Raw genomic sequence first — 243,793 nt, forward strand, 5'->3', positions numbered from 1 at the left:
AAGGAAGGCTGCTTCTCTGAACCCCAGGCATCACTGATTCTGCCTCTGAAATTCCTTTTCCCCTGACTGAGTTTGATTCTTAACATTTCGTCTTGGCATGCCAACAGCCAATCTGTGCTACTCCAGCCGTGCACTATTGCTATCAGTGTCCCTCTTGAACAGGTGGGTCTGATTCCTTATGGCTTTCATTCAGAAATCCAATATGGTTAAGAGCTGCTTGACACTGCTTCTGATGGTCTAGGAGACAGTCCTTTGTTTCCTGTTTCTGCTTGTTGTGACCCTTGGGGTTCTTGCCTGTGACCTAGTCTCAGTACTGCCTGCTTCCTTGGTGAAAATGCTTCTTCTCTGTGTCCTGTCTCCCCCTACCTCCCTCTTTCAAACTGACATTGAAATCACAGCCAGGGGTGCGCTGGGTAACCTAGAATGATCTTATCTCAGTCCTTGACTACATCTACAAAACCTCCTTTTCCAAACAAGTTACTGTCTATAGATTCTGGAGATTAGAACAAGCAAGCACATATCTTTTGGGTTTCCAGTCACCCAGCAACAAATGCTTTAATCAGTTGTAGATTGGACCAATAGTATAGAGGTAGGGCATTCGCCTTACACACAGCCAATCCAATTCTATCACCAGCACCACATATGGTCCCTGAACCCTGCCAGGAGGGATGCCCTGAGCACAGAGCCAGGAGTAGTCCCTGAGCACTGCCAGGTGTGTCTCAAACGAAGGTAAATTAATTAATCATGTGTAATCTTTACTGCAATGGTACAGAGTTAGAATTACTATGTAATAGGCCTTTCTATCAGATGATTGAGAGAATAAAATGAGATGATGTAGAAACACTTTATATGCAAATAGATATACAAACTATTTTATATTTTAAAACAATAGTAAATGTTCACAATGGCAAGAATTGAGTTGTTCAGTAAAAAAAAATTCAAAAATGTAGTAGGGCAAAACTGCTCAGCGATCCCTGCTATTAGCCCTTTCTCCCTCAGCTTTACTCCCACTGGCTGCTTGTTGTGTCTCCACTTTTCATATCTCACACTACTTTCTCCTTTGTTACCCTTGTCAAATTTCTACTCAATTCATACGCCTGACTTCATCTCTTCTCTGAAGTCCTCCTCTTGCCGTCCTCTCATCAAAACAGAAAGAATTACACCCTCTTTGGGGTTCCTCTGCCACACAGGACATCGTTATTTCTATAATCTTGTGTTTATCGATCAATTATTATCTCCTTCACTAGCCCATGAGTTCCCCAAAGCCAGTATTTGGTCTCTATGTCTAGGAGCTAGCCAGATAATTAATCCATAGAAGGCACTCAGGGAATGTTGGTTGAATGAATGGTGACGAAAGAAGAAAGAGGCAATGGAGAGTCTTAGACCCCTAGCTCTGTGCTCAATGGTCATTTGTGGCATGATTGGGAGACCTTATGTGGTATGGGAGATTGAACCTGCATGTACCACGTGCAAAACAATCACTTTAATGCCTGTATTCATTCTCTGGCCTAGTTTTTTCAATTAATTAAATATTTTTAAAATTTTCTATCCTTCACTTACAATGGGGAGTGAAACAGAAATATTCAAACGTCACAGGATATTTGACCCAATTGCAAGAAAAACACTGAAAAACATAGCAAGAATAAAGGCAAAAGAGTTAGTGACTCCCAGAGAACATATTTGAGACACTTTTTCAGAAGATTATAATACTGATGATGCTAAGGATCAATTCTAATAAAATTTTATTTTCAGAAATTTTGTCAGTGGAAGAAAAAAGCGTAGAATACAGAATTGATAGAAATGTGTTATAATAAGAATTATCATTACCCATGAAATTTGGAGAGATACACTGGAAATCAAATGTGCACTGATATCTGTATTTTATTTTTTAAATTTTTATTGAATCACTGTGAGATAGCCCATTACAAAGCTGTTCATGATTGGATTTCAGCCATAAAGTGTTCCAACAACCATCCCTCCATCAGTGTACGTCTCCCAGCACCAGTGTCCCCAGGTTCCTTTCTATCACTCCCCCCAACCCCCTGCCTGCATTTTTGGCAGGTGCTTTTCTCCTCTCTCTCTCTCTCTCTCTCTCTCTCTCTCTTTCTCCTCTCTCTCTTTCTCCTCTCTCTCTCTCTTTCTTTCTCTCCTTTTGGGCATTGTGATTTGCAATATTGATACTGAAAGGTTATCAAAAATATCCCTTACCTACTTTAACCTTCAGATCTTGTCCAGCATGATCATTCCCAGCTATTATTGTCATACTGGTCTCTTCTCTATCTTACCTACCCTCATCCCCACACACATCTGTGGTTAGTTTCAATAATTGCCAGTCCTCCTAACCCTTTTTTTCCCTTGCCATGGATATTATTACATATATATATGTGTGTATATATATATATATATATGGTCTGGAGTGATAGCACAACGGTAGGGCATTTGTCTTGCACGCAGCCAATATGGCCGACCCGAGTTCCATTTCTCCTCCCCTCTTGGAGAGCCCAGCAAGCTACCGAGAGTATCTCCCCTGCAAGGCAGAGCCTGGAAAGCTACCCGTGACATATTCAATATGCCAAACACAGTAACAACAAGTCTCACGATGGAGACGTTACTGGGCCCGCTTGAGCAAATTGATGAACAATGGGAGGACCATGACCTTGATATATATATATATATGTACATATATATATGAATGTAATCATTATATATATACCACAAATGAATGTAGTTGTTCTATATTGTCCCTTTCCTTCTGACTCATTTCACTCAGCATGATACTCTCCATGAGCAGCCACTTATAAGCAAATTTCATGACTTCATTTTTCTTGATGGCTGCATAGTATTCCGTTCTGTAGATGTGTCATAGTTTCTTTATTCAGTCATCTGTACTTGGGCACTCAGGTTGTTTCCGAATCCTGGCTATGGTGAATAGTGCTGCAGTGAACATAAGAGTGCAGATGGTGTTTCTGCTGTGTGTTTTTTGGGCTCCCAGAATATATTCCCGGAAGTGGTATTGCTGGGTCAAATGGGAGCACAATTTCTAGTTTTTTGAGAAATATCCATATTGCTTTCCAAAACACTGGACCAGTCAGCATTCCCACCAACAGCAAAGGAGAGTCCCTTTCTCCCCACAACACTGGTTGCTTTTGTTCTTTTGGATGTATGCCAGTCTCTGTGGTGTGAGATGGATATTTGTATTTTGTCCCAAGTGGGTGGGACCTTGGGAGCTCCTAGGTCTCCACCTAATACAGTGGAGAGGGAGGTCTGCTTGGCATCAGGTTCTAGGAGCAGGCTATATATTATGCTGCTCCTTGCAGCTTTCTAGGACATGTACTTTGCACCAAAGACTTCCAGGTTGTTCTCAGAAGGAGAACAATCCTAGTTAGAGACACTGCATAGTTCATCACTCTCCCATGTGATTGATTGAGAAATGATGCCTGGGGAGCTTTTTGGCCAAGGAACTTGAGGCATTTCAGGGCCTAGTAGTAAAGTTAACTATATTAGTGTTATTTATCTTAAGTACTAGACAGAAAACTCATGTGTGAACTCTGTGCAGAAGACTATCTGGGTTTTCTGGAATGAAACTCACATTCTAGTAAAGTTTCTATTAAGAGCTGCACTAACTCAAAATTTATTTCCACTGATTTGTCATGGTATAAATTCTCTTAAGCAAAAACATTTTAATTCTGCAGTTTGAATAAATGTTTGAAAGCATAAAGTGGTTCCCACTAACTCAGGAACAGTCAAAGATAATATCATTTCTCATAGAGAGGATTCAAGAGCAGATTCAGGAGTCTGTTGAGGGGCCAAGACTGAAATTGGACTAAGACACAATGGATGAAAAGGAAACTCAATTCATGAAGAAGTAGCAGGTATATAGTCACCGAGAAGGTCCAGCTGCCCAGCCAGATCCCAGGGCCCATTCAATGAATAACAACTGGGTAGGGAGAGGTGACATGAACAGTAAGAAGGACTCTGATGGCAAAAGGGAAATGTTTGCTCAGGGCACTATATGCCAGTCAGAGACATAGCTATTTCAAGATTATATGGAAAATCCACATATATGAAAAAGATTCTTGAAGCAATTGTCTTTAGACATACAAAGAAAGGCAGCCTAAACAAGGTGGCTAGTGTTCTGCCTGTGTAGAGATAACACGATCGATCTCAAATGTCAGTTTATTCAAATGTTTTATCACATGTCAGTTAAATGTAGAAAACAATCCCCCGAAACTCAAAAAATCAAACAAAACCCAGATTTTTTTAGAAATAAAGAATAAGAGGATGAATTAACTCTGAAATATCTATTCCGCTGAGATTTAGTGATTCTCTGTTAGCAGTGGTATGGTAGAGCTGACCAGATCTGTTGCTGTTATTTAAGGTGATGGTGCTTTTCCAGTCCTTCTGGATCTAACCTGGAGCATTTGGCATCAGTGATTCCTCCTTCCTCCTTGGACACTTTTTTGACTTTCAGGATGCCATATGCCCGTGGTGTTTCTCTTTCCTCACTGAATACTTTTCTCAGCCTCTGTAACTGGCTCTTTCATCTCTCTGACTTCTGATGTCAGTTTGTCCACTTTTGGGGGCTTTTGTAGTTCATCTCCTCTCTGTCCCTTCCTTTGTTCTTATCTACTCTGACAACTAAATAGCAAAATCTTACACAGACGTTACAACAATGAATAGATACTACAGCAGATGTGTTGGAGGAACTATCCATAAGGCTGTTAGGAGACAGGAGAAAAGGCTACTTTGAGTCATATGAACCCATTTTTGTAAAAATAAAATGGTGAGATGTAACAACCAATATGTTCATCTTTGTATAGGTATATATTAATCTCTATGTGATTATATCAGTAGTTATAAAAGTATGGAAAGAAGCAGCCATATATGTTACCACAGGCTGCATGGAATGGAGCAGAGGGGATCATTTTAATAGGATGATGACTACAACTTTGGTGTGGACTTTATACTTACAAAGATATAAAAGTTGCACTGGGAAATTTTTAAGGTTTTCTAAACCAATGTTAAATCAATGAAACTTGTTTAAAAAATAAAATCATTGAGAAAATAAAAAATAATGGTTATGAAAATTTGGTCATTTAAATAACCGTAGTGAGCATTGTGTTATGATAGAATTCAAATGGGCTTTTTGCTTTATATATTTTGCTTGTTTGGTTGGGGGTCACATGTGCTAGTTCTTAGGGGCTACTTCTTTTTTAAAAAAAATTTTATTAGTCACTGTGAAGTACAGTTACAGACTTACAAAGACTTACAAACTTTCGTGCTTGCATTTCAGTCATACAATGATCAACTACCCATTCCTCCACCAGTGCCCATTTTCTACCACCAATGGTCCCAACATCCCCACCCCCACCCCCACCCCCACCCCCACCCAATCCCCTCACCCCATCCCTGCCTCTGTGGCAGGGCATTCCCTTTTGCTCTCTCTCTCTCTCTCTCTCTCTCTCTCTCTCTCTCTCTCTCTCTCGGTGTTGTTGTGGTTTGCAATAGAGGTATTAAGTAGCCATCATGTTCAGTCTGTAGCAGGGGCTACTTCTAACTCATGCTCAGAGGTCTCTCCTGAGGGGGCTCAGGAACCACAATAGCAGGGATTGAACCCAGATCTGCTTCATGGAAAGCAAGCACTCCAGCCTTCTGTTGTCTCCCCAGCTCTCTGTTTTATATTTTTATGTATTGTTTGTGGGAGTTCTGAAGAAAAACAATAGACTTATTTCAATTTAGGAGGGAGACTCAGATAACTGAGGTTCCCCTCTTTCTTAGGAAAGGCTACTATTGGCTTTATTTATTTAGAGACTAAATCCTTCCCAAAAGGCTTTTCTATTGCAAAATAATTTTCCTCATTAAAACCTTGGATTTCCAACTGCTTTGTTCTACCTTTGACAGGTGCTGTCAACTGGGATTCCTATGCTACCACAATGAGGACTGCATTCACACCCAAGACAGCACAAGTGCCCAGTTTAGCTCGGTAGGTAGCTGAGCCCTACTGCTTACAAACTTTAATCTGTTCACCTGTGTTTTGTTATTCAGAATCCAAAGCCAATAGGAAGAGGAATCAGAGTAGGCATATAAAATATAGTCTCTTCCATGGGCTGGAGCAATAGCACAGCAGTAGGGCGTTTGCCTTGCACGTGGCCAGCCCGATGGAGCCTGAGTTGACCCCAATAATTGTTTTCAATAAATAAGCTCTTTTCCCCTTCAAAGGTCAGATGACTGAGAAGTCAGAAGTCAAGATTGTGGCTGTAGAGTCAGGCGAAATTGATTCCAACCTTGGCTCTCTTTCTGCCTCACTGTGTCTGCTACCTGATGGGGATCATAAGTCATTGTGCCTTAGCTTTTTGGTCTTGGAAGAGAGGCTCATGATCTCTGCCTGAGATCATTGCTCTACAGAGAACAGGATGAAAGCACCAATACAGCAACTAGCATCCAAGAGTTACTCAAACAAATTTTCATTCATTTTCCCCAGCATAATATATTACTGACTTCAAAAAAGTACAGGGCTGCTAGATTCCTGATTTCCAGATTACCTCCCACCAAGGCACATTAAGTTCCCTTAACTGGGAGATTTATCACCTGACTGCAATGATTATACAAGCTTCCCTGACGGGAACAGTTGTCTGCAGAAGAAGCACTTGGGCTAAAAGCCAGAAACAAATGGATACTAGGAGACTAGGTCAGTGGTCTTTAAATTCACTCATATTTTAACTTCACAGAAAGATTTTCATCATAGATTTAAATAACTACAAAATATAAGACCCCCAGCTCACCCTAAATATTGACTTTTTAACATGAAACAGCTGTTTTTTTAAAAAAATATTTATAACCGGCGGGAAAATAAATAAGTACCTTGTCAAATTGACATTCGGTGTGATCTTAAGAACATACAAACAAGCCTTTTTGATCACCTACTCATTCCTTTTCCTCCCTGAGCTCTTTTTTCTCCCACAACTCTAACCTCATTGAATTTTACCCTGCTGTGTTTGAAAGCAATTTATTGATCACTCCATTATACTGTTTTGCAACTATTTTAGCATATTAATTGAAATTAATTTTTAAACATGTTAATGTGGCCCTTGGTATTGAATTATCAAAATTATTTTTAGTACACAGTTTCCCAAAGCAATAAGCACATTGCAGTATAAATGATTTCTAAATGCAAGTTATATTTTTGCAACCATATCTTAATGAGGTAAATGGGGTTGCTTTGTTTTCAATTAGTTTATGCAATCTAATTATTATTATTATTACAATGAGACTTCATTCAGAGTAATTGTTTCCTGCCCCCTTTTGCCCCCAGTGCTGGAACTTGAACTCAGGACCTCAATCAAGAGATACATGTGCTCCATTGCTAAACCACATCCTTGGCCCCTTTGTTTTTTATTTTTAGATGCTAATATTGAGAAATTTTGTTCACATAAGTTAGTAGATGTGAATCAAAAGAATTTTAGCACAGTGTTGTCTTAACAATTCTCTCATTATTTTTTATGAATTATAAGCCAAAAATCACAGGCTATTTTTAATGATTGATCAGCTTGGAACTTGGTTTGGTAGTCCTTCAATTTTATTGAAAGCAAATATTTAGATGAATTGTCATCCAGTTATTGAATTAGTCTTCTCTAATTTTCTGAGAACAGAATACTAGGGACAAAAGCATGTCTTAACAAATGATTATTAAATTATATGTTGCTTTTCCATTTGGAAGAAACCTGCTTAATATACTATATCAAAACTGGATTTGGAAAATTAGGAACATTAATTTGAATAAATTGTTTTCCAAAGCATTTTTGGATAAACTATTTTTCTCATTATATATTTTCCTTCTATATATGCACAAATGTGTGTATATATGTATATATATGTATGTGTGTGCGTATATGGGTGTGTGTGTGTGTGTGTGTGTGTATTCTGTCTGAATCACCAGCCCTCCTGGTGATTCCCAGACAACCTGTGTGACAGTTCAATGCAAGGGTCTTGTGATGCTCTGGGTTATCCAAGCCACCACCAGTGGTGTTTGCAGGGCCTCAAGGGTTAGCAAGCACTTCATATATTGTTAAATATTTTTCAATGTGAAATAAGAGGTGGGCTATGTTGAAGTATTTCATAATATTATAGGGTTATGTAAATAAGTATTAAATATCTTATTTAATAATGAAACAAATTCAGAAATAATATACATTTTTTTCAATTTCATTCAATGAATCTTAAAAAAGTTGCTGGCCTTCAATATGATTCCAGTTATATTTAAAAGAATCAGCATTTCCCCCTGTGATTATTCATCTACTCAGAGACACATTTCTTTCCACCCTAGGGATTAACATAATTTTTTAAACAATTAAAGCTGCCTTTTAGCTAAACAAAGCTATGTTGGGGTTGGGGATGAATCATTTTAAGTGCTCTGTATTTCCTGCTTTCTTCTCTGAGGCTTCATCTTGGAGAGGGTGAACATTTTGATTGTTAGGAGATGGATAACTAGACTTCATTGTCAGTTATGTTGCTCTCAACGAATAATAGTCCCGAGACACACAAACGGACCTTGGACCCCAGCAACTTGCTGCAGAGATGGCCCTGGACTTTGCAATAGGCCGTTTCTGCTGGGCAGTTCCAGACGGGACAGGTGCGGACCCTCCTCTTGCCCTCTAGGAATTCCGGCGGTGCCATTTTCTGCAAGTCAGCGATAAGCTCCAGGTATGAGTGACGGTCGCGTCCAACACCAGACCTCACGGGACAGAGGAGAAGCGGGCACTCCTTCCCCCCTCCCCGATGGGACTCTGAGATGAAGCCACACCCGGCCACAATCTACGCAGGATTCAGAGACACACAAACAAACCACGGACCCAGCAACTTGCTGCAGCGACCTCTTCAGACCCTAATTATTAAAATTATATTGCATCCATAACAGACAATACAAAACACATTGTCTAGCATTGCCTTTTGGGCAGGTGTGAGTGGTGGTGGGTCTGGCCTCCAAATATCAAGGTAACTAAAGGAGAGAAAGAGTGTTGTGCAAATTGCCTGCCACAAAGGCAGGGGGAGGTGTGGAATAGGGGGAGGGGGTATACTGGGGACTTTTGTGGTGGGAAATGTGCACTGGTGAAGGGATGGATGTTTGATGACTGTATGATCAAAACTCAAACATGAAACTTTGTTATTGTACCTCATGGTGAATCGATTTAAAAAATTTTAAAGTCTCTCCTTAACCATGAGGGAGATTCTGGAAGACCCTTCAAAAATGAACGCCTGAAAACATAGATAACAACACACCCTTCATATACTGTGTTTTCACCTCTACACAATACCCATGATAGCGTTTTATTATACATCAGGCACAAATGAGAATAACAATAACTAATAGTACAATAGAACAATTGTAACAATATATAGCAGCAAAGCACAGATGTGAGAAGCCACCCAGCCTTATCTTATACCATCTCAGAAGTTTCTCTCTCATATGTGGGATATAAAGAAACTTCCTGGGGGAATATCAAGTGCTCAAGCAAGAGAATTGGTCTTTAGTAGGAAGCTCTCCACTGGAATCAGGGTGAGAGTGGGGATAATCGGGGTTAAGGAAGGGAACACTAATGGGAGAATGGAAATGCTCCTGCCACAGAGGCAGGTTGCAGGGTGGAAGGGAAACTGGAGACATTGGTGGAGGATACAGTGAACTCTGGTTTAGGGATTAGTGTTGGAACATTGTATGCCTGAAACTCAATCACAAATATCTTCGTGACTTTGTAGCTCATGGTGATTCAATGAAAAATTGTTAATTTAAAAAATAAAGATAATACAGCAAGGTAGCACAAAAGGCAACAAAACAGGAGAACTGATAAACACTATTGAGTTGGGGAGATGAGAGCGAGGAGTGCTGGGATCCTTGGGGAATGGAGATGGGTACACTGGTGATGGGCATGGTGTTGGAATCATTGTTATTAGTTTTGTTAACGACAGAATCTCAATTTAAAAAATATTTAAAGAAATATACACTGCACATCCAACAGTATGCCCCGAGAAGAAGAATGAAATGTGGCTTTATAAGTTTGTTCCCCTGAAATAAACCTGACAATGCTCCCCCTCCTTTCACCTACAAAGTACTGACATATACTGAGATGAAAGAGACCTTAGTGAAGTCCTCTGTGAAGTGAGGGAGGGAGCTAGGGGTAGGAGATAAGGGGCCCACCTGTATACACAGGCGTGTTCTTATGCAGATACGTGTCAAGAAAGAAGCTGAAGAAAAAAATCCAAATGGCTAAAAGGCACATGAGAAAATGCTCTACACTATTAATCATGAGGGAGATGCAGATCAAAACAACAATGAGATATCATCTCATACCACAGAGACTGGCCCACATCCCAAAAAAACAAAAGCAACTGATGCTGGCTCGGATGTGGCGAGAAAGGGACCCTCCTTCACTGATGGTGGGAATGCCGACTGGCTCAGCCCTTTTGGAAAACAGTATGGACGATCCTCAAAAAATTAGAAATTGAGCTCCCATTTGACCCAGCAATACCACTCCTGGGAATATATCTCAGAGAGGCAAAAAAGTATAGTCGAAGTGACATCTGCACTTTTTTGTTCATTGCAGCACTCTTTACAATAGCTAGAATCTGGAAAAAACCTGAGGGCCCGAGAACAGATGACTGGTTAAAGAAACTTTGGTACAACATCTACACAATGAAGTACTATGCAGCTGTTAGAAAAGATGAAGTTATGAAATTCATGCACAAGTGGTACTACATGGAAAGTATAATGCTAATGAGTCAGAAAGAAAGGGACAGACATAGAAAGATTGCATTCATCTGGGGAACATAAAGTAACAAAATAGGAGACTAACACCCAAGAGTGGCCAAGATTAGTACCAGGAATTTTGCTCCATGGCTTGGAGGCCAGCCACACATGCTAGGGGAAAAGGCAGCTCAGATAGAGAAGGGAGCACCAAATAAAGGGTGTTGGGAGGTTCCTCTCAGGATGGGAAATGCGTGAGGAGAGTAGACTATAGACCGAACAAGATTGCCACTCAATGACTCTTGCAAACCACAGCACTCGAAAGGAGAGAGATAACAAAAGGGAATGCCCTGCCACAGAGGTAGGGGGGATGGGGGGGTGGGGGGTGGAAGGGATACTGGGACTGGTGGTGGTGGAGAATGGGCACTGGTGGAGGGATGGGTATTCGATCATTGTATAACTGAAACCCAAAAATTTGTAAGTCTACAACTGTACCTCATGGTGTTTCACTAATAAAAATTTAAGAAAAAAAAGAAGCTGAAAGAAACGGAGATCTGAACACAGGTTTCTTGATGGCTATTTAGGAGGATGACAAATTCTGAATGATGTGACTCATCTGAAACAAAACAAGAGCATAGGGAAAATTGAATTAGACCTTGATTGAAACCTGAGATTGCTAAGCACTGGGGAAGTGATGGAGTCTTGAACACATTGGTGGTGATGAAGATGCAGTAACTTTGTTCCTAGAAATCAAGAATGTTAACACAATTTTAACACTGTTACCAAAGTTACAATTCTAAAAGTCAAGATGAAATATTTTATTTATTGATTATTATTATTTTCTGCACCACATGTGGTGGTGCTCAGTGTTTACTTCAGGCTCTGCACTCGGGGATCACTCCTGGCAGAGCTCAGGAGACCATGTGTGGTGCTGGGATTGAACCCAGGCTGGCTGAATGCAAGGCAAGCATCCTACAACCTTTACTATCTCTCTGGTCCAGGATAAAGTATTTTAGACAAACACAAAGTCCTATAACAATGAATATCCAGTTATCTATTCACCTCAGTAACAGAAGTGCTTGAATATCTCTAAGAAACCTTTCCACTGGATATTAGTGAAGTAAATTTCAGTCAATCTGTTGTAATTCTAAATAATTTTTCATTTATAACTAAAGAATCAGAGCTCCTCTAGAATAAATAATAATAACAAATTCACCTCCATTTTATAAATTCCTTATTATCTATAACTAATCAGTAAAAGTATTGCAACTCTTATAATTTAAAATAAGCAGCCAATTAATTCAAAATTGAATCCAAATAACATGTACATGTTATATTTGTTGTGTTTTTTTCATATTTTAAATCTATAGGTTTTCCTTCTTTTTTCCTTTGTTTAATATTTGTTTTTTCCCTTTTTTGCTTTTGTTTTGGGCTGGAGCGATAGCACAGCGGTAGGGCGTTTGAAGCCAACATGGCTGACCTGAGTTCGATTCCTCTGCCCCTCTCGGAGAGCCCGGCAAGCTACTGAGAGTATCTCGCCCACACAGCAAAGCCTGGCAAGCTACCCGTGATGTATTCGATATACCAAACACAGTAACAAGTCTCACGATGGAGACGTTACTGGGCCCGCTTGAGAAAATCGATGAACAACGGGAGGACCGTGACCGTGACCGTTCTTTTGTTTTGGGCCCACATCAGGCGATGCTCAGGGGTTACTCCTGGCTCTGCACTCAGGGATCATCACTCTTGGAGGACTCAGAGGACCATATGGGGTATTGAGGATAGAAACTGGGTCAGCCATGTGCAAGGCAAAAGCCCAGTCCACTGTACTAGCATTCCAGCCCAATTAACATTTGTTTTCTTTGTTAAAAAAACAGATCACTTTTCTGGACTTACCTGGTTTCATTCCCATCATGTCATTTAAAATATTCCCCTTCATATATTTCCTGTAATCTGATGTCCAAAGACTTCATCTGATCAGGTTTGGTAGTTTGACCAGGGGTCTTGTGTAAGCTTATCTAGAGTATATCTTTTTGAGCTGTGAATAGTGACTGCTGATTATTGGCTTAATGTTATTTGTGTTATTTCATTAGGGGCTTGTGAATAACTGATGTCCTTTTGATATCTGAAATATTCTGAGAGAGAATCTTCATAAACTATTCATGCTAAAGTACTACTTATATAGTAAAGCACTTAGCTCTAAAGTTTTTTTAAATAATGAATTTTAGACTGTTTTTTTTTAATTATACTTTAGATCTACTATACCTTTGTTAGCAATCCTATGTTAAAAATTTTTTTCTTTTCAGGGTAATCTGGAATTTAAGTTATTTCTAGAATTGTCTTAAGTCAGTCAATTTAAAAAATAAAACGTTAACAAGTAAGATTATTTGACATGCAAACTATTACGGAATTTGGCATTTAATTCCTGACTCTAATTTCCACTGTCTTTTCTCTAGTAAAAAATGTATGAGAAGTTCAAGATATACATATTCACCTAGTGATCCTATTTATAACCAGACACTGTACAATGATGAGTATGTTTGGAAACCATATTCTAAAGAAGCTTCGTACAGACCTATAATGTCAAGAGGAGCTATATACTACAATATTCAGCCCAGTAAAGTAAGATAGCATCCACATATATGCTGGATTAAATAGTATCTCAACAGCCCACAGAATTTAAAAAATATGCTTTCCAAAGAATGTTCATCTTCTATAGTTATGTTCCTTTATTAGGCTATTTCATCATCACTGTTGCATTTGTTTCCAAATACTTCTCCCTTCTCCCTTCGGTTGTTTCTTTAATTTTTAAAAACAAATTCACATGGCATAAAATTCATTTCAATATGAACAATTCAGTATCAACTAACCAGTAGTACAACATTGCTTATAAATTACTGCCTCTATTTCATTCAAAAACATCATCACCACTCCAAAATTAAGAAATTACTCCACACTCCCTCTCTAGCAAATACCAACCTCCTTCCTATCTCTCTGGGTAAATTATAGTGGTTACTCTACATGCAGATTAATACAGCATGTGACCTTTAGTGTCTGGATCCTTTCACTCAACCATGTTTGTCTGAGATTTATTCATGTTATAGCATTTATCAACAATCATTTTGTTTAGTGACTGTGTCATATTATGTTTACATCACAACTTTTTATAAATTTATTCATTGGGCTGGAGCAATTTCACAGCGGGTAGGGCGTTTGCCTTGCAAGCGGCCAACATGGCAGACTCGAGTTCGATTCCTCCGCCCCTCTCAGAGAGCCTGGCAGGCTACCAAGAGTATATTTGATATGCAAACACAGTAACAAATGTTACAATGGAGATGTTACTGCGCCCGCTCGAGCAAATTGATGAACAACCAGAGGACAGTGACAGTGACAGTGATGAACATTTCAATTTCTGATTTTGGCTATTATAAGTACTGCTGCTGTGAACAGGGAAGCACAAATAGTAGAAACTGTTTATCACTTTGTTGACTACCTAGAACAATGTTTGTCAACCTTTAACTAGTTGTGGCCCCCTTCTGATTTCCTTTCCTTCCTGTACCTTCCTTCTCCTCCTAGTTGACCCCCTAGACTCATGTCATGGTTCCCTATTCACATCATTAACAGCTGTGGACCCTTTGGAATACTTGGGGGCCCACATGGGTCATGTGGCCTGAGATTAGAGAAATGCAGATCTCAAATGAATATAACATCTATCGAAAACTGCTAGATCTATGTCCAGTTTTATCATGAAGTCTTTGGGAGTATGAAGAGAGGATAGCCTTCCCACTCACCCCATTCTATAGAACTCTGCTAAGGGCTCTGCATGCCAGGTAAGTATTTCTCAGGTGGGAATTCCCAGGGGAAATCAGAGCTTGTCAGTTTGCTATGTACACATGGCCTGATCTCTAAATCACATGGATTATATTTACCCCTGGTCCTGTCTGGAAGAGATTTCTGGTCGATTTCCAATATAACCAGAAAATTCTGGTATGTTTTCAATATAATTGTATATTCCAAGTAGCATGTCTTATGTCTTCAACATAAGACATCAAATAACCAAGTACCTGTATTATGGCTAGGTAAACCATGGTCCCCACTGACACAGATCTGGCAACTGTGGGGTAGCTACATAACATAAAGACTTCAAAAGTATCTGAAGACACAGCCGTATTTCATGAGCCCCTAAGGATATTCTTGGAAATTGTGTTTGTCTTGATAGAACTTTTTTATTTGGACACCACCCATAAAAGAACTAAAAGAGAATCATAACCCTTGGAAAGACGATCCTTCCGCAGAAAAGGTTAAGAAGGCAGTGACAAATCTGTTTACTTCCATCAATAAGAAAGATTTTATAAGCAGAGAACAAGGTAAGCATGTTTGCCTACCAGTCCCCTTCTCCAGTAACATGCTGAGTACTAGGGTTTCCCTAGGAAACAGCATAGATGAGTTCTCTCCTCTTGAAGTATAGAAAGACTTGAGCAAGCAGGCTTGGACTGTGAAGTATGAACAGGTGCTCACTGTGGGTAAGACAGGTTGTGTATGTGAATAGCATCCACTGGGGAAGGAACCCAGGAGAAATCTTGTTGGCCTGAGGAACAAGGAAAATTCAGCAGGCACAGATGAGGGATTTGGAGTTAAATATACTGACTTCAATTCTTAAATACTTATTTTTTGGGGGGCACACTAGGTGGTGGTCAGTACCTATTCCTAGCCTTGAGCAGAGGAATCACTCTGGCAGCGCTTGGGACCATGTGCAAGGGGCGCCCAGGGGGTCAAACTTGGGTCAGTCTTGTGCACGGCAAAAGCTTTAATTCCTATATTATCTCTCCAGTCCCACTGTTTTTTTTAAAATTAAAGTTTCTTTCACTAAATTAATGAATATGTGTACTTAGCTAATTTATTCATTCATTCATTCATTTATTTATTTATTTTTGCTTTTTGGGTCACACCTGGCAATGCACAGGGGTTACTCCTAGCTCTGCACTCAGGAGTTACTCCTGGCGGTGCTCAGGGGACCATATGGGATGCTGGGAATCGAACCCGGGTCTGCCGCATGCAAGGCAAATGCCCTACCCACTATGCTATCACTCCAGCCCCAGTACTTAGCTAATTTAAAAGGTTTACAATCAAATAATTATGATTCCTTGATCAGGTGTTCTTCATTCCCAGTTTTACTCTCTATAGGCAATTGATTTTACTCTTTTAACTGTTTGTTCTTATGACCTCTCCCATATTTGGAAATTAAATGCTTATGTTGCTGTTTTTGATTCCTCACTGTTAAGCACTATGATTTACTTCCTATTATGATAATTGAAGATTTGCCTCTTATATTTTTCACTTTCCATCCATCTCCACAATTCTATTACACATTGTTTGTGTTTATGATTATGCTGATTTAAAATATTATGATAATGTAATTATTTGGTATCATATTATGATCATATAAGCATTTACCGATAAGCAAGGTAATATTTTATTATTGGCTACTTTTACTTTGCTTTCTTTCACTTGAGGTTTAATAATTGATTCTTTTCATATGAATATCTTTCTCTGTGCCTATCACTAATTTTTTCAAAATATTACACAGCTATCAAGTGTATTTTTCAAATATTGTTTTAAACAATCCATTAGATCTCCCTGGAGATCTTTCTGGGAAAAATCTTGGAAATGTCCTCCTTTATTTTTCTTTAATATGTCTTTTGTAGGTTTGTTGCTCAGTAATGCCCTGGGATTCCATTTTTGTTGTTGTTGCTGTTATCCTGGGAATTTCTTTTATTTCCTTCTTCATCCTTGTCCTCCCCCCTCTTACTAAACTGAAACACATCCTCCAGTAGCTTACAGGGAGGAAAAATTTGAAATATGTTATCCCAGGTCTGGAAATGTTCCTATTTCTTCCTTACAGTGGCTTGATATTTTGGCTGGATATAGAATTCTGAATGGTACATACAATCGTTCAACATCTATCCCATCACCAGTGTTAACTTCCCTCCACCCTTGTCCACATTTGCCCTCCCCCTTCTCCCCCCCTCCCCCCCCCCCCCCCCCGCAGCTAGCCTCCTTGATTGGCACATTTTTTAGTTTGATTATTGTAATTTGAATTTCGTACTTTCAATTTCCTTGGTCCTATACTTCAACTCTAGTTAAATAATACTGGTTCATCACCAGTGTGTTTAAAGCTGCTTTTCCTGTTGTCTCTTCCTTCCCATCTATAATTTTTTTCTTCTCTATCATCAATTATATAGTCCAGGTTTCCAATATAGGGATCCCTCTAATGAATTGCTTTTCCTTTTTCTATTATTCTATTTAAGTGGGTTCAGGTAAATGAGTTCATCTAATATCCATCTTTCTTATTCTGACTTACTTTGTGCAACATGAAAACCTCCAGTTCCATTCAAATTGCAGTGAATTGCATGATTTCATCCTTCCTTGCAGCTTTAGTATTACATTGTGTACACATACATATAGCTGGTAGTTTTGTTTCTAACTATCAGCCTCCAGGGGAAAATTATTGGAGAAACAGATAAAAAGTAATTACCTAGTATTGATAAATGCTTTAAAAACTATCTATTAAAACATGGGAAGACCTATCTATCTTAACTTGGGGCATCAGAAGGAGATACCTGGGAAATACATATAGCTTACATTTAGACTGGGCCTCCTCCACCCAGATTCCCTATTTTCCAGTAGCTACGCAGTCACACCCACAAACTGCCCCCTGGCGCCGTGAAATCCCATCAAGGGCCAAGATCCAGAGACTATAATACAAAGCTCTCGGAAGTGTGCAACTGCATATGCGGCCGCGCGACCTCTTATAGTCTAGTTCTCCTTCTCGGAGAACCCAGCAAGCTACTGAGAGTATTCTGCCCACATGGCAGAGTCTGGCAAGCTCCCGTGGAATATTCGATATGCCAAAAACAGTAACAATGATGTGTCTCATTCCCCTTACCCTGAAAGAGCCTCAAATGTGGCACTGTTAGGAAGGACAAGTAAGGAGAGGCTGCTAACATCTCAGGGCTAGGATGAATGCAGATGTTACTGGTGCCTGCTCGAGAAAATCGATGAATAACAGGATGACAGTGATACAGTGATATAGTGATGTAGACTTAAATCATGACTATACATAAGCCAAAAACTATGTGTATATATTGTATATATGTATATATGTATATATATACACACAATATGAAGGGTATATATACACAATATACAGGGTACATATAATTGTACATATACATAAGATCCTTTTCTATCATTATTGCATTGTAATTGGAAAATATCCTTGATATGATTTCAATCTTCACGACTTTATTGATACTTATTTTATGATACAGCATGTACATATATTTATCTTTCTTATTCTGACTTATTTTGTGCATCATGTTAACTTCCAGTTCTATGGGATTTTCTTCAAGTCCTATAAGGTATTTTATAACTTATTTCTCAATTCTGGCCACTGTATAGATTGTGTCCTTTACCTAAAATACTCTTCTCTAAGCTCTTTCTGTGGTTTCTATTTTCTATTTGTTGTTCTTTAAACTCCAGCTTAAATATTACATTACTTGAGAGACCGTTGCAAACTATTTTCTCTAATGAGGCATAGCATCAACCTGCTTACCTCCTTCTAGAACTTTCCATTTTTAATGAGTTTTGTTTTTGTTTTACTCTTCATCATTGTATCCCATAGGTCCCCAAAGGCATTTGTTTATTCAAAGTCTAGTGAACTTCCTGGCATAAGAAACACTGTAAATATTTGTGATTGATATAAAGAATATATAGGTACTTCCCAAGCCCAATGGATATGGAATGAAAAGTTATCCATATTTAGAGTATGGGTCAAATGGAAAAATATTTGAAACATCAGTGTTCTTAAGAGATACTTTTAAGAAAATGGGTGGCATCACCTTCCCCAATTTCAAACTGTACTACAAAACCGTAGGGTTTTTGTTAGGGGCATGATTTCCCACAGTGGACCACAAGGACCAAGTTATAGATGGTTTGTAATAAAAATAGTGTCAGATGATTTTTCTTAAGTTTTTTAAAGAATACCATGATGTTGTGTTTTGGAGTTTCCTTTCGTCATTAACCTTGTCTTCTTGTATGTTTTATGAAGTCATTGGGAGAACTATTCAGCCCATATCCTCTCCTCCTGAGTTATCTAAATGAAGAGGCACCATGTAGTGAAGTCCTTTTGCCCTGTGCTGGTCTAGACAAAGACATAATTTTATTTTATTTTATATTTTAATTATTAATTTTTAAAATGAATCACTGTGACATACAGTTACAGACTTACAAACTTTCGTGATTACATTTCAGTCATACAATGATCTAGTACCCATCCCTCTACCAGTGCCCATTCTCCACCACCAATGTTCCCAGTATTTCTCCCGCCACCCCCACCCATTCCCACCCCCTGCCTTCATGTCAGGCACATTCCCTTTTTCTCTCTCTCTCCCTTTGGGTGTTATGGTTTGCAATACAGGTACTAAGCAGCCATCATGTTTGGTCTATAGTCTACCTTCAGCATTCATCTCCCATCCTGAGTGAGCCCTCCAACCATCGTTTACACAGTAGCCCCCTTCTCTATCCCAGCTGCCCTTTCCCCTAACATGTGAGACCGGCTTCCAAGCCATGGAGTGATCCTCCTGGCACTGATCTCTAATATCCTTAGGTATTAGTCTCATATTATGCTACTTTATATTCCACAAACGAGTGCAGTCATTCTATGTCTGTCCCTCTCTTTCTGATTCATTTCACTTAGCATGATACTCTTCATGTGCATCCACTTATATGCAAATTTCATGATTTCATCTTTTCTAACTGCTGCATAATATTCCACTGTGTAGACATACAGAGTTTCTTTAACCAGTCATCTGTTCTCGGGCACTCGGGTTTTTTTCCGGATAGAGATATATTTTCAAAATCAACATGAAAGTCTTTTGAGTGCCATTAAATGACTTCACAAACCTTTTGATATACAAGATATATTTGAATTTATTTGGAAAAGACATTGAAAAATTAACTTGGAACACAACTGAGTTTTGTATCTATAGAAACTTGTGCTAATAGGACAATGCTTGTGAAATTAATGCTTTTAACCATATTCATGAATAAAGCTGATATTATATAATGTGTCTCTGACCCAATTCTGTATTGACACAATATAATATCAGTTCCTGACATGTAAGCAATTGTTTATGTTGACAAAGACATTAAGTAAAGTTAGTACGTAGCTCAACATTCAACAAGTAAATTTTGAACTACACTTTGTGTATTTTATTAGACAAGAATTTACAAGAGTTAGGGATGAAATTTTTCTAAAAGAAATGGTTTGGGATTTTCAGTTAGAACCAGGTAGTGCTTATACAAACTGACATTTAGTCAGTACTCGTATATTTCATATCTACGTACTTGATAACTATTTGTTAGCAAAGTTGTTTCAAAAAATAGTGATACTATTGTTTCCTAATAATAAATAATGTTAATGAAATTTCCATAAATAAAGAATAAGCTTCAAATGACTTTTTTCCCAGGAAATGGGAATAAAATGTGCTTTCATTTCATTTTTTTTTAAGAGAGGGTTGCTAGCTTTTTCAAATAAAAATGTAGGATATACAATTATATTTGAATAATGATATTTTGTAGGTAACTAAAGTGCACATGTATTTCCACTAACCTTTAATTGTTTGTCAGAAATTTAGATTTAACCAATGTGCTATGTTTAAATGACAATCCTGGCCGGACCTGAAATCTTTCCCTTTGCTTCTACCCTGACCACTGAGCAGAACAAAAGGCATTTCTAATGGATGTATGATCTACTCATTAGAAACCACTTCTAATCATTTGAGCTACACTTTCTGTGTCTGACAAAGCAGAAAATCATTTATTGGTTGAAATGTTCATAAATAATACTTTGACCATGTATTTTAAATACAAGGAGTAGATTTTAGTGTGATAAATGCCAGGAGTGAAATGGATGAAGTTGAAAATTATTTAGAAATAACTTGTAAGGCTAATTATTTCCTTCCATTTACAATCCCATTCCAGCTCATAAGATTAAGGAAAATTATCAGACTTCAGAGGAAGAAACATTATTTCCTCAACATGCAGATACTGAATTCCGGCAAAATTACAAAACTCCTGTTAGAGTTCCAGAGCTGAGGGATTTTACCTTTAATTATGGATACTGTTCAAAGTTTCCAGCTGCTCAGGGTATAGGTAAATATGCCTGTTTATTTTTTTTTTAAATTTACAGACCCTATAAAATTGCTCCAACATTCTTTAGCACATAGCATCCTGCTAGGTAATCTTGATTCTAGGCATGGAGATGACCAGTGAACCTTGCCTAGACTCCATACCACCATGATGCTTAGGCTCAAAACCAAGGACCAAACATATCTAAGAAAGCTGAATTTATGCATGTAATAAGTACATTGTCCTTCTAGAAGGAGAGTTTTGGGGTTGAGGGACACTTCTACTGCATAAAAATTAAAAAATAGATTCAGTTACCATAGAATGATAGAAAAAGAGATTATGTGGTAATCAAATTAGACTTGTCCATTGTCAACTTAAAGTTTAGCCACATGGAACACCCTTCAAGCAATTAGATTTTTTTTTAAAGAACAGGAGGGTTTTATTTTTATTTATTTGTTTGTTTTGGGGTCACACCCGGAGGTGCTCAGAGGTTATTCCTAGCTCTGTGCTCAGGAATTACTCCTGGTAATTACTCCTGGGGTACCATATGAGATGCCAGAATTGAACCTGGGCCAATTGTATGCAAGGTAAGTGCCCTATCCACTGTAATATCGCTCAGGCATGCAACTACAGGTTTTGCATCCATTCTTTTTGAGTGCTTTTTTATATTATACTGCTTTCTATTGTTTTCAACAAGAAAACTTTTGAAAGTTCCATGACCAAACTATCTCCAAGCCACTGGTTTGAAGGGTAATATGGAGTCAGTGTGATATTGGGATTTATTATCATAGACCTATCACCAAGTATTGCTAGTTTATGACTTAGGGGGAAAGATAATGGAATTCAAGTTTATTGTCTTTTAGAAAGCAACTTAGAAATTTCCTTGACTAGATCTTCATGTAGAAGAAGTTCTCTCTATTCTCTCATCATTTCCAAAGGCTAATATTTTTCCTATATGAATTCCTCAGGGGAATGCCCCTTATGCAAGGCAGTCCCTTCATTCTTAGATCGTTGATTTGCTCGAGCGGGCCCAGTAACGTCTCCATTGGAGACTTTGTTGTTACTGTGTCTGGCATATCGAATACTCTCGGTAGCTTGCCGGGCTCTCCGAGAGGGGCGGAGGAATCGAACTTGGGTCGGCCATGTTGGCCGCTTGTAAGGCGAACGCCCTACCCGCTGTGCTATCCTCCAACTATTTAAAAAATTCTCAACCAGAAAAAGATAGAGCAGTGGGTAGGGTACTTGCTTTCATGCAATCAACCTAGGTTCAAACCACCCCCATATGGTCCCCAGAACCCTCCAAAAGTGATCCCTGGGTTCAGAACCAGGACTAAATCCTGAGCACTGTTGGGTGGGGCCCCAACAAATGAAAAATTCTCAACAGCTGGAACATTTTTCACTAAACTTCTATTGGTTCTATTTTTCACATGGAAGTTAACTTGTACATTATTCTATTAAAACTTCATTATATGCCACTAAGTCTTCTTTTCTTCACTTAAAGCATTTTCAGACCCTACAATTACCCTACCAGGATGTAGCATCAAATTCCCTTACCAACTTGGTTTCCATTTGGTGAATGTTCTCTTTTTTAAGAATCTGCACTTATTTGAAAGGCTGAAAACAGTATTTTTGTTGTTTTCTTTTCTGTTGTTTTCTTTTATTAAATTTATTTACTGCAGTTTATGTCACATGATTACAGTAGTGTTAAAGTTTGATGTTTGATATACATTTATCACACTTCAGTACCACAAGAATGCCCAAGCTACTCCACCAATGTCTTTATTGAAAACAGTATTTATATGGTGTCCTTGAGAATTTATCAAGATGGAGCAAGTTGTAGAAAATACATTTTCACTTCATGTCTTCAGAATCCACACTGAAAAACATTCAGAAGAAAATATAAGTGATTTTGGTTCTGTCTGATCCTTTTAACTCCATGAATCCGCATGGATAATGAGAAATGGCCATAATATCATTGTCCTTCCAAGTGTTTCTTCAAAGACCCTTAGTACCTAAGGGAGGCCTCTGAGTGTCTGTCTACCAGGTCCTCCTTAGTTGGTCCAAGACTAAGGAGATAGTAGTCTAAAGTGAAAAGAATGTTCTTATAAAAAGGGATTTGTTTATTTATCATCTGGTGAATATTGCCATCCTAACACATTGGCGTACAGAAGAGTCCATTTCAGAGGAAACTTCTCTTCTGAGGTTGGAACTCAATAACTTCCTATAATCTCCAGTCATTCCCAGAGGCAACCAACATCCATGAAATCCCTGAAACTTTGCAGTGCCCAAGTCATGGGAAGAGTCAGTTCATACTGTTGGATACACTCAGTATCCAACATAGTTCAGTTTGCTGATTCAGGACTATCCAATAAATAAGAGGAAGAATTCCACTTAGAAATACACTTAAATTCTCCCTTTTCTCTTGCGTTTCCTAGTGCCTGCTGTGCTGCTCAGTCAAGTAAGTGAGCAGCAGCGCAAAAAGTATCAGTCTATATACAAAAGTGATTATGGGAAATCTGCCTAGCTTTAAAACAATTTTGAATTCATTCACTCCTAATCAAGTCCACAGTTACCTTCAGAGTGTTTCCCAAAAAGGTAAGTTCATTTATAATCCATTTACATGAGTGAGTTGTTTAATGAAATGGCAGATTGTAATGTACTGTTGTATGCCAAATAAAAATAGTTCCAACTACCAGTCACTGGAATGTCCAGAAAAAGAAAAATATGCCCTGGAAAACAAATCCTGTAGTTTACGGCAAAACTCGACCTCCTTTGAAGTTCTCCTTAAAAGACTGACTATATCCCCAATTACTGCAAAGAAATGTCTGGCTTTTACTTCATTTCTCATCCTGAGTTTGCTGCCTGCAGTTAAATTGCTCCAGGATGACTTCTCTTCCTATTACAGCTAATTAATTTCTCCAGGGAATGTTTATACTAGTTTATAGTTTTGTTTTATTTTGCTTAATCTTTAGTTCATATTTGGTGTTACTTCTTTTGTGACAAAATTTTCTAGAACACATAATAATTTTCATGTATCATACATCCTCAAAAATATAAATGACATTGTGGGCTCAATTCAGAGCCTGGTGATTGGAACCAGTTTGGGAGCATTTTAGTACAACTGGTCATTCTGAGCATGACCATATCAGAGAATTAATGATGGCAGAGAGGAAACTGAACTTTTTCATCAGCTTCTCTTCAGCATCCAGTGCTAGTATCACACTCAGTATTACTCCTCATTTTGGAGGCAATGATCCTATGTGGATGGACATATTTATTTTAAAAAGTGTTTTCATAAATCACTAAAGTAATATGTGCGTTACAAAACAAAATGTTGAAGGAGAAAGTAAAAAAATAGAAAGAAATATTCCAGTTTATTCCTTAACCAATCTTCTTTACCCTACTTTTTGTTCTAGGCTCACCATTATGGGAGTTACTGTCTTGCTTTGTGTCTTCCACCAAATACTCTGTAACTCTTCAATTGTAATCTGTTTCCTACCCAACTATCTGGGCCATAATCTCTGTCCTCAGATTCTATAGGAAGGGCTTGATATTCTAAAATTTTTGTTTGAAGCCTATTTATTCTTGCATCTTTTGCTCCACATAAGATTGAAACCTTCCTGCAGGGAAGACTGGAAAATGGTGTGTGTGTGTGTGTGTGTGTGTGTGTGTGTGTGTGTGTGTGTGTGTGTGAATTCATGCATGTTTGTTGGATTGAAAGGAAACATTTTCTGCCATGACCAATGGGCAGTTGACAACCCAAAATCCCTTAAAAGAACTTGAATATTGAGTTTCAAGTCAGTACACAAAACAGATGCTTTGCTTCATGCCCAGGCATAAGCAGAAGTCCGTATTTTCCACTGGGAGCCTTGTTTCTCTCAACAGATGCCGCTGGGCCAGTTCGACACTTTAGAAGGAAGCCAAAGCTCCTTCAGGTCTCCTGGTCAGATCTTCCCAAGAGACAGAACAGAAGTTATACGTTCCTTTCCCCAGTGTTAGTTTATTTCTATAAAGCCATCATCTGCAGTTTATAAGGTACTCTTTCACCTTTCGGAGCAACATCTGTCCGACCCTATAGAATGAGTATTTCTGTCTTCCCAGAGCATCTGCTCCCACATGCCCAGGGACTCATGCTACAGATGGAGCTGTCACTTCCCTGACTGTGTAGAAGCCATGGTGGTGGTTGGACACATCTCTTCCTCTTGTTTTCTCTGTGCTATTTGCTAGCCTTAGCAGAGTCCCCTGAGGGTGAACTGGGGACTCTTCAGATTACTCTGGCAGTCACTGTTCCACTTGGATCCACTTTCTCCAAGATTCCTAGAGTAAGCTGATTCTTGGCATTAGAATAGTGTTCAACTAGTTGACCTTTTCCCAAAGCTTAGGCAGCTCAGACATGATCTCTGAGCTAACGAGATAAATTTAGTGCCAGTTGAAACTAGTTTCTTAGCTTTCCTGGCTCCCACTAATAGGAAACTAATGAAGCCAAGAATCTCCATAGGTTTGCCAGCTTGCACTAATGGGTGGATGTAGGGTCTGCTGTCAGAGTGCAGATCTCTTTCCATCCTTGGCTTTAGTTCACTCGTCGGTACCAGTTATGCTAAAGGCTGACAAGTAAGAGGTGGAACATGTGCATATATGTGTGCATTCATCAAGTGTCTATTGTGTTTTTCTTCATATGGAACTGCTTTGTCGATAATCTTTTCCTCTATATTTTATTCCTTTAACCTTTTACATGTATTTGGATTTGAATTATATTTTATTTTAATTTTTATTGAATCACTGTGAGCTAGATCCTTACAAAGCTACACATGATTAGGAGTCAGTCATGCAGTGTTCCAACACCCATCTCACCACCAGTGTGCAAATCCCAGCACCAGTTTCCCCAGGTTCCCTCCCATCATCCCCCACTCTGCCTCAGCCTTCCTCTATGGCAGGCACTTTTCTTCTCTCGCGCTTGCTCTCACTCTTCTCCCTCTCCCCCCACTCCGTCTTTCCCCTCTTCATTTGGGCATTGTGATTTGTAATATAGATACTGAAAGGTTGTCAGAAATATCCCTTTACCTACATTTAACATTCAGTTCTTGTCCAGCATGATCATTTCCAGCTATTGTTGTCATACTGGTCTTTTTCCAATCTTACCTACCCTTCTCTATCTTACCTACCCTGAATTACATTTTAATTGATATTAACTCCCTCCCATTCACACTGAATTGGTTTTTTTCTCCTTTGCATTTGCTTCCTATCTTTGCCTTCCATTCATTTATTCCTTATAATTTTTATCAGAAATATTCTATACCTGGTTTTGTATTATAGCTGATATAATAATTTTAGTCCTAATTAAAAAACTAATTTGCACACATTAATTATAATACTGCACATACTTGGGGGTTTTTTTGGTTTAGTTTTGGTTTGGTTTTGAGCCGAACCCAGCGTTGCCCAGGGCTTACTTCTGGTTCTGTGGTGAGGGATCATTCCTAGCAGGACTTGACGAGTGAAGTGCTAGAGATTGAACAACGGTTTACTATATTCCAGGAAATCATCTTACCCCGTGTACTGTGTACTATCTCTCAGGTCCCCATTGTTTTTTTTGTTTGCTTATTTGTTTGTCATTCTTTGTTTTATTCCATTTGCTTAGTTTTCATTTTCCTGATATTCTTCATTTCCTTCTTATACCCCAAACCTCTTGTGGTTTTGCTGCTGTGAGGGGTGATACTAATGATTTTAATTGATAAATATCTCAGCAGTTTGCTTGTGGTAAGACTGAGAGACTAAGCAAAAGAATAAAAAATCTGGCAGATTTACTAGGATGAATTGTTATCACCTCATTGTTTTGTTGTATTTTCTTCTTAGACAGGTGAGGAGCCCAAATTGCTAGAGTCTTGTGAGAAGGGAAGGATCAGCAGAGTGGCCCAAGAGAAGCAGCTGGGGAAGACCAGATAGAAATAACACCAGGAGATCATAGTTATTTGTTTATCATAGCTATTTGTTACTCTATGGCTAGAAACAGAAAGACTAATCTACAAAACAGGGATGACAAAGTTGCACACAGTGAGGTGGACAGAATAAGAACCTGTGATAGGGGCTGGAGCAATAGCACAGTGGGTAGAGCATTTGCCCTGAACATGGCTGACCCAGATTTGAATCCCAGCATCCCATATGGTCCCCCGAGCACCGCCAGGACTAATTGCTGAGTGCAGAGCCAGGAGTAGATCCTGTGCAACGCCAGGTGTGACCCAAAAAGCAAACAACAATAACAACAACAACAAACCTGTGATAAAGGTAGTGGGAGGTGGGTACTCTAGTGGATGGTGTAAAGTCAAAATGTTGGGTGCATGAAAGCATAAAACTCTACTGTGAACAATACTTTAAATCATGTTGCAGCAAAAAAAAGTTTAAATAAATACTTAAAATGTAAAAGGTAAGACTACATTATTTTCTTAGAAGTTGGGGATGTTGATCCACACTCAGCAGTGCTTGGGGCTTTAGTCCTAGTTCTGAGCTCAAGCGATCATGCCCAGTGGGGCTCAGGGGATCAGGGATGATTGAACCAGGCCAGCCACATGCAAGAAAAGTACCTTATCTGCTGTATTATCCCTCTAGTCCCTGTTTACTAAGAATTGTTGTTAATTGTTTTTTTCTAAGCATGGTTTTATTTTTGTTTGCTTGCTTGTCTTTCCATTCTTAATAAACAATCACTCTTTACTATTATTTAATATCGTCCTACCACTACAGTGCCTGTTTTCTTTTGCCGCTTTCCCAAGGAAGGAAGATTCATTCTCCCTCTCCTCACCCCGACCATACCCTCAAATAAACCGTAGACCAAGTCTCCAGTTCTGTTACCTTTGGCCCTATGTTGCTCCCTCACTGTGTCTCTTTATGTTTCACATACAACCCAAAAAAAAAAAAACAGATGAATGGATAAAGAAATTGTGCTATAATGCACAATGGATTTGTGATGTGGAATATGTAACGTCTTTAGTGGAGAAGATGCTCTATCCATTACAATGACCGTGTAAAGTATGCACTGCTACCTATACTCAAAAATAAGGAAAGGGAGAAATAAAAAGGTAAAATGACTTGCCAATATGTGCCACTGACCAACTGAAACCTTCAGGATGTGTTTATTTACCAAACTCACAATCCTTTTGGTGACTTTCTTCCTTAAGTCTTCCTGATCCTTTGAATGTTAAGTGAGCTCTTTTCAATCAATGGCAATACAATCATGCTCTCTCTCTTTTTTTTTTAACTATTAGACATAGCATTCATTGATCATTTTTGTATTATCAAGTTTGTAGATAAAGTATTTTGTAAATTATCAGAAATTGTCTAGAATTTCTCTTATTTAGCATTTAGAATTTAAATGAGACTTTTCAGCCTGTTTTCCTTATCATTTAAGAAGGCAAAATCTTGATTGTTTTGTTTGCTCTCACTACAACATTCACAAAGAACAGCATGAAAAAGAAAAATAATTCAAATGCAGACAATCTGAAAATCAGTGGGAGCACTAGAGACTGATGGTTCATTTTTTTTCAATAATCAGGGGAAAATATGATGCGTATTGTTCTAAATGTGATGTGATATTTGTGTCTGTGTCCTTTTCAGCCATAGGAGAGATTTAGCCAGGTCTTCTAGATGCTAGTCATGCTTTTTACCACTAAGCCACATACATAGACCTTTGTTCTTTATTTTAAAGTGATAATACTTTTTAAAGCTATATACCCCAATTCACTATTAACATTTACGATATCATTAGGTTTTGAATTTTTTCTGTTCTATTTTTCTTCTCTATTAATTTCTTGTTTCAGTTTTTATTTTATCTAAGAAAAGGAATCATGTGGAAGAGGTTTCTTAATTTTTCCAATGATTACAGGACTTTAAAAACCCTCTTGTTGATTTCTCACTTTCCCCATAACCTTTGTTTTGGAAAAAGTGAGCAGAATTTACTGCTTAGTATATGACTAACCTGTGTATTATGTGGATAGAAGAAAAAACATTTTAGCAAGTTTATTACAGTATTTATTTTGGGACCACACCCATTGGTGAGGAATGAACCAGGTTGATCACATGCAAGGCAAACACCTTAACCCTATACTCTCTCTGACCCTACTGTAGTTTTTAATCTCCCTATATCTTTGACTTCACTGCATCACTGTATCACTGTCATCCCTCTTCGATTTACTCGAGTGAGCGCCAGTAACATCTCCATTCATCCCAGCCCTGAGATTTTAGAAGCCTCTCCTACTCGTCTTTCCCAACGTGTTGAAGGCTCTTTCAGGGTAAGGAGAATGAGACCTGTTATTGTAACTGCTTTTGGTATATCAAATATGCCACGGCTAGCTTGCCAGGCTCTGCCATTATCTTTGACTTAATTTGTATAATTGATTTGTAAATTAAAATAAATCACCCTACAAACAACATTTCACTTCGGAAATAAGCAAACATATACCCGAAATGTATCAAAACAAACCCATCAAAACCCTAAACCTAATACCAATGTCATCAATAACCATACCCTATAGTAGAATTTTCTTAACCTAGATTTGAACATGACGTTAGCCTAATTTGGCAATCACCCTATAAATAACATTGACATTTAACTTTGAACACAGCCAAACCCACAATAACTAAGCGAGGGTAGGGTTATTGTAGGTTGAGGATTAGGGTTAGCACTGAGGTTGGGATTAGGGTTAATTTTTGGAATAGGATTGGGATTTAATTTTGGCAGCTTTCAAAGTTAAATATCAATATTATTTTTAAGATGATTGTTAAATTTTGTCTAAGTGGCAGGTTTAAAGACCTGGGCTAGAGTAAATAAAGGTAGGGTTAGGGCTAAGGACAACAATGGGGTTAGGGTTAAGGAAAGGTTTGTTCCAGATGATGAAGGATTAAGTTTGGTTGTATTTCAAGTTGAAACAATCTTACTTATAGGGCAACTGTGAAACTTAGGCTAACAAGATGTTCAGACCTAATCTAGGGTCAGGTTAAGGTTAGTTAGCATTGGGGTTAGGGTTGGAGTTAGGTTTAGTCATGTTCAAAGTAAAGAAATCAATATTACATATAGGACTATTATCAAATTAAGGCTAATGGGAATTTCAGACTTAAGTTCTGGTAAGGTTAATATACTTAGGGTTAGGATTCACCTTGAGGTTAAATTTTGATATACATTTAGGGTCCAGTTTGGTTTTTTTCAAAGTTATATGCAGGGGAATTGTTATATTTAACCTACTTGATTTCTGTAGATCCAAACTCAGGAAATATTAATGTAGGCTTTGGGTTATGATTTGCATTTGTAATTAGGGTGGGTTTTAAATAGAATTAGGTTTGATGTTTGGTTGTTTTCACAATTAAATACCAATGTTATTTGTAGGATAATTGTTAAATTTAGGTTAATTGCAGTTTTTTACCTAGGCTAGTATAGGGTAGATCAGAGTTGGGTTAGGGTTAAACTTAGCACTGGAGTTAGGGTAAAGTTTAGGTTTGTGTTAGGATTTAGGGTTTAGGTTTGGCTGTGTTCAAAGTTAAATATCAATGTTATTTATAGGGTGATTGTCAAATTAGGCTAATGGCATGTTCAAACCTATGTTAAGATAATTCTACTATCACAGATCACAGATCATCCTGTTATTTGTCGATTGCCTCGAGCAGGCCCCAGTAATATCTCCTTCATCCTAGCCCTGAGATTATATTCAAGGCTCTTTAGGAGAATGAGACCCATCATTGTTACTGGTATTTGGCATATTGGGTACGCCACGGGGAGTTTGCCAGTCTCTGCCGTGTGGACAGGCTAAATTCGGTAGCCTGCCAGTTTGTCAAAGTAGGAATGAGATGTCATAATAAGATGTCGCGGGTACAGCCCGCCCGCAAGGGCCTGGGTTCCTCTCTGGGCACGCGCAGCTAGAAACAGCCCCTAGACAGCCAGCTTTCAACCCCTGATCCGCGTGGGACGGACACAGAGGCCCAGCTCTGGGCAACAAAGCTGAACGGCTCCAATTCCAACAGGTACAGCCCGCCCCCAAGGGCCTGGGTTCCTCTCTGGGCACGCGCAGCTAGAAACAGCCCCTAGACAGCCGGCTTTCAACCCCTGATCCGCGTGGGACGGACACAGAGGCCCAGCTCTGGGCAACAAAGCTGAACGGCTCCAATTCCAACAGGTACAGCCCGCCCCCAAGGGCCTGGGTTCCTCTCTGGGCACGCGCAGCTAGAAACAGCCCCTAGACAGCCGGTTTTCAACCCCTGATCCGCGTGGGACGGACACAGAGGCCCAGCTCTGGGCAACAAAGCTGAACGGCTCCAATTCCAAACAGGAGACCTTCCCAACTCCTCGCCCAGTGCCAGGGACTATTTCCGGAGCCGCGGCCGCTGACGCGGCCGCGAAATATTTTCACACTACATATGCCATAGGAACCATAAGCTAACTTCTTAGATGGAAACTTCTCTATTTTAGCTCAGCCACTAGAAACACAGTTGCCAATAACTCATAAGCCTATCTTAACTCACACTGCATATCAAGCAGAATAGTAACACTGAACGTGAAGGACTAAACCACACCTCTCACAATGGTAAAGCAACGCAAAAGCCCACCAAACATTCATATTGAAGAGTCTAGCCCAGATGACACCAACAGTACTGTAGTGTTAGACAACCTCTCTGACAAGGAATTCAGAAGGGAGCTACTTAGCATGCTTAGGGAATTAAAAGAAACAATGGAAAGCAATGCCAATAGAAGACAAGAGGATCTGAAGGCAGAAATGAGGAAAATGCAATTAGAAATGTCAGACCTGAAAAATCTCGTAGGCGAATTGAAAAGCTCAGTGGAAGGCCTCAGCAGCAGAGTAAGAGCGGCTGAGAACAGAATCAGTGAGCTCGAAGATGAAGTTCAGAGACTCTCCAGAAAAGAGCAGAAAATGGAAAAGAGACTCACAATTCGGGAACAGATGGCAAGAGAAGATCGTGATGAAGCCAAGAGGGGTAACATAAGAATTATTGGAGTCCCAGAGGGACAGGAAGAAAACCTCGATGAAGAAGAAACTGTCAAAGACATCATTGTTACAACATTTCCAGAGCTGAAGAAAACTTGTGACCACATTCAGGAGGCCCGAAGGGTACCAGCTAGAAGAAATCCGAATAAAAATACCCCAAGACACATTCTGATCAAAATGACCAAAACCTTAGACAGAGACAAAATTCTGAAAGCAGCAAGATCGAAGAAAGAAATCTCTTACAAAGGAGCATCCTTAAAATTCACAGCTGATTTTTCTGATGAAACCCTCATGGCCCGAAAACAGTGGTGGGACATAGTAAAAAAACTCAATGAAATAAATGCCTCCCCCAAAATACTTTTCCCAGCAAGACTCTCATTCATAATAGAAGGAACAACACACAGTTTCACAGACAAACAACAGCTCAGGAACTTCATAGACTCAAAACCATGGTTACAAGAACAACTAAATGGGCTACTTTAAGGCAAGAAAGGCCCCTCAAATACACCAAATTTTAACAGAACAATGGGACAAAATCCCATAACAATAATCTCTCTCAATGTCAATGGGCTAAACGCACCAATTAAAAGACATAGAGTGGCAGGATGGATTAGAAAATTGAACCCAACATTCTGCTGCCTGCAAGAAACGCATCTCAATAGTCAAAGCAAACACAGACTCAGAGTCAAAGGCTGGAAAACAATCCTACAGGCAAACAGCTCCCATAAAAAAGCTGGGGTAGCCATCCTTATATCAGACCACATCGATTTCAGAGTGAGGAAGGTCATAAGAGACAGAGAAGGCCATTTCTTATTGATCAGAGGATCTGTACAACAGGAAGAACTTACAATAATAAATGTATATGCACCTAATGAGAGACCAGCAAAGTACTTAAAACAACTACTCATAGATTTGGAAAAAGACATCAATAGCAACACAATACTAGTGGGAGACTTCAACACTGCTTTGTCACCTCTTGATAGATCAACCAGACTCAAGCTTAGCAAGGACATACTTCATTTGAGGGAAACAATGGAAGAAAGGGACTTAGTAGATATATACAGGACACTTCATCCACAAAAAGCTGAATACACATTCTTCTCAAGCGTACATGGAACATTCTCCAAGATAGACCACATGCTGAGCCACAAAACATGCCTCCATAAAATTAAGAAGATAGAGATTGTATCAACAATCTTCTCAGACCATAATGCGCTGAAATTAGAAGTAAATCACACACAAAAACAGAAAACTAAATCAAACACCTGGAAATTAAACAGTGCACTATTGAACAACGAGTGGATTAGAAAGGAAATCAAAGAGGAAATCAAAAGATTCCTAGAAACGAATGAAAATGAGAACACGAGTTACCAAAACTTATGGGACACAGCAAAGGCTGTGTTAAGAGGAAAGTTTATAGCTCTACAAGCATTCCTCAGGAAGGAGGAGCGAGCACACATAAGTAACCTAACCTCACAGCTTAAGAGCTTGGAGAAGGACCAAAAAAAGGAGCACAACCCGAACAGGAGAAAGGAAATAATAAAACTCAGAGCAGAGATTAACGAGATGGAAACCCAAAAAACAATCCGAAAGATCAATGAAACCAAGAGCTGGTTCTTCGAGAAAATTAACAAGATTGATAAGCCTCTAGCAAAACTCACAAAGAAAGGGAGAGAGAAAACCCTAATAAACCGAATCAGAAATGAAAAGGGGGTCATTACAACAGAAACCACAGAAATTCAGAGGATCCTCAGGGAGTACTTTGAGAAGCTTTATGCCACGGAACATCAAAACCTCGAGGAAATGGATAAATTCCTAGACTCCTACAGACTCCCAAGGCTGAACCAAGAAGACCTGGAATACCTGAACAGACCTATCACCATCAAGGAAATTGAAATGGTAATAAAAAGTCTCCCCAAGCACAAAAGTCCTGGCCCGGATGGATTCACTAGTGAATTCTTCCAAATCTTTAAAGAGGACTTACTCCCAATGCTCTTTAAGCTTTTCCACGAAATTGAAATATCAAAAACACTTCCAAACAGTTTCTACGAAGCAAATATCACACTGATACCAAAAGCAGACAGAGATACCACAAAGAAAGAGAATTACAGGCCGATATCCCTGATGAACACAGATGCAAAGATCCTCAACAAACTACTAGCAAATAGAATCCAACTACTCATTAAAAAGATCATACACCATGACCAAGTAGGATTCATCCCAGGGATGCAAGGATGGTTTAACATTCGGAAATCAATCAACATAATCCACCATATCAACAAAAGAAAAGACAAAAAGCATATGATCATATCAATAGATGCAGAGAAAGCATTTGATAAGATCCAGCACCCCTTTATGATGAAAACCCTAGCCAAAATGGGTATAGAGGGGACCTTCCTCAACATAATTAAAGCCATCTACCACAAGCCTACAGCAAGCATCATCCTCAATGGGGAAAAACTGAGAGCCTTCCCTCTAAGATCAGGGACGAGACAGGGATGCCCACTCTCTCCACTGCTGTTCAATATAGTACTGGAAGTACTTGCAATAGCGATTAGGCAGGAAAAAGATATTAAGGGCATTCAGGTAGGAAAGGAAGAAATCAAGCTCTCACTATTCGCAGATGATATGATACTCTACTTAGAGAACCCAATAACTTCCACCAAAAAACTCCTAGAAACAATAGACTCGTATAGTAAAGTTGCAGGTTATAAAATCAATACCCAAAAGTCCATGGCTTTCCTATACGCAAACAGTGAGAGAGAAGAAAGCAACATGGAAAAAACAATCCCATTCACAATTGTGCCCCAGAAAATCAAGTACCTAGGAATCAGCTTAACTAAGGAAGTAAAGGACCTGTACAAAGAAAACTACAAAACGCTACTTCAGGAAATAAAAGAGGACATGAGGAAATGGAAAGATATCCCCTGCTCATGGGTCGGGAGACTTAACATTGTCAAAATGGCAATACTACCAAAAGCATTGTATAAATTCAATGCAATCCCTATAAGGATACCCATGACATTCTTCAAAGAAATGGAGCAAACACTCTTGAAATTTATATGGAACAATAAGCCCCCACGAATAGCTAAAGCAATTCTTGGGAAAAAGAAAATGGGAGGAATCAACCTCCCGAACTTCAAACTGTACTACAAAGCAGTAATAATTAAAACAGCATGGTACTGGAACAAAGGCAGAACTGCAGACCAATGGAACAGGGTTGAATACACTGACATCTCTCCTCAATCATATGCTCATCTAATCTTTGATAAAGGTGCAAGTAATGTGAAGTGGAGTAAGGAAAGCCTCTTTAATAAATTGTGTTGGCATCACTGGACGGCTACATGCAAAAAAATAGGCTCAGAACTCTGCCTAACACCATGTACAAAAGTAAGATCAAAATGGATTAAAGACCTCAACATTAGACCAGAAACCATAAGGTACATTGAAGATAAAGTTGGCAAAACCCTCCATGACATTGAAGCTAATGGTATCTTCAAGGACGCCACGCCACTGGCCGAGCAAGTGAAAACAGAGATAGATAAATGGGACTATCTTAAACTAAGAAGCTTCTGCACCTCCAAAGAAACAGTGACCAAAATACAAAGACAGTCTACAGAATGGGAAAGGATATTCACCGAATACACATCTGACAAGGGGTTGATATCCAGGATATACAAAATACTGGTTAAACTCCACAAGAAGAAAACATCCAACCCCATCCAAAAATGGGGCAATGAAATGAACAGAAACTTTCTCAAAGAAGAAATCCGAATGGCAAAAAAGCACATGAGAAAATGCTCTACATCATTAATCATCAGGGAGATGCAGATCAAAACCACAATGAGATACCATCTCACACCTCAGAGACTGGCCCACATTCAAAAGAACAAAAGCAACCGATGCTGGCGTGGATGTGGCGAGAAAGGGACACTCCTTCACTGTTGGTGGGAATGTCCACTGGTTCAGCCCTTCTGGAAAACAGTATGGACGATTCTCAAAAAATTAGAAATTGAGCTCCCATTTGACCCAGCAATACCACTCCTGGGAATATATCCCAGAGAGGCAAAAATGTATAGTCGAAATGACATCTGCACTTGTTTGTTCATTGCAGCACTCTTTACAATAGCCAGAAACTGGAAGAAACCTGAATGCCCAAGAACAGATGACTGGTTAAAGAAACTCTGGTACATCTACACAATGGAGTACTATGTAGCTCTTAGAAAAGATGAAGTCATGAAATTTACATACAAGTGGTACAATATGGAAAGTATCATGCTAAGCGAAATGAGTCAGAAAGAGAGGGATAGACATAGAAAGATTGCATTCATCTGGGGGATATAAAGTAACAAAGTATGAGATTAATACCCAAGAATAGCTGAGATCAGCACCAGGAGGATTACTCCATAACTTAGAGGCCAGCCGGGTATCCTAGAGGAAAGGGCAGTTCAGATAGAGAAGGGAGCACCAAATAAAGGATATTTGGAGGATCCTCCCAGGAGGGGAGATGCATGTCGAAAGTAGACTATGGACTGAACATGTTTGCCACTCAATGCCTCTTTTGCAGACCACAACACCCAAAAGGAGAGAGAGAACACAGGGGATTTCCCTGCCACAGAGACAGGGGGGATGGGGGGATGGGGGTGGGAGGGATATTATCCATGGTGGTGGAAAATGGGCACTGGTGGAGGGATGGGTATCTGATCATTGTATAATTGAAACCAAAGCACAAAAAATTGTAAATCTACAACTTTAAAAAAAATAAAATAAAATAAAGGGGAAAAAAAAAAAAAGATGTCGCGCGGCCGCCTACTGGAATTTGGAGGATCTGAGTGGAGGATGCTCGACTCCAATCCGAGTAGGCTTAGAGATCTCGGCCCCGGAACCCACATGGCTTTGTCCCTCTGCCGGTACCTTCATGTGTGCGGAGAGTGGTCTCAGCATGGTGGTGGCTGGTCCTGGAGGTCTTCGGCTGCCGGGGCCCTGGCCAGGGCGGGGAGGAAAGCTCAACCCGCTCCCCTCCAAGGGCCCTGGCGAGGAATAGCCAGGCACGGGGGCAGGAGACTGCCAATTCTACTATAGGATATGGTTATTGCTAACATTGGTATTAGGTTTAGGGTTTTGATGGGATTGTTTTAATACATTTTGGGTATATGTTTGCCTATTTTTGAAGTGAAATGTTATTTTTAGAGTGATTGTTATAGTTATTCTAAATTTTCACCTAAGCTAGCATCACTTTAATGTAATATTAGGGTTAGGGTTAAAGTTACCATGGGTGTTAGCATTAGGGTTAGGATTGCAATAAGATTAGGGTTTAAATTTGACTGTTTTCAAAATTAAATATCAATGTTATTTGTAGGCTAATTGTTAAATTAAGTCTAACTGGTCAGTTTAGACCTAGGCTCAGATAAAGTTAATATAAGGTTAGGGATAAATTTAGCGTTGGGATTAGGATTAGGGTTTGGTTTGTAATATGATTAAAGTTTATATTTGGCTATGTTAGAAAGTTAGGATTCTGTTAAATTTTAGCTAATGTTCAGACCTTAACTAAGATTCAGTCCTTAGCTAGAGCAAAGTTACTATGGTTTAGGGTTAGAAACAAAAACATCCCACAATAAACATAAAAATACTTCATATTTCTGGTATTTTAGAAATATTTATATAGGTCTATTATATATAAACTAAATATTTATATAGTCATTTAAAAATCCTCAGTGTAATAATATTTATATAATGTTATACTTATCTGATATAAATATTGTTACATTCAGGTGCTGAAAAATGTCAAAACAACATAGAGAATAAAATCATTGGGATATTTTGGAGAGGGGTGTGGAAGTAGGGCTGTTTGGGCCACATTGCCTATGGTTCATGCACCACCCTGGCTCTGCACTCAGGAATCACTCCTCGAAGAGCTCAGGGGACTGTATGGGGTGCTGGAGATAAAATCTGTGTCAGCTGTTTACAAGGCAAGAACCTTACCTGCTATATATACTATGTCTCCAGCCCTAGAGAAGCATTGATTTTAAAAAGGTGAAATAAATTTCCTGAAGTTAAATGTTGACAAATGAAATAGAACAAAACCTTAAAATTTATTATATTACTTCAAAACTAAAAAAATGCAAGTGTACATATTTTTAAAGTATATAAAGTTGGCATCAATTCTTGTTTTAACTGAATAAGAATGTATTAAAAATTACACTCTAAGCTAAAATATAGCAGAAGACTACAGAAGATTGATTTGGGACTGGAGAGATAGCAGAGTGGATAGAGCACTTGCCTTGCTTGCATGCAGTGTACCCAGGTTTGATCGCGGTCATTCCATATGGTCTGATTCCCCAAACACTGCTAGGAATAATTCCTGAATGTGGAGCCAGGAGTATTCCCTGAATATCGCTGGGTGGGTGGCCCATAACACAAAAGAAAGCAAAAAAACATTAAGGCTTATCAACTCTAGCAAATGTGTAATGTTTTAAAAAAGGTTCATCTTTTAAGATAGGAAACGATAATTCTGGTTCTTTTGTACTTTAAAATCTGTCAAATAGACACTTTAAACATTGAGTACTTCGAAGGTTCTCATGAGGCCAGTAGCCACTGCTCATTTTAATGTGCCAAAAAATATGAATGATGGCTTTAATGTGATTTCTTCTTGGAGCAGATTGTCAAGATCAGATAAGTCAATGCACTTGACTTGAGTTAATTATGTAGTACTGGTACCTCTATTATGTTTCAAAGAGAGCAGTGTTTCAGCAGAGATCATGATTCTGAATATTTTTCACCATGATATTCCCTGGTGGCTTTTTTATTTCCCTTTTAACCTCCCACAAAACTGACTTTTATACACAAATCCACTCCAACAAGTGCATATAGCAAATGTCAAAGCTTACAGAAACATCTGTTCTTTGTTTTTAACCTCTTAGAGGAACTACACAAAGATGTTGAAACTTACTCTATTTTGCTAAATGGAATTGATTTATGAATGGAGGAGTATGAAAATAAAAATCCATATTTTTATATGGAAAATTTATTTTTTATGAAGCTAAAGATCACAAGAATTTGTGAAAAATAAAATGTAGGGATCACAATGCATTGTGTATCTTCATTTTATACTAAAATTTCCTCTCTGTTAAAGGAGATTTACACAAGTACAATGGTTTTCAGTCTTGGTTTCTCAATATTATGAATTGGAGAGATTTAGAAATCCCATATGAGGTAGCTTTTCAGTTAATTCTATTAGGATTTCTAGGGACAGAATTACAGGCAGTGTCTATCCTAAAATTCCTCAAGTGGTGGCAAAATGTAGCAAGAAGGAAACTATTTGACCTAGGAGAATGGTTTCATAGACAATTACAACTGCTAATGTTATCAGTTCACTGGGGTCTAGGTAGAAAACACAATGCACCCCATTCATTTCAAATTTGCACAGGTAATGTGAAGTGTGGAGAAGAGAGATGACAGTCCTCAAGAGTGGAATCTGTCACATGCCCCTCTACCCACCTTGATAACTTGGGAGAAGAGTTGGGGTAAATCTAGTACTGACAAAAGTCTGCCTGTACTGCACAGAACCTTACGTCTCACCAGCCCCATGAGGTGGTCATCAAACTGCATTTGGGTCCAATTTAATCCGCTGGTCATGGGAAATTATTTCTGCTGTCTGATTTCTCTGGGAGCCGTGAACCCAGGCTGGAGAAAGGAAAGCCAGGCTTAAATCTTACCTAGGCTTTCCAGGTCTGTCACCTAACTTCACAAAAAAAAAAAATAGAATTTCAGGAAGAGACAAATAGTGAGGTAAAAGTTTAATTTAGAGGTTGTAAGGAAGGAGAGAGAATAACAACAAGAGAGAACCTGGGGTCTTCCAAGAGGGGAGAGAGCTGAGAGTGTACATCTCAAGGGGAGATACAGCCCTCACCAAGCCCTTACTGCCCCCAACCCTCACAACACACACACACACACACACACACACACACACACACACACACACACATACAAACACAAACACACTGTTTGCCTTTGAAAAGTTAGTTTTGAAGAATTTCTTTTCAACTTCCCACATCTGGAGCTTTCTACGTAGATAGTTAGTTACTATGATGTCAATGGGAAGAGCTTGGAATTTTTGGTGTCCACATTCATGTTTTAGCACAACCCTTTGTTTCTACTGGAACCTCTCTCTGGAACGAAACTACAACCTTGCCTTTGCCTGCGCTGGCACCAATTAAAGTCTTATCAGAACTCAGTTCTGTGTCCACAAGGTGGGCCCAGCCATGACACATTCCCTACTTTAGAACTAGTGACACAGTCACTTCTTTAATTGTAATAACTCATTGTAAGGGTTCCCCCTTCTTACTCCCCAGTCTACCTGCTTCAAAATGATGGGCATTAAACCACAGACGTCCTCTGAGGGGGAGGTTGGCTGCAGTCAGAAGCTGTTGCCATATCTGGTTCTGAAAGGAAAACATAACTGGAGCCCAGTGAATGTCAGGAGCCACAGTACCCTGGGAACTGGGATAGAGGACAGAGCCACAGCTAAGAGACAGGAAGCAGTGTGGCAAGAAATGCTTCCCTTTCATTTCCTCCTTCCCCCTCATGAAATTTGTGGGCCTCTCAATGGTTGTTATCACCCATGTCCAGTGAATACTTACCAAGTATCCCATATCCAGTGGGATAGTCAGAAGTTATTGGGGAGGATGCAGCCCCAAGGGCTAGCACAGAAGAGAGAGGAATGTGAAAGGAACTGTTGAGGGTGAACCAGTTGTCCTCAAAAAAGTCATCCCTATTGAACCCCAGCCAAATGAAACATAGAAAGTCACTTCATAAGACTTCCGAAGGAGGGCTGGAGCATTGCTAGAGCATTGCTCCAGCATACACAGGTAGGACATTTGTTTTGCATGAGGTTGACCCAGGCTTGATTCCCAGCATCCCATATGGTCCCCTGAGAAACACCAGGAGTAATTTCTGAGCACAGAGCCAGGAGTAACCACTGAGCATCACTGGGTATGGCTTTAAAACATAAAAGGATTTCTGAGTGTAATTTTATGAAACACTTCCTATCTATAAAGTGAAAATATTCACTTAAAGAATTTATTTCTCAAAGAAAAATAACATTTCATGCAAAAACCATTGTTCATGGAAATCCAAGTTGTTTGATTGTTGAAAATATAAAAGTTGGGGCTGCAGCAATAGCACAGTGGGTAGGGCATTTGCCTTGCATGTGGCCAACCCCGGTTCAACTCCCAACATCCCATATGGTCCCCTGAGCACCGCCAGGAATAATTCCTGAATGCATTAACCAGGAGTGACCCCTGTGCATCGCCAGGTGTGACCCAAAAAAGCAAAAAAAAAGTTATCCTTCATTTAATATGTGTTTGATGATTTTTTAAATTTTATGTTACACACATAAAATTTTTAAAAATTGTGCTATGGTACAGAAATTGAAGACAGGATCTATTCTTTTTATTAATTTAATGTCTAGTGGCAATAGTGACAGTACAGTGAGTAGGGTATTTGCCTTGCATTCAGCAGACCCAGATTTGATCCCTGACATCCCATATGTTCCCCTGAATCCTACCAGGAGTGATCCCTGAGTACTGCTGGGCATGGCTCCAAGACAAAACCCAAAGGAATATTTAAATGACTAGTGATAGATACAATGAGCAAGTTTAGTATTTTATCATCTTTCAGCAGTGAGACCCACCTTTGGGGGACATCTCTAATTCCAGCCCCCTGTTTCTAGTGTCCAATGAAAACTCAATGTACCTTCCCTGAGTCAAGCCAAGTATGGGACCTCTTCCCTCTGGATAGGCTCTGGGTTCAGTACTAGCTTCTCCTCAGAGAACGAGGTAGAGTACTCTTTCCTTGACAGTTAAGACTCAGTCTAATCCAGCCTATAAGAGCAGGGAGCTTTGCTGCCTTTCTTACAGCTTCCCAGGAACAACTAACTCAACAGGATGAGACCCAAAGGGATGCCTGAGAGAGGGAAGGGCCTCATCTGACTGGAGAGTGTGTCCTTGCAGCCAGTTCCTCCTACTGCCTTGAAAGTCAATTCACTCCTTGTTTGACTAAAGCAGGACTGAAGTGAGCTGCACTTCTGCCACTTGAAATCAAGTGTTCTAATACGGAAGTTTGAATAAACTCTGAAGAGAGAGATGAGTCATGTCTAGGATATTAGAAGATTTCTGGGACACTTGCCTCATGTATGATGAAGTGTCATATAAATTTTCCTAGCAATACAGAACTTCTTTTTTTTTTCCTTTTTAGAAAATGGCACTCTGCTATTTCCATAAGCAAGAGGCTCTAATGTGATGCTTACAGGTAACCTAAATGCAGGAAGTTGTGAAACTATAAGGACTATCATGGACTGGAACGTGGAAGCCATGTGGATAAAGAGCTGCTGACATCCTCACTAATCAATAGTTACCCAATTAGATTATATTCTTTATATAAGGTGCCAGAAAAATGCAGAGTTTTAGAAGCATATACAATCTTTTTTATATATTTCACAAATGAGTGCAATCATTCTATGTCTGTCCCTCTCCTTCTGACTCATTTCACTCAGCATGATACCCTACATGTCATAACAAGGGCCAGGAGGATTGCTCCATGTTTGGCAGCTTTTCAAGTGGTTGGGAGAAGGCAGTTGGAAGAAAGGACCGCTAAGGCAGTGATAGTTGAAAAAATCACTCTGAATAAGAACTGAGTCCTGAAAGTAGGTAAAGGAACGAATATAATAACCTCTCAGTACGAGTATTTCAAACCATAATGCTCAAAAGGAGGGTGTGAGAGAGGAAGGAGAAACATGCAGGCCATAGAGGCAGGCTGGAGAGGGGATATGGGGGAGAGGGGGAAAACTGGACACACTGGTGGTGGGAAATATACACTTGTCCAGGGATGGGTGTTGACACATTGTGTAACTAAAGGCCAACCAGGAACAGCTTCGTAACTGAGTATCTCATGGCGATTCAAAATAAATAATAAAACTATATGCCACGTTTTCACTCTTTTTGGTGCACAATGTTACATATTGGACAAATGCTTAAAGAATTACACCCACCACCATAGTTATGACACAGAAAAGTAACCTCCTGGTGTTAATGCCTGTACTTCTGCTTTTTCTAGAATGCCACAGAAATAGATTCCTACAATATCTAGTTTCTGTATCTGGACTCTTTCTTTTAGAAAAAGGGATTTGAGATTATTGTTCTTGTTGTATTAAACTTGTTCCTTTTTATAGCCAAGTATAAATGTATCATTTACCTAATTTATCTATCTGAATGGCATCTGCATTTGTTCCACTTTTTGAATATAGTTGCTGTAAACTTACATGCAGTAGGTTTCCTTGTGAAGATAAATTTGCATTTCTCTCCGATAAATACCTGGGTATAAATTGCCATGTGAATGTTCAGCTTTATGTAAAGCTATCAGACATTTTCAAATGACCATACTCTGAAAGTTACACTTGCTCCACTTCCTCACCAGCAGACTCAAATATATATGGGATCTTGGCATCTAATAATGTTGCCAGTACAAAACTATCGGGAGAAAACAGCTAATCAAATCAGCATATTGGAACCGCTACTGAGAGCATCCTCAGAGGTTTCTTGGAGCCGTCCTTTGATCTGGCTGACTTCATCTGTATTTCTTCCTGCACTTATCTTGGTCCACTTTAACCTTCCCTGAAAGCATGTGAGACGTTTCCCTATTGCTTCTTCCTGGATGGCCCTTCCTCCAGATATCCAACAGCCATCCTTCTCTAGCACCCCTAAAATTGCAATACCCACTGCTTCTCTACCATCAGCCTACTGCATTTTCCCTCCATACTCCTGATCTCAGCACTGTCTTACATATTTACAACTTACAGCATATATAAGAATTATGTCTGGAGTCCTGGGGGGCCCACTGGTGATTCTCAGCCTGCTGGAGCTGGTGGTTCACAATGTGAACCACCAGAGCCTGAGAATGTGATTTTTTCAGGCTTAATAGTGCTTGGAATACCAGGGCCATGTCTAGCAGTGCTCGGGGGCCTCCTAGACTGTATATTGCAGTGCTCAGGGGAATATGTGTGCTGAGAATCGAACCTGGGTGGGATGCATGTTAGTTATACTCCCTGACATCTTCCATGGCCCTCTATGAAATCTTTTTAAAGGCAAAAATGGTATAAAGTGAAGAATATATTACCATTATTTTATATGGAAAAATCTTTTTTTCAGATTTTCAACCCCTACCCAATATCAAATCATACTAACAAACGAATACCTAACATAACACTAACATACAGTAAGAATAGGAATTCTGATTCTAACACGTAATCCATCTAAAGCAGTTTTGAGGGAAGGAGCTTATAAAATGGAAGCTAAATGGTATTTTTACTTTTAGAATACTGGCTAAAAGCCAAAACCACCTTCTAATTTCTTTTGGTTATCAAAAACATACTGTGGGTTTTTAGGTAAAGTTAAGTGGTCTAATGCAAAATATTGGAAAGTAGGGGAAACCTCTGTATTACATGTATGTCGTTTTCTTCTTAGTGTTGTAACTATCATACATTTTGAATTTATTAGATTCTAAAAAATTAAAATCTTGCTTTAAATTTAACATTTTTAGAAAACAAATTTTGAATTTATTAGTTTTGAGTTTATTAGCTATCAATTTTCTTTAGACAATAAGCTCTATGTACATAAATTTAATCTCTACCTCAGAGTCCAGGTAACTGAGCTGAGAAATGTACTTAATGTGATTGAATAATGAATGAAATACTTTTTTCATCTTGCCAATTTTTCATTTACTTACTCTTTGAGAAAGCCTCCTGAAGTATAACGACCTTCAAGTACTCATGGATAGGAGGCTGGAGCGTTAGCACAGCAGGTTGACCCAGGCTCAATTCCCAGCATCCCATATGGTCCCCTGAGCACCACCAGGAATAATTCCTGAGTGCAGAGCTGTAAGTAACCCCTGTGCATCGCTAGGTGTGACCCCAAAAACAAGTTTGATGCCCAGCACCACCAGGAGTAAATCCCTGAGTGCAGAGTCAGGGTTCAGCCCCAAGCACTGTGGGTGGGACCCAAAAACAAAACAAAACAAAACAAAACAAAACCAGCAAAAGTACTCATGGATAAAGAAGAGCAGGCAAGTTATAATTCATCTGGGTTTACACAGTTACTACTTCAGGAGGGTTACAGCCATTTCTGTTTTGAGAAGTGCCAGCTGGGCTCTGTCCTTGAGATGAGGTCTTTTGAACTTCATTGCAATTGCTCCAGGTAGGATCTCCCTGATGTTTTATAAAAGTATGGGTATGTTTCAACGTTTAGTACTGCTATAAGCTATCACCCAATATACAGCTCTGAATATCTATTCCTCAAGATATACTGTCCTGGGTGGACATTCACGTATTTTTGTTTTATCTCCCATTTAAATAAAGGCCTAGAATTGTATATAAATGGGATAGCATCATTTTGCAATTCTCTTTCTTTCACTTAGCAAGATATCTAGGTTAAATTGCATACCAATCAATATAGACTCAATTGTGTGCATGTTGTTCCATTCTAACTCTACATAACAGTCTCTTATCTATGAATTCAGAGGACATTGATACTTTTATGGTTTTATGCGGTGCTTTGATTCTAAAACAAACTGATTTTTCCCATATGTGGAAAGGTCTCATTAGGGTAAATCCGTGAAAGCAGAACTTGGAAACATTGCCAAACTGAGGTCATGCTGGATTCAGTTGAGCTCAACTCCTACTAGTGTCCCTAAGGAAAGAGGAAAATTGGGACACAGCCACAAAAGGAAGAGGGATGATTTCGATGACACAGACAGTGGTGGATGCAGTGTGACAAGGAAGAAATTGAAGTGATGCACCTATAAATTAAGATGAACTGGAGCACCAGAAGTTTAAGCCGCTTGAAAGGGTCCTCCTCTACTTTGGAGAGAGAGTGGCCCTACCAGCATTGCCAACGCTGACTTCCAGCCTCCAGAATCGAGGGAAGATGTTTTTTTTTTGAAAGCTACTCGATTTGGGTGATGTTGTTATAACAGCAAACTTTCCCCCAACCACACACAAGAATGTCCTTTCTCCCCTCACCCACAATGTTTAGTTGATCTATGCAGTAAAATAGACTTTTGCCTATTTTTCTACTGAGGTTTTCACCCATTTTATAGTAATAAAGATTACAATATTTGAATACATTGCTACTACTTTATTACATGTGACACTAATATTTTTACAGCTATTTTAAGGGGTGTAAGTACTTTTGGGGTTTATTTTGGTCACTGAAAAAATTAGATTTTAGATTTATTTTAAAATCTAAGATTATTTTATTTAAATAAAATAATCTTTAGATTATTTTATTTATTTTTAGATTTTAGATTAATTTTAGATTAATCTATTTTTAGATTAATTTTTAGATAGGTAACTTTACTCATCATTTTATTTTAGAATCTGGTTTATACAACTTACTCAGAAAGGGAGCCCAAGCACAGATTGAAAAAGGTCTTCTAAGGGGTCCAGAGAGATAGTACAGGGGGTAAGGTGTTTACCTTTGCACATGTCTGACCCAGGTTCAATGTCCAGCATTCCATACGATCCCCTGGTCACTTCCAGGAATAATTCTTGAGTGCAGATCCAGGAGTAAGTCCTGAGCATCACCAGGTATGACCCAAAAACAAACCAAAGAAGTTCTTGTAAGGGTGGGAGATCTAGCTCGTGTAATATATAGCTAGAATGTGTACAACCCTGTGTTTGATTCTTGGATACCTAGTACTACTACACACCCTTTCAGCACCAACTTCCAGACTTCCACACTAGTAGAGCATTATTCACAGGCCCCACACCCTTACTTGACAGTACTCAGAAGCTGTTTCTTGCTCTGCATCAAGTGATCACTCCTGGTGGTCTTCAGGAATACATGTTGTGCTGGGGATCAAACCATCGTCAGCTGTAAAGCAAATGTCAGTGTAAAGCAAATGCCGTAATCGCTGTACTATCACTATAGTACATAGTTTTATATTTTGAAATATTTTGCTTTGATTCTTTCCCCAAATGTCTGCAATTTTTTTTAATTAAGAAGGTGATATGTAGAGTCTTTAGAAAAATTTCACACTCACAGAGACCAAAAATAGATGACAGGTGTCAATAGCTTTGAATAAGATAAGAGGCATGGCAAGATTTTTAGTACAGGCTGATATTATCCAACTTCTGCTTTTGGAAAATTCCTCTCTATATAAAGTCATGGTAGGGAGGCCAAAATTAAAACAGAGAGACTAACCAGGAGGCTACTACCTAAAACCAGGCAAGAGATACATATTTGTCAGTGAAGAGTGGTTGGGTTCTGGAAGTACTGCCGAGATATATTCGTCAGGCTTCATTGGTGACTAGCATACATGCATGTTTGGGAGAGAAATAGGGGAGGGGCATGACACAAAGGATTTTTATCCTAAGCAACTGAAAAATAGAATTACTAGCTGAGGAGAGAAAGGTGGTAATGGCATTGGGTTTGGTAACCCAGGGTTCCATTTTGTAAAGTTGTTAGCATCCAATTACAACTGTGTTTAATTTCACCCTGACTGAGATGATGAGACAGCTTTTAACACCAGTTATTTTCTTTTTTTGTCTACTCCTGGACACTTCTTTTCTGTCTCACCTTACAACTTCTTTTCAGCATCAATTGTCTCCTGTGTAATGGGGTTAATGCTTAATGCTTTTGGGGAGGAGCAGAGAGAGGGAGAGCCTACCTTGACACTCCATTTACAAACTCTGGCTCAGCGGGAGGCAAATCACAACAGTGAGTAGAGCTCCTGGCACTCAGCAAGAAAACAACAAAGTTATCTTCCTGGGGCACCTCTCTAACCATTAGTGAATGCTGCAGGGGGCCAACTGAACAACCCTGATCACTAACTGAGGATCTCGGCAGGTTTTACTGTCCGATACCATGAACTATAGAAGAAGAGGAGCAGGTTCTGCTTTGGGAAGGTTAGAAAGAGGTTATGTTAAGAGGTAAGAGAAAATAACCTTCGTTGCTTTTTCTATTTTGATCTCAGAATTTTCTAGAAATGTGCTTGAGGTACAAGCAAAGAGCTGTTTTCTGTCATAATGAATATGAAACGGTAACTGTGTATATTGTCCAGGAAGCAGAATTGCTCCCAAGGAAGAAGAGAAAGGAAAGTCTGTGCCAGTTGGCTATGCGTTCTGACCACACTCCCCTGCCCTGATATGAACACGCAGCAGAGCTCGGGGACCTTGTGTTCAACCAGCTGTTGCTATGGAACATCGCCCCTGTAATCAGAGCTTCTGTCTTGATAACTTAATTGCACTTTTTTAAAAAGCAACCTTGAATTTGAGTAAATTTTTAGAATATCATGAGGGCTTTTGATTAATGTAAAATTAAGGATTTCTCAGAAACATTAATTAAATTTAAAAAAACTGTTCAAAGCGCTGTAAGGATATTCCAAACCATCTGAAGATATAGGCTCTATAGTCATTATCTTCAAATCTGGCTAATTAAGGTACTTAGTGTCATCAAACGTTTTGACTTCAGGGTATTTTATTTATATTTAGACTTTTATCTAATTTTCTTGTTGTCCTTACAATTAGGTATCTATTTTTTTCCTTACATTGCCCTATCCTGAATTTTTTTTCCTTTTCATATTAGAAACATAAGCCCTAGGCTCTTTCCAATGCATTCTTTCAAACCAACCTTCTTTCCAGTCAAGTGTTACTAAAATGCTATAATTAAAAGTGATACTTTGCTTTTCCTGAGGTGATTAAGATAAATGTGCTTTTAAATTAGAAAAAGAATTTAATTTGGGGGCTTTCAGCACTGTAGCACTGTAGCACTGTCTTCTTGTTGTTCATCGATTTGCTCAAGTGGGCACCAGTAACGTCTCCGTTGTGAGACTTGTTGTTACTGGTTTTGGCATATCAAATACATCGAGGGGAGATTGCCAGGCTCTGCCGTGCTGGCAGGATACCCTCAATTGCTTGCCGGGCTCTCTGAGAGGGATGGAGGAACCCGGGGTCGGGGGCAGGGAAGGGGCTTTAAAATGAAACAAAAATGGGCTTATTAACTAATTCAGTATCAATCTGATACAGACAAGTGATACATGTAAAAGATTGGGTACTTTCTAGTCCCTCAAATAAGAAAAGAAACTAAGTTATGGGATAAATGTTACCTTCAGGTTATGGCGTGATCACATTGCCAGTGTGAATGTTTTACCTCCCTGTTTCGCAAAACCACACATACAAGTTGGGATACGCTGGGCTAAAATTCCTAGACAACACAAGTGCCTAGCCATTTAAAAATTGAACATCTTATATGTTTAGTGGTAGTGAATTCCCCAAAGGTGTGACTTTACACAAACAGTCTTCCCATCTTCATTGTTTCATATTTTTGGCATCTCTCCTGGTTGCAAGAATGCTACACAACTCTCATCCAGAGGCCTCATCTCAAACAGGAGAGGAACCCGTTTTCTCCTTTCCTTTGCTTTCTAAACGCGTGGAAACCTTCCCCAAGAGACATCTAAAAATGACAGGTCAAAAGCAGAACTTATTGTTTTCCCAAAACCAGCCTGTCACTAGATTTTTCCATCTTAGTAAATGGCACTTTCCCTACCCGGTGTTTCAGAACAAATGCCTGGGGTCATCTCGACTCACCCGCCCTAACTACTCATCACAACCATTTTCCTTTGTTTCTACTGGCATCTCACATGCTACTCTGAGTTCCCTGCGCACAATAGAAGATCAATAAATATTTGTTGAAAATTGACTGGATGTGGTGTGTGGCACACACACATTGAAGAGAGCATAAAAGTTAAAGGAGTTTGTGGATAATAACGCAGGGCATCGTGATACAGGTGACCTCTCTGGTTGAATTGAAAGAAACCTTGGCGATATTCTCCAAGAGATGTAATGCTCCCTTCCTCCCCAATTCAAACATAATTCCAACCACCTTTTGATAGGATTTTGACTGACACTAAATGAAGAGTGAAGATAGAATTTTGCAATTTGCTTGGAGCTCCTCTCCGATGCAATGACCTCTATGGTGCTCCTGAGGGCAGGGCCAGGTTTGGTGACATGATGCACCCTGAGGGGCCAATGTGATTTAAATTGTAATGCATGACCTCTATTTTCTCTCAGTGATGTTTGTGATCATTCACTGCTAAAGTGGAGAGCTGAGGAATGTAGTTCTTGTCTTTTTCATCTTCAGAGTCACTGATTGCCATAATGCTGGAAAGGTGATTATATGAGTCAGTAATTGCTGCATAACAAATGTCTCCAAAATCTTGGTAACACACAGCATGAATATTTTTCCCCAATTATGTGCATTTTGGCTGAAATGACTTTTCTAGACGAGGCTACCGCTGAGGTAGTTATTACTCAAGTGATTGTTCTACCTGTGCTTGTTGTGGGGAGATTTTCCTCCACATATATTCATTTTGGAGGGGCAAGAGCTACTTAAGATGTACTTATACTTTGTCTTATAATGATGACCAAAGGTAATTGGAAACATCTGAAAGTTTCTAAAGCCTAGACAATTGGTAGCCCCTTTGGCTAATTAGTAAAATCAAGTCGTAAAATCCAGCCCCAAATCAAGGATAGTACAAGGTACATTTTGTGGGTGAATCAACAGTAAAAGGCAAGGAACAGAAATACAGGAAAGTGTGAAAAAATAGAATATTTCAGTCTGCATGAGTATATACTATACATCAAAGAAAACAAGAGAAACTGATAAGCCGGAATTGAGCAAGGCCATGGGGCTGCATCCTCCTCTGTATTTTGTCTGCCTTCCAGTGTCATTCTTACTGCTCCTTGTGTCCCTTTGGAAGAGTCTACCCAATCCCACTCTCCTCCAAATTCATTCCACTTGTTATCTATTCAGTAAAGCCCAGACTACTTTCCGGGCTGGTGCCCTGGATGTTGATTCCTCTACTATGGTTGTTATGGGAAACATTTCATTTCACATCTGCTGACACAATTTGCTGTCTCTCTAAAATATTTTTTAAGAACGAGACAGAGAGACTCATACTCTGATGGCTGGAAAGGATAATGAGTAATTTATTCAGAGCTATATACAAATCAGACTATCGTCTTGCAGACAGAATCAATAATATCATTTTAAGCCCACACATATTTACAAATGCTAACACTTCAGTGCAGCTGGGTTGCTATGGGCAACCAGGGCATGCCAGCTCGGGATCTGAAACAGGCCAATGTCTCCCAGCCTGCTAAGCACGTTCTGCAGACAAAATAGAGGGAGCCAAGGATGTTAGTGTTGGCTCTGATCTGCCTGCCACACAAATGCACCCCTGTGATGGTTTGGATTCGTTTTTGTCAGAACTCTCAGCTTTTAAGAACTCTTGTTTGCACAGGACTTGTTCAACATCCCTCTGTGCCTGCATTTAAGTGGGCTGGGAGATGGATGAAATAGATGGGGGAAGGAGGTGTGGCCTAGAGCAGGTGACAAGAAATTCCACCTATAGCTTTCACTTTCTGGGCAATGAGAGTGGTGCTCATAGCCGAGGCCTTTGGGCACGTTGGTTGGTAAACTAAAAAGGTGGCTCCAAAGAGGAACTATTCTCCAATGGAGGAACCTATTCACATGTTGGGAGCTGATGAAGATCAGTTGAAATAGCAAGAATAAAAAACAGGAAGAGGTGAAGAGCAAATATAATCACTGGGAGTGGTCTGGGGGCTAAGAAGGTTCTATGAAAGGAATAGCCAGGGGTACACATGAATGACTCATAATGGTTCCATTAACCATGCCCAAATAAGCCTAGATTCACTGTTGGAAAATGTTTTAAGGCTGATATAATAAAATAGCAGCAACTGGGTGGCTTAAACAACAAATATCTGTATCTTGATCCAGAGACTGGATGCTCAAGTATCAGAGTGCCATTGGGGTGCAGTTCTGCTGAAGACCTCTTTGGGGGATGATAAATAGCAAATTCCTTCATGTGTCTGCCTAGTATAGGAAGAGGTGCCCATGCCTCTTCTCCTTACAACACTAATTCCATTCACAAGAACTCCATCCTTGTGTCCTTACTACCTCCAAGACCCCATCTCTGAATGTCATCATATTGAGGGTTAAAGTGTCAAATATGCAATGTAGTGTGGGGGAGACACAAGCTATGAATTATGGAATATTCCTGGTGTGAAAGTCATTGATATTCATGAAAATTATGTAAATAGTAAACAAACAACAAAGGTAATTTTTAACAATACTGTTCCATGACGTGCTTTCCCCCTTGCTCACCCTTGGTGCCAACCCTTGATCAGACATCAAGAAGAGCCAACTGGAAGAGAGACCTAAAACTTAGTGCTGTGCCCATCACTGGAAAGTGTGTGCTTTTTTTAAAAAATTATTTTATTTTTATAGAGTAGTTCACAATATTTGATTACATTTATTATTTGAACACCAATTCCACCACTGTTATACCTCCTACCACCATATTTTGGATGTTTCCATCTCGAATCCCAACCCCTGCCCCAAAGCAGAACTGAAATAATTTTATATTGTTTGATATGAATAAACTTCTGAAAATGCTCGAAAAAAAAACTTTCCTTAGAGGAGAGTGTGTGAAGATTGTTGTGTTTCATCCAGGGACCATTAAGTCCTTCTATAAGAGATTACTACTATGTCTTTAAGGGTTGAGCCTTGTGTGCTCAAATCAAATGGAGAATGTATGTTGTGAGGTATGAGATGTCCAGGGATAGGTTTATTCATGGGTGAGGCTTGGCCTGAGCATGTGGAGAGTGGCTGTGAGCATGGCGGCTGTTGAATTCTGGAGGTTTATTGGCTGCCAGGGATGGGTCCCTTGGGGGCAGGGAGGGGCCTCACCCACCTGAATGAGACATCCTGGCACGGGGTCCAGCAGCATGACTATGGCGAAAAATTTTATGCTCTCCTGAGAGAAAAGGACAGTGAGTCTCTGGATTATGGCCGTTGATGAGATTATCTGGCACCAGCCAGAGGTGGCTTGTGGATGTGACTGCCAAGTTGCCGGAAACAGGGGGACATGGGAGAGGTCACCCATTCCCAGTTTCATTGCACCTGGGAAAGTGTGTGCTTTAACTTGTCACTGAGAGTCCTACCTCAGTTTATACACCTGCTGAAAAGGGAGATGCCTCGTGTGGGAACAAGGTGATAAGAAGGTCTTACATATTTGTAAAATAAGGCAATGGGTTAAGTAATCACCAACATTTATGAAATAAATTGCATTTCACACGCCTTCTTTCTGTGTTCCCAACCTTCTCCAAACACTTTTCATTTTACTTTCTAAAACTTTTAAAAATTGATTAAGGTTTTGCAGTTTATAATACTGTTGGTGATGGTTTCCCTTGCAAATAATTACAACACTACATCCATCACCAATGTACCCATCCTACTGTCCTGAAGGATGACAATGTCCCTCCCTTTCAACCCCCACTCCAACTCAGTTCTACCATTGTGTTGCCTTTGACCCTTTTTTTGCTATCTTGCTGTGCATTTTTAAGTCTCAGACACGAGAGATCATTCTGTACAGAAAATCCTACTTTAAATATAGAAAAGACTCATATTGACCAGTTTATCTCTTCACCAAAACTCAGTTTGATGGGTGTCTTTTGAATCTTTGCCCCATCAGCTGTGAGCAAGGGAGTCCAAGATACTTGATCAGTTTCTTATAAAATAGGAAAATGTCAGGTAGGTCTCAACAACAAAAATAACAATAATAGCTAGCGAAAATGGCATCCTTACTCCATACCTTGCACTGCTCTTAATTTCCGGCCTATGATATAGGGACTAAGATTACTGCCATTTTACAGTTGGGGAAAATGTTATGCCATTTAACCAGATCTTTCCTTTTTAGATAAAAGACTGTCTGCAATGCTCCCTCTCCTGTCTTCCCCTCTATCATTTCCCATATTCCGGAAAAGACCCAGTGTTCTTATTTTAGGTGCTCATTGTGAGCTTATATTGAATTCTCCCTTAGTTAATATTTTTTCCTCTACCCAAATCATAAATTTCCTCTTTCTTGTAGTTTTTCTTCCAGACTTCCTCCCCGACCTCACCTTACCCTCAAAAAAGTCTGATTTGGCTATTTTTCAGGTAGGATCTGTCATTACTAGAGGGTCCATTCTTCCAGGATAAGCTATGTTCTTTTGGTGCAAAGAAATAAAATACCTACACTAAGATAGTTGAAAGTCTCCAAAGGATTTCACAGCTCTATAGAGTCAATTCCCACAGACAGCCTCCAAGAACATCCAGGATGGTCTAAAGCAATCCTGAACCCTACAGATATCGATGCTCTCAGCTTCTTGAGGAAGGAGGAACCAGACTCTACACCATAATTGAAAGCAAGGCCTATGAATAGGAGATCTGGTCAACCTTTAGGTTTCTATTCCCAGAGTCCACATTGTGTCATTGCCTGTCAGGATTAATAGATGTCATGGACCACTTTTGTCATTCTCAGGAACATAGCAAGGTATTTCCTCATATTATATTTCAAAAAGATCCAGTAAGCAGATTGTTAAGTGAAGGACGTTTATACCAGGAGAGTGCGCCTCCTCTGAGTATAGGTATCAAGGAGCACAGTGCTTAAAAAAATTAAAATCTATGATCTGTTTTTGCCTCTACTTCCTTAAAATGAAGACACTTACCTGGAAAACACAGCAATCTTGGTTTCCACTGGGGATTTTCCTGATCAGTCCTCAGAACATTGTTGTTAAATTAATTGTAATTAGGATTATTGCTTAAACAACTTGTCATTTATATCTAATTACCATGCATTACAATAAAAATTATCATGACAGATTCACTTTGTGGCAGGCTTTATTTAATTACAATCCTTCATTTCCTTGAATTTTGTCTTAATAGTTTACTGCTTGTTATATTGTCTGTTGAGAATTGGAAATATTTAAGAAACTGGTGGTTCTGGATCTTTATTAGAGACCCTTCTTTTTAATACAAGCACAGAGGAAAGAGTTCAGGTTGATATGTTCTATCTCTGCCAATGAAAGCAGCCAACCTACTTCTGTATATCCTTCAGACCTTGTAACCCCCTCAACGGTCCTTTCTGCTCTCTGGTGCCATCGTTGTCGTGACAGTGACCTCTTAGGCTGCTCAAATCTGTGGGGTCGTGGGCAGTGGTCGGGGACCCAGTCTCCTGACCAAGGCCCCTTACCAGATCTCTATCTCTGGGCTTGTTCTGGGCAGCTTACTGAATGCAGCAGCGATCGTGGGGCGACCACCACAGCTGCGGGCTCATACATGCCCAGCTGTACGTCAGCCAAGTGAGCGAGGTCGACCACTACCTGAGCCCCCCGGCAGGCGGCGGATGTGCAACCCCTCCATGAGAACAGAGCATCTGGCTCAAAGCATGACGTCACTGCACCACCACTCGGACCTGACTCAAAGCCTGCATGGGGGAAAGGTAAGGGGGCAGGGCAGAGAGTAGAGCCAACCATCGCGGGCTGTGGGCTTCTGAAGGGCTGTGCTGGGTTCTGGGGCATGGAGGTCAGTCTTCCACGAACACTTAGTTGACGATTAGTAGGATCCGGTATTGTCCCATGAAAGTCCTATCCACATCTGCTCTGCTCTGACACTTCTCTCCACACCCTCCTCATGCCGAGAACATTCCCCACCCTGGCTCCGGGCTACACTTCCCTCTCCTTTTAGTCCCCATCAACGTTTTTCTTATGCCTGACACCTCTCCCGACACCTTCTGTGCTTCCCCGGGTCACAACTGGTGCTTTGAACAGATCAGATTCAGGCAATATGTTACAGGCATCAAGCAATGCCAGTCCTCTTTGCTTTATTTCAATTAGGTGAACAGCTTATGGAGCAATAGCATAGATCCATACTAGTCTGAGAGGAACTCAAACAAAATTAAACCTCTCAAGATTGTACACAGGCAATAGATTTTCCCTTAGAGGAAATGTTTTAGATGGTGCCGTCATGAGATTTTAAATTTTTTATTAACTGCATTTATGGTAATTGACACCAAAAATTTTGATCACTTGATCACTTGACTTCCCATTAATCATCGATTTGCTCGAGTGGGCGCCAGTAAAGTCTCCATTTGTCCCTGTCGCGTGCTAGTGTAGCCCAATGGCGTCTGTTCACTCTAGGAACACGAAGAGCCTCAAACCGATCATTCATGATCTTGATGAAGAAGTCTGACCATCTGGTAGATGGGCAGCCACGCGGTCTTTTGACATCCCGTGGAATCCAGTCGGTAACAGCTCTAGTCCAGCGGTTGTCTCTAAATCTCATTATGTGACCAGCCCATCTGATTTTTGATGCCTTGGCAAACGAGACAGCGTCCCTGATTCTTGATCCTTGACGGAGGTCGGAACTCCAGATTCTTTCTCTCACTTGAGTGAAACGTGATATTCCAAGCATAGCTCTTTCAATTCCTCTTTGGGAGATCTGAAATTCTCATCCTGTTTGCATAGGGCCCAAGTCTCTGAGGCATATGTTAATGCAGGAAGAACAGTGGAATCAAAGAGATGTGCCCGGAGCCGGAGGTTCTTCGTCCTCTTAGCTATTTCTTCGATGCTCTTGAAGGCGTTCCAAGCCGCTCTCTTTCTCCTGCGCAGCTTGGGTGCTAGGTCATTTGTCATGTTGACTTCTCGACCTAGGTACACATAGCTGTTGCATTCGGAGATGGTTGTTCCGTTGAGAGAGAATGGGGCGTCAAGAACCAGGCTGTTTCTCATAAACATTGTCTTCGTAAGATTCAGCTGTATTCTGACCTTTCCACATTCACGGTCAAAGTCAGCCAGCATTTGTGCCACTTGGCTAATGTTTGGTGTTATTAAAACAATGTTATCAGCAAAGCGGAGGTGGTGTAGTTGCCAACCATCTATCTTCACTCCCTTTCCTTCCCATTCCAGTCGTCGCATGATGTTCTTGAGGGTGGCACTGAAGAGTTTCGGTGAAATGGTATCACCCTGCCGAACCCCTCTCTTGACATCCATGATTACTTTGTAGAGTGGTGAGATCCTGGTAGTGAATCCGTAATACAGCTCACGGAGGATCTTGATGTATTGAGTTTGAATGCCCTGATTGGCTAGGGCTTCAATGACCACTTCCGTCTCCACAGAATCAAAGGCCTTCTTTAAATTCCGCCCGTAAGGCAGAGCCTCGCAAGCTATCCGTTGTGTATTCAATATGCCAAAACCAGTAATTACCAAAAATTTTAACAATCACAAAATAACACATCCCATCCAGTGATGCTCAAGCAGTTACTCCTGGCTCAGCACTCAGGAATCACTTCTGGTAGTGCTCAAGAGGCCATAAAGAGTGTGGGGTATCAAACCCAGGTTGGCTGCCTGCAAGGCAAGTGTCCTACCTGCTGTACTATTGCTCTGGCCCCAATGTTGAGCATTTTTTAAACGTGCCTATTGGCCCAAGCAGTGCACGGGGGGCTCTTCAAAGAATTCCTTCAGGAATTCCCGACCAACCATGTGGAGGGCTCAATGGAAGGACTCAGGAATACAGTGCTGTGCAGCCCTGTGGTGCTGAGCTTGTCTGATTCACCTTGGCAGTAGTCCAGTGTCCAATGCTTTGCCTGGTGATGTCCAGGACCATGCTGTATCAGAGATCAAGCCAGAGTACAGTAGAAAGGTCTAGTTTCATCACTTGGTAAGTGGCTGTGAGTTTACCCATCAGTGATTGAAAAGACTTTTCCATTGCATATTCTTTTTCTTTTTAACATAGCTTTTATTTAGACAATGTGATTTATAATACTGTGAATATTGATGCCTCAAGGATACTGCATTTCTCCATCACATCCACTGCAGAGTATTGCTGTTCCTAAACCACTGTCTCTCGGTTCTGTCTCATTCCCCTCCACACTTAGAAACCTCAGTTTTGTAGGCAGATGGGGGCTTGTTACCATTGGCCATTGTTTATTCCTTTGTTTACTAAGTATGAAGCATAAAGTAGGTTTCCTTACGCGCCACATATGTCTGTCTGTCTGTCCGTCTGTCCTCCCGTTGTTCATCAATTTGCTCAAGCGAGCCCAGTAACGTCTCCATTGTGAGACTTCTTGTTACTGTGCTTGGCATATTGAATACTCTCGGTAGCTTGCCAGACTCTTTGAGAGGGGCGGATGAATAGAACCCAGCTCGGCCAGGCTGCATGCAAGGCAAATGCCCTACCACTGTGCTATCACTCCACATATGAGTAAGATTATTTGTTTTTTGTCCTCCCTTTGAGTCTTCTCAGCATTATTATTCTCCAGAACCATCCAAGTTGCAGCAAAGTTCAGGATTTCACTTGTCCTTTTAGTTCACTAGAGTTCCCATTATGTAGACATTCTACAATTTCTTTATCCACTTAACTGTCCTTGGGAACTTGGATAATTTCCACATTGTGGTTACTGTGAATAGGTCTGCAATGAACATAGAAATGCAAATATGTTTTTGAATTCATGTGTTTGTACTCTTAGTGTAAATACTAAGAGGAAGAATCACTGGGTCATATGGAACTTCTAGTTAAAAGAAGTCTTCGTACTGTTTCCATAGACGCTAAACCAGACAACAGTTCCACAACAATAGGTGCAGGTTTCTTTTTCACCACATTCTGCACTGGTTGTTTCTGGTCTTTTTGATATGTACTGTTTTCATTGGTGTGAGATAATTGTTCATCGTTTTGATTTACATTTTCCTTATAAGTAATAAAGGGTACTTTTTCATAAACCTAATGGCTATCTTATTTTTTGTTTGAGGAAATATCAGGTCCTCTTCATATTTTTATGGGGTTGATTATATTTTGTTAATATTAAGTTTCATGAGTGCTTTATATATATTTTCTTTGTCATATGTATGTTAAATGATTGTTTTTGTGTTCATTATTTTCACACTCATTAGGATCTTTTTATTTTAGCAATTGTTTCTTTTGCAGTGAAGAATTCTTTTAGTTAAGTGTAGTCTTATTTGTTTGTTTCTTGCTTTAGTTTTCATTATCAATGAAGTTGAATCACTGAAGACCCCCTCCAATATAAATATTATTAAAAGCTCTGCCTATGTTTTCCTCAATGTATCTTATTGATTTGGACACAATATTGTTAGTGCAAAAGCAGATTTTCCTGTCCTGGTGTGTTCTTGAAAATTGTATGAAAGATTTTCCTACAAAACTTGGAAGATTGAAAGTTAGTTTATTGCACAGAAAAGGTCGATGGGTGCAGGTACCTCCCCAGATGCCCAAGTCTCTCTTTTACCCATGGTCGATGTCATCAGTCCTGTCCCTGATGCTGCCTGGTCCCCTGAATGACGTTCCTGTCTGGTCCCACACAGTCTACTTGCCTCCCTCTGTCCCTGCATTGTTCTTTCTATCCCAGGTCCATTTTCCCCAGATCAGCCACAGCCACGTGCATGTGGGTGAGGTCCCTGTGCTCTGTACCCATCATTGGGCCTCTCCGCTGTATCCCAGCAGTACCTGTCATCCTGTTTGGCTTTCCTAGTCTTTGGCCACAGTCCTGTGCACATAGGTGAGATTCCTGTGCTCAGTACCTTGTCACTACCTGAACATCTGAGCCCTGCCTATACCTGAGCTTTCCTGGGCAACTAAGAATTGCCTGTGTTCTGCCCCTATCTGGGCCTGAGTGTCCTGCCTATACAGGACCCCCATGTTTGGGCACAACCCTACCTGATCCTAAAGGTCCTAAGAGAGTACAGAGAGCCATGTGGTGAGAGAGGGAGGCAGAGAGAGAGAGAGAGAGAGAGAGAGAGAGAGAGAGAGAGAGTTGGGACTGGGGAATTCTTTTAATCTGCTGCCAAATCCTACCCCAACACATCCCATTCTACATTCTATACATTCTATATGGATCCATGTTCCATTGTTCCATGTTCCATGGATAGAGTTTTTTTTTTTCAATTTTTATTAGTGAAACACCATGAGGTACACTTGTAGACTTACAAATGTTTGTGCTTGGGTTTCAGTTATTCAATGATTGGTACCCATCCCTCCACCAGTGACCATTCTCCACCACCAATGATCCCAGTATCCCTTCCACCACCCTCCACTTTCCCCATCCCACTCCGCCTTTATGGCAAGGCATTCCCTTTTGTTCTCTCTCTCCTTTTGGGTGTTGTGGTTTGCAATAGAGGTATTGAGTGACAATCATATTTGGTCTATAGTCTACTTTCAGCATGCATCTCCCATCCTGGGCAGATCCTTCCAACGCCCTTTACTTGGTGATCCCTTCTCTATCTAAGCTGCCCTTTCCCCCAGTATGTGTGGCTGGCCTCAAAGCCATGGAGTGAACATCCTGGTACTTATCTCAACTATTCTTGGGTGCTAGTCTCCTATTCTGTTATTTTATATTCCACAGATGAATGCAATCTTTCTATGTCTGTCCTTCTCCTTCTGATTAATTTCACTTAGCATGATACTTTCCACGTAGAACAACTTGTATGTAACTTTCATGACTTCATCTCTTCTAACAGCTGCATAGTATTCCAAGTTTCTTTAACCAGTCATCTTTTCTCAGGCACTCAGGTTTTTTTCCAGATTCTGGCTATTGTAAACAGTGCTTCAATGAATAAATGAGTGTAGATGTCTACATATTTTTGCCTCTCTGGGATATATTCCCAGGAGTGTTATTGCTGGGTCAAATGAGAGCTCAATTTCTAATTGTTTGAGTAGCATCCATACTGTTTTCCAGAAGGGCTGAACCAGTCTGCATTCCCACCAGTAGTGTAGGAGGGTTCCTTTCTCCCCACATCCACACCAGCACCAGTTGCTTTTGTTCTTTTGGATGTGTGCCAGTCTTTGTGGTGTGAGGTGATATCTCATAGTTGTTTTGATCTGCATCTCCCTGATGATTAGTGATGAAGAGCATTTTCTCATATGTCTTTTTGCCATTCATATTTCTTCCTTGAGAAAGTTTCTATTCATTTCATCACCGTATTTTCTGATGGGATTGGATATTTTCTTCTTGCAGAGTTCAACCAGTGTCTTATATATCCTTGATATCAACCCCTTGTCAGATGGGTATTGGGTGAATATCCTTTCCCATTCTGTAGATTGTCTTTGTATTTTGGTCACTGTATCTTTTGTGGTGCAGAAGCTTCTTAGTTTGAGATAGTCCCATTTGTTTATCTCTATTTCCACTTGGTTGGTCCGTGGAGTGTTGTCTTTGAAGATACCATTAGCCTCAATATCATGGCGGGTTTTGCCGACCTTATCTTCAATGTACCTTATGGATTCTGGCCTGATGTTGAGATCTTTAATCCATTTTACATGACTTTTGTGCACGGTATTAGGTGGAGGTCTAAGCCCATTTTTTTGCATGTTGTTGTCCAGTTATGCCAGCACCCTTTGTTAAAGAGGCTTTCCATGGATGGAGATTTAAAGTGACCTGGAACTCCATAATTCTGCTACTGCTATATCAATATCAAACTCTTTTCTCCATTTTGATAGAACTTTGGTGTAGAGTTTGAAATAGGGGTCTAGATTTTTTCCCCTCTACTTGTACTTAACCAATTTTCCAAACACCACTTGTTGAAGAGTCTTTCCTTGGTCTACTTCATACTTCAAGATCCTTTGTTGAAGATTTCCACATATCTAAGGGCTTATCTAGGGACTCTCAATTCCATTCAATTGTTCTGAGTATGTACCTTTATTTAAGCACTACACAGTTTTGATTACTATAGCTTAATAGTAGAATTTAAAGAAGCCTGTATTGTCTGACCAAAGTATGACTGTCCTGTCTTTTTTCTTTTGGGGGGGTTGGGAGACTCAGTGGCTACTATTTGCATGTTTTCCAGCCTTTCCATTTGAATCCATATTTATCATAACCGTTTTATTATACCCCTTGTAAACAATCAGCAGAAGATTGGGTTCAGTTTCCTGATCTATCCTGCCACTCTGATTATTTATGGCGAGCCCAGGTCATTAATGTTAAGTAAGATTATTGAAATGAAAGGGTCTAATCCACCATTCTGTATGATTGTGTTTATGAAATTTATCTTTGCTTCTTTTACTTTCTTCACCTGTACTTTTATCCAGTGATATGATTCCAATATCCTCTTTTTTGTGTGTCCTCCAAGTATGTTTGCCTTGAGATAACTAAGTGCCTTACCTCTGAAGTTATCTTTTGTATGCACTTGACTTCTTTGTCACAATTTAATTGTTTACACATATGAGGATTTCTGGGCTCTGAACTCATTTCATTAGTTTGTATGTTTGCTTTTATTCCAATACTGCTCTGCTTTGATAACTGTGGCATAAAGTTTGGGGACATAGAGCTTCTTATCATCTTCTCAGGATTTTTTTGTTTATTCAGGGATTTTTGTATGTGGTTCCATATAAATTTTAGCAACATCTACTCTATTTTCTGAAACAATGAGACCAGAATTTTTCATAGGGATTATGTTGAATCTGTGCAGTTTCAGGTAGGCCATTCTAACTGTTAATTCTTTAAATCTATGAGCGTGAGAGAGTCCCATTCCCTGTGCCTTCTACTTTTCAGTAATATCCTACACCTTTATATTGGTTTGGTAACCCATCTTTTTACAGTATTGGTTTATGGTTTCTAATAATTTTAAGTGCAGTCTTTAAGAATTTCTCCATATAATATCATGCTATATGCAAATAGTTTAATTTCTTTTTCAGTTTGGATCCAATTTATTTCTTTTTCTTGTTTAATTGCTCTGGCAAGGACTTCTAGTACTATGTTTAATAAAAGCGGCAAGAGTGGCTGTTCCGAATCTTAGAGGAAACGTTTCCAGCTTTTAACCATTGAGTATAATGCTAGCCTTCGTTTTGTCATATGAGATCCCCTTCTTTTATTTTTTTTTTGTTTTGGGGCCACATCTTGTAATGCTCAGAATATACTCCTGGCTCTGTGCTCAGGGATCACTCCCAGAGGACTTAGCGTACCATGAGGGGTGCCACATGCAATGCAAGTTCCCTCCCCACTGTACTATCTCTACTATGTACTACCAACCATGTATGTGACCTTTTATTTATTTATTTATTTTATTAGTGAAACACCATGAGGTACAGTTATAGACCTACAAATTTTTGTGCTTGAGTTTCAGCTATACAATGATCAAGTACCCATCCCTTCACCAGTGCCCATTTTCCACCACCACAGGTCCCAGTATCCCTCCCGCACCCCATCTCCCCCAGCCCACCCTGCCTCTCTGTCAGGGCATTCCCTTTTGTTCTCTCTCTCTCCGTTTGGGTATTGTGGTTTGCAAGAGAGGCATTGAATGGCAAACATGTTTGGCCTATAGTCTACTTTCAGCATGCTTCTCCCATCCTTGGGAAGATCCTCCCAACACCCTTTATTTAGTGATCCCTTCTCTATCTGAGTTTCCTTTTCCTCTAGCACGTGTGGCTGGCCTCCAAGCCATGGAGCAAAATTCCTGGTACTAATCTCGACCACTCTTGGTGTTAGTCTCTTATTTTGTGACTTTATGTTCCCCAGATGAATGCAATCTTTCTGTGTCTATCCCGCTCTTTCTGACTCATTTCGCTTAACATGATACTTTCCATGTAGTATCAGTTGTATGTAAATTTCATGACTTCGTATTTTCTAATAGCTACATAGTACTCCATTGTGTAAATGTACCAAAGTTTCTTTAACCAGTCATCTGTTCTTGGGCACTCGGGTTTTTTTCCAGATTCTGGCTATTGTAAAGAGAACTGCAATGAACAAAAAAGTGCAGATGTCACTTCGACTATACTTTTTTGCCTCTCTGGGATATATTCCCAGTAGTGGTATTGCTGGGTCAAATGGGAGCTCAGTTTCTAATTTTTTGAGAATCGTCCATACTGTTTTCCAAAAGGGCTGAAACAGTCGGCATTCCCACCAGCAGTGAAGGAGAGTCCCTTTCTCGCCACATCCGCGCCAGCACTGGTTGCTTTTGTTCTTTTGGATGTGGGCCTGTCTCTGAGGTGTGAGATGGTATCTCATTGTGGTTTTGATCTGCATCTCCCTGATGATTAATGATGTAGAGCATTTTCTCATGTGCCTTTTTGCCATTCGTATTTTTTCTTTGAGAAATTTTTTTGTTCATTTCATTGCCCCATTTTTTGATGGGGTTGGATGTTTTCTTCTTGTGGAGTTCAACCAGTGCTTTATATATCCTTGATATCAACCCCTTGTCAGATGTGTATTCGGTGAATATCCTTTCCCATTCTGTAGACTGTCTTTGTATTTTGGTCACTGTTTCTTTGGAGGTGCAGAAGCTTCTTAGTTTAAGATAGTCCCATTTATCTATCTCTGTTTTCACTTGCTCAGCCAGTGGCGTGACATCTTTGAAGGTACCATAGCTTCAATGGGGTATGTGACCTCTTAAAGTATGTCCTGACTCCTGAGACTGTAGCACAAGCCCCACTGACCATCACATCCGGATAACCACCCAGTGTCCTCTTGGGAAGCAATTATCAATACCATGTTTCCAGGGGGAGTGTGAAAGATCCTTTCTGACAGATTCTAGATAGCAATAATGAGACATAGGAGAACAAAAAGATGGTGTAGCTTTTCTCCTGGAGAGCATTTCCATGGACACCTAGATGTATGTCAAACCAGAGACCTGACATTCAGAACACAGAACCATGACCAGCACATAGACCTCCTTCACAAAAAAGCTGGAAGACTTGTTGTTGTCTTGAAGCCTGCCAAAAACTGTACCTTTGTGTGTTATGCTTCTATGGAATCCAGGAGCATAAGCCCCCCTGACCACCACAGCCAGATGAGGATAAGACATTTTCTATGTGACTACCATATAACCCAAAGCACCCAATGACCATAGTGGCTCCCTCTCAGGAGTATTCTGGAGTTAGCAGAGTGAGATTTATGGTGGGATTGTAATGCAACTTCTCCCGCCCACATCAATGTGTCTTTTGATTGTTGATTGTTGGCCCAATGCATAGGAGTCACTCAGCTAGGTTTGTTGGATCAGGGTTTTTGGATTGTGGTGGGTTTTGAGGGTTTTTTTGTGCTTTTTTCCCCTAAGGGAAACTGTTCCATATGTAGCAGTAGGTTCAGTATGTGTCTGTGGGAGGAGGTGAGCTCAGGATTTTTCTACACCACCACCATCTGAACCAGAACACCGCCTGCATTGTGCGTCTTTGCTAGTTAACCAGTCTGGTGACTGCAGTCTCCCCAGCTGGATCTCTGGAGACTGAGCTGTGCTTGGCAGGGTGCCTCGGAGGCCTGAGACACTGCATGCCTTCTTGGAAGAGACAGAATCTGACGCAGCTGGTGTGAAGAATGTGTGGGATGGTGCAGAACCAAAGCGACGCAGGAGGATGTGAGATGATGCCACTTCAATGTGAAAGGAGTGGCCTGAGAGGCACATCCTGGAATTAGCTCTGGGAAAACAAGCACACAGCAGCTAATTTTAATTTGTGTTAGATACTACAAAGCCAGCATGGCTCACAGGATAGAAAACTGGCTTGGGATGTAGGAGATGAAGCTTTTTAAATTTTATTCCTCCACTAACTGTGCTGACAGGCCCCCAGGAAAGAGTCCAGAGAAAACTGCAGGTGGCAGGGCAGCCCATTCTGAACAGGTTCTGTTTAGAAGTATTTTCTCCAGACAGATCACATCTTTGAAGAATCCGATCTTAGATCTGCAATGTCCTAGGTCAAACTCTAAATGTAATCTCAAAGCCTGACCTCAGAAAGATAGATATTTCTTTTTCAATAAGGTATAAAAACTGATCATAGTCTAAACTTACCTTTGCAAAAGGAGTAGTATTTGAGCAAAGCTGGGCATCTTAATGTGGAGGAGAAAGCTCTAGATGAACTCTCAGCATTTGGCAGGGCGTAGAGCATCTGTCAGGGTAATGGACCTTCCTTGTCTTGTTTGGGGACAGCATCTTGGTGACTGACTGCCTTTTCCACACACACCTACCCAGATTTGGCCAGAATTATTTATTTATTTATTTATTTGGAGAGGGTGAAATTTTTTTTTTAATTTTTTTCCCTTTATTTTATTTTATTTTTTTACAGTTGTGGATTTACAATTTTTTGTGCTTTGGTTTCAATTATACAATGATCAGATACCCATCCCTCCACCAGTGCCCATTTTCCACCACCATGGATAATATCCCTCTCACCCCCATCCCCCCATCCCCCCTGTCTCTGTGGCAGGGCAATCTCCTGTGTTCTCTCTCTCCTTTTGGGTGTTGTGGTCTGCAAAAGAGGCATTGAGTGGCAAACATGTTCAGTCCATAGTCTACTTTCGACATGCGTCTCCCCTCCTGGGAGGATCCTCCAAACATCCTTTATTTGGTGCTCCCTTCTCTATCTGAACTGCCCTTTCCTCTAGGATACCCGGCTGGCCTCTAAGTTATGGAGTAATCCTCCTGGTGCTGATCTCAGCTATTCTTGGGTATTAATCTCATACTTTGTTACTTTATATCCCCCAGATGAATACGATCTTTCTATGTCTATCGAGAGGGTGAAATTTTAATGATTTTTTTTATTTTATTAGTGAAACACCATGAGGTACAGTTGTAGACTTACAAATTTTTGTGCTTGGGTTTCAGTTATACAATGATTGGTACCCATCCCTCCACCAGTGCCCATTTTCCACCACCATGGATCCCAGTATCCCTCCCACACCCATCCCCTCATCCCACCCTGCCTCTGTGGCAGGGCATTCCCCTCTGTTCTCTCTCTCCTTCTCGGTGTTGTGGTCTGCAAAAGAGGTATTGAGTGGCAATCATGTTCGGTCTATAGTCTACTTTCAGCATGCATCGCCCCTCTTGGGAGGATCCTCCCAGTACCCTTTACTTGGAGCTCCCTTCTCTATCTGAGCTGCCTTTTCCCCTAGCATGTGTGACTGTTCACCAGAATTATTTAGAATAAGATTTTTTTTAAGCTGGAAAAGAGCTCATCAACTTTACTTCCTTTAGAAATAAGGAAACATGGGCCAGAGTACTACAGATAGGGAGCTTGTTGTGCACGCACTGACCCAGACTCAATCCCTGGCTTCCTGTATGTCTCTTAAGCACACTAAGAATGATTCCTAAACACATAACCATGAGTAAGCCCTGAGCACTGCCAGGTGGTCTCTAAAACCATAATAATAATAATAATAATAATAATAATAATAATAATAATAATAATAAAAGGAAGGAAGGAAAATAGAAAGAAGAGAAGGAAGAAAACAGAACAGCCATTGGGACCAGAGACAGCACAGGGGCTAAAGCAGTTGCTTTACATGCAGCCAACTTTGGTGATCTCTGGCACCACTATATTCCCCAGCACAGCTGAGATCTTCTGAGCACTGCTGTGTGTGATCCAAAACATTACATTCTCCTCTCTGCAAAATGGAAGGAAGGAAGGAAGGAAGGAAGGAAGGAAGGAAGGAAGGAAGGAAGGAAGGAAGAGAGGGAGGGAGGGAGGGAGGGAGGGAGGGAAGGAAGGAAGGAAGGGAGGAAGGAAAAAAGTTGACTTCTAGGGGAATGAAGTAACCTAAGTAAAGCTTAACACATTTTTTGAACAGGAACTCTGTGTAAGGCATCACCCCGCCCCCCCCCCAAGAAACACAAGGCTAGCTATGCTCAGAGGAAGCTCCCTTCTCTCCAGGACAGCTGTGCTAGGGAAGGGACTCTTCTCTTCTACGTGTCCCACAGTGGGCCTGTAAGTAGGGAGACACAGCAGCACCAGGATGAACAATCTTGGTGGGAAGATATTTAATTTGACAGCTCTTTCAATGGAGACTCATAGGTGGTTTCCAATAAAATAAGAACTAGAGGTTGAAAGACCCAGAGCAGAGCCAAATGAAGAGAGTTTTCTGAAAGCTGCATCATTGTATCCCTGTCATCTCATTGTTCATTGATTTACTTGAGCGGGCGCCAGTTATGTCTCCATTCATCCCAGCCCTGAGATTTTAGCAGCCTCTCCTTACTCTTCTTTCCCAATGCTACCATATTGGCGACTCTTTCAGGGTCTGGGGAATGAGACCTGTTATTGTTACTGTTTTCGGCATATCGAATACATCACGGGTAGTTTGCCAGGCTCTGTCGTGCGGGTTTCTGAAAGCTACATAACTAAATTGTTCTGTGCCCACAATCTTAAGAAATATGGTAAGGTGCAAGAAATGGTGGCTAAGAATGCACATTCTGTGCTATGCATGTGTCTCAGTTGAATTGAATTCAATCAACGTTTGCTGAGTTTCTCTCTGTGACCATTACCGAAAAAGTTACCAAGAGTACGAAAATGAGTGAGATCCATTTTCTAACATGAAAACCTTGTGGTAGAGAGGCTGCGGTTTTCAAACTGCAGATCATGTCCTGTAAGTGGGTTGCTCGAGTAAGTAAGTAAAGGCCCTCCCGTTGATCATCGATTTGCTCAAGTAGGCCCAGTAACGTCTCCACTGTAGACTTTGTTGTTACTGTGTTTGGCATATCGAATACATCACGGGGAGCTTGCCAGGCTCTGCCGTGCGGGCGAGATACTCTCGGTAGCTTGCCGGGCTCTCCGAGAGGGGCAGAGGAATCGAACTCGGGTCGGCCATGTTGGCTGCGTGCAAGGCAAATGCCCTACCGCTGTGCTATCGCTCCAGCCCACTCCAGTGGGTTATGAAGTCAATTTCATGTGTATATTTGTGTGTATGTGTACAAACATATGCACACACATATATGTACACATATATGTGTGTAAGTGTTTATACATACAGTTGGTGAAATATATAATGCATAACATGCATGTATATACTTTTCAACAGATTGTTACTGAAGATTATAATGTAAAATAACTCTTGAAAGTTGTGACTTACAGTACAAAACCCTAGGAATGGCATTTCATGGGTGTCTCAATGGAAGAGTCCCAACCCCTGAGTAAGGGGATAGACATTGTATCTGTTATCCATTCCCACAGTGATGCTGCATAAAAGGAAACCACAAAACCTCATGTTATAGTGAGCATTGGTTTCTCTTGTGTTTACAGAGGCAGCTAGACAGCTGTGTGAATTGTGGTTGACTGGTTCACACATCTGGAAACCAGTAGGTCATTAGCTGCTCTTCATCCTCTGTCTCTTGACTTCCAGAAAATTAAACTGGCATGTTCTCATGTTGATGGCAGAAGCAAGAGGACATACTCAAATGTGAAAATATCTTTTAAGTCTCTGATCATGTTTCCTCATTTTCCATGAATGAAAGCAAGTCAGCTAGACAAATCCAGACACAATAAGGAAAGCATTATGAGTTACTTGGCAAACCGTGGGGGCCATTTTTATGGTTTATCACACAACAAACAATAAGACTGAATATACTTTGTTTGATCTCATCCCCTGGCTATTGACCTTCCCCTTCTCTGATCTCAGTTCTCAACATCTGGTGCCTAGTACTCCAGAAGATAGGCTGACTGCCCCCTTTCCCGTTATGGACCAACAGGTAGGAGAGTTGCAGGTGGTAAACAAGGAGGTGCCTTTGGGAGACAGACTAGGAAGGACATGGGACTAGAGACCTGGCATCCTCAGATCAGACAGTTCTGAGGAGGAAAGTAGCTAGGACAAGGCGAGGACACAGAAACCTTGATAATGTCTGGGAACAGCTCTCTTTTTCCATGTCTGCATTCAATTCCAGAGGAAAGTCCCTATTGATTTTTCTCAGGAAGGGGAAGTTTGTTCCTTTTCTAATATAGAAAGAAATCAAAGGTCTGGAAAGATAGAGAGTTATCAAATCCGATCAGGTTTCAATACCCAGTATCCCATGTCCCATGTGGTCCCCAAACCCTGCAAGGAGTGATCCCTGAACACAGAGCCACGAGTAAGTAAGCCCTAAACACCACCAGGTGTGGCCTACATTTTTTTTTAATAATGAAAATAGAAAGAAATTGGGCTTCTTGTGAGAGCAGTAACTAGCTATGTTACTTTAAGCAAGTTGTTCATCTTTTATATCTTTTCCCCACTGTGAAGAGGTTACTTACATGGATTCTAAGACATCTCCAACTCAGGGCTTAATCCTCAGTTTGGCATTTTCCCTGCCAACACTGAGTGTTGTCAATCTGTGCACACATGCGAAATATCAGCATGGCCATGCTTATCTGGTCATTCTCTCTCTCTGTCTCTCTCTCTCTCCTTCTCTCTCTCTCTCTCTCTCTCTCTCTCTCTCTCTCTCTCATATACGGGGAAGCTATGGAATCTACCCAAACAGCTGGAAGAGCTGCAATATATTCATTTTTAGGTTAATTTAGGGAATTAAACTGAAATGCTTGAAACACCTTTACACCTTTGGATCATCTTAAAAGTTTACCTCACATATAAAATGTTCATAAGTCTTTAATATTCACTAAGGGAAGAGAGAACATTTGCCTCTTCAAATGTCACCATTACTTTTAACCAGAGATAAAAAAAAAAATGGACAGTGAGCTGGAGAGATAGTACAGGGGTTTAGGTGCTTGCCTTGCACAAGCAAGGCTGACCCTGGTTCAAATCTCCGGCATCACGTATGGTACCCTGAACTCCACCAGGAGTGATTCTTGACCACAGTGCCAGGAGTAAGCCATGAGTCTAGCCAGGTGTGGCTCAGACAGTAGAAAAAGAAGAACAAGGTAATAACTACCTCTACGAAGATGAAGCTTCACTTTAGAAAAGCAGTAACTTGGGTTGCAACAGTCCACTCTGATGCTCAGCCTCTCCAGAGGAGGAGAAACACGAATGAGAGACATTAGAATCTCACAGCACCTACCTGTGTTCCCTGGGGAGCTGTCATGAAAGCTGGCCCTGGACCTCTGACAGAGCCCGAACAATAAAAAGCAGAAATGAGTGGTGAGTTTCCTGGTGACCAACGTAGAGATCATGTTTGGAATTTGGCTTCAGTTCTTTTAATGTGGGATGTTGGACACGCTAATTGGCCTCACTGTGCCTAAGTCTCTTCATCTGTAAAATGGGGACCATAATAGTCCCTCCCTTACAGAGCTGATGGGAAGAGTGATGAAAATATGCAGGCAAAGTACCAGTGGCTGGATCTAATAAGCTCAACAAAGGCTAGCTGGCGCCCGAGAGATAGTCCAGGGGTTAAGATGTTTGCCTTCCATGTGGCCAACCCTAGTTCCATTCCCAGCACTGCGCATTGCATCTCCAGGAATGCCAGGAGTGATCCTTGAGCACAGAGGCAGAAATGACCTCTGAGCACTAATCCCACTCCCCCATCCTCCGCGAATAAAGATTTAGCTATTCGTGGTGGTGCTCTGTAAGTCTGCATTAACCACTTTATTTTCTTTTACTTTTTAATTGAATCACAGTGAGATACACACAGTTGCAAAGTTGTTCACGACTGGGTTTCAGTCATACAGTTTTCTAACACCTGCCCAATGCTGTGGTGGGGGGAGGGGGGGAGGGAGGGGGGACGGCTGGGCCACAAGGGAAACTGGGGGCATTGCTGGTGGGAAATATACACCAATGTTGCATTAACCACCTTAATGTCATTGAAGCCCCCATTTTTACCTTCCAAACATAGATAAAAATATCATTATTCTTACATCCTCAACTTCTGGGTTGGGAAGCCCGGGCAGAATCACCCAGGCTAGTTTGGGTCTCCTCATTCCCTGTTATTTGATGATCTTTTTCATAAGGTCCTTTTCACCTGAGCTCCAGGCTGTCTCTAGTCTTTTCTCCTTATCAGGATTTTCTGTCAAGAGCACACCTAAATTTCCACCTGGAGAGCACCCCAAACCATGCGGAGAAGTTACTGTGTCTTTTAAAGAATTTTTTTTCTTTTGGGGTCACACCCCAAAAGGGTGCTTAGGGCTTATTCCTGGTGGAGCGTGGGGGACCATATGGAATGCCAGGGATCGAACCTAGGTTTTCTGGGTACAAGACAAATGCCCTACCAACTGTACTATTGCTCCAGCCTCCTTTTAAAGAATCTTAAAACCCTAGAATCATATCTATTTCTCTCTGAAGCTGAAGAGACAAGCACTCAAGGAATACTTTTTCAAAGGGATACTATATTCAATTAATTAGCCAATTCCCTTGTAGATGTGAAATTATCCCTAAACCATCAGACTAAGGAGACTCTAACAATGAGAAGCAAAGAGAGGTTGGGTTGTAACAATAGGAGAGCTCATTTGCAATGCAAATGAGCAACCAGCAGGCAAATGAACCCTTATGGGAAAACCACTCTCATCATAAAAACCGCTTTGCTTTGGGAAGACTGCAGTGTAAGGACAAGTGGAATCATCGCTCCATGAATTCTAAAGCTGGATATTAGAATTATCCAGATAATTTTCAAAGATACTGCATTTGAATCCGGCAAGCTGCATTGCTGGGCAGTAGATAATATCTTTAAAAACTGACTCCACTGTTGTCGACTGAATTATTTATGATTGTCACCAAAGCTCTGATAGTTTGGAAATAAACTAGTCAGGCTTTTCTCTCTGTTTTTATTTGTAGGAAAACAAGTCATTCAAGCTTTTTAGTGATACAATGTGACTTGCTGTCGAAGGCAGTTACAAATTTTCAAGCCCTGCCAAGCACAGGAGTCCCCAGAAGGGACATATGTTTTCTCTGCTTTGTGTTCCAAATTTGCCTTAAAAACATGCAATTATGTGAAGGCCTGATTTATATTTTCAAGGAAAAGCACAATAACGGCTCTGTTTTGTAGCTGTGTTTCTCCAAAACGTATTGATATTGCTGCCTTTTCAAACGAAGTTGGCTAATGATCATTGGATGTTCGCTTTCCATCATGACATATGAAAATTTGATGAGCTCTGTGAGATTAACAACCGATTTCTTAAGTGCAATGGAAATTTAGTTAACACAGTTTTGTAGAGCAAGCCTGAATAATTTCCTGTAGTTACCTTTGATCCATTTTATTATTTTTGTGAAGGGTAGGAGAAGGAAGGGAGCATGCAGATTTATTACCAAGAAGCAAGGAGAGACTAGGAAGACCAGGATGAGGAAGAACAAACCTTGGAAAGTATAAAAGTCATGAGTTTAAGCAGAGGGGAGGGTGAGGTAGAATATTTATTGGGAATGGAGGGATCCTCTGGGCAGAAGCAGGGGAGAAAGTGTAGCTTTTTCTTTGCATTTTAAGCTTAAGTGAAAATTACTGTAAAGCTCTTTAAATAAATTATATACTCATACCGGCTTTAGATTCCATGCCCTTCATTACTGTTATTAATGATGGCTTTTATTCCACGCTCAGCAGTCTTTCTAGTAAATGGACTGAGGAGATGCGTCTGTCTCTTTCTGGATTGGGGAGCCCCCTCCTGGGAAGCAGAGCAAATTTTTCTGTTTGTTCTTTTTCAGTAATAGAGGGAGAAGAAGGTGAAAGGCCATTCTGATATCATCAGGTAGCTAGTGAACAAGTAATTATCACAATATAAAATTTTAAATTTCAAAGCTAAGGAAAAAAGGATTATAAAGGGGCTATGGAAAGGTAAAGTTTACGGTAAAAGTGATGTATATGTGTATATATATATATATATATATATATATAAGCAATTGTTATGAGTGCATCAATTTCACTGTCACTGTCCTCCCGTTGTTCATCGGTTTGCTCGAGGGGGCCCAGTAATGTATCCATTGTGACACTTGTTACTGTGTTTGGCATATTGAATAGTCACAGGGAGCTTGCCAGGCTTTGCCGTGCGGGCAAGATACTCTCGGTAGCTTGCCCGGCTCTCTGAGAGGGGTGGAAGAATTGAACCTGGGCCGGTCCGGTTGGCCATGTGCAAGGCAAATGCCCTACCCGCTGTGCTATCGCTCCAGCATCAAGTTAAACTCAATTTATTCATTTAGGGGATTTTACACTCAATTTACTTATACATTAGAGTTGCAAAGACATTGCAAAATAAAATGTAAAAAAATAAATAAATTAAGCATGTCTTTCCCATAAATTTTGAGTCTGAAGGGAGGTGATTTTCTAACTGTTTTACCCCCGCCCCCGAACTTACAATTAGGGTACAGGATGAGAAGACAACATCTTCTAGACAGACTTGAGATTCAAATGCATTTTTTCCATATAGCTTGTGTATGAGCATAGTATAAACCTGATAAATGGTATTCTGCCTGATTTATGGGCTAGAGAAGGTTTGTCCCAGAACAACTTTGAGTTCAGTCAGTAGTGATTTTTTTTTTTGAGTAAAGTAATGTTCCACCCCCCCCCCAATTTGATAGAATCATTTCTCCCAAGTATTTCTCTCTCCCCCCACCCCTGCATCAGATTTTCACTTTTTACTTTCTCGATTATGTCTTGCCAGAAAAATAAGTCGTATAGGAAAATTTAGATACAAACTTCTGAGGGTTCTTCTTTCATTCTAGGGCTGGGATTATAGTTTTTGTTCCTCAATGACAGCAAACTGAAAAATTATCACGAGGGAGGGAGTCGAGGATTTCACAAGAGTAGAAGAACACAGATTTAGCTTGTTCAGGGTACTGAGTTTAAGTCATGGCTCCCCCCAGCATCCCCACCCCCAGAACCACACTAAATAAACCAATTGGCAAACCACTGTGGCCAAGGATGGCCCCCATAAAAGGTGATCTAACAAAATAATAGAGTGTAATTATAAAGTCAGTCAAGCTAGAATTTAAAAGCTGCTTCTTTAATTTAACAGAATGGCAAATTTTCCAATAGCTTTGACATCAGCATGATTTTCATGGAAAGGCCACCACTTTGGTGACTGACCACAGAGACTTCAGATCTTAGTGGGAAAATAGCCAATATCTTCTTTTTTGTTATCTTCCTCAGGCCTTTTGAGATGAAACAAGAGTATCTTGTTTCACCTGGGATTCACCCACTGACAGGTGCATTCACTCTATCTAAGGCAGAAATTTGGGGCTCTTCATGAAAGGAAGCTACTTGCTGATAGAGCAGCTAAGACATGGAGCAAGGGAGCATCCTCTGGTCTGTTGAGCTGAGGAAGCATGACTATGAGAAACCAGTTTCCTATAAATCAGCTTGTAAACCAAGAGCACAAGCTTCTATCATGGTTTTAGAAAACTTATCTCGGGAAAGAGATCATTGATTATTTCCTCTAAGCCTCTCCAGACTCAGCCTGAGGTGAAATGGACTTGAGATGACTTAGTGGAGGCAGCTCTCATGCACAAGAGCCAGACAGGGAAGTCTAGGGAAAATGTAGGCACGGTCCTCCTGCTGTTCATTGATTTACTCTCGGGCAGGCCCAGTAACATCTCCATCGTGAGACTTGTTGTTACTGTTTTTGACATATTGAACACGTCATGGGTAGCTTTCCAGACTTTGCCATGCAGGCGAGATACTCTCGGTAGCTTGCCGGACTCTCTGAGAGGGGCAGAGGAATCGAACCCGGTTCGGCTGGGCCGGCTGCATGCAAGACAAATACCCTACTGCTGTGCTATCGCTCCAACCCAGCTGTGTCTAGGGAAATGATGTGGCAAAATACTGTTGGATCACTTCCCTCCTTTCAATCCAGATCCTGGGCTTTCTCTCCTAGTCAATGAATGTCCTCTCCTCTCCTCCCATTCCTTTTCCATCTCTTCCTTCTTTCCAGTCCAGCACTCAACTCACCTCAGAATTGGGGTCTGAGGAATTAGTTGAATTAGAATGAAAACTAGGGGGGGCGGGAGGGTGAAATTTGCAATGTGCTAAGTGTATCTTGGAGACTCCACCTCTCTTTGGCATCATAAGGAGAGAAATTATGGGTTTCAAGAAATTGCATCTGATAGACATTGCTATTAACATGATAAGTTTTTCATTTATTTTCCTTTTGTCTTTATGAGATTGAACATCAAATGACCCTTGAAGATCTACAAAATATAAACACACTTTTTCAGGTAGGACTGAACCTTCTAAATATTCATCTGAGTAATCTGATTCTCCTTTTAACTTTTATTTTTTCACTGAAAAGTATAATCCTTTTAATTACTATCAGATGGCAATAAAAATAAATTTGAATTGTCATTTTTAATGAAATTAGAAACAAATTGTGGATGCATTGGAGAAATTAGCAAAGAGGGTGACATGTTAAAAAGTATACAGAATTTAGGTAAGTCAATTAGACATTAAATTCTTTGTACTCTGGCACCTACACTTAACAAAATGCAACTATGTTCATAACTAATTCTTCTTTTATACTTCTAGGAATATGAAAAGAAAGGAAAACAGCTACTGGATGTGGAAACTTTCAAATGCATAATGAAGCAGAGCATGAAGTCACAGATTGAAGTAAATGTGTTATGTATTTCAGTGCGAGAATGTCAGATCACTGAAACCACAGTTAAAGCTTTAACCATATGAACCAATTAGGATTTGTGATCTATTTGCAAGATCACGTTCTACTCTGAACTCTGGTTTCCACTAATATCCATCTGATTACTCAGCAGCTTATACGGACAAATGTCTTTGAATTACTTGCACCTTAGTGACTAGTAAAATGTTTAAAGATTTTTCTTGAAAAATGAGATTCTTTATTATTTCTGTATGTGTTGCTTCTAAAGAGTTTGAGCGTGTCTCCCACTCCCAGTCCGCTGGAATTTTAGTCATCTTTCCACCATCTTAGCCTATAGCTGGGATTATGAAATCTTTTTTTTTCTTTTTTTTTCTAACGTTTGTTTGTTTTAGACCATACCTGCCTATGATCAGGGCTTACTCCTGGCTCTGCACTCAGTGATCTCACCTGGTAGTGCTCAGGGAACCAGATGAGATGCCAGGAATCTAACCCAGGTCAGCCACATACCAGGCATGAGGCCTTTCTGCTGTGCTGTGCTATCTCTCTGCCCCCTATACTATGAAATCTTAACGAATGCCTGAGCCTGTTCAGACTCCTCTCACGTATCAACATAAACTGGAGTTATGAGGTAGAGTATAAAAGTCGGCTATTTCTCAGTGATCAAAAAGTCAAGTCTGAAATCTAGGAGCTAAAGTATAGGATCAGGGAGCCGTCATGGTTGGGTTGGGACCTCCTTCATCTTTACAAGGATAAGTTTGCCGAGTTATCCTTGTAATTTCGCGAAGATGAAGAAACTTGGGGTACTCCAGAGTTTCTTTTGTAAGAGTTTGAATACTAGGGGACTAGAGAAATAATACAGTGGTATGGCGCTTGCCTTGCATACAGTTAAGCAGCTGAAACCAAGTTCGGTCCCTGGTACCCCACATGGTTCCCCAACATCCCCAGGAGTAATCCGTGAGTGCAAAGCCAGAAGTAAGCCCTGAGCACAGCCAGGTGTGACCCTCCAAAAACAAAACAAAACAAAACAAAATAAAATCCTATTGTTAAGGACTCCACCCTCATCACCTAATCACCTCCCAAAGGCCCAGGCTGTCAATGCTGTCATACGAGGCATTAGGATTTCAACATATAAACTGGAGGAAATAAAAGTGTTTCAGGATATAGTAATTATAGAGGTTGTATTCATAAGGGAGGGCTGTTTACCTTCTGTTTGCAAAGTTTCTATGACTATTTCCTAAATTATTTTTGCATTTTATTTATTTATTTATTTATTTTAAATTTTTATTAGCGAAACACCATGAGATACAGTTGTAGACTTACAAATTTTTGTGCTTGGGTTTCAGTTATACAATGATCCAGTACCCAACCCTCCACCAGTGCCCATTCTCCATCATTTACTATTTTTTTTTAATTTTTGTTAGTGAAACACTGTAAGGTACAGTTGTAGATTTACAAATTTTTGTGCTTGGGTTTCAACTGTACAATGATCAAACACCCATCCCTCCACCAGTGCCCATTTTCCACCACCATGGCTCCCACTATCCCTCCCACCCCCATCCCCCCCGTCCCACCCTGCCTCTGTGGCAGAGCATTCCCTTCTGTTCTCTCTCTCCTTTGGGGTGTTGTGGTTTGCAAAAGAGGCATTGAGTGGCAATCATGTTTGGTCTGTAGTCTTCTTTCAGCATCCTTCCTATTATTTCCTAAATTAAAGAAACAAGTATTCAAGCTAAAGCTATGCACCCTTTCGTCCTGCACAAAGACAGGTTTTTGCAAAACTTTAGTTTGAGGCAGCCAGTTGCCCCTTCCAAGTGCAAACCTTTGAGTTTCGATGCTGGAATTTTGGATATGTTTAGATTTTTATCCACTGTTGGAAGTGATTGTTGGAGAGCAGCTGTTTTCCAGAAATTTCCACTTGATCTGTGCAATGCTAAACAAAGAATTTTCTGTTGGGAAGAAAGAGGAGAGTATTTAAGTGTGTAAATTATTAGGTATTTTACTAATATCTCTGATCTTTTAACTAAAACAGTTTAATTTCTAATTAATCTTATTATTAGAATGCCTATCTGTCTAGACCTCTACTTATTCCCTTATTGTCTCATTCCTTACTCAGTATTTACTAGGCAACACTCAGTAAATATTTTCTAAGGTTTTATCTTGGTCCCTGTGGCTCACAGCATCAGACAATTCAGTCTCTGATCTCAGGAGACTGGTGCAGCATTAAAATTAAACACAGACATTCTGGGAGCACTTACCCAAACCAGGAGAATATTTCCTCCAGGATGGATGAACCTTGGGCTGGATGAGGGGAATAGAGGTAAATGCTTCATAAAGAGAAGGGGGAGTCAGGCTTCCAAGCCATTTGCAGAAGCACAGATTGCAGATGCAACTTGATATCTGTTAACAAATTCAGGGGAACATGTGTGGGGGATGGAGAGAGACATGAGAGAATTCAGGACCATTTAGATTAGTTTAACTCCCTTAAATATTATCCAGAGCAAAACTGAGTATCCATGAAACTATTTCTTCATACATGTTTTTAGCAAAAAAAATTATTGATTTATGACTATCTATCCCATTGTTTTAAGGAATTTATATATTTTATTTTATTGGTGTCCAGAGTAGTGGAAGAGCTCCATTTTTTCATTTTTTAAAGAAAACAGAGGTTTAGAAAATCTGCATAACTTCACTTCTATCAAACTTCACTGGCTCCCAAATAATAGTTTTGGAATTCAAACTCTGATCTGATACTAACATTCAATATATCAGTTCACCTGCAAGATGACAGAAATCCCTAAGCCACAAGACTAGAGCAAGATAGCTTTTTAAAAAGATCTCATCTAAAATGTCAAGGTCAAGTAGTTTATGAAATGATCAGGTATCAGCCCTCTCCTGCTCTGCTGCTCCCTCACTATCCTCATAAGGATGTCTACTCATGACTTAAAATGGCTGCTTGGTCTCTAACCATCATGTTCTCATTCCAGAGAGCAGGAAGGAGGGAGTTACAAGAAATGACTTGCCCCCTCCTTTCAGAGTCCTGAAAGTTCCCAAAAGCTGCCACAAAAAATTTTCAACTTACCTTTCTTTTTAAGATGTAGCTTATAAGATATTTTTAAAAGATATTTTTTCACGCTTCTTCAAAGTATATCACCACAACAAAACCACCACCAAAGTACTAATGTTTCTCCCTCCCTTTCTTCTGGTTCCCTCTGGTAATCTAAGTTCTGCCATGAAAGTGAATGGTTTTGTCTGTTCCTGTGCTGTTTTGCTTCACATATGAATGGGTATCCTGATTTCTTAAATCAACCATGGTCACATCTATTTGTAAAGGAATTAAGTCACTATGGTCTTTTTCTCTGGAGTTGCGTGTGTCCAGATAAAAGTTGGACACTCCACCAATAAAGAAGTGTAGCTGAGTGGAGCAATATCCCATACCTTTTCTATTATTCTGGAATAATATATTTTATATATTATATATATTATAATAAATTTTATATACTACCTGCTGAGAGCCAGCAAGTACTTCCTTTGCACTTTTGAAGAGATGTTGACCTAGTCAAAATATAATACCCAAAACAAAAAGGGTAGGGGTGAAGAAGAAAAATGTTCAGGAAGCGCACAATGATTTGGGTTTTTCGGCCATAGGTGGCATCAAGAGGTATGTGTGTCTCTGTTCTGAAGCACATCCAGCCCTGCACTTTGCTTAAAAAGCAGAGAAGGTGTAATCCTGATTTCTCATTTCCACACCTTTGCCTGTGCTGTTCCTCATACCTGGAAATCTCTTTTTTGTTTTCACTAAGCCATGCTGATCTTTCTGAACTTTGATATTTCCTTTTATTCCCAGAATGTAGGTCCATATTCAGTGCATATGAGTGCCTAATAATTGTTATCAAATGAATGATTATAAGGCAGTGTAACCATAGGCAGGAAGGAATTCATACTAACTTTCCCAGAAAGAATTTATTCTCCCTGCAACCCAATACTGAGCTGCAGCTACCAGTAGCACAAAATTGATCATTTTCCATTATATTGTTGGTTTGCTTGTCTGTCACCTCTCTGGACAATGAATGCCACCGGAAGGTAAGGAAGATGTATTTTAGCTCTAAAGCCTAAGCTTTAAAGCCTGAGAACAATGGGGCAATGAAATGAACAGAAACTTTCTCAAAGAAGAAATCCGAATGGCAAAAAAGCACATGAGAAAATGCTCTACATCATTAATCATCAGGGAGATGCAGATCAAAACCACAATGAGATACCATCTCACACCTCAGAGACTGGCCCACATTCAAAAGAACAAAAGCAACCGATGCTGGCGCGGATGTGGCGAGAAAGGGACACTCCTTCACTGTTGGTGGGAATGCCGACTAGTTCAGCCCTTTTGGAAAACAGTATGGACGTTTCTCAAAAAATTAGAAATTGAGCTCCCATTTGACCCAGCAATACCACTCCTGGGAATATACCCCAGAGAGGCAAAAATGTGTAGTCGAAGTGACATCTGCACTTGTTTGTTCATTGCAGCACTCTTTACAATAGCCAGAAACTGGAAGAAACCTGAGTGCCCAAGAACAGATGACTGGTTAAAGAAATTTTGGTACATCTACACAACGGAGTACTATGTAGCTCTTAGAAAAGATGAAGTCATGAAATTTACATACAAGTGGTACAATATGGAAAGTATCATGCTAAGCGAAATGAGTCAGAAAGAGAGGGATAGACATAGAAAAATTGCATTCATCTGGGGGATATAAAGCAACAAAATATGAGATCAATACCTAAGAATAGCTGAGATCAACACCAGGAGGATTACTCCATAGCTTAGAGGCCAGCCGGATATTCTAGGGGAAAGGGCAGTTCAGATAGAGAAGGGAACTCCAAATAAAGGGTGTTTGGAGGATCCTCCCAGGAGGGGAAATGCATGTTGAAAGTAGACTATGGACTGAACATGATTGCCACTCAATGCCTCTTTTGCAGACCACAACACCCAAAAGGAGAGAGAGAACAAAGGGGAATGCCCTGCCACAGAGGCAGGGTGGGAGGGGGGTGGGGGGAAATGGGCACTGGTGGAGGGATGGGTATTTGATCATTGTATGACCGAAACTCAAGCACAAATATTTGTAAATCTACAACTGTACCTCATGGTGCTTCACTAATAAAAAAAAAAGCCTGAGAACAGGGCTTATTTTACTTTGGGGGTTCAAGTCTACATTTCTTTGGTGTGTGAAGTAATGCATCCAAGCTCCCTCAATGTCTCACATAAGCATTCTGAGGAGACAGCGCCTTCAGCAGAGTCTGCTAATGAGGAAACTGCAGGCTGTGTGCAGACCCAGGGAATGTCCAGGTCCTAATGCAGGCTGACCATAGTTCATGGTATGAGAGGTCCTTGCCACCTTGATAAGAATGCCAGTGTGCCTGGGCATACCTACGTAACTTCCAGATTCTGTTTCATGGTGCCAGGCATAGTCCAGGTAAGAGTTGTGGTAAGAGTTATGGTAAGTTGTAGTGAGTCCCCTCAGTGAGCATCCAACTCTGAGCTTTTGCATTTGCCCTGCCATCTCTGGTCTAGGATCTTGTGGAAACCCACCTTTGGGCATTTGGGTTTGTTGGGACATTCCTTTTCAATATATTTGTCATGTATTGTGCTGTACATGGTGTTGCCTGGCTACCATGGAGAAGTCCACTCTGCCAACTCTGCCCTGAAGTTCGAGGCATCGCCCAAATCACTGAGAAGGACCTGGACTGCACTTAGCCCCACAGCCATTCTTTTTCCTCCAGGCCTCTCCACTGATGATCTGGAAGGAGGCAGGGGTAACACCACGGAGTCCTGGAGATCAGGCTTCATCTTATTTGCTTTTATTAACAATCACCACCTGCATAAAGATAAATATTCATAAAACTTATGCCAGAGAAGCTAACATTTTACCTCCCAAAACAGATATCATAACCTGCCCATCCATCTCTATTGATCGTCCTTTACTGGAATGGTGGGATATTGGGGTTTGAAATGACTTTAAAGGTCTCTTGGAAAATAATCTTTTCAATGTTCAAATTCTCTTTTTTGCTAAACCATGAGCCAGTGTGGGCCTGCTTGGTTTCAGCTAGAGAGAACTCAGTCCTTTATAGGGAAGTTCACTTCCAGATACCCTTAGAAATGTTTTCCCTTGTGAGATGAAATGGGTCTTCCTTGACATCTCATGCATTAACTAGATTTCAATACTATAAAATAGAATCTAAAATAGCTATGTATTTGTCCCCGAACAAGCTGAAAACAATATGCATTTAATAGCACATAGATTTCGTAACAGGAACCTAGCCTCAGCTTAGCTGGGTTGTACTGAATTCAAATTAATAGTCCTATTAAAGTTTCAGAGCAGTAGTTCTAGATATTGCTGAGTATTAGGCAAATTTATACCAAATTTATTCATTAGAGTGGGGGAAATGAAGATTTCTCCCCCTTCTTCTTGTCTATCCCCCATCCTCTTTTCCAATAATCTAGTGAATAGTTTACTCTTATAAAGACTATAATCAGCTTTTCCTTTTCAGAATATTGAACAAATAGAACAACTTTTCATGAAAATCGACTATGAAGCAATAGGCAGAATCCAGTGGGTAAGTTGGGTTTCACCATTATGGGATCTTTCTAAGTCAAATTTGTCATCAGTAAAGGAAACATGTAAATTGTCTGGTTATAAGCCTGTTGCTTTGTGGAATTTGCCTGGTCCTCGGTAGTACATCTGACAATGTGAAACAGAATGAAAGGTAAGTTCACAGTTTTCAACTTCTTGCCATGTCTGGTTAATCTTAAAATTTGTTTAAGTAAGGATTTTTCAGCTAAGGAAAGTTCCAGGAAAGATAACCTAAAACCAGGGAATGAGGGTGCATTCACCATCTTATCCCAGAAGCAAAAGTAAAATGCCAGTACACTAGAAATCTGATATTTCAATGACAAATGAAGACAATCAGATCAGTTAACACAGAGACATTCACAGAATAAATTCTGAACAAATATTGCCATCATTATTGCTAATATTACTCAGTTTTGGTTCTACAATGAGAAGCAAAGACATGTGCTTTTAACATTCTTTGCCATTATGCCTGTCAGTGTCCTATTGTTCTAGGATGAATTAAGTTCTAAGATGACAAATTGAGCTGTCAGGCACTCCTGGGCCAATTCTACAACCAAATCAAACATGTGTTTTTGTTGCCATTTGACTGAAAAAAGGAATAGTCAGGAGCCTAGGGCAGAGAACAGTCTTGTGAAGAAGGTCTTCAGGGGAGACAGAAAACAAAACTACTCCTGGGTCCTGTGGCCCTTTCAATCTTTCCTTCAGACTGAGGAGCGGTTCCCCGGACACAGCCTGGAGAGGGGACTATAGAATTATCCAGGGGCACTACAATCTTGCTGCCACTCAGTGATGTTTGATCTTAAGCCTTTTGGTTTGTTTTCTGTTTGTTTTAGGGGGCCACGGTTGGCGGTGCTCAAGGCTTACTCCTGACTCTGCACTTAGGCTCCGGGATTGTGCCTGGAAGGCCCAGGGGACCATATGGGGGAGGGGGAGTGCCGGGGATTGAATCAAGGCAAATGCCTCACCTGCTACTGTACTATCACACCAGCCTGATCGCAAACTTTTTTAAGCTCTAATTTCCTAAGCTATAGAATGGGAAGAACACTAGTTCTAGATAAATGATCTCACAAGTCATCATGAAAATGAAGTGCTGTCCCATATTGCATGGAATGTGGTTTACTCTCCATCATCATCATTCTTCATCGTGCTCCTCATTATACTTTGTCATCATCATCATCACCATCATTTTGGGGAGAGGCTGGGAGGAGGAAAAGAGTCTAGCTGCTGGGAAACAGACTTCCAGCCCTCCCTTGTGGCAATCAGATTCATACCAATCAACTGATTTGTCCTGGGCAGGGGAGAATGCTGTCAGGGCTGAAGCCCCTGCTCAGCATGTGAGGGTCTGAGTTTACTCCTCAGTTTTTCCTGGTGCCCCAGGCATCCCCAGGAGTTTGCTCAGAGTTTTCTCTGAGCAGTGCAGTAAGAGTAGTCCTCCTGCAATACCAAGTGTGGCCCTCTAGTCAAAATGCTGCTGCTGCTGATGATGATGATGATGTCTTGCCCGTGAGAAGACTTACCATGCTCACAAAAGCATGTTTAGCAGCAAGAAAGATGGAAGATACTTAGAAATTTTTCCTTTAGCGATTTTTCCTTTATTCTCCAGGACGGCTTCTGTACGTATCTGCAGCTAGAATACTCAAAGCAAGCTGATGCTTTAGCCCAACAAAAGGAGGTTTCCTTCCAGCTGCCTGCTGTGCTGCAAGCACTGTCATTTGGGGGTCCCGTGCTGCGCGTTCTCTCTGCGCCTGATGACACCTTAATCATGATCAGAGAAGATGGAACGATTTATTTCTGGTCCCTGCAGCTGAAGTTGAAAAGAAGAAAGCAGGTTTTTGTATGTGATTTTCATTTGATAAGGATGCTGAGTGCTCCAGTTTGATTTTATTTGCTATTTTAAACTGCTCCTCAAGTGGCATGATTACAGAAATTGTGTCCTTGAATATAATATATTCATGTTGGATTGTGTGAGTTTATGGAATGCAAATAAAATATGATCTCTGTATGTAGTACAAGATAATACTTCATTTTGCTTCTAAAATCAGATGAAATGATGAATTACACATGATTCCATCATGTAATTGATCATATGTCTTAATGAATAGAAAATGAAAAAGAATTAGTCATTCCCCCTACACACACACACACACACACACACACACACACACACACACACACACGCACGCACTGTTAGTGGTTATTTCAGCTTGGAAAGCTATGTTAAGGTTTCTCTTTAAAGAACGAAGAACAGTACAAGAAATTTAGAAGGTAAAACGTACTTTTAAAGTAGACTTAGAATAGACACAACAATGCCAAATCCATTTCAGAATATATTATAGCCCTAAAACCATTCTTTGGGGGCCAAAGTGGTAGTACACTGGGTAGGGAGTTTACCTTGCTTGAAGTTGATTCAGGTTTGATCCCTATCATCCCTTATGGTCCCCTGAGCTTACCAGGAGTAATTCCTGAGTGCAGAGCCAGGAGTAACCCCTGAGCATCCCAAGTATAGCCCCAAAACAAAACAAAAAATAAATAATTTTTAAAAACTATTCTTTTACCAAGCTGGATCAACAGTACAGCGGGTAGGGAGTTTGCCTTGCATGCGCCCAACCCAGGTTCAATTCCTCCATTCCTCTCAGAGAGCTCTGCAAGCTACCAAGAGTAGCTCACCCGCACAGCAGAGCCTGGCAAGCTCCGTGGCATATTTTATATGCCAAAAATAAGTCTCACAATGGAGACGTTACTGATGCCCACTCAAGCAAATCAATGAACAAAGGGAGGACAGTGCTACAGTGCAGTGCATTCTTTTACCATCTCATTCAATAAGTTGTTGAGGACCAGATATGGCACAGTCTCTCTTATGGCATTCTGGGGATATAGAAACCCTCTGGAGACTCAGGGTGATCACCTACATGAGAATTTACAGCTCTCTGAAAACTCCTTAGGCCAGGGAAGAATTCCTTCTTGAAGAAAGAAAACAAAGTTGACTCTTTGCATCTAGATAGCAAATTCTTTAGAGTTTGAAGGGAAAACCAGAGAAAAAATACTCTATATAATGATAAGCAGTCATATTATGGACTAGACTGTCTGGGGATAACTGAAGTTGTCTTATCACTTAAAAGAAATATTTTTGTTCATTTGTATCTTTCAAATCCTTTAGCACAAGTCCAGCAGTCGAAAGCCCAGGTGGGTGACAGATATTGTCAGCATGCCGCAGTACAACAAACTGATCATTGGCACTGGGTGAGTGCCTGCAACTCTGCCACCTTCAGGAACCATCATGTGGGGGAACTCATTTCTGTGTGTGAGTTTACACAGATACATACACATTTGCAGTCCAAGAGTAAAGTCATGAAATAATCATTCTGGACAAGAACTGAGTGCTCAAAGTAGGTAAAGAGATATACTTGATAAGCTTTCAGTGTCTGTATTGTAAACCATAAAGCCCAGAAAGAGAGAGACAGAGACAAACAGACAGAGAGAGCGAAGAAGAACGTCTGAAACAGAAAAAGACTGGGGTTGGGAGGTTAGCAGGAGGGAAACTGGAGACATTGGTGATGGGAAAGGTGTTGGAACATTATATGACTAATCATGAGCAGCTTTGTAACTGTGTATCTCACATTGATTCAGAAAGAAAGGAAAGAAAGAGAGAGAGAAAGAAAGAGAGAGAAAGAGGACAGAAAGAGAAAGAAAAAAGAAATATAGAAACACTATAAGGGGGCAGGAAGATGCTCACTGGTAGAACAGTTGCCTTGCATGTGTGAGGCTCTGAGTTCAATTCCTAGCAACACAAAACTTAATAAATGTAATGATGCGGGGGGAAGTACTGTAGAACTGAAAAGATTGGATCTCCAGCACTATGTATGGTTCCCCCCAGCACAGCAGAGCGTATGGTCCCCTGAGCACTGCCAGGAATAAGCTCTGAGCACAGCTGGGTATGGACTCCCAACCACAAGTAGTACAAGTCATGGCTCAATCAAAGCTACTTTGAAAAAGTACCACTTAGTTCTACAGAAATGATGTTACTGTTGCCTTAGAGGAAGGCTTTCTTTTGGAATACTTCCAGGACAAAGGTATAAGGAAGACTGGTGGGAGGGTGGAGGTGGGACAATCTTGATACTTTTTACACATTATTCTAGAGTCTGAGATCAGACAAGATCGGACGTGTTCAGGGTGGTATGGCCTTAGACAAGCTACAGAGAGTATTTTGCCCGCACGGCAAAGCCTGGCAAGCTTTCCGTGGCATATTCGATATGCCAAACACAGTAACAGCAAGTCTCACAAAGGAGATGTTACTGGGCCCACTCGAGCAAATCGATGAGCAACGGGAGGACAGTGACAGTGACAATGACTAAAATTCAGACCAAAATGCACCGAAATGATTCCAAAAGCACAATCTATAGTAAAAAAGGAAGACTTGCTGATGAAGGGCTTTTTAAAAATGTGTTCTCAGTCCAGAGAAATAGTGCAGCAAGTAAGACACTTGTCTTGCATGTGGTCCACCCGGTTTGGTCACCAACACCACATTTGGTTTCCTGAACATCCCTGACAGTAGAATGACTCACCTCAGGGTGAGCCCCAGCACAGTGCCAGGAGTTAGTCCTAGGAATGACAGATGTGATGCCCCCTCCCGTGAAAAAAAAAAATCACACGCACACAAACACACACATACATGTTCTCTATTTTGGAAGGAATATCTTAAAGGTTTTCATCAATAGCAATAAAATTAAAAAGCATGCCCAGATCCTTCATGCTGTTTGATTGCCCTCAGTAATTGACTGCAAAGAGCTACAATGTGGTGAGAAGCATGAAGTTAGAAAATTTCAAATCAAGGTGTAATCAAAGCATTGGAGGAGTGTGGACTGTGAGCCCCAGATGAATTGAGGGATTCGGTGGGTCTTCAATGGTTGGGGGTGTGACCAAAGGGGCGTGGCCCCAGAGGGGCGTGGCTTGAGGGGTTGACATAGTTCTGCCTACAGAGGCTCTCATTGGACTCCTCCCAAGCTCTAATCTTTCTCATTTCCTTACTATTCTCCATTACTTACACTGTGGAGGTTTCTAAAGCTTCAGCTCCCTGACGCTTCAACCACTTTAATGAACAGTTCTTCTAACCTTAGGTCATCAGGACAATTAATTGCAATTAAATTTAATGTTGATTAACTATTTAAATATATATTAGAGATTGCTTTAATGATATGCATGTATCGACATTGATGTATGTTCATATAATTACTGCTATTAATATGCAATGCATATGGATTTATAAACTGAGCCTAGTTTGCTTTTGAAAAGTATACTCACATACACAAGTTCAGAGGTTGAAACAGTAACTCAGAGGCTCTCTTAGCCAATAAAACAGAAGCAGAGACAAGGTCTATGACACCTGGAAGCAGGTGCCATTTTTTTACTTCATGGACGGTAAGAAGAAAGTGAAAAAAGACATTCCATATCAAAGTAAAAGCAAAAGGTTTAACATTTAGAAAGATACCTATGTGTTCCATGCAAATGGTTTAAAGCAAAAAGCTGCTTTTTAATCCCCCACACCTGAGCTAACCTAGGAAGGAGAGAGTTCAGGGGACTGTATAGAAGATGGGAGTGGGGTACACTGAGTTAAGTGTAGAAAGAGCACTTGACCATCGCTTTTAAATCAAATTATCTCTACATCAGCAAACACCAGCTCATATTTCTGAGCACAAAACATACTCCAGGGACTGAACCAAAGAATTTTTCATATATGTTTTCATCTACTCCTCTCCTATAAGATGGGAAGTGTGAGGATTCCCTTGACAGATAAGGGAACCCAGTTATGAGCTTTCACCTAACATGCCAACCTGTTGGCATTCTGGAGCCCACACCATGGAAAACAGTGCCAGTCTCCAAATGGTAAAGAAGGGGTCCATTGGCTATTCAAAACCAGGCAAAAAAGATTGCTCAAAGGAGGAAATGATGAGGGGAATTCAAGTTCAGCGACTGAGTGTTGGCAGGTGATTCACTGGCTGGGTGGGGCTCTCTGGTTTCTGGAACCCATGAAATGCAGAACATGTTCTAGCAAAAGTGTAGTGGGAGTTGATGTTGACTCGGCATGTCTTAATCTGTGGACAGAAACCGTGAACTTCAGCTATATGAAATCTCTAACTTGGAGCCATACTGTCAGCTGAGTGGCCTGAAAGCTGTCCCCCTGAAACTGGACTACTGGTAAGAACACTGAGGGCTGGTCCTAACTCATCTGTGACACCTCTGCACTGAGCACCTGAAACTTCCTCCTCTGTGTTCGGGCAGCTTGGTTCACTTGTGTTTGGGCAATACCAGCCAGGTTTGCATGAAGACAGTTGATCCATATCAATGCCCTAAAAAGAGACTCTGTTCATAGAAAAAGGAAACTCACAAAGGTGGCATGATTCTCAGAGTCCCGGGATTGTGAAGTGACCTGTGTGTTCAGTGGGGTGTATGAACCTTCCTGAAATGCATCTTTGACCGCGTCACTCTGCTTCTTGGCCCACTGCCATTTCCTCTCCAGGAGTATCCACGCCTGTGGGGTGACACAGAACCCCACCCAAGCCTTTCTTTCCCCTCCATTTTGTAGCTTCCAGGTAAACAGAGCTTCTGCAGGTGGGTCTCTTTATCCCCCGTGCTGCTCCCACCTCTCAGAACCTCCTTCCTACAGTGCTCATTGAGCACCCACTGTGTGACACACATCGGAGGGTATGGGGGTACACACACGGATCAGATGAGGGGCCCGTGGCCCTCAGCTTCTCAGAGTCCATGACCCCTGTTTAAATCTTCATAAGCCAAATGTCATCTCCATGGATTCCCCGGAATCTTCTTTTGCCCAGAAATCAACATCGCCCCCTGGGAGGGCTTTGACTGTGGAGGTTCCCTGCATGATGTCACAGGTGAGTGGGCTCTAGTCACTCACCACTGAACACCTCAGTCTATTCTGAGTGTTCTCTGGCACTTGCTCAGAGATAGCCCCTTACGAGATTCTGAGACAGAACTCTTTTTCAGCTGTCCAGACATCCTGGCAAGATAGAGCATTCACACACACACACACACACACACACACACACACACACACACACACACTAACAAAACAGAGAGACAGTCCAGAGGTTAAGGCACTTGCCTTGCATCCTAGAATCTTGGTTCAAATAATCCCCAGTACCGCACATGGTTCTCTGGCCACCACCAGATGGGTCTCCTGACCATAGAGCCAGGTGTAAACCCCGAGTATAGCTAAGCATGGCTCCTAAAAACAAAACAAAACAAAACAAAACAAAAAACCCACAAATAGAAGATGGATGCTCCCATAAATTCTCTTGTCTCTGCCTGGTTCTAACTAGTCAATGAAGACCTCCTTTTCCATTCAGAGACTGGCGCTATTTTCCAGTGTGGACTCAGGAAGGCACATGGTTGGGACTCCAGATCTCAGACTCCCTCTCAGCTCCAGAGTCTGTAAAATGGGGTCTTCATCGTTCCTGTCTTATAAGAGAGCTGCGAGTGTTAAATAAAAGTGTGTGTGGGAGAGACAACATGTAGTGGACCCACAGGAACATCTGTTGATTGACCGTGTCACTATCTCTTTCTTTTATTTTTGGTTTTTGAGCCATACCTGGAGGTGCTCAGGCTTACTCTGGCTCTGTGCTCAGGAATCACTCCTGGTGGAGTTTAGGGCCCTATGGGATTCAGGGAATCGAACCCAGGTCAACCTCCAACTGTGCCAGTCCCCTGTCCATTTCGTCTGCTTACCGCACTAGTTAGAGGCACTGGGACAAAACTGGGTAGCCCTGGAGATCTCCTTTCTCTCCACTCCAAGCATAACTGCCCATTTGTGCACTGGTGTGAGGACAGGTGCTGATCCACAAATAACGTTTCAGAATGCTGCCTTTAAGAGCCAGTATTAATTTCCTCCTAGCCCTGGGGTTGGGTGACCCCAAACACAGCTGCTGTCTGTTCTGTTCTGGGGCGTGTGCTCTCTCTGGGCTGCACACTGCCGCCTTCTTGAGGTGTCTCATGAGCGTACATGTGGAATGTCAGAACAGTTCTCTGGACTCTCTTCCTGTAAGTACCCAAATCCTGTCATGGGAGCCCCAGACTTGTGATTCATCTAACTTCAAACTGACTCCCAAGTTTTCTGTCTCCTAGTATCTCCAAAAGCTGTCACGCTGGAGGAACAGAGCTTTAAATAAAGAACTTGGTGGGGTGAGGTCTGGGGGGGGGGGGGGTCACAAATATTCATTTCAAAACAATAAGTATATAGATTTAAGTCTTGCACACTACTGATGCACCTTCATTTGCCTAGAGAGTCACCTTTGGTGACATCAGCAGTAAATCTTTCCACGTGAGTCCCACCAACCAGTGAGGTGTGGATGGTCCTGTTCTCTGAGCACCCTTTCTCTTCTAGAGGATGGTGCCAAGGGCGGGGAAGAAGGTTTGGAATGTTTCTCTACTCTCTCCCCTGACACAAGCCTATTTTTTCTTCCTTTCATTCACTTTCTGATATCTAACTTTTAAACACATTCGATCAAAAGAAAACCTATTAGTAATAGCACTTACAAGAACCCATTATAAATCCCACAGACGGGTGCTGGGAAGGAGTATTTTTTATGTCACCTTAAAACCTCACTTAAGGATAGCTGGCTTGATTTCTTATTAATTTCTAGCTAAGCAACCAGGGCATAAGCTTTATATTTTATCTCCATTTCATCTCTCACCAGCACCCCCCCTCACACCCAGGCCTAATCACCTAGAGCAATATTGGAATCAACATGGTATTTATCATAATAACCTGGGAGAGCCGAGTTCTAGTAAGTACAATGATAGCTAGTTACAGGGACTGAATGCTCCAGGGAGCATTAATCATGGTGTCTGAGTGCATTTGTGGGAGCACATTGTAAACTAATTGCCATGTAGAGAGCTCACTCTATCATTACCTTTAATATACAATTTCACGTACAATACCACTTCTATTTTGTTGCTTTCACACCACTGTAGGTGTGCCTACAACACTGTAAAATATGCCTCAGTCTTAAAAAAAATTTTGATATAAAAATAAAACTGAACATTTTTTATGAATGTTACATGTGCCTCCCTCGTAGATCCCTGAATCATAGCATCGGCAACAGCTATTTTTTAACTAAACAAATAAATACATTAAAATAAGCATTTTTATTTCAGTTAGGTCTTCTGCTAATTGGTCTGCAGACAAGGCTTTGCCTTGTTTGAACAAAAATATACAGGAAAAAAAATGGGCAACAGCAGAAGAAAAAAATACTTAAAATATGTGACATCAACAGGGGACTTCTTGAAAGAAACTTAGAATTTTAGATTCCATGTTAAAATAATATATTGGTAAGAGATGAAATAAAATTAACTTTCCAGATCCAGGGACCATAATTTGGAATTTTCTTGCCATGATCCTGAGTTTAATCCTAGGCATTGCATCAGCTGAGCATATAACTGCCAGACACCCCACCCCAGTTAACTTTCTTCATAAATTAAATACAGTTCTGTAGTGTGTAAAAGGGGTGATTATATCTTTTTTGAGGGGGAGGGGTAGTCAAGGTGGTAGGCCACACTGAGCTGTTTTCAGGGCTTACTCATGGCTCTGTGCTCAGGGATCACGCCTGGCAATATTCAGGACCATATATAGTTCCAGAGACTGACACCAAGTTGGTCATGTGCAAGACAAGTACCTTACCTGTTGTACTATCGTTTGTGGCCACAGATATTGATGTCTCAAATACAACTTTCTCATGAAATATGCTCTAAAGTATAGATTTTTAAAAATTCTATTTTCTCATGATATTTACGTTCCAGTTAAGGAGATAGACCAATCAACTAACATTTACAACATGATAATTAAGCGATAGGTAGGAAAATAAGTTGGGATAGAAGGAGTCCAACTCCTTCAGACTTTGGGCATTATGGGAGACTAATAGCAAAGGATTTGTGGGGGCATGACCTTGACATAAAGGATAAGTGAACAGTGACAAATGCATAAGGAATGCTCCAGTCCATAGGAGATGCTGAATTTTTTTTGAGAAACAAACATATTTTGGAACAAAGGCTGCATTTGAAGGAAAGAGAAAGAAGGAGAAACAGGAACTTATAGATAGAGATTTGCTAACAAAGAGTTATATATTCCTTGCTAAAGACTTGGTCTTACATCCTAAATTTTATGTGGATTTTATTTTTCTCTTGATAAATATTTAATAGTTGACTCTTAATTCTGTCTTAGAAAAAGAAATAGAACATTGTATTATGTACTATAGCCAGCAATGTGTTTTTATTTTTGTAGTTCCAAAATAGGCAACTAATACTAATTTCTTATAATTCAACCTATAAAATATTCATGAAGCTCACAGAAGCAAATTATAAATTTGGCCATATAGATGTATTAGTTAAAACATGTTTTTAACTTTCATTTAATGATAACATTGCTTTCCTGATTAAGAGGCTTTGGGGCATAATTTGCATGATAGTCTAAGAAGTTTGCATTGCATTTAAAAAACAATTGCCATAAGAACATTTAACATATTCTCAACAAAATTTTAAGTGTTCGATGCATTACTGCTAATTGTACAATGTTATACAGCATATTTTAGAGTTTATCTTGCTTAACTAAAACTTGGCTGACATAAATTTTCTCTTAAAAAAGCCAAGTCTGAACTTTTTAAAAAAATCTTCCATTTTATTGATTTCACTTCTAATCCTCATTTCCCTCATTTTGCTAATTTAGAGCGTAATTGTTGGTTTTCTTTTTTCTAGCTCCTTGAGATGTAAAGTTAAATTGCTGAGTTGAGGTCTTTCTTTTAAATTTTATTTATTCATTTATTTATTTATTTATTTATTCATTTATTTTTATGTAGGAGTACTGCTATTTATTCAGCCACTGAATAGCTGATTGGTTTGTGCATGAACTCCACCTTAATTTTTTTTCATAGTTTTATTTATTTATTTATTTTTCTTCTTATATTTATTTATTGAATCACTGTGGGATAAGTTACTAAGCTTTCAGGTTTAAGTCTCAGTCATACAATGATCAAACACCTTTCCCTTCACCAGTACTCATTTTTCATCGCCAAGAACCCCAATATACCCACCCTCCCACCCCTCCCAATGCCTGTGAGGCAGATGATTTCCATTTAACTCTTCTCTACATTGATTACATTCATTATTTCGACAAAAGATGCACCATTATTGTTCAGAATTCCCCCCCCCCCCAACAATCAGAATTGCTGAAGAGGCATTGTGAAATACTTTGTTTTCTATAGCTGGTTATGAGAATCATATAATGATTTTGGATTTCTGCAAAGAGCCAGATAATTACGAGATTGGTTTCTGTACATCTGTACCGGAGAGCCACTCGTGCGGGGCAACGTGTGACCTCAGTAGGGCATGAAGCCAGTACCGCCCCCCTTCCCATGAGACTGTAGTTACCCCATCACTGCTGGCTCATACCTGGCTTTCCTATAAGCTCTTGCTGCCCGGGGGGCGGGGGGTGGGGAAGGCAAAGGGAGCAACACCCTCTTCCTCCCGGGGAGGCATGGGGCTGTAGTTTAACGCATGGTCCATTCACTTTTCTACCGCAAGCTGCCAGGCTCTGGACTAAGTCCTTTTCCCTCTGGAGCCATGGCCGTGCCGGAGAGCCACTTGTGGGGGGCAACAAGTGACCTCGGTAGGGTGTGAAGGATGTGCCAGTACCGTCTTCCTTCCCATGAGACTGCAGTTGCCCCGTCACCACTGGCTCATACCTGGCTTTCCAATAAGCTCTGAGGCAGCGGCCATCTTGCATGCGGTCCAGATGCATTTCTGCCAAAAGCCACTGGGTTTCGAGATTTGTTTCTGAGTCTCTGGGTTCATGGCCGTTAAGCAGATTGATCAGGAGCCAGAGAGGCCATTTGTAGGCGGCTACTCAGGGTCTTGCTGGGATAGGGAGGAAAGGGCTGGTTCCACCCCCATCTGGTGAGGCCCCGTGTGTCTTGTCACTGCAGGCCCAAACCTGACCGTTCAGTGACCTCTGGAGGATGGCGGTCCCCGGGCCACCAAGGGGAACAGGCCAAGGCACAAAACCTATTCCCACCTGGAGTGCCCCAGCCCCAGTAACTTACTGCAGGAACAGAACGCATTTCTGCCAAAAGCCTTTGGGTTCCAAGATTCGTTTCTGAGTCTCTGGGATCATGGCCGTTAAGCAGTTTGACTAGGAACCAGAGAGGCCATGCCTCCAATTATATAGCTGAGCCTGAGGTGGTTTGTGGATGTGTCTCTCACATACCTATCTTTTGGCCGTTTACTTTCTTGGTAAACTTTGCCCCAAGTTTTTGGGGTCTGGCCAAAGGCACAGCAGCAATTTTGGGGTATCTGGAAGTCTGAAGGTGCCATCAGACTGCTGATGTACTCGCCTCACAGATACAGATTCACCTGCTGGCAGCACCATACCCTCTCTTTTTAATTTATTTTTTGAGGTCTTTCTCTTTTGAGAGATGTGAATTTATCACTGTGAGTGTGTCTGCTTTCAGTGCATCCCTTAACTTTTGGTATGTTGAATTTTTTTTATTTTAATAAAAAATGCTGGTATGTTGAATTTTTTTTTATTTTTTGGCTTTTTGGGTCACACCCAGTGTTGCTTGGGGGTTCCTCCTTGCTCATGCACTCAGGAATTACTCCTGGCAGTGCTCAGGGGACCATATGGGATGCTGGGAATTGAACCGGGGTCGGCTGCTTGCTAGGCAAATATCCTACCCCCTGTGTTATTGCTCCAGACCCTAAATTTTATTTTAATCTGCCTGAAGACATTCACAATTTATTTCATTTATATTTTTTCATCCAATAGTTGCTCAAAAATTGTTCTGTTTTGTTATTGTTATTTTTGTTATTTGCTATTTTCATATACTTGTAAATTTCTCAATCCTCCCTCTGCTGATGATTTTTAAAATTTCATTCTGGTGTAGTCAGGAAAGATATTAAGTTTGATTACAGTCTTCATAAACTTGTTGCCTTGTTTTTGCTCAAGTATATCATTTATCCTGGAGAAAATTCCATGAGTGCTTGTGAAAAATGTATTCTGATGATGATGCTGATGCTGTTATCTTTGCTGTTTTACTGTTTATTTTTCTACTCAATTCTGTCAATGTTTGTTTTCTGTCTTTGAGTTAGCTAGCATTGTGTGAATATGCATTTTACTATTATAATGTCTTCCTGGTGGATTGAACCTTTTATCATTCATTATATATTTCTTTGTTCTTATGACAGTTTGTAGTGGGTTTTATTATTTCAGTTAAAAGTTAAGAGTTAGGACTTTTCATGCCATAAGAGTAATCCCTCTGACGTCCCAAATAAGCCTTCTCATATAAGCCATAGGATCCTAGCTACCGTTCATTCCCTTAGTACAACAAACACTGGTCACAAAACAAGGTGAAGTCCATCAGGCAGTAAGAAAAAATGGCCTGTGTTTCCTCTTTAGTTGGTTGTGAATTGTGGACGCTGATGGTCCATTTACTCTTATTCCTAGAAAGCTAATATCCAGAGGGAAGAAGCTAATGTCAATAGTTAGGAATTTATGCAGTGGGATCTATTATCTGGCTTATTTTTTGTCACCTAAGATAAGCACTGATTATCTCCTGGTGGACAGTTTTTATTGATCTCAATCTCCCTGTTACCCTTCCATAACTGGAAGTTAATTATGTTTTCCATTTCGAAGGGGAAAACCAGGATTTTTCTATATTTAGTCCTACTGAATCTAGAGAGAGAGAAAAAAATGAATATGGAAATAGAAAGATCATCAGAACTTAGAATAACAAAACTTGTCAAAAATAAATCTATTTATCATAATGCTTTGCAACTGAGATAAGTTTAAAGAGATAATTTGGAGTCCATCCAAACACTCTCAGGTACTCCTGTTTTCCTTCCTCTCGTGGCATATGCTAATTTCGCTGGGTCTGAACTCCATGTGAGGATGTGTATAATAGCTTCAGGTTAATAAGATGTGACAAAAGAGTCTCAAGAATCCCTCAGCTCCATCTCAGTAGATGCAAATCTTTGTTACTTCTAAGTCCTGACTGATATGAGAGCTTTTGCTTTCTTTCTTGAGATTTAGATATGCAGATTAGCAAGGTAGATTTCTAAAGAAGGACATGATCAGTCTTCATCTGCGCTTCTTTGGCCCTCCTTGAGAAATCAGAGAGAGCCTCTGGGACAAACTCAGTCTTTCTAGGTTGTCACCAACTTGTCAACTGCAGTGGCTGCAACACAATGAAATGTTTCAGATGCCTTGGATCCAGGAATCTGGTCTCTTGCCAGAGCTTCATAGTGATATGAATAATTTCTGGGCTCTGATACTCGGGATAGATGTATTTCTGGGATTTTTCTTTGGCAGAAGTCCTATTGGAGTCTATCTCTTTTAGAGAAATTGGTGATTTCACACTTTGAGGTGGGCTCAGAGGTCCCTTTCAGGGAAAGCAACAACCGAGCAGAGTGCTCTACTTAGAAAAAACTCATCACTTTTTCCAGCAATTTTGTTGCAAGAGTATCTCAGTATCCAGGCACAAAAACTTATGAAAGATTTGCCATGAATGTGGCCACAGTATATGTTCTATATTTTAATTTATTTAGAATAATATTGAGAGTGTGACTCTCAGTTCACAACTTCAAATATACATGAAATTTAACTGACACAGTTTCCTAGAACTCGAATTGGCTGCATTTTGAAATTCAACCACACACTGTACATTGGTGAATTGAAGGGTTACTTCATCAAGCCCATGCCCTAGTCTAGTCCCGTTGGTGGGATGCCATTTGGTCTTGATTTGTGCAGCCACACAGGATGGCAGCCATATCTGAGCCTTCTCAGTCTGTGTTTGGCTCAGACATAAGACAAGACAATCTACCCATGGTACTGTCTATCTCAAGTTTCATAAGCCAGGTTTCTCACGTCTCCTGGGTGATATTTCTCCTCTGGCAGCCCTTTAGAGAATTGGACAGGAATACCCACTCCTTCTTTCCTTCCTTCCTTCCTTCCTTCCTTCCTTCCTTCCTTCCTTCCTTCCTTCCTTTCTTTCTTTTTTTCTTTCTTTCTTCTTTCTTCCTTATTTCTCTTTTTTTTGTAGAGGGCCATTACCCAGCTGTTCTCAGGTCTTGCTCTGGCTCTGCACTCAGGGATCACTCCTGCAGAGTTTGGAGGACCATATGCAGTGCCAGGGATCAAACCTAAGTCACATGCAAGAACAAGTACCTTACCCACACACAGTACTATTGCTCTGGCCTACAAGTTGTTCTTTCTGAGCCAATAGCCAGTCACAGTTGTGAGTGGGAGGATATGGCAGGCAAGGAGAGAGGAATGCTGCCTACTCTGAAGACATGAGTGGAAGGGGACAGGCAGTGTGCACATTATCAGGTTGTCAGAGGGGCCGAGCTAAGGAGACCAAAAACAGTGCAGAAGTGACTAGAAAGTGCAGGAGAAGGGCAGTGGGGCAGGTACTTGCAGCCAGAGGAGACTACGAGAACCTCAAAGACTGGGTTCTGGGACATTCCAGAGCATTTGCCACAAGACAGTTACATGTGCATGAAGCTCAGCATGCTGAACAGAGGAGGACACTGCATCCTTGGAAAGACCAGTGTCAGTTTTTAGAGGCCCAACACTGCTCCAGGCATTGAGCTGGTGAATTCAGAGCAAAAAGCCCTTGTCCTCGTGGAGCCCAGCTTCTAAACAATGAATATGCACCAGAATATATGATCGTAGAGAACCCGAGAGACCGGTGTGTGTTACAGAAAATTAAAACAAAACAGGGGTGAGGAGACAACTTGAGAGGCATCGTGCATGCATCACAGGTGTGATCACAGCAGTCTATGCCCCCTACCCACAGCATACACAGCAGGGTTTGCGCTAGTGACCTCTAGGTCACCAGGACCTGGATCACCAAGCCTGGTCACTGAGCTAAGAGTGGCCCATTTGAAAGAGGGGCAGGAGAGGAATAGGAAAGAGAAAAAGAGGAGAGGAGGCAGAGAATGAAGAGGGAGAAGAATAGAAGAGAGAGGTGGAAGAAAGGAGAGAGGGAGAAAAAAGAGAAGAGAAAGGTAAGAAAGAGAAGAAATAAAAAGCAAAGGAGGAAGAGAAGTGAAAGGAGGAAGACGGAAGGAAGGAGAGCAAGATAGGAAAGAGAGGAGAGAGGAGAATAAGAGAGGGGGAAAGAGGAGAGGGAAAAGAGAGGAAAGAGGGAGGGAAGGAAAGGAGTAGAAAATGGAAGAGAAAACAGAGAGGAGGAAAAGAGAAGACAGATAAAAGAGAGAGGAGAGGGGCCCAGAGAAATGAACAGTGAGTAGTTCTTTGCATGCACCTAACCCAGGTTCAATCCACAGTATTAATGGTCTCCTGACCCCTGCCAGGAATGATTCCTGAGCGTAGAGCACAGAGCCAGGATGAACTCTAAGCAACACTGAGTGTGGCACAAAAACAAGAACATTAAAAAAGAGGAGAGATGGGAGAGGGGACTGAGAAGAGGAGGAGGAGGAGGAGGAGGAGGAGGAGGAGGAGGAGGAGGAGGAGGAGGAGAAGGGGAGAGAGAGAGAGAGAGAGAGAGAGAGAGAGAGAGAGAGAGAGAGGTTGGGGGGGAAGAGGAGGGCACTAGGCATTCACCAGGCTCAGTGTCAGTGTCAGTGAGCTGGGGAAATAAGTCGTTAGTACAGAGAAACGGAGCTGTGGCCAGGGGTTGACGGACAGTGGCTCTCCCGGAGGTGGGGGCTGAATCGGGGCATTCAAGTTTGCCATGGCTAGAGTCAGGTGCTGCTGCTACAGGGACAAGAACTCAGCATTTGTACTGGCCGTGGCTACACAGAGGTCACTGCAGCATTGCAGAAGGTGGAGTGAAAGTTGGGTAGAAATGTTTTCAAGTGGACTGGATACATAAATGGAGGCAAAAAGAAGAGAATGTGGGCAAGAGCAATAGTACTGCGGGTAGGGTGCTTGCCTTCCGTGCAGTGGAGCCGGGTGCAATCCCCTCCACCCCATGTTGTCCCAGAGTCTCCATGGGGTGAACCCTTAGTGCAGAGCCAGGAGTACACCCTGAGTACCAGGTGTGAGTCAAACACACACACACACAGAGAGAGCGAGAGAGAGAGAGAGAGAGAGAGAGAGAGAGAGAGAGAGAGAGAGAGCACATGTATTAGGATCACTTGCCTGAAAGCTCTAGTGTTGAACTGGGGTATAGAGGAAATAACTGGAACATTAGGATGTTTGACATTGGAGAGTTACAGTTATGACAAAATCAAAAGCAAGGTTATGGTCCTGTCAGCAAGCAGCTGATACAGTAGCAGATCACTTGACTCTGAAATTTTGCAGGAAGGAGGAGGTGGAGCCATAGCCAGCAGAGCACAAGAGCAGGAGGGGTCCCCTGGGGTGCTCAGCACTCCAGGTCAGTGGAATGCTTTAATAAAATTTATAAAAGAATTATTTTTTCCATCATAATATATATGAACTTAAAATAATTTTGTTATACACTGGAAAATAATATTCATGCAACTATGCCCCAATAAAAATGAATTGTTTCTATAATAAAGTCTTTTGCAAAAACAAACTATAAAGGCTAATAAACAGATTTGACAAGAAGACCTGAGGAATGTATCTACATAGTAAGAGACAAATATTAAGCTTTCATGATAGGCAAAAATGTATGTATTTATGCTTTTCTTTAAAAAAGAGGATTTGAAGGTACATGCAGTATTGACCATATGATGAGATAAAGGACAATAAATATGCATAGGATTGACCAAATGAATGAGGTGGAGGTAAAAAGAACATAGAAAAAAGAAAACATATTCCCTTGTAACCTAAAAATAGTTTTTAAACAGTGTATTGCCCTTTTAACTTCCTGGAAGTTAGAAAAAGGTGGGAAACAGTATCCACAGGAAGCTTCGTGTAAGAGATCCATCAAGGCATCCAGGAGACACAGATATCTGGTACTGACTCAAGAACACACTATCTCTAGCAGGTCATTTCTGCCTTTGGAAATAAAAGAGCAATGAAAAAACTGATGAGTTATAACTTAAATCCAACGTAGCCCTAAAATGCCAATCAAGCCATTGAATTGTTATTTGATTATTTTCCAGATATTAGCAGAATCTAACCTTTTCCCTGGGCTGGAGTGATAGCACAGCGGTAGGGCATTTGCCTTGCATGCAGCCAACATGGCCGACCTGAGTTCGATTCCTCCGCCCCTCTCAGAGAGCCCCGCAAGCTACCGAGAGTATCTCGCTCGCAAGGCAGAGCCTCGCAAGCTACCCGTGATGTATTTGATATGCCAAACACAGTAACAACAAAGTCTCCAATGGAGACGTTACTGGGCCCGCTCGAACCTTTTCCCTGGTTTTGACAAGCCAGCCACCCCCCTAGCATTCTTGTTTTGGTTTGGCTTCACCTAGTTTGATCAAGCTTGGGTTGGCTTGGCTTGGTTTGGTTTGGTTTAGTTTGGGCGCCACATCCAGCAGTGCTCAGGGACCAGGTGATGCCGGTGATGAAACCAGGGTCAGATGCATGCAAAACAAGCACCTTCACCCCTGTACTAGCTCCCACCCGATACACCAAGCATGTGTGATTTGGATCGAGATTGCTAAAGGTCTGCAGGACCAGCAGAAAAGGTTGGACACTTGGGCTTTGCCACTTGGTTACTCTCTCTCCCTACCTCCTCCTAGCTTTTCCCACCTCCTCGAAAATATTGTTTGATTGATTTCCTTGTTCCTTCTGGGAATCCAATCCAGCCCTCATTCACGCAAGGCTGACGGTCTACCACTCAGTTACATCCGGCTGTGTGTGCTGACATCCCCAGAGGGTGTCGAAGCCTCGGGAGTCAGTGTCTGCCCAGAATCATAGCATGTTCAAATAAAAAAACAGGTTGTTCCGAGGAGAAATGTCTCACCCTCCATCAAGTGCACTAGGACTGGAGAGCCACATCCCCAGCTCTCACCAAACAGGAGAGATTTGTGGCCATCCACTTCCCTGTCACTTCCTCCAGGCTGTCTGCTGTGGTTTAGAGGCGAATTGGCAGTGGGTTTGTTTGCCAGAATGCATCTCTTCACAGTGACTCTCCCAGCTCCTGCACGAGCTTGACAAAAACAACTGTCTTATTTTAATCACCAACCTGCGAAGAGGAAGTAGATGACTAAGTGAGGAGAATCTGAAATCACTTCTAATCTGGGTGAAGTAAACAAGTGCCTATTTCCACGACTTAGACCCATAGAATGGTGGGCATGACATCACAGATGTTTGTCACAAGGCCCACCCCCTACCCGATCCGGAGCTGCGTGGCTCTTCATGCCTGAAGATGTTTTCTTTTCATTTCTTTATTTTAGTTACGAGGAGCCTGACAAGTGCCTGGTTCTCTTCGGCGATGATCAGGTAGGCTGGAAGGGCAGGCACAGATTGGTGGGCAGGAGACCAAGTGCAGGCTTGCAGGGAGAGGGCAGGAGCCAAACTGAGGGGAGAGGACCGGTGGGTGGAATTAGGAGAATCCTGAGCACCAACAGGGAGGCAGTGCTCGCTCACATGCTTTACCTTGCTTTCCCTGCAGCTCACTCTGCTCCCCTGTGCTCATGAGATTATCACCTGTTGGTGGAAATGGGGAAACCGAGGCACGGGGAACTGCTTTCTGCTGCGCAAGGGAGTCGCTCTGCCATCACTCTCCTTCACCTCCTTTTAGCTGGGCGGGGGCGGGGGCAGGCTCCTGTCAATCGTGCCAGAAGGGAAGGGCTGGGGAGAGAGGGATCCTTTCTCTGTGTTTGTTTCCCAATAAGAAATTCCGTTTAAATGCCAAGCTCCTGGACAGAGGGGACAGAAAACCGTAAACGCACCGAAGGGTGAATGGTCTGAGACCCTAGATTGGTTTTTGAAGAACCAGGGGAAAGGCAGACGATTGCAGGGTACCAAATTCTGGATCAAGGCGAGAGCAATGGTCCAGCGGGGAGGGCGCTTGCCTTGCACGCGTCTGACGCAGGTTCAATCCCCGGCCTCCCAGATGGTTCCCCGAGCCCACGCCAGCAGAGATCCCTGAGCGCAGAGCCTGGAGGAAGCCCTGAACACTGCCGAGTGTTTCCCAAAAACAATTTTAGAAAAATGTTTTTTAAAAATCTGAGTCACGGAACAAGACGGAGGAAGAAAAAGAAGAGAGCGTTACAGACCTGAGATGCAGCTGCTCCTAATCCCTCATTTTGCTCCTTTTTTTGTCTTTTTCTAGGTTTTTCCCTAAAGATTTTCAATGTAGCTTTTTTAAGAAACGAGGAACAGCGGTGGGGGTGGGGGGAGCAGATGGGCACTTCTACCGCGTCCTGCAGGCTGGGGACATCCCCTTCTCCGCCCCCTGCACACATACCCCACCGTGGGTGTGAGGGAAGATCTACACACTGCCCTCCTCTAGGGGGCGCCACCCATACGGACCATGATCCGATGGCGTCCCGGGGCTCTGAGATGTCCCTCCACGTGTAGGCCTGGGGTTCCCCGATGGACGAGTGATGCAGGGCCCGGAGAGACCTGCGGGGCACCCTGTCTTGGTCAGCTGGGCCCCTGTGATCATTAGCTCCAAGGGACTGATAAAGCGACTCCCGGCTCCTGTGGTCCCAGTGGGTGTGGCCCCCCCCTGCAGGAGCTGACGCCAGGGCAGCGCCCGAGACACTGGCCTGTTGGTCAGAAGGCACGCCCACTGCTGCAAGCGCAAGTGATTCCTCTGCCTTCATCCTCCTCACTGCACGAGGAGCGTGTCTGGCGGCGGCCTACACCTGTCAGTGCCGCAGCGCTGCTCACTTGGTGCGAAAGGCCTGCCACGCTCAGGTGTGTCTGTAGCAGCCTTCCAGAGCAGGACCGGGCCCAGGGAAACACGATCATTCACTGCCCCCTAGTGCGCAGAATGTGGATGGGCCGCGGCTGCCTTTTATTTTCTTTGGTTGAAGTACTGCGCACATCAAGGTTGCATTTGATTTCCAGAATCGGACCCCGGAGGAGGTCGGGGGTTCTGCTGTCAACTTTGCTGGGATTGACTTTGGTTCTGAATGAACAACACGACGGGGCCCAGATACAAATGTCAATCACAGGTGATTCTTCGGGCCGCTGTATTTGAACGTTTAAAAAGCAAAAGAGAGGCATCCGCATTTTTCAAACAGTATTTGAGTCCTCATGTGATGCTCCTCTTCAGATGAAAGCTTTCTTTAGACCACAAGAAGGCTTCTCTTGAATGTAGCATTAATGAATGCAAGTCGCATTAAGGAATTTAAGTTGCCGCCTAGCCAAGTCATGTGTGGAGCTGAAAGGAACACCAGTTAATTTATAAGGCAGAAGCGTTGACCTATCACTCCTTATCACATCAGCATTCTTCAGCACTTTTCAGGTCTTCATGTACTGCATCCCTCTTGAATTCTAATCCAGCCACATTCAGCAGAGGGGAAATCAGCTGTTGAATCATGGGCTGTTGAAGCCAAGGAAAACTTGATTCACCAGTGTCGTGCCACAAGGACCCTTTTTTTAAAATTTTTTGTTAGTGAAACACCATGAGATACAGTTGTAGATTTACAAACTTTTGTGCTTGGGTTTCAATTATACAATGATCCAGTACCCATCCCTCCACCAGTGCCCATTCTCCATCATTTACACTTATTTTGTAAATTTTTGTTAGTGAAACACTATGAGGTACAGTTGTAGATTTACAAATTTTTGTGCTTGGGTTTCAATTGTACAATGATCAAACACCCATCCCTCCACCAGTGCCCATTTTCCACCACCACGGGTCCCCGGGTGGGATGGTGGGATGGGGGGGGTGGAGGGATACTGGGAAACAAGGACCTTTTTGACCCGTCTTGGGCTTCATTCCATTGTTGCATCAGCCCAAGATTGTGCGCTTGCAGATCATTTAATAATATCTGTCAGCATTACATTCAGCAGACTTAGAAACCTGCTTCTTAAGGTCAATAATCTACTTTTAAACACTTCCTTACCTCTCTCTTCATTGCAAGGCCTTGAACAGGCTTATCACTATCTGAGCTCAATCACTTTTTTCTGATCTTTGGGTAATCCTAGAGTATTCTAGATACTAGAACAATTTCATGCCCTGAATTCTGGCCATAAGTATCTCCATCATGCAAGTTAATCATGGTTAACCATGGTCAAAGTCATCCCTTGTGTGTAGCTGTGCACATCAAAAAGAGTGCTGGGGCTGGAGCGATTGCACAGTTGGTAGGGTATTTGTCTACCTGGGTCAGCCTGGGTTTGATTCCCAGCATCCCATATGGTCACCTGAGCACCTGAGCACATCCAGGAGTAATTCTTTTATTTATTGATTGATTTATTTATTTTTAAATTTTTATTAGTGAAACAGTTGTAGACTTACAAATTTTTGTGCTTGGGTTTCAGTTATACAATGATCAAGTACCCATCGCTCCACCAGTGTCCATTTTCCACCACCACGGGTCCCAGTATCCCTCCCACCCACCCCCCCATCCCACTTTGCCTCTGTGCAGGGCATTCCCTTTTGTTCCCTCTCTTCTTTTGGGTGTTGTGGTTTGCAAAAGAGGCATTGAGTGGCAATCATGTTTGGTCTATAGTCTACTTTCAGCATGCTTCTCCCATCCTGGGAGGATCCTCCCAACACCCTTTATTTGGTGCTCCCTTCTCTATCTGAGCTCCCTTTTCCCCTATCACGTGTGGCTGGCCTCCAAGCCATGGAGCAAAATTCCTGGTACTAATCTCAGCCACTCTTGGGTGTTAGTCTCCTATTTTGTTACTTTATGTTCCCCAGATGAATGCAATCTTTCCGTGTCTATCCTGCTCTTTCTGACTCATTTTGCTTAACATGATACTTTCCATGTAGTACCACTTGTACGTAAATTTCATGACTTCATATTTTCTAATAGCTACATAGTACTCCATTGTGTAGATGTACCAAAGTTTCTTTAACCTGTCATCTGTTCTTGGACACTCAGCTTTTCTCCAGATTCTGGCTATTGTAAACAGTACTGCAATGAACAAACAAGTGCAGATGTCACTTCGACTATACTTTTTTGCCTTTCTGGGTTATATTCCCAGGAGTGGTATTGCTGGGTCAAATGGGAGCTCAGTTTCTAATTTTTTGAGAATCGTACATACTGTTTCCCAAAAGGGCTGAACCAATTGGCATTCCCACCAGCAGTGAAGAAGGGTCCCTTTCTTGCCACATGCACGCCAACACCGGTTGCTTTTGTTCTTTTGGATGTGGGCCAGTCTCTGTGGTGTGAAATCTCATTGTTGTTTTAATCTGCATCTCCAGGAGTAATTCTTGAGTGTAGAGTCAGGAGTAACATCTGAGCACTGCCGGGTGTGACCCAAAAAGAAAAAAAAAAAGAGTGCTAGTTTTGTAACTTCCTTGGGAGAGTTGAGAAAATAGCACTCCAAATCACCATCTATGCAGGATCCCGATGAAGAACATTGGCTCAGAAAGTTACAACAGGATGGGGCCAGAGAGATAGTACAGCAGGCAGTGCACTTGCCTTAAATACGTCTGACCCGGGTTTGATCCCCGGCATCCCATATAGATTCCCTGAGCTCATCAGGAGTGATTGCTGAGAGCAAAGCCAGGAATAAGCCCTGAGCACAGCTAGGTGTAGCCTACAAACCAAAATAAATTTTTTAAAAAATAATAAGAAGAAATTTACAACAGGAGGGGTATCAGGTGAGATTCTCAGGGAGAATATGTCTCTCTAGGGCAGCCCCGTTCATTTAATTCATTTATTTCATGAGACTACAAAGCAGAAATATTCCTTATGAGAGGAAAGCTCTAAGGGTGAAAGAAACAGACAAGAAAGTTCTGGTGTGTCAGCACAGGATAAATTTCAAATTTTTCCACCCTGTGGACGCTACGTATATAGTGAAGTGCTTCAAAATTCTTCCTAGACAAGTAGTAGTTTTCCTCCCAGAAGGTTGCAGGAAGTCAGGCGGGTGATTCATCTGGTTAAACTTTTCCTCCTGGGTCAGAAATAAACAGAAGCTTCCAGCTGTAGTGCTCTGGGGAACAAAATGCACCCATCACCTGTGGAAACTTTCAATGCAATAATAAGACTTAGGCTTGAGGCAGAATTTGCCAGAGAGAAAAAAGAAAAAGAGGTAGAACTGCATTCTGGAAGGTCCCTGACACAGCCCACTGAATTCCAGTGGCTATTGGTTTTATTCAAGTTGGGCAAGTTGTCCATCAAATAGTTGTACACTACCAGATCTAGTTTCTACCAGTCAATATATCTCCTTGACTCGGAAGTCTCAGAATAAACTGTGTGGTCATCTTGTCTACCCTTGGCTCTGAACCATCTTTTCTAGGGAGGTGATGAACTGAATGATGGTAGAGCCAAGGAGAAGAGAAGGTAAGGGAGGTGTATGCACAAGGAAAAAAAATATTTTGTTTACCTTGGGAATCTTACAACATAACCAGAAGAGGAAAAATCAGGGCAAATAACACCGGAAATGATTGAATGGTGCAGATAAAGAAAACAATGCAACCAGTATTTCAGCCATTTACCACGGCTTCATCCCAGTGTGCTCATAATGCAGCAAGCAGATAGGGAAGGACTAAAAGGAAGTAGACATGCACTGGCTCCAGAGAAAGCCCCTGTCCCAAACTGGACTTCATTCAGCCAAGAATCTGCTTTCCTCAAGGCTCTCCACATGCTGCCACCTCCTCTCCAGCTGACCTGGGGCCAAGCCATTTCATTGGCTATACCAAGCATGTTTTATGTCAGGGTTTTCAAAGCTGTTGCTGCTTTTGCTGCTGCAGTAGCTAGAACCTGGCCTTTCATGTCTCAGTATAGACAGATGCATGACTGAATCAAGGATTCATCCAAGCCCTGTTTCATACTGGCCATCTGGAATGTAGCCAACCACTCATTTAGCAAATTGCTCTGTTTAAATGCAGCTGCTGTGTCTCAGGGTTGAGGCTACCGAGACAGATCGCATGATTCCTTCTTCCTTCATTTATCTAAGCCACTCCTCTCAGTCTGCCCGGGGAACTTTAAAAGGCTGTTAATGCATGACAAGGCACTTGACCCACATGATTTCTAAGCCGAAGAGGAGCATCTGTCTTGTGCTGGGCCGTCCTTTCCTCAAAAGCAAGGGCACCTTGCCTGCAAGCCCATCTTAATGAAAGCTGCCTTTATTAAGAATCCCATTAAGCTCCACGGTGCCTGCCATTCAGCACTGTAACGATCACCCTTAGAAAAGCATGCAGCGGGCCCACACAGCCCTGAGCCGGGTGGCTAGTGCTTACCCCAGCAGTCGGGAAGGGACCTCAGACCTCAGATCCCTGTGGACAGAAGGTGGTGTTTGACAGCATGGCACAGCCCTCCACTCAGAGAGATGGATTACAGTCGTTAGCAGATAATGTCAACAAAGCCCTGAGATGATGTGAATAAAAGTTGGAAGCAAAACGCTTTCAGACTAGCAATGAGCTTCCAGATTTGGTTTGGTTTTGTTTCGATTTGGGTTTTTCATCTTGGTTTCCCTTTTTTTATTTCAAAGGAATCAGAAGTAAAGGGACCACCAAGGACAAGGTGCTGACTGTCAGAATGCCATCAGCCTCTTTGGCCAGTACTCATGATTTTGTTATTTATCATACAAAAAATCTTGATGCTCTCAACAATACCTGACTCAGTCAGGGTCACACTATTAAGTCCGGAAGTCAGAAGTCAAACAACATGAGTGTTTATCAAATAAATATCATATGCTGTAACCTTGGTTGCGCACTTTGAAAAGGAAACAAAAGAGTCTAAAAAATGATCTTTCCCTGATATCTTTGGGGGCACCAAAAGAAACAAATACAGGATACACTGACTCAACACAGTAGGGCTTTGGAATAAGGATAAGTGGGCTTTGGAATCAGGCTTTCTGGGTTAAAACTCAGAGGCAGTTCTGGGCAACGATACTTTTTGAAACTCAGCTTTTAGTATCTTCAAAATCAGGTGGATATTTATCCCTTGGAATTATCACTAGGGGAGACTGAATCAGTGGCATACTTTGTACTAGTAGTAACACCCTCCTAGTTAAAGGATGTTCGCAGTTGATAGAGAACACACTGCGTGAATTACAAATACCAGAGGGATTCAAAGGAAATAAAGGATGTTTTGAACTGGGTCAAGTAATGTAGTCTCTATGGATGAGCTGATCCTAAAGGAAATAGAAACTCTGGGTAGGGGCTAAGTATCTGGAGGAAACAAATATAGACAAGACAGAACTGGACAGGGGTGGTGCGGTAAGACTGAGGTAGGTAGAACAGATATCCTTAGTGCAGGAGAGGAAATGTTGAGTGAATGAGGACCCCACTAAAACTTCTGAAAAGCTGAGATGAAAAGTTTTAACCTTTAAACCTAATTGGTAACAAGCAACCACTGTGTGTTTTTTTTTAAGTGGGACAGAGGTGGTGTGAAGACCTTGGCTTCAAAACACTTGCCCTATATTAGAAGCAGAGAACAAGGCAGTTGTTCCCAACTTGAGACTGGGAGATTGCCTAAGGCAGGCATTATCCCAGCCCCAAAGAATGAGAATTCAGTAGCATAGCCCAAGGATGGAGAGGATGGAATAAAGCTGATACTGCCTTCCCTACTAGACAGATCTAATGGCAACATCAATGCTGGAGTAAGGTGGGAAGGGAGAGAGAAGTCAAGGCAAAAGAAAATACAACACCACATTTTCCTTACCAAATATTTGAGTAGCTAGCTTCCTCGATATCCTAGCTAGCTCCAAGCATAGGTATCTAGGAGCCCAGGAGAAGCACAGAGTCTGGGATCCAAGGAGTTGTGAGATAGGTGCTCTGACCCAATGGAGAGTAATAGACCTGAAGTGATACACAGTGAAAACAAAATGACATCCCAAAAGTCACAGTCCTGTAAGTGTCTGTGGGACGCTGCAGGTATTTATTGATCTTGGGCTTGAGGTAGAGATGTAGACACGAATGCCAATAGTTTAGGAAAGACAGCTCAGGAACAACTACAAAATATTGGGAGAAACAAGCCAAGGGCTGAGACTCCAAACTGAAAACAGCAAGGAACTGAGAGCGGAAAGAATCCCATAGAGGAGGGGCTATCCCAGAGGAAACAGCTGAAGAGGCAGGGAGATCAAGGAAGATGAGAGAGGGAGAAAATCCCATTTGCTATATTAGAAATGGAACAAGCCAGGAGAGAAATGGCAGTGGTGCTGGGAGAGAAACAGATGAGGGAGCGCTAAGCAGGGCACGTGTGGGAGTGAGGGAGTGAATGAGAAGCAGTGATGGGAGGCTGGAGGAATAGTACTGCGCTGACTCCCTGGAATCAAATTCATTTCTGAACCCCCCTGTAATAACCAGAGATGCTGTCAGGATCTGCTGATGCTGAAATAATTCTCATTAATATATCACACCCTGGGGGGGGGGGCATCTTATATAAGACACATGACTCAGAATTTTGGGTCTGTCACATCAAGGCTAAAAGAAACAAGCACACCGACATTTCATCTGTATCCAGACTGGTGATAAAACAGCGGCCCCAAATGTGAATTCCAAGTATTGTGGATACAGCTTCAGTCAGAGCTTGTCACACTGGTCCTGTCTCAGAGACTGCAGGACACTTAGCAAGGCTGCATTACATGTAGGACCTCCTGTTCTGAAACTTTGATCTGCTTTAGTCTTCTCATCTGTATAATGGAAATAATAAAGTTGCTACCCTGCAGTGTGTTTTTGTGGAGATTTAAAGGAACGGTGCATGTAAAGCTGTCAGAGGGTGCAATGTCTTCCACTTATCCGAGGAGATGCTCTATAGTCATGCTGACACCGGAAAGCACTGCAATTAGGCCATTTTTTCCCAGTGGCAGACAGTGGGTGTTGCTATTCCATGTTCTCTGATTCTCTCCAATCAAATGCTGTTCTGGAGTGATGGGGAACCCAGGGGCACCACTGGGAGGGACCACAAGAACACACCAGGGACCTGATGCCCAACTTTCAGAACTGCAGTCTGGCCAAATTCATGTTCAACTCACTCTGCTTGCTGCCTGTGAAATCCCATCTGTCTGGGGAAAAACACCATCCACTCCCTAGTTAATTAAAAAAAATGCATGCTTTTGCTGAACTTTGAAGGCACCAGCAATCTATGGACTACATTGGTTTTTCCTGTCCAGAAGGAATTGACTTTTCTTTTTCAAACTGTTGCAGGGATGTGTGAACATTCTGGCTTTGACTTCCGTTGGTGAATTACTGAGGTAAATATGAAATTTGAATCTAATTTCAAAAGAAAGGGACCAACACTTGTTTAAAATATAATCGTTTGGGTGGCAGAGAGATAGTACAGCAGAAAGGGTGTTTGCTTTGCATGTGGTCAAACCAAAGTCGAATAATGCCAGGAGTAATTCCTGAGTGTAGAACCAGGAGTAACCCCTAAACATTGCTAGGTGTGACCCTAAAAACAAACAAACTAAAAAAAGTATAATATTTTTATATAACTCTTGGTGTGGGATAAAAGAATCAACCAAGAAGTGCTCTTAGGAGAGCATAGGGTTTGTTTCTTCTTTGGTTTGTCCCTCCTAATTTCGTGTTTGTTTTCACACTCACCATTTCCTGGCTCTGCTCTGTAGCCCCTCTTGGGGCTCTCACACCTCCATGGAAGTTCTACTACTGTCATATTTGTTCATTCATTCGAGAAATATTTTCTGTAGTTAAAGCAACTTACTTACTTCTGGAGATAGAAGAGATAAGACAACTAACTAGATACAGGAGAAATCTGGACAAACATTTCAAGCACACATAGAATGCTCAAAGGACCAGACATAGTATTAGTGGGACAGGGAGCTGCTATAACAAACAACTCCCCACAAGCAGTGTTTCTCAGAGAGAGTATTTCCTGGTCACACAACAGTTCACTGCATGCATTTGGATGGGAGATTCCATGTTGTGATTTGGGAACCCATTTCCACTCAGCCAAGGGAAGGAGATCCAAGTGAGGGGTTATGTGAGAGAATTTCCTGAGGTTAGACCTGGAAATAACAGAGGGCAGCACTGCTCACTTTCTTAGACTCCGGAGATCCTTTCCACTTACCTCCATGGATGAAGGAACATTCACAAAGGCACACACTCCCCACACATTTGCTGCTGCTTTCACATTTAACCCCGGCATCCTCTACAAACCCCTCAACAAATAACCCTCAAATTCACCTTACTAGCCTTCTGCAGGCTTCCTTTGCAACACTTGCAAATGCATCTCCTTATGTTGTCCTACAATCTTCAAACACAGACACTGTGCACCTTGCTCTGTTCTCTGAACCATGCTTAAGCCTCACCCAACACTTAACCCTAAGCCCCCTTCACAGCACCAGACACACATATGTGGTAACCAGTAGATCTTAGGCCCACACAGTGATACTCACAGATATTATGCACACACCCAGATTCCTCACATTCACACAGTTACACACAGATCCTGTGTGTACTCATTCATAGTCATACACAGATTTCACATATACATCATACACAGGGATCCTCTACACAATCACACAGAGGTCACACACAGATCCTGCACACACATGGTTTCATACACAGATCCATTGTACATGACAGAAATAAATACGTACCTCAGACAAATAAGTGCATCCACTTCTCCCTGCAGAGGTGACCACACTTACGCAGACTCACTCAGAGGCTATCACTTAGATGCTCCCTCACAGGAAGACTCCTCTCAAGCTTGTGAATAGATTCTTACAAGTCAAACAAACAGGAAAACATGCACACAAGCATAAACACACACAGACACACACAAGCAGACACTGATCTAACTGGTCATTTCAGGACATCTCAGTTCTTTACTACAAATAACCAGGAATGTGTTGTGACTCACTAGTCACAAGGGCAGACCAAGGAGCACCCCAAGGAGCCCAGATGGTGCGATCACACTTCCCCTTACCCTGTCTGGCACGGAGACAGTAGGGGGTCGGGGTGGGCAGACAATTCTGTGGGTGCCCTCCAATGCTGGGAAGTGTGCCTGCAAGACTGGGAACATGCGGCCTGTTTGTTCCCCCACATCCTCCTCAAGAACAGAGTCTGCTTCGACCCCTTTCATGTGAGAGGCTCTCTTTCGCCCACAGCAGCAGCTTCTGCTGGGTTTCCACACGATGCGGCTGGGTTTCCTGATAATATAAACTTTAAAAATAATCACACAGAAGAGAACGGCTGTTCCCCCCAATCCTATAATTCACTTAGAAAATGGGTGCTTCTAAAGAGGGGTGTAGTATGGTGGCTGTTAAGAGAGAAGACTCAGCGATCAAAAAGAAAACCGAGGACGAATAAAGGGATTTGGAAGTGAGAAATAGCCTGGGCCAGCTGGCGGCCATCTGGGAGCTGTGAAGAAAGGGAAGAACAAAGTTACTGAGTTTCTAGCAAGTGGGTACAGTTTCTCATGAAGGAGGCCGCCACTTTGAGGAACTGGAAAAAAGCCAGAACCTAACCAGCTATTTTTTAATAGTGGTTTCCTGAGGAATAGATGGCAGGGAGTGTGCGCAAATCAGTAAATCAGTTCTGGACATGATCATTTTAGGAAAAGTCAGAAAACATCAGGTGTGGCGAAATAGAGCATCTCTGGACATCTGTGGTTGTGGGTAACAGAGGAGTAGGAAGGATATTTGGCTATTGCTGATGTGTGTGTGTGTGTGTGTGTGTGTGTGCGTGTGTGACGTTAGGGTAACACATTTGATGTGCTCAAGGGATACTCCTGGTCTTGTGCTCATGAATACTCCTGTCTTTGTGCTCAGGGATCACTCTCATGGCAGGCCCAGGGGGCCATATACAGTGCTGTGAATTAAACTGGGGCCTGCCACTCGCAAGGCAAGTACCTTAACCCCTGTTCTTTCTCTGACCCTGTTCAAGGAGTTTTTTTTTAACACTCAAAGATCAGAAAGAAAGCCCATGTGTATGGGAGAAGCAGTGAATTATAATCAGTTATTTCAATTCTAGCCAAAGATAGGAAGAACGTTTTGTGTACTTGCATAGGGGCTCTCTACAGAAAGAAAGGGGAAAAGTTGAAAAATCATTGTGGCTATCATCATGTTTAGGGGTATTGTGCATCCAGCAATGGTCCCATCATATCACAGCACATCTAAGACAGCATCCGAGTTACTTGTTTTTGTCATCCTCCAGAGATCAGTATCTTCTCTCCGGCTTATACTCTGACACTGACGTTCCCATCCAGTAGTGGCCCACCAGAAATCCCATTCCACGGCATCACTCCCACAGCCAGTGACTGGCCTCCACTCATCAGACCAATGAGTCTTATTTCCTTAATGACTCTGCCCTGCACTCTCCTTCCTCTCTTTTCCCCAGTCAAACTGTCCGCAGGATGGTGACACCCTCCACAATCCCTCTAGCCTCAAACTCAGATCTAACCCAGCATTTCCCCCATTTTCACTGGACGGTTTTTGGAAAACAACAGATCAAGAGCCTGTGAGGTTGCAGCTCAATGACTGAGCTCCTGCCTCACAAGCATGGAGCCATGAATTTCAGCCCTGGCATGACCCCACATTGCCGAGTCCCAGCAGCACTGACAATATCGTCCCTGTTGCCACCCATGAGTACAGGCACGACAGCCAGGGTGTGACCAGAGCCCTGCAACAAGGTGTGAGCTTTAAAGATGGCAACAGCAGCAGCAATGACAAGGGTGGGGAAGAGAGCAGAAGTAACTCTCATCTCCCACTCATGCCACACCTGCTTCTGGGAAGTTACTATGAGGTGGTCTTTTTCCTAGATGGTTGGGACACATCCCTGAACAAAGATACAGACTCTCCCAGAGTAAAAGGCTATCAGGAGGAGAAAGTTGATTTACAAAATCAAAATATATCAAGTGATGCTTTGAAAGTAACAAGTGCTATCGAATAAAGTGAAAAATAGAATGGGGTCTAGGAATTAAGATTGCTGTGTGTGTATGCAAACACATTTATGCATATGCACAGTTTTAAACTGGGTAGTCAGTGAGAGGCTGGCGTTTTTCTATTAGAAATGGAAGAGACAGACATACAGATGTCTAGGGGAAAATCTGTTCCTCGAGGTGGAATAACCAGAGAGGTGCCTTTCAGTGAACTAACAGCTGTGTGGCTGGCGCAAAATCAATGCAGGATGAGAGTGAGAGGCAGAGCTAGGAGAGATCAGGTCATGTGAGGTCTTCTATGCGTGCAGCCCCTGCAGCCTTTTAGGCGCTGAGTTACATGCTCTGAGTACTGAGCATTTGCTCTGGAGATGATGGTGACTCAACCAAGTGGGAGCAAAGGGGAGGCTGAGAGTTGGTGATAACTCTGTGCTACCCACATTCTCAGTGAGGCTACCTTGTTCTGGGGCCAAATCTAAACTCTGCTGTTCAACTGAAGGCACAAGACACTTCAGGATTTGAGCACTGCTTCTGTCTTCAGATTCATTTGCTGGCATCTTCACATGGTGTTCTGAACCATGTGGGCTTCTGACAAGCCTCCTCTTCTCTTATGGCCCCACATGTCTGCATATGTAGCTTCCTCTGCTTGAACACTGCCTTCTGGGCCTCCAAGAAGCCTCTTCCCAGGGAAGTAATCCTTCTTCTCTCTAAACCACGCACCCAAAAGTAGTCCAGGCATATTTAGGATGACAGCTCTGAGCCAGAATGTTCTGTCCACAATCTGTCCTTTCAAGTGGCTGAGAAATTCTAGCAGATAATAACCAGAGCTTCCCCCCACCCAACCCTCGAGTCCCTAGCAGACATTGAATTGGTAAAGGGATGGACAGTTGAGTGGCTGAATGGATAGTTGAGTGGCTTGATAAAGAGATGGGTGGATGGATGGGTGGATGGATGGATGGATGGATGGATGGATGGATGGATGGATGGATGGATTCTTCCTCTTTCATGGAATCGTCAATTTGAGAAATTGTTGTTGGTTTGAAAATGAACTGCAAGTTCTTAACTTCATTGTTAAAAGAGTATGCTGTTTTGTTTGTGAGCATTTACACATAATTGCATGTTATGGCTGCTTTGCTGGAAAGAGAGATTTTGATAAATGACATTCTATTTGCTATTAACCAAACATAAAATTTCAAATCTGCCTTTATTTGCCTGATGTGCTATTTGACTAGTCATAATTTATGCTACAACTTCACACCTCTTAATGTTCATCTTTCCTATCCACCTATGTCAGATATATCATTCAGCTGAAAATGATTTATTTCTGTTTGCCAAAATACTAAGGAAATCCTTTCAGAACACGAGGAATCTTTGTAATAAACAGTTATCTCCTTACTTGTTTTGTTTTGTTTTGTTTTGGGACCACCTCTGGCAATGCTCAGGGGTTACTCCTGGCTCTGTACTCAGGAATCACTCCTGATAGTGTTTGGGGGATCATATTGGATGCTAGGGATCGAATCTGGGTCAGCCACATGCAAGGCAAACGTCTTAACTTATGATCAATCTCTCCAGCTCCTTACTCATCTGTTTTATAGTGTTGTCATCATTCTGTTAGGTTTCAGGCTCTTATCCTCTTTTCTTAAGAGATGCTGAGACACAGCGATTGCATGTTTCATGTCAGTGGCTGATTTCTTCTCACTCTTCTGCTGTTTGGGGGTGGTAGGGGTGGTAAAGGAGGCAATTTTCTGACTATTAGCACAGATTGACTTATTACTTGCAACCTTTAGATGACAGAATCAGAAAAAAACAAACCTTCCCCACGCTTCTTCACTACAGACATTCTTCCACAAAAGTCCACAGTGGGCTATAGGAAAATGAAGAAAAAGTGAAAGCCTATGGTCTCAGGGGTATCTGTCTGAAAATCACTGCAAGCCAAGAGAAAGTTTAATGACATCATAGGGTTAAATGACAGGTTGGAAGACTTTTGAGCAAGAAGGTCACAGCAGGCATCTCAGCTAACTGATTACTTTAAAGTTCAGATGAAGAGAGGTTGTCCACTTCTCACATAAGTCACCTTCCAGGAAAAAGGAAGTGTCTATATTTAGGAGACAACTCCTAAAAATGTGGACATTTCCAAATATTACAACACAATCTCTATGGAACTCCAAATAGGCTTTACATATTTGATAACATTCAGACAGCATAACTTGAACACATACATCTACTTTTACACCCTTCTAAGTAAAACTTGTCTCAACAAAAGGAAAGGGACTACTCCTCTGTAGTTCTGATTACCAAATGCAGGGCCTCACACATGGAAACCCCATGGTATAAAATTCATAGGGATAACAGAGACCCAATTCAGTTCATTAGACAGCAACCCCAACTCACTCACTTTCCCCTGCTATTCAGGAAATAGTAGCAAGACAGCATTATTATACTTGAAGAGATAAGATGAAGTCCATTAAGTAAGAGATACGATTAGAGGGAGGGTGACATAATAAAAAATAATTATTAGAACATAAAATCGTGATGTAAATTTTTCTAACTCTATGGAGGGATTGGAATTAGTGCTCTCCCAGAAAGTATCAAGAAAACCGAACCAAAAAAACGCAAATGAAATAGAAATAAGAAAACCATAAGACCACTCTAGGAAGAAAACTGAACAAATACTAAACATACCAAAAAGAGTAAAGAGAGGTAAGGGAATAATCCAATAAACAATTTGAAAACATTTTCCAAAATTTCAAGAGCTAAGAGAAGTTTTGAAAAGGGTCCAGTGGAGGAAAAAAATTATTTCGCCACAATCGGACTGGGAATTGTAAACAAGTGGAGCATTGCCACAACAGTGCTGGAAGCTAGGAGGCAGTGGAGCAATCCCTTCCTCTGTTTGAAAACTTGTCTTTGTTGCTGAGTGAAAAACCCAGATAAATGATTGTGGAACCAGGAGAGTAGAATAAAACCACCTTCAAAGAGGCAAGGTATCAAAAATTAGTACCTACCAAATGTGTATCCTTCTCAGAGAACTACTGAAGATAATTCTGCATCAAGTGGAAGAGATGATGGAAAAGAGGAAGAATAGATGCAAGATACAGAAACAAAATACAGAAAAGAAGCAATGGCACAAAATACAGAAAAGAAGCATAACATTAAAAGGAAAACCTAGATGATAATGATGAAAAACCAGAAACCATGCAAGCATGTTATTGGAGAGACAGGATAGATACTAAATAATCATCACTGATGTGGAAGGAGGAAGCCTTTGGGATTAGAGAGTGGAGAGAGGCAAGGCTTTGAGACCCAAAGCTGTGAATCTCATTAAGCAAGTGTCCATAACTAAGATAAAACCAGAAATGTTTAAAGATTCTAAAAGAAACTCAGTTTTTCAAGTGTTTGAAGATGACCTATCAAATTTTCCAGATAAACATTCCTGGTCTCCTGGGCTTGTCTTCAGCCGACCTTATTCTAAGGTGTCCATCCTATCATCCTCAGTCTGTTCCGGACAGCAGCCAAAGTGTTCAGGGCTGGACAACATCAGGTCCCAGATGGCTCCCAAAGTCTTTCCCACTGACATGTTGGCTCCACATTGAGCCATTCATGCCTCATCCTTTCCCTATTTATGTTTAATCCTAAATTTGGGGCTTTTGATCTTACTACATTTCATCTTACTGATTTTTGCATCCCTTTTTTGTGTGTTTAAGATCATTTTAAATGCTAATACTGGTCTCCAATATATTCACTTTCTGTCTATTTCATCTGTTGGAGTATGAGTCCCACCTGCTGTAGCCCATCCACAGCCACTGAGTCAAAACTTCTGGGAGTATAAATGTACATAGAGATTCCCATGGATCAAATGCAGGGTCGCACACAGCCTCTTGGTGGGGAGGGGACTTAAGTCCCAGTTGCAATGGTGCTTAGACAAGTGCTAGTTTATTTTTTACAAGCTGAAAGATAAACTCCAAGGTGAACAATTGACTGTGACATCAATGTGTTCAAACTCATTAAATCAGCACCATGGAGAACTGTTATTCCAGATCTAACCAAACCAATGTCAAAGTAAATGAAAAGCAGATGCTGCGAAGACTATTTCCATTTCTCCCATAGGTGCCTTCATAAAAGAATACCTTTTGTCATAGGTATCCCAGGAAATGTATCTACCTTCTGTTTCGTGGAAATTTAAAGCACAGATCATGAGTCATTTCTGAATTAAGAAAAACTGGGGAATGATGAAGAAATTATTCTCAGAATGAAATAGAAATTGCAATCAAGCTTTTATTTTGCAGACTTTATCCCCACCAATTAATTCAGGTACATGATATTGAATCTATGTTCCTAAGCAATATTCTAAGAAGTTAAAGATTTTTTTCCAAAGTTTTATCTCTTGAAGTGAGAATTAACCTTTTAAATCACTTATGATTACTGGTCATCATCGCATTGTGCATGGGAGACCTGGCCTGCAGTCAGGAGAGGGTACCCCAAGCTGGCTTATATGAAGTGAGGAGGAGAGAAGTGTCAGGCTGGAGAAGCGAGTTTTCAACTCCCTTCTCTACCACCTTGGTCATATAAGGAAATACCTAGGGAAATCTAGGACTGCTGAGAATCTCTGTGATGAGGACGTGTACATTACAGACCTCTTGTCTCACCAGTTGGATTAAGTTGTTCCTTTTTGTTTGTTTCCATTTTAAATAGGCTGACAAGAGGCTATGGAGATAATACAGGTTGTTGCCTTGCACATGACTAGCCCCAGTTCAATCAGCAGCATTCCATATAGTTCCTTCAACCTAGCCAGGAGTGATCCCTGAGCACAGAGCCAGGAGTAAGCCTTGAAGACCACCAGTGTAGCACAATCTCCTCCCCCATTCTCCAGTTATTACTAAAAGGAAAAAAGATAATATTGAGACTTTTTTAAGAGGGTGTCAGTGCACTAGTGGTAAGGATAAAAGTATCTCACTCATAGACCTTCAGAAATACACAGGTTGCACCTATTCTCATATTTTCAAAATCATCTCAAAGGATTGTTCACAACACTAACACAGTTTCACAGTTCTGTGATTCACATCAAAACACAAGAAAATTCAAGATAGACTACTATACTCAGTTCATTCATCCACTAAGAATACTTTAAGCTGTAATTTGTGTTACCTGGGTTTGAATCCTAAATTTGCTCCTTGGTCAATTTGGAAAGTTAATAATAATAATAATAATAATAATAATAATAATAATACCTCGCTCCTAGGATGATGTTGACAAGTAAATGAGTTCTCATTTATCAAGTGTTTGAAAACAGTATGAAATATATTGAGAAGTTCATGAATGTTTGCTACTGTAAACAAAAAGTGACTAGGGCAGGGTAGTGTTTAGCTTTCTGTAGCGAAAGGTGTCAGGATACAGGTCACTGCTGCATTTGGCCTTATAAATGGCCAAAACCAGTAAATACAATGGGTCTCATTACCCTGACCCTGAAAGAGCCACCAATACGGCAGTGTTAAGAAGGATGAGGAAGGAGAGGCTGATAAAATCTCAAGGCCAAACTAGGCTGCCGAAACGAAGAAGGACAAAAATGACTGTCTGTACTTTCAATGCACATATGCTGGAATCAGTTGCATCCATTGAGAACCTGATGGTACAAGCACCAAAGATCAAGCACGACATCATTGGTCTGACCAAGATGAGAAGGCATCAACCACATAATGCCATTTTCAATACTAGAGAAGAACTGTTCCTCGGAACATGCAACAAAAGCAGCGTCAGTGAAGTCAGTTTCCTTGTCAACACGATCTTGGCCACGAGCATTGATTCATTCGAATGCCTAACAACCCAAATCAGACAATTCCACTTGAATAGATGTGGCTCACTGCTGGCAGTTTTTATCTTTGTTGTCTATGCACCAACATCTAATTATGATGAAGGAGAAATTGAGAAGTTCTACATGGAGCTGGAGAAGTTCTATAAAGAAGACCACACCTTCTACAAGATCATTGTCGGTGATCTTAATGCCAAGATAGGACCGAGAAGATCAGCCAAAGAATTCCACATTGGGACCCATGGCCTAGAATGGAACTAACAGGGTGAGAGACTTTCTGAGTTCATTATGTCGACCAAGATAATCCATGGTAACTCACAGTTCCAGAAGGCTGAATCTAAACGTTGGACATGGGAGTCTCCTGGTGGATGGTTCCACAATGAAATTGACCACATCATATTCAATCCACAGTTTTGCCTGACTGATGTTGCTATTGTCCCAAAATTCCAAAGAGGATCAGACCACAGTATCCTTCATGCAAAATTCTACTTCACAGAGTGGGGAGAAAGAGCTTGAAAGTTTAAGAAGAGAACTCCCAAAACGACCACCAACTGGGAGCTCTTTGGCACTATTGTGGCAACATGGGAAGATGCCATCATTGACAACGGTCATGGTCATGGTCCTCCAGTTGTTCATCGATTTGCTCAAGTGGGCCCAGTAACGTCTCCATTGGAGACTTTGTTGTTACTGTGTTTGACATATCGAATACATCACGGGTAGCTTGCCAGGCTCTGCTGTGCGGGCAAGATACTCTAGGTAGCTTTCCAGGCTCTCTGAGAGGGGCGGAGGAATTGAACTCGGGTCAGCTATGTTGGCTGCGTGCAAGGCAAATGTCCTACCGCTGTGCTATAAAACCATTGACAACATTGATGAGGAATATGATTGACTAGTTCAGCACCTTCATGATTGTGTGAGGAACGCCTAGAGAGAAATAGCCACAAAAGGACGCCTGTCTTCGAAAACTCTTGAGCTCATTCGCTAACATGGCTTGACGCAAGCCCTGACACAACCACAAGCGAATGTTCAAGCTTGCAAAACAGTGCAGAGAAGCGATAAAGAAAGACCTCAAAGAGAAAAGAGCAGCAGTTCTGGCCTATGTGGCAGAAGCTGGGAAAAGTATTTGCAAGGCCCGCCTGTCCTTTGCCAGCTACAAGACCAAGATGACTGCCCTCCAACATCCTGACGGATCTATCACATCTTCCAGAAGGGCAATGGAGAAGATTATCCATGACTTCTACTCAAATCTCTTCAATATCTACATCCACCTGCCCACATACCAAATTCCGCAGGATGGATATGTCGTTCCCAATGTTCTCCCTTCCGAAATCTGACACACCATTTTGTTGGTAAAGAAGCGAACAGCACCCGGCCAAGACAAGGTCAGACCCGAACACCTGAAGAATCTGCCATCAGTACTCATCAATACACTGGCTTGGCTCTTCACATGATACCTGTCTGAATGCAAGGTTCTGTCCCAATGGAAAACCAGCAGGGCTGTACTACTGTACAAGAAGGGAGACATCCACGACATTGGTAACTATCGCCTGATCTGCCTGTTGTCTGTTGTCTACAAGCTGTTCACTCAAGTCATCCTGAATAGGATAGGCAGAACACTAGATGAAGGACAACCATGCAAGCAAGCCAGGTTCTGAAAAAGATTCAGCACCATCGACCATATCCATACAATAACCAAGCTCATTGAGGTTTCTCAGGAAGTTCAAGATGCCACTCTATCTAACGTTCATTGATTTAAAGATGGCCTTTGATTATGTTGAGACTGAAATGGTCATTGAAGCCCTAGACAAACAGGGCATTCAAACTCAATATATCAGGATCCTCCGTGAGCTGTATTATGGATTCACTACCAGGATCCCACCATTCTATAAGGAAGTGATCATCCATGTCAAGAGAGGGGTTCAGCAGGGTGATACAATTTCACTGAAACTCTTCAGTGCCATCCTCGAGAACATCATGCAATGACTGGGATGGGAAGGAATGGGAGTGAAGATAGACGGTTGGCAACTACACCACCTCCGCTTTACTGATGACATTGTTCTAATAACACCAAACATTAGCCAAGCGGCACAAATGCTGGCCAGCTTCAACCGTGAGTGTGGAAAGGTTGGTCTACAGCTGAATCTCATGAAAACAATGTGTATGAGAAACAGTCTCATTCCTGACGTTACATTTGCTCTCAATGGAATGAACATCTCCGAATGCAACAGTTATGTGTACCTAGGTTGAGAACATGACAATGACCTGGCCCTTGAGTTGCGCAGGAGGAAGAGAGCAGCTTGGAACACCTTCAAGAGCAACGAAGAAATAGCTAAGAGGAAAAAGAACCTCCAGCTCCGGGCACATCTCTTCGATTTCACTGTTCTTTCTGCATTAACATATGCCTCAGAGACCTAGGCCCTATGAAAACAGGATGAGAATGCTATTCAGGTGTTCCAAAGAGGAATCGAAAGAGTTATGTTTGGAGTATCACACTTCACTCAAATGAGAGAAAGAATCAGGAGTTCTGACCTCCGTCGACGATCAAGAATCAGGGACTCTGTTTCGTTTGCCAAGGCATCGAAAATCAGATGGGCTGAACACGTAATGAGATTTGGAGATGACTGCTGGACTAGAGCCATTACCAACTGGATTCCACAGGATGTCAAAAGATTGCGTGGCCGCCCACCTACGAGATGGTCAGACTTCTTTGTCAAGACCCTGAATGATCGGTTTGAGGCTCTTTGTGTTTCTAGAATGAGCAGACACCACTGGGCTACACTAGCACAAGACAAAGATGATTAGAGGTGTTACTGGCGCCCGCTTGAGTAAATAGATTAGTAACAGGATGTTAAGTGATCAAGTGGCCTTATCAGGAGCCCTGTCACCATCATTAGCACATTGGTTTCTGTCCTTTAGTCTGTGGCATGGTCTTGCAGCCACCATATCTAGGCATCTCTCAGCTCAAAAATGTTAGCACCATTCAGGAAAAAGGAAAAGAATAAAGTGAAGAGAAAACAAGGGAGCTTGCTAGAAAGACAGAGGAAAAAAGGCTGTCTCTTATGAACTTCACATGGTATGAAGGGAAAACTCTTCCCCAGAGCCTCTTTGCAGATTTTATCTTATCTCATTGACCAGAAATGAGTCACATGACACTCCTGAAACCAAGAAATCCTGACCATAGGCTTCTTCCTTTCTTTCTTGCTTCCTTTCTTTCTTGCTTTCTCTTCTTTACTTTTTGGGCCACACCCAGTGATGCACAGGGGTTACTCCTGGCTTTGAACTCAGGAATTACTTCTGATGGAGTTCGGGGGACCATATGGATGCTGGGAATGGAACTCGGGTCAGCCGTGTGCAAGGCAAATGCCCTACCTACTGTACTATTACTCTAGCCCCTTTTCCTTCCTTCCTCCCTTCCTTCCTTCCTTCCTTCCTTCCTCCCTCCCTTTTCTTTCCTCCCTCCCTCCCTCCCTCCCCCCTTCCTCCCTCCCTTCCTTCCTTCCTTCCTTTCTTTCTTCCTTCCTTCCTTCCTTCCTTCCTTCCTTCCTTCCTTCCTTCCTCCCTTTTCTTTCCTCCTTCCCTCCCTCCCTCCCTCCCTCCCTTCCTTCCTTCCTTCCTTCCTTCCTTCCTTCCTTCCTTCCTCCTTTCCTCCCTCCCTCTCTCCCTCACTCCCTTCCTACCTACTCTCTTCCTTCCTTCCTTCCTTCCTTCCTTCCTTCCTTCCTTCCTTCCTTTTTTTTTGTTGTATCTTTTGGAGAGAGTAAGAGTGGGCCAATGCTCAGGGCTTATTCCTGGCTCTGGAATCACTTCTGACAGTGCTTTGGGGTCTGTATGTGATGCTAGAGACTAAACTCAGGTCTGCTGCATGCAAGGCAAGTGCCTTACCTGCATGCTCTCCAACTTGCTGCCTTAGTATTATTGTCAAGAAAGAAGGAGGAGAATGACAACTGAGTAGACAACCATGGATTCCTCCATGACTCATCATTCCTCTGTTACATGACTGAGTGTTTCAGCTTCTGCCACTAGAAGGATATTCTTGTCTCTCTCATGTAAATACTTCAGTAATTAAGGAGGGTTAATCCCATGTGAGGCCCCTCATGCACCTCTAATTGCTTCCCATCTGCCTCTATGTGTGATGCCTATGTGACCAAGGCCTGTTTTTTTTTTCAAGACTTACTTAAACTACTTTATTGTAGAAAACTGTTCAAACCCTTTCTGAGCATGCAGGGACTTATGGGCATCACTGGCTGCTAAGTATTGCGATCATAGTGAGTCTCTGCTCACTGTGGCCCTTCTGGAACTCAAGACGGAGCTCCCTAGTCCCCTTGGTTGTATATATCTGGATGATAAAATGGGAGCAACATATATCAGGCATATCCTTTGCATGCGTAATCTTCCTGGAGCCCAGAAAAAGAGAGCCATCACATGGGCTAGCAGCTATAGAAGGTCCTGTGCAGACTTAACAGTGCCATCTAGGATGAGATGATTTTTCAGAGCAAAGGAGAGGAGTGAGAGAATTCCTGCCCAGAAGAGAAAACCTGGTTGGAATGAAGGGAAAGACCTTCATCTTATCTTACTGAGTTTTTGGGTTTTTCTTTATAGAACTTGGAAGAAACTGCCCAAAGTGGACAACGTACCCAACATTAGCATTAATAATGCTGTGACCTCTCCAGATGTGAGCTATGTCCGCTGGAAAGTGCATGGAGACTGGGTCACCCAGGTAATAATTTAAAGAGAGAGAGATAGAGAGAGAAAGAGAGAGAGAGAGAGAGAGAGAGATGAGGTCGGAATAGGTGAATAGTATAATGGGTCGGTCACTTACCTTACACACAGCTGAGCCAGGCTCAATTCCCCAGCACCCCATGTGATCCCTTGAGCACTCCAGGAGTGATGCCTGAACATAGAGCCAAGAATAAGTCCTGAGTTCCACTGGGTGTTTCCCAAAACCCAGACAAACAAAAAAGCCACCAAAGAGAGAAAGTGAGAGAGAGAGAAAGAAAGGTTTAACTGAAAGTTAATTGCAATTTAAGCTTTCCCTCCCATCTTCCCAAACTATCACCTAAGCTAGCTAGCAGATAAGTAATGGAATCTACTCTTTAATGAGATATACTAACTACTCCGCTGATTTTGAGATCATTTTGTTAGCTTAGCTGTAAAAATATTCACATGAATGGCTCCGAAAGGTATAAAGAATAATAAACCTCTGGCTACTAGAATCTAGTGAATTAAACAGTTAAAGTCTTTGACATGCTCCACGGACCCTCTCTATTTTCCAAGTGTCCTATGGGTCTGAAGGATGATGGTCAATAGACAAGAAGCTGAGGCAGCTTCCCTGACATTTATATTGGTTCTGGGAAGTGAAAAACTAAGTCTGCTTTGTCCTTTATAATGATGTAGCTCAGGAGGCAAAGGGTATGTTCCACTAAGAGAAGCAGAAACTGATGGGAATGCTACCAGGAGAACCAACTCTCACCTGCATCCTGACCTCTTTCTAAACACTGTGTGCGTAAACTGAATAGAGACTTTTTTTCTTAAGAAGTGGACTAGAGGGGCTGGAGCAATAGCACAGCGGGTAGGGTGTTTGCCTTGCAAATGGCCCATCTGGGTTTGATTCCCAGCATCCCATATGGTCCCCTGAGCACCGCCAGGGGTAATTCCTGAGTGTAGAACCAGGAGTAACCCCTGTGCATCGCCAGGTGTGACCCCCCCCCCAAAAAAAAGATGTGGACTAAAGACAGGCAGGTCAGGGGATAAGCCACCTGATTTATGTATGGATGATCCCTGTTCGATCCCTGGCACTGCATATGATCCCCTGAGTTACCACCAGATCTCTGAGCCCAGAGCCTGTAGTAAGCCTTGAGCAGATCTGGGTGTGACCCATCTGCATCCCCCACCACCAAAACAAAGATATACAGGAAACAAAAGTCAGATGATTTATTGTTGTGCGAAAGGGGGAAGAAATATAACTAAACTTACTTGCTAAGTAAAAAAAAAAAAGTTAAAAAAATTAGAGCAACAAAGTCACCTTTGTCTAAAAGATTAAAATCAATAAAGTTTTCAGCACAAAGAAAATAAAATTCCAAACCTACAGTAGAAAGGAAATGTGAATTAAGAAAACTACATACAAAAAGAAAATAAAAATCTGACTAAATAAGCAGACATAGCACTGTAGCACTGTCCTCCCATTGTTCATCTATTTGCTCAAGCGGGCCCAGTAATGTCTCCATTGTGAGACTTGTTGTTACTGTGTTTGGCATATCGAATACATCGCAAGTAGCTTGTCAGGCTTTGCTGTGCAGGCGAGATACTCTTGGGAGCTTATCGGGCTCTCCGAGAGAGGTGGAGGAATTGAACCTGGGTCGACTGGGTCGGCCACGTGCAAGGCAAACGTCCTACCCACTGTGCTATAGCTCCAGCCCAAGCAGACATAAAATCTCTTTAATTTTTTGTTTCCCTGCAACATTACTGCAGTCCAATTTAGATATCATAAATGCCCCCATTTTAAGTTCATGATTAATGGTTGTTGATAAAGGTACTGAGTTGTGCAGTATCACCATAATCCAGTTTAAGAGCACTTCCATCACCCCCATAAGAACCCTCTAAAGCACAGATAGTTAACATCATTTCCATCCACCAACCACAGGAAAACACCAATGTATTTTCTGTCTGTCCAGTCACCTCTTCTAGTGGCATTTCTATGATGCCACTCCATGTGTGGGTTTTTGTACCTGGATTCTCCCACTTAAGACAGCAAAGCCTTGTTTTTGCCAGAGTGTGGGGAGTTGGTCCTCTGTAACCACTAGCCTCAGACTTAGCTCTCTCCTACCCTTTTCACTTCCATTCTCTGTGGGGATTGGTGACTATCAAGGTAAAAGGAACAACAGTGTGCTCCAAGGCCAGAGCTGCCCAAGAGCAGAGTGCCAGACACTGAGGAACTCAAGGAAAAAAAAGATCATCAACACTAAACAAGAGATGAACTGGGGGATTCACCTCGGGAGCTGACTTGGGGAGCCTGTCCCCATGGAAAAAGCTGAAAGTTAGTTCTAATCACCCAAGGTTGCTTTGGCACCTAGTTGAGTCCAGCTGTCCTGAGCCATGGTCCAGAAACTCTCTCTCACCTCCAAACTTACCTTTGCACTTGCTGGGTTTTTTCACTTGGTTTCCATACCTCATGAGCCTTGGTGTCAAGGACTCCTCTGTATTTTTCTCTAGGCTTGGTGTCATGCCTGGCAGGTGTGAAAACCCCATCCTTAGCAGGTAGCATCTTGCTCTGACAAGCCCCAGATGATTTTAATCCAATTTGCAAAGTTTCATTCTGTGGTAGAAGGGAGGGGGGTGTCTGGAAGAAGAAAAGGAATTCTTCAAACCCCACCAAATCTGGCTCCTTCTTGGCACTTGTGGCTGGGTCCTGACATTACTTTAGGGCCTTACCTGGAAGTTCTGGTGCCCTAATCACAGTAGATCTGTCCTGAAGCTTGGCCCTCTATTTTTAAAGGTATTGAAACACAAGAGTTTGCCTTTCCTTGTATACCACTCTGGATAATTTTCAGCTAAGCATGACTCCCAATCAGATGTGGAGTATAAACAAAGCAAGATATTAGCCTATTCTCAATGGAAATGACCTTGAGTTATAGTCAAGAGAACTGGGAGCTGAGGGTGCTGAGGGGGCGTGGAGGAGGGAAGGAAAATGGGGGTAACAGTGGGGGGGGGGGGGTTCTGGGAACTCTGGAGGTTGGCAGCGTGTAGCAGCACAACACACAGAACACAATATTAGAACTATTTTTTAAAGAGAGCGATAATAAATCAGTGCATAGAGATAATAGTGGAGTCAATACAGAAAGTAAGAGACCATGGGAATGAAAACAAACCACAAGATTCTGCTTATAGTGGCTGGAGCACAGTGGGTAGGACATTTGCCTTACACACCACTAACCTGGATTTGATTCCCAGAATCAAATGTTCTGCCAAGTGCGCCAGGGGTGATTACTGAGTGCAGAGTCAGGAGTAACCTCTGAGCAGTGCTAGGTATGCACCCCCAAAAAAAGACTAGCTCTAGAGCTGAGTCTGCCAAGTGGTGCTGGGAGGGAGTGGCAGGGGGTGAATGGAGGATGAGAAGGGACCTTGAGAGAAGGGTCAGGGGAGGAGAGTGTCACCCTGGTCGTGGATGTGAGGCCCAAAACACTGATATCAATATTATTGTCAGGCATTATTCCTCCAAACAAAAATGAGTGTGAAATAAAGAATAAAATTAAAATAAACAAGTATGACTCTCAGTGAAAGAGGATTGACTTTCAAATCAAAGCTCTGTAGCTATGCAGGTTCACTCTGGGATTCTCAGCTTTACCTAAAATAGAAAACCTGGGTCTGGAGAGACAATGCAGTGGGTACAAATGGTACATAGTACATAGGACACTTGCCTTGCACCAGCAGTTTCAATACCATGAACCCCATAGGGCCCTCTGCCTGGTCAGGAGTGATCCCTGAGTGCAGAGTCAAGCGTCAGTCTTAAGCACCAACTGGGTGTGCCCCCTGCCCCCCCCCCCCCAAAAAACAAGGGAAACCCAAGCAGGATACTCAGGCAGGACACCACCACCAGGACGTATGTTCCGGGGTTTGCCTTGAGCACATGGCAAAGAATGACAAGCTCCATGTGCTATCCATGTAATGTGTCTTATAAATGTGCCTTTGGAGTTGTAAAGATAGAACAGGGTTAAAGCATTTAGCAAACAGAGGTTATGTTCCACAAATCACACATAAAATCCCCTGAGCACTGCCAAGAATGATCCCTGAGCACAGAGCCAGTAGTAAGTGCTTAGCACTGCCGGGCCGGCCTGGTTCCAAAACAAACAAAACAAAAATATACCTCTCTGAACAACTTTTCTCCCCCTTTCAAGGAATGTTGAAAGAGTGCTCTCACCTTACTTGGCATGGTATGCAACCTTTATATTAATGTGCCCGTTCTCCTCTCTTATTTTCCTTTCTAGTTGAACTACTATGACTCCATCAAAGTCTTCATTTCAAGCTGCAACCATGAGCCCACCGCTCTCGTGATAGGTACTGCTTCCATTCCCCTCACATCCACAGCCATTCATTTCTCTGTGTGTTGGAGCCCTCCTTGCACACTTCCCACATCGATCAGTCTAGCATTGCAACAGACATCCCACACGCTGCACAGAACTCATGGTACAGCTCAAAATGGGCCACGCTCCACAGTTTAGTCAGCCTCTGGGGGAAGCAGAGGGAGGCTAGGCCCATCATTGGGCAGGTGAGAGCTCTAACAGGGCCAACAAAGCACAGATTGAGCATTCCATCCGGATTGTAAGAATAAAATAAGAGCAAAGTCCACTTAAAGCAACCTCCATGGGCTACAGCATTTGAATGCCCTAAAGTATTATAGAAGAGTAAATATATAGTGACATCCACACTGCACTAGAGTCTTGTGGAACTAGTTAGTATGAAGTGGAGTTCGGAATTTTGGAGGGGGCCTCCCAAGTGGTGTTAGGGTAAGCATATCAGTGCTAGGGCCTTGTAGTGTTGAAAGCCACCAGAGCCAGCCTGGGCAATGCTTTTGAGAGACCATGAGGCTAGAAATCAAAACTAAGGTGAGCACTCTAACCCCTAAGCTATCTCCCCAGCCCAAGAACCAGGAACATTTTTAAGAGCTCCAATGGCATGCTGGATATAAACGCTTTTTGTGGAGGCAATGGTGAGATCCAGAGCCTGGAGAAATTTAGGATTTTAAGAAGCTGAACTTGAACCCAGTGAATTCAAAGAGAGATTGAAGTAGAACCCGAGTCTCAGTCTGCCCTTCCTCTTATGGGTGAGATGTCCTGATAATGGACGAGACTAAGATGATCTTGCGGGCCCAGTAACGTCTCCATTGGAGACTTTGTTGTTACTGTGTCTGGCATATCGAATACTCTCGGTAGCTTGCCGGGCTCTCCGAGAGGGGCGGAGGAATCGAACTCGGGTCGGCCATGTTGGCTGCGTGCAAGGCAGACGCCCTACCCGCTATGGAGCGATAGCACAGCGGGTAGGGCGTCTGCCTTGCACGCAGCCAACATGGCCGACCCGAGTTCGATTCCTCCGCCCCTCTCGGAGAGCCCGGCAAGCTACCGAGAGTATTCGATATGCCAGACACAGTAACAACAAAGTCTCCAATGGAGACGTTACTGGGCCCGCTCGAGCAAATCGATGATCAACGGGAGGGCCTCTATCATTAAAAGATGATCTTGCATCTGTGGAGCAAAAAAGGAGGCAGGATGGGTCTGTGTTATTCATAAGGGAGCAACTTGGGGTCCGGACCAGAAGAATATATGTCCTGGTGCTGTGTGAACCACAAGATCAGAGAGGTTGGTTCAATCTGACCCAGTTCTTTTTGTTTTTTTGTTTTGTTTTTTGTTTCTAATATTTATTAGTGAAACACCATGAGGTACAGTTGTAGACTTACAAATTTTGGTGCTTGGTTTTTAGCTATACAAAGATCGAGTACCCATCCGTCCACCAGTGCCCATTTTCCACCACCACTGATCCCAGTATCCCTCCCACCCCCCATCCCCCTGATCCCACCCTGCCTCTGCGGTAGGTAGGGCATTCCCTTTTGTTCTCTCTCTCATTTTGGATGCTGTAGTTTGCAAAAGAGACATTGAGTAGCAATCATGTTCGGTCTATAGCCTACTTTCAGCATGCATCTCCCTTCCTGGGAGGATCCTCCCAACCCCCTTTATTTGATGCTCCCTTCTCTATATGAGCTAGTCATTTCCCCTAGAATGTGCAGCTGGCCGCCAAACCATGAAGTAAACCTCCGGGCACTTATCTCGGCTATTCTTGGGTGTTAGTAGTCTCCTATTTTGCTACTTTATGTTCCCAAGATGAATGCAATCTTTCTATGTCTGTCCCTCACTTTCTGACTCATTTTGCTTAGCATGATACTTTCCATGTAGTACCACTTGTATGTAAATTTTATGACTTCATCTTTTATAACAGCTACATAGTACTCCATTGTGTAAATGTACCAAAGTTTCTTTAAAATAGTCATCTGTTCTCGGGCGCTCAGGATTTTTCCAGATTCTGGCTATTGTAAACAGTGCTGCAATGAACAAACAAGAACAGATGTCACTTCGACTATACTTTTTTGCCTCTCTGGGATATATTCCCAGGAGTGGTATTGCTGGGACCCAGTTCTTTGACCCAGTTCTTTGACAATGGACTATTGCCTTGATACCAACTCCTGGTCAGAAATAGATATAGGGCTAGAGATAGAGTAGTACAGAGGAAAGGCATTTGCTTTGGATGTGGCTGACCCAGGTTCAATCTCAGGTACCCTATCTCCAATCAATCTCCAAACTCCTCCAACAGTGATTTCTAAGCACAGAACCAGGAGTAAGCCCTGAGTGCAGCTGGGTGTTCCCCAAACATATTGGGAAGAAAAAAGATTGCATTTCCTTCTTTCCCGGAATGGAGTATAACATGACACTCACCATAATCATGCTACCGTACCTCGTGCCAGGCTGTTTCACTTGGGACTCCCTGGAGGGGGCGGGTGAGACCCCTCCCCACCCCAAAGGACCCAGCCCTGCAAGCCTAAAACCTCCAGAACTCAACTACCGCCATGCTCACAGGTGCTCTCCACACCTTACGCCGAGCCTCACCCATGAGTGAATCTATTCCTGGACCATGGGGCTGCATTCATGGCTGCACCACACTTCATACCACACACCCTATCCATACTACAAGAGTACTGCACCACATTTGATGGGGTTCAAAGTAGGAGGCAAACAATCTTAGTGGGAAATTTTTTTACACACACACACACATATATACATATATATATATATGCACACAAGGCTCAACCTTTAACAACATTCTAGTGATCTATTATGATAGGGCTTAATGACCCCTGAGTGAAATACAACAATCTCCACACTCTTTCCTCTAAGGATACTTTTTTGTAGCATTTTCAGTGATTTTTCGTGACAAACAATACAAAATATATTATTTCGGTTCTGCTTTGGGGCAGGAGTTGGGGTTTGGAATGGAAACATCCAAAATATGATGGTGGGAAGGTATGATGGTCGTGGGATTAGTGTTTGAATATTAAATGTAATCAAATATTGTGAACTACTTTATAAAATAAAAAAATTAAAAATCAAACGTATTTTTAAAAAGAAAAGAAAGAAAAGAAATGTCATCTCTGAGTGGTCCAGGAGCAGCCTAATAGTATCTGGGCCTTATATTTATTCTCACTTAACTGGTCTGAAATATGGGAACATTTTGAGCTTGGGAACTCAAAAGCCTGTGTATGGAAATATTTGAGCGCTCCCCCAGCATGCTTTGCAGGTGCTAGTACCTGAATTCTATCCGTGGCACTTAGTGTCTCCCACCCAACACTGCTGGGTCCAAACTGCACCACATTGCTGCCTAAGCACTGAACATTCAGGTCCACACAGCTGACCAGAAGGGTCCATCTGAACTCTTCTGGGGAAACTTAACCCCCCAAATAAATCATGTTTTGAACATGAGGTAAAATAAAATAAGAGTAAAATAAAACCTCTCCCAGGAACTCCAATAATGTTACCAGAATTAAAAGTCACTGTTTGTGGGGAGCGATAGCACAGTGGGTAGGGTGGGCCTTGCACGTGGCCCACCGGATTCGATTCTTCCATCCCTCTCGGAGCGCCCAGCAAGCTACTGAGAGTATCCCGCCCGCATGACAGAGCCTGGCAAGCTCCCCGTGTCATAGTCGATATGTCAAAAATAGTAACAACAAGACTCACAATGGAGATGTTACTGGTGCCCGCTCGAGCAAATCGATGAACAACTGGACGACAGTACTACAGTGCTACAGTTTGTGGGGAAGGTAACTTTCTGGATGTGTCCCAGTGAGTTAATTTGCCACCAGTGTTGAGAGCTGCTCTTTGTGGCAGCTGGGGCCAGGGGAGGGGAGGGAGAGGTGAACGCAAGCTGGGAAGATGGGGGACTTGGTGTTTGCCCCAAATTGAGTCTGTCCCTACCCAAGATCTTCGCCAGCCAATGCACTGGCTAGATTTATCTTCCTCTTTTTCTTTTGACCTTCCAGGCTGCTCTTAGCGCTCTTACCACTTACCCCTATCCTCTACCCCACTTGTGGATTTACTTGGCCTGGGCTGAGCTCACCAAGCAGTGCGTTTGCAGTAAATAAAACACTTAGCATCTCTTTAAGCCTCTCATTTGTTTTATACGGTCTTTCGGCCTAGCTGTCCTGAGCATAACTAAGCTTTAGGAAAGCTAAAATCCCAGGTTCTGTTTTCCACTTTTTTTAATTTTTATCTGTTAGTGTCTGGTACCAGTTGCTACTGAACATCATGAAAACTTAGTCATGAGTCATGTTCACGGTCTCCCCCTCCTGAGAAGTTTCAGTTGCTTCTTTCCTGACAGGACTCTGCACTAAGACCTCTTCCCCCTCTGATTCATAGCCACAAAGCTTGTGTGTTTTGCAAGGATATATTCTTTGTCAGTTTCATATTCACTGACATTTAAATCACCGAAGGAGCCAAAAGTCAGGCAACGGTTAAAATATTTCTTGGGAATTTTCATTAGGCATTCTTAGAACTAGGAAATGGTCTTTCTCTGGAACCGTGATGGGTATGAATCCTAAGAAACTGCAATTTAGTTCTTCTGAGAGAGAAGCATCTTGAAATTCAGGGTTTGTTTGGAGGCAGAACAAAAACAATAACCCCAACCTGAGGTTTCTGATTCTAACCCCAGCCTGGCCGCTATCAGAGCTGTGACTCATATCTATTTCCTTTCTTGTTTTGTAAGAAGATTGACTAGTCTCTAGCAAATACTTATTTATTATTCATTCTGCTGATGTTTTCTATCCATTCTTTCTTCTTTCTCACATTACAGGATTTCTTACAGTTCTACAGCACTACAAAGTATCCAAAGTCTAGATAATGCTAGAGAATCAGCCAGGCCCTGCTCGGCCCCAGGTCAATCTCACTGTGTCTCTTTTCTGAGCCTTTGTGACATGCCAGGTCATATGAGATGAAAAACTCAGCTGGCAGGAGAGATAGTAAGCCACTTGCCTTGCATGCAGTCAAACTGGTTGATCACTGGTCAATCTCCAGATGGTCCCCTGAGGCCCACCAGGAGTGATCCCTGAGTGTAGAGCCAGGAGGAAGCTCTAAGTATTAATGGATGTGCCTCAAATAATAAAACAAAAAAAGAAAGTTGATGCTTAGAGAGTCCTGGAAGTCAAACTTCGATAAAGAGTTGCTTATTCTCACCCTTTCCAATATCTCTCTTCCCGTTCTGTCCAAAACCAATCCTGGCCCAAGTGCTGGGGGAGAAGGCATTTGGGATAGAGAAAGGACCACTATGACAATGATGGTTGGAAATGATTGCTATGGATAAGAGCTTCATGCTGAAAGTAGGTATATAACCAGACATGATAACTTCTCAGTACCTGTATTGTATTACAAACCATAATGCCCAAAGGGGGGGTGGAGAGAAAGAGAGAGGGAAAGAGAGATGAAGAGAGAGCGAGAGAGAGAGCGAGAGAGAGATAGAGAAGAAGAAAAGTACCTGCCATAGAGGCAGGCAGGAAGGGGTGGGGTGGGGTGGGAGGGATTCTGGGGATATTGGTCATGGAAAATGTACACCTGGTGAAGAGGTGGGTGATAGAACATTGTGTGCCTAAAACCTGATCATAAACAGCTTTGTAACTGTGTATCTCGTGGTGATTCAATAAAAAAATTAACACTGGCCTTTCTCCAACCCCAGTACCCAAATCACTTCTCAGGCTTCTCACTCTCTCCAGTCCTTGAAGCAATAAATCTCTCCTCTAAGGAGACAGGAGCAACCCCAGCTGGTTTCAGTTACTACTGACCATCATGGATCCATCAGTCATGAGTCATGGCCATGGTCTCAGCCTTCTGTGAAATGCCACCTTGCTTCTCTCTGAACAGGACTCTGCCCTGCTTCCTTCTCTGCTTCCCTTGCTTATTCTTCTGTATCTTCATAACTTAACATTAGAGCCATCAGAGTTCAGTCCTCACTTGTTCTCTCTTTTCTGTCTACATGACTCCTCTGACATCCTGCCTGTACCATTGTTGTCAGTTTCCACATCCATATCTCCAGTCTACTCTCTCTCTTGTGTCTCCAACTACCTTGGGTCTCTTGGTACATCGTCACTTGGTTGTCTGTCTCATGGACACCAATATTATGTTCCAGGGCCAGGAATATAGTCAAAAGAGCTAGTGCTCATGTTTCAGACCCCAAGTACCACATGTTCTTCCAAGCACTGCTGGAGTAGCCCATGAACACAGCCAGGTATAACCCAAAACCCAAAACCAAGTCAAACAAAAGAAAATGAAGGTCCAACCTGAACCTGTATCTTCTCCCTCATACTGTCCTTATCATCCTAGTTGGCTCGATGTCCATCTGTTACTCTGGCCAAAATTTCTGTCATCTTTGTTCCCACTATCCCATGGTCCATACCCAAACTGCTGGGCCTGTATTCAATGTGTACCCAGAATACTGCTGCTCCTCAGTCACTACCACCATCTGAGGAGAATCACTTGCTGCCCTTTCTGGAGGTCTTGCAGGCACACAACTATTCTCCTACCATCCACCCTGCCCACTTAGTTCATCTCTATACCTCGGTTAGAGAGCACCTAGAAAACTGACATTCAGGTTTGTCCAGTTGCTCTATTTCACTCAGTAAAAATCAAGGTACTCCAGAGCTCAGTGTGTTAAGTCAACTCTTAGGTTTTTGACCTGGGTTTGAGCTCCTCTCTTCCCACTGTTTCTGTCACTCATCTCCTTGAATACATTGAGAACATTTTCACTGGTTTTGTCTCTGCCTGCAAATGTCCATCACTTGTTCCTTAACGTCCTGGCCATCTTTGAGCCAATGTTACTTCTCCAGGACACCATCCTCGCTCACTTTTTTATACATTAGAACAGCCTCACCCTACTTCTGACATCCCCATCTGCTCTATTTCACCTCCATTCTCACTCACATTTGTAAATCAAATCATCTTCTATACTCTGTATGATTTATCTATTTTGCTATTTCTAGTTTCTCTTCCTCACAGAAGGCAATCTCCACAGAAATAGGTTCTTTAGTCTGCTTTGTTCACCATTCTGTCCCAAGTGCTTCGAGTAGTACATGGCACATAATAAACACTCAATAAATACTTGTTGGATTGAATTCCTCATACATTCAGTGTTCCACATCTCTCTCCCAAAAGAGTACTCCAAAGCAGAGCACTTCAGGGAAACAAGGGTTTTATATGGGAAGATTCAAGTATTCTTCTCCCATGCCTCCTCCTTTCTTCCTTCCTTCCTTCCTTCCTTCCTTCCTTCCTTCCTTCCTTCCTTCCTTCCACACCTCACACCCCTGCCACATGTCCCCATGTTGTCCTTTGCCCATGTCATTGCTGGACAACTGGTTCATATGTTCTTCTCTGTCTCTCTGTCTCTCTCTGACTCTCTGTCTCTGTGTCTGTCTCTCTCTCTCTCTGTATCTCTGTCTCTGTCTCTCTCTCTCTCTCTTGCACTCTCTCTTTCCTACAATACCTGCACTTCTAGCCCTAAATGATCACTAGAGAGTATAACCCCATCAAAAAACAGGAAGAGATAATTATTCTACCCTTTTTCATGACTTGTGTCAAATTGCTTCTAGCCTTTATTTCCAGGAAGAATTTTTCACAGCCCCTAGGGAATCCTCCTTTGGACTTCAACATTCAGCTACAGGCCAGTAGTGTACTTCCCACAGGCTCGCCTCCAGCCAAAGGAGAATGTGACAGACCAAGTATCAGTAGCCAAGGAAGGCTCTGCAGGGCGGCCCAGGCTCCTGTGCATCTGGCTTCCATGGGTCGATGACGGGAGTAGGAAGCTCTGGCTTCATCCTGATAAATAATGAACACAAAGGGGGTTATAGCAGAGTTTAGGGCATAAAGGAAAGTCTTGAAAGTATGCCTCTTGCCAACCTGCACTGATGACAGATCTGTGGGTTTCCGCTATTCTGAAGGCACTGATGGAAAGAAGGAGTACGGCATAGAAAGATGGACAGAAGAGACCCCAAGATCTCCCTTGAAACAGAAAAGAGTGAAGGTCTGAGTTTGGGGGGACCACACCCACCTCGCTGCTGCCCCCACAGGATGCTCTGAGCCAGTGACTGGGGACAGAGCCCTGGGTCTGGGTCAACCAGCGTCTCAGAGCTACAGTGAACAATCAGCATTTCAGGATTCACCTTCCTCTCAGGCCTCTCAGACCTCACACCTGAAGCTGCTAGTTAGCGAGCTGAGAAGCCGACCTCTCCTCTCCTCTGAATCTGCTTTCCGTTTCCATGGTGATCATTTAAACTTTACATCCTTCCTCCAGTCCTTGAGGGAGAGGTACCATCTCTGGTTTCCATGACAACCCTTTAAACATGTATCTCTGGCTCTGTTGGAAAGGAGCTGCTAGCAAGCGTGCAAATGCACAGGCTGTTCTCCTTTCCTTTAAAAAATAATAATAATAAAAATAAAGTGACACACCTGCTTAGAAGTTTCAGCTCTGCTCATAACAAGTCGGGTGAAAATGTCAAGCTGGTGTTAAGGCAGAGTTTGCCACATTGCTCTGATACTTCCACTGCTCTCCCCAGCACACGGGTGCATGCTGCCATCTTGGACAATTATGTATGCTCAGCTCAGCACCACCCCTCCCGTTCCCTCTGCCTGGCCATGAAAGAGCTGCAGATTCAAGGCTATCCACCTTCTTGCTGCAGACTGAAGGAGAGCCAGGCCAGAGTGTGTAGGCAGCCGCCCTCCCTAACCCACTCCTCCCACTGTGGTGGTGATGTCAGCTGCTAATCTCCCAAGTCAGTTCCTAATACACTTCTGGAGACTTCGGTGATAGCTCCAGTAATATGAAAATCACATACCTCCGTCTTTCGCAAATGACTCCTCCTCTGTCAGAATTCAAGGCCTAGAGAGTCAGTAGGTGACTCAGAGGAACTCAGGAAAAGCAGAAGGATGAAGAGACTGGCCCCCGTCCCTACGACCACATGCCCCAAACTACAGGTTCCAAAAGGCAGCAAGCCCCCGCCCCCCCACCCCACCCAGACAGATTCAACGTGCTTCAAACCGAGAGTCAACATTTCAAGTGCAAGTATTCAAGCAGAATAGAGAATGAGTACTTTTCCTTGGAAAATCAACAGACCAGCATGAGAACAGACCTTCTGTGCAAAGAGAGCTCCTCTAGATCTCAGTGGCCCAACTCCAAGAAGCAAGTGTATACTCTTCCTAAAAACAGCTGAACTTGCAATTTGCCACAGCAGACAGACAATGACCCATCAATCACCAAAGCTGCCAATAATGAAAGAATAAATTATTACCTGGGGGGAGTGGAGGAGGGGAGCACAGAAGAGCCAAAGTTCCTTTACTCCATCCCCACCACTGCTCCCCACTCCCAAGGTCTTCAGTCATCTAGACAAGACTGAGACTGGAGGTCACAATAGGCCACCAGGTGGAGGTACCTGTACAGGTGTGGGTCCTTGGGGGCTCATTTATGATCCTTCACTGAAACCAGTGCCTAAGGCCTAGAAGGCCCTTGATCTTTCTTGGGATATGCTTCTATATAACGCCACTATTTTTGCTTCTATTGTACAGTAGTTCATAAGCAAGTAAGTCATTTGGCTGAAAATATCTGCAAAAATATTTTTGTAGGACAAAACTAGCTGGTTGGTTGAAAAAAACTGACAGGTCAAGTCAGGAAGCCCCAATTTTATCCAGAGAGTTGTGGTTTGGAGACTTGGAGTCTCCTTCCTTCCTTCCTTCCTTCCTTCCTTTCTTTCTTTCTTTCTTTCTTTCTTTCTTTCTTTCTTTCTTTCTTTCTTTCTTTCTTTCCCTGACTGTGCTCAGAACTCCCTCCTGGCTCTCTGCTCAGAGATCATTCCAGGAGGGGCTCGGAGACCATATGTGGTGCTGGGGATCAAACCTGAGTGAAGATTGAACCCAATCAGCTGCACACAAGGGAACCACCCTAGCCACCGTTACTGCTCTGGCCCTCTTTCTCTCTTTTTTCTTTCTTCTGCCTTTTTTTATTCCCTCCTTCTTTTCTTTTATAGAGTGTTGCCCAGTGGTGTTGGAGGACAGGATGAGATCACTCACTACAGTGCTTAGCTGGGCGGTGAGAAAAGCCCACGTTTTAGTGCTCAGGCCCAGAAACCAAGAGAAGTCACCAGCACACACAGAGGTCGGACAGTGCTGGGGATTGAACTGAGCCTCTCACAACAAGCAGGCCTGTGCTCTAACCCTTGAGACACACGTCCAGTCCTTCACCATCTCCTTAATGCCCAGCTACATAAGTTCTCCAGAGGCATATTTTTCAGCTGTAAGATGCAGACAGTAATGTCCCTTTCACTGAGTTTCCACAAGGACCAAACAAGATCATGAATGGAAGACATTAACACAATGCCTGAAGCTTGGGGGAATTTAAGAAAATTTTTTAATTCTCACTGAAAGCCAGTGAGAATTCGCTTTCTTTCTGGTTCCTCTCTCCCCACCCCATGAGCCTTCTTGTCTCTTGTTTGAGAATTAGGGGCAAAGCCATGCTATTCTTGTACATATCACTTTCATTTGTCAGACTCAATGGCTTAATAGCTGGGAGTAAGAGATGAAAAAAAAACACGAGGAAGTTATTGCTGAGCACAGACCTGGCCCCCAAATTATCAGGAATTTGTCAGAAAATTGACTGATGACACTAGGAAACTGTCTTGGTTTTGTTTTTGTGTGTGTTTGCGACTATTTTAGGGTGCACTACGGGAGCATCATATGTCAATCAAAAGATGAAAGATATCCAGGATGTTTGGGAAAATTTCAAAGGAATGAAAGGCCAGACATTCCTTGGTTTGCCACAAAGGCGAGCAGAAGGTGATCATACAGTGTTTCACATCTACAAAGGAGTTAAAGCATTTTCATTCTGTAGAAGAAAGAACTTGCTGCTGACAGGTGGAATGGATCGAATCATTCGAGTCTGGAATCCTTATCTGCCAGGGTAAGTTTTCTTTCTCCCTCCAACTGACTGTGCCAGTTTATAGGACCAGGGTAGGAAGAGACATGAAAGCAGAACTGGAGACCACCGTCCCCTTTTTAAAAAAAACTTAGGAGGCCATTGACTGAAATTGGTGTCTCTTCCACACAACCTATGAAATTGCTGTTTATGACATTCATTCAGGGGAGGGGAACAACTCACTTTAAATAAAAACACCTTGCAAAGATGAAGAGCCTGGTGTGGGCACCATCCTCCTCCCTGCAACCCCACTCAGCATGGTTTCCTTTCGTCCAATCACTGACTTCCTATGAGGGTCAGGACCAGCTGCAGAGAGAGATTAGGGAGGGTCTGTTGCATAATCAATGTCAATGTACCTTTCTCTACCTCACTCAGCAGTAGGTTTGAAATCATTTCTCCATAGGAGTTGCCCAGCCCCACCAGAATTAATGATTCTACCTCCTTCAAGATACAATAGATGTAAGAAAACAGGACTTGTGCTCTAAAGCCTAGAACTGGGGTGCTGGGAGGCAAAGAGTCCTTGAAGACATTTCACTATTGCATCCTTACTACATAAATACTCTGTGCTGCAGAGAATCCGGCCAGAACACTACTGCGCATGTGTCCCTCCAAGGCACAGATTTAGGGTCACCGTCTTCATCAGAGAAATGCCATCATTTTATTGAGCACCTACCTTGTACCCTGCAATTCACACAGATTATCTCTAATCCTCCTAATAACCCCACTGGCAAATAAAGATACTGAATCTTAGAAGAGTTGACTTTGGGGGAGAAGTAGTGGCAGGAGCAACATTCTTATGCCTTTTCAACTGAGATGTGTGGAAGGCAACAGGAGGGAGGTAGGGAGTTGCTTTTTCAGGCATTGATGTTGGGGAGGAGAGGATGACAGCAAATCATTTAGGAGTATTTAGGGAGCCTGGAGCAGGGCAGAAGGGGACTTGACAGGAGACCCTGTCAGTAGCAGTAGGCTCAGAGAAGGCAGGCAAGCATGCGGGATCTGATCACTCTGACTGGCAGATCTTAACCAGGCCCGTCTTAGGTTTATCTCTATGATGTTGGTAACAGGAGTACCAGCTCCCAGGCAGGAATAAAGCTTCCCAGTGAGCACGCAACACAATGTCAGATGCCTAGTAAGTAAGAAACATCAGTTCCTTCCCACGTCTTTTCCCTTAAACCCCTGTTTGTCTCCTTGCCTGAGCACCCTCAGCTCACTTTCCGGTGTTTGTTTTTAAAAGGGCTCTGTGCTCTCTCCTTCAGCCTTGGCCTTACCTCCCCTTCACTGCACAGTCCAGCCTGAGACCTTAAGAGGCTCCATGGACTCTCACAGCTCCTTACAATAACTTAGATTTAGGAAAATTTTTTTTGTTTCTTTGTTTGGGGGCCAGACTCAGTGATTCTCAGGGGTTGCTCCTGGCTCTGTACTCAGGAATTAGTGAGTCCTGGTGTTGCTCAGGGGACCATAAGGGATGCTGAGGATCAAACCTGAGTCAGCCGCATACAAAGCAAGTACTCTACCAGCTGTACTATTGCTCCAGCCCAAAATGATCTTAGATTTAAGGGCCAGAGAAGATATTACACTGGATAAAGTGCTTGCTTTACAGCCAACCCCTGTCTGATCCCCAGCACCACATATGATCCCCCAAACATCAGGAGTGCCAGGAATAGTTCCTAATCATCACTGACTATGGCCTTATACCAAAAGAAATTAAAATAAAATAAATTTATATTTAAAAGTATCCCGCCCCTGCCCCCCAGCTCAGAACTCTGTTAACTGCATGAAGCAACAGCCATGAAAATCTATTCCAGTCTATCCTGAATGCATCTTCATTCATTCCTTTTATAGTGATATTGTCAGCAGTGGCAGAAACAAAGCCCTGGGCTTCAGCTCACACTGAGTTGTGTTTCTATAACCGGGTATTATTTGCTCACTCCTTTTATCACACAAGACATCTACTTGTGTAATTTCGGAGGGAAACATAACCCTCCTCCAGGCTGAATAGAACTGCCAGATCCGGGCCAAGTTTAGTCTTAAATTTTTATTTAGAAATAGCAGCTAGAACCGCTTGGTGCTCATCTGTTCTTTTTCCATTCTAGAAAACCAATTGGGCTGCTGAAAAGTCACACAACTCCAGTGCTGTACATCCATGTGTCTGCTGAGGATAACACAATATTCTCCATGTCCACTGACAACACAGTGAAGGTCTCTGCCCTTTTATGTTTGGAAGCATTATCGCTTGCGTTTCACACCAAGACCATGTTCCTTCCATGGTTTCTTTTGTCCCTCTCTGCACTTTTAGATACCACTGCTATGGCAGATACTCAAATGTGTTGACATGTGTTAGTTTGCTTTGGAAAGGAAGTAGATGTCTGTAACCAAAGGGTGACATTTATTAGTTTTTGTTGTTGTTGTTGTCTTTGGGTTTCTTGCTTTAGTTTCTGGACCATATCCGGCAGTTCTCAGGAATTACTCCAGGATCTGCACTCAGGGGTCACTCCTGGATGGGCTTGGGGGTCATATGGGGTAACAGGTATCGAACCCTGGATGGCTGCATATAAGGCAAGAACTCTACAAGGTACTAACTCTCTGGCACACCAAAAATTTCTGTACCTGGCATTTCTTGCTAAGCTTGTTAAACTTAGCATTTCTTGTTAAATGTGCTAATGTTGCAGCACAAAGATCCTACCTTGTTTTCTCCCTGGCACAAGTATGTTGCAACGATAGTGTGAACGTGTGTGCTGGAGGACAGGGAAGAGAAACAGGGACATCCAGGAGGCATCATGATGACCAGGGTGCTTATCACCACACCTTGCAATACACTTTGGGCACATGGGCCCTTTCTAAAATGTTGTCTGCAAAACCTTCATATTTCAAAGTTTCTGGATCCATTGGCAAGACTATCACCATCTTCATTTAGGTAAAGGTAAAGGTAAAGGCCCTCCCGTTGATCGTCGATTTGCTCGAGCGGGCCCAGTAACGTCTCCATTGGAGACTTTGTTGTTACTGTGTCTGGCATATCGAATACTCTCGGTAGCTTGCCGGGCTCTCCGAGAGGGGCGGAGGAATCGAAGTTGGGTCGGCCATGTTGGCCGCTTGTAAGGCGAACGCCCTACCCGCTGTGCTATCGCTCCAGCTCCAGGGCTGGAGCGATAGCATAGCGGGTAGGGCGTCTGCCTTGCACGCAGCCAACATGGCCGACCCGAGTTCGATTCCTCCGCCCCTCTCGGAGAGCCCGGCAAGCTACCGAGAGTATTCGATATGCCAGACACAGTAACAACAAAGTCTCCAATGGAGACGTTACTGGGCCCGCTCGAGCAAATCGACGATCAACGGGAGGGCCTTTACCATCTTCATTTATTGCCTCACATACCTGTCTTTATACTTAAGTTTCTGTCTACCTGTAAAATTTTCATTCCCTAATGATCTTCGTTATGCATACTTTTTAAACAAAAAAAAAGGAAATCTTGGTTGTTCTGCTTAGCTCTCACTTCATAGGGTTTTCCAGTGACTGACAGGTATGAATGAGCCATTCGCCTTTTCTGGACTGTCTTGAGGTTGATGGTTAGAATTAGAAGCCCATTGAACTAAATAAACTCCGGAATCCCAGGAGAATGCTATCTATGTCTCTCTTTTGTACAAAAATAGACACTAGTTCACTGATGCTTCAATAAACCATTAATAGAGGTAATGGGCAAAGCTGTGTGTGTGTACATGTTTATAATAGTTAAGTCTGAATCCCCAGCACCTTGGAGTGTGACTGTACTTGAGATAAGGCCTTCTCACATGCTAGTAAGGATCAATGAGTTCTTATGGCTTGAACCCACTGCGACTGGTATCTTCATAAGAAGAGGTCACAAAACTCAGATCATCAGAGTGTTACCCTGTGGGGACCAATAAACAGGAAGTCATCTCCAGGCAAAGAGAGAGGCTAAGGCTCCGGATTAATTATGAAATGTATCAAAGAGCCATAGCTACAGAAACAAACACTAGTTTAGTGGCAGTTGCCTGGGGTGGGATTAGGTCAGGGTTTCCTTCGATCACGACCATCCTGTTGTTCATCGATTGCCTCGAGCAGACCCCAGTAATGTCTTCTTCGTCCTAGCCCTGAGATTTTTTAAAAAGTGCCATATTAAAAGCTCTTCCGGAGTTAGGAGAATGAGACTCACCATTGTTACTGGTATTTGGCATATTGGGTACACCACGGGGAATTTGCCAGACTCTGCCGTGTGGGCAGGTTACATTCGGTAGCCTGTCATTTTGTCCAAAGTAAGAATGAGATAATAAGGTGTCGCACGGACGCATTTGCGGCCGCACACTTCCGGGGACTGGGTTTTATAGTCTCTGGGTCTTGGCCGTTGATGGGATTACACAGCGCCAGGGGACCAGTTGGTGGGTGTGAGCCCTGCCTACTGGAATTTTGAGGATCTGGGTGGAGGATGCTCAGCCCCGATCCGAGCAGGCTTGGAGATCTCAGCCCCGGGACCTGCATGCCTTTGTTCCTCTGCCGGTACCTTCATGTGTGTGGAGAGTGGTCTCAGCATGGTGGTAGCTGGTTCTGGAGGTCTTCGGCTGCCGGAGCCCTGGTCGGGACAGGGAGGGAAACTCAACCCGCTCCCCTCCAAGGGGCCCCGGTGAGGAGAGCCAGGCGTGGGGGCAGGAGACTCTGCTGGGGGTGGGGGATTCCTTACGGGTTCACATAAATGTCTTGAAGTTAGACCATAGTAGTGGTTGCCCAACTCTGTAAATATGCAAAATAAACAAACTGAAAAGCAAAACGGATGCTTTTAAAATACACATATTTTAACTTTTTTACTGAATCACTGTGAGATAAACCCTTACAAAGCTGTTCATGATTGGATTTCAGTCACACAGTATTCCAAAACTCATCCCTCCACCAGTGTACATTTCCCAGCACCAGTGCCCCCAGGTTTTCCCACCCATTACCCTCCACGCCCCACCCCCTACCTGCCTGACTCTGTGGCAGGTTCTCTCTCTCTCTCTCTCTCTCTCTCACTCTCACTCTCTCTCTCTATCCCACTCTCTCTCCCTCCTCTCTCTCCTTCTCTCTCTCTCCCTTCTGGGCATTATGGTTGGCAATATTGATACTGAAAGCTTATCAAGAATATCCCTTTACCTACTTTTAACCTCAGATCTTGTCCAGCATCATCATTTCCAGCTATTACTGTCATACTGGTCTCTTCTCTATCTTACCTACTCTCAGCCTGACACACACTTGTGGTTAGCTCCAACCATTGATCAATCCTTCTATCCTTCTAACCCATCTTTTCCCTGGCCATGGTATTATTTTTCTAATATATATATATACATATATATTATATACCAACAATGAATGCAGTTTAAAATGCACATTTTTGGGGCTGGAGCGGGTAGCACAGCGGGTAGGGCGTTTGCCTTGCACGCAGCAGACCAGGATTATAGGTTATATTCCCAGTATCCCATATGGTCCCCCGAGCACTGCCAGGAGTAATTCCTGAGTGAAGAGCCAGGAGTAACGCCTGTGCATCCCTGGGTGTGACCCAAAAAGCAAAAAAAAAAAAAAAAAAGAAAAGAAAAAAGAAAAGAAAATGCAAATTTTGTGCTCTCAGTAAACTTATCTTCCCTCCTTTTTTTCTTCCTTTCATTTCCTCTTCCTCCCTCCTTCCATCCCTCACTCCCTCTCTCCCTTTCTCTCTCATCTCTTCTCTTCTTTCTTCCTCTTTCCTTCCTACCTTCCCTTCCATTTTCTTTTCTCCTCTCCCTCCCTCCTTCCCCCCTCTCTTCCTTCCTTCCTTCCTTCCTTCCTTCCTTCCTTCCTTCCTTCTTTCCTTCCTTCCTTCCTTCTTCTCTTCCTCCCTCTCTTCCTCCCTCTCTTCCTTCCTCTTTTCCTTCCTCTCTTCCTTTCTCTTTACATGAAAAAGCTGTTGTTTTATTTTTTTTTGAAAGAAGATAGCAGGACAGGATGCTACCAAGGTTTGGGACCTGAGCCAAACTGAACCAGGGAGAAAGTGGTGAGAGCAGCTTGTCCAGGAGTCCCCATGGAGATGTGTTTGGTAGAATCCTCTAGAGTTGAAGAGGGGTTAGGGCTGGAGATGTAAATTTAGAGGCATTAGCATTTAGATGAAACTTTAAGCCTGGGAGTAGAGGAGATTGCAAAGTCAATTTGAAGGGGCAGGAAGGAAACTGAAAAGTTTGCCAGACAGGGCTGGGGGCTCTGGGTTGTTCAGGGATTTGCTGTTGCTGGGGTCCAGTGTGGCACTTGGAGAGTCAGCTTAACGTCCACTGTGGAAATGATGAGGATATTTTATATAAAATTATCTCTGGAGAACCCATCCATGATACCAATAGGATATGAACTCAATTCAGTTCCCTAAGGAAAATTGATGATTGAAATGACAGGATTTCTGAACTTAAATTGTTCTATTGATTTTGAAAATTAAATTCATCCAAAGGCAGTCTCCAAAGCCATAAAGTTAGACTTCATCGTTTTAATGAGCCTTGCTTTCCCCAAACTTGCCTGCATCTGAGAATAATATTTCTGTATGTGAGGACATGTCTTCTGCCTATTTTCTTTCCATGGAACCTCTCCATTTCTTCCCATCTAAACTCATGATGACAAGATTAGCATCTTTCCTGTGATGATTCAGATATATTGAATCATTTCTCAGTGTGTGTTTAAAATATATGGAAATCCTATCTTAAAAATATGGCATATAATTGATTTCAAAATACGTTATTCCCATCAAATAAAAACTAATCAACTAGGAGCCAAACAGCTAAGTTTCTAGCAAGCCTGATCAGATTGTCTTCACTCTTTGAATTGATTTTTCAGCCCAAATATTTCACTTCTGTAAATCACGGGGATGCAGGCAATGTTTCAGGAGTCTGCCATTTCTTGGCATTCTCTAAAGGAGAGCAAAGTGACAGATTTGGGTTTCCGTTTTCACTTGCTTTTTTAACAAATTTAATATTGCACAGCACAAAGAGAGCTGTTTTGTGTCAACAAGAATTAGGATGGAAAGAAATTTCTTTCTTGGAAGGAAGGGAGCATGGTGTATTTGTTAAAGCAAGTCTAACTACTGACAAATAAAATACCTTCTATAGATTGGAAGTAGCAGCGCTCATTTCTATCGACTGTAACAAACCAAGAACAGTATTACTGGCAAGAGACATTTTTTTCTCCCTTTCAAGAACCGGGCTGACTCCATCTGCCAGTTTCCTGCTGTCTAGATTCTTATAGTCCCTTCATCCAAGAGCAATCAGGCAGGAGCATACTCACCTCTTAAATTTCTCAGTCACTGAGAGCCAAAGACATAGTATAGTGTGTATGGTGCTTGCCTTGCACACAGTTGACCCAGGTTCAAGCCCCAACACTACAGATGGCCCCTGGAGCACCACCAACTAGGAGCAATCCCTGAGCATAGAGTGAGGAGTAAGCCCTGCACACAGTTAGGTGTGCCCCCTGCCCCTCAAAAAATAATTAAATCAAGCACATTCCCATCCATAACAGAAATGCTTTCTGTATCATGCTCATTTTCTGCTGCTGGGTGGAAGGAGAAGGAACTGGAAGCCCTTCATCACATATCACCCTGCTTCATGGGTTATCTATCTGCTACCAGCAACCGTGTCACAGTAGGGCCAGGGAAGTTTGGGTTGTGAAGGAAATAACATCGAGTCTCGGGAGATGAGACATACAGAATTGGCTCCAAATTCTTGAATGAACACAGACTCAGTGACTCTGGATGGAATTTCTGAACAAAGCCACTTTTGGTGTATCAGTCTTTTGTGAAATGGGTTGCAAAGGATTCATCTTGCAGAACGTTGTGCCATTCGGTATGAAATGAAGGGATGGATAAAATACAAGGTAATTATGCTAAATGATACGTGTAAAGAAGTTTTGTTAATAATGCCTGGTTTCATTTTTATGTGGAATATGAAGTACTAAAGCAAACAAACTGGCAAGAAATAACCAGAGTGAGTCCTAGACTCAGAAAATGATGGTGATAACTGGAAGGAAGAGGAGAGTGAGGAGCCAGTAAAAAGGTCTTTTTGGTGCTGGGGTTACCCCGGAAATTCAAAGAACTCTTTGAATCCTGCGCACACAACAGAGGTGTTAAATTGTGCAGGAGTTAAAGCTTGAATTTAACAATAGTACAAACTAATAATGGCAGAGGGAAGCGGACATGCTGGAATGCTGTATGCATGAAACTCCAGGCATTACCAGTCTTATAACCCTCAATGGCTCAAAGAGCAGGGTTAGAAAAGGAAGAAAGTTCCCCTGGCCCCTGCCCACTGCACCTCATTTCTCCTCTGTGTTCCTTGGTGCACACAAGTTTTATTGATTCCCACTGCAGAGAAAGACTTTCTCCTTCCAAGTTGCATCAAGTGTAAACGTTGCAGCCTCCAGGTTCACTACCAGTTCCATCCATAAAAACCTAAGAGGGGAACTCTGTTTGACCAGGCTCAACTCCCATGCTTACTCCTTGCAGACAGAGGCAAAACTCTTTCTACTAGACACAAGTGCTGGGCCAACAAGAGACATTAAATAGATGTCAATGGACTATTTTTATTTGGAAGGTTCCATTCAATTTGCTGAGTCAACCTCAACAATTCCAACATCAGAATAAAGGACTACTTTCCACCTTCCCTTATTATGAACCTTGATGGGGCCCTTTTAGAATCCCACCTCGATGACTCCCCAGGTACCAGCACTACCTCTCTCTCTCCCTCTGTTCCCTGCCCCCCAATCCTGGCTCCTTGTCAAAACCCTCTTTCTGGGACTGAGGACTTGGCTCCAAGAGCGAGTGCATGCTTTGCACTCGGAGCCCTGCATCCAATTGTAACTACACAATTTATGAATGTGGCCATGCTATGAAGCACCTACAGAATGTTCTTTAACATAAAAATTTGGGAGCAGGCGACTGGAGTGATAGCAAAGAGGGTAGTGTGTTTGTCTTGTACGCGGCGGACCCCGGTTCGATTGCCAGCATCCCATATGGTCCCCCAAGCACCGCCAGGAGTAAATCCTGAGTACAAAGCTAGAAGTAGCCCCTGTGCATCATCGGGTGTGACCCAAAAATAAAATTGGGGAGCAGGGGACAATTCCACCTATAACAAGAATGAATGAAACAATGCATGTGAAACATTGAACACCAGTGCCTGGCTAACACAAAGGAGCCCACTAAAAATGGCCGCCTTTCAGATAATGGAGACCTTCCCGCTTGGCTCCTCCATCTGCTCCTTTCCAGAGATACCGCCATCTTGTAGTTCTCATCCGATCTCAGAACCAGAAGATAATATAAAAGACCAGGCTAGGGAGATGGTACAGCAGTTAAAGCACTTACCTTGTGTGTGGCTGACCCTGATTCAGCTCCTGGTTCAAATCTGCAGAACTATTTTGGTCCCTTCACACCTCCAGGGGTCACTCCGGAGCACAGAGCCAGGTGGGGTCCAGCCTGCCCTCCTAATACAAGAGCCATAGCAAAAAAATGTTAAGAGCAGGGACTGGAGTGATAGCACAGTGGGTAGGGCATTTGCCTTGCATGTGGCCATTCTGGGTTCAATTCCCAGCATCCCATATGGTGCCCCAAGCACTTCCAGGAGTAATTCCTGAGTGCAGAGCCAGGAGTAACCCCTGTGCAATGCCAGGTGTGACCCAAAAAAGCAAAAAAAATGTTAACAGCAATCTCATCATTCTGATTATTATTGACATGAACCATGTTCTAGCCACAATTCTAAGCACTCTTTAAAAATTATCTTAGTTCTTTAAAGCAACTCTATATGGTTGGTATTATTATTAGTCCCTCCCATTTTACCTCTGAAGAAACAGAGAAAAGGTAGGCATAAGTGATTTGTCGAGGGCCACACAACCATTAAACCACAGAGCTGGATTTTAACTTAGGCTGTGGAATTCTACATTCTCAACCAGCCCTGAGATTTATTCCTCGTGGCCTCCAAATCTCTAGCGACTATTTCAAGAACCTGTGTTAAGAAGTGGGAACAGGGCCAGGAAGATGGTTGGAGCTCATGCTTTGCACGGGGGAGTCTAGACTTCAATTCCTGGCACACCGTGGTCCCCAGAGCACTCATTAACAGTAGCCTCTGAGCAGCGCTGAGTGTGGCCAAACATAAAAAAGGAAATGCAAAAAAGTGGGAACTCATCTTGGAGACAGAGAGAGGAGCATGCTCTGAGCTGAAAGTCAGAGCCACTGAGTCAGCCTCTAAGATGAAGACCAAGTGTGTGTAAGGACAGAAACTACTGGGTTAGCTCTGCAACTCCAGCCACATTAGCCTCCCAGAAGGGTCAGGAACACAGGCCCGCTTCCCACTTCCTTGGCAAACAACAAAGAAGAAAACTCCACTTGACTATTATTATTTTCAGCAAAGTGAAATATTCTTGTTGAAAAAGGTTTACTTAGAGAAATGTGACGAGAGAGCTACATGTTCCGGAGACAACAAGGGCTTCTTCAGAGGGCAAAAAGCCAAGAGCATGCATCTCACATTCCTATGGAAATGCGACCATCCTCAGGGCTGAGAGTGTCTTCACAAAGTTGGTTTTACAGTGCGGCTTCATCCAACTACTTGGGCCTAGAGTTCTCTGCACAGAGAAACGTTAACCTGGCTAGTGTCAAAGGGAAAAAGCCTTGAACTCTTAGTGGTCACTTTGATTCTCTGGAAACTCCTCCTTTTCTGAAGGACACCCCTCTCTCCTTTCATTTCGGAACCCTTTTGGGTGGTGGGGGAATGGACTGGTACTCACCACATCCCCACAACAGGGATGCAGAATCACGGCACGGGGGACTGTCCCAAACCTCCAGTGACACCTCCCTTTCCTCCTCAGATCTGGGACCTGGACACCCATGGCTGTTTGTTTTCTGCCTCAGCCAAAGCCAGCGGAATTACGGGCGAGCTGGCTGCCTGCCTCTACCTCCCCCACCTCAGAACCCTGTGTGTGGCCACCAAGGCCGTGGCGCTCCTGCACCTGAGACTGAGGTACGGAGGTGTCTTTGACCCCGACCCACCTGCCCACTGAAGCTGCCCCCCACCTTGACGAATCCCGCCAGCAATGTCTCTGAGAGAGCCCCCACCTCATAATCTGTGTGCAGAGAACCCTCTGGAATATGGGCCTCAGTGAACCCTCTGCACCCAAAAGTCTGGAATCTGCCTCCTGAGTCCTGGTCCTGCCAGCATATTTGGAGTAAAGCACCTGACCAGGCCAGGGGGGGGGGGGGGGGCGGCAATAAGTCAATGCAAAGGAGAACCCCCAACAGAAAACCCCGTGTCTTACATTTGGAGGAGCACTCAGGACTGTGCAGGTATGTGAATGACCGGTACATGTGGACACCCTCTACTGGGCTCATCCTGCCCAGGACCCTATGGCCAGAGAGGTCCAGTGTCATGAAGATTCTAGACTCAGCACCTCGTTCCACTCCTCCTTGGCTCCCCTTTCTGTTGAGTCTTGTCCTATCCCCCCTGTTCTGCTACTCATTTGTCAGCCCCCCTTACTACTATCACCTCCACTTCAGAAAGTCCACTGACCTGCACCCCCCCTTACACTGATCCCAGGTGCCTGCAGTCCACCTGCCCAGGTGAGGCTGTCTGCGATGACGGGAGAGTTCTAAGTCCTGTCTGTCATCTAGGCTGGTATTTCTCAGCCAGGGACTATGAGACATACCCCCCCACCATGTGACCCCCAGGATAGTCTAAGGAGGCTATGGGTGAAAATGGTGTAGCTAGGAGGTGGGACAGACAGCACCAGACTAAGGATCCAGCAGTTTATACAGGAACCTCAGAAGGGAGGCAGGGTCAGAGGAGGCAACACTGAAGTAGGACAACTCAGAAGTTGTGAAATGAACAAATGGAGGCCTAGACAAGGGATAAATTTCCCAGGCCACAGCGAGAACTTGGCGCTCCAGAGGCACCCCGGGTCCTGTTTGTGCTGCTGTTCAGAGTCTTCCCCCTACACCACATTTCTTCGAAAGGATGCGGACCTCCATCTGAGACCTCAAGGCAGCAAGTGCGCTCTGCATTTCAGACACTAAGAGGCACGCTGGGCTAACCTGCTTTCCCAGAACCCGCAGAGACCATCCTTCCCAGGGTCTAGGAGTCTCCTGTGGGGTAGGGAGGCCAGACCACCTCCTCTGGGGCTAGCCACATCCAGTCAGGGGCAGGTCTTTGCTCACCTCCTGCCCTTGGACCATGGACAGCCTGTGTCTGGAAATAAGAGCATTGTTTATTACCCTTCGTAGCTCAGATAGGGTCCACTGTCATTTCCCACCTATATGTCCCCCACTGGCTGCACAGACATAAATTAATTTCTCAGCCCTCACCAGCAGCTTCTCCCCAGGGATCTCCACAGGAGTCTCTGAGATCAGGGAAAAGCAAGCAGAGAAGAATACTGTGGTGGGCTGATTTCACATTCTATGAATATAACAGTGACTGGATTTCCTGAGTAGAAAAGTGATGGCATATAGTGCTGAATGCCATTTTTATAAACACTTAAAAATGTTCATAAAAATCTTAATCTTAAATCCACCTGTCGTCCTGAACAACTAAGTCACATGTCAAGAATGAATTTAAGAGATCAAGCAGATAATACAGGAAGTAGTGCTCTTGTCTTGCTTTCAGCCAACCTAAGTAGATCCCAGCACCACACAGGGTACTCTGAGCTCTTCCAGGAATTATCCCTGAGCACAGTGCATTGCTGGATGTGGCCCAACTCCTACCTTTCCCAAAATAATGTACTTACTGGAAAAGTCATCAGCTTTCATATCATCAGAACTATACGGAGAAGTAGCTGTCTGTTCCTGTAATTTCTCTTCTGAACTTGCCCACAGGGGCCATGGGAAAGGCTGGCCTGGATTGGAGAACAACTGTCAAATCGAGGATACACCCAGAATGGCAGCTCTTTACTCAAGATCTAAAGCAGTCAGCTGAAAAGCAGGGACTTAAATCTAGCGACATCCCTGTATTGAATACACAGACTGCTTGATTGACTGTGTTTTTTTTTTTCATTAAAGTTGCTGAAATTCTATCTCATGGCACAAACAGCCTCTGTTGCTAGTGCCAACAATTATTTGAGAAATCAGTCACAGCTGCCAGATCCCTGCCCGGTGTGGAAGCTTTGATCCTGATCAAAGCTCCCCACCACTTTCAGCCCTTCCTCGGTCTCCTTGTCTATGAGGAGAGGAGGCTTGGATCCCTTCTCCCTGCATTGTTAAAGAGAGATGAGGTGAAAGAAACAGGCCTGTCTCTATGCTCCAGTCCTCTCTTCAGCCAGGCTCCTCCTGACATCCTGCCAGCCTAGAACCATCATGGGGAAACCCTCGGCACCTCTGTGCTAGGTCCTGTTCTTCTGGGAAGAGGGTTCTACAAGGAGATGAGTTCAGGTTCTATGTCTGAGGCTTCAGAATCCTGTAGATTTCTCTGGGAACATTCCCACCTTGGCCTTGAGCATTAGAAGGACAATGAAGAAAGCAGAGCGGCAGTGTTGCAAAATAAGAGTCATGTATTTAGTGTCCACTACCTGCCACGTTCCTCTGGGCACTTCATCATTCCCTGCACACATTTCTGTGATGAATCCCAGTTTACATATGAGACAAGCCATGCTTGCTGAGAGATGGTTGGCTCACTCAAGGCCTGTCCCATCAGAGTGCTGACCTCAGCATATGGATATTAGGGCAAAGTTGGCATGCACCAGGGAGCCATTTGGAACTGATGGAGATGGTGGGGAGTGGTAAGAGACCTGCAGGAGTCTGCCTGCTAGGCCCCCCAGGATCTGTCTTCTAAGTGAGAGAGAAGCGCTACTTTTCAGGCTTGAGAACTCAGAATGGGTTCACAGAATGGTGCTCTTTGGGGGAAGATGCAAAAGATCAAGGAAAATGGTCCATTGATGTTTTTACAAACTCACACACCTAAAGAGACACGTGATGTGCCTGCAATGCACATGTATGTGTACATGGATATCAGTGTGTGCATGCATGTAAAGTTCTGTGATAAGGACATTGTATGTGTTTTTTTTTAACTCATCTCAAAACAAACCCTCCTGATAGGTATCATTAACCCCCTTTAGCAGATAGAAAAAATAGGGTTTTGAGTTTTTAAGCAATGTGTCGAAATCAGACAAATATCACAGACTCATCATCTAAACTCAAGCCAGAGGGCAAGGAGCAATCTGGAGGGTTAAGGGGATAGCCTTGCATGTAGCCAACCTGTGCTCAACTGCTGTTATTACTTATGGTTTCCTGAGTTCTGCCAGGAGTGATCCCTGAGCACAAAGTCAGGAGTAAGACCTGAGCACCACCAGACACTAGGTAAAGGTAAAGGCCCTCCCGTTGATCGTCGATTTGCTCGAGCGGGCCCAGTAACATCTCCATTGGAGACTTTGTTGTTACTGCGTTTGGCATATCGAATACTCTCGGTAGCTTGCCGGGCTCTCCGAGAGGGGCGGAGGAATCAAACTCGGGTCAGCCATGTTGGCCGCTTGTAAGGCGAACGCCCTACCGCTGTGCTATCGCTCCAGCCCAGACACTAGAGAACCCCAAAATAATTATCATCATGACAATAAAATTAACTCAAGCTTAATGTCTTCACCAAGCTCTACTAAGACCACAGATGTCTCCTCCCAGATAAGTATGTCGTTCTCATTCCTTCTGTTCAATAGTTGTATTTTTCTCACTGTTTTCTATGTCCAAGATGTCCTGTGGAGCCTCAGCTGGTGGTCTCCCACAGAGAGCCTGTGGTGTGCTGCAGGTACAACCCCGTCTTCCGGCAGGTGGTCAGCTGCTCAGAGGCATCAGTAAGTCAGTGAATCTGCTCTCTTTTCCAGAGAGGTCAGGATGAGTATTGACCTGGCCTTACCATTTTCCCAGAAAGCTGAACAGTGTTCTTAAGACATTATGTCCCAGGGAGAGTCAGTGACATTGTTTTGATGCTCTTCTGAGAAAGGGGTATGGGAGTACTCACAATTCCTTCCGTGGCATGTACTATGAGGGCTGTTTGGAAGAACCATCCTCGTACAGACCGGAGACAGCACAGTAGCTCATGTGCTTGTATTACAACCCGGGTTCTATCTCCAGCATCCAATATGGTCCCTTGAGCCCCACTATGAGTGAACCCTGAGCTCAGAGCCAGGAAGAAGCTCTGAGCATTTCCAGTGTGGTCTGAAAACAAAAACAAAAGAACCATCTTAATAATAAGGACACGGAATGAGTCTTTTTTAATTAAAATCTTTTTTATTGAATCACCATAAGACACAGTTACAAAGTTGTTCATAATCCAGTTTCAGTCATACAATGTTCCAACACCAATGTATGTTTCCCACCACCAATGTTCCCAGTTTCCCACCTACATCCCCCTCCCAAGCCTGCCTCTATGGCAGACACTTTGTTTCTCTCACTTCCACTTTCTCCTCTCTCCCTCTCTATCTCTCTCTCTCCTCTCCCTCTCTCTCAATGAGTTCATTTTGAGTCTCATAGAATGTAAGATGATTACTACACCCCTAACATACCAAAACCCTGAACTGGGTTTGAAGCTACTGGATATCCCATGTCCATTTATGCCTTCACAAGGGCTGACGAGCAAAGTTCTGGCTGTGTGAGCAGCAGTGTCCCCAGGAGAGGGTAAAATGAGAGTATGTGGATAAAGAGTGAGAAGAGAGAGTTTCCCACTTTTCAGGTTCTCTGTCCTGGAGCCAATGGTAGCATACGTCTCAAGTATACTTTGGGGTTGAAACGTTCTGAAATTTCACTCACTTTCTGTGTCACTGACCTAGGCTCTAGTGTTACAAGCCAGTGCCCCAGACAACCTGGCCAGCCCCCTTTCCCTCCTTGGGCCTTAGCCTACTTTTAAGAAAGATAGTTTCTGGAGCAACTCAACTTTGACCCAAACCTCTTCCTCTTCCCTCTCACCATAGCTTTACCTCCAGTGACACTCATTTCCTTTCATTAGTGTTCTTGCCTCATTTCCACCCAGAAGATTGGTGATAAAAGTATAAAAAGAAATAGATTAGCTGGTCTGTTGATCATAAAATGATTTTTTGATGACTCGGGTTCAATTCATTTCAAAGGAGGTTGGTTTATGCATAGCTCAGGTTCAGACTAGTCACGATGCATTTGTCCTTCAGATCTATCAGAATCAACTATAGCTTCAAGGAGGCCAAACTAATTTGCCTTCTGTGATTGCTAAATATTTCAGCCCTATGTTCTGACCAAGCATTCCCCATCTCCACCCTGGGATTTCCTGCCTCCTCCTTATCCCTACACATGCCTTAGCAGTCCTCCAAGGTCTGCTCATGAGAAGTCTTAATGTTTTATTTTGTTGTTTTTTTTTTTGTTGTTTGTTTCTGGGCCAAACCCAGTTGTGCTCAGGGTTTGCTCTTGTCTCTGCTCTCAGATCATTCCTGGTGGGGCTCAGAGTGCTGGGATTGAACCTAGGCTGGCCTCATGGAAAGTAAACGCTCTATTGTCTGTACTATCTCTCCAGACAAGGAGTGTTGGCTTCACTGGCTGGCTCCCACGGGTCCTTCCCTCACAGTCGGTGACCAGCACGTAAGACAGGACTGTGTTCTCACTTGCACTGTGCTGTGACATGGGCATGAGCTTTGACTCTAGCTTTGACTCCACTTGGCAGGGACTGAGGCTAGGGAATCAGTAGAACGTCTGTGTTCCCCCATCTTATTCTTTAAGACACAAGTCAGATGTCAGCCCCTCTGCAGATACATCTCTCGATTCCCCCCTCCCATATCCAGGCAGAATGAATGGATCCATTAGTCTTGGGGGATGCTGAGTCCATGGTACCATAATCGGCCTCCTTTAAGAGCCTTACTTTTGATCTGCACTCCTTTGGCAGCAGGTGGTAGGAAGATGTTGAATTGGATATAAGTACTTTCACAGCTATTACTGTATTAGGCCCCTTCTGGCAATAAACTCTTCAATACCTACTGAGTTAAAATATGGATTCAAGTATCTGCTCACCTCACAGATTTGTGGCTGTGTGCAATCTGTCACATATTCCCTCCCCCCGTCACCACCATCACTACAGTCAACAGTATGGAAGCCTCATTTCAATCTTTGTGTCTGTTTATGAGAAAATACAGCCCATGATCTTCATGAAACCTGAATTAATTGATGCCCATATACCACATTTGGTCATATAGACAAAATACTAAGGACCAATGTGGGAAGCTGGCCTTTTAACTGATCAAGGGCCTACGTGCCTGTGCTATGTATGGTCATCTTGACCTACGGAACCCCACGGCAGGCACAGCCTGTGCTATGTATGGTCATCTTGATGTATGGTTATCCTGAGAGAACATCTGTCATGGCTATCAGTAATAACAAGAAGTAACTACCTCGTGTCTGGTACGTGATACGTATAAACTTTGTAAATCATATGGATATGGCCCTTTGTGTAACCACCTCGTGTCTGGTACAAGATACGCATAAACTTTATGCGTGATATGTGAAAACAAACCTTCCTAACCATATATGGGGACGACCTTTTGTGTAGCTGCCTTACTAATGGATACATACCCTGATTGCCCCCGATAAAGTCTGTCCCTTTTTCTCTCTGTTTCTAAACTGCATTCTGTCTCTTGTGTCTTGTGTTCATTCGCTTGGTCCCTCCTTGCACCTCCGGATCCTAGGGCCATCTCTGCGGGGCAGAGAGTGGTTTGGCGGGGTCCTCCGCAGACCAACAACTCTCTATGACTCTGAAAAAGCTTGAAAACTGTATAATAAAAATGAATAAATGTTTGATCAAGTGCTTAAGCCAGAATACATATAAACTACAACTTAAAACACAATGTTATATAATATGGAATGTTTATATATAGAAATAAGAATAATTTGTAGGGGAATTCTCAAGTGGTGCTCAAGAAGTCTGGGGCTTCTCCAAGCAATCCTCAGTAAACTGGGCAGGTACTTTAAAACAAGGACTGAATATGTGGTACTTTTCAGATGCTGTGATGCCCTGGATCACCTGGGCCATGCCTGGCAGTGCTTGGAGGTCTCAAGGACTGTAACCTAGCAATGCTTGAGGGACCATGTGGTGCCAGGGATTTAACTGGGGTCAGCTTCACACAAGTCATATGCCTTAACCTCTGTTCTTAAGATATAGATTTTATGAAACAGTTTAAAATAATATTTTCATCACTGTCACTGTCCTCCCGTTGTTCATCGATTTTCTCGAGCAAACCCAGTAACGTCTCCCATTGTGACACTTGTTACTGTGTTTGGCATATTGAATACAAGACGGGTAGCTTGCCAGGCTTTGCCATGTGGGTGAGATACTCTCGGTAGCTTGCCGGGCTCTTCGAGAGGGGCGGAGAAATAGAACCTGGGTAAGGTAAATGCAAGGTAAATGCCCTACCCACTGAGCTATTATTTTAATTTAAAAGAACATTTTAAAGAAGTGCTTCTCCCAGGGACTGGACCAGGAGGACTGGTCAATTGTTGGAATCTACCACACTACCACAGTGTGTGGGGGATGTAGGGTAGGTAAGATAGAGGAGGAACCAATACAACAATAATAGCTGGAAATAATCATGCTGTACAAGAGCTAAGTAAGGGATATACATGATAATCTTTCAACACCTTTGTACAAGACACAATGCTGAGAGAGGGAGAGAGAGAAAGAGAGAGAGAGAGAGAGAGAGAGAGAGAGAGAGAGAGAGAGAGAAGAAAAGTGCCTTCCATAGAGGCAGGCTGGGTGAAGGAGGGGGGGTTATGGGAGGGGAGGGAAACTGGGGGCATTGGTTTGGTGCTGGGAAATGTGCCCTGGTGGTGTTGGAACACTGTATGACTGAAACCTAATCATGAACAGCTTTGTAAGAGTTTATCTTACAGTGATTCAATAAAAATAAATTTTAGAAGAAGTGCTTCTCATAGAAGCAGACTGGTGAGTGGGAGGTAAATGGGGGTTGAGAGGTATTGGTGGACAGAAGTGGACACTAGTGAAGGGATAAGTGTTGAAATATTGTATGCTTGAAAGTCAATCATAATTTTGTAATTTCATGGTGACTAAATTTTTTTAAAAATTATATTTTAAAGTTTTTTTTAAATCAAACATAAATGATGTGGTTGTACTTTGTTTTGTAAAATTGGATGGAATCTCAAGAAGGAGGAATAATTGAATCAAAGAAGTTCTTAAAGGAGCCCAGCTCTGATATAAAATTCCCCTTTAAAATGTAATTAAAATTTTAGTAGTGGCGAGGTGATGTCACCGTGGGATGCCAAGACTATAAATGTCAACACTATTATAAACACATTACCTTAACTATAGTAAAAATTTTAAGTTACCCTAAATAGTTACTCTAAAAAGTTGCAAGTCAGCCCTCTTTACAATAGCCAGAAACTGGAAGAAACATGAATGCCCAAGAACAGATGACTGGTTAAAGAAACTTTGGTACATCTACACAATGGAGTACTATGTAGCTCTTAGAAAAGATGAAGTCATGAAATTTACATACAAGTGGTACAATATGGAAAGTATCATGCTAAGCGAAATGAGTCAGAAAGAGAGGGATAGACATAGAAAGATTGCATTCATCTGGGGGATATAAAGTAACAAAGTATGAGATTAATACCCAAGAATAGCTGAGATCAGCACCAGGAGGATTACTCCATAACTTAGAGGCCAGTCTGGTATCCTAGAGGAAAGGGCTATTCAGATAGAGAAGGGAGCACCAAATAAAGGATGTTTGGAGGATCCTCCCAGGAGGGGAGATGCATGTCGAAAGTAGACTATGGACTGAACATGTTTGCCACTCAATGCCTCTTTTGCAGACCACAACACCCAAAAGGAGAGAGAGAACACAGGGGATTGCCCTGCCCCAGAGACGGGGGGATGGGGGGATGGGGGTGGGAGGGATATTATCCATGGTGGTGGAAAATGGGCACTGGTGGAGGGATGGGTATCTGATCATTGTATAATTGAAACCAAAGCACAAAAAATTGTAAACCTACAACTTTAAAAAAAATAAAATAAAATAAAGGGGAAAAAAAAAAAAAAAGTTGCAAGTAAAATATTCTTGAAAAGTATAAATAACACTGTTAGATTTTCTTGATGTTATACCCTCAGGCCATTTTTAAGATACTTTTCATTGCGCAATTCAATCATTTTACTTTTATTACCATTAGTGACAAGTGTAGTTTCTGGGGGGATTTATTTATTTGTTTCTTTGTTTGTTTATTTATTTGGTTTTTATTTGTTTATATTGAATCACTGTGAGATACAGTTACAGACTTTCACACTTTCTTTTTTTTTTCTTTTTTGGGTCACACCTGGTGGTGCACAGGAGTCACCCTGGTTCATGCACTCAGGAATTACCCCTGGTGGTGCTCAGGGGACCATATGGGGTGCTGGGAATCGAACCTGAGTCTGCTGTGTGCAAGGCAAATGCTCTACCTGCTGTGCTATTGCTCCTGCCACCAGACTTACACACTTTCATGATTATACTTCAGTCATACAACAATCAAGCACCCATCCCTCTACCAGTGCCCATTCTCCACCACCAATGTTCTCAAGTATCCCTCCCGCCACCCTCACCTCTTCCCACCCCTGCCTCTGTGGCAGGCACATTTCCTCCTTCTCTCTCTCTCTCTCTCTCTCTCTCTCTCTCTCTCTCTCTCTCTCTCTGTGTGTGTATGTGTTATGGTTTGCAATACAAGTACTAAGAGGCTATCGTATTTGGTTCATAGTCTACTTTCAGCACACGTCCCATCCCAAGCAATCCCTCCAGCCATCATTTACTTAGTGCTCCCTTCTCTATACCCTCTGCCTTTTCCTTCAGCATGCGAGGCTTGTTTCCAAGTCGTGGTGCAATCCTCCTGGCTCTGTCTCTACTGTCCTTGGGTATTAGTCTCCTATTACGTTACTTTATATTCCACAAATAAGTGCAGTCATTCTGTGTCTGTCCCTCTCTTTCTGACTAATTTCACTTAGCATGATAGTTTCCATGTCCATCCACTTATATGCAAATTTCATGATTTTATCTTTTCTAACAGCTATATAGTATTCCATTGTGTAGATGTACCAATGTTTCTTTAATCAGTCATCTGTTCTCAGGCACTCGGGTTGTTCTGTCTATTGATTCAGTGCTGCAATGAACGTACAGATGCAGGTGTCATTTCTACTGTGCTTTTTTGTACCCTCAGGATATATTCCCAGAAGTGGTATTGCTGGGTCATATAGAAGCTTAATTTCTAGTTTTTGGAGTAATGTCCGTATTGTTTTCCAAAAAGGTTGGACCAGTCAGCATTCCCACCAACAATGAATGAAAGTCCCTTTCTCTGGGTGGGGGCGGGGGGGTGATTTTTGCTTTAAAGAAGCATGTCTGTTTAGTCACATAGTGGAAAGGCAAGTTGTACAGGAAGATGCCTTTCTTGGTGTAGACCCTGGGCTGTCTGCCAGATGATAGTCTTTCTGCCCATCCTTCCATACCAACAGGTACTGTATTCCATCTTGGACCTTATGACAAACCATTGCATGTTCTGTAACTGGAAGATCTGCAATTGGTTGAAAACACTCAAGTAAATCCTACTAATGCTAAATGTTCACTACAATAGTAAGGAGAATTGGATGAATGTCCGGAGCTCTGCCTTACCCTAAAAAAACAGGAATTTAGAGGCAACAGAGGGAACAGTGTATAATACTGAGCAGTGTAACAGTGTATACGACTATCATTAACTTGAAATGAACTGCAGAGAGAATGCTTTCTGGTTTGCAGTATGCAGAGGCTTCCTATGGCAATAGAGCAACCTTGTTTACAGATTAAAGGGATGTTTTCTAGTCCCGAGCAAAAGCACTTTCCTACATTGTCACGGCCTTTTATCTCCATACTCCATACTCCAGTCTGCCTGAAAAATATCCTCCTGGGCCCTTACTCTCATCAGTCATGAGAGCTACCACTCAACTCCCTTTAAAGATGATTCTCAGTGAAAAAGCTGCTAACGAGCTAAATGAATGTAGCTGGAACACTGGGACAAGCTGGACAGTGTCGAGTTTTAGGAAATGGAAGCTCTAAGCAAGTCATCTTTCTCATTTAGCTTTTTGCTCTGACAGTAAATGAATGTTCTGCTCGAATTTCAAACCACCCTTATGTTCGCTGGCCCTAAATGTCAGGGAATTTTTGTCCTAAGATTTCTAAATCTTCTCCTCTTCTCACTGAGTATTATAGACTAAATTGTGCTCTCTAAAATTTATCTGCAAGAAGCATAGCCCCGGAACCTCAGAATGGGTCGGTTTGAAGACAGAGTGACTCAGAGGGTAACTGAGCTGAACTACATACATGAGGGTCCTCATTCATATAACTGGATAAGGAGGATACTCAGACACCCACAGAGACACTGGAGTTCGCACACAGAGAGAAAAGTCTGTGTGAGTGCACAGTGAGAAGGGGTCCATCTGCAAGAAGAAGAAAGTCAACCCTAGCCACACCTTGATCTTGAACTCCCACCGTCCCAAATTTGGAAAAAAAATTTCTGCAGCCTGAGCACCATAGTCTATGACATTTATATGGCAGCTCACACAGACTAATACACTCAGGTTGGCTAATGTGTGTAGAGTGTTACAGGTACTTTGGGGTGGAACTTTCTATCTCTGACACTAGACAACTAAATGTAAAATTCCCTTTCCTCTGGTAGCCAGGATCTCTCAGTCACTCTTCTTGAACTTCCCGGTGTAGGTGGTGAAAATATGGGACTTTGAAACAGGAAGGTTGTCGTCTGAATTCATTGGGGCTCATGGCAATTCTGGAATCACCTGCCTGACCTTTGACTCCAGCGGAAGAAGGTGTGTGCCCTTCAGAATCCTCCAGCCCTGAGCAGCACAGGGAGCCTGGAGACGCCACCCTAACAGGAGTCTGTTTCCTAGGCTGGTCACTGGGGGCAGAGACGGCCGCCTGAAAATATGGAGCTACAACAACGGGCACTGTCTCCACACTCTGGAACACGGCAAGTCGATTCACTTCACTGGCATGAAATCATGAAGCAAGAATATGCGTGTGTAGCGATCACAAAGAAAATTTAATTAGCTAGCATCTAGGATGCACAGCGTAATCTGACATCCTTTTTCTCTGGCATTTCATTTCAACCAGACTTTGAAACTTCCATTTGGCAGGGATTACTCTCCAGAAATGTCTATTTGCCCAGCTACTCCTCATGCACTTTTTCATTGGAGGAGCTTTGGTTTTTGATGTTTCACATGCACAGGTTAATTGTTTAGCAGCTATTTATGCTACATGTGATCTCCAGCTAGTCTTGTTCCTAACGGCCCCTGTAACTGGATCCTCTTTACCACATCGCTTCCCCCTTTCCCTCTGGTGCTCACCAGTATGTGCTCATAATCCAGGGAGGGAGAGTTGGTGGTGGTTTTACTTAATTATTTTAAGTTTCAGATGTACCACTTTATATCTCAGCTTTGTATAAGCTACATTATGATCACTTTGGATGTTTTATTTTCCCCCAACACCGTACAATGCTCGGTTACCCATTTTACCAACACAATTTCCCTTTCTCTTTGGCTCTTACATTCTATTGTCATAGTTAAAGGGCTTGGGGCAGGGGTGTGTGTTGTTATTTTGGTTTTGAGCCACACCTAGCGATGCTCAGGGGTTGCCCCTGGCTCTACTCTTAGGATCACTCCTCGTGGGCTTGAGGGACCATATGGGATGCTAGGATTGAAGCCAGGTTGGCCACGAGCAAGACAATCAGTATCTGCTATATCACTGTTTCATATTTTTGTTTGTTTGATAGTTTTTTTGCTTTGATTATTTGCTTTGCTACCTCGTCTTTCTATTATGAATGAAATCATACAATATTTATCTTTGGCCGGAAGAGATAGGGGGTTAGGCCATACCCAGCAGTGTTCGGGTCTTACTCCTGGTTCTGTGCTTCATAGTCACTCCTGGCAGTGTTTGGGGAGCCATACACATTGCAAGGGATCGAAGTGGTGTTGACTTCATTATGCCTTACCCCCTGAACTATCTCTCTGATCCCAATATTTATCTTGCCTGATCTAATTTATTTAATTTAGCAAATTCCACTATATCCAGCCAAGATCTTGCTGCAGAGGACAAGATTCCGCCTCTTTCTGTTAGACATACCACATTTTCTTTATTCACTCATCCATTATTGTGTATTGTGTACACTAAGACAATAAAGGGAATTTTCCACAAGGAAATATAACAAAGAATTTCCAAGATCGTATCTATTTTTAGATTGTATCTATTTTGTATTATTTTTTGGCAGTTCCAGGGATGGAGCCAAGGGACACCTGTGTAGGCGCATGCTTGACCACTGAGCCACAATCTGTTTCCATAACTTAGCTATTGTGAGCAGGGACACAGTGATCACAGGCCCACATACATCTTCCCATAATAATGTTGTCATCTCCTTTAGATAAATATCTAAAGGTAGAATGCTTGATTCAGATGTATGTCACATGTCTTTATTCCTTTATTTCTTGGTATATATCGAGTTTCTTCCCTTTTTGGAGGGTGGCTTGGGCCACACCCAACAGAAAAGTTAATCCCAGATCTGTGCTTAGGATTTCCTCTTGGTGGTACTCAGGGGATCCTATGGTGGCAGGGATCAAACCCAGCCTTCTGCATATGCAAAGTGTGCTCAGCCCATGGAGTTCTTTCTGATCCCTGGTTTCTTTTTTTTTTTTTTTAATGTTTACCTTCTCTATATATTTTGAACATCTTCAGAGTAAAATGAAGGTTAAAAAACTAAAAGTTGGTCTCCTTTGTGCATTGCTATAATTTTATTTTCAAAATTGTCTACTATGTTCATTGCTATGTCAGTAGTAGATAATACTACAATTCTGGTCTGTAAAACTGTAAGGAATGGGGCTGTACAGTGGTTAAGGCACATGGCTAGCATGTGCTGACCAGGGTTAGATTTCTGGCACCATGTGGTCCCTAGAGCATCAGCAGGTACAGTACTGGAAACTCCATGAGCACTAGTAGGTATGATCCTGGGACCCCAGCATTGGGTATGGTGGTTCGGGTATCCCCAGCTTTGCCAAAACCAAGTAGCACCACAACTTTGGGTCCTAGCATTGACCTTCCAGGCTAGCTAAGAATTATAGGAGGGCTCCCCAGGCCTCCTGGGTATGCTTCCCCTAACCCTTAAAATAAAAACCTGAGGAAGAGGTAAATGTTCTTTAACTGCCAGCTAGTATCAATGAAGCCAAAGGAAACCTGACAAAAATCCCTTAAAGAAATGAGTGATATTTGGCCCCCTGCTTTTGACCTGCCTGTGTTCATTCATTCATGAATTTCCTCAGTGAAAGCCTGTCACTGTACAGGTCCCTGTCCCAAGAAGCGGAGCATCTTCTCATTGGTGCAAGGGCTGTACCAGGCTTTCAAGATACAGGGAAGTAACAAAGCTTCAATGCCATGAAAGATATCTAACGGTGTTCTGAAAATGAAAGTATTAATGTTTCACCCCATCATCAACTAGGTTAAATCAATCTGTATAAGCTTATTCTCAAGCACTGATATAGAGCATGCTTTATAAATTGATGATGTTAATATCTTTCTAGATGAAAAGCAATGTGAAGTTTGTGATTGTGTCTACCTGGAGGTGAATCAAAATAAGTGAGTGCTAGTCAGCTTGGTTATAAGAGGGACATCTTTTTTGATATAAGTCTGACCCAAAGAAGGACACTAAAACAATAAAAGGAATTTTCCACAAGGAAATGTGACAAAGAATTTCCAAGGACTCCTCTATATTCCCTGATAGAAACTTAACTGGGCTCTGCCTGAGCAGCTGGAAGAAATTCTCCGCGTACTTTGATAACTGTTTTGAGGCTGGTATTCTGCACTGCTGAGCCATTCAGCCCTGATCTTTCAAGCACATAAAACTGACCCTGGTTTATTAAATCACAGTTTACCTTGATCTTTATAAAAAATTTTTTGAACAAATGAAAAAAGTTCTTTCCTCACTCTCTTTATTTCATACTGACATGACAAAATTAGACCACAAATGGATTCATTGCAAAAATTAAACATACGATACTTATGGAAATATAATCTTGTATTATTGTTCTAGGTGTATCATAGCTGTTGGATGGGACCGAAGAATAAATGTGTATTTTGTAAGTTAAATATACAAAATGATATTTCAAGCCATCCTGACAATGGGTCTCTCTCTCTCTCTTCTCTCTCTCTCTCTCTCTCTCTCTCTCTCTCTCTCTCTCTCTCTCTCCCCCCCTCCCCAGCTGCAAAGGACCAGCGGTCCCAAGGATCAAATCCAAACTTTTTTTATGCAAAGTATGTGCTCCTGCCTTTTGAGCCACATTCCCAAGCCTGAACCGATGTTTCTTTGGCAGAAGAGACAGTCCTCCCAAGCAGTGCTCGGGAGCCCAGGGGTCGCCCTTGCTGATTCTTGACCTACCGACAAATGGTTGAGTACCAGGCCATGAGGATGCAGTGCTGCTCAGGAGCTGCAGGGTCTCGCCCACAGCCTTGCAGTGTCTCCAGGGCTACACCCAGTGATGTTGAAGAGTGGGGAGACAGGTGGTCAAACTGGGGGTGGGTGCATGCAAGATATATACCCTAACCCCTGCAAACCATCTACCCAGACCCCAAAAAGACACATTTGAAATTCTTTTACGCTTTGTTTTCTGGCACAGTCAGATCATGATGTATTCCTCCTCTTTTTATTTCATTTTTTTTCGGGGGGGGGGACACCCAGCGATGCTCAGGGCTTACTCCTGGCTCTTCACTCAGATATCACTCCTGGTGGTGCTCAGGGAACCATGTGGGATACCAACGTTCAAACCCAAGTTTGTCGCGTACAAGGCAAACATCCTACCCACTATGCTATTGCTCCAGCCCCACTCCTTCTCCACCTTTCCTTGCCCCTTTCCTTTGAAAAAAAAAAACATTCCTTTGACTGAGCTTGTTTCCATTCCTTTCCTCTAGTTTTCTTTCATGGGAAGAAGTGCTGGCTAGAAAATCCTTGGGTGCAAAGAGGACAACGTCTCTGGGATCTGTTGGCAGCTATCAGTCTTGCCAGGTTTCCCCAGTCTTGGACTCCGTTCTGCAGCATGCAGGGGCTCAGGCTACATTTCCTGTGCACTCACCCCTATTGGAAATTCAACCAGCCGTGCATTATCTGTCCACTCCCTTAGCTGCTTAGCTGCTGCTACTGTTGCTTTCTCTTCATCATCATCTTCTTCTTCTTCTTCTTCTTCTTCTTCTTCTTCTTCTTCTTCTTCTTCTTCTTCTTCTTCTTCTTCTTCTTCTTCTTCTTCTTCTGCTGCTGCTGCTGCTGCTGCTGTTGCTGCTGCTGCTGCTTCTTCTGCTTCTTCTCCTTCTCCTTCTTCTTTCTTTCTTCTTCTTTTTCTTCTCCTTCTTCTTTCTTCTTCTTCTTCTTCTCCTCCTCTCTTCCTCTTTCTCCTCTCCTTTTCCTCCTCCTCCTCCACCTCCTCCTCCCCCTCCTCCTCCTCCTCCTCCTCCCCCTCCTCCTCCTCCTTCTTCTTCTTCTTCTTCCTCCTCCTCCTCCTCCTCCTCCTCCTCCTCCTCCTCCTCCTCCTCCTTCTTCTTCTTCTTCTTCTTCTTCTTCTTCTTCTTCTTCTTCTTCTTCTTCTTCTTCTTCTTCTTCTTCTTCTTCTTCTTCTCCTCCTCCTCCTCCTCCTGCTGCTCCTCCTCCTTTTTCTTCTTTTTCTTTTATTATTTCTTCTTCTTTCCTTTTTCTCTTTCTCCTCCTCCTCCTCCTCATCCTCCTCCTCCTTTGCCTTTTGAGCCACACCTGGCAGTGTTTAAGGGTTACTCTTGGCAGTGTTCAGGGGTTATTCCTGGCTCTGTACTTAGGACTTACTCCTTGAGGTCCTTGGGGGAACGATATGGGATGTCAGAGATCAAACCCAGGTCAGCTGCATTCAAGGAAAGGTTCCTACCTGCTGTACAATATCACTCCAGAGAGACCCTTCCTTAATTGCATCTGTCTCCTACCACCTTGCTTTAATGCCTGTTTCCCTCTAGCTAGAAAAGGAAGAAGGAATGATATGCACATATAGCATTTCTAGCAAAAGAAAACTCTTCCTTTATGGCTTAGAGATGCAGAATTGAGGTTGCAAGAGGGGGCAGACTGAAAATGCTGGCTAAGGCAAGATTTTAAATCTACTTGTGGCATTTGATTTTCCCTGCTGGCTGTACTGCACGCACTCAGATTTCCGAAAGCCTTTAGACATCAAAGGACTTTTTTTCATCCAAAAGGTGTGCTGTATCCCACAGCCTACGCCTTGCAGCTGCTGACGATCGGACAGACAACGACCAGGGACATCACAGCGTTAAATTTGTCCTTTGGTATCATGGGTTCCCAGGCTGATGGCTTTTGTTTGTCACGCGTGCCACAGCTCCGCGTCTTTTTTTATGAAGCAAAGCTCCGCAGACCATCCCCGGAGAGCTTGTCAGTTGACATATGATTTTCTGAAATGCAATCACCCAGACGTCAGGAAAGGATTGCTTTTTATTCCCACTGGCACTAGAGGAATTTGCTTTGACATTTCGAAAATCTACATCACTGGTGGGGTGAGGGAAGGGGTTATAAAATGTGCCAGCGCCTTTTCCTCTGAAGTTGCCAGTGTGTTGGCAGCTCATTTCACTGCTTGTCCCATCAGTGTCTTGGCTTTGGCTTTTCATGCAGGATGTGCCATGTGACTTTCATCACGTCTGGAAGCCGCAGCCACACTGGCAGGATGACCTGGTGAGGACCTACCTGTGTTCTGGCTTTGACCCCAAGCAGAGGAGGATTCCTTTCCCTGGTGAAGGCCCACTCTGTGTCCCATGACTTGTCTAGTTTTTCAAGCATCTCGGGAAGAAAAGGGAAAAAAAACCCTGTTATGGAAAATTTATGGTTAGGATCCAGATTGAGCGAGGCAGTTCCAGGGAGCCATTTCTGCTCCAGGAAGCCAGAGGGCCCATGTTCAGGCTAGGAGTTTGGGATCACTGGAGCAAACCCATGCAGCTTTGCATGACTCTAGCCAGGAATCCTGTGGTTAGGGGCAAAGCAGCCCAGTATGTGGTGGGTGTGACTTTCCTCCAAGAAACATCTGTTTCTACTGGCCTGTAAGCCCTGTGTGTTCAGGTGCCCACCTGGGAAAACTGGAGAGTTGCCAAAATGGGACTTTTCAGGGGCCCATAACCAGGAGACTTGTGATCTTGATGAGCACAAAAGAGCTCCTTCTATGTCTGTCCCTCTCTTTCTGACTCGTTTCACTTCACTCATTTGTGGAGTATAAAACAACATAACATGAAGCTGACTCCTAAGGAAAGTAGATACACGGGACAGGAAGATTGCTCCATAGTTGAAAACCTGCCTCATGAGTAAAGGGGAGAAGGCAGCTGGAATAGAGAAGGGATCACTAAGAAAATAATGGCTTGAGGAACCAGTTGGGATGGGAGATGTGGGCTGAAAGTAGATAAAGGATAAAAAAATGATAACCTCTCAGTGTCTGTATTGCAAACAATAATGCCCAAAAGTAGAGAGTATGGGGAATATTGTCTGCCATGGAGGCAGGGGGAGGGTGGGAAAGAGGGGGATATTGGTGGTAAGGAATGTGCACTGGTGGAGGGATGGGTGTTTGATCATTGTGTGAGTGTAACCCAAACATGAAAGCTTGTAGCTATCTCACAGTGATTCAATAAAATGAGAGAGAGAGGACACAATGTGCTGTGAGCTAAAAAAAAGGGGGGGCTCCTAACTTTCTACAGTGACAGGATTCAAAGACTGCCGAACATCATCTGGATGTCAGCCAGACCAGTCAAAGCAGAGCCGAGAATGAAAGATCACTCCTTGTGCCCAAGCCTCCTCATGCTCCTCTCCTCTCCCCTGCCTTAACGCCCCCTGTAAATACCCCACAAGGAGTAAAGCACTAGAACACAAGATCCACAAAGTCCTTGTCTGTCTGCATGGTGGTAGAACCAGACTCTATTGAGTTCAGTGTCTGAATGAATGATTTACCAATAACTGTTTTCATTGAGCCAATATTGGTCAAATGTCTAGTGTGAGCTAAATGCATGTTGGTCTTTGAAGATACAGTGATGAGCAAAAAGGTCCACATACAGACCCTGTCTTCATGGAAACTGCAAATTATTTTTGTTGCTACCACTGCTGTTGTTAATGTTGAATGACAGAACAAAGAAATAGGGGAAAACTTACTCCCAATCCTCTTTAAGCTTTTCCACGAAATTGAAATATCAAAAACACTTCCGAACAGTTTCTACGAAGCAAATATCACACTGATACCAAAAGCAGACAGAGATACCACAAAGAAAGAGAATTACAGGCCGATATCCCTGATGAACACAGATGCAAAGATCCTCAACAAACTACTAGCAAATAGAATCCAACTACTCATCAAAAAGATCATACACCATGACCAAGTAGGATTCATCCCAGGGATGCAAGGATGGTTTAACATTCGAAAATCAATCAACATAATCCATCATATCAACAAAAGAAAAGATAAAAAGCATATTATTATATCAATAGATGCAGAGAAAGCATTTGACACGATCCAGCACCCCTTTATGATGAAAACCCTAGCCAAAATGGGTATAGAGGGAACCTTCCTCAACATAATTAAATCCATCTACCACAAGCCTACAGCAAGCATCATCCTCAATGGGGAAAAACTGAGAGCCTTCCCTCTAAGATCAGGGACGAGACAGGGATGCCCACTATCTCCACTGCTGTTCAATATAGTACTGGAAGTACTTGCAATAGCGATTAGGCAAGAAAAAGATATTAAGGGCATTCAGGTAGGAAAGGAAGAAATCAAGCTCTCACTATTCGCAGATGATATGATACTCTACTTAGAGAACCCAATAACCTCCACCAAAAAACTCCTAGAAACAATAGACTAGTATAGTAAAGTTGCAGGCTATAAAATCAATACCCAAAAGTCCATGGCTTTCCTATACGCAAACAGTGAGAGAGAAGAAAGCAACATGAAAAAAACAATCCCGTTCACAATTGTGCCCCAGAAAATCAAGTACCTAGGAATCAGCTTAACTAAGGAAGTAAAGGACCTGTACAAAGAAAACTACAAAACGCTACTTCAGGAAATAAAAGAGGACATGAGGAAATGGAAAGATATCCCCTGCTCATGGGTCGGGAGACTTAACATTGTCAAAATGGCAATACTACCGAAAGCATTGTATAAATTCAATGCAATCCCTATAAGGATACCCATGACATTCTTCAAAGAAATGGAGCAAACACTCCTGAAATTTATATGGAACAATAAGCCCCCACGAATAGCTAAAGCAATTCTTGGGAAAAAGAAAATGGGAGGAATCAACCTCCCTAACTTCAAACTGTACTACAAAGCAGTAATAATTAAAACAGCATGGTACTGGAACAAAGGCAGAACTGCAGACCAATGGAACAGGGTTGAATACACTGACATCTCCCCTCAATCATATGATCATCTAATCTTTGATAAAGGTGCAAGTAATGTGAAGTGGAGTAAGGAACGCCTCTTTAATAAATTGTGTTGGCATCACTGAATGGCTACATGCAAAAAAAATAGGCTCAGAACTCTGCCTAACACCATGTACAAAAGTAAGATCAAAATGGATTAAAGACCTCAACATCAGACCAGAAACCATAAGGTACATTGAAGACAAAGTTGGCAAAACCCTCCGTGACATTGAAGCTAATGGTATCTTCAAAGATGCCACGCCACTGGCTGAGGAAGTGAAAACAGAGATAGATAAATGGGACTATCTTAAACTAAGAAGCTTCTGCACCTCCAAAGAAACAGTGACCAAAATACAAAGACCGTCTACAGAATGGGAAAGGATATTCGCTGAATACACATCTGACAAGGGGTTGATATCCAGGATATACAAAATACTGGTTAAACTCCACAAGAAGAAAACATCCAACCCCATCCAAAAATGGGGCAATGAAATGAACAGAAACTTTCTCAAAGAAGAAATCCGAATGGCAAAAAAGCACATGAGAAAATGCTCTACATCATTAATCATCAGGGAGATGCAGATCAAAACCACAATGAGATACCATCTCACACCTCAGAGACTGGCCCACATTCAAAAGAACAAAAGCAACTGATGCTGGCGGGGATGTGGCGAGAAAGGGACACTCCTTCACTGTTGTTGGGAATGTCGACTGGTTCAGCCCTTCTGGAAAACAGCATAGACGATTCTCAAAAAATTAGAAATTGAGCTCCCATTTGACCCAGCGATACCACTCCTGGGAATATATCCCAGAGAGGCAAAAAGGTATAGTCGAAGTGACATCTGCACTTGTTTGTTCATTGCAGCACTCTTTACAATAGCCAGACACTGGAAGAAACCTGAATGCCCAAGAACAGATGACTGGTTAAAGAAAATTTGGTACATCTACACAATGGAGTACTATGTAGCTGTTAGAAAAGATGAAGTTATGAAATTTACATACAAGTGGTACAATATGGAAAGTATCATGCTAAGGGAAATGAGTCAGAAAGAGAGGGATAGACATAGAAAAATTGCATTCATCTGGGGGATATAAAGCAACAAAATATGAGATTAATACCCAAGAATAGCTGAGATCAGCACCAGGAGCATTACTCCATAACTTAGAGGCCAGCCGGTTATCCTAGAGGAAAGGGCAGTTCAGATAGAGAAGGGAGCACCAAATAAAGGGTGTTTGGAGGATCCTCCCAGGAGGGGAGATGCATGTCGAAAGTAGACTATGGACTGAACATGTTTGCCACTCAATGCCTCTTTTGCAGACCACAATACCCCAAAGGAGAGAGAGAACACAGGGGATTGCCCTGCCACAGAGGCAGGGGGGATGGGAGGATGAGGTGGGGGGGGATATTATCCATGGTGGTGGAAAATGGGCACTGGTGGAGGGATGGGTATGTGATCATGGTATAATCGAAACCCAAGCACAAAAAATTGTAAATCTACAACTGTACCTCATGGTGTTTCACTAATAAAAATAAATAAATAAATAAATTTTAAAAAATAGGGGAAATGCCATGGCAATTGCAAGGGTAAGAAGTCATGGAACAATGAGATAATTCAATACTTCTAACACATTCAGAGTGACTTCCTTAACATCTATAGGCACAAAAGGGGAAAAAAAGCATGAGTAAAGTGTGATTCCTCTGGTCAGAGATGGTACAGAGTTTAAGGGACCTGCCTCGCATGTGAAGGGCCCTGGTTGATCCCCAGCATGGCATATGGTCCTTTGAGCCCTGCTAGGTATATTCCTGAGTGCAGGCATGAGTAAATTCCAAGGACCACTAAATGTGACCCCTAACACACACTCACCCCCAAAATATGATTTCCAGTCCAATATCTCACAAACTGTAAGTAGATAAACTGAGAAAATAATAATCATGCATATAGCAGGTGGCATAGTAATATGGAAAATTCTGGGAAAAGCCAGGTGGGAATCACTAATTATACTCTGACATCCCCTGGGGTGGTTGGGAAAGGCGATTGAGATGAGGGCAAAGGGAAATAGTGCAGTGTCGAATCCAGAAACTGAGGATTATGAAAAGGCTGAACAACTTGAGCATCAGGGTCAGAAAGAAAATGTGGAGACGCAATGTGGTTCAGAGGTAGAGCACTTGCCTAGCATCTGTGAGAACTGGGTTTGATCCCCAGGACTGGAGGTAAAAATCCACAGAAAAGAAATGGAGTTGGCAAGTTGTGTTAAAAGCTTGTAAGTCAGTGGAAGTCTGGCTTATAGACTCTGCAGGCAGTGGGGGATCACAGAAGAAAGGACACCACATAAGTGTATCACAAATAGCAGTAAGGGAGCCCTGAGTGATAGTATTGTAGGTAGGACACTTGCCTTGCACGTAACCAATCCACGTTCAATTCCCAGCAACCCATATGATTCCCACCAGGACTCATCCCTGATTGTAGAGCCAAGAGTAAGCCCTAAGTGCTGCTGGGTGTGGCCACCAAATAAAAACAAGACAAACAACCACAAATAGCAAGAGTAGAAGAAGAGGGAAGAGTAGAGGAACTTGAAGGTAGTTGGAAGGAGCTCTGTTGGCGTCTTCCACAGTCTACAATGCCACCTTCACTGCACCAGCCACTATCCTGACAGCCCCATCTAAGAAGGAGCATCTTACATGTCCATGGAGAGGTCCTCTGGGTGCACATTCTGGGAAGTATGTAAGGGCAAGGGAGAAAAGATGCTTTCACAGCCACAAGGAACCCAATCTCCTCACACCAACACTGCATGTCCAAGAGACGGTTGAAAGGGAAATGGCCGGTGCTGGTGTCTACAGTCCTGATCTTTCCACTCCCTTCTGCTTACTTACTCCCTTCTACTTACCCTCAAGTGGAGAGATGATCTCAATTCCTAAGAGCACTTGCGTGTCACAGTCTGGGTGGGAGAATGGGGAGTGGGGTGTAAGGCAAATACAAGTTCTGCAGGCACTAAGCGAAGGAATGCTAGGCTCTGTGATGCGGGTCAGGGCTATTGGGAAGACACATAGTCTTGGCCAGTGCTAGATTTCTTTGGCTGATTTCCACCCACGTTTCTTCCCATGTGGGGACTCCTTGTAGCTAACCTGCTCACCAGCACTATATGGAAACACGCTAGGTGCAACACTTCCCTGGGGCCTCAGAGGTGATAAATAGACCCAAGAGAATGCAGCACCACTCTGGCAGAGCTGACACAGATCTAATAGCATGTGGGGAGGGGGGCACCCAGGTCCTCTGGGTGGGGGCCCCCTAGTTCCAGATAAGCCCCCAATATGGGCCACTCAGGAAGGAAGATCCTCTTTCTCAGAGTTCAGGTAAAGGGAAGTTGACTGGGGCTTTGATATTTCTTGCTCTGTCCCCATCCCCATTCTTTCTCAGAACCAAGGACATAAGGAAGACATCCTCTGTGTGACTCAGTGCCCACCATTTCTTCTGGCCACTTCCAGTTATGATGGGGAGATCATCATTTGGAATGTCGTCTCTGGCCATGTGTACTGCAAATTGAATACCCCCAGCCCATCTGATGGTGCAGAAGAGGGAGAAGGTGGGTGACAGGCAGGTTCTATGGGCCCCCTATGCACAGCAGGCCTGGGTCCCAAGCCACATTGTTTCAAAGCATCTCAGTTCTGGACCACAGGTCTGTTCAAAGGGATAGGCCTGGCTTCAGGTTTAAGTGGTCAGAGGGAGATTCCTAAAACTGGAGGGAGTTTAACTGAGGGTCCATGCTTCAGTCCTGGGCATGGGTCCATCAAAGCTCATTTCACAGACCAGCCCACCAAAACCTTTTCCTCCGCCACCACCTACCTGTAGCAATAGCACAGCGGGTAGGGCACTTACCTCGCATGCAGCCGACCCAGGCTCGATGCCTCCGTCCCTCTCGGAGAGCCTGGCAAGCTACCGAGAGTATCCCGACTGCACAGCAAAGCTTGGCAAGCTCCCCTGTGGAGTATTCGATAGGCTAAAAACAATAACAAGTCTCACAATGGAGACGTTACTGGTGCCTGCTCAAGCAAATCGATGAACAATGGGAGGATGGTGCTATAGTGCTCCTACCTATCTGAGGACTCTCTCACACTTGAGCCCCTCATTAGTGAAGTTCTCCCAGTATCACTCTCATGACTCCACCTTCTATGGCATGCTCCTGGCATCATTCAACTCACCCTGCCCCCCAGTTTGGCACCTCCTCACGGGTACCCTCAGGCTTCATGCAACTGGCCCTCAGCACCCCACCTGGATGTGTCTCAAAACTTGTATTGCAAAACTTGTCCCTAAATTAAATTACTTGTGGATGGATGGACGCATGGATGACTGCACATATGCATTACTACTTCCATTTCTTCCACACTCTTTTTCTATTAGTGTGACCATGGGTTCATTTATTCACTTATTCATTCAGAAACTTTTGCATGTGGGTGCTCAACTTTTCCAGCATCATTTGTTGAAAAGACTGTGCTTGCCTATCAAGTGGTCTTAGCACCCTTGTTAAAAAAATCATTTAACCATACACTAGAAGAATTGTTTTGGATTCCTTATTTTCTCTTGCTGACTTGTGTATCCCTTTGTATGCCAAGGCCACACTGCTCTGATTATTGTAGCCTTGAAGTAAGTTTTGGGACCAGAAGTATGAGTCCTCTCATTTTGATTTTGTTTCTCAAAATTGTTTTCGATTTTTGGGGTCCCTTGAGATGCCATGTGAGTTTTAGGATGAGTTTTTCTATATCTACAAAAATCATCATTGGGATTTGTGAAGAGATTGCACAGTGACTGAACCTCTCTTTGGGTAGCGTTGACATTTTACAATATTAAGATTTCCAATCCATAAATATGGAATCTGTTTCATTTATGTATTTACATGTTTAATTTCTTTCAGTGATGTCTCATAGTTTTTCATTGCACAAATATTTTACCTCTTGAGTTAATTCCTGAGCATGTTGTTCTTTTAGATGCTATTCTAAATGGAGTTTGTTTTACAATTTCCTTTTCAATTCTTCCTATTGTTTGTTTGGGATAGAAACATTTTTCTGTGTTGACCTTTTCTCCTGCCACTTTGTTGAATTCATTTAGAAGTTCTGGGAGACAAAAGATTTTTCTTTTGGAGACCAAGAAAGTGATATATACTGTTTATTTAAAACAAAATATCACTTAACAAAAATTAATATAGAAATGTACATTTTATTTTTATTTTATTATTTTTTAGCTGACTCATCATGAGGTAGAACATCACAAGGCTGTTCATGATTGCATTTCAGCCATAGAAGTTATGTACATTTTAATAGCTATATAATTATATAGAAACACTCTACCATGGATCTTCTTCCAGCCCCGCTCGACCCACTTTTATAGGTGAGGAATCTGAGCTGAAGAGTTGAGGCACGACAGTTGAGTAGTGCCTCGTGTCGAGTATCTGTGCCAGATTCTTTAGGTCCCAACCTGCACACAGCCTGACTCACATGCCACTCACACAACATCTCACTGAGTCTCAATAGAACGTCCTGAAGTGGGAGGTAAAACCTCCACATCACAGATGGAGGAAAAGAGGCTGAGGGAAGTGGAATGCTCTCCAGAACACAAACATGAAAGTGGGGAGACAGACACTCAAATCCTTCCCCTGGATTTCAAGGCTTCTCCCAAGATAAATGTGGTCGGACTGGAGCCATAGCACAGTGGCTAGGGTGCTTGGCTTGTGTGTGACTAACCTGAGTTCAATTCCCCGCATCCCATGTGGTCCCCCAAGAACCGCCAGGAGTGATCCCTGAGCACAGCCAGGTGTGGCACCCAAACAAAAACAAAAACAGCAAAAACAACAAAAATGAATGTGTTAGGCAAAGTTGGGGTTTTCTTTGCTCAGCCTCTCCTTTTACTTTTCCCGACTTCACCCCTATTGTCAATCCCCAACCAAAGCCCACAGCCTGGGGGTAAAGGAGCCCACACACCAGGCATTGGGAAAGACACTGGGCTGAAGAAGGACCCAGAAAAGAGCCATAGCCCTATAGGTGATCCTCTGTGCAAACTCTGAGAATCTCCCACACCCCAGAGACAACCACAAAGCCCAATTTCAAGGGCAGCAGCTCTGGAAGCAAAACATACCTGGGCTGCAATGTCAACCCCTCTGAACATTAGATGTGTTGTCTTAGGTGGTACAACTCTTGCCAGACTCCCTCAGTACCAGCAGAGCCCGATGTCTGCCTTGCATTGCTGTGTCAATTAAAGGTGGTCCTGCTAACAACTGCTTGGCACAACATGACCACTGTGATTTTGAGGGCAGGGCCTAAGTCAGCTGTATACATTGTGGGTTTTGTAGGTGTGGAGTCCCATCAGGCCAAGTCCCCAGGACACAGCGGTGATAGACTCGGGAAACATCTCTGATCATTACTTCCAGCACTGAAGACCACCAATAGTGAGTCTTGCTAACATGACACCATTGGCTTTGCCTCTGGTATGGGCAATGGAGTCCAGAGCCCACAGACTCAGGGAGGATGAGTTAGAGCATCTAACCAGTAACATTATGTAGCTGGGGAAGTTTGCTTCTAAGTAGGCGTATACTAGGTTTTGTTGGTTTTTTTTGTTTGTTTGTTTCTTTGTTGGGCCACACCCTGCCATGCTCAGGGATTACTCCTGGCTATGTTTGGGGGACCATATAGGATACTGAGGATCAACCCAGAGCAGCTGCATGCAAGGTAAATACCTTACCTGCTATACTAGTAGGAAATACGTTAGTTCTCTCTACTAAGCAGTATAAGAGGGTTTCGATGTAAGTGATTAAAAGGAACAGTATGTGGGCCAGTATTGACAGTGCTGAAAATATAGCAGGAAGAGAGGAAGCAAGATGGAAAGAGTCACCATACTGGCTGGAGAGCTCAGCGGACTGGGTGCGACTGATTCCATCCCCGGCAACACATGATCCTGCGCACTGCAGCAGTGACCCTGAGCCTGGAGCAACCGCTGAACGCGGACCGAAACAAAAACAAAAAGACTAAGAGCCCTTAGCTGAGCTGTGACGATCAGGTGTCCTCTCTACCACTATCCACAGCCCTTCTCTGAACAAAGCCCATTTCTCTCTCTTTTTGTCAGGGTGGAGGTTGATGGGAGGAGGTTGATGCCACATCTGGCTGTGCCCAGGGCTTACCACACTTGACAGGGCATTTGCATGCTGGAGACCAAACTGGAACTGGCCATATTCAAGGCAAGCACTGTAATCCCTGTGCTATCTTCTGACCCTTGCCTGGTACTTTACTGTATTTATTTATTACAATGGGATGCTCCCCAGCAGTGCTCAGGGACTGGGGGATTCATGCTAGTTATACCTAACCTCACTGTGCTGTGATCCTACAGTCATCAGCCCAGAGGTGCTCAGTGGGAGCACAAGCAGAAGCAAGGGGGGCAAGAAGCAGGATCCAGTCCTGTGCACTCTCTGCTGCCCCCACCGGCCCTTCACCCCAGGGCCTTGCACTCCTGTGATCAATGCTCTTGCCTGCCGGGAGAATGAGGGGAAAGTGGGTGCAGTATGTGAGGCCCCGGCAGAAAATGTCCTTGGAGGACCCATGCGTCAAGGGTGCATGTTTTTCTTTTTTCTTTTCTTTTTCTTGAATTCAAAAAAATTGTCTTAAACATAGGAGTACTGCAACTTATTCAGCCGTTGATTAAGCTGATTGAACTGAGCATAAATTCCACATTACTTTTTTTAAAGAAAAATTTTAATTGGATATCCGTGAGATAGACTGTTACAAAGCTGTTCAGTATTGGGTTTCAGTCATACAATGATCTAGCACCCATCCCTCCACCAGTGGACATTTCCCACCACCAATGTCCCCTGTTTCCCCACCACCGTCCCCCACCAGCCCACCCCCCCACCCCCAATCTCCCTCTATGAGAGGCACTTTCCTTCTTGCTCTCTCTCTCTCCTTTTCCTTTTGTGCATTACGGTTTGCAATACAGGTTAATGTCCAGGGCATTCAGTATTTTTATCAGGACCATAAGGCTGGAGTAGCTTTTCAGTTGGGTGGCTGCTTTGGGATGTGGATGTGACTGCCGAGGCTTCTGAAAATACAGAGATGTGGGGGAAGGTAGCTCATCCTGACTCCGAGAAAGCCTGGAGATTTCAGTTACAAAACCTGCATACCAGAATTTTCAGCACATTATATCCTGGTAAGGTCCGTCCTGAGATGGTGGGGTCAAGCAAGGGGTATGGTGGCGATTTTGGATTGTGGAAGCAAGCGGCTGCTAGGAGTTCTGCTTGGCGGGCCACCAGGCCAACCCACCCTCCTCTGATTTACCCCCGGTCTGTTCAACCATGTGTGGGTATGAAATTAACTGCAGCTTTTGTTCTCTTTCAAGATTTATCTATGGGTCTCTGAAGTAAGGCCAATAAATGAGCTTCCATAGCTGAGCCAGAGGTGGTTTGTGGGCATGACTCCCACATACCTAACTTTTGGCTGCTTAATTTCTTGGTAAATTTGGTCCCAAGTTGTTGGGGTCCGGTCAAAGGCACAGTGGCAATTTGGGGGTGTCAGGAAGCCTGAAGGCATCACCAGGCTGTTGATGCACTTGCCCAGCAGGTAAAGGTTGACCTGCTGGCAACACCATACCCAATTTCTTTTTTCTTTTCTTAAAAATTTTGGCAATCACTTGAAGACAGAGATTGTTTGTTTGTTTGTTTGTTTGTTTATTTATAAGTCACTGGCTGGCATCAGTAGTTCACGGATCCTTGGAGGATGATACCTGTGCCTTGGGACCCTGTCAGACAATACTCCTCTGGGGATGATGATCTTGAATCCTGGGGTGGGGAGGGGGAGAGCAGTGGAGGCGGTGTGGGGTGGCTGCTCTTGATGCTTCTCCAAAAGACAGAGGAATCCTTGTGCTGACAAGCTCCAGGAGTGTCCTCAGAAGATCTGTTGTTTTCTGCCCTCATTCCCCACCCCCTTTCCCACCCAGAGATTTTTGGGCCACACCCTGCAGTGCTCAGGTCTTACTCCTGGCTCTGTGCTCAGAGACCACTCCTGGTAGGTTTGAGTGACCATATGAGGTGCTGAGCATCAAATCTGGGTTGATTCTGTGCAAGGCAAGTGCCCTGCCTGCTCTACTATCGCTCCAGCCCCCAACGAAAGAATTTATTATTATTAATTTTTAAACATTTAAAAAATTTAATTGGGGTACTGTGATTTACCATACTGTAAATGATGGTTTCCTGTGTACAAAATTCCAACACTGGAGCCCTCACCATGGTACTCACCTCCATCCCCCACGTTCCTTACACACACACACACACACACACACACACACACACACACAGTGTTTCGTGGCTCGGTTCCCCCATTGTTTCACTCTACAAAAACAACAAAATCCTGCAATTTGCCACCACATGGGCACATGTCTTGCACAGAAGGCCCTGAGTTCCACCCCAGAAACACAAGCACCTCCCCCAGCCCCCAGGATTGGTGAGTAGGGAGCTCTGGAGGTCCCTAAGCACCTGGGACCCCAGAGTACCACATCTTTGGTCTGAGCTCTGAAGACCCCTGTCTGTATAGCCATACACTCTGAGCATCACTCTAGTCCTCCCTCCCTAAAGCATGTAAACAAATGAATAAAAGTGTTTTCGGATCCTCTCCTTGGTTTCCAGGTCCTGACAGGAGCATTTCCTGCCTTGCCTTCTTAAAGACTCGGGCAGCCAAGTGTGACCGCAGTGCAGCTGCGGCTTCTCTGATGGCCAATGGGCCCCAAGGTAAAACTAGAGCCTCCCCTCGGCCCCTCTCTCCCCCATGACACAGAACCCACATTTCGTCACCCCCTTGATGAGGGGAGAGAAGGAGTTTGTTTAGAGTCTACAAAGTTGTGAAGATGGGAAACTTGTATCCCCTCAAGATCCATCTTCATCTCAGGTTGGGGCTGGGGTCTGAGGTCTAGTAGCCAACAGAGGAAGTGAGTTAGAGAAAGTCTAGGTGGTGGCAGTTCTGTCCCCAGGCCCTGGGGAATGGCGTCAGTGGTTCATGGATCCTTGGAGGAGGGTGTCTCTGTGCCTTGGAACACTAACAATCCTCTTTCAGGTGGGGGGTAAGGGGGGTGGGCACAATGACCTTGAAGTTATTGTGGATCATTATTGATGCATTCCCAAGGGACAGAGGAGTCCTTGGGCCTGGGCCCAGAAGTGTCCTTAGAGATTCTACTTTCCCTTTTCCATCTTCCACCCCTAACTGGGCCCTCCAGAGCATGAGAAAAAAATAGGATTGAGGAACAGGGCGAGCCCAAAGGTGATGAGTGGTTGTGAGACATGAGAGGAACGAGATGGAGTCTCTAAGGCTTACTTACTCTCAAGGCCCAGGCTGGGCTTTCACACAGTCCAGCCCAGCAGGGAGAGTCAGTTCCCTCTGCCTCTGAATCAAATCTCCCACCCTTACTCATGCCCCTCTGCAGGAGACTCAGTGTACTCAGTGTACAGATGGTCTAAGAGTGTGTTGCCCGACTCTACCAACGAGAAGGCCTTTGCCAACATGTGTGGGTAATTGTTACCTGTTAGAATGCACCAGGAAGAGGAGGTGTTTGCTGAAATTGGAGGCTTCAATGCCTTTCATGGAGACCCAAGATTTAACCCCACCCCACATCTAGTGTGTCCTCCTACCTCTCTACACAGGTTCCCTCACCTTCTGGAGACTGTCCAGTGGCACCTGTGCCCTTGCAGACTTCACTCCTGTAAGTTGGGCAGGCGGTGTGTTGAACCCTCCACATGTGTGAGAGGGCCAGGGAGAGGAGTGGGTTGACACTAGCCTGATAAAGTATCCCCACAGCTGTGCTGGGTAATAGGCTCTGGCCTTCTTTATCTAGATGGCTATGCTCCTTGGTTAGAAGATTAACACAGGCATGGTGACTAGTGCTTACTCTAAATGAGATAACAGCATTTCACTCACCATGAGCTAACAGGTAAGTTAGGTTTGAGTTCCTGACAGTGTGTGATTGTGTGTGTGTATGTGTGTGTTTGTATATGTGTGTGAGTGATAAGCCCTGGATATGTCTTTATAAAGAGTTTTTGTGTGCTTATATATGCATGTGTGCATGGGTGTATTTATATGTGTATGTGTGTGAGGTGGGCCCTGGGTTTGTCTTTGTAAAGGGTGCTGAGTTGGTGTTTGTCTTTGTAAAGAGCTGGTGTGCATGTGTGTGTGTGTATGTGTGTGTGTGTGTGTGTGTGTGAAAGATGGGCCCTGGGTGTGTCTTTGTAAAGACACACTTTGTAGTGTGTGTCCTTTATGTGTGTATGTGTGTGTGTGTGTGTGTGTGTGTGTGTGTGTTATTGGTCCTTGTGTATGTCTTTCAGTCTAAAAGCAAGGCCCGGGTCAGCAGCATTGTGGTGACAGCAGGAGACACACTGACTTTCGTGGCTGATCAGGATGGATTTGTGCACGTCTATGACATCCAGGATTACGGCCTGCGGGGTGTGGAACTTCAGCCTCCCAAGAGTAAGCAGAGAACTCTACTTTCACATTCTGATGAACACCAGCTATCTATTTAACTTTCCTATTCTGATGGGTTCAGTTCAATTGTACCTGTCAAAAGGGCACTTCTTTCTGGCCCTTGAAGAGCATGTTCACAAGGGCCAGAGAAATAGTCCAGTGGGCAGAGCACTTGCCTTGCTTGCATGTGGCTGCCCGGGAGTCAATGCTCAGCACTTCATATGGTTCCCAAGCATTGCCACGAGTGATTGCTAAGCACAGAGCTAAGAGTGTGTTCTGAGCACTACTTGATGTGACCTTTAAAAAAACACACACATTTGAGAAAAATGATTTTCATCAGTGTTGTTCATTGTTTAACAAAGAAACAGGAAGATGGGCTGATGGGCTTGCTTACACTCTTGGATAGAGGGGAAATTGGTGCTGTGGTGTGAATGCAGGTTAACAATATACAGCTAAAGCTTTGAACCAGCAAGTCATCTTCAAATTTGACTGAAAGAAATCATAAGCCTGAGCCCAAAGTATCATTGTAACGTTGTAAATGAATGCATGGTTTATGAGAAGAAAATAGAATCTGAATGCCTGCCATAAGGGGAATTGATTAAATAAATAATACACTGCAATATCATATAGTGATTTGATAATGACACTATATTAAAGTTTATTCACAAGAGAAATATGATAAAAATGATTAAACTAAAAATCCAGCCAACCAAACAAGGTCATAGTGTGAATATATTTCTGTAAAGCAAAGTAGTTGAAAGATTGACAGTCTGAAAAGTTTTGCATGGGATTTGAACAACATTTTCTGTGTAGAATATTGTGAAGCATTTATTTTCTCTTTTAAAACTTCTGTTTCTAACTTTTCTGCACACATAATGCTATAGTAATAACAAAGATATAATTAAAATGCTAAGACTTTATAATATTGATATGAAAAGTACTCATGTTTAGAAAAAAATCAATCAGCACTAATAAAGGATAAAGAGTAACTTTCTGATTTGATCCCCAGCCTTCTGTATGGTCTCCCAAGCCTCTCCAGGAGTGACCCCTGAGTCCAGAGCCAGGTTTAACCCCTGAGCATCACCAGGTGCTCCTGCCCTCACAACAAAGCAGCAATTTCTCTGACCTCCTCGACCACCTAACTTCCTGTTTCTGAGACCTAGTAATACTAGTAATACATTTTAGTGTCCTTCTAGAAAGTTTCCATATATTGTGCATAAGTAATCTATATGTGCATATATGTACATAAACACACTCCATAATTTCCAAGTCTTGTTTTCCTAAATATCCATATTTAGTATGTTTAGTTCTATTTGGCATATTTTAATGACTAAAATTTCATAAAGCACAATTTTTCAAAGGTCATTTATAGGTACATCTGCACATACTCCCCTTTAGTAACCTGTTCTGTCCTACCACAGAAGTTTAAAGGCTCATTTTAGAGGAATCTGAATTTGGAAGTAGGAGTGATATGCCCTGCATTAGTCTTTACTGAAGGCACTGAAAAGTATAGGCTATTTTTTTTTCTTTTTTTGTAGGAGTACTGCTATTTATTCAGCCACTGATTAAGTATAGACTATTTTTAAAAGCACTTTTTACTGGGGTCAGACTGATAGAATGTTGTGATGAATAATATGCAGAAATGCAGAGAGGGCATTTGCCTTGCATGCATCCAACCCAGGTTGATCCATAGCACCCCATATGGTTCTCCGAGCACCACCAAAAATGATCCCTGGTGTAAAGTAGAAGGCAACCAATGTTGATTAAAAATATATATAAGTATACACACACACACACGGACACACACACACAAAGTGATCCCTGAGCACAAAGTCAGGAGTGAGTCCTGTCTGCTAAGAACTGCTAAGTATGGCCCAAAAATAAAAACAAATAGACAAATAAGAATTTTTTATTATTTACCAACTCTTGCATGCTAATAAACTCTGAAGGAGGTATAGTGGCAGCACCATTCACGCGTCCCAGTTACTGTCCATACCTGACACAAACTTTCACCTGTGATTGGTGCTTCATGAAGGTCAGTAAACTGATGTGGAAGGTCAGAGATTTGCAAGACCTTTCCCCACTGGACAGACATTTAGCCTGCCTGGCCCTGTCCTGTAGGATCCAGCATCAGCACTATGGTGGTGTGCATGCCATCACAGGCACTGATGCATTCTCTCCTTTGATCTAGATGTGACTTTCTGGCGCTCCCATACCACCACAGTGACCAGGTGAGTACCACTCGTTTTAGAATTCAAGACTAAGAGAACTGTGACACTGTTCACCTTTAATCAAACCAATCCTCCCAAAAGCCTTCTGGATGAGTCAAGAGGAAGTGTTACAATTCTGCACTTGCTGGGAAAGGAAAGAATTCAGTTTCCATTGCTTGTACAGAATAAAGAGATGGAATGCTTTTGTTTTTCTTGGAAGAGGATGGTATTTTCCTCAAATTGGTCCCATTCTTGGGGTGTGTTGGGAAGCTTGGTAAGTTCATCATGGTTTGCAACTGGAATCACAATGTGCCATTACTTAGGGCAGCACCTGAAGTTGCACCAGATGGGTCTTTTTTTTCAACCTCTCAATCTTTTTTTCTAACCCATCATCCATCCATAAGATAATTTTCAGCATATCTTGTTTGATGTCTTGGGGCTAGACTGGAGAACTTGGAGGAAGTGTGGGGTGAAAACTTAGAGGAGGAGGAGAGTGCCAGGAACAATTCAGGCACCTTGCTTGGCTCTACATCCCATTTTAATTAGCGGGGTATGGCCGAACTAAGACAGTGTCCCTTCCATGCCAGCGTCACCTCTCTCTTCTCCCCTCCCATTTTATGTTCTTAGTTTGGAGCTGATAGAGGAGAAGTTTCTGCTGTCCGCCTCCCTGGACCACACTGTCCGCCTGTGGAGCATGGCTGGGGACTACATAGGTGAGGACCCCCTCAGGCCCACAGCAGGGGCTTCTGATGTGCCGCCACTGAATGGAGAATTAATTCTTTGCAGTAAAGTGTCTCGTTCTGCTCAGGATGATGTCACAGAATGCCAGGGACTGGGCGGCATTAACAATAGAGCTGTACCTCAGCTCTGAGAGGAGGGTCAGCACTCTTCCTGGTCTCAGACAGCTGCCTCACATGATAGAGGGAAACAGAGAGACAGACAGACACTCTGGTGTCCCTTCCGACAGGAAATCTATTTTCCTACTTCCACGAGGGTCTTGTCTCTGATTACAGACCCGTGTGGGGTGGAGCTTCAACATAGGACGAAAGAAGGTGAGATTCGATAGCGCCTTCATGTTATCTGACTGTAACAAAATTAGCAAAGTGAAGAGCATTTAATTTGGAAAGAGAACATAACTCAACTGAAAGCAGAGAGTTTGCTCAGGGAATGTATGATCACAGGATCATGTCTTGGAGGATCAACTCAGGCCTGGGCTAGAGGAGATGCTTAGTGAAGAAAGACCAGTCAGCACGGGTTATAGTGGTGGGATGAGCCCACTGCATTGCTCAGAAAGCCTGGGTGCCTGCATCAACAGTTTCTCTCTTCCACTAGTTGATACTTCAATTTAATTTATCCTGAAAGGTTTTAGTTTATAACTGAGTAACGTATTCAGCAATGTTATGAACTCATGCAGAGCCAACTGCCATGAAATCTTTTCTTCTTTTTCTTTTCACCTCTCTTCTCTTATATATTCCTTTTCCTTTCCTTCTTTCCTTCCTTCCTTCTCCCATCATCCCTCCTTTCTATCCTCCCTTCCTTCCTCCCTCCCTCCCATCCTTGTCTCTCTCGCTCTCTTTTCACTCTCTCTTTCTCTCTCTCTTCCTTCCTACTTCCTTCCTTCCTTCTTTCTGTGCTGGGGATCAAACCTCACACTTGCTAGGCAGATGCCCTACCTCTGAACCACACCCCTTACCCTGGAATTGTTTCAGACATAACTTCATAAGCAGAGCTAAATCTGATTGTGCTGACCTAGAAAAGACTCTGGAATCCTAATCTTAGCTACAGGCTCTTGCTCTGATCAGAAGAAAGGTTATTTCCATCCTACGTTTATTGTTTATTGGTGTGTCTCTCTTCTTCCAGGGACCTTCGGGCAGAGTGACCCCTGGGATATCTTCACCCCTGATTCCTGGAGCCATCCCAGAGTGCCCTCTGAAATTCTGACAGGAGTTCAGAGCAAGCCTATTGAGCCAGCACTGGAAGGGCAGGTTTCTGCTGTGTGCACAGGAAAGGAGGAGAGAGGAAAGGTAGTACAGGGAAAATCCAGGGCTCATGGGGGTGTGCAAGCATCCAATTCATCCCTACCAATGTGGAGCTTCCAAGCAGATCAGGTTTGAATACAAACTATCACCTGGAATGAGTCGAGGCATGAACCTGAAAACCAGGTCAACGTGACTGGGTAGTGGGTGGCGGCAGGAGGAGTAAACGGTGGGGGCCAGGATCTGTGAGAGGGATGGATCTCATCACCCAAAGTCATTTGACTTTCTCCTTTTGACCAACTAAAAAAAGCTGTTGACTGTTGATGACCTCAGAACAAAAAAGACAGCCCTAAGCTCAATGCAGGTGTCACATTCAGGAGAGACACACAGTGAATGCTCATCCCACAGTGTACACTCACTGCCAAAAACTACACTGACAAGCCAGGCTTCCTTTCGACATGCGCAGCGGAGGAACGATAGGTTTCATGCCCGGGTCTGTGAAAGTTCAAGTCAGAGCGGAGATTCTGAGAAGGCCTTGGTCGATGCAACCTTGATTTAGAGCTCGGTAAAAGATATGGATTTCCAAGAAGTGCTTGCCCTTTAATAAATTGAAAAGAAGGTCATTTCATGAGCTATTGCTCGCTGGCTACGTTACAACTCCAAAAGCAAGACACCTGCTCTGCGGGCGAAATAATGCGCCTGAGCTTTTTCTCTGGCAGTCTCCTGGAATACTGATCACATGCACAACCTCGCCCCCAACTTCTGGGCGGAGAACCACACGTGTTCAGAGAGGGAACAAAGGAGTGGGCAGGCACAGAGGATGCGAAGCCTCTGTCCTGTTGGAGGCCCCTCGCACTCACGTGCGCTCTCCTAAGTGCTGCCAAGGTTACGAGGAGGTGCTCTGAGACGCTTGGGACATGCAGAACAAATCTCCCAGCCTATGGAGAGAATATATAATCATTTCCATGTGCATTTGACATGGTGGAAATAAATGAGCTCATTAATTTTGAAAGGCCCATAATATGGAAAACAAAAGCCCAGGAGATGGGGAGGAAGGAAAAGGGCCCACGGGGGAATGTGCTGCCTGCACGTGCTCATTGAGGGAAGTCAGATGGCAGGTTCATTTGTGGGAAGGAAGGAGCAGGAGCTGGAAGCTGGAAACCAGGAGAAGGTAGAAATAAGAGGATGGGAGCTGGAGAGAAGAGGGGGGAAGACATGGGGGGAAAGGGAGAGTGATGGAGAGGGAGATAGAAGGGGAAGGAAAGAGGGACCAAAGAGATAGTACAACAGGTAGGGCACTGTCCTTGCACATGGCCAGCCCAGGTTTAATCCCTAGCACCCCACATGGTCCCCTCAAGCACCACCAGGAGTGCTCCCTGAATGCAGAGCCAGGAGTAAGTTCTAAGCATCACCAGGTGAGAAACACACACACACACACACACACACACACACACACACACACACACACACACCAAAGGAGAATGGAAGAGGGAGAGGAGCGGAAGGGAGACCATGAGACAGGAGGAGAAGGGGAGAGAGAGAAGGAAGAGGAAAGAGACAGGAAGAGAGAGGAAGGATGAAGATGAGGGGAAAGAGGAAGGGACGAGAAAGAAAGGAGGATGAATAGGAGAGGAAGGGTAGTCAATTCAACAAAAGCAGAATACATGCGCTTCCATGAGCTTTGCTGTTCTGGGCTGAAGGAGGGCGAGGCAATTAGGCTTCAGAGACACAGCCTACTGTGCAAGGAAACCATTCGGTGTTTCTGCATTTGCTGTTCTGTCCAATTTGACAGCAAGTTACTTGGGAAACAGTCGAAATTATTTCTAGTGTGCACACACACACAAACACACACAAACACACACCTGAGCTTTTGTGGAGAGCATGTATCTGAGCCACTTGTGAGCATCCCACTGGAAAATCACACATGAAGGGGGGGTTGTAGTTCAGTCTGTGACTTAGGGCTCCCCACATCCTCCTCTCAAGCTCCGCCTCATTAGGTGGGTGACCTCTGCCCATCTAGGAAATGAGGCATGAGGATTGGATGCTCCTGACATTTCATACCTGGCCTGAGAATGCAGATTCCTCTGAATGTCAATCTTGCCAAACTGAGCCTGCTGCTTGGATTGGATTCTTCCAGGATAAGGGTATCAGACACAATCACCACTGAACTCAGGGGCCACCCAGCAGAAAATCTGTCTCCTGGAAAACACTGTTGAGGTGCTGCTCATTTCAAAATTGAGGAAAAGCTCAGGGGGTGGGGGCAGGGGTTGTCTTCATGTCTGACAGATTCAGTCAGCCTGGATCTCTTGCCAACACAGAAACTCCATTTGACTGACAGTGATCCGGGTTCCCTGTCATCAGTGTGGCTGGAGATCCCATTTCCCACCATCCCCTTCCGCTTTCAGCCTGAGAAGATCTCAAACCCTCCAGGAGATGCCCTGGCCACAGCAGAAGCTGAAAGGAGAGAAGACCCACACCCATACCGCTGGCCCGCACTGGGCAGTAGCAGGTCAGTTGAAAAGAAGCACCCAGACTAGGCTGGCGTGATAGGACAGCGGGTAGGGTGTTTGCTCCGTAGGTGGCCAACCCGGTTTCATCCCCAGCATCCTACATGTTGCCCCAAGCACCACCAGGAGTGATTCCTGAATGCAGATCCAGGAGTAGCCCCTGGATGTGGTCCAAAAACCAAAACAACAAGAATAACAAAAAAGAAAACACCCAGTTTGGGGTGGGGTCTTTCCTGGAATAAGGCAGTCTTTCCCTAGGCCACTCTGTCACCTGCAGAATCCCCTATCCCAACCAGTGAGTATAAGCAAGTCCCAGATCAAACCTCACCAGTTTAATCTACCCACACGACCCAGGATGCCTTAAGGCATCCCACCCCCTGATCTTCATATGTGGGGGCCTCTCTGGTTCTGTGCCTCCACCTTCATGGCAGATGAAGCTGTCCCAAGGCTCATTGGGGTGGGTGGCCCAGCTGTTCTCTACAGGAGCCCTGTGCAGTAACTCCAACTCCCAAGGGGCTGTGGGGGCCAGACTGTAGAAGTCCCAGGAACAGGAAAACCTGGGGGCTATGCATCCCCCAGTCTCTTCACACCAGACTTGATTGGATTCTGCAGGAAGTGTGATGAAGGCAGGTGAGTGACATCCCTGTCAGGGCTCCTGAGGACCCTGTCCTCATGACAGCCTTCTTGGGTCTTCATCAAGAGGCCCAAGGAACAGTGCTTGCACGTTCTCTGCTGTTCCCCTCCTCATGGGCATTAGGGTTGAGCCACAGGGCCAGCAGAGAGATGCATCACCCCAATCTTCCCTTGTCTCTTGGTGTAGCTACTTTCTGTCCACCAAGGGTCACAAAGCTCTGTCGGGTATCTGCTTCCCTATCTGAGTCCCGGATTCTCGATTCGTGGTCACTTTATGGTATACACAGCTGCTTATGGTACACACAGCTGCATGCACACCACACGCCCGCAGCACAAAGAAACAGAAATGAAGGTGAGGCCCTTGCAGCCAGACCAGCTCCTGCGATGGAATAGAGGTCTTGCACAGTTCTGCTTAGTACCAGAGCCGCCCCCAGCTTCAAGAAAAGCTGAGGGTTGTGCAGCTAAAGAGGGAGGAAGCATGGGGGGGAGGTGATAACAAGCGATCCCTGACCAAGTAAGTCAGAGTAAAATGCTTGAGATGGTGTCAGGATCAGAGGGTATCACACAGAGAAACACCATCCATCCTGTGTGGGTCATGCCAGGAAATACCATACAGAGCTCGGCTCAGGAGAACCGTGAGCTTCTTCAAAGCTGACACAACTTTGATGATGATCACAGAGCTGTCTTGGAAAAGAATGACCTGTTAAATGTTCAAATCTTTTAAACTTCCTGTCTGGGGGCCAAAGAGATAGTTCAATGGACAAATGTATGCTCTGTATTCAGGAGGCTTAGGTGTGAGATCTGGTGTGACAGCCCCCCCCCCCCCCAAAACACAGGACCATGAGCACACTTTATTTCTTTCCATTTTGCACCAGAGAGATAGATAATATAGTGTTTTTGGTGCTTGCCTCGCATGTGGCAGATATTGGTTCAATTCTTGGCACCATGAAAGATCCCCTGAACACCACCAAGAGCAAACCCTGAGTACACAGCCAGGAATAGCCCCTGAGTACCAACAAGTGTAGCCAGCCCCTCCGCCCCCCAAATACCCACCCCCTCCAAGTAAAATATATCAAACCCCCTGCTCACATGCCTAGAGATCACGTAGGTGCTCCTTTAATCCAAAGAGATGGTGAATGTGGCAAGTGGGGGTGTGAGAGACAGGAGGGGGTGGCCTCTCCATCCCCAGGTCTTTGAGGGCCGTGCCCTCAGCCTCTTCTGCATCTCCCTTTCGTCAGCTCTCACGGGCCTCTTGCGGGGACTTGCTGTTCTCCTCAGGCTCACCTGCTAAACACTTGGACTTGGCCACTCAGACACACACATTCACTGCCTGCAGTTTGGGCGGCCTACCAGATTCTGGACAAGGGCCTGCCACCAGGCTGGGGGTTGAGGTGGGAGGTGGGGTTTTCTCTGTCCTGACAGTGTAAAGAGATAATGATTTTCAAATAAGCAAGCTCCCAAACTTTTTTGGCCTAGTGCCCCCTTATAGGGGGAAAAATAAATCACTCTGCAGCACCGCTGGAAACATACCTTTATCCCTCTCTAATATTTCTTTTCTTTCAAAATTAAAAAAAATAACTATACAATATGGTTTACAAAAATGTTATTGTAGGATTTCATACATAAAATGTTCCAGCTTCACATCCTCCACCAGAAGGTTCACCTCCCCCCACCACTGTCATTTCCCAACCCCCCAGCCCCTCCCCACCCCCGCAGGAAGCCTCCTACTGAAGACCAGTTCTCAGTTCCTGTTGCCTTCAGGGGTCTGATATTTATTTGTTGTGTTTCTTTGTAACTTGTATGTGAGAGAGATGATCCTGTATCTGTCCCTTTGCTGACTTCATTCCACATGATACCCGCCAGATCCATCCACGTAGAAGCAAAGCCTCTCACCTTAGCCCTCAGGCCCCCACCCTCCTGTCCTCATTGACCCTGATAACCCCCTAAAGGCTCCACCTTCAAATACCAACCCAGGGGCTGTAGGACCCCAACACTTGAGTTTGGGGGATGCAAGGGATGCAATCTAATCCATAAAGCTGAAATTGCCGGGGGATGGGGGGTGGGCTGTAAGGGAGGAACAGGCTTTCCCACAGCCTAGGCAAGACCCCCTTGGGCAGAAGGAGGCCGGCCTGGAGAGAGGAGGGTGTGCGCATGTGCGCACATGCCTGCATCTACCTGGTCACCCAAGGAAGCGGTAGAGGTGACAGGAGCTCTGAACTGGCCTGGATTCTCCACCTCCCCTTTGACAGAATGAGGGAACTGTGACATGAGAGACGTGACTCAGGAGGAGAGAGGCGAAAGGACAGCTGCTTAGCAGAGCCCCTCAACACCAGTGGTCATTGACTTAATTACAAAATTTATGCATTTCATAAGACAGAGAAATTCTAAAATCATGTGTACATTCTATTAACAACTTCTTTCAGCTTGCAACAGTCAAATCTACTTTCATCCCCTAATCTTTTGGTGGAGGGTTAAAGCTTTATCTTCAAGTAAGAGACAAGCTGGAACACTTTTCTTCCAAAAAGAATTATCTATGAATTTCAGTTTCTGTTTTTTTTTTTTTTGGAGGGTGTGTGTCTTGTGGGGAACACCCAGCATTGCTGGAGAGGAACATATGGTGGCAGAAATGGAACCCAGGGCTCGTGCACGCAAACACTTATTCCAAGCCTTGGAGCTCTTCCCCACCTCCTGCCTTTTCTGTTGAAGTAGAGCAAACCCTGAGAGACGTTTGAAAAGCGAAGTGACTGCAGTCACCTTCTGGAATCGCCAACGGGCCCCCCACACTCTGACAGTTGTCTCTTTGATTCCAACCCACCATATCTAGTTCTTTTCAGGTCTTCCTCTTAGTTTTCATAGGTTTGTTTCACACTGATTTCCTCCATTTTAGTTGACTTTCAATAATTAGAAAACAACAATAAAATGTGCAGGTGGCACAGGGGTGTGGGAACACACAGAAGGTTCTCAACCCCCTCGGCTGTTGGAAGCCTGTAGTTATCTACTGGTACAAACACTTAGAGGGGCTCAGCAGGGTGCTTGTGGGGTACCGGACTCGGGGGAACTGTGAGCAACAAGGATTGGCTAGAAATTATGTCAGCCTCTCTCGGGACAGCAAGTCTGAAAACAGGGAGGGCATGTGCAAGGGAGGAAGGCGATGAGTGTATGATCACTCACCCACATGCATTCTGCAGGCAACCTCACCCACATGGTGTGGAGGTGGAGGGCAGCCTTCTCAAACAGGGTGTCTCTTACTCAGCATCCAAAGTGGGGCGTGACTCTTCTCCCCCACCCCAACCCACCCCTGTCACTGACATTTAGGTGGAGATTAAACATCCCAGGTTTCATTTGAGCAGTGACCCTGAAAATGTGCTATTGGTTTTCTCTGCTACAGAGAACAGGAGACTTGGGGAGGACTGGGATTTGCCCCAAGTCAAACTATGGTCAGTGGTCAGGCAGGAACAAGTTTCCACCACTGTGCAGTGAACAGGCCCTGAACGGGAGATGTAGTTTTCTTTGTTGTCTTTCCTTGTTTTGGGTTATTGGACATGCCCAGCTGTGCTCAGGGCTTACGCCTGGCTCTACGCTCTATTCCCAGCAAAGCTCAGAGACCCTCAATTGTGTTGGGAGGAATCAGGAGAGATGAGGAGGGGGGCAAGTACCGGACAAATGCTCAAGTGCCTTAAGCCCTACACTATCTGGCCTGAAAAGGACTTTTACCCGAGCCTTGGAAGAAAGGAGTAGCTTGAAGATGCTCTGATCTAGGAGTTATTGGCAATGGGCAGATTGTTCAGGAATCAAACATCCTCCCTCTAATACAGTCTTAGGACAAGTGATATGTTACATGACTCTTACTATAACTGGGAATGAAATAGATGGGTAAGTGGGAGGAGAAGGAGGTAGAGAAGGACGGGAAGCAGAAGAGAAAGAGAGGGGGCAGGGGCAAGGTAAGATCCCTAGTAGAGTAAGGGAACCATCTGGGAACCAGGGGTACTTCCAAATCCCTGGCACAGGGGTGAAAGGTGAGGGTGAGGGTGACAAAAGAGGAGCCTCAAAGGGAAGGAACTTGAGGGGCGACGTTGACAGCTGTGAGGCCTTCAGAAATAGAGTTGGTGACAGGGGATCAAGTGATTGGATCAGTTCATCTCTGTGCTCACTCGGGGCAAACATGCTTGATCAGGGACTGATGTCTCAGCAGGAGGCGTGGGGAACACCCAGGTGCTCAGAATCTCTTCATTCACTCAGCTTTGACTTTAGGCTGCTGCTGGAACGAAGCCTGCCTTCTCTGGGATCGCCAGGGCACGCGATTTACCAGGCCCTTCGCTGCCACGAGCTCGCCTGCGTGTCCACGCTCAAAGAGAAGCCGGATTTGTCTGTCATTGGATCAGATTTGTTCAATTTCAACATTCTGGCACAGGAAAAGGAAAGAAGCGAAAGCACCCTAACAGAGGGCTGATGGGCACTCAGGTCCCTGCTATGAGTTCTGGAGATACTAGGTTCTGTCATCTTCTCTTGGGGGAGTGTTTCTATGGCGTTGTCAAGGGGATTAGTCTTCTTCTGGATTAGTTGTGAAAAATAAAGCAAAAACCAAAGCAGGCTGGTAGATTTAAGGCACAGGGGAGATGAGATCTCCGGAAGTAATAGAACCAAGATGGGATTTCAGAAAGTTGCTGTCATTAACTGTAATGACAAAAGCATGGTCCTTCCCGCCCCACTTAGACCACGAGTTGCCCCCCCATGAGCGGCTCTCTGGCACGGCCATGGACTCAGAGGCACACAAACCAATCTCGGAACTATGCAGTTTTGGGCAGAAATCCCTCCAGACTTAATTAGTAAAATATCAGAAATTCAAAAGTGGCCGCATGACATCATATGGTCTTCATAACCAGCAATAGGAAACAAATTATTTCACGATGCCTTTCAGCAGGTCTGATTGTCGGGGGGGAAATTCCAAATAATAATGGTGCATCTTTCGTCGAAATAATGAATGTAATCAAAGCAGAGAGTTAAGTGGAAATTATTGGCCTCACAGGCATCGGGAGGGGTGGGATGGGGGGTTTATTGGGGTTCTTGGTGGTGGAAAATATGCACTGGTGAAGGGATGGGTGTTTGATCACTGTATGATCGAGACTTAAACCTGAAAGCTTTGTAACTTTTCTCAGGGTGATTCAATAAATAAATTAAAAAATAAGTAAATAAAATAAAGACAAAAGTGTTATGGCTGGACCCACTTTGTGGACTCAGGAACTGATAAGACTCTAGCTGGTGGCAACTCAGGCCAGAGAAGGCTGGACGCCCATAGGGAGAGGAACAAAGGGTTATTGCCTATTAGGACATGAATGTGGACATCAAAAGTTTCACTTTTCCCCTTGACAACGCCATAGAAACACTCCCCCCTCCCCTTCAATTTTTCTGTGTTCCTCCTGGCTCTTCACTGAGGAATTACTCCTGCCGGTGCTCGGGGGACCATGTGGGATGCCAGGGAGCAAATCCGAGTCGGCTGCATTGTAGCACTGTAGCAGAGTCCTCCTGTTGTTCATGGATTTGCTCGAGCGGGCCCAGTAACGTCTCCTTTGTGAGACTTGCTGTTACTGTGTCTGGCATATCGAATATGTCATGGGTAATTTGCCAGGCTTTGCTGTGCGGGCGGGATACTCTTGGTAGCTTGCCGGGCTCTCCGAGAGGGGCAGAGGAATGTGGAGGAATTGAACCCAGGTTGGCTGCGTGCAAGGTAAACGCCCTAACCACTGTGCTATCACTCCAGCCTGAGTCGGCAGCATGCAAGGAAAATCCTACCCGCTATACTATTGTTCTGGCCCAAGCTACAGACTTATGAGTAGAAAGCCCGACATAGGGCAGCTCAGAAGAAAACCTGTAAAACCAACTCTGCAAAGGCAAGCAGGGGGAATCCCCTTGGTGGGAGCAGGGTGGGATTGGAGGGCTGCATCGCCACCTGAGATGTGGACTCTCAGCTCTCTCCCCTCTCGAGATGCCCATGTTCTCTCTTGAATGTGTTCTTCTTTCCTTCCGCATAATCTTTAAATAAAATCATTTTACTTCACTCTTCATCCCCCCTGAATTCTTTCCTGTGAGGGAAGGTGACAGACCTGGCTAAGATTGAAGACTAATTTCCCTTTTCTGCAAAGAGCATTTCTTCAGTGCAGCCCGAATCCGGAGGTCCCTGGGGAATGAGGTGGGAAGGCTCAGTCTCCACCCCTGGCAAGACAAGTGGAACCCAGGTTTGATGTCCACCTCCTGCAGCTGGGAAGAGGTGAGATCAGTATCATCCCAGGCTCATCAGTCCTAGATTTCCTGAGGCATTTCCTGGGGCGACCAAGATGGCAGAGAGGGAAGTGAACGCCTTCTCTACCCTTCTGGAGGCTACCCCCTTCCACCTCCCCACTTCATATATGTCACCTGGCACAGAACACTCTCAGCTGATGTGGGTTTCTTCTCAGAGCTAGACAACTTGGATTGCAATGAATTAAGACATTTAAGGTTTCCCTTCCTCGGAAGCTGGGGCTTGATGGGGTGAAGAGCACTGGGAGCCAGAGCTGCCCTGGAACTGAGAGCCCGCATGAAGCAGCTGCTCGGGCGTGCTCAGGAGCGGAGGCGGTTGGGGCCAGCAGCTCCCGGCTCTGAACACTTCCCTGTGCCAGGGAAACCCACTCTTCTCCTTCCCAACCATGCTGGAGCTCTGAGAAGAAAAAATAAACCTCCAGGAATAAAGTCAGCCAAATTGCCGTCTCCGCTCCAACCAGGACCCCAGAGCGACCTTCCAATGCCAGCCATGGCCTCTGAGCACACAGCAGACAGCTATTATCCTGAACCCCCACCCCTGGATCTCTGCAGAGAACCCCCCACCTTCACCCGCACAAGCAACTCAGACAAGATGTGGCTGACTCTGGGAACACTGTCAGGTCACGGAGACGGAATGTTGTGCACACAGTCAGATTCAATTTTTTCAAACTTTAAACCGGAGTCTGGCTCTCGTTGTGGGCTAAAACTCTTATTATATCAGAGTCATCATGTTGTAAAGGAAGGTTCCGAGGTGCAAAAAGCTCACACGGCTGGCAGAGCCAGATAATCTCTTCGCCCTCCCCTCCTGCCCCCAGTTCAGTACTTTATAGGAGCCACTCTTTGGTGGACCCAGAAGTTCCCAAAAGTATTTGGTCCACTGCCTCTTTTTCAGGAAAAAAAAAAAATTAAAAAAATAGCAACAAACTGAAAGAGTTCCTGCCCCCACCCCAATTGCATCTGAAGCTGCTCTCACACCGTGGATCATTCCACTGCCCCTAGAGAGGGTGGGTTCACCCACTTTGGGAAACCAGGCTTACAGGGTTAGTGTGTGTACCACAAGGTTCACGAAGAATAGCCCCAGAGCACTAACGGGTGTGGCCCCCAAACCAAAACAGAGAAAAAGTATAGTTCCTATACTACTCTTTATAAAAAAAAACAAAAACTATATATTAGGTTCACCTAATCAACCAAGAGAAAAGTTTTTTTTTAGAAATTACAGCTCACACTGTAATGCAAAGTGATGCATAGTGATGCAAAGGCCCTGAGGTCTTTGGGTGTGAGTAAAGAGGGATACTGAATACAGACAATTCTGTCTCCCAACTTGCTTCAATAATCAGCCTGAAAGTCTGCCTTCCTCCTTCTCTCCTTTCCTAAGCTGGGACTGAATCTGGAATTGAGGAAGTAATGCCTGCCTGCTCTCTCTCTCTCTCTCTCTCTCTCTCTCTCGCCCACCCCCTTTCTTTCTTTCTTTCTTTCTTTCTTTCTTTCTTTCTTTCTTTCTTTCTTTCTTTCTTTCTTTCTTTCTTTCTTTCTTCAGCAGATAGGCCAGTCACAGGCATTGCACAGCAGGGGTTGTACATAGGCAGGGTGCTCGCCTTGCAGGTGGCTGACCCAAATTTGATGCCCAGCTCCACATATGGTCCCCAGAGTTGGTACCACCAGGAGTGATCACTGAGGGCAGAGCCAGAAGTCAGTCCTGAACACTGTAGGGTGTGAACCCAAACCAAATAACAAGAACACAAAATCCAAAACCAATCTCATCAGTCAAGCGAAGCAGAAACGACACCCGTCCAATGGCAACTTCACACTGGCTTCAACTTTGCAAGAGGAACGAAACAGTGAGAATCATTTGACTTCCCCCCCCCCCCCCCAGGCCCCACTTCCCCGCTCTCTGCAGCCTTCTCCCTTCTCCTGCCCTCCACAGCCAGCACCTGCTTTCCCACTTGCCCCAGTGTCTGTCAAGTCTGGTGCAAGACAAGTCCAACTTTTGTACTCAGTTCCTGGAGGAACAAGATTGGGAAATGTGGAATTAGTGACAGTTAAACGAGTTTGTCTCAGCACATTCTAGACCCTTTGTGATACATCTAAAGGAAAACCTTTCCCCCAGACTTGCTTGACCTTTTCAAGTTTATCCTGTGAACTGAGTGTTCTTGGGGACTGTTCTGGAGAAATGCTGTTTGGTTTGGGTTTTGACCTTCTTAACATGCTATCCTCCAGTTTTGTCCAATTTGCAGCGAATTGCATCTCATCATTCCTTGCAGCTGCATAGTATTGTTGTGTACATATAAACACCACACCTTTGTTTTCCTCATGTCACTGGACACTTGGATTGATATGGATATCCTAGTGGTTGTATTTGTGCTGCACTGAATGGTGTGCAGAGGTCCTTTTGAATAAATGTTTGTGTCTTGGGGATAAACACTGAAGCAGAATTGTTGGGTCACATGGAAGCTGTCTTCTTTTGCATCTTGTGAAGTTTATCATGCAGAAAGTGTTGACATGCCTGCTAATTCCTATTACTCTCCTACCACAGAGAATACGACTGTTGAGCCAATCACAACTAAATTCTGGCTTGCCTTTTCACCTTCTCTATGAGGACCACCGTGGCAGGCATTCGGTGCCACTTTTCTCCCTTCATCACGTGTATTATTTTGAAGCTCAGAGTCACCCTGCCAAGAAGAGTGGTCTGGAAGGGCAGTCATTTCGGGTTGTCCCAACCGGGCATCTCGTGGGAGGCCCAGAATGCTGCTGGAAAGACTACAGAACATGGAGCAGCTTCCAACAAAACTTGAGTAGTACTGGGTAGTAGCGGTGGTACTAGTGGTGTACGGCAGGCAGGACATTTACCTTTCACACAGCCAGCCCAGGTCCAATCACCAGCATCCCATATGGTCCCCAGAGCAATGCCAGGAATTAATTCCTGAATGCAAAGCCAGAAATATGCCCTGAGCACCCAAAATCCTTAACACCAGTAGTGCTGCAGCTGGGAAATCCTATCCTGCATAAAGGGTCCACAACAGACTTAGTGAAAGCTTTGTGATGTGGTTGAATTGAGGATATGGACATTTGGAGGAAGTTGGATGACCTATCTGAAAAAGGGGGTGGGGCAATTTGAAAAAAAATTTTTTTTGGTCACCCAGTGATGCTCAGGGGTTCCTCTTGGCTCTGCACTCAGGAATCACTCCTGAAGATACTCGGGGACCATACGGGATGCCACAGATTGAACCCAGGTCGGTGCAAGGCAAACGCCCTACCTACAGTATGATTGCTCCAGCCTTTCTGTTTGGAATCTTGCACATAAAGTCAAACACTTTTTTCTGAAAAAGGTATGCTTTCGGGATGAGAGAGATAATACAGTGGGTAAGGCATTTGCCTTGCACATGGGCAACCTGGGTTGGATCCCCAGCACCATATATGGTCCCCTAAGCCCCACTAAAAGTGATCCTTGAAGGCAGAGCCAGAAGTAAGCCATGACCGCCACTAGGTCTGGTCTAAATGCCATTAAAAATAAATGTGCTTTCCACTGTATCATATTGCTGTTTGTTCTTAAGCAAAATAGAAAAATTTAAGTGGTCCATGCCCCTCTCGGAGAGCCCGGCAAGCTACCCAGAGTATTTGATATGCCAAACACAGTAACAACAAAGTCTCCAATGGAGACGTTACTGGGCCCGCTCGAGCAAATCGACGATCAACGGGAGGGCCTTTACCTTTTTTACTTTATGTTATATGATAATTCTGAGAAACCTCAGTGAACGGAAAGGTGAATGGAAAAGCAAAATATTCCAGATTTCTAGCACACGCTTATTTTACAAACCAGGTGAAAACACACTCAGGAATCTAGTCTGACTCGGTGTATTTTTGGAAAGACCTGACTAGCAAAATGATCCTCTTTTGCCTTTCAGAAACTAGTTTTCCATTGTTTTACAGAAGTATGTCACATTCTCTTTTAATAAGATTCAAAAATTGTTAAGGATTTTACACAACGTAAATTTAGTTACTTGCTCACACATTAACCAATGCAATTATTAACACTTACTTGAAATAACTACAGACACAGAAATACTGTCATGTGTCAACTTAAGTAAAACCTAAATATAAAATTAAATCCTGCAAAGAAACTTCTCCAAATTGGTCCATGTTAGACTCTAGTTTCATATTAACTGTCCTAAGTCATCATATTATTATAATGTATTTTTGCCACAAGAAAAATTCTAACTCTGAGTGCAGATTAGAACAGCCAAGTGATTTTTAAAATACGTGCTTTATCTTTACCAAACAGCAATACTACAGAAAATTTCACCCTAATGTCCAGACCCTCATATTTAAAACCTAAAAAAAAAAAAAAAAAAAAAAGCTTCCCAACTGTCATAGAATTCAAAGCTAGCTTCCTATCAATGGGTAAATGTTATACCCACTGGCGCTGTTATTAGTGTGTATTAAGAAAATATAAAGGGCCAGATATAACTGAACATGCCAAGCTCATGCAGGAGGCCTGGGCTCAATACCCAGCATACATGGTTGCCCATGAACACTGCCAGGGGACACACAAAAACAGCCAGGAATAGACCCTGAGGGCTACCAAGTATGGCTCAAAAGAAAGATCTTTTTAAAAAATAGAAAGAACTTAAAAACACAGGTCACATAATTTTAAGGCTTCTCTCAAGATTGTTACAAGAAATCACAAAAGTGGTATCTGACAAATGATCGGGTACCTTAGTTAAGAATATTTTATATAAAATCAACATTTAAGTATTTCAAGTGAGAACTGACTCATGAAATACAGATAGGAACACCAGTTATAAACAATGCCAAGTGTAGACTCACTGGAGTGTGGAATCGAAAATCTGGGTGACTTGATCTCACAGAGTTTATTTTTTCCCAATACTGAAGCTTCCTATGAGTTACTGTGTGAAATTAACTACTTTTTGGGAGATGATAACTGAAAAGTAGTTGACAGACTGGTAACAGTTGAAAGATAAATCATCCCTTGCCAGGAAGAAGTAGCTACCCTTGTAAAAGCTGTAGAACCCCAGTGGGTGGTGTGGTTACTCTTACTATCTGAATGTGTGTCCTTTCTATGCCACATCAGCACTTCATTAGGACGTAACTAGACACAACTTATTGCCACATTATTTAAAATAGCAAAGACGTGTGAAATCCCCAAATCCACCAATACTGGGACTAAAATAATTTTTTAGGGGGTCAAAGAGCTAGTATAGCAGGCAAGGTGCTGGCTTCCACACAACTGACCATAATGACAAAGCCAGGAGTAAGTCCTCGAGTACCTCGCCAGGAGTGGTCCCAAAGCCAACCTCCAAACCCACCACCAATGTTTCTGTACACATATGACTCCTTAGAGTGCTAAAGCTGTACCACCTGACTATATTTAATTCCCCTGATGGAGCAGTTAAGTCAGTGTAATACTAACACAACTGCACATGGAGATAACTCACATTACAAGAAAAGAACTTGAGGATATGCAACAAGAACCAGCAACATGTTTTTCCTACACAAAATCTGAAAAGCAAATCAAAATTAGATAGGCAAGCTACCGAGAGTATTCAATATGCCAGACACAGTAACAACAAAGTCTCCAATGGAGACGTTACTGGGCCCGCTCGAGCAAATCGACGATCAACGGGAGGACCTTTACCTTTACCTAGTTTATAAGCACATTATATACCTTGCATTTTAAAGATCTTAATGTAAAATAAATGCTGTTTCTGTCACTTATCAACTAGAATACAGAAAGCATACAGGAGTAGCAAGAAAGTTTTGAACTTTTTAACACATAGTCTTTGTTACACCTGATGGTGCTCAGGGCAGCCCCATGGTCCGGGGACCATGCAATGGTCAGTGATCAAACGTGTGTCTCCTGTGTACAAACCACAATCAACTGAATTATCTCTGGACCTTCCAATTTCATTTTAAAGTCAGTGACAAAACAGTTTAGAAATGACACCGTAAGATGAACTTTATTTTAAAGCTCATAGAAGGCTTCACAATGTCAGTTACAGTCACTATTTCTTCCATTCTATACCTTCACGCAACAATGTACTGTTTAAGCAGAGATATATCTTAAAGTTTATGTTCTGCATGCTGCTAACACATTACACTAGCGTTTGATGCCTTACCAAATGGATTTTAATATCAAAGCAAAAACAAACCCATATTCTATTAGACAGAATTAATTTTAGAAAGCCCTTATGAAATCAGACTTAGTCTTGTTTATAAACACCCCCACCCACGCACATGCTGAAATGGAGAGCAAATTGCAAGAAAACTACCTTGGCAAGAACAAATGCTTAAAGATTTTAATCACAGCCCTCTTGAACAAGCAGTACAGATTATTTTCTCCAAAAGACAAAAGTCAATTTCATCCTCAGTGATGCAAATGGTAATACTGCACAGAAGCTTAGTATGAATTCACAATTCCACAGGAATCTGAAAGTTACCAAGGCAATTTTCCCTTTTAGGATTGTAACGACTACAGACTTAAGCTTTTTCTTTTTCCATATAATACACAAATTTTCTAAACATCCTTAAAAAAAGAAAATATAAATAGTCTTCATATGTTATGTAGAATCAGGTACTATGGCAAAAATATTTTATTAATTGAAGAACTAAGCCGGTTTAATGTTATCTAGTCCAAGTCCATATTAACAGAACTCTTCTCGTTAGGGTAACATTCACCGTTCTGATGAGGAGGCTCAGCACCAAAACTATTTTTGCCTTCTACATTTTCTTCTTTTTTATCAGTATTTGGGCCATTAGGAGTTCTTTCCAGTTTGGGTGATTCGATTTTTGGTTTTGGTTGTGTTACAACAGGTTCACAAGTGTTATTCAATTCCTAAAAGGGGAAACCAAAACTAGTTACTATCAGGTTAACTTTTAATTACTTTCCTACATACAGTATTCTACCAATTTCAATACACATGTAAAGCATATACACACATATGTATGCAAAAAATCTTTTTACATTATACTTGCCCCAAACTACAGCCTAAAGATTTGTTTAAAAAAAAAAAGTACAAGAAGGGAGCACCAAATAAAGGGTGCTGGGAGGATCCTCCCAGGATGGGAGATGCATGCTGAGAGTAGACTATAGACCGAATATGGTTGCCACTCAAAGCCTCTTTTGCAAACCACAACACCCAAAAGGAGAGAGAGAACAAAAGGGAATGCCCTGCCACAGCGGCTGGGCGGGATGGGGGGAGGGAGGAAAACTGGGATCAGTGGTGGTAGAGAATGGGCACTGGTGGAGGGATAGGTACTCAATCGTTGTATAACTGAAACGCAAACACAAAAATTTATAAGTCTACAACTGTACCCCATCGTGTTTCACTAATAAAAATTTAAAAAACGTAAGTACATTCTTTTGATATATCAGGAACTGTTATGAACACAAATGACTACCTCATGTGACCCACTCAACATAATACTACACATATACTATACTCCTGAATACTAGAATTCCCTATAGAAAAAAAGAAATGGCTCCTATAACTAAACCAGATCTTGAATAAATAAATCAATCAAGCTGGAATTCAAGCTTATAGCCAATCTTCAAAAGCTCACACTTCTTGAACCTTCACTATATTTGAACATTCTTCCAGACAGAAAGCAGCTACTTGCTTGCTATTCTCCTACCTTCCTCTGAAGGTTTAAGCACTCAGCAAGGTCTTTCTTAATACAGTATCAGCCCATGTCATCTCCACTGCCAGGAACCACCTAACCCCCATTTGATTCTTTAGCCACAGCACTTAACCTTGTCTACTGTCGAGTCTCTCTCCACTCAGAGGGCAGTTACACAAGGGCAGGGGCTCTGTAAAACATTAGCCCTTAATGGCTGGCACACTGTAAATGCCCAATGAACACATTTGTTCAATTGGATGAACAAGTGAAGAAAGAGAGATTTAACAACCTTACAAGGACTTCTTTATTTCTATACTATTAAAGATGCACTGAAGAAATTGGGTCTCAGGCTGGAGCAATAGCACAGCGGGTAGGGCATTTGCTTTGCATGGAACCAACCCGGGTTCAATTCCCAGCATCCCATATGGTCCCCTGAGCACTGCCAGTGGTAATTCCTGAGTGCAAAGCCAGGAGTAACCCCTGTGCATTGCTGGGTGTGACCCAAAAAGCAAAGCAAAGAAAAAACAAAAACAAAAAAAAAAAAAGAAATTTGGTCTCAGGAGGAGTTAAAAGGTATGTCCATTTAAAAATAGTCATTGAAGTTATGGACATGTTCAAAGTTCAAACAAGTATAAGCTGAATCCCTAAGAAAACAGAGCAGGAACATTACAGACAATACTCACTTTTATTTTTGCTTTTATTTCTTGAGCACGTACAACTGGATCTGAATCAAGACTCTTTTTAGCCTGAGCGTTCATGACATTATTCATCCACTCCATTACTTCATTAACACACTTATCAACCTTTTTCATCTCCGACTCATCAATATGGTTGTATTTCTCATCCTACGTTGGAAAACCAAGGTCATAAAGCAGAACTTAGTACTTAGTAGCAACATCCGATTTGGCCCAATTTCAGTTTGTTCTTCAAGCCCCCATCTCTCTGGAACACATTTCTCGCTTGCTAGTCTCGTCTCTTTGCCTGTCTATTCCCACTGTGCTCTCTCGAGCATATCCGTCTCTCTTCCTCTCCCTGCTGAAGTTTCAATAAAATCTACCTTGCTTCACAAAAAAAGAAAATCACCCTGTTTCCTCTGAAGTGCGAATGTACATTTGGTTGAACCCAATCTCTCATTTAAGAATCATGCAAGTTTGTGATGAAATCCACTGAACTTTAGGGCAGGGAAACTCCTGACGATGCAGATGACTTGCCTTATTTCTGAAGTCAGCCGCTATCTTGGCATAATGCTGCAGCCTCTGACCTAGTTCTTCAAACATTTTCGGTCGTTCCTCGGCTTCTTGATACCGGACTTTAATCGGAGTGCCAATTTTCTAAAAGAAAATGTATTGCACATTAGCATTTGTCATGACTTCATTTCAATAGTCTGTGGTCTAAGCCACAAGCAAGCGCTTTCCAGGAACAAGAAGAGCCTACCATCAACTCATCCAGCTTATCCACGTAGGCTTGTTTTGCTTGGTCCTCTCCTTCTTCATAGAGCCAGTTTTCAGTGTCTGTGAGGAGTTTCAAAAAATTCTGATGCTCCTACAGAGTAAAAAAATAAAATCAGGATCAGTAGAAAGACCTACCTGAAATCTTCACGGATGGGTGCTTGATCTTTGTATAACTGAAACCCGAGCACAAAAATCGGTAATTCTACAACTTTACCTCATGGTGTTTCACTCATAAAAATTGTTAAAAAATAAATAAAATTAAAAAAAAATTATTTACAAAAAAAATAAATAAATAAACTCATCCTCAGATGCCTTAAACCTCGCCTCACTGCAAGGCTACCAAGCAGAAATAAAAACGCTCAATTAGCGCCAATAATTTACAAGAGAAAAGGAACAATTACATACTTTGGCTTCTGTCTTTTTTATAGGGACAACTGAGAGATGCTGGTAAATTACCTGCTCTAATACGAAAAAAATATAAATATCTTACTGTACCTTAAGTGTCCAATTTTGACAACCTATGCATTAAAATAAGGTCATGGAAGAATATTTTCCTACCTTCCAGAACAATCATTTCAGGGTCACGCCCAAATGTGTGCCTATTCATCTTCCAGCAGTGCTCAGAGGGACATGTGATGCTGGGGCCATGCATCTGTCCTTTCTTTGGGAAAAAATTATCACTCCTGATGCAATATATATATTCCTAACAAATTCATGTATTTCTATTCTAGTTTGGCATAGCTCGATTTCAGGACTTCAGTCTAAGAAAATATTTTATTAGAGCAGAGCCAAGAACTAGAATGTATACAAGGTAGCCCAAAGACCTTAGAACTGCCAAAATTAAAGTCTTACACCAGAAACAATCCAAAAACCACTTTTCCCAGTTTTGATTCTGATATTTATTCAGAGATAGATCTGGGAGGCCAGAAAAGATGAGTAATGGTATAAACAAGTCTTACGGGAAAAAATACTAATAGACCAAGCAACAAAGGAATCAGATTCACTTTAAAAATAGTGAGTCTGAGGTTTCTGAAAGTAAGGATTTTCTCTTATTTACCCTGTTGCCCCCAAAACTATTATGTCAGAGTCTGAATAAATACATAAAATCTTTCTTGTGGATTCCAAAAAAGCCACTGGGATAAACTAGAATAGAATAAATCCGCACTTCACTAGTATGTCCCTCTCCGTTTCTGTTGAGTGATTTTGTTTTTACAAAGTCCTAAAGCAAAGTTTAAATGTCAAACTTATGTTAAAACAACTTTATGTGGGATCTCAATTAAAACATCTCTAAGGGGCAGAAAAATAGGACAACGGGTAAGGCTCTTTGCCTTGCACCCAGCTGACCCAAGCTCCATCCATCCCTGGCATCCCATATGGTTTACAGAGCCTAGCATGAGAAATTCCTTCGGGCAGAGCCAGAAGTAATCCCAAGCATCACCAGGTATGGCCCCAAATCCAAAAAGAACACTCTTTAAACAAACCTGTTCACAGATGTACTTTTCATAAGGTCCACACAGCTTGTCCCTGAACTCATATACATATTCCTCCACTGCATTTTTAGCATCATTTCTCTCCTTCTCCAATTTATCCTGCATTATCATCTTACCCTGTCAGGAAACAGAAAAAAGATGAACTCCTTTTGTTTATCTGTAACTAAAATTTAACTTTAAGGTTTTGGTATTAAAATCAGTAATTTATATACATACTTTAACCTCAAATAAATTCTATGACATTCTTCATTTTTAAGTTCACACATAGATTTCACATTTTTATTGTAGTAATATAGATATACCTAAGATTAATATTAGCCAATGTACAATGGTCATACCATTTACCATTCCATATTTAAAGCAAAGATAAATTAATTTACTTACAGTACATTTACTGTTAAACTTTAAACCCAGAGTAACCAGTTCAGCAACAGAAAACTAAGTCTCAATTTTAACTGAGAGACCATGTCCAATGGACTGTGCTAAGCCAACAATGCTATCAATTTCTTCACAAAAATCTGAAAATCAATTTGTTTTTTTTTTTGGGGGGGAGGGTTCTTGTTTTTTTCCTGGGAGGGGATTATACTATATAATTCTTGGGGAAGCATCCTTAGGACTGAACCCAGGACCCCCTCAATGTTCAATTTTATATCAAGCAGAAATATTCTAAAGAGCTCTTTAAATAAAACCATCAAGATAACATTATTGCTAAAATATATTAAATAGAAAATCCTATAGGTTTGTCTTCATCTTATCCTAACAACTCCTCCTACTGCATGAATATGGTTAAGAATAAGCATCTCTTCAGACAAAGCCAACAACCAAACACAATCCAAAGTAATGGTGTTTACCATTAGTTGTAATTAGGTCCTTACCTCAGTCTCAATGTACATGTTAAGAAGGTCCTTCCCTAACTGCCAGACCAAGTTGGCTTCTATTGGTAGCTCAACATTCACCACCTTTATTTTGGCCTTTTTAGCTTCTGGAGGCTGGTCAACTTTCTTTTCATTAACCTTGGGAAGAGGGGATACAAAAAGAAAGAAATTCTTAATCCTTGGAAAAAAAAAAGGCGCCCTTCCCATTGTAGTGATGACTCAGACAAAAATAAAATACCCGAAATCATTCAATTTAATCTAGTCCCACCTTTTCATTTTAAATCCGGGATACCACTACCCACTGCCTTTCAGGATTCAACAGGGTGCTTTTCTCTTTTCATATTTAACTTAAGATTCATTCCTGTAAGAAATTTTCTTTGCAGATCTTCACTTTCTAACTGCTTTAAGCAAGTCAGTGTGTCCCCTCACCCAGCCCCATCAAATCCAAGCTACTGCCAAATTAACACATCTTTAAATGATAATCTAGAATCAAACAGTAACCCAAGGCAGACTCTGACCAGTGTTGACTACATTAAGATCAACTCTATTCTTATTAGCCCTTATATCCCAGAATCACACCTGCTTTAACTAAAATTAGCGTGTGCATATGTGCTTGTGCACGCATGCGCGCACACACACACACACACACAGACACACACACTCGTATTCTCATTTCAAGGGTCTTTCAAGTTGAATAATTTCTTAATACTGAAATACCAAATGAAACAATGAAATACGTAATTAAAAAAAATGCTTTACATACTTCCCAAAATAGGAAAAACACAGGATAAAGATGTAAGAATCCCCTATGGCCTTTAATCTTCCAAGCCTTTTCTATGTATTTCCACTGCTGCTGGTAGCACAAACACTATTGAGGAGATTCAGCTGCAGATCAGATTAGGAACAGGGAAGCCTATGAGGCACAGCAAATATCGTGTTGGGGTAATTGGGGAAGTTATAAAGGATACTAAAGTTCCAGACATTTTACATTAAGATACTGGTGGCCAAAAGACTTTCAATGATCTGCTTAAAATTATAGTCACATGAGACTAGACTGCCTATCTCCTAGACTTCTAATTAATGTGTCTTAGAAGCAAACGCCTGGAGAGAAGAAATGAACATAAACTTCCTCAAGAAAGTAATATCAATGGCCAAAAGGTACATGAAAAATAGTTCTATATAGATAATCATCAGGGAGATGCAAATCAAAACAACAATGAAATTATCTCACACCACAGAGACTGGCACACATTCAAAAGAACAAGAATAACCAGTGCAAGCGCGGATGGGGGCAGAAAGGGACTCTCATTCACTCTTTGGTGAGAATGCCAACTGGTCCAGCCTTTCTAGAAAACAATATGGACATTCCTCAAAAAAAACTAGAAATTGAGCTTCCATGTAACCCAACAATAGCACTTCTGTGAATATACTCTGGAGGTGCAAAAATACACAGCAAAAATGACAGATTCGTAACAGCCAGAATCTGGAAACAACCCAAGTGCCTGAGAACAGACAACCGTTAAAAAAACTCTGGTACATTACACAATGGAACACTATACAATTGTTAGGAAAAATGAAGTCATGAAATATGTTTATATATGGATGGACATGGAGAGTATCATGCCAAGTGAAATGAGTCAGCAAGGGAGGGACAGACATAGAATGACTGCACTCATTTTGGGGATAAAAAAAAATACTGTATGAGACTACACCCAAGGACAGTTGAGACAAAGGGTAGGAGGACTGGCTCACTGTTTGAAAGGAGACTGGCTCTCCTCAAATGCTGGGGGAGAAAGCAGTTTGAACAGAGAAAGGTCCACTGTGACAATGATGATTAGAAGGGATTGCTCTAGATGGGAGATGTGTGCTGAAAATAGGTAAAGGACAAAACACGATGGCCTATTATCTGTATTGTAAGCCATAGTGCCCAAAAGTAGAGAAAGAGACAGAAAAGTACCTGCGAAGAGGCAGGCTGGGGGGGGTGGGGGGTGGAAGAAGTGATGTAAGAGATATCAGGGACACTGATGGTGGGAAACGTACACTGGTAGAGGGATGGATGTTGGAACACTGTATGACTGAAACCCAATCGTGAAAGCATTATAAATAGTATCTCAGGGTGACTGAATTAAAAAAAAGAAATCACATGCCTATGAAGTACTAGACTATTGTCTGCAATTTTTGACCTAATCAATCTGTCGGCAAGTCCCAGGTGTTCCTCCCCCTCAGGTGATCATGAGAACCTTCCAACATATCGTGCAGACTATAAGGACAAGGAAAAATGAGAGGAAAAATGAGACAAATGACACTGACCTCTAGCAAAATAAAGGAGTGCAACAGACATATGGGAAACAAATGGCTATGCATGGTAGTATAACATTAAACCAACTGCTAGCAAAATCATTCAATTACAAAATGGTACTTGGCATGGCATGGATACGGAACCCTGTTGAGGGTATGTAAGACAATGTTCCAAAAGGAATACGTATTTGCACTTCCACCTAAAATCACGTAAGGTTACCCAAATATCATGTGCGAGACAGAGATGGGAAACTACTGACGAAAGTTTTAAGTGCTCAACATGAAGTGAAGGGAAATAATGCTGTAACTCAAAACCAGCAAGCTGCTCCTCCATCAACACGAATTAAACAAGAGAAATAAAAGGTGTCCAGAAACCAGTTCAGAACCTACAGACCATGACCAATCAGGGCATGGGAAGATTCAAACCTGGAAACTTTTACAAGCACAAAATGCATTTGATTCCAAACCTGTATTTGAGGGTAAGAATTCTATCCTCAGGGGTTGGAGCAATAGCACAGTGGGTCTGCCTTGTATGCAGGTCTGCCTTGCATGCGGCTGACCTGGATTTGATTCCCAGCATCCCACATGGTCCCCCGAGCACTGCCAGGAGTAATTCCTGAGTGCATAAGCCAGGAGCACCCCCTGTGCACCACTGGGTGTGACCCAAAAAGGAAAAATAAAATCTATTCTCAGAGTGTGAGGGGTTGGGGGAGGGAATCAAGACACTAATGAAAGGTTAATAATTTACATGCACCTTGAGCTGAGAATAACGTTTCTGCAAAGCATATAGTGATCTGGAGTTACAATGAATACCTCCCAATATCCATCTGACCGTGAATTTTGAAGGTCTGATGAGAAGCATTTTTTTAAGAGATAAAACGGTTTTAACTTTGCTTCTAATGCATACTGTGGAACTAAAGCACAAATTAGTATTTACTTTGAAACACAGTCTATTACCGGATGATCACAATTACTGTAAACCTGACTAGTGATTTGAAAGTTTACTAGACTCGTTTTACCCACGTACTTATCATTAGACTGGAAATGAATCACACAACATGGCGATGTTCCCATTTGTGCTCCAGGAATCAGCTGATCCCTCTAACTCTAAAGACAGCAAATGCTACATGCATTTGTCTCTTGGTGCTTTGGAGTGGCAGTTTTGATTATCAAGAGAAACTTTCAGTTCTAAAGTAGTTCCCTTTGTTGGGCGTAAGTACCTCTAGCTAGTTTTAGTTTTCATAAAAACCACACTGAAACAGAACAGGAAAAAATTATGTAGAAGAAAGTCATTTGGTGCTTTCTCTTGACACTGCAGATTTAACGATACCATTAATGATTACATGTTGCAACATCATCTAATGGAATGAACTAGAAGAGTCACTCACTTTGTCAGCATCAGGGGTTTTGTTTTCTTCTGAGGTAAGTTCAGGTGAAGGGGGAGACTGTGAGGTTTGGTGGCCATCAGTTTGTACCTGGGGCTGTGCTCCAGCTTCACTGTTGTCTTGCTGGATATTTTTCTGAAATGAAAGCCCAGGCACAAAGGATGTAGAAAGCAGGTGTACTTGTATAAATTTAAAAGGTTATTGGGCACCAAAGACAGTACACTGAATTTCTGAAATCTTAATAAGTGGGGGAGGAAAGATACTGGATAGAAAAGTAAAATGAACAGATTTTTTTTAACTTCTTAGAAATTTTAAACCTGTAAGAAATCCTTTGAATGACAGCAGTGAATAAAGTTAAACAACATTAAGTAGTTTTGACTGATGTGATGACGATCAAGATCGTTCCCTTAAGACATTTCACCTAGCCTTGTAGACATTAACCAAAAAAAAAAAAAAAAAACAGAGGAAACAGATTTACTCCACTGTTCCAGAAGCAAGTTTCCCACACCAAATTTCAACAGCACCATTATACATGGACATATCTGTATTTCCAATGAACTGAACAATTAAATAATATCTAGCTGCTATGTTTTTGGGTTCAGCATTTCAGCTAAGATATGTAAGACCCTCAGTCCCCACTAAAGATCAATCCAGCAATTTCTAGCTCAAAAGCTCTCAGGACAAAGAACATGCACCACATGTTAGTAGGTCTCGGTCCCCAGCAAGTCAGTCCTTATTGATGACTTTCTGCCATCCTTGAGAGAAACTGGACACGTTCTAATTAACTATTTTATGCCCACTCTGAAGTCTCTCGCATTTTTCTTTTAGAGCTGCAAGATCCTAAAGGCAGACACTAAATATTCAGAAATACAGCATTCCTGATATGCAAATATATCCACAAAAGGTCCTTGAGACTGATACAACAGGCACTGATTATTGGCGTCTGTAGTCAAATAGAAAGAATACGGCACGGGTCATTTAACTTGGTATACTGAAGTTCTCAGATGACCACAAAAATGAGGCTCAGACATTAACACCCCCTCATAAGCTTCTCAGAAATATTAATAACATTTTCAGACCCCAGCATACCACACTTTTTAAATTCTAAATTGTACCACCTGCCTCTTCATTTAAGCTATAACCCAGTTCACTAGTCAGAATTTAACTGCTAAACTATTTTAAAGTTTATTAAAATCCTCTTTACCATGTAAAACTATCACTTATCCTTAAAGAATGTGAACACAGGATGTAACAAATTTCTTTTCTCATATTAATCAGTTCTTCCACAACAAATCATGTAAGTAAAAAGAAAGATTCTGGAACACCAATTTTGTCATACAATAAAGAAAGAAAGGTTAATACTTAGTAGAGATTTCACTGGATAGTATTTTTAAGTATTTTTAGGTGGTTTTCTTAAAGAATCACCAGATAATACCTGATTTTTCCACATGTGGTCATGTCTTTTCAAAACTGTAATACACCAGTTCAAATTACATTAAGCAGAATTTAATCACAATTCACTAAATTCCAAGTTACAAATCATCTAGCAATTGCTATTATCACAGCACCTCAAATTCTAATCGAAATGAAGAAAAATGGATTTCCATTCTTTCCTTACCCTGCTCCTACAGAGTTTAGAATTAACTCAGCTCTTTATCCAAATTCAAAGGCTTACATAGACAAACTTACATCAGTGTCCGAGTTGTCAGGTTGTCTTTCATTCTGACATTCCATGTCCGACTCCACTTCACTCTCCTCAGCAGGAACTTTCTCCACCATCGACGCCGTGGAGATGGTGAAGATGCCATGGGTATTGACCCGCACTTTGACTTTCACTCGAGACTTTTCCCCATCTTTCTGTGCAGAAACATTCTGAACTACGAATCGACCTAAAAGGAAAAGTAACTGACAATTTTCAAACAGAACCTAGATCTCTGTAAAGGAAACATACAAGAAATACAAAGGCCTGGACCAAAGCAATACTACAGCGGGTAGGGTGCTTGCCTGGCACACGGTCAAGCCAGGCTCTATCCACAGTACACCATATGGTCCAGGAATAAGTCCTGACTGAGCACTACAGGGTGCAAGTCCACCCCCCCACAAAAAAAAATGACAAGATATAAAGTTTAAAAACCATAGCCATTTCAACATCTTCTGCCCATTTGCTCTACAAACTGAATTAGACTTAAGTCCATTTAATGAATTTATTCTGTAAATACAGCCTCCCACCCTTTAAGAGGGGGCAGGGGTCGAGGAGTATGTAAGGGGCTCCTAAACAATGCTCAGAGAGCCAGGGAACCTCTGTCAGCAGATGTTCCATGGCCAGTCATGGTGACAGACAGGGTTCAGCCAAATGATAATGAGGAGCCATCAGGGTTACACCTTAAAGAGCTACATTAGACAGTGCGTGGGGGGCTTTCACAGGCAAAGCCTTTTGCATCCTTTCTCCCCAGCCCATAAATTAGGCATTCAGACATAGAGGGTACCCATAATACTGGCAATTAGCCTTAATATGACACGCATTCTTCAAAGGGACAGAGCACTCTTGTGACTGTTTTTATTTAACAATTAGGACACAGACACAGTGTAAGGTACTGATGACAAGCAATGCCTACCCTATTTTCTGGATGAATGAACACAAACCAGTCGTGAAAATCTATTAGCAAGTGCGTTAAGGCAGATGATAGCAAGTGCACGCTGCATTTTAATCCTAAACATCTTTTAGGGAATACACTTTTTGACAATGAAAACCATTTTCCAATTTTTAAAAAGGAACAGTAAACTAAAATCACTTTCAAAGATTGAAATTATGATTAATACAGCTTTTCCAGAGGCATTACTGAGACATCTTTAGAAGTGCAGACTGAGTGGCTGTGTGATATGGGCACACACACAGAAATCCCCACTGCTGCCCCAAATTGCTGAGATGAGCCCGAGAAACCTGCCATTAGGGACTGCTGGGGAGAAAAAGACCCAGAAGATGACTCAAGGCTTTGAAATAAAGTGCATAGGGAAGGCAAGACATTGTAAGCTTCATCCACAGGGCCTCACAGGCAGCAATACAGCCCCCTTGGGTAGGGCATTTGTCTTGCACGCGGTTGACCTGGGTTTGATTCCTCCGTCCCTCTTGGAGAGCCTGGCAAGCTTCCCACGGTGTATTCAATATGCCAAAAACAGTAATAACAAGTCTCACAATGGAGACGTTACTGGTGCCAACTCGAGCAAATCGATGAACAACGGGAGGACAGTGCTACAGTGCCACTCATAAAGAGCAGACTGGACAAGAGAATAATTCCTGAGTCAGGAGTAACTGGTGAGCATCACCAGGTGTGGCCCCGAAACAAAACAAACAAAACCCCCACAATATTGGGCCAGAGATAGAACAAGGGGTTAAGGTGTTAGCCTTGGATCTGGCTGCCCCTACTTCAATCCAGGACTGTGCAGTCCCCCAAGCAGAGCTGGACCATGAGCGCAAGTGTGATCCAGTGAACTCCCCCACTATGAAAAGGATACACAGTTAAAAAATAGCTTCTGTGGTTTCTGAGTCAAATTTTAAATTGGACATAGCATTTTACCCAAAGAAAAGATTATTATTCAAAGCAGGTGAGCTTTTTAAAACAGGTATCACATTAGAATAGGAAAAATAATCAATGAAAGTAGTTGGAAAAGTTTCATGTCCACAGACTAGTTTACTCAATAAAATGAAGTCGTATCGCCATCACCTCTATCTAAACTGCAATGTCTTTTCACAGAATTTCTTCCAATTAACAGTTGTTTTTTTTCTCTCTTTTTTGGCTCACACCCGGCAATGCACAGGGGTTACTCCTGGCTCTGCACTCAGGAATTACTCCTGGCTGTGCTCAGGGGACCATATAGGATGCTGGGAATTGAACCCAGGTCTGCCACATGCAAGGCAAAACGTCCTACCCGCTGTGCTATATCTCTACAGCCCCTTAACACTGTTAAGAGTTAAAAAAAAAAAAAATCTTCAGTTTGTACTGAGTTGTCTTGAAAATAGCAAATATGCATTGATAACGGCTTACCTATTTTTGCTTCTGGATATGGAACTCCCTTAGGATCAGAATAGAAAGCTTCGAGCTCAAAAGGCCCCCTTCTCAAGAAGGTAAGAACTTTAGAGAAAGGTGCAGGATGATTGCGGCTGAACACTTCGTGAACGCTAGGGAAAAGGAAAAGGCATTTTATTCAATACAATTCGAATCAAAGTTTCCAATGATACTTTTTTAATGGGAAAACAAACAAAACACTAAGGTTCTTCTGGATTCACAAAAGAAGAAAATGGCATCGTGTTGCCTAACTTCAAACTGTATTACAGTAATTGAAAAGGTGTTGGCAGTGAAAATATATGCATACCAATGGAAAGGAATTCAAAGTCCAGAAAGAAGCACATTGACTGACAATCTATGACAAAGCAGCCACCATCACATATACTGGAGAGGAAGGAAACTTTCAGACAAATGGTGTTATGAAAACCAGATGTCACATGTAAAGGATAAAATTGGATTACTCTAATCCCATGAACAAAAATAAATTCAAAATGATTAATGACCTGGATGTCGGACCCAAACCATAAGGAACACAGAACATAAAATACAGATTTCAAACTAAAACCAAAATAAATAAATAAAAACACTACACTTACTAACATTAGAAATGGCTTGAGACTCAGCCCCAATATCAAGGGAAGTAAAAATATAGGAAAACAAATACAGCTACATTACATTGAAAACTGTACAGCAAAAGAAAACAGAACTGAAACAGAACCTACCGCATGAGAACATTAATACATTCATATTTGTATACCCACCCTCTATCTATCCAACATGTGGTCAATATCTAAGAAATGTGAAAAACACACACAACTAAAACACAATTTAAAAATGAATAGAAGGGGCTAGCCCCTTATAGCTAAAGCTTATCTGCCTGGCATTCATGAGGTCTGAGTTCCTTCAGTTCTCAGGACTGCAAGACCCCAGCCTGGGGGCTGGAGTGATAGCACAGCAGGTAGGGCGCTTGCTTTGCATGCGGCCGACCCGGGTTCCATTCCCAGCATCCCATATGGTCCCTGAGCACCGCCAGGGGTAATTCCTGAGTCCAGAGCCAGGAGTAACCCCTGTGCATCGCCAGGTGTAACGCAAAAAAAGCAAAAAAAAAAGACCCCCAGCCCAGCCCAGGCAACACTGGGCATAGCCCTGGAGAGCAGAATCCTGAGTGCTGCTGCGCCCAGGATTCGAATCAGCTTCATCTGGTCCAGCAGGCCGTGGAAGTGCTTCCAGGCTTTGTGAACACTGCTAAAGACTGCGTATCTCTACTTGGGAGATACTTCTCTGAACAGGGCAGACAGATGCCAAATAGGCATAAGAAAAGACGTTCACCAATGATTACTAGGGAAATGCAAATCAAAGCCACAAGGACCTTCTCATCTCACCTCACCTTTGAGAACTGCTTTACATACAAATGAACAGTCATTGGTGCAGGTATACAGAAAAAAGAACCCTGATGTGCCACTGCGGGGGAATGGAAACTGGTACCACCATTTGCAAAGAGCGCCCTCAAAAGCCAAAAACAGAACTACATAGGACTCAGCAACCCCTCACATTTGCCTCCTACATTACACGACCCCATCAAAGGGTGATTCTCGGCGCATATGCTGCCCGAGCCCATGTAATGCTTGTGCCCACGTGGCCGAGCACATGTGGTCCCCGAGAACATGTGTCGCCCGTATCTCCCCTCTTGAGATGTGTACTTTCATGTCTAATGCTAGGATGTGTGTAGGGGCTCTCTCCGCCCTTGGAGAAGCCCGTGTTCTCTCAAGTACATTACTCTCTGACTCTCTCCACCTCCACACCTTAAAAATCCTCCAAATTTAAAAAAAAAAAAAAAGTGATTCTCTGCTACATACCCTTCAGGTTCTTCCGAATCATGATTCCATACCAATGATATTGGAAAAGGGACTGCATCAGTGACAGAAAATTCTCTGACCTTAAACGCTGGGGAAAGGATTGCGCACTGAAAAAACAAAAACAGAAAGATGACGAGAATAAAAATTTCAACTCAACTTTTAATACAAAATTCAATTCAGATAGGATGGATAGTCTACGGCCATACCACCCTGGACGTGCCCTATCTCATCTGATCTCGGAAGCTAAGCAGGGTCGCTCGCGCCTGGTTAGTACTCGGATGGGAGATAGGGTGGGTAGGTTTAAATTCAAATTCAAAATGGCAACTGTACAAGTAATAGCAAGAATAAATGTCTTTTGCATAAATATATGGCAATCATTAAATATAAAAGTAACAGTTTATCTTAGGATAGTAACTGATTTATCAGCAAATTTCTTAGGGCTTATCCAGAAATGCCCTGGTGATAGTAATTTAATTACAAGCTCTATCTTCTGAATATGGGTATATCGTCATAAGAAGTTCTCAACACCTTTCAAATGACCACAAAACTAAATACAAAGCCCCAAATAGTCATATTTTCAACTAATTTTTAACTAACTTTATGAATAAAGCAGGGTCACACTTCTATTTGGGGTGCCGCTAAACCAAGTTCCACAAAAATTACTTAATATGATGATTAAACAGAAGTTCGCTGAACCTCTGAGGAGCACAGGAGTCCTCAAGAGGGCCCCCAAAAAAGTTTCACCGACAGAGCTTTCTTTATAAACTTCCAATGTCTGGATACAGATCAATGGAGTAATAACCCACTAACGAAGGAAAAAATTAAAACCCTGTAAGATACAATAATGTTGATACCATGAATTTTCAGTAAACATCAATACATGCAAGTTCTATATTCTTTTTAGTTGTAAAGGCAGTCAAGTCTAAAAGTCTGTCTATATAACTCTTTTGTTTTATATTAAACTGTCTAATCAAAATTCAAATGTTAACCTGATAATTAAATCTACTTACAGTTCTAAGACTATTATTAAAGAAAAAAAAATCAATGTTAATTTCTACTTGTATTCTTTTTGTCCAATGCTACGCCTGAGTTGCTTTCTTAGATAAACAAGTTAGAACCAATTTGTGAAAAGGAGCAGGTATACTTATAATCCATCTGTTAACCCTACAAACTGCCCAAATCAAGTGCTTATTGTAGCAAACTGCCATTCTAATTTCCCCCAATGTGCTTTGTAACAAGCGTCACCACCACACAACTAATTAGCACTCTACAGCTGTTTCCTGCGATCTTCTCAGGATTAGGCCTGTTCTTAATCACTGGTTTGACATATCCCTTAATTTAATTATAAATTTCCTAGACCTTCCAGAATTGTCGAATTCTAGCCTCCCCCTGGATTTATTTTGAAGTAACTTCCTTTCAATGCCCTTAAAAGGCAAAAGTTGGCTCTGGCTACTTACGTGGCCCTGCCCTGACAAAATAAAGCAGAACATGCTTATGGAAAAAACAGCAAAAGAAAGGAGGACGGAAAGTGGTACCTGTAGCGCACAACCCCGGGCAACTGCTTCATCTGCATTGAGGGTGGTGCTAATATCCTTCCCAAAAAATCTGGCAATTTTTTCTTTCACAGCTGGAATTCGTGTAGTGCCTCCAACGATCTCAACGGCACTCACATCTTCTATTCTGAGCTGAGTTTGTTCCATCAGTGAATAAAGAGGAATCTCAATCCGTTGCAAGAGATCAGTACAGAGTTCTTCAAATTGTGCCCTTGAAATCATAAGAAATATTTTAACAACCATTTTTAAAGGTTATTCTAGAAAATTTTCTAGTTAAACACAAAACAATCAGTGGTGGTGAATAAGCACTGGTGGAGGGATGGGTATTCGATCATTGTGTAACTAAAACCCAAGCACAAAAATTTGTAAATCTACAACTGTACCTAATGGTGTTTCACTAATAAAAATCTGAAAGAAAAAAATCTAAGTACGTAAAAATAAATAAAAAACAAACACAAAGCAATTAGCCTTATCAACTGTTTCTTTTCCAACATCGTATACTCTAATTTCACTGTAATGTTGTAATTTGTAACTTTTGTTATATAACTACAAGAAAAAAGAACATGGAGAAAAATCACTTAAGAATGTTACTAGAAGAAACTGTATTTGCCACATTGCCATTTTAGACCTCAATGTTTTTATGTGATACCATTCTCATTATTTTAAGAATTTACATATCATTAAGGGCTGGAGCAATAGCATTTTGCCTCACATGCAGCTGACCCAACGGACCCAGGTTCAATTCCTCTGTCCCTCTTGGAGACCCCAGCAAGCTACCGAGAGTATCTCGCCCGCACGGCAAAGCTTGGCAAGCTCCCGTGACGTATTCGATATGCCAAATACAGTAGCACCAAGTCTCACAATGAAGACGTTACTGAGCCCACTCGAGCCAATCGATGAACAGGAGGACAGTGCTACAGCGCTACACGTCTTTAACAAGTATTTCTAGGAAGTATTTTGTGGGAAAAAAAAAAAACTACTGGCCCAGAAATGCAGAAAGGAAAAACATACCTAAGAGGAATCATCTTAAAGGGTAGCTAATATAGACCATTTAATTGGAGGGGAGAGGGGGGTCACACCCAGAAGTGCTTAGGAGTGACCCCTGGAGGTGCACGGGGACTATGTGGTGCCAGGTCACATAGAAGCTGCCATATGCAAGGTCACTGCCCTATCACCTGTACCATCTCTCTGGCCCCAGAACAGATCGTTTGGAACAGGGACGGAGATAAGATAATAACCTTGCAAGGTTCAATCTCTGATACCACTAATGGTCACCAGGCGCTATCAGAACTGACTTGGAGCAGAGAGCCTGGACTAGTCCCCTGCGCACCACCACTTATGGCCAAAACTGCTCAAAAATAAATACCCTCTTTGCAGAACTCACCTGGTGTTGAGTCTTTCCAGCATAAAGCATAAAATTTTCTTGTGTTGGTCAAGATTTAATACCGCCAAGAGAACTGATACTGAGTTTAATCTAGCTGAATTCTATTTAAATCTAGTAGAATTTTCAACACAAACCTGTTCATCTTTCCCGAAACATCTTTGTCATTCATAAAGCACTCAATATTCAGTGGTATGTCCGTGCTGTTAGAGCTCATTAGCTTTTTCAATTTTTCACACTCTTGATACAGACGAAGGAGAGCTCGAATCTTAGATTTTGCATCCAATTTGTACTTAGTTTTAAATTCTGCACAAAAATGTTCCACTAACTTTTCATCAAAGTTTTTTCCTCCTAAGAATGGATCAAACGCGGTTCCCAGTACCTAAGTTAGTTTAAAATAAAAAAATCTGATTATTACTTTAATCACACCTGCAAACTCAGCAACTGAAAACAACATAATACATTTCATATATTTGGTTAGTCCAACTTAATGACTTTACCTTCAACTTTCCCTTGTTAAAAGCACAGGCAGAAACTTGAAAGGCCGAATGTCCCATATCAACAAAAACCACCACCCGAGGTTTCTCATCTGGGCCTGGGAGATCCTGCTTATAAATTCCATAATTCAAAGCAACTACAAAAAAAAAATTATGTTTCAATTCTTTGGTTCACATTTTCTTAGAAACTTAACTGTTACCAATATAGTAGCACATACAGGATACTTGATTATACTTCAAACAATGGAAGTTATAGAACAATGCTTCCAGACCAAACTTCATAATAATCTTTGAGCCATCAACTACATCTTCCCTTTCGTATCAGGTGCTATGTTACCTTTCAACATAAAACCAGGAGGCAGTAATGCACACATGATAAAAATACAATGAAATGTAATCACATGCAACTAGCCACAAATTATATGGAATTCATTATACAACATTTATATGATCACTCTAGAGAACTAAGAATTTTATAACTAAAACAATTCTTACTCAAGTTTTTAGGCATCAAATTTTAGAGGCAAGTATCCAATCTACCTATCTTTCTTAACTTTATCCAAATTTTAAAACCACTACACACTTCTAGTCATGTGCCTTTATAGTTACCTTAAGTTTGCAACAACTATGTGAGAAACATGACAGAAAACTCTTAATTGCTCTGCCCAAATACACAATAACTGATCTTCAGCTCACATCTAATCATAATTGATAAAATCTCTAGACCAAGACTTCTTTAAAATTTTCCACTCTCACCCCATTATACCTGAGAAATTGTTTTCACTTGACCCAAATATATAGGTATATGAAGTAAGCATACAAATGAAATATTTACTGAAAACAAATCACAATCAATTTTAAAACCCATTTTTAAAAAGTTATGTGGCTCCCTCCCCCATGTAGTAGCACTGTCCTCCCGTTGTTCATCGATTTGCTGGAGAGGGCTCCGTAACATCTCCATCGTGAGACCTGTTGTTACTGTTTTTGGCATATCGAATAGATCACGGGGAGCTTGCCAGGCTCTGCCATGCGGGCGAGATACTCTCTGTAGCTTGCCGGGCTCTCCGAGAGGGGCGGAGGAATCGAACTTGGGTTGGCAGAGTCGGCTGCTTGCAAGGCAAACGCTCTACCCGCTGTGCTAGTTGCAAATACAGTTCAAGAAGCTAGGCTTTTAGATAGTTTCGCAGATTTACTGGTCTATTACCCCCTTTTCAAGGGGAAAACAAACAAAAAAAATCACTCGGCACAGTTCCCAGGAAATCCATTCTTCTTTAACTGAAAAAAGCAAAGTGCGCCTACTGCACCCCAGGTTTCACCCCAGGGCCCTCCTGCCCCACTGGACCATCCCAGGCAGAGTTATCACTCACTGTGGGAAATTGCTCTAGGAGATAGTAACTGTGCTTTGCTCATCACAGTATACTCAACCTAATACAATGCCTGGCAAATGGTCTCAATTTTAAGATTCAACTCCAAGTTGTATGTATTTGGGAAATACAGGAGGGAAATTCATAAAATCTGTATCAATACTTGAATTCAAAGCAGTTACGAAACCCATAATGGAAAGAAAGGTTTTGGCAAAACTTGTTTCTACTCTCTGACAACCAAAAATTAAAAGTCTACGTAGCCAGTTCTAAAGATAAAACAAATCCAGATCAATTTTTCTCTAGGGGGTGGAGAGAACACTCACTAGGCTGGAGAGCAAGTCCAGTGCACTCGTGTGTGGGGCCCTGAGAACCAGCCTGGAGTAGTTCCCCTTAGCACTGCCAGTTCTAAGATCCTCCACCAATATTTTTGTTTAAAAAAAAAAAAAAGCGATTCACTATAGACATCTACTGAACAGCAGGTGACTCTACCTTGAAATATTAAAACACTTTTGTTGCTACTTGACTGTTCTATTACCAAGGGCTTGAGAAGGCTGAGGAAGAGGGTAGAGTTAAGTTTTTCTTCGTCTGTTTTGTAATGCCAGGAATACAACACGGGGTCTCTGCACTGAGTTATATTCCAGGCCCTCAAGTATTTTTTAATATGTTGTTTTCACATCTACATGCAAAAACATATACTAATAATAGTACCATGTGTGCTATAACTCTAGGTTTGACATTTCTATCAGAAAAAAAAGCTTTTTTTCCTCACCAGCTGTCATGTCATTCATAAGCCTTAGGCAGTTCAGGCCAACAATTTGAGCAGCATCCAATACAGATCGTCTCTCTGCATCCGTGAAGAAAGAAGGGACCTACGAGCAAGGCAGAAAAGAATGTTACCTCTTTAAAAATGAAAAACAAAACCAAACCTACAAAATACAAATCCCTTACAATATATTTCACAACAATTCAGGTAAATTTTGGTCTAATCAAGCCACAAAACAAACAGAAACCTTAGATTTTAACTTCTGGCAATTTTCTTAGCTTTCGGAAACAGTAACTACCTTTTTTGTTTATTTGGTGTCACACGCAGAAGTACTTGGAGAACTACATGTAGTGCCAGGAACAGAACAGGGGTTGGCCACATGCAAGGCAAACATCTTAACCTCTTTATCTTTTCAGCCTTAGTAACTACTTTTGAAATGAATGTCCTAAAAGTGGTCCCTAAGGGCAAATTTTAATCTGAAATCAAATTATGAATACTCCAAATATCTGAACCAAAGAAAAGGCTTCAAGTGTAAGGAAATGAACTTAGCCATTCTATGTTTTACTGCACTGCACCGCACTGTCCTCCCATTGTTCATCGATTTGCTCAAGCGGGCCCAGTAACGTCTCCATCATGAGACTTGTTGTTACTGTGTTTGGCATATCGAATCCGTCATGGATAGCTTGCCAGGCTTTTGCCGTGCAGGCAAGATACTCTCGGTAGCTTGGCGGGCTCCGCGAGAGGGGCGGAGGAATTGAACCTGGCTCGGCCAGGCCGGCCACACGCAAACCGCTGTGCTATCACTCCAGCCCAATGTTCTACTAACAACTGTAACAGTCAGTCAACATTTAATGTTAAATATATTTAAAAAGGACTGGACAAAGAGTACAAGAGGCACTTGACTTGCACACAGATGTCCCAGGTTCAATCCCTGGAATCATACACGGTCTCCTGAAGTCTACCAAGGATGACCCCTGAGCTCAGATTCAGGACTAAGCCCTGAGTAGTGCTGGGTGCAAGCCAAAAGAAAACAAAAGGACTCAACAATTAAAAACTGTTTACAGGTGGATGTGAGGCAGAATGTAAATTATGGAAAACAACATGAAAGGATTCCTCAAAAAAAAAAAATCAAAAATAAATTCAGGGATGGTTCATCGGTAGACTTATTATGCCTCACGTGTGAGAGGCTTTGAGTTTGTTCCCTGCCACTGCAAAAGTAATAATTCAAATAACCCCCTGGAGGCTTGCTCTTCAAGTCCATGTTCTCCCTTGAACATGGAGTTTGCTGTTCTCTTGACTCTTTGCTTGCTTTTTCTACTCTGTGTTCTCTCTCCCAAACACATTTCTCTCCCTTCACGTCTAAATCAGTTTCAATAAAATCTTGTTTCACCAAAAGAAAAAATTAAACTACTCTCTTGAGAGTTATTATGCCAAATGAAGTCAGAGAAAAAAAAGGACATTATCTTTTGCTCTTATGTAGAATCTGTGTTCTAGCGTTTTGGGAGATGGTTAGGGTGGGGGATGTAGGGAAAGAGGGGTATCGGTAAGAAGAAGGTGACACCTTAGGTGATACTTAGGGGACCAAGGTTTGAATCCAGCACTTTGCAAGGTGTCGGTACATCCCATGCCCAAGCACTGCATCGGTAGGTAAAACAAGGCATTAGCATAATGGTACTCAACTAAGGATGGAATCCAAAAAGCTCCTGTGTAAGTACACCAGTTGTCCACCGGTGTACTAACTAGATTACTAAAGTCTCCAGCTTGATCTGTCTGTAGCATCAAAAGAGCGCCAGAAGTGATTTTAATTTGCGCCTCCTGATAAGAATACCTGGAACTTACTTCTAGGTGAAACTACTCAAACCTACTCCAAAATACCTTTGTACTCCATAAGAACTTTATTCCCTAGTAACAGAACAGCTTACACACTTTTGACAATTAAGTGCAACAAGAAGGCAATTAAAATTCACTACCTTGCCGAATCCTACTTACTGAAATAACACAATCTGTCACTGGTTTCTTGAGATTGTTTTCAGCAGTTTCCTTTAACTTAGTCAAAAGCATGGCAGTTATCTGTTCCACACTAAATAAATGTTCTTCATCCATGTACATAACCTATATTGAAAGAGAAAAGTTTTCAATACCAAGGTACTTGAAGGCAAATTTCCACTGTCACTAAAAGATGAATCATTGGAATAAATATTGTGTATCTATCACCAGACAGGAATGCCTCTACTAGTTTAAAAAAAGATCTCTGCTTGTATTACACTTCTCTCTCCAACTACAACTAGGGTGGTTAAGACCTGCACGATGAAGCAACACAATTTAGTTTCCTTCACCCATTAAGAAAACCAATTTTTCTCATTTCCAAGAAGCTTTAAGAAGCACAAATGAGAAGTCCAGGGATGGTTCAGCAGCCAAAGGGCCTGCCTTGCAAAGGGGAGCTGGCTATTCAAGTTTCATCCCAGACTCTATCATATGCTCAATTATCACCCAGTGGCTCTGCTGCTTGGGCCCCTGGGACCCTGGCAAAGTGTGAACCACCACAACTGAAAAGAAGGAGCCCGGGGAAGCACTGAACCAAGTGTGGGAACCTGAAGTCAATGCCAGAGCCAGGTGTTCAAGCACCACAATTAATTGTGCAATACTCCCCAGATGGCACCACAGCCTACATGTGACCTGATTATTCCAACAGAGGAAAGGGAAAAGAAATCGAAGACAGTTTTTAAATTAAATTTTAAAAATAGAAATTAAATTACAGCAGTATGTACTACGTGAGAAAATTTCAACGGCACTTTAAACATATACCTACAATTAAAGAATAAAAAAAAACTGAAAAAAATCTTAAAAAAAAAAAAGAAAACGTCTTGTCTGTTGAAAGCTTAATGTTTTTCTTTATAGAAAAATTAAAGTTTCCTAATAAAGAATCAAAGGTTGATCAATTTTATTACCTTTATTCCAACTCCACCATTTTTCATCGAAACCAAATCATAACTTAAATTTCCTTTCGCCTTTTGAATGAAGGGGTCACTGAATGCTCGGCCATGGAATCTCTTGAAGTTAGACACTGTATTGTTTGCATGAGTGATTTGCTGGGGGGGGGGAATAAAATATTAATTTTTTTCTAATACCAATCAATATTTTTCAACAATTTCACAGAAAGTGAATTAAAGAACTCAAATCATAGTGATAAATCTTAACTTTTCTCAGAGCTCTGAATTTCCTCAGCTATGAAAGAACTATTTTTACAGAAATGCCAGAAGGTAGGTTAGGAAGAAGAATTAGGCAAAATTTAATAGACTTTAAACATCTCATAACCAAAAAATTAAAATTAAAACTTCTAAAGTTACTAGCTCACAAATAATGAAAGTATATTATTTTTATCTTTCTGTTCTTTCAAAAGAAAAATGATAGCTTACAAGTACTCATGTTTAAATAAGAAATTTAAATGTTTAAACACTAAAATTCCATTTGATTCTAATACTGTGCAAAGGAATGTCTAGCAGTCTACAGGCTAGATTTGAACCTTACCTGATTCTCCTGAGGTAACTGAGAAAATGCAGTAGCCTTTGAGTATTCTAAAAGGCCCTATTTTAGACAGACTGTTATTTACTAAAGCACTTCCTGAAATTCTTAGTATCGTTGTTACTCCTTTCACTATGCTTCCCTGTTCTCTCCTTTCTCCCTCTCTTTTGTATCTCTTCCAACTAGCCATAATATAGATGTTTCATTTATAAGACTGTTACAGTAATTAAATAAATTTTCACTCCTCTCAAAAAGTTTTATTCTCCTTTGTCACTGTTCTTTTCTCCCCAGTCCCAAGAGATCAAGCTATGTAATTTCTGTCTCTGTCTGTCTCTCTGTCCTCCCGTTGTTCATCAATTTGCTCGAGCGGGCCCAGTAAACGTCTCCACTGTGAGACTTCTTGTCACTGTGTTTGGCATACTGAATACTCTCGGTAGCTTGCCAGGCTCTCCAAGAGGGGTGGAGGAATCGAACCCGGCTCGGCTGGGCTGGCTGCGCGCAAGGCAAACGCCCTACCGCTGTGCTATCACTCCAGCCCATTAAATAATAAATAACCCATGAAATTCTTTTTTAAAAACTTACTGGGAGCCAGGGAGATAGATTAAAGGACAAAAAACAAAATCAGTGCTTGTGGGACCACACGAGAAGCCCCTGGGGCACTGAGGTAGGCACACCCCAGAGAGTACAGGGTAGAGCCCAATTAAAAAAAAAAAGAGCCCCCCAAATCCCTTAGCCCAATATACCTAAAATATTACCATTTCAATGTATTATTAAAAAAAAAGTTTTTTTCTCTTTGAGGTCTTCCAAATCTCATGTGCAATTTTTAACTGCCATTTCATTTAGACAAGGAACATTTCAAGCACTAGTCACAATAACTATTGAATAAATAGCATAGTCTAGACACAAAGTTCTCCAGTCCTACCTTAATAAAGCCACCAGAAACGCTTTTAAATATGAACTTCTGACAAGTTCCTTCTATAAAAGAAATACCTCATAAACTGAGTATCATGAAAAACTTCACATGAAAGGACGTTTTAAAATTACAGAATTCATTAGAAGGTAGCAAATTACAAATTAAGGTTGGCAGATTAAAAAAATGTTTAAGCATACATTTTTCAATAAAAGAAAAGGATGTAAGGAAAAAGGAGCCATCTAAAAGCCACCACAAAGGGTATCTGTCAGCTATTTCTCAAAGCCCCAAAATAAAAAGTTGGGTACTTCATATTCTTGTGTGTTCTTGAGATTTACTTGCCCCTTAAGAAGTGACCAGGCTTCAGGGGTGTGTCCAGGGACAGAGCACATGCTCACAAAGGATATGGCCCAGGGTTTAGCTCCTAGGCCCACAGGAGAAAAGTGATCAAAACCCTTCAAGTACATACCTGATTTTTGGCTGCAACTCCAATTGTTCTATTTTTGGATCCAAACGATATGACTGATCTAGAAGAAATATAAATCGCTTTTCAAAAATGCCATAATGCATTAACGTGGGCAGTTTAAACTGAGAAAATCCAGATGGTTAGGAGGGGCCAGGGACAAACAGCATAATTTAAGCCTCTAAAGCTTTGGGGTAAGATACTCAAAGGAGGTTCATCTCTCACTGCTACTCCCGTGGGCAGTCCCTGCCACCCCTCCCCCAAAAGCTGGCCTGGTCTCTAGAGTTCCCAATTATTAAGAAGTGGATATGAGCCCTGAAAATACTGTGGGTATTTAAGGAGTATTATTAACATGACCCTAAACACATGATTAGCAAACTACATGGTATAGTAACCTCTACTTCCCGGTCACCAACTCTATACGGATCCAGGTCCAAATGCCTATGCTGTACCTACTGCTTCAGGAATTACCATCTGCCTCTTTGGGACCTAAAGGTTTTACATACGCCAAAAGAAATGCACCTAAGTTACACTTTTGGAGTCCCACACGGCCAACTCTGCTTTAAACAGCCAGTAAAAATGACACAGAACTACAAGAGAATCAAGTGGAAACATTCCGTGTCTGGGATGAATGATCAGCATAAGCAACCCTGCGACAACTCCGAAGAGATAAAAAGTGCCGTGTAACCGTGAGACCTGCTTTCTCCTCGAGGACAAAAACGGAAAGGCAACACAGCAGCTGGAACACGCCCAAGAAGTAGCCGGTTTTAAGGGGCAGGTGGACGCTGAAGCCGGTTTGCATCAGTCCTGAGAGTCAGCCTCAGGACTAGATTATCTGAGCAGCTGCTAAACAACATCCTCAAAGCCAAAGTCATTCACGCTGCCGCCAGATCTTTAAAATGCATTCCCAAGCAGTGTATCTTTCTAAGACCCGAGTAACACCTCAGTTGCAAAGCACTCGTTTTCCTAGGAAACAATCTAACCATAGCAAAGCGAAAGTAACAGTTGCTGAGTCCAACCCTTCAAAAATATCCAAGGGGACGCTCCCACTGCCCTGGGCTTGCATGGCTCACAGATGTACCTGTTGTTTTTGGCCCCACCGTGCTAACTAGTCGCATACACAATCTTCCCTACCCTCATCTGTTGCGCTCTTTTTCTCACCCTCTTCCACTGGATTCGAGATGGCGAAGATGAAACCACACCTAAGCTTGGAAACCGAGCGGAGACACTGCATTCCTTCTAAGGACAGCCGCAGAACAAAACCCTCAGCGCGGCCGAGACTAGCAAAGGTCCAAGCACCGGATGTTCAGAGAAGAACCGGCCCAGCCAAGCCCCTAGTACCGTCAAACGTTTGCTAAATCTTCCTTTTCTTATACACTTCCACAGACATGTCGGAGAGGGGGAATGTTTTAGTTTATGCTTTTAATCCTGGGTTTAAAGCGTCTGGCATGACACTAGTAATGAAAGCAGCTCCCTTCACCAACGTCCAAGCAAGTCAGTCTGCACGATTCAGACCAGCAGCCTCTCCCCCGGGTCTCGCCAGAGCTGGGGAGGGGGGAGAGTCGCTTCTTTAAAAGGAGACCCTCTGCCCAACCCACGCTGCGGGATATTTATTTATTCGGTCCCAGCCAGCACAGGTCTGCGCGATTATTCTGGTCTCTCCTTTATTAAGATGGGGGAGGGGGGGTAGGAACTGATGGGGAGCTCGACAGCTCGGAACACGATGCAGGATTCTTGAGTGGTTCGTAGAAGATGAGCAGAGAGGAGGATGAGGAGAAGGGAAAATAAGAGGCCGATTGTTTGAATTTTTCATAAACAGCAGCAGGCCCCGCAGTCTGAGCCTAGAGAGGGCTGCGGGTGGGGAGCGAGGCGGATCCGCGCTACAAAGGGGCGATTCTGCGTCTGCCAACACCAGTCCCCCGCCCGCGGGAGCTCTGGAAGCTTCTAGGTCGTTGCGCGATTTCACAACGCGGAAGGAAAAGCTGCACCGCCGCGGCTCGGTGGCGCGCAGACCAGACCCGGGGCGGGCGGGCGGGGGACGCGCCGGGGGCGGCTCAGTCGAGCCGGGAGGAGCGACGGGGGCGGCCGCTCGCGGGGGAAGGCAACGGGGGCCGAGTGCACGCGGCCTCGGCGCCCCAGGGAGGAAGCCCGCCCGGCGCCCACCCGGGAATAGCTCCTTTGGGGCCCCCCCGCCCCCCGCCAGCCCCGCGAGCCCGGGCTGCAGCCCCTTCGCCCGTGCCGTGCGCGCGATCCCCGCGGGGGGCAAGCACGCCGCGGCATCCCCGAGCCCCGGGAGCGGCGCCCCGCACCTCCCGCAGTCGCCCGCCCGGCGCCGCGGCTCTCCGGGGGCTGCCTGCCAGCCAGGGGCGGGAGACCCGGCCCCCAGGACCCCCGCCGAGCTTCCCCCTCGCCCCGAGCCCTCCGGCCGGCAGCCCGCCCGGCCGCGGGGTCGCCACTTACGGGGTGCACCGGTCGCTGAACTCGTTGGCGATGGTCTCGATGCCGCCGGCGCGGGCCACGGCGATGTAGCAGCTCTGCGAGCCCACGTCCAGCCCCACCACCGACATGGCCGGCTCGCTCGTCCGCCTCCCGTGCGCCGAGTGCCGAGTGCGCCGCGGGCTCGGGCCGCTCTCGCTGGGCGCCGCGACGCGGGGCCAAGGCTGCTCGCTCCGGCGCCGCCCGGGGGCAGGGGGGGCTCGCCCGAGCTGGGGGTGCCGCGGGAGCGGAGGGGGCGCTCGGCGGCCGCAGGCGGATCCGCGGGACGTGCTCGCCGCTCGGCTCCCCGGCGCGGTGCTCGAGCCCGACCCGGAGGGGGAGGGCCCAAGGCCTTATGTAGCGCTCGGATGAGAACTTTCCAGAATCTGCGGCATTTACTCCCCGGCGCCTCCACCGGCCCCTCCACGTGCCACTTCCGCTTCCTCCTTCTCGAGCCTTCTCGAAAGATTCCGCCCAATGGGCGGCTGGTCCCCCTGGGCGCGGCCTCGTTGTCATGGGGACCGGAGAGTCGCTCTGACGCCCATTGGCTCGGGAGGGGCCCGAAGACCCGCCCGCGCCCCCCCCGCCCCGCCTCGGCCGGGGGCTGCGCCGGGGCCCGATGGGACCAGCCAGGAAGCGCGGCCGGGCGGGGCCCACGCGTCCGAACACGCCCGAGTGGCCGACGGCGCCCGACCCTTGCCGCTACAGACGGGAACGCCGAACGGGAGAAGACGGGACCTACTTCGGCACACCTGAGACCACCGCCCTCCCCACCCCCAGCCCACCCCGCGGCGCCTCCGCCGGATGCCGAGGCGCGCCGACGTGCTGTCGGCAGAGCATGTCGGGAATTGTAGTCCGGCTGCCAGCCGGTCCGCGCTCGGCATGCTGGGATGTGTAGTTCCGGCCGCAGTGCCTGCTGGGACTGGGCTTTGTCTTGCCCGGTTCTGGCGAGAGGCTGAGTTCCCTCTCCCTCCAGCGTTTTTTTTGTTTTGTTTTGTTTTGTTTTTTGCCCCGATTCTCATTTGGCGGCGTTAGTCCCGTTTACATGTCTATTTTGTATTACCCCACCTATTGTCTAAAATCCCCCCCCACACACACACACTGTTACATTATGTATTAGAGAAATTTCCGTTCATGAACAGAGGGTTTGTGTTAAACGTTCATAGCCAGGAGTATATGATTTGGTGAATGTCAGCGCTTGTTTGTTTTAAAGCGATATGAAGATGTGAAATTTGGTCTCTTTTTCTGCTTTTTTTTTTTTTGCTATGACTGATTTGCACAGACTTTTTTCTATCCTGCCTGCCACTCCTAATCATAATTTATTAGATGAATTATGCCACTTTGATCTGAAACCGCTTTCATTTCAGTTCATGAAAAGTGATGTCCCTGTGAGCTTATTTTCAGTAGAGACAAGTATGAAAAGGATTAACAGGGCAGCTTTGGGGGCTGATACTGGGCCTGTAAACTTGGCTGGTAAACACTTGATGGCTCTCTCTGGGCTCATACAAACTACAGGGCAGTGCAAACATGTGTAACTGGTAGTTGTGATGGGATGACAGAAACATTAAATCTAATGTTAAGATCTAAATCTCGAAGGGCATGATTACTCTTGGGATGTGAAATCGAATATTAGACATAAAGCAATCCTGTTGTGTTTTTGCAGCTTAGACCTGCACTTAGAGAACAACTTAACTTGTTAATGCTTCAGGTAAGTGGAAGAAAAAAAAAAGGAGGGAGAGAGGACAGAGGTGCTGGGACCCTCAGGACTACACTCAGAGGTGCTGGGGCAGTGCTCATGTTGGGACAAGATGAACCTTGCAGCTGGTCTGCTTGTATGCCACTCTCCCGACACCAGTTAACTTGCTTCAAAATGGGCACAATCTGGGCCTGGAGAAACAGTACAGAGGGTAAGACACTTTTCCTGGCATGCAGCAGACCTTAGTTGCATTCCCCAAACCAGCCAGGAGTGATCCTTGAGCCCAGAGCCATGAGTAAGCCTCAGCACAGTGAACTGTGACAAAAAAAAAAACAAAAAACCTCAAAGCCAAAATGTAAAAATAAATGTAAAAGGTAAAACACAACAAAAAATAAAATGGGCACAATGCTAGCTCTCTAAAAAAAGAACTATAGTCATAGAAAATAGTTCGATAATTTTTATAGACTTCTATCATTATTTTTGTTTTGCATTACAAAAATTTCCCCCTACGCCCAACATTTTTTTGCTTTTCAAAGCCTTATACTACACTTCATGGAGTCTGCATTTTTTACATACTATGATAGCACAATACAAAATGTTAAATTCTTAACATACCATGATAATAATAAGTCAAACTTGAGGGGGCAGGGTTTATATGAGGAAGGTTCCCTTGTGCACAGGTGGAATGAACAGTTTTTGGTCTTTGTTATGATCTTCAAAATCTTTCGGCCTTAGTTCCCTCCTCTGGAGAAGAGAGATAATACCTACAGGATGGAACATTTAGAAAGACTAGAGATAAAATTCCTGATATGATCATAGGTATCAATAAATTATGGTAATGATAGTAGTAATATGAAAAAAAGTCCACAACAGAACTTTTATCTCAGCTCATATTACTGTGGAATTTAAGTTGTATGTTTTTACAACCTCTCTTTTATTTAATCGTTCCACTTTATTTAATACAGGTGAACCACGGATGATGAAAACTCACATATATTAGCTAATTTGATCAGTGCATTTATTTTCTGATACTATGTTTGGTGCCCAGACTTATTTTATTATGTAACCTTAATGTTTTACATTTTTGGAGAGCCTGGCAAGCTATATGCCAAACACAGTAACAACAAAGTCTCCAATGGAGACATTACTGGGCCCACTCGAGCAAATGTTTTACATTTTAACATACCAAATTTATCACATTTCTGTCCTAGTGTCAGATAAAGAAGATCCTAACAGGAGGCAGAGAAATAGTACAGGGATTAAGGCACTTGCTTTGCAGGTAGATGGACCCCACTCAAATCCCCAAGACCATGTGTGATCTCCCAAATACAACCAGAAATGATACTGAGCACTGGGTGTGGCCCCCCAATACACAGAAAATCCCAACCATTATTATTTGTGGATCCAAAAACAAACAGGGAACTAAGGTAACGTTATCTCAGGTCTACTAGCAGTTACTAATGCAGTTATTTTTTTCTCCATTCTTGTTTTCAAAAACAAAGGTCCTAAAAGCAAAAGTAGCCACATGTCCCAAAGAACAGAAAAACAAAATTGCAAAGATAAAATTAAAAAAAACCAAACCACACAAAACTGCCATTTAGAGAGATAAGTAAATACAAGAAACTGCATTAGGTTTCTTGGAAAGAGAGGAAGAGAGGGTAAAAGAAACTGTGTACATGGAAAATAAATCCATAAAAGAGCTTATGACCTTCAGCTTGAGGTGTGAATCAGTATTTTTATGACCTGAGGATTCAGTGCAGTGCTGTGTGCTGGAGGTTCCAGAAGCAGTGTAAGACTTGTTCTAAATCAAGATGCATTTTGCGTGGATGGCTTCTCTCTAATGTAGTATATATGAATGCTCAGATCACTGATATCGTTCTTGCTCATTTGAGTCTTTTTAATATTTGCTATCTAAATTATGTTTTTCTTCTCATCTCAGCTTAATTTTTTTTTCTTTTTGAGCATCACACCTGGCGATGTGATGCTCTGCACTCAGGAATTAATCCTGGCGGTGCTCAGGGCACCACATGGGATGCTGGGAATCAAACCCGGGTCAGCCACGTGCAAGGCAAGCACCCTACTCGCTTTGCTATCGCTCCAGCCCCTTAAAATTTATTCTTTTGGCAGGCTGGAAAGATAGTACAGAAATTAAGGTGCTTGTCTTGCATGCAGTCAGCCTGAGTTCAATCCCTGGCACCACAATGATCCCTTGAGCACTGCCTGGAATGATCCTTGAGCACAGAACCAGAGAAAGTTCAAGCACTGTGGGGAATGCCCCTTCCCAAATTAACAAACAAAAAGTTCGCTGTCTCCTTCAAAATATATGCAAATATCTAATCTTTGATATTTGACAAATCACTATAACCACGTATAACGACAGAAATAATATAGCTAAGTAGAATAATAGTATCACAAAAAATAATTTTAAGGAAAGATTTTTTTTTAAGGACCAGAGATTTAGCTTAGGGGTGGAACACTCGCCATGCATATGTGAGACCCTAAGTTTGAATTGTAGCCATGCCCCCTCAAAATTTTATCTTTTAAAATATTATCTGGAGAGATATGTGTTTTGCTCAACATGCAGAACACATACTTTGTGTGTAGGAGGCCTGGGTTTGATTCCCAACACAACGTGGTCCCCTGAACACAGTCAGGAGAAACCCCAGAGCACAGAGCAGTCAGTAGCTTCTGAGCATCTCCTGGTATGGCCAAAAGCAAACCAAAAAAATTTTAATTAAAAAAAAAATGCCCCCCAGCGCCATCTTTACAGCACACAGCAACAAAGACGAACACCGCTGGAGGGCACCACAGCTCCTGGAGAATGCTCCAGGTCCCAAACAGAGCTGATCTCACCGGGAGGTCCCAGAAGGGGTAGGTGCTGCATCCCACCTTCTCCAGATGGAACCCCGGTGACCATGAGTCTCTACAAGCATAGCTCGGGCATGTGGGAACCAGAACATTTTTTCCAAACCGCGCAGCCGCATAAGCGGCCGCATGACATCTCCTTATATATACAAAGTGACCAATGGAAAGTAAATCATCCAACGTTTCTCCCTGAAAATTAGGCTTAACTCTTTTGCAAACCACAACACTCAAAAGGACAGAGAGAACAGAGGGGAATACCCTGCCACAGAGGCAGGGTGGGATGGGGGGTATGGGGGTGGGAGGGATACTGGGTTCCGTGGTGGTGGGAAATGAGCACTGGTGGAGGGATGGGTATTCGAAATTTTAAAAAAAAGATGGGGCTGGAGTGATGGTACAGCAGGCCTTACATGTGGCCAACCAGGGTTTGATCCCCAGCATCCCGTATGGTCCCCCAGCACCACTGAGAGTAATTACTAAGCGAGGATCCAGGAGTGACCCCTGAGCATTGCCCGGTGTTGTCCAAGGACCCAAAAAGGGGGTGAGGGAAGGGGGGAAGAAACAAAGTAACTATAAAAAATTTTTTTTTCTGATTTTAAGCTATATTAAAAAGATCACCTAAAAAAGAAATGCAGGGAGAAACTTCTTAAGGAAACAAAGACTGGCTTTTCTTCTAACCTAAAAAGCATCTTCATTTTTTAACTAACAAATGTTGTTAACAAACTCAAACTAGGGGCTAATGTTGAATACATGCTCTTGGTCAACCACCTTTCCCCTGGAGCATTATGACTTCTTTTCCCACCTCACAACTTTCCTGCATGTTTCCCCAGCCTAGAAGGTTTTTCCTTGGTTCCTTGGACTCTTGACCAGGTCAGTTCCTTCTCAGTATTCAAGGTTCAGTTTATATCTCACTCACTTGGAGATATTTGTGAAGGGCTACCCAGTAAACCAGGCCCTGAGTGCAGGTATGGCTGGTATGGCCCAAACAAGCTCTCTCTCTCTCTCTCTCTCTCTCTCTCTCTCTCTCTCTCTCTCTCCTCTCTCTCTCTTTCTCTCCTCTGTCCTCTCTCCCTCTCTCCTCTCTCACCCTCCCTACACAAGCACACAACACACACACAAACAACAAACTTGTGCAAGACCCTGAGTTTGGTCTGAGCCAGAATAAACCCTGAGCACAGCTGGGTGTGGCCCAACTTCCAGCACTCCTGGAACAGACACCACCCCCTCACCTACCCCATGTAATCTGTCCAAAGAGGATGGATTTTTGTCTTTTGTGTGCTGGGGAATCAAACCTAGAGTCTCACACTTGATCACTTGACATCCCGTTATTCATCAACTTGTTCGAGTGGGTGCCAGAAATGTCTCCATTCATCCCTGTCGAGTGCTAGTGTAGCCCAATGGCGTCAGCTCACTCCAGAAACACGAAGAGCCTCAAACCGATCATTCCAGATCTTGACAAAGAAGTCTGACCATCTTGTAGGGGGGCACCAGGCGGTCTTTTGACGTCCCCTGGAATCCAGTCAGTAACGACTTTAGTCCAGTGGTCCTCTCCAAATCGCATTACATGTCCAGTCCGTCTGATTTTCCATGTCTTGGCAAATGAGACAGCGTCCCTGATTCTTGATCATTGATGGAGGTCAGAACTCCGCATTCTTTTTTTAAAAAATTTTTTTAAATTTATTTATTTATTTTGAATACCCATCCCTCCACCAGTGACCATTTCCCACCACCGCAGATCCCAGTATCCCTTCCACCTCCAACCCCCCCAACCCACCCTGTCTCTGTGGCAGGGCATTCCCTTTTGTTCTCTCTCTCCTAATGGGTGTTGTGGTTTGTATAAGAGTTTAGCCTGATTTTCAGAATTTTCAGGGAGAAACGTTGGATGATTTACTTTCCATTGATCACTTTGTATATAGGGAGATGTCGCACGGCCGCATAAGTGACCGCGTGGTTTAGAGGAAAAGTCCTGGTTCCCGCATACTCGAGTTATGCTTGTAGAGGCTCCTGGTCACTGGGGTTCCATCTGGAGGAGGCGGGATGCAGCACCTACCCCATCTGGGAATTCCTGGTGATCTCGACTCTTTTTGGGACCTGGTGCATTCTCTGGGAGCTGTGGAGCCCCCCCGCAGCCTTTCTTCTCTGCGGCTGTGTGCTGTAAAGATGGCGCTGGGGGGTTGGTTGTGGGCATGACTTCCAGAATCAGAGGTTACCTGGGAGCCGGGAAGGTCCCGGCAGTTTGGAGGAAAAGTCCTGGGTCCCACATACTCAAGCTATGCTTGTAGAGGCTCCTGGTCACTGGGGTTCCATCTGGAGGAGGCGCGGAACTCCACATTCTTTCTCTCTCTTGAGTGAAGCATGATACTCCAAGCATAGCTCTTTTGATATCCCTTTGGGAGACCCAAATAGCGTTCTCATCCTGTTTTCATAGGGCCCAGGTCTCTGAGGCATATGTTAATGCAGGAAGAACAGTGGAATCAAAGCGATGTGCCAGGAGCTGGAGGTTCTTCATCCTCTTGGCTATTTCTTCGACGCTTTTGAAGGCGTTCCAAGCTGCTCTCTTCCTCCTGCACAACTCAGGTACCAGATCATTTGTCATGTTGAGTTCTCGACCTAGGTATACATAACTGTTGCATTCAGAGATGTTCATTCCATTGAGAACGAATGGAACATCTGGAACAAGACCGTTTCTCATAAACATTGTCTTTGTGAGATTCAGCTGTAGTCTGACCTTTCCACACTCACAGTCGAAGTCGGCCAGCATTTGTGCCACTTGGCTGTTGTTTGGTGTTATTAGAACTATGCCATCAGTGAAGCGGAGGTGGTGTAGTTGCAGCAACTACACCACCTCCGCTTCACTGATGGCATCTATCTTCACTCCCATCTATCTTCACTTCTTCACTGATGGCATCTATCTTCACTCCCATTCCTTCCCATTCCAGTCGTTGCATGATGTTCTCGATTGTGGCACTGAAGAGTTTCGGTGAAATGGTATCACCCTGTCGAACCCCTCTCTTGACATGAATGATCACTTCCTTGTAGAATGGTGAGATCCTGGTAGTGAATACACAATACAGCTCATGGAGGATCCTGATGTATTGGGTTTCAACTCCCTGTTTGGCTAGGGCTTCGATGACCACTTCAGTCTCAACAGAATCAAAGGCTGTCTTTAAATCAATGAACATTAGACAGAGCAGCATCTTGAACTCTGGAGAAACCTCAATGAGCTTGGTTACCATGTGGATATGGTTGATGGTGCTGAATCCTTTTCAGAACCCAGCTTGCTCACATGGTTATCCTTCATCTAGTGTTCTGCCAATCCTATTCAGGATGACTCAAGTGAACAGCTTGTAGATGACAGACAAAAGGAAGATGGGGCAATAGTTGCCAATGTCGTGGATGTCTCCCTTCTTGTACAGTAGTACAGTCCTGCTGGTTTTCCACTGGAACAGATCCTTGCATTCAGACAGATAGCATGTGAAGAGCCGAGTCAGTGTATTGATAAATACTGACGGCAGGTTCTTCAGGTGTTCGGGTCTGACCTTGTCTGGGCTGGGTGCTGTTTGCTTCTTTACCTACATAATGGCATGTTGGATTTCGGAAGGGAGAACATTGGAACCGACATATCCATCCTGCGGAATTTGGTATGTGGGCAGGTGGACGTGGCTATCGAAGAGATTCTAGTAGAAGTCATGGATAATCTTCTCAATTTCCCTTCTGGAATATGTGATAGATCCATCAGGATGTCGGAAGACAGTTATCTTGGTCTTGTAGTTGGCGAAGGACAGGTGGGCGTTGCAAATGCTTTTCCTGGCTTCTGCCATATATACCAGCACTGCTGCTTTTTTCTCTTTGAGGTCTTCCTTTATCGCTTCTCTACACTGCTTTGTGAGCTCAGATGTTCACTTGCAGTTGCCTGAGGCTTGTGCCAAGCCACGTTGGCAAAAGGGTTCGAGAGTTTTCGAAGACAGGCTTATTTTTTTTTGTGGCTATCTTTCTCTCGGCATTCCTCACACAATCTTGGAGGCGCTGAACCAGTTGATCATATTCTTCATCAATGTTGTCAACGACGGCAACTTCCCATGTTGCCGCAATAGTGTCAAAGAGCTCCCCGTTGGTGGTCGGTCTGGGAGTTCTCTTCTTAAATTTTGCAGCCCTTTCTCCCTGCTCCGTGAAGCAGAATTTTGCATGAAGGACATGGTGGCCCTATCCTGTTTGGAATTTTGGGACAACAGCGACATCAGTCAGACAAAACCATGGATTGAATATGATGTGGTCAATTTCATTGTGGAACCGTCCACCGGGAGACTCCCATGTCCTACATTTAGATTTGACCTTCTGGAACTGTGAGTTACCATGGATGGTCTTGGTCACCCTGTTTGTTCCATTCTAGGCCATGGATCCAGATGTGGAGTTCTTCACCTGATCATCGCAGTCCTATCTTGGCATTAAAATCACAGACAATGATCTTGTAGAAGGTGTGGTCTTCTTTATAGAACTTCTCCAGCTCCATGTAGAACTTTTCAATTTCTCCTTCATCATAATTAGATGTTGGTACATAGACAACAAAGCTAGAAACTGCCGGCAGTGAGCCACATCTATTCAAGTGTAATTATCCAATTCAGGTTGTTAGGCATTCGAATGAATCAATGCTCATGGCCAAGATAGTGTTGACAAGGAAACTGACACCACCAACGCCTCTTAGGTTGCATGTTCCGAGGAACAGTTCTTCTCCAGTATTGAAAATGGCATTATGTGATTGGTGCCTTCTTGTCTCGGTCAGACCAATGATGTCATACTTGATATTTGGCGTTTGCACCATCAGGTCCTCGATAAATGCATCCAATGCCAGCATATGTGCATTGAAAGTGCAGACAGTCATTTTTTCCTTCTTCGTTTTGGCAGCCTAGTTTGGCCTTGAGATTTTATCAGCCTCTCCTTCCTCATCCTTCTTAACGCTGCCGTATTGGTGGCTCTTTCAGGGTCAGGGGAATGAGACCCATTGTATTTACTGGTTTTGTCATATCGAATATGCCACGGATAGCTTGCCAGGCTCTCTGAGATGGATAGAGGCTTTTAGGGTGATCTTTAATCGCCCTTGCATGTGTTTCCATAGTTCAAACCATATTTGAACCCCATCAAATATGAGTCTCACACATGCAAGGCATATATTCTTTTTTTTTTTAATTTTTATTAGTGAGACACCATGAGGTACAGTTGTAGACTTACAAATTTTTGTGCTTGGGTTTCAATTATACAATGATCTAATACCCATCCCTCCACCAGTGCCCATTTTTCACCACCACGGATCCCAGTATCCCTCCCACCCTCCATCCCCCCATCCCACCCTGCCTCTGTGGCAGGGCATTCCCATTTGTTCCCTTTCTCCTTTTGGGTGCTGTGGTTTGCAAAAGAGGCATTGAGTGGCAATCATGTTTGGTCTATAGTCTACTTTCAGCATGCTTCTCTTGTCCTGGGAGGATCCTCCCAACACCCTTTATTTGGTGTTCTCTTCTCTATCTGAGCTGGCAAGGCATATATTCTAATACTGAGCTTTATCTCTGGTACTTTAGAGCATATTTTTAAGGGAAAATAGAGTAATCTTTCATTTTTAAAACACAAAGATTGAAAGATGGAGAGAAACAGAACCTGGCTCTGACTCTTCCAGGCAGCTTTAGCCTATACTGGACCCAACAAGCAAGAGAATAAATGTCTCCCACTTAATCATAGGACACTCTTATTGTCTAAAATTATTTCCTGTTCATTTCAAGGAGTTCATTTTCTCTGTGATTGAGAAGTATTTTTGTAAAGTACTTCCCTGAGCCAGCCATTTATACAAAATTCACCATTTTGTTTTGGCTTTAGTGTACTTTTTATGGACTAACAATCCCAATGCCTGGAAAGTGTTAAGTTATGGTTACATTTTGTGTGTAACTTACATCAAAATGTGATTTTGAAATAAATTTTGTGTGTGTGGGGGTCACCATAGTAGGAAAATAAATATTTTCTGAGCAGCTCGGATCTTTGTTGCCTTCCATAATATTGTGATGTTCTATCCTGAGAGATAAATTCATCTGCCCAAATTAAATTTCTCTTTTCATTTCTTTCTTCAGCACATGTAAACAAGGGAGAGAGGGAGAGGAAGGGAGGGAAGGAGAGGGAGGGAGGGAGGGAGGAAGAGGCAGGGAGGGAGGGAAGGAGGGAAGAAGAAAGGAGGGAGAAAGGGAGGGAGGAAGGGAGGGAGGATTGAGATCCCATGTCTTCTCCATTCTCTTTTTTTTAATATATTTTTTTAATTTTTAAAATTTTTTTCGGAGAGCCCGGCAAGCTACCGAGAGTATTTGATATGCCAGACACAGTAACAACAAAGTCTCCAATGGAGACGTTACTGGGCCTGCTCGAGCAAATCGACGATCAACGGGAGGGCCTTTACCTTTACCTTTAAAATTTTTTTATTAGTGAAACACCATGAGGTACAGTTATAGACTTATAAATTTTTGTGCTTGGGTTTCAGTTATACAATGATCAAGTACCCATTCCTCCACCAGTGCCCACCCTCCACCACCACCACGGGTCTCAGGATCCCTCCCACCCCCATCCCCCCATCCCACTGTGCCTCTGTGGCAGGGCATTCCCCCTTGTTCTCTCTCTCTTCTATTTTCTCCATTCTTAATGATAATGGGGGGTAATTCACAGTTCTGCAAAAAGATGAGTCATCTCAGTACAGACTATTTGAAGTTTTCTTGTCAAAAGCAACCCCCTTCATTTTACTGGGGAAACGCCCACCTCACTGTTGGTATCTTCGTTCATAAAGCAGGTTCTGAAACGAAGCTATAGATCAGCCCCAGAGAGGTCAGCGCTGGTACAGATGCAATCATGGCGAGGCACATAAAGTTCTTGGAACCAAGGGTATATTCAGTTTCCCAAATGAATTAATTATCCACTCGGGAGGGTGGTGTGGTAAAATAAATAACATTTTCAACGTTTGTTTTTATTAGGTTTTCCCAGCTTTATTGGGTGCCTCATACCTCTTTGGTGCCAAATGAAATGAAATCCGTCTTTCTAGACACTTGAGGAGAGCGGCTTCCTGATTGCCAAGTCAAATTTTGGCAAGGATGGATATATCATTGAGCGTCAGCTGTCTCGTGTGGACAAATGGAATAACATGGAAAAGAGAAAGAGCTCTGAGAATTAAGAGTCACACAGACAAATGTTGCTTTGCCTAATTCCTCAACATAAAGAGAAGTTGGAAAAAGTGGAGTTTTCTGCCAATTCTGAGGCTGAGGTTCCCTCAGAATAGCTGCACAAGCTTTCCAACTGCTTCCTCCACCAGCAAACACACATTTTAGTGTGTGCTGAGCGGAAAGAGGAAACTCTGGCGATGGAGCCCCGCTAACCACTGGGAGGAGGAGCCTGATTACTGCCCACACCCTAGTACTATGACTAATCACCCTGAAGACTGCTGTCTACATTGTTAAATGTTAAATCTGATTTTGTGTGTGTGCTGGAGGAAGTTTGCAAATTGTTATTTTTCATTTTTAAAAAACTATGTAAATACGCTATTCCACTTTATGTTCACTAGTTATGACTCTAATCTTAGAATGGTTTATTATTTAGCAACTCTTAACTGAGAATGTAATTTTTCCCATTGGGTTGAAAAGAATTTTTAAAAAGTCAGAAAAATCTCTCTTTGGTTTCTTACCCATTCTTTTCTGCGCTTGTCTCCAGCTTCTTCATGAACAGTCAATGAGTTGTATCTCCTAAATGTCTCAGAACACAAACCCCTGACTTCCCTCTGCTACGAATCTTAGGTGATGTAGCGTGTTCTTTTCTTTCATTTCGCTTTAGCCTTCTAGGACACTGAAGCCAGCAAAGACAGGCCTGTTAGGCCATCAGTCCCAGCAGCCAGCCAATGAAACATGCCGCTTCTTTCCTAGAACAGAGTGCGAGAGGTTCTATTCTTCCTCTCACTTTGCTCTCACCTTGTTTGGTCTTCTAAAGTTGAGGGAACCTTGTTAGGAGGTGGAATATTACCCCAGAGATGTTACTCTTGAGGTCAGAGGTGAAAGAAAGGGGTCTTTACTCTATAGACATACAAGAAGTTTCCCTATTACTTACTGTAACCTAGGATGGATAGGTTTTTGTGGATCCTACCTGTGTGGGAAGAGAATCAGAGCCCTTCCTGGGGCCCAGTACTGTGTGTTGGTATTGTGAGTAGTGAACTGTCAGGTATCTTTGCAGGGAGGGAGGGAAAGAGGACTGGAGAATGGCAGAGACTTGAGCTGTTTCCAGGAAAGGTACCAGGGATCTTGTTGATTTTCTGCATGAGCAGTGGCTCTCTCAGAAATGAAGCACAACAAAGTAAATTCAATATGACCAACACAGCCAAGTAAAACCAATATGACCAACACAACC

General features: G+C 42.8%; 3 protein-coding genes across 5 annotated transcripts in view; 2 read left to right on the forward strand and 1 right to left on the reverse strand.

The window, feature by feature from the left end:
• TEX26 (testis expressed 26) overlaps positions 1-23,722 on the forward strand; it is a 25,487-nt gene extending 1,765 nt beyond the window's left edge. Inside the window, 7 exon segments of the mRNA XM_056109057.1 lie at positions 5,902-5,983; positions 13,192-13,357; positions 14,955-15,102; positions 20,780-20,950; positions 23,362-23,443; positions 23,445-23,521; positions 23,610-23,722. Of these exon segments, the coding sequence (XP_055965032.1) occupies positions 5,902-5,983; positions 13,192-13,357; positions 14,955-15,102; positions 20,780-20,950; positions 23,362-23,443; positions 23,445-23,521; positions 23,610-23,722 (839 nt within the window).
• A 78,224-nt stretch (positions 23,723-101,946) lies between these two features.
• On the forward strand, positions 101,947-194,997 carry LOC130018376 (WD repeat-containing protein on Y chromosome-like). Its single transcript, XM_056109069.1, has 23 exons — positions 101,947-101,999; positions 110,782-110,828; positions 124,872-124,989; positions 129,254-129,323; positions 140,051-140,294; positions 142,403-142,508; positions 151,144-151,295; positions 154,998-155,100; positions 162,988-163,094; positions 163,176-163,255; positions 165,852-165,906; positions 166,361-166,406; positions 168,962-169,021; positions 175,159-175,324; positions 181,397-181,498; positions 182,405-182,463; positions 183,086-183,227; positions 185,413-185,452; positions 186,059-186,144; positions 187,292-187,455; positions 189,813-189,916; positions 190,428-190,544; positions 194,799-194,997. Exons 5-23 carry the CDS (start codon positions 140,086-140,088, stop codon positions 194,995-194,997), a joined length of 2,097 nt encoding a protein of 698 aa, XP_055965044.1. The 5' UTR covers positions 101,947-101,999; positions 110,782-110,828; positions 124,872-124,989; positions 129,254-129,323; positions 140,051-140,085.
• Positions 194,998-202,789: 7,792 nt separating this feature from the next.
• Positions 202,790-231,493, reverse strand: HSPH1 (heat shock protein family H (Hsp110) member 1). 3 transcript variants are annotated; one of them, XM_056109258.1, is made up of 18 exons: positions 231,200-231,493; positions 228,355-228,412; positions 226,402-226,542; positions 225,443-225,565; positions 223,460-223,559; positions 221,330-221,463; positions 220,967-221,211; positions 219,431-219,659; positions 217,896-218,002; positions 216,019-216,152; positions 213,665-213,864; positions 211,979-212,110; positions 208,293-208,430; positions 207,409-207,534; positions 205,911-206,018; positions 205,688-205,807; positions 205,160-205,321; positions 202,790-203,691 (listed from the first exon to the last, which is right to left on the reverse strand). In XM_056109258.1, exons 1-18 carry the CDS (start codon positions 231,337-231,339, stop codon positions 203,485-203,487), a joined length of 2,604 nt encoding a protein of 867 aa, XP_055965233.1. In that variant the 5' UTR covers positions 231,340-231,493; the 3' UTR covers positions 202,790-203,484. The 3 variants fall into 3 exon arrangements, with proteins under 3 accessions (XP_055965233.1, XP_055965215.1, XP_055965224.1); XM_056109240.1 differs by lacking the exon at positions 231,200-231,493 and adding an exon at positions 230,809-230,966; XM_056109249.1 differs by lacking the exons at positions 211,979-212,110; positions 231,200-231,493 and adding an exon at positions 230,809-230,966.
• Positions 231,494-243,793: the final 12,300 nt, after the last annotated feature.

The sequence above is a fragment of the Sorex fumeus genome, unplaced genomic scaffold (genome assembly GCF_029834395.1).
Source record: "Sorex fumeus unplaced genomic scaffold, SorFum_2.1 ptg000008l, whole genome shotgun sequence".
Classification (NCBI taxonomy): Eukaryota; Metazoa; Chordata; class Mammalia; order Eulipotyphla; family Soricidae; genus Sorex; species Sorex fumeus.

Coding starts and splice junctions, on each gene's coding strand:
- HSPH1 (XM_056109258.1), bottom strand. CDS start 231,339: ATGACAACGAGGCCGCGCCCAGGGGGACCAGCCGCCCATTGGGCGGAA. Junction 212,111..213,664: donor CTGACAACTCGGACACTGAT/GTAAGTTTGTCT, acceptor CTTTCATTTCAG/AAAAATATCCAGCAAGACAA. Junction 205,808..205,910: donor ATAAGCTGGATGAGTTGATG/GTAGGCTCTTCT, acceptor ATTTTCTTTTAG/AAAATTGGCACTCCGATTAA.
- LOC130018376 (XM_056109069.1), top strand. CDS start 140,086: ATGAAAGATATCCAGGATGTTTGGGAAAATTTCAAAGGAATGAAAGGC. Junction 169,022..175,158: donor CACACTGGCAGGATGACCTG/GTGAGGACCTAC, acceptor ATTCTTTCTCAG/AACCAAGGACATAAGGAAGA. Junction 189,917..190,427: donor CCCGCACTGGGCAGTAGCAG/GTCAGTTGAAAA, acceptor CCAACTCCCAAG/GGGCTGTGGGGGCCAGACTG.